General features: G+C 36.2%; 1 protein-coding gene across 7 annotated transcripts; it reads right to left on the reverse strand.

Moving 5' to 3' along the window:
* Positions 1 to 20642: 20642 nt before the first annotated feature.
* Positions 20643 to 139964, reverse strand: ZNF280D (zinc finger protein 280D). Of its 7 annotated transcripts, XM_082647885.1 has the most exons (22): positions 139832 to 139961; positions 132320 to 132470; positions 119179 to 119392; positions 115781 to 115927; positions 113339 to 113404; positions 113099 to 113238; positions 105170 to 105287; positions 99980 to 100150; positions 99726 to 99835; positions 91616 to 91839; positions 88548 to 88705; positions 87643 to 87743; positions 86473 to 86619; positions 75043 to 75177; positions 72926 to 73233; positions 72312 to 72452; positions 65076 to 65138; positions 59537 to 59655; positions 59350 to 59386; positions 43812 to 43857; positions 25483 to 25538; positions 20643 to 22378 (listed from the first exon to the last, which is right to left on the reverse strand). In XM_082647885.1, the coding sequence occupies exons 4-22, from the start codon at positions 115914 to 115916 to the stop codon at positions 21754 to 21756; spliced, it is 2901 nt and encodes a 966-aa protein (XP_082504011.1). In that variant the 5' UTR covers positions 115917 to 115927; positions 119179 to 119392; positions 132320 to 132470; positions 139832 to 139961; the 3' UTR covers positions 20643 to 21753. The 7 variants fall into 7 exon arrangements, with proteins under 7 accessions (XP_082504011.1, XP_082504014.1, XP_082504015.1 ...); XM_082647888.1 differs by lacking the exon at positions 119179 to 119392; XM_082647889.1 differs by lacking the exon at positions 72312 to 72452.
* Positions 139965 to 229773: the final 89809 nt, after the last annotated feature.

The raw sequence follows: 229773 nt of genomic DNA on the forward strand, positions 1-229773 counted from the left end.
ATTAATGTACATGACCATTCTAGGGGCCTGTATTAGTCAGTGTTATCCAGAGAAACAGAACCAATAGGATATATAGAAAGAGATATATGTAAGAGGAGATTTATTATAGGAATTGGTTCACATGGTGTGGAGACCAAGAAGCCCCAGGATCTGCCATATGCAAGCTGGAGGGCCAGGGAAGTCCATGATATAATTCAGTCTGAGTTCCAAGGACTGAGAACTGGGGGGATGATGGTATAGTTCCAATTTGAGTTGGAAATCCTGAGAACCAGGAGTGCCTATGGCAGAAGTCAGGAGAAGATGGATGTCTCATGCTAAGCAGAGAGAGAGAGTAAATTTACCCTTCTCTGCCATGCTGCTCTCTTTGAGCTCTGGAGGGATTGTATGATGCCCACCCACACTGGGGAGGGCCATCTGCTTTACTCAGCTCACCAATTCAAACGCTAATCTCGGGGACGAGGGGAAGATAGCAGAAGAGTAAGAAGCGGAGATCACCTTCCTCCCCACAGATACACCAGAAATACATCTACACGTGGAACAACTCCTACAGAACACCTACTGAATGCTGGCAGAAGACCTCAGACCTCCCAAAAGGCAAGAAAGTCCCCACGTACCTGGATAGGGCAAAAGAAAAAAGAATAAACAGACAAAAGGATAGGGACGGGACCTGCACCAGTGGGAGGGAGCTGTGAAAGAGGAAAGGTTTCCACACACTAGGAAGCCCCTTTTGCTGGCGGAGACTGCGGGTGGTGGAGGGGGAAGCTTCAGAGCCACGGAGGAGAGCGCAGCAACAGGGGTGAGGAGAGCAAAGCGGAGAGATTCCCGCACAGAGGATCGGTGCCGACCAGCACTCACCAGACCGAGAGGCTTGTCTGCTTACCCGCCAGGGCAGACAGAGCTGGGAGCTGAGGCCCGGGCTTCGGTCAGAGCGCAGGGAGAGGACTGGGGCTTGCAGCGTGAACACAGCCTGCAGGGGGTTAGTGCACCACGGCTAGCCGGGAGGGAGTCCGGGGAAAAGTCTGGACCTGCTGAAGAGGGAAGAGACTTTTTCTTCCCTCTTTGTTTCCTAGTGTGCGAGGAGAGGGGATTAAGAGTGCTGCTTAAAGGAGCTCCAGAGATGGGCACGAGCCGCGGCTAACAGCATGGACCCCAGAGACAGGCATGAGACGCTAAGGCTGCTGCTGCCGCCACCAAGAAGCCTGTGGGCGAGCACAGGTCACTCTCCACACCCCCCTTCCGGGCAGCCTGTGCAGCTTGCCACCGCCAGGGTCCCGCGATCCAGGGACAACTTACCCGAGAGAATGCACGGCGCGCCTCAGGCTGGTGCAACGTCATGCTGGCCTCTGCCGCAGCAGGCTGGCCCCGCACAACGTACCCCTCCCTCCCCCCAGCCTGAGTGAGCCAGAGTCCCCGAATCAGCGGCTCCTTTAACCCCGTCCTGTCTGAGCGAAGAACAGATGCCCTCCGGCGACCTACACGCAGAGGTGGGGCCAAATCCAAAACTGAGCCCTGGGAGCTGTGAGAACAAAGAAGAGAAAGGGAAATCTCTCCCAGCAGCCTCAGAGCAGGGGATTAAAGTTTCACAATCAACTTGATGTACCCTGCATCTGTGGAATAAATGAACAGACAACAAATCATCCCAAATTGAGGAGGTGGACGTTGAGAGCAAGATTTATTATTTTATCCCCTTTTCTTCTTTTTGTCAGTGTGTATCTGTATGCTTCTGTGTGAGATTTTGTCTGTATAGCTTTGCTTCCACCATTTGTCCTAGGGTTCTATCTGTCCATTATTATTTTTTTGTTTTTTTGCTTTTTCTAAAAAAATATTTTTTCTTAATAATTATTTTTTTATATTAATAACTTTATTTTATTTTATCTTACTTTTATTTCTTTCGTTCCTTCTTTCCCTCCTTCCTCCCTCCTTCCCTCCTTCCTTTCTTCCTTCCCTTTCTTTCTTTCTCTTCCTTTCTTCCTTCCCTCTCTTTTTCTCTTTCTTCCTTTCTTTTTCTTTCTTTCTCTTTCTCTTCCTTTCTTCCTTTCTTCCTTTCTTCCTTCCTTTCTTTCTTTCTTTCTTTCTCTTTCTCTCTTTCTACTTTTTCTCCCTTTTATTATGAGCCGTGTGGATGAAAGGCTCTTGGTGCTCCAGCCAGGAGTCAGTGCTGTGCCTCTGAGGTGGGAGAGCCAACTTCAGGACACTGGTCCACAAGAGACCTCCCAGCTCCACATAATATCAAACAGCGAAAATCTCCCAGTGATCTCCATCTCAAAACCAGAACCCACTTCACTCAACGACCAGCAAACTACAGTGCTGGACACCCTATGCCAAACAACTAGCAAGACAGGAACACAACACCACCCATTAGCAGAGAGGCTGCCTAAAATCATAATAAGTCCACAGACACCCAAAAACAAACCACCAGATGTGGACCTGCCCACCAGGAAAAGAAGATCCAGGCTCATCCACCAGAACACAGGCACTAGTCCCCTCCACCAGGAAGCCTACACAACCCACTGAACCAAATTTAGCCACTGGGGACAGACATCAAAAACAACGGGAACTACGAACCTGCAGCCTACAAAAAGGAGACCCCAAACACAGTAAGATAAACAAAATGAGAAGACAGAAAAACACACAGCAGATGAAGGAGCAAGATAAAAACCCACCAGACCTAACAAATGAAGAGGAACTAGGCAGTCTACCTGAAAAAGAATTCAGAATAATGATAGTAAAGATGATCCAAATTCTTGGAAATAGAATAGACAAAATGCAAGAAACATTTAACAAGGACCTAGAAGAACTAAAGATGAAACAAGCAATGATGAACAACACAATAATTGAAATTAAAAATACTCTAGATGGGATCAATAGCAGAATAACTGAGACAGAAGCACAGATAAGTGACCTGGAAGATAAAATAGTGGAAATAACTACTGCAGAGCAGAATAAAGAAATAAGAATGAAAAGAACTGAGGACAGTCTCAGAGACCTCTGGGACAACAATAAACGCACCAACATTCGAATTATAGGGGTTCCAGAAGAAGAAGACAAAAAGAAAGGGACTGAGAAAATATTTGAAGAGATTATAGTTGAAAACTTCCCTAATATGGGAAAGGAAATTGTTAATCAAGTCCAGGGAGCACAAAAAGTCCCATACAGGATAAATCCAAGGAAAAATACACCAAGACACATATTAAACTGTCAAAAATTAAACACAAAGAAAACATATTAAAAGCAGCAAGGGAAAAACAGCAAATAACACACAAGGGAATCCCCATAAGGTTAACAGCTGATCTTACAGCAGAAACTCTGCAAGCCAGAAGGGACTGGCAGGACATATTTAAAGTGATGAAGGAGAAAAACCTGCAACCAAGATTACTCTACCCAGCAAGGATCTCATTCAGATTTGATGGAGAAATTAAAACCTTTACAGACAAGCAAAAGCTGAGAGAGAGTACAGCACCACCAAACCAGCTTTACAACAAATGCTAAAGGAACTTCTCTAAGCGAGAAACACAAGAGAAGGAAAAGACCTACAATAACGAACCCAAAACAATTAAGAAAATGGGAATAGGAACATACATATCGATAATTACCTTAAATGTAAATGGATTAAATGCTCTCACCAAAAGACACAGATTGGCTGAATGCATACAAAACAAGACCCATATATATGCTGTCTACAAGAGACCCACTTCAGACCTAGAGACACATACAGACTGAAAGTAAGGGGATGGAAAAAGATATTCCATGCAAATGTAAACCAAAAGAAAGCTGGAGTAGCAATTCTCCTATCAGACAAAATAGACTTTAAAATAAAGACTATTAGAAGAGACAAATAAGGACACTACATAATGATCAAGGGATCGGTCCAAGAAGAAGATATAACAATTGTAAATATTTATGCACCCAATATAGGAGCACCTCAATACATAAGGCAAATACTAACAGCCATAAAAGGGGAAATCGACAGTAACACATTCATAGTAGGGGACTTTAGCACCCCACTTTAACCAATGTACAGATCATCCAAAATGAAAATAAATAAGGAAACACAAGCTTTAAATAATACATTGAACAAGATGGATTTAACTGATATATTTATAGGACATTCCATCCAAAAACAACAGAATACACATTTTTCTCAAGTGCTCATGGAACATTCTGCAGGACAGATCATATCTTGGGTCACAAATAAAGCCTTGGTAAATTTAAGAAAATTGAAATTGTATCAAGTATCTTTTCTGACGACAACGCTATGAGACTAGATATCAATTACAGGAAAAGATCTGTAAAAAGTACAAACACGTGGAGGCTAAACAATACACTACTTAATAACCAAGTGATCACTGAAGAAATCAAAGAGGAAATCAAAAAATACCTAGAAACAAATGACAATGGAGACATGATGACCCAAAACCTATGGGATACAGCAAAAGCTGTTCTAAGAGGGAAGTTTATAGCAATATAATCCTACCTTAAGAAACAGGAAACATCTCGAATAAACAACCTAACCTTGCACCTAAAGCAATTAGAGAGATAAGCACAAAAAAACCCCAAAGTTAGCAGAAGGAAAGAAATCATAAACATCAGATCAGAAGTAAATGAAAAAGAAAGAAGGAAATGATGGCAAAGGTCAATAAAACTAAAAGCTGGTTCTTTGAGAAGATAAACAAAATTGATAAACCATTAGCCAGACTCATCAAGAAAAACAGGGAGAAGACTCAAATCAATAGAATTAGAAATGAAAAAGGAGAAGTAACAACTGACACTGCAGAAACACAAAAGATCATGAGAGATTACTACAAGCAATGCTATGCCAATAAAATGGACAAATTCTTAGAAATGCACAACCTGCCAAGAATGAATCAAGAAGAAATAGAAAATATGAACAGACCAATCACAAGCACTGAAATTAAAACTGTGTTTAAAAATCTTCCAACAAACAAAAGCCCAGGACCAGATGGCTTCACAGGCGAATTCTATCAAACATTTAGAGAAGAGCGAACACCTACCTTCTCAAACTCTTCCAAAATATAGCAGAGGGAGGAACACTCCCAAACTCATTCTACAAGGCCACCATCACCTTGATACCATAACCAGACAAGGATGTCACAAAGAAAGAAAACTACAGGCCAATATCACTGATGAACATAGATGCAAAAATCCTCAACAAAATACTAGCAAACAGAATCCAACAGCACATTAAAAGGATCATACACCATGATCAAGTGGGGTTTATTCCAGGAATGCAAGGATTCTTCAATATACATAAATCAATCAATGTGATATACCATATTAACAAATTAAGGAGAAAAACCATATGATCATCTCAATAGATGCAGAGAAAGCTTTTGACAAAATTCAACGCCAATTTATGATAAAAACCCTGCAGAAGGTAGGCATAGAGGGAACTTACCTCAACATAATAAAGGCCATATATGATAAACGCACAGCCAACATCGTCCTCAATGGTGAAAAACTAAAGCATTTCTACTAAGATCAGGAAAAAGACAAGGTTGCCCACCCTCACCACTCTTATTCAACATAGTTTTGTAAGTTTTAGCCACAGCAGAGAAGAAAAGGAAATAAAAGGAATGCAAATGGGAAAAGAAGAAGCGAAGCTGTCACTGTTTGCAGGTGACATGATATTATACATAGAGAATCCTAAAGATGCTACCAGAAAACTACTAGAGCTAATCAATTAATTTGGTAAAGTAGCAGGATACAAAATTAATGCACAGAAATCTCTGGCATTCCTATACACTAATGATGAAAAATCTGAAAGTGAAATCAAGAAAACACTCCCATTTACCACTGCAACAAAAAGAATAAAATATCTAGGAATAAACCTACCTAAGGAGACAAAAGACCTGTATGCAGAAAATTATAAGACACTGAAGAAAGAAATTAAAGATGATACAAATAGATGGAGAGCTATACCATGTTCTGGATTGGAAGAATCAACATTGTGAAAATGACTCTACTACCCAAAGCAATCTACAGATTCAACACAATCCCTATCAAACTACCACTGGCATTTTTCACAGAACTAGAACAAAAAATTTCACTATTTGTATGGAAACACAAAAGACCCCGAATAGCCAAAGCAATCTTGAGAATGAAAAACGGAGGTGGAGGAATCAGGCTCCCTGACTTCAGACTATACTACAAAGCTACAGTAATCAAGACAGTATGGTACTGGCACAAAAACAGAAATATAGATCAACAGAACAGGATAGAAAGCCCAGAGATAAACCCACCCACCTATGGTCACCTTATCTTTGATAAAGGAGGCAAGAATATACAATGGAAAAAAGACAGCCTCTTCAATAAGTGGTGCTGGGAAAACTGGACAGGTACATGTAAAAGTATGAGATTAGATCACTCCCGAACACCATACACAAAAATAAGCTCAAAATGGATTAAAGACCTAAATGTAAGGCCAGAAACTATCAAACCCTTAGAGGAAAACATAGGCAGAACACTCTATGACATAAATCACAGCAAGATCTTCTTTGACCCATCTCCTAGAAAAATGGAAATAAAAACAAAAATAAAAAAATGGGACCTAATGAAACCTCAAAGCTTTTGCACAGCAAAGGAAACCATAAACAAGACCAAAGGACAACCCTCAGAATGGGAGAAAATATTTGCAAATGAAGCAACTGACAAAGGATTAATCTCCAAAATTTATAAGCAGCTCATGCAGCTCAATAAGAAAAAAACAAACAACCCAATCCAAAAATGGGCAGAAGACCTAAATAGACATTTCTCCAAAGAAGATATACAGATTGCCAACAAACACATGAAAGAATGCTCAACATCATTAATCATTAGAGAAATGCAAATCAAAACTACAATGAGATATCATCTCACACCGGTCAGAATGGCCATAATCAAAAAATCTACAAACAATAAATGCTGGAGAGGGTGTGGAGAAAAGGGAACACTCTTGCACTGCTGGTGGGAATGTGAATTGGTACAGCCACTATGGAGAACAGTATGGAGGTTCCTTAAAAAAATAAAAATAGAACTACCATACGACCCAGCAATCCCACTACTGGGCATATACCCTGAGACAACCGTAATTCAAAAAGAGTCATGTAACAAAATGTTCATTGCAGCTCTATTAACAATAGCCCAGAGATGGAAACAACCTAAGTGTCCATCATCTGATGAATGGATAAAGAAGATGTGGCACATATATACAATGGAATATTACTCAGCCATAAAAAGAAACGAAACTGAGCTCTTTGTAATGAGGTGGATGGACCTAGAGTCTGTCATACAGAGTGAAGTAAGTCAGAAAGAGAAAGGCAAATACCATATGCTAACACATATATATGGAATTTAAGGGAAAAAAATGACATGAAGAACCTAGGGGTAAGACAGGAATAAAGACACAGACCTACTAGAGAATGGAACTGAGGATATGGGGAGTGGGAAGGGTAAGCTGTGACAAAGCGAGAGAGTGGCATGGACATATATACACTACCAAACGTAAAATAGATAGCTAGTGGGAAGCAGCCGCATAGCACAGGGAGATCAGCTCGGTGCTTTATGATGACCTAGTGGGATGGGATAGGGAGGGTGGGAGGGAGGGAGACGCAAGAGGGAAGAGATATGGGAACATATGTATATGTATAGTGATTCACTTTGTTATAAAGCAGAAACTAACACACCATTGTAAAGCAATTACACTCCAATAAAGATGTAAAATATATATATATATCAAGAAACACCAAAAACAAACAAACAAACAAAACAAATGCTAATCTCTTCTGGAAACACCCTCACAGACACATCCAGAAATAGTGTTTTACCAGCTATCTGGGCAGCCCTTAGCTCTGTCGACACACAGAATTAACCATCATAGGGCCCAATAAACATGTATTGAATGAATGAATGAATGAATGAACATTATAATTAGCTCTTTATTAGTTTCTAGCAGAGGCTAAAAACTGGCTGCTAGTTAACCATTTCTGGTTTGCAAAGTTTGTAAACTATTGGCTGACAACACATTGGCCAAGAAAGAACCCCCCAAAACCAAAAAACAATAACAAAAAACCTCAGGAGATTAAACATCAAGAACTGAGCTTATGTTCCTGGTGGTCAGTTGTGGACTGCAACTAACTCACAGCTACCACCTTAGAAGGGGTATGTAGTCTTCCACAGGCAATTGGAATTAAAGTGTTTTTACATCCCTATTTAGGAATAGGTTAAAAATAATTGACTTCATTAATAAGCTAAGGATATATGGTATAATTGGCAAGCAGAGATTACTAGAAGTTTTTATTTCTCTTACCTAACAGGGAAAAAAAGCATGGCACATGTGGCAAGGAACTACAGTTAGGCTTTCTGCATGAAAATAGTTGTAACCAGTATTGATTAGAGCCATGATGAAATTTTCTCTTTTGTAGACCCTGGCAGAGGCTTATAACTGAACTGTCAACATGTTTTTGTTTTGTTTACACATTTTTGGCCAACACTTAAAAATCAAGAGATCTCATATCCCATTCTAAGTCTGCATTTCTGATTGGCAGTAGTGGACTAGAACTGACTGACAAGCAGAGTTTACCGTTAGAAAAGGGTATGTGGTCTCAAGTGGAATTTAAAAGTGTTTTTAGTTCCTGTTTGGGGAAAGGGTAAATATAATTAAGTTTAAACTTTAAAAAATTAAGGATATATGGTATAATTCTTGGGTTACCCAATAAAAAGATTTTTTAAAAAAGAATTTAGAATATATAACTTCCAAAACCAGTAGAATTTAAAAAAAGAGGTGAAAAAGGATACTTCAAAAGAAGACAAGAAATAAGATTTAAAAAATTAAGAAATGGGTTTCCCTGGTGGCGCAGTGGTTGAGAGTCAGCCTGCCGATGCAGGGGACACGGGTTCTTACCCCGGTCCGGAAAGATCCCACATGCTGCGGAGCAGCTAGGCCCGTGAGCCATGGCTGCTGAGCCTGCGCGTCCGGAGCCTGTGCTCCACAATGGGAGAGGCCACAACAGTGAGAGGCCTGCGTACCGCAAAAAAAAAAAAAAAAGAAATGGCAACAGAAATATCTGTTTTCTAGATATAGAAAAATTGATCAGTACCATAAATGCAGTAGACTTAATGCTATAAATAAAAGACAAAGATTATCTGATTGATTTTTAAAATAAATTTATTTATTTAATTCATTTATTTAGGCTGTGTTGGGTCTTCATTGTTGTGCACGGGCTTTGTCTAGTTGCAGCAAGAGGGGGCTACTCTTGGTTGTGGTGTGCGGGCTTCTCATTGCAGTGGCTTCTCTTTGTTGTGGAGCATGGGCTCTAGGCATGTGGGCTTCAGTATTTGTGGCACGCAGGCTCAGTAGTTGTGGCTTGTGGGCTCTAGAGCACAGGCTCAGTAGGTGTGGCGCACAGGCTTAGCTGCTCTGTGGCATGTGGGATCTTCCTAGACCAGGGCTCAAACCTGAGTCCCCTGCATTGGCAGGCAGATTCTTAACCACTGTGCCACCAGGGAAGTCCCTGAATTTTAATAACATAATTTTATGCTACAGAAAGTATAAGAGTGGGAAAATAAATATTAAAAACATACGAACCAAAAGAAAGTTTGTATAGCTGTATCAAACAAAATACAGGAACACCTCACAGTTAGTGCAAGTTCAGTTCAAGATCACTGCAATAAAGTGAGTCACATGAATTTTTTGCTTTCCTAGTGAATATAAAAGTTATGTTTACATTATACCATAGTCTATTAAGTGTGCAATAGCATTATGCCTAAAAAATGTACACATCTTAATTAAAAAATAATTTATTGCTAAAAAATGCTAACCATCAACTGAGCCTTCAGAGAGGTGTGTAATAACGTCAAAGATCATGGTCACACATCACCATAACAATGTAACAGTAATGAAAAAGTTTGAAATACTGTGAGAATTACCAAAATGTGACACAGAGACATGAAATGAGCAAATGCTGCTGGAAAAATGGTGACAATTTCCTTGATGCAGGGTTGCCACAAACCTTCAGTTTGTTAAAAGTGCAGTATCTGGGCTTCCCTGGTGGCACAGTGGTTGAGAGTCCGCCTGCCGATGCAGGGGACACGGGTTCGTGCCCTGGTCTGGAAGGATCCCACATGCTGCGGAGCCGCTGGGCCCGTGGGCCATGGCCGCTGGGCCTGCGCGTCCGGAGCCTGTGCTCCGCAACGGGAGAGGCCGCAGCGGTGAGAGGCCCGCGTACCGCAAAAAAAAAAAAAAAAAAAAAAAAAAAATGCAGTATCTGTGAAGTGCAATAAAGCAAAGCGCAATAAAACAAGCTATGCCTGTACATTTTAAGTATTACTAGAGATATAGAGGGTCACTACATAATAAGGCTCAAGTCACCAGGAAAATAAACTAAGCTTGTAGGCATATCATCTCAAAGCAAAAGTTGATAAAATTACAGCTTATATAAAAATCCATTATCAGAGTCAGATTTTAAAATATTTCTCTCAGTAACTGATAGATGAAGGGAAAAAAAATCAGTAAAGCTATAGATGATTTGAACAACGTAGTTAAGTAATTTGATCTCAGGTGTCTACCTTCTGCCCAAAAGACTTCTTTTAGCATTTCTTGTAATGTGGTTCTCCTAGTGGTGAATTTTCAAAGGCTTTGCCTTTGTTTGAAAAGCATTTTTGCTGGGAATACAATTCTAGGTTTACAAGGTTTTTTTTTTTTTTTTTTTTTTTTTTCCAGTACGTTTAAGGAATTCTGATGTCATCCTTATTTTTGTTCCTCTGTATGTCATTGTCTTTTTTATCTGGTTGCTTAAAATTCTTAAATTTTTTCTCTTTATTACTGGTTTTAAGCAATTTGATTATGTTGTCTTTGTGAGTCTTCTTCATGTATCATGTATCATCAAATCCCTTGCAGCTTGTTGAGCTTCTTGGATCTGGGGGTTTAGAGTTTTCAAGTTTAGAAAATATAGGCCTCTTGATGTCCCACGGCTCACTAAATAGTTTCTATTGCTATGTCTTCAAATTCTGTGATCTTTTCTTCTGCTATGTCTGCTCTGCCATTAATTCCATCAGCATAATTTTTATCTCAGACATTGTAGTTTCCATCTCTAAAGCTCAATTTGGGTCTTTTAAACATCCCCCTAACTTTTTGAAGATAGTTATATGATATGTTTTAATATCCTGTCACAATTCTGACATCTGTTTCAGTTCTGGGTCAGTTTTGACTGGCTGTTTTTCTCATTATGGTCATGTTTTCCTGCTTCTTTGTATGCCTGGTAATCTTTAACTGGATGTCAGACACTGTGAGTTTTACCTTTGTGGGTGCTAGATATTTTTGTATTCCTATATATCTTCTTGAATTTTGTTCTGGGATACAGTACACTTGTATGTAAATTATTTGACCCTTTCAGGTCTTACTTTTATGATTTGTTAGTTGGGTAAAGAGCAGTGCTCAGTCTAGGGCTAATTATTCCCATAGTAAGAACTTCCTGAGTTCTCTACCCAGTGCTCCATGAATTATAATCTTTTTTTTCATTCTGTCTGGTAGGAATATGCACTGTTTCTGTAACCCCCTAATCCTTTCAGATTGTCCTTTCTCTAGCCTTGGGTAGTTGCTGAATACTACAAATCTCTCTGCGCAGCTCTCTCCTCTTTGGGACTTGGCCCTATGAACTTGAACTCCCTGGGTTTCTCCAGACTCTCAGCTCTGTCTCCTCAACCTAGGGAATCTCCCAGTTTTTGTCTCAGTTTCCTTTCCCCGTGTTAAATCTTGGAAACTCTCAAAGCAGTAAGCGGAGGTAATTATAAGGCTCACCTAATTTGTTTTCTCTCACGGATCACTGTCTTTCATTCCTGATATCACTGTCTTGAAAAACAGTTTCATGTTGCTTTGTTTGTTTCAGAGGGGAGGGTTAAATCCAGTCCTTATTACTACAAGTTGGTCAGAAGTGAAAGTTCTAGAACTATTTTTTAAATTATGCAATAAAACAATTTTTAAAAATCCTTAGGGGGACTAATATAAAATTACTGTGCAATAGGATAATAGTAAAAGATAGGAAATGCTGAGATCTAAAAAGGTTAGAAAATTCTAATAGGTCCTCAGGCACAGGCATGAAAAGATTTTCATAATGTTACTAAGTTTATCAGTTAGGATAGGTTAGAATTATGTTATGGTAACCACCCTCAAATCTCAATTACTAAAATCAAAAAGGTTTATTTCTTACTCATTTTAAAAGTCCATTGCAAATTGGGAAGGTGATTCTTCTCTTCATCACAGTTACTCAAATGACAGAGCAACCACCAACTCAAACGTTGCCAATAAACAAATTAGAGGAAAGACAGGAGTCTAGAGAGTCTCAAATTGGCAATTCAATTCTCCAGCTCAGAAGTGGAGCCCGCGATTCACGGGCCAGACCCAGAAAGATGGCACCACCCAACCATAAGGGAAGTGTAATCCTGCTATGTGTCTGGTTCTCTAGAGAGAACTACTGTAACTACATGGTGAAGAGCCCTAATGACTATCACAGACCACGCTTCTGGTCAGTAGTTATTCAGTGTATCCTCCTTCTTATAGCCAGAACATACTCCTTCTCTTCGAAGGAGAGATAACTCAACAGTACCATTAAATCAATGGCATCAAGCTCAAAGTTCAGCATCTCTTGCTAGTCTCTAAATCAGGGGATAGTATGCACTAGTCACCACTAGATTGGTTATCCTATGAATTAAAAAGCTGTCCTTTACACACACAAGGTTGAAACAGAGATAGAAAAACTGTAAATAAACACTCCTATCCTGAAGGAGAAAGATGGGAAACACACAAGCAGTCACTGGTCCAAAACAATTCTCTGCTACAAGGACACTACTCTGGTGGTGCAAAAATTCGTTGATGAGAACCTGACTCTGCTTGCTGGAAGGGGGTCTCTAATCAATTGCTGTCCACTATTGATCCCACCACCCAGGAGGTCTTTCCTTTTTTCTTTATCCTTCTTGACCACAGAGGTAGACATTGGGGAATATGTTTTATTTGGGGACCAAGCAACTTTCTCTGTCTGCTACCCCGTGTAGAAAGCTGGGGGCCCAAGGGTCATTTTGAGTTCATCAGTCATAAACTTTTAGTCCAGGCTCATGGTTTGACAGTTCAACTCTCTCAAAATTTTTGCTTTTTATTTATCTGACTGCAGTCAGCAGTGAGCCAATACTCACACCCACAAATTTAAAGATGTGCTCCCCCCAGCTCCTCTTTACACTTGACTGGAGTACCTTGAGTCCATCAGGCACTGGTAGAAGACTGACGTGTTAGCAACTGTTTCCTAAGCCATTTTATATATCTGAACAAATTACTGGGCATTGGTATTTCCAATTCCTGACAGATATTAATATTTAGGATGTGGGTATGAGAAATGAAAACTTCTGGAAATTCTCAGGTATTTCCAAATTACACAGAATTGTGATTCTATATTTTTTATAGCACCATACTTAATATATTTAAAATAGTTATGAGTGACCAAAATAAATACTGAATCATTTTTCTGTGATAGTTATACTAAATGTTCCAGATATTTTCTGTTAAAAAAGACATAATAATAAATGTTTATTAACATGAACCAATGTATTGGGACAAGATTATATATATCAATACCATTATATCTACCTGACATAGATATTTGATAACAGAAAACATTAAATAAAGGAAACGTTAACAAAAATGCCAATAAGTCATTTTTTAAATTGAAAGCACTACAAATATTTGTTTAAAAGTTTTTCTTAAAATGAAATCTATCATACTAAGTGAAGTAAGTCAGACAGAGAAAGACAAATATATGATATCAATCATATGTGGAATCTAATTTTAAAAAATGATACAGATGAACTTATTTACAAAACAGAAACAGACTCACCGATTTTGAAAACAAACCTATGGTTACCAAAGGGGAAATGTCGGGGGGAGGGATAAATTAGGAGCTTGGGATTAACATACACACACTACTACTATATATACACACACACACTACTATATATAAAATAGATAACCAACAAGGACCTACTGTATAGCACAGGGAACTCTACTCAATATTCTATAATAACCTATATAGGTGAAGAATCTGAAAAAAAGAATGAATATATGGAATATGTGGAATATGTGGAATATATAACACAACACTGTAAATCAACTATACTTCAATAAAATTTTTAAAAAAGAAATCTAAAAAGACACAACACATTAATTGCCCTATCTGATAGTCTTTATCTTTATTTTATAACAACTATTCCAGACATAGAAATTCTTCTTTCATTTTTGCGTTGATATTAGTGAAGTTGCTAGGGACTGTCCAAAAACATCTTCAAGTTGGTGTTACGTTACATGTTACTTCATAGAAGCTCTTTTCCTTTTTTAATGATAAAAATATTTTGTCTGCTAGCCCAGATTTTGGTCTTACTGTTGCAATTGATAGTGTCTTTGCTAATTTAGACTTTAGATCAGTTTCTGATCTCATTTCAGAATGTTCCACAACATTTACTTCTTTTCTTTGTATTTATTGTTTAAGTATTTGTAAAGAATAGCACCCTTTGGCAAATAATCATACACTGGGAAGTGCCAATAAATTTATTTGGTAGTTACTTGACCAATGCTACATTTGGATCTCCTCTCAAGAGTAAAAACACCACACAGAATCACAAGTCAAAATTGATAACTTATGGAATTATTTTGCTTCTACAACATGTTATTTTTGGAAGACCATTGATGGGATTTGTATAAAGTATCCTATGAATATAAACCTACTAATTTTTATTTTACTTGCAAGAATGACTCACCATTAGCAGCAGACAGGGGTATGAATACACATTTATACCATGGCAATAGATACAAGTATGACTTGAGTGATCAGACTATGACCACTTCTCTTCTGGGGCTCTTATTGTGGTTCCTGGAAATGTTGACTTTACTCTTGGACTCCACCTGTCAGCATTCCCTAGTCTTACTTTTGAGCTTGACTTCAGAGGATTCCTGCAAACCAGTAATGGCTCTAACTTCATTACTTAGCTTTAATTCTCATAGGAAAGTTACAATACTTTTTCCTGTTTCATCGATTTCTTGACTGATTTGTCTTGAAATTCAGAAAAATATGTGTTTCCCAAGAAATGCTGTGAAGGAATTTCCACATAGAAGAAACACTTCAGGGCCTCTCCTTAACCTAATTAATTGGTATGATGGCCATATTCTTAATTTAATTAAGTTTTCTTGCTTAGGCCTTCTCCTTTTACTGGCTGGGGGTGAGAAGTTTAGCCTTTTCCAACCCTGCAAGTATCTGGATTTGTGGACTTTTTCTATTCTCTTTTGTTCCTACTTTCAATCCTACCATTTCTCATCTGAGTCCACTTCTTTCTCAGAGTAAGTTGTCAAATGCAGCCAATATAGTAACCAAAGCATGCCATTAACATTTTGTTAGTCAAACTCTTCCAATAGAGATACAACTTCATTACGTACACCATTTGTCTTTCAAGTATTACAGTCAAGTTTACCAAATCTCTCACCATAGCAGAATGTGGATCACCTCATGTAGCCTTGCCATCTGCCACCTAAGCCAATGCAATACACTGGTGTAATGTAGCTCAGCTGTGTTTCTTCTAATGGCAGCAATCCACTTTCAGGATTAATTCCTACATCAGTAGGGAGAGACTTAGTTATGCTGTAGAACAAAAATTCTCTAACTGCAGTAGCTTAAAATAAAAATGCTATTTCTCCTTCATGCTATATGTGTATCTAAATAAACAGGAAGGCTCTTTTCATAGCCCCTCAGGAACCAAGACTGATATAGCAATCATCATCTGAATAGTAAAAATGTTACCATGCTTGAGGGAAAAGAGGGTTCTAAAGAGTCTCACATTAACAATTAAATCCTCGAAACCAAAAGTCACTTTCACTCACAACTCACTGGCCAGAAACTAGTCATATGGCCACACGCTAGAAATATTTGGTGAATAGCAGGAATGAAAATCTACATTAGGCTAAAAACAAGCTGACTTTGAAGAATCAAAGAAAAAAATCTAGATGAATAAACTCTGAACTTCTACAAGTTAATGCTGGACCGGGAAGCTTTCTATAAGTACTATGGTATGATAATTAAAATAAGTATGGGTTTCTATTTTTCAATTTAAAAACTGAATACTCTTCAATCTAATAAATTATACACTTAGAATTTTAGTACAGGTAAATAAAATATGGACCAAAATTTATGAAATAAGAGTTTCACTGCAGTGTCTATAATAGTGAAAATAAAAGAACAGTTACAAAGTTATGATTATACCCATATAAAAATATAAGGCAGGGCTTCCCTGGTGGCGCAGTGGTTGAGAGTCCGCCTGCCGATGGGGGGGACACGGGTTCGTGCCCCGGTCCGGGAGGATCCCACATGCTGTGGAGTGGCTGGGCCCGCGAGCCACGGCCGCTGGGCCTGCGCGTCTGGAGCCTGTGCTCTGAGACAGGAGAGGCCACAGCAGTGAGAGGCCCGTGTACAGAAAAAAAAAAAAAATATATATATATATATATATATATATATATATATAGGGCAGGGGTTGGCAAACTTTTTCTTCAAGTGCCAGATTGTAAATCCTTGAGACTTACAGACCATATGGCCTCTGTCATGTACAACTGTGCTGTTGTAGTGCAAAAGCTACAACAGACAATATATAATATACAAATATATACATTTGTATAATATACAAATATACAAATGACATGGCTGTTTTCTAATAAAATTTTGTTTACAAAAATAGGTAGCCAACTGTGGGTCATAGTTTGCTAGCCCCTGATATAGAGCAGTTAAAAATCAAGTTTTTAAGGCAGTGCATAAATGCTTAAAATATTTTGAAAGCTTAAAACTACAGTTTATAGTTACCAAATTCTCCACAAATGGCAGGTTTTACTTAGTATTTAGGAGGGAAAATTCATCTTAAAAAAGAGGTTGAATTGGGTGAGTAATGTAGTCAGTTTTTCTGTTCTGTTTTTGGAAAAGTCAAGCGACCCTAGATGTACCTGAAATACTTCTGTAAACCAAAATCCAAGGTCACCTCTGTGATCAGCAGTTATTCAGGCCATTAACATCTGTAGCTACAGCTTCATTTATAGCTTGGTCCAAAAATCTTCATAATGATGACCCTCTGTGTCATCAAAGAAGACTAAATTATGCATAGTATATTCTTTTAAATAACAAAAGTGATTTTATAATACTTTTAAAAAGCAATTAAAAGTTACCTTTAGCTAACTGTAAAAGTAATTTCACCTAGGACACCTCATCCCTCGATGATGTTACAGATGCTGCTACAGATGTGTTTAATTCCTTACAAGATGATCCAAGTGATGTATCTTGGAGTTTATAGATTTTGAGATGAAAATTAAACATTACCATGACTTTAAAAAAATCTATTTGACTATTCATTTTGTGTACATGGATTGGCAGATATGCCTCATTAGTAAACAATATTTTTAAAATAATCATTTCTCTTTTAATGCTTAGACATAGGTAAATTGTGTTTTATTTTTTAGCTGAAAAAACAAGTCAGTGTTATAGTAATCTAGTAAAAATGAAACACTTGCAATTCTTTTTAGTGCCTATATACATACAAAAGTCCTAATTCACTGAAGTCAGTACAAGTGAGTGATCCGGGAGTAACAAGTTTGATGGAACAAAAATGATCATGTCAACCATAGTTTAAAAATGACATTACAGAAGCCTAAAAAAATGTAATGATGTCAAAACATTTATAATTATTATATAAAGTGTATCTTTAAATCACATGCTGTCTTTCCTGTTAATAGAATATTCACTAACCCCTCCTCTTGAGGTAAAATTCCTCAATTCCTATTAGTAAAAGAGATCAGTAGGTCCTCTTCTTTAGGTTAAGAGGTCCTCCATTCCATATGCATATAATCACTGTAGGAATAATAAATAAAACTGTAATTAGTACCATCAATGGAAGGGTTATTTGCAAAAACTGATATATTTTAAAAAGGGACATTCAGTATAAATGCTAGGAACTATAGCTGTGGTAGAAAACACTAACTTCAGAATCAGATCAAATTATGTTCAAATCTTGGCTTTGTAACCTCAGACAAGTAATTGCCCAGATATCTTTTTACTTACAGCTAAAACAAGGTGACTCATATCTTGTCAGTTCCTTTTAAAAAATTTTTAGAATAGTTCTTTAAAAATATATACGGTGAAAAAAATTACAATTTCCTCCCTAAAACATTGGAGAGATACAAAGGGGAAGAAATAACATAAATAAATATGGCATTCAGATTTTCAACGTAAATTAAAAGTGCATCCACAAAATGAATGTTTCTTAACTGCACATGTAATCAATCGTAATTCTGTTGTTAGGTAACAGGAGACTATAATATAGTAAGGCACCTTGGTAGTTAGTTCTTAGGCAAAGAGTCACTTGAGTGCATCACTGGCTTTCATAGTCAATCAAGAAAGTCTAACTGCTTGTTGTGTATTGGTTTGTTATGATTTCAAATCCACTTGTTTATGACTTAAGTGAAGTTGTTTTGATCTACAGGTAAATTTGTTTACACTAAGGAAGCTGTGCCAGGATGATGTCATCAACATCTGCTGTTGTTGATAAGTATTCAGCAGCTCAGCCATTAAGGGGTGCCGCTGGGGAGGATAATCAATACGAACATATGGAAGAGCAGCTATCAAGTGATGGACATTTAAACTTTAAATACCAAGAATTTGTGAGGACTTACCGAGAGTGTTTAGTCTGGGCAAGGCTACTCTTTTGCTGACTTACATAGCTCTGTGACGATCTTGAGACACTTGGTCCTGCCATGGCCAGGCCACTCTTGGTCCTCAGCAGTGTTAAACTGTGCAGCAGTCTCAGGAAGAGAAGGGACATCTGTTCCTGCCTTGGCAAGGCTACTCCTGGTAGGCAATGGTGTAAGTCATGTAATGGTCCCTGGAGTCATAACATTTGGAACAGCCCAGCTTGCTTACCGACACCGGTACTGTCACCCCCTAGCTACGTGCCCCAGCAGCAAGGGACCTACGCTGGCAGCTGATACCCAGCTTTTAGTTGGAAGGACTGACTCTACAGACAACCAATTCCTGGAAAGGTACACCTCAACTAAATTTGGACTTTCTTTCATCTCCTCTTTGCCTAGAACAATAGTGTAATCAATCTATTATTAGTTTGGAGTATGTTATTTCTTTATTAGCTAGTTAACAGACATTATCTTGTATGGTATCGGCTTGCAAAATGTTATTTTTATAAATTATAATTCTCACAGTGAACTGGTGTTAAATAAGTTATTGGCAAACAAAATCTCAGTCCCTGAGCACAATTTGCCTGGACAAAACAGCACTCTAAAGCAGGTGGTGGCAATCTACAGTCCACTGGCCAAATCCAACCAACATTCTGTTTTTGTAAATAAAGTTTTATTGGAACACAAACAGGCTACCATTTACATATTGTCTATAGGTGCTCTTAAGCTATAAGGAAGAGTTGGATAATTGTGACCACACAGTCCACAATTATTCACTATCTGGCTCTACAGAGAAAAAGTCTGCTGACCACTGTGCTAAAGCACTGCCACTCAAAGGTTTGGTTTGCATACCTGAATTGTCTGTTCCTGATCAGAAATGAGATAAGGAGATTATGTGAAAACAGAAACCAACTATGTTACCAAGTACAATGTTCACTTCAACTATTTTTTTGTTTTCATTGCTAGACTTTCTCAATGAAGGATTTATAGTCTGGTACAGGTTCCTTTTCTCACAGTGGATAGGTATAAACTATTCATTGATCAGGTACTTTCAGTACCACTACTGTAAATATATAGGGGCAGGAGAAGGAACTACTCAAAGCTCACAAGGGACTACAGTGTCACTTAGAGACTTATTTTGGTACAGTGCTCTAGGTTTTTGAAGCATTAGGTAACAGCCTTGGCAACTAATTGAATGAGATTCAGAAAATGGTCCTTACACAGACTTTTTCTTCCCTTTACTCCAAAAGTCTTCTCTGCTATAGATTTATGTTTCAACAAGGTGAAGGATGACAGTTAATAAGTCCCTCTATCCCATCTTTTCTTGGGAGCAGGAAAGATAAAAATATTTTCCCCCACCCTCAAAAATATTCAAGAAAATAAGTCAATAAAATATTTTGTCTATTTAGCCTCTTTAATTTACTGAGCAGATAGAAAACTATAATATTAAATTATAATTCTCTTGAAGTAGAAGAATTTGTAAAGCAAATCAATTCTCTGTAATTATTAGCAGTTCTTCCCCCTGTACTTTAAGTCTCAATTTAAAATAAATCATGCATCAATTAAAGAATATGGAATAAAATCTACCACTAACTTTAACATGAAATTTCCTTGAGCAATATACAATTTCTAGAGGCGCCAAAGGTAATCCGACTCAAGCAGCTTTCTGAAAAATAAAATTATTCAGGGACAGATTTTTATTGCAAATATTTACTCAAAAACTACTATATACAGCAGAATTTTAATAGCCATTTTAAACATTTAACATTCAGTGAAACAAAATTTTAAGAATTCAAAGCACATTTTAAGAAGTAAAAATGTAGCATTTTAAATAAAAGTTTGTTAGTACGTCAAAGCAAACTACTGTTACTCATATTATTCATTTCTATATCTATTATTTTCTATATGATAAAAAACTGAAAAAATCAATTTAGCAGCCATCTTATGGATAAATTAGGCTAAATATCCCAAACCAATTTTTTACATCCTGCTTTAGGTCCCATTTGAATTTTCTATTTTACAGTTACAGAAAAAGTCACTTAAACATGGCTGAATTCATGCCAGGACATGTTTTCAGTTTACTGCTTTACAATATCTACATTAATCCATACTTTGGTTTGGTTTCCAGACCATTTTTATGGGTCTATTTCTAAAGAAGATCATTAAAACAATATTAAGAGCATAATAGCTACAGGAGTTTCAACAGTGGGTTTCTACTTTATACAACTAGTACATCAAGGGATTTCTGCACAGCTTACACACTGACAAAAAGCACAAATATAAATTTTTATTTTAATAATTTCACTTTCACTGAAAGTTTAATTAAGGTAAGCTTACAGCCTGGCAGGCTAACACTTGTATGGAGGTACACAGATTCAAATATTCTGTTTACATGCTTCTGGCAGTCTGGAATGTAATATTATATCCAAAATTAAGTTTATGTTCATCCAAATTCTCATTAGATCAATGAATTTAGCATTCTAAACATGCTCCATTTACCAGTATCATACTCAAAATGAAACCTTCATTAACAAAGCCAATTGGCCATTATTTTAAATCAATTATTCCCAAAAGGTATGTGGTTTCCAAATCTCTTCCTTTAAGTTAATTGAAAAGGATGTACAGGTAATAAGGACTTTTAGTTTAGAACTGATGGAAATGTCAAAAGCTTTATTAATATAAATAATATTCTAATATTCAATTCATATTGACCACCAGGTTCCATAACCTCGAAAACTGATAAATGAGACTTTTTCATTGCAAACTTAACTTTCATTAAAATCTTATTCATGTCTTAAAAACTTCTTGGAAATTCATACTAATCATGCTATTAATGATGAATTGATTTAATAACCGAGGTTGAATATACAGGTAAAGTGTATGAATGACCTCCCTCACATTTTTCTATCTCTGCACTCTGCAACAGCACCACTGAGCTCACCTGATAGCACTGTTCCAAATGCTCTTATCGTTGGTACACTAAAACTTAGAATGCCTAATTAATTTCAACTTCTTTCTTTTTCATCTGCCAGGTCTCCTGTTGTCTCTGTTGTGCTAAGGCTATTTTCTCCAGGAACGTCATCTGTTTGATCAGACACTACTTCATCAGTCTTGGCTGAAGGATCACCACTACCTTTCTGAAGAATCTCTGTGGCTTCAAACTCAAGCACTTCTGATGGAGTCAAAGGTTCCAAATGAATACTGCCTTGCTCACTAACATCAGAACTAACAGATTCAGGTTCATCTCTTTTTCTCAAAAACTGATCAATGCTAACATCACCAGATGTTAATTGCAAATCCTTAATATTCTTTGAAGAAAATCTAGCTTCACTGGCATTGCAATCTTCAATCTGATCACGTGCAATGAGGTTTTCTGAACTTTGGCACCTCTTCAACTCTGTTTCCTGACAAATGTGCTCTATTTGTTTTTCCTTTTCCACCTTATCTGCATCAATAATTGAATCATAACTGAAGATATTCTTTGAGCCAGTTTGCTGGTCTTCAAGACAGGTATCATTTTCTTTATCTGAACCTGATACACCTTCTTCACTTTTTGTTGTTGATGAGCCTTCGAATAAATGCACATCACATCCATTTTTTATTTCCTCTGAAGAAGCTTCATCTTGTTTACTGAAAAAATAAAGCTATTTATTATCTATTTCTTTATAATACAATGTATTTGAACACTATTAAAATAAAGACATTCTCTAAAAAAAAAAAAAAAAAGGCACACTTGCCCACCAAAAAAAAAAAGAAAATTGAGCTCCCTGGTCTTTGCCATGATGTTACAATTTAGGAGGTGGCCATGTTCTTGGGCAAAAGAGTGAGAAACTCCATAGTCACATATTAAAAGGAGTCCTGAGGAGTCTATTCATTGTTTTAGTTCTGGTTATCATTATTTTTATCTGTTCATACCCTTGCTTATTTTTAGTTAAAATGTAAGTGTGCTTATTAATTCGTAAGAGTCATTTAAATAAGGAATGAATATATGTGGAAAAAACCCTATTTCTCTTTTATGATTTATATGTCCTCTTGGGCTTAGAGTGTTTTCCCTATGCAAAATCAACTAAGCATTCACAAACATTTTATTGATTTTTTAACAGCCTAATTTATAAAAACATAAACACATGCCTAAAAAAATATGTAAATATAAAACACGCATACATATATGCTTATGTGTATACCTGTCTATGTGTTTACTCTTACCCCGGTGTGTTAACAGAAACTATTTAGTGAATATAGTTCCCTATGCTATATAGTAGGACCTTGTTGTTTATCTATTTTATATATAGTAGGGTGTATATGTTAATCCCAAACTCCTAATTTATCCCTCCTCCACCCCCTTTCCCCTTTGGTAACCATAATGTTTGTCTTCTATGTCTGTGAGTCTTAGAAACACGAGATTTCTAAGAGGCTCTCCAGTCCCTTATGTAGATGTAACAATGCTTATTTTAATAAAAAGAAATTTTATGATTACATTTATATTAGTTCTTACATTAATCCACCTGGAATTTAGACGTTTTCCTAATGAACTGCCCAAATATCAAAGCAATGTTATCAGATAGTCATTTATTATTTACTAAATTATATTCAAAAGGCTGTTTCTCTGCTATTTATTTTGTTCTGATGTGTCTTTTGACTATTACAGGCCAATACCACACAGTTTTAACAATTAGAAATTAACATTGTACTTTATTATCTAATAGGTCAAATCACCTACATTCTACTACTCTTCTCCCTAATAGTTTGAAAAAGTAAAAGATAATTGTACAAGGATGCTCATTAAAACAATGTTTAAAATAGTGAATACAGAAACAACCTAATATCTAACACAGCTGTGATTTTTAAAATTATGGTATTAATAAGTAGAAAAATATGAATCTTACTTTAAACACCACTAGTTTCCAAATCAAATCCAATTTGGATTTTCAACTAAATGTTCATTAACCATAAACTAATTTGGGAAATGACCTATCACGTAAGTTACTAATATATTATTTTCTATCTCAGTAAGTTTTTTTCTTCAAAATCTTCTAAATAGATGCTGCACTTTACTCATCTTGTTATTACTGTGAATTTTATCCATTATATTTTGTAATCACATGTTATTGGTATACCGGAAAGATTCTGAATTTTACACCAAGCTGCCTTAATTAATACCCTGATTAATTTCAATCATTCTTAGCTCATTTTCTTGGAACTTACAGGTCAATTACATCATCTGCAAAAAATATTTCCCTCATTTAAATTTATAAAATTCTTATTTTTGTTCAGATCTTATTAAACTAACTATAATTTACAGAAAATGTTAAAAAATATGGATGTGACTAGTCTGCTTTTTCTAAATCCTTATTTGAATTTTTGTTAACTTTTCCCAACCAAAATTCTAGGAAAAATGCTAGGTGAAGAAAGGGCTAGATAATTTTTCTTTTCTTTTCTTTTTTTATGTGGACTATTTTTAAAGTCTTTATTGAGTTTGTTACATTGCTTCTGTTCTATGTTTTGTTTTCTTGGCAGTGAGGCATGTAGGATCCTAGCTCCCCCACCAGGGATCAAACCCACACACCCCCACCCTGCGTTGGAAGGTGAAGTCTCAACCACTGGACCATCAAGGAAGTCCCAGGGCTAGATAATTTTTCTAGTGAAGTCTAAGAAACATCTTCAAAAGGTCTTATTCCATAATTTTCTTTTTAGAGGCAATAGATTAATTAATCTCATCAGGTTAACAAGCAGCCTACTATAAAACACACAGCATAAAGATAGAAATGGGGAAAGTACTTAATCTAAAAGACAAAATCACCTTTAGCTGGAATAAAGTTCTAATTAGAATGTTAGATTTTCTTTTGCTAAAAAAAAATTGTGAAATCTCGTGTTCTGCAGTGTTCTACTCAAGCATTAAATTTTTATTTTTATTTTTTTAAAAGTTCTCTTTATTATCAATTAGAAGGCCTTTAGGATTCCCTGGCATGGTTTTTTTTTTTTAATTAATTAATTAATTAATTTTTGCTGTGTTGGGTCTTCGTTTCTGTGGGAGGGTTTTCTCTAATTGTGGCAAGCAGGGGCCACTCTTCATCGCGATGCGCGGGCCTCACACTATCGCGGCCTCTTTTGTTGCAGAGCACAGGCTCCAGACGTGCAAGTTCAGTAGTTGTGGTTCACGGGTCCAGTTGCTCCGCGGCATGTGGGATCTTCCCAGACCAGGGCTCGAACCCGTGTCCCCTGCATCGGCAGGCGGACTCTCAACCACTGCGCCACCAGGAAAGCCCAAGCATTAAATTTTTAAAAACCAATACTTGAATTTTGAACCTTTTATGTTGGGATCCCACCAAAGAAGTAGCTTTACAGCTTTTTGAAAATACTTTAAAAATAAGATATTAAAATTAACTATTTGCAAGAATCGTCACCACCTTATAACCTGTAGCATCTTGTAACTATTTTCATTTAATAGAGGCAATTAAAATCTGTTAACATTTTACTTACTTGTAAGTACTTTTAAAAAATTTAACGACTTATAAAATGTATTCTACATGTTTAAGATTTCAAAACTAAGGATCTGTAGTATATTTCTGTTACATTAATATTTCAAAATTTTATTTTAATTAAAAGCCATTACTAAAAGGAACACCATATACAAAATTTAAATAGCCTTTTGCCAATTAACTGAAATATAACACAGCTCAAGTATCATTTTATATACATGAATTTCATGAGATTCAGTTTTTCCTTATATTTACCTTTCAGAATTTGATGTTTCTGTTTCTCCTTCAGCCATATTAGGTCTTGTAAGTTCCTGAAATTATTAATAATAATTTTCTTTTATATTCAAAACTAAGCTTAAAGTAAACTACTTTTATTATACTAAACTTTCTAGATAAAAAGAACTTAAGTGTGCTACCTAGTATACTAAAGAAAGAGAAAAAAATTTTCTCAATTTAAAGTATGTATTAAAATAATTCTCATAACTAAAAGCATGATTTCAAAAATTGCTTTTTAAAAAACTTGTAAGAATTTCAGTGTACCAAAACCTTCTGAATCAAGGACATGAAACAGTTATCCAGTTATAACAATACCTGCTTTCCTTAGATTCTTTCAAATGTGGGCCATAATTATAATTACTTGAATAGAAAACTAGTAAAACATAGCTTGAATTTGAAAGCATCATCCACAGTATTTTATACACACATTAAATACAGGTACTTAGATAAAACATTTATGAAATTATGATTTTATATTTGGAGCCATGGTAACCCTTCCATTGTCAAACCAAGTAATATTAAACAATAGATAAATGAAATATTTTTGCTTATTTGAAATGTTTTTTGGTGAGGAAAGAATACACAAAAACCTCAGTAAGCCAGAGGCCAGCCTAACAGTTTATAACAAATTATTGAGCATATATGATGCATGAGGTAGTATGTTAAGAACTTTACATTCACTATCTCATCACTTAATCCTCATATTAGATATTATAAACTCCATTTCTACAAATGAGAAGAAAGACTGCGGGGGTTAAGTAGAAAACCAAAGGCAATACTACAGTAAGTGGTGAAGTTTCAAATCTAGGTCCAGTTCAGCCACAACAGTGATTGATTCAAATCTGTGAAAGTGATATGGTGTATTAATCACACACATGTAACATTTCCTCACTCTCCAAAAGCCCTGCTAAAATGAGGGCAAAGAAATAAAATATTTTCACTCATAAAGACCAAGAAAACATCAAAGCATACTAACTGTCAAAGAGATTTCAACAAATTTTTAGATGGATAGTGGCTGGAGGAATCGAAATTGACTTCACAGTGTGGAGGAAGTTACAACTAAATGTCTGAGCTGGGAGTGCAAGGAAAAGAGAATCAGTTTTCCCAGAGAACATAAGAGATCTGGTATTTGGAGAAATTCAGTATACTATCCAGTACATAAAAGGTAAAAATGAAGCATGAATACTGCTGAGAAATCTAAATGCTCTTTCCCCAACTCACACAACAGGTACCTATCCTTTCCTCTACCACTTAGGCCAAAGGTTAACTCTGTGAACTGGAGACAGTCTAGACTTGTGAACACCAGGAATGGCAAAGGGCAGGCATGAGGTACTGAAAGAAAACAGAAAAATTTAGTAGAGGTCCATAAACTGAAAAAAGGGACCCACATTTATCTCTCTGCCTGGCTCCCAGAATGCTAGCAGCCAGAGGAACCACTCTTCACTCCACCACCCGCAGCTGGAATCTAGAAGATTCCTCTTTGGAGAAAATTATCAGCCTCAAAGACTTTGAGAGCATCCTCCCTACCAAAGAATCAGTCAGCTCAGCAACTGATTTTCCTATGTTGAAGTCTAAACAATTACCATGCAGACTGTGCAGGCTGTATAGCACACCAATCCATGAGGCAACCTTCACAATATAATCCATGTCAGCAGTTCTCCAAGTGTGGTTCACAGACACATGTGGCCTCCAAAACACTTTCAGGAGGCATGTGAGGCTAAAATTCTTGGTACTAAAGCAGTGGTGAGTAAAAATGCTGGCATCTTAACTCAAATCAAGGCACTGACATAGAATCAAAACTGTACTAGCAGTCACTGTATTCTCCACTGGCATACACCAGCAGTAAAATTAATTTTATTAAATACCAATCACTGAGTGCACGTCTTTTTAATATTCTGTGTAATGAAATACCAAATATGCACAAAGCACTGCTATTGCACACTAAAAACACTTGGGTCTGTGACTGAGTTGCACGCTGAACTTAGCCACATTTTTTTCATGGAACATGATTTTTATTTTAAAGAATGACTGTCAAACTATGAATATTTAGACTTGAGTATTTAGAAGACATTTTCTTTGAAACTGACAAAGTGAGCATGTCACATCAAAGAAAACAACTGACAGTATTTGTTGCCGTAATAAAATTCAAGGAAAAATTAAATTTTAGGATAACTTGTATCCACTATTCATGAGATTAATGTTAATATTAATGAATGTGATTACCTGATATTATATAATGAAACATGTCAACACTTAGAAGATCTATGTAACTTGTGAACCAATATATTCCAAATGACTAAATGCACATTGTTACAAAATCATGCATGGATAAAAGAGTCAATCAAAGTGTAAGCCAGACCAATAGATTTTAATGTAATAGAGTACAAAAAGTTCAGTGATATGGAGTCAGATTCCACATTGCAACAAACCTTTTAAGAAAAAGTTCACTTGTCTACTTTTGATGTCATAAAAAAGAATAATCACAATTATCTGAAGAGATTAAAGTACTAGATGAGGCTGGGTATTTTTCTTATATTTCAACCAAAATAACATATCACAACAGATTGAATGCAGAAACATGAGGATCCAGTTTCCTTCTATTTAACTAGACATTAAAGAGATATGCAAAAGCATAAAACAATTTCATTCTTCTAACTAAATTTCTTTTGTTCTGACAAATAGTTATTTTTCAGAAAAATATTTGCCATTTTAAGTAACAGTATTGTAAAAATTTCATACTTTTAATTTCTAGTACTGTAAACATCAATACATTTTGAGAGTACTAAGGGGTATATATAACAGGGTTGTACCCTGTGGAGTGCTGCAGTGCACAACCTGTATGGCTATGCAAGGCAGCCCTGTCCCTGTCCAAACACAGGGTTTTCGATAAACTTTTTAGCACTTCACTTTTATGAACAGCCAAGGATCACCACACAACTGAAGACATTCTTTACATCAGACAGATCAAAATAAACAAGAGAATAAAGAAAGAGGCTAGGAGACATCAGAGACTTTGCTGGGAACAAAATAAATATGTATAATATATTTAATATCCCTGGAGAGGTATGAAATGTTATGTCCATTAAACAAGAACAAAAAACTATGAAGACAAAACAACTGAAGAACAAATAAAAAGAACAATTCAAAACTAAATATATGGCAACTAAAATAAGCAATTAAATTTAGAAAATCTTTTTTGAAAGGTTGAATGAAAGGACAAAAAGATGGAAGGCAAGAAAGAAAATGCCATACAATCAAAAGAGTTGATGCAGGAAGTAGTGTCAGATCAATAGGAGTTTCAAAAAAAAGAGAGAACAGAGAAAATAAAAGTGAAAATTTACCAAAGAAATAAAACAAGAAAATTTCCCCCAAACAGAAATATCCAAAATTACAAAGGCTTATCAAATTCCTACCATAATGAATGAAAAAAGGATGATGGGTGAACATATGAAATTTCGAAACACCTGAGATAGAGATAATCATTAAAGTTGCCAGAAAGAACAAAATAACATAAACACAAAGAAAGTGGACCAAAAATGGCATCAGACTTAACGAAAACAATACTTTCAAATATGCATAGGAAAAATGTTTTCTATGTACTTCAGCCAAACTATCATTAGAGTAAATACAGTTTTAAATTTACACTAAGTGAAAAAAGAATCAACCTTTCTGTGGAAGTTGTTAGAGGACATGTTTCATCAAAATAAGGAGTAAAACAAGAAAAGAGGAACTCACAGTTCAGGAAACAGGATATCCAACACAAGCAAGTGGCAAAGTAAAATCCTGATACAACAAATTATGCATTAGGCTTAGACAGCAACTAGTTTAAACTAAAGTAGATTGGAGAGAAGATCTCCAGGCCCTCCAACAATTTTTTTTTGATGTGTGAACATTTAGAAAAAATACTTCCAAACATTAGACAACACATCACAAATTTTAAAAAACCGCATTAGGTGCACAGAAGACTAAACAAATCAGTAAAAATATATTTTTACCCAGAAAAGTAAAATGAAGTATAGGAAAGAAAATCATAGTACACTTCCTGGCTCAGTATACATAATGGTCTCAAAAACTGTGATGTTAACTATGCTGACATCAGTGCTATGCCAAGCCATATAGAAACGAGATAAAATACACATAACATAAAATTTACCATCTTAACCGTTTTTAAATGTATAGTTCACTGGTATTAAATACATTCACATTGTTATGCAATCATTACCACCATCCATCCCCATAACTTTTTTCATCTTGTAAAACTGGAACTCTACATCCATTAAGCAATAGCTCCTTATTCTCCCCTCCCCACAGCCTCTGGCAACCACCACTATACTCTCTTTTATTTTGTTTAAGTACCTCATACAAATGAAATCACATAATATCTGTCTTCTTGTGACTGGCTTATTACACTAGCAAAATGTCCTCAAAGTTGATCCATATTGCAGAATCCCCTTCCTTCTTATGGCTGAATATTCCATGGTATGCATATACCACATTTTGCTTATTCTTTCATCTATTGATGGACACTTGGTTTACTTCCATGTTTTAGCTATTGTGAATAATGCTGCTATGAAAATAGGAGTACAAATATCTCTTCAACTCTTTGCTTTCAAGTCTTTGGGGTACAGTATACCCAAAAGAGGAATTGCTAGATCATATAATTTTTTTGAGGAACTGCCATACTGCTTTCCACAATGGCTGTACCATTTTACATTACCAGCAACAGTGTACAAAGCTTCAATTTCTCCACATCAGCATCAACACCTGTCTTCTGGTTTTGGAGTTTTTTGTGGTTTTGTGTGTGTGTGTGTTTTTATGTGTCTGTGGGTTTTTTGGTTTTTGTTTAACAGTAGTCATCCTAATGGGTGTGAGGTGGTATCTCACTGATTTGCATTTCTCTAATGATTAGTGATGTTGCACATCTATGGGTTTATTGGCCATTTGTATATCTTCTTTGGAGAAATGCCTGTTCAAGTCATTTATGCATTTTTGAATTGGGTTGTTTATGTTGTTATTGAGTTTTATGAGTTCTCTATATATTCTGGATATTAATTCCTTATCAGATATATGACTTGCAAATATTTCCTCCCATTCTATGGGTTGCCTTTTTATTCACTGTATAGTATATTTGATGCACAAAATTATTAATTTGTACAATTTTTTTCTTTCATTACCTGTGCCTTTGGTGTAATAACCAAAAAATCACTACCAATTTCAATGTCATGAAGTTTTTGTCCTTTGTTTTATTCTAAGAACTTTATTATTTTAGGTCTTACATTTAAGTCCCTTATCAATTTTTTTTTATTAATTTTTTTAATTAATTAATTAATTTATTTATGGCTGTGTTGGGTCTTCGTTTCTGTGCGAGGGCTTTCTCTAGTTGCGGCAAGTGCAGGCCACTCTTCATTGCCGTGCGCGGGCCTCTCTTCTTGCGGAGCACAGGCTCCAGACGCGCAGGCTCAGTAATTGTGGCTCACGGGCCTAGTTGCTCCGCGGCATGTGGGATCTTCCCAGATCAGGGCTCGAACCCGTGTCCCCTGCATTGGCAGGCAGATTCTCAACCACTACGCCACCAGGGAAGCCCAAGTCCCTTATCAATTTTGAGTCAATGTTTGTATATAGTGCTGGGTAAGAGTACAACTTAATTCTTTTGCATATGGATATCCAGTTTTCCCAGCATCATTTATTAAAAAGACTGTCCTTTTCCCATTGGTCTTGGCACCCCCATAAAAATTATTTGACCATATATACAAAGGTTTATTTCTGGGCTCTCTATTCTATTCCTTTGGTCTATAGGTCTGTCTTTATCCCAATACCACACTGTTTTGTTTACTGCAGTTTTGTCATAAATTTTAAAAGCAGGACATTTGAGTGCTGCAGTTTTTTTCTTCTTTTTCAAAGTTGTTTTGGCTATTTGAAGTCCCTTGAGCTTCCATATAAATTTTAGGATGAGTTTTTCTATTTCTGCAAAAAATATCTTTGGAATTTTTGCAGGGATTGCAATAAATCTGTAGATTGTTTTGGGTACTATTGGCATTTTAACAACATTAAGTCTTCCAATCCATGAACATGGGTTGTCTTTCCATTTTTTTTTGTCTTCTCAAATCTCTTTCAGTAAAGTTTTATAGTTTCTTTGTAGAAGTCTTTTACCTCTTTGATTAAGTACATTCTTATGTATTTTATTCTTTTTTATGCTATTAAAGTTGTATTGTTTTGTAATTTTCTTTTCAGATTGTTCATTACTTGTGTATAGAAATACAACTGATTTTTGTGTGCTGATTTTGTGTCCTGCTATTTACTTTACTGAGTTAATGTAAGTTCTAATAGGGTTTTGTATGAAATCTTTAGGGTTTTCTATATATAAAATGGTATCATCTGCTAACAGAGATAATTTTACTGCTTTTCGAATTTAGATGTCTTTTATTTCTTTTTCTTGACTAATTGCCCTGGCTAAAACTTCCAGTACTATGTTGAAAAGAAGTGGTGGAAGTGGACATCTTGCTTTGTTCTTAATCTTAGAGGAAAATCTTTTAGTCTTTTACCATTGAGTATGATGTTTGCTGTGGGTTTTTCTTATATGGCTTTATTATGTTGAAGCAGTTTCCTTCTGTTTCTAGGTTGTTGAGCATTTTTAACATGCAAGGGTGCTGAATTTTGTCAAACACCATATCTGCATCAATTGAGGTGATAATGTGGTTTTTGTTGCTTCCTTTCATTGAGGTGGCTTATTACATTGATCAATTTTCATATATTGAACCAGCCTTGCATTCCAGGAGTGAATCCCATTTGTTCATGGTATATAATCCTTTTAATATATTGCTTAATTCTGTTTGCTAGTATTTTGTTGAGGATACTTGCATCAATGTTCATAAGGGATATTTATCTGTAGTTTTCTTTTCTTGTATTGTCTTTGTCTGGCTTTGGTATCAGGGTAATGCTGGCCTCACAGAATGAGTTTAGAAATATTTCTTCCTCTTCAACTTTGGAAAAGTTTGAAAGAAGTGGTATTAGTTCTTATTTAGATGTTTGTTAGAATTCACTAAAGAAGTCATCAGGTCAAGGGGTTTTCTTTGTTAAGAGATTTTTGATTACTCATTCAATCTCCTTACTAGTTATGGATCTACTCAGATTTTCTATTTCTTCATGATTTAGTCTTGCTAGGTTTTGAGTTTCTAGCAATTTGTCCACTTCATGTAGGTTATCCAATTTGTTGACACAGAGTTCATAGTACTCTCTTAAGATCATTTTTATTTCTATAGAAATGGTAGTAATGTACCCACTTTCATTTCTGATTTTAGTAATTTAAGTCTTCTCTCTTTTTAAGTATTTCTGGCTAAAGGTTTATCAATTTTGTTGACCTTAGCAATGAACCAACTTTTCTCTATTGCTTTCTATTCTCTCTTTCATTTATTCCTGTGCTAATTTTACTTCTTTCCTTCTACCAGCTTTGGATTTAGTTTCTCCTTCTTTTTCTAGTTCCTTAAGTTGTACAGTTAGGTTGCTGCTTTGAGATCTCTCATTTTTTAATATAAGGATTTACAGCCATATATTTCCATTTTAGCATCACTTTCACTGCATTTTAGAAGTTTTGGAATGTTGTATTTTTCTTTTCATTCTTATCTAAGTATTTTCTAATTTCCCTTGTGATTTCTTCTTTGATCCATTGGTTGTTTTAAAGTGTATTGTTTAATTTCTAAAATCTGGTGAATTTTTCATTTTTCCTTTTATTATTGATTTCTAATTTAATCCTGTGATCAGAGAAGATACTTTGTATGACATCTATCTTTTAAAATCCACTGAGATTTAATTTGTGGCTTACTATATGGTATATCCTGGAAAATATCCCATGTATACTTGAGAAGAATGTGTATTCTGTTGTTGCTGGGTAGAGTGTTACGTGTATGTCTGCAAATCTAGTAGGTTTATTAAGTCTTCTACTTCCTTACTTATATCTAATTATTCTATCAATTATTGTGAGTAGAGTACTGAAGTCTCCAACTATTACTGTAGAATTGTCTATTTTTCCCTTCAACTCTGTGAGTTCTTGCTTCATATAAATTGGCAGTCTGTCAGTAGGTGTGTAAATATTCATAATTGTTATATCTTCTTGCTGTAGTAAACTTTTTATTAATATATAATGTCCTTTTTCTCTTGTAAGCTTTTTTGATTGAAAGTCTATTTTGTCTGATATTAGTAAAGCCATCCATACTCTCTTTTGGTTACTATTTGCACAGACTATCTTTTTCATCCTTTCACTTTCAGCTTGTGTCTTTGAATTTCAAGTGAGTCTCTTGTATACAGCATGTAATTGGATGTATTTTTTATCCATTCTGCCAACCTCTGTCCTTTGATTGGAAAGTTTAATACATTAACATTTAGATTAATTACTGATAAGGAGGGACTTATTTTGTCATTGGGCTATTTGTTTTCTATGTATTTTATTACTTTTCTTTGGCTCTCATTTCCTTCATTACTGACTTCTTTTCTGTTTAGTTGATTTTTTTGTCGTGAAATGTTTAAAATATTTTCTCATTTCCCCTTGTGTATATTCTATAGCTATTTTCTTTATGGTTACTTTGAGGATTACATGTAATATCCTAAAGTTATAACCCTCTAATCTGAATTTATAGCAGCTAATTTCAATAACATACCAAAACTCTGTTCCTTTATAGTTCCATCCCTGTTCCTTTTGGTTGCTGATGTCAGAAAATTACATCTTTATTCATTGTATACCTAGATATAAACTAAATGCATTAGTCACCTAAATTATGCAGGAAACAAAATTAGAAGTTACAAACCAAAGTTAGAGAAATACTAAATTTTACACTAAAAAATTGTCTTTTTTCTTTAAATGCATTCATCTCTTAACTCATGTAGAAAACAAAAAGTACAGCTACAAATCACTGTTACAAAATACTAGCTTTTATAATTTCCCATGCACTTACCTTTATTGAGATCTTTATTTTGCCACAGAGCTTTGAGTTGTCATGTACTGTCCTTTCATTTCACCGTGCAGGACTCCCTTGAGCACTTCTGGCAGGGCCGATCTAGTGGTCAAGAACTCTCTCAGTTTTGTTTATGTGAGAATGTCTTAATTTCTAACTTTTGAGTGACAGAATTGCTGGATAGAGGATTCTTGAGGTTTTCTTTTTAGCACTTTGAATATACCGACCCACTGCCTGTTGGCTTCCAAAGTTCCTGATGAGAAGTCTGTGGATAATTTTATTGAGAATCCCTTGTATGTGATGATTCAATTCTCTTTGCTGCTTTCAAGATTCTCCTTACCTTTTGGAAGTTTAATTATAACGTGTCTTAGTGTGGGTCTCTTTGAGTTCATCTTACTTGGAATCCGTTGTGCTTTCTGAATGTTTACATTCATGTATTTCATCAAATTTTGGAAGTCTGCAGTTATTACTTCTTCAATTATTCTCTCTTTTCCTTCTGGGACTCTCATGATGCAAATGTTGGACTACTTAATGGTGTCCTAAAGCTCCCTTAGGTTCTGTTCACTTTTCTTCAATCTGTTTTCTTTCTGTTCCTCAAACTCAATAATTTCTATTGTCTTATCTTGAAGTTGGCCGATTCTTTCTTCTGTCTGCTCAAATCTGCCTTTGAATCCCTCTAGTGAATTTTTCATCTTCAGTTATTGCACTTTTCATCTCCAGAATTTCTTTTAGGTTTTCTATCCCTTTAATTATATTTCCACTTTGTTCAAATACTGTTTTCTTGACTTTCTCCACACATTCCTTTTGTTCTCTGGGCATCTTTAAGACAGTTGTTTTAAATTCTTTGTCTAGTATATCTGCCATTATGTCTTTTTCAGGAAAAGTTTCTGTTGATATTTTTTTGTTTTGAATGGGCCATACTTGCCTGTTTCTTTGTATACCTTGTGATTTTTTGTTGAACACTGGACAGTTGAGTCTAATAATGTAGTAACTCTGGGAATCAGATTATTCCCCTTGCCCAGCATTTGCCTGTTTTATTTTAATTTTAATTTTTAATTTTTATTGTTGTAGGCTGTCTCTGTTCCCAAATCACCCTGAGGTGTAAACCTAAGGTCTTCGTATGTCTTTTCTGAGCCTTTCCCTGGGCATATGCAATCTCTTTCTAATTTTACCCACATACACAGTTGTTTTTGAATGTCCTAGTCTTTAACATCTGACTCCTGAAAGGGGGAAAAGTGAAAAATGAAGGGAGAAAAAGGGCTGTCCATTTAAATTCCTTGGAAGTCACTTCAGCTGGAGGGGAAGGGGCTTGCAACAATGGGGGAGAGGTGCAACAATAATGTGCCCACTTCTTTGTCTGCAACTCCTTGATAAGAAGCAGCAATCAGATTCCCAGTATCTGGAGGACAAGGTCTTTTTTGCCCACTCTGGCTCCCATAAGTTGTGTGCAAGCTGCTCCAGGAACATGTGCACGGCTGCCTGCCATATGGCTGCTACAGTGCTAAGGGCTTAAATTGATGGAAATTAACTGCAATTCACTCTCCAAGTCTTCGCCTGGAAGTTGCAAGCCTTCAACAGACTTTAGAGCTTCAAAATAGTTATATCAGATAGATTCAATCTGTGCAATTGCTGTCTAGGTGGGGAGCCAGATTCCTGGTACTTCCTACTGTGCCATCTTCCCACAACTCTCCTCTCTGTATATTTTTTAAAGTTTTTTTCCCCCAGAACATTAAAGTAGTTGAAAAATATTGAAAAGTTGAAAAGTAGATATATTAAACTCACAATAGTAGTTGAAGTTTAAACATTTTATGCCTACCAAAACCAGAATTTATTATCATTTTACTTTTCTGGCTTTAGTGGAAGCAAGCACATCAATAACATTTTCAAAGTCTAATTCTTTTCTTATCTTGTTTCAAATAAGTAAATTGCCGTGCTTGGCAATTTCTCTTGACCAAGTGACAATTCTAAATAATTTAAAATTAAATTCAGCTTACTGAAACGTCTTTTGCAGGATGCTACTGTGGCTGGTATTGTTTTAAAATTTTGAACACCACTTTATCAGTTTTAGAAGACCCAAATATAAGGCTTACATTATATCACAATTTATTAATATTGTATATTGCTTTATACAATTCCACATGAAATTTCTATAGAACTTAAATTGTCAAAATAAGAACTGGGTCAGTAGCTGCTTTTTGTAAATCAGATGTAATCTATAGAAAATAACTTTTCTCCAGTTTAAAAGTTCAAAATCTGAAGACATTTCATTTAATTTTTCATATACCTGTTTCAAATATGAAGTTAGGTCATTTATAACCTAATGTCTACTTGATCAGCACTTTTCCCATAATTATCAATACTCTCACTTAGTGATTCATGCATTTCCAATTTCTTTTTCACTTATTTTCAAATTCAGGAAAAATATTCACATCTCTTGCTCAAGATTTACATTCACTGAACACACTTTCAAAATTACTTTCATTTGTGGTAAGGAAAGGAATAGGATTTTTATTAAGCACAGAACTTTATATATGGTCATGCTTTCTAACTGTAAAGCTTTATTAAACTTTTGCCACTTTGTTCAAAATACCATCCCATATAGATAATGTGTAAAAATCTGTAATATTCTTGTAACAAGATGCTTTTGATCTCAATATAATGTATTCTGACATTTGATATATCTTTTCATATCTGATACACATCTCTAATTTGTGTGCAAAGTATCAAGTATCTTGATTGCATTTAATCTTGATGCCCATCAGGTATCTGTGATTTTAATGTTGTTTTCAGAATTGACAAGAATATTCCATCTGCTCACTGTATTACCCCAGTCCTAAAATATGTATCCTTTGTACAATACTAAAAAAAAGATGATCATATTTGAATTCACAAATGCAGCATTCTTTGTATTAAATTATGATTATGAGCTGGGCAAGGCACAAATCTGGCATAATTATTTTGGGGGAGAAATACTGGCTTATACACACTTGTATACATGTGCCTTATCTATTCCATTATCATATCCTGGCCAGGACAATTTTCTTACATAAGCATCAACTCTTGCTAACTTACTGATAATGTGATAAGCTAGACCATATCTAGTTTTTTTTTTTTAAATAACAACTTTAATGAGATATAATTAATCCAGTTTTTCATTTTGTTGCAATTAAGTCAAAACTTTCGTCTCTTGCAATGACATCATTCTTAATGTAAATATACCTAGTAATCATAAATATTAATTCATGATGTACTATATCTGGTTTATAATCAAAAAGTAAGAAAAATTATTTTGCTTCTTTTATTCTTCTTAGTATTTCAGATTTAACATGATTTCCTAATAACAGTATAAATTTGCTTTGAATTTTACTACACAAATGAAACATATAATATTTATAATGATTAGCTGTATGATTTTAATGTCCTTAGTTCAACTGAATTTAGAACATTCCAGCATCTGAGCTTCCAATAATTTCTTGTGCTACTTTGAGGAATAAATTATTTTTGCACGAAACATACAATATGTAAAGTCACTCACACATATTTTATCACATTCTGTAAAGCATCATCTATTAAACTATCAGTCTAAATATACATTAAAAAACACTTCCATTTAAAAAAATCATCATGATGAAATATGATTTTTTCATTATCACAAATTCTGTTTAAATTTTTCCAATCTTTGAAACCACTTTTTGAGTTGCAAATATTTGATTCTGTTGTAATTTTTGCTAAAAAGAATGCACAGGAAACACAAACTAAAGACAAAGATTCTTTGGAATAAATGAGCCAGTCACAATGAATTAACTCACCACTAGACAATTTTTTAAAAGACCCATCTTTTGAAAATCTTTGCCCACCATGTGAAACACATACTCTACAATCTGCATCTTGTTCTTGGATGGTCCCCTGCTCTATTAAAATCATTTTACTTTATTAGAAACAGGTGACCATGATGAAGAATTAAACATTTAATTCAAATAGCATCTTCTATTTTCTTGCACATGCTTATATTCACTAGCTTCTGAAATTTCTAACATGCCATTATCTTATCTTTTTTGCACAATTCAAAGAAAATTCTTTATTTAACTCTATATTTCATAGTAATTCTATTCTAATAGTGTCAGTGTTAGAGATTTCATTTTAGGTAGCTGGAATATTTTTTTCTACCAAACCTGTTACTGTGCCCTATAATTTTGATCAATTTCTTGATGCATGCATTTTTCTTCTTTTTCTAAACAATGGACCACTTGAGTTTTTAAATGCCATATTTATTTTTAAGAATTTTAGTATAAATTTTAAATATATTTATTTTTAATTAATACATTCAGTTAAATATAATAATTAATTTATATGAATTAGTTCATATAAATTATAATATTTAACAGGTCTCCATAAACATTTGTATGAAAAATACAAAAATCAATAATTACAAACAATAGAAAACTACATACCAGGTTTCCAGACCAATGGGGTGAAAAAAAAGTAGTGAAAAATATTTTTTATATAAACAAGTGAGTAACAGTAAATTATCACTGTTTTAAGTGAAGAAAGTATAAAGTTTCCTGGTAAGAAAATACTTTTTCAGAAAATTTTCACATTTCATCAAATTTATTTATGAAAGGTCAAATATATTAATAAATAAAATTTGTATTACTTACCTTAGTACCCTTAATAATATTGTAAAAAAAATCATATAAACATGTATTTTTAATTAAAAAAAAGTTTACCTTTTACTTAGCAGTACCATGTGAAGCTACAAACAATGAAAACAACTTGTCACCTTCCCTCATGACTGAACAAGGACCATCAAAAAAGCAGAAGTGAGACCTTGTTGTTCTTGTGTCCCCCATGTGCATTGACTCTCAGGGTCATAAAAGTGCAAGGCTGGATGCTGTCTTTAATTACTATTTTGAAATTATGTTCATTATGGATTACTCTGCATTAATTTTTATTCTTAAACATATTAAAACAAAATATTTATCTGATTATTGAATTTTTTGTAGCTCCCTTGAATTTTTTGCCAGAGGTGAGGTCTCACTTGCCTCATTCTAATTCTGGCCCCGGCTGGGATGCTGGGGTTGGGGGGATAAAGGAAAGTAGGGATGGTGGTCTAGAGAAGCAAATTCTTAATTACTGTAACAGTAAGTCCTAGTTGAAAAAAAGACAAACAAAAATATGGTTACATTATTTAGAAATATGGAGATAAATATTTCACCAAATAGCTAAAAGAGTTGAAAATAGCTACCTCTGAAGAGTTGGATGGAAAAGGATGAGGGAGATGAGTTACTATTTTTATGATAAACTAGCCACACAAATTTTTAACTTTTAATTCGATAAAAATAAAAAGTAATTTTACAGTCTGAAACTCTCAAGTGTCTGAAAAAGTTACAAAGCAAAAAGCAATAAAAACAGAACAAAAAAGAAAAACAAAAACCTTAGAAATTCTTTATGGATAGCCCCAAGTAGTCTTACAGAAATAGGCTATAGGGTTAATTTGCCATTTCATTAGTGAAATCACAGGGGACCTCTATTTTGTATATTATGTGTATGTTTGAATTGAGAAAAGAATATTTTTAAAAAGAGAGAGAAAAAACACCATAAAGTCACCCTGAGAGGACTCTTGTGTGTACCTACCATACCTGATATGCTTGGAATATGGTAGTTATCTTATTGGATTACAATTCTTCCATGTCTAATTTTCCTACTAGGTTTTGACCACCTTGAGGATAGGCAAATAATTTTATTAATCTTTGTTCCCAATATAAAGATTCCTGGAACATGCTATCAAGTGTTTCCTAATAGCCTTGAAGGAAGCAACGAAAGAGAAAGGCATATCTGTACCCACCTTCTCTCTCTTACCTCTCTACTTAGTTATAATGAAACTACACTAACCATCAGACTAGAGGAGAAGAGTTATGGTATATATATATGTATGTGTGTGTGTGTATATATATATATATATATATATATATATAAAATTAGGATATAAAAGCAGTAAAATGTTGCAGTGTATAGAATATACATGGTAGCAGAACAGAGATTGTTTTAGAAACTCACCATATAATATGACTTCCAAATACAATCTAGCATATGAAAGGAATTAATTTTGAAAGAGGAAATGTAAAACTATACAAATGAAAAAGTGACAACAGGAAAATATTATTGGGGTACAACACTGATTCCACTACAAGCCATCTGATCAAAATCTTGAAGAATAATTCAAGTTATCCACCATCTCACATGTGTACTTAAACACCTGGGTCTATTCGAGGGACTATCCACACCACATATATTTGAAAGCAGTACCAGGTCAAAACTGTTCTATGTGGTCTTCCATTCAATATGGCTTCCTTTAACTCTGCTTATGGCCTACTAAATTTTTAGCATAAGCTTTTTTTCTTTTAACAAAAAATAAACTTAAGATAGTTGGTTTATGTAAGAAAAGGTTGGTTTTATTTGACACAGATGCAACAGGGCAATCAAAGGAAAGTAAGAGTTTGATGATTTATTCAAGTATGAATGCATCAGGAAAGAATCAGTGGATGATGTTATGAAATGATGAATTCGTAAGTTTTCTTCATGTCCATGCTTTTATGTATTTGGAAAGAAGAGAGGCAAACCCTGTTGTCCCCAGGGTACATGGGCCAACTGGGTGATGGAAGAAAACATTTCTATTCTCAAGACCCAGAGACACAGAGACAGCTTGAGAGCCTGAGAACAACAGAGAACATCACAGCAATCCCCACCACCCACCACTGGGCTAGCAAACATCAAAAAACAAGCAACAGCAGTACTGCTGGAAGAAAGGTAAGAGTGTAGAGAGAGAGAGACAACCTCTGTGGCTCAGTCTCACAAGGAAAGGCTAAAACTGAGTGTGGAGCAATGATACCGAGAAAAAAACCTCCAGTAATATAACTTCCACCCTAAGCTCAAGGAAATACTACAAGAATTGAACTTGGCAGTATATGGAGGGTAACCATAGTGATAAAAATAACAAAACCCTGGCCTTCCCTGGTGGCGCAGTGGTTGAGGCTCCGCCTGCCGATGCAGGGGACACGGATTCGTGCCCCGGTCCGGGAAGATCCCACATGCCGTGGAGCGGCTGGGCCCGTGAGCCATGGCCGCTGAGCCTGCGCGTCTGGAGCATGTGCTCCGCAACAGGAGAGGCCACAACAGTGAGAGGCCCCTGTACCGCAAAAAAAAAAACCAACAACCCAAGTCAACTCACTACTAGGTAGACCAAATCCCACACTAATGGCCCAACATGAGAAAAATTATGCCCATTTTCAGATATAAATACTATTTATCTCAGTCCTACACATAATGTCTTGCTTTCAACCAAACATACACAGAAAAAGCAAAGGAAAAAAACCAAAAGTACACTGTCAGAAGATAAAACAATTAGCAGACCCAGACTTAGACACAACCCAGCTGTTGGAACTATCAGACAGAAAATTTTAAATTACTATGATTAATATGTTAAATGCTTTGGTAGAAAAAGGAGGACAACATGCATGATCAGATAGGAATTTTATCAAAGGATCAGGAACTGTAAGAATCAATGCAAATGCTAGGAAAAAAACCCCAAACAAACCACAATCACAGAAATGAAAAATGTTTTTGATGGGTTCAACAGTAGACCTTACACAGCTGAAAAATGAATCTGTAAATAGGTCAATAGATAAAAATTACCCAAACTGAAACACTAAGAAAAAAAAGTGTGGTGGGAGGCGGGGAGGAGGGGATGGGGAGACTAGAACAGGGCATCTAAGAACAGAGATTAATATCAAATGGTATAACATGTGAAATTGAAACTCCAGAAGTAGAAGATACAGGACAAGTCAGAGAATACTGATCAGGACAAATGCCAAAAATAAATACATAAACATATAAATAAACAACTGAGCAAACCAGACTTAGACACATCATGTTCAAACTGATAAGAACTAAAGATAAAGACAAAATCTTGAGGGCAGCCAAAGAAAATTGACACATTACATACATATATAGAAACAAAGATAAAAATTACAGTAAGACATCACATCAGAAAATATGCATGCCAAGAGACAATAAAATGACTTCTTTAAATGCTGAAAGGAAACAGTTAACCCAGAATTCTACACTCACCAAAAACTTACTTTCAAAATGAAAAATAAAGATTTTTTTGAAGGAAAAAAGCATGGAAGAAGTAATCACCAGTAGATATGCAGTATGACATATTTCAAAGGAAGTTGTTTAGGCAAAAGGAATGTGATATTAGAAAGAAACCAAGAGCTACATAAAGAAATGAACACTAGAAATGGAAAAAATGAAGGTGAATACAAAATTTTTTAAGTATTTAATTGCTCTAAAAGACGATTTAAAGTAAAAATGGTAACACTGTATTCTGTCTTTATAACCTACTTAAAAGTAAAATATATGACAACATTAGAAACAAAAAGAACACACAAACTATCGATATTGGAAATAAAAGAGAGGATTATCACTGCAGACCCCACAGGCATTAAAAGATAAGGGAATACAACAAACAACTGTTTACATATAAATTCAACATTATAGATAAAATGTACTGATTCCTCAAAAACCACAAACACCAAAACTCACTCAAGAATAAACAGATAACCAAGAAATCCTATATCTAGTAAAGACATTTATTTGTAGTTAAAAACATGTCAAACAAATGAAAACTTTCCGTGGGATAAAAGAAAGCCACTTGGGAGAAGGCTGATACTGTCTATGTTTCACTTATTCACTCTACAAAATAGAAATGCTGAACCTGCCTCACTTCATTATACTCAGAAAGAGACAAGTAACATTAAGCAATATTTCAAAAACTGACACCAAGAAAACACGTATATAAGCAAAATTATTTCTATACTCATACATTAGACTGCCCAGTACGTAACATTTATATGATAACCCTGAGTGTTATATTCAGAGTGCCTGTTTAAGATAGCTAAAATGTATTTAATATATATTCAAAATATTTCTATTTTAAAAATTATTTAAATCTTTTTGAGTCTTCTAAAAAGATTAATTTTCCAATGTGTCAAATGTTTGATATTTTAATAATTTCATAATTTTTAAGTCATAAATTTATCTCCATTAATTATTAGTTGAACTAAATAACAGGCAAGTGAAATATAATAATGCCTTTGTCAAAATAAAACACTTTACAATTTTACCGAGGGTTAAATATTTTTATATATAATGAAAACAAAAATCTCAAGTTTTTTCTTTCTGATAACATACCAATAATTGTTAGTGATGTACACACACTGAGTTGAAGTGTTTTAAAAATCACATGCACAATACTTTCAAATGTGTAAATCTTTAAGAGATATCAAATATAACATAATTTACCTCAGACACAGGTTCTTGTTCCTTAGCGGGAGCTTCATTTTTTAATCTTGAAAACAAAATAAGTATTGAGTATTTAATTTTAAGTTTACAATAAAAAATATGAAACAGTTGTTTTTTGCATGCTTAAAATAATTTAAATGTAAATTTAAATTAATGCACATTTATACTATAATAGTAAATGATCTCTGTAAATATTTTAAGGGAAAAATAAAATGCATGAGAATAAACAGTAGATTCAATATATGCTCTAAATAAATGAATACAGACATGTATTTCCTCTTCTCTAAAAACAAGAGCACTTAACAAATGTTCTCTATGTTAAGTACAATTTTTAAAAAAGACATAACACATTAGTATAACTGTTTCAAAAAAAGAATTACCCTTTAAAAAATGAAAGCAGGTTATATGCTTAATATATATAATATGCACCAGTATTTACTACTATAGGACTCAAAAAGTGTGAGAAAATAAATATTTTATCTATTGTAAAGTTCAAATGGTAATGTCATTTCAATATATATTACAATTAACTTACTTTAGAGGTGGTAAAATTACAGAAATAATTTAGAATTTTGAAGAATATATTCTCTTAAAAACCTTCATAAGCATAGCTCAAATATTAACTATAAATTTTTAAACTCTGATTTCTAAAAAATACGAATTATAACTTATGACAACATTAACAAAGGCATATGTCATCTATAAAATCTTTTAAAATATAGGGTTGGCCAAAAGGTTCGTCTTTTTCCTTAAGATGGCTCTATTAGCACTTAGTTGTCTTTAACTTCATTCAAAACAATTTTGTTAGATTGTATGTGACAGCTATCATATCAGTGTGCATTTAAAAAAGGACTTATCAAAATTGGTGAATTTTTGTGTAGCCATTTTAATATTGAAGATGAAGAAAAAAAGCAACATTTTCAGCTTATTATGCTTTATTATTTCAAGAAAAGTAAAAACACAACTGAAATGCAAAAAAGAGATTTGTGCAGTGTATGGAGAAGGTGCTGTGACTGATTAAACATGTCAAAGTGGTTTGCCAAGTTTCATGATGGAGATTTCTCGCTGGATGATGCTCCACGGTCGGGTAGACCAGTTGAAGTTGATAGCGATCAAATCAAGACATTAATTGAGAACAATCAACGTTTTACCACGTGGGAAATAGCCGACATACTCAAAATACCAAATCAAGCGCTGAAAATAATTTGTACCAGCTTGGTCATGTTCATCACTTTGATGTTTGCATTCTACATAAGCGAAAAAAACCTTCTTGACCGTATTTCCGCGTGCAGTTTGCTACTTAAATGTAAGGAAAATGTTCCGTTTTTAAAACCAATTGTGATGGGCAATGAAAAGTGGATACTGTACAATAACGTGGAACAGAAGAGATCGTGGGGCAAGCGAAATAAACCACCACCAACCACACTAAAGGCCGGTCTTCATTCAAGGAAGGTGACGTTGATATGGTGGGATTGGAAGGGAGTCCTCTGTCATGAGCTCCTTCCGGAAAAACAAACGATTAATTCCAACAAGTACTGCTCCCAATTAGACCAACTGAAAGCAGCACTCGAGGAAAAGCGTCCAGAATTTTTCAACAGAAAACGCATAATCTTCCATCAGGGTAACTCAAGACTGCATATTTCTTTGATGACCAGGCAAAAACTGTTACAGCTTGGCTGGGAAGTTCTGATTCATCCACCGTATTCACCAGACATTGCACCTTCGGATTTCCATTTATTTAGGTCTTTAACAAAATTCTCTTAATTGAAAAAATTTCCATTCCCTGGAAGACTGTAAAAGGCACCTGGAACGGTTCTTTGCTCAAAAAGAAAGTTTTGGGAAGATGGAATTATGAAGTTGCCTGGAAAATGGCCTTAGATAGTGGAACAAAAGGGTGAGTACGTTGTTCAATAAAGTTCTTGGTGAAAATAAAAAATGTGTCTTTTATTTTTGCTTTAAAACCGAAGGCACTTTTTGGCCAACCCAATATGTCAATTTAACATAAAAACTACCTGTGCCAAAGGATCTTTCTTTTAAACTGCTGACGACTAAATATTATTTGGTGATATTATACATTAAACAATTTTAATCTGCATAAGTAGAGTGACTACCTGATCAGAAATGCCCTTAATAGTTAAGTGATTCATAACTTAATGAAGGCTTAATAACTATACTTAAGGATTAATATATTTAACATAAGCAACAACTATACTAACTTAAATTTCATGGACAAAAATGAAGACATCTAGTAGGATAGAAATGTCAACCATCCTAAAAGCTAATCTCATGGTTACTCAATGAAATACTGAGTTGGCAAACACCCCTCTTTATCCATTCTCTGAGGGCATATTTAAAAAATTAGGTCTATAAATGTTATCTTCCTAGATATTAATAATAACTGTAAAATTACTTATGTCCATTTTAGTTATTACATGAAATTGTAAACAATTTAAAATAGAACACGTCCTTTTTTGTAGAAGTACTATATTGGTAGTGTTTACAATAACTTTCAACTAATTTTGCTAAATAAATCTAAATTAATAAAACTTGCACAAAAAATTGACAAAATGCACAAATTATCTTTTGGGTTAAAGATTTTGTAAATCTCTCAGGTATTTAATTGCAAACAACAATATTCATAAAGATGAAATAATATCAAGTGTACAGTACAACTTCACTGCTTTAATAATTTATATGGGAAAATAATTGTTTTAAGAAGAACATGTATAAAGTTGTAAGAAAACATGAAAAATTTCTGTTTCTCATTGGAAGAAACAAAAAGTAGATATTGATTTTTATTTCTAAGCATTTAATAATTTTAAACTCAGTCTGAAAAACTGTAAAACATATTGGTTACAAACTAGTTTTAAAATATTTTATAAAAGAATTTTCCTTTTCCGCTGTCGAAAATGTTATCAAAGGTCGACCTTAAATTCTTACAAAAGAAACATTACCATGCTAATCATTTTCACATATAGCTATTCTAATAAATTGATTTTATGCAGCAATTAAAATGAAAGCTATTAAGCATGTGTTACTATTATTGCTGGCATTTCAATTGGGGAAACTGAATTTTCTTAATATCTCTGCAAGGGAGGTTGGTGACAGGTTTTTATTACCCTTCATTTTACTAAGAAACTGGTAGATGAGAACAAAATAAATTATTGAAATAACTACCAAGAAGAGGCTTATGTGCCCTATTTTGTTGTGTGGCTTTAACCATATTGGTATTCTGTTTAAGGGACAGAATTGTAATAACCAGTGAAAATATTTAGAAAAATAAATCTAAAAAAAATTAGAAAAGCACACTACACAAAATTTCATTGAGTTATAAATTCATCATTAAAATGTACACTATGTTTTTGCAACTACAAAAGCATACTTTGACATTAACAAATTTTAATACAACTACTAATATATCATTAACACTTTTGAAAAGAAAAAAATGTTCTTACCTTTAATCTTATTCATTAAAGATGCCTGCTGAAATAGTCATCATTTGAGATACTCAATTGCTTGGTAGAAGACAGTGAAATTTGCTAAGCTCAAAGTTCTGAGCTAATGACCTGCCATTAGATAATTAGACTTTTCACCTGTGAATTCTTGCAATATTTTTTAATAGAAAAATTTTGTATAGCATTTAAAACAAACACTATTTAAGATTTCAGTTTAAACAGAAGGATTGACGGTTATGGATTTCAACAACAACCATTAGAGATCAAGATTGCAAATAATTAAATTTTCTTCTGTATGTAAACCTGCTTTCCCTCTAAAGTTCAAAACAAAATAAATGTCCCTACTTGCATTTTTCTGCAGATCACATGACCAATCCAAAGCTACATGTAAAATGAGCATTTTGGTTAAATTACATCATTGCATTCTTTTGAGGTTCCATTCATACTATAAATAAGTGGGGTAGAGGGAAAATGTTCACATTCATTTCAATCAGACCACATTCTTTCCTTCTAATAACATTTAAAAGCCAAAAATTTCAATGCTGATTTTCAAAATGTAATCTTTGCGAATACTTATAAGCAAACTAAAAAGCTGAAAAAAGGTTTACAACAAGCCAGTAGTAAAGTCAACCAGTTCTCAAGACCTTCCAGTTACCCATTCCAGATTAAATTTAGGATAGTAATCATTATACTAATAAATAAGAGTAAAACATCTAGTGCACCATTTCTGACCATTTGTTCTGAGAGGTGTTAACAGATGTGTGGAAAGGATTGATTCACCTAAACATTTACCAGGTTGCACGTACATTAGGTACTGTGCTAAAAGTTCCAGACCAAGGACACAGTCCCTCCTGTGAAGGAGTTTACTGTCAAGGAAATGTATTGAAGCAAATGTTTACAGAATTGTGAAGTGCTAAAAAAGAGACATGTATATTGTGGCTATACAAAGGACTGAGCCACTATGAGGAGGAAAGGTGCAAGGAGGCAGTGAAGATACTACAGTGAACAAGGTTTTGCAGCAAGAGCAGGAGTTAGCAAAGCAGGGAAAGGAGAGACAAGGTGGAGGAAAAGCAAAGAAATATAAAACACAGCAATGATATGATACTGAGTGGTCTCATATGACTAGCAGGTAGGGAACAAGGGAGAGTACTCGAAGATGCAACTGAAGAGATAGCAAGGGCTACTTTAGGAAAGATCTTGATTATCACACTAAAGCGTTTGTGCTAAGAACTTTATTCTAAGGTTAATAAGAAAGTATGATAAGATTTGTGTGTCAGAAAGAAAAAAGGCAGTATCAGAAGAGGATAAGCTCCAGACAAGGAGTTCAGATAAGAGACAGTTAATGACTGATAAAAGAACAACAAAGTGTTTTTTTTTCTTTTATCAGAATTATGGGTCCTAGTTTTCGACTCAGAAAAAAAAAATGGTTAGATGCATAAAGTGTCAATGAAAAGGCCACAGAAATTGGGAAGTCATATGGCATCTCAACTACAAAGAGTTCAAAGTTACTTGCAGTCCTAATGCTTGCTTATGCAGCTGTGATCCCTAGGCAGTACAGGAAGTTTCTGCTCAAAAATAGCGGGAAAAACTTTTGATCACTATTTTTCTTACTTCTAAGTCCCAGAAATTTCTATGTCATTGTATTCACATAATTTTTCTATCATGAAATATTGATTTAACATATTAATAATAAATTTTTGTTATTAAAAAAAAAGAGACAGTTAATGACTGTCCCAGGTAAAGCAGGAGGAGTATCAAAGAGGAGGAAGGTTTTAGGAGGTTGATAAAGTAAAACCAACAGAATATAGGTACCAATTGGATAAAGGTAAATGAGGAGAGCAAACATGATCCCCTACATGTCCTCCATTCATATAAAAATACTTACCGCTCAGACCTAGTCTTATATAGCTCATCCTTTGGCACAATTCCAACAATCACTTCTAAACCAATAACCTGCAAATCATCAACCATAACATAGCCCCTACATTTTACTATTTTTCAATCAATCAATTCAAAAATATCATAGTATATTTGACTTAGACTTGAGTCCTAAGAGAGTATATTATCCAATTGCTCCTATCTTGTAAATGAGAAAAATCTACAGCCTAAAAATGCTAAAGTAATAAATCCATTAAGCAACAGAACTGGTTCTACTTCAGATTTCCACTGCATTTCCTCACAGCCAAATCCCCTGTTATAAATCAGGCTCCCTTAAATTCATGCCAGGAAAAGTGAAAAACTTAACTGATCTCTCTGCCTCTTGATGTTTTCCACTCTAAAACATGCTATCATTGCCAAATTAATCTTACTAATAGACCAAGTTATGTCATTTTTGCTGACGTGTTCTACTGCTCATATATCATAGAAATACTACTCTAAGATTGGGAGGCTAGATTCTGGTCCCAATGCTACCACTCTATCAGTTGTTGCCTTTTCTCCTGGGGAAACAAAGGGTCTTCACATTGAAGCTCAGGCCCATCCAGCTACTCATACTTTATAGAGTAAAATAGGAAAGTACATTTGGAACCACAAGCACAACCAGGGAAGCAATATAGTACTTCTTAGTTTAGTCTCTGAAAACAGACTACCATAATTTAAATTGAGGGTCTTAACAGCTATGTGACCTTGGGCAAATGACTTATCTGTACCTCAGTTGTCTCATCCCTAAAACTGGGACAAGAACAGTGCATATCGCATTAGTTTGTGAGAATTAAATGAGTGGATAAATGTAAAACATTTAGTGTATGTACTCAATAATTGTTAGCTCTTATTACTGCCATGGGTTAGAATCAGGAATCTAATCTTACTGTCTAGAATTTACTTAAGTGTGTCACACAGGCTCTTAAAGCTTTTTACCTCAATATCTTTAATGTTTGGAGATTTTTCTGCCATACCTCCCCCATTCTCAAACAAAATACATTAGGTATTAGTTTTGATTGCTGGGCAATTTACCCTAGTATGAAATAATCTAACCACTTCTGAAGATGTGGGTATAATTTGGTCATCAGGGAAGATAAGAGTAAAAAATCATTCTAAATGGACAGAGGAAAGAACTAGGTAAAGACAAACAAAATATTTATGTGTAAAAACATGAAGCAAAAAATAAGACCATAAGTAGAGGCAGAAGATTCTAATGCCAGACTCGGGCTATAAGTTTGGTATTTTGTTTTTTTATTTTGTTGGCAATATTGAATTAAGCCCTGAATACTTAATTTATAATGTATTCGCAAACTACCCTCAGAATCGGGAGACTGAAAAAATGGTAGTAACCTCAGAAACACTGGCAGAAGTTGGTACCATTTGCCCTAAATGAAGGACTATACTAAAGTTTCATTTATCTTTCCCTTTCAATGGGTTTCCCATTACTTCCTGCTTACCAGCTATCAAAGGCAGAAGTCCAAAATGCCAGAAACCACTGTATTTTGATGCACAGTTCCTACTTGCTAACTTACAATTACATACCAGGGGCAAATGTATTGCATCCACTTTGAAAAGGAAAAACTATTTTACAGTTACTAAAGATTTGGTTTGAGGCAGTAATGAGACAGTAATGTCCGTGGTAGGATAAGAGAATCTAAGGACATGATACCCCATTACCTCCAATCCCAGTTACATTTCAAAAGGTTAGAGAAAGAAACAAACCCAAAATAAATTCTGTGTGTCTCACAGATGAGATCAGTTTTTTTTTCTGCTAAACCAAATATATGAAATGAAGACACTCTGACAATTTTGAACATTTAAGACTCTAATAACTTGGATTATGACCAGAGTCAATAATTCCTCCAAATAAGTTCAGAACTTCACAGGAAAATAATGGAGTGATTCTTTACATATTCTTCAATGGAAATAGAGTTAGTAGAAGTAAACATTTTTAACAGAAATATTATTTTCAAATATAAAACATTTTTTAAAGGTTGCCATTCTGCTCTCAAAAGAGCTTACTTTCTGCTTGCATTTATGAAAGCTAATTAATGACTTATTGGTTTAGTTTAGAGTGGTATAATAAAGTGGTATTTCTCTTTGGACCAAGTCCAGATTCTGTTCTGGTGTAGCATTTCACAAAAATCACATAATCTAATATATACATGGTATTAGGGGTTTAACTAATGACGAAATCAGTTTACTGTGTGGCCCTGTGAAGATGTAGATTCAGTGTCTCCATTTCCGACTGCCTATTCTGTAATTACCCTGGTGGCAAGAACTATGTCTCATTCATGTTTCCATTTCCAGCACTTGACAAAGAGTCTTGCATACAGAAGGCAGGGAATCAATGTTTGTTGTCAATGAATATGTGGAAGGGTTATCTATATTATACTATGAAAGAGCCATGCAGTTAGCACTGGTGCTAAGTATAAAGTTCAGTAGCCAGAAATACAACAGAGGAATTCACAGCTTCAAGGAGAGTCAGTTTTACATTTTCATTTTTTTCCTAGTACTCCTTAAATTAGGGGAATTTAATAAAATATAAAAGACATTTTTATCTATATAACACGTTTTACATCTCTTTTAAATCTTCAAAACAATCATGTAAAGATTATTTACAGATGAATAAGCTGAAGTAACTTGAACATAAAGTGAGAGAGCTGGGTTTTGAACTCTGATATTTTGACTCCAGTCAGTGCCCTTACATTACACTTTGCTTAGAACAAAATTGGAAGTCATTGAGAGAACTAAATCAACTTTTAAAATCACTTCAAACTGTGGCTTTTAGAACATTTGATTCAGTCAATAAATAGACATCTTTCAATAAGTAGACAGGTTTTCCAAGCTTGAGTTATTATAGATTTACTATGGATTCTTATGTTCTTAAGACTGCTAGAGAGAAATACCTATTCTCAACTTTTTGTCAAGAAAACAAACCTTATAAAATTTAAAATTTTACTTCCATTCTATGTAATAATTAATCTATCCAGGTAGATATACAGAAGAAAATGGAGAAAGGGGAAAAAAAGGGAGAAACATGATAGAAAAGAGCAATTCCATGACTGAATTACAATCTAATATCTGAGAAAAGCAGATTAAAAAAAAATCATCTCAAAGGTCTACAAAAGAAAACAGCCACTTTACTAGCACAATTACACATTTTTCGTAAGTTTAGTAGTATTAGATAAGTAGCCGACTGGAAATGAATGCCTGGCAATAATTAATAAAAGGTTTTCTTTAAAAAAGAAATTCTGTAAGCTAAAAAAAAGTTTTCCTCCTAAGCAGAGAGGATTATGTACCAGTTTTCAACAAGGGTGTTTGTTGTTTCACAGTCTTTAGATAGGAAAAGTCAGAACTACAATCAAATTCTGACATTTGAGAATTATATGAGGTGCAGTTGAACACTGTAATAAAATGCCGTCCATCCAGCAGTTTGGAGGAATATACTCCAAGAACTATGAGCCAAAATTACAAATAACCGCAGTACAGTTAGTACAGTTAGTGGATTGCCACTAAAACTCTCAATGATGAGAAGATTCCACTGATATGTAGTTCCCAGGGTCTCCTGTAAGTAGCAGCAGTAATAACAGTACTAACAGCAGTAACAGCTGGAGCAGCAGCAGGAACAGCAGTAATTGGTAGCAATATTAGCAGCAGCAGCAGCTAGAGCAACAATGGCACCAACAACATTCATTTATTGAATGATTATTTTTTGTCAGGCCAGTGCCAAATAATTTTAATTAATTATTTAAATAATTTGAATTATTTAAATTAATAATTTAACATCCACAGATTATCTCTATTTCTTATAGCCACCCTGCAAAAAATTATTACATACCTTTCACTAATGAGGAAGATAAGGTGAAGTAATTTTCACAAGGCTATAGAGCTGGTTAGATATACAACCAGGATTTAAACCTGGACTGCCTTATTTTAAAGCTGTACTCCTTTCCCAACACTACACTTCACAGAAGTAAGGATAAAGATACTTTTCAGTGTGGAGGATTAAAAACAGTAGATTCCTACATTTCAGTAAATGATATAGAAAAAGAGATCACAGTAGCTTCTCCACGTTTGTAGAGGAACGTATGGTCTTCCAGGTGGGCAAATACCAGTGACTAGAGTGAGGCCGTAGAAGGATCTCAAAATCAGAGATGTGGGCGGAAAGATGAGATGAACCACAGTGTGGTCAGTATAATTTAGAGGAAAAAATGATTTATACTATTTTTAAAGACAGAAATTACTAAAATGAACCTAGGATTCATAACTATTCCCTAAAACTACAAGTTTATTGAGCTTCAGACACCAAAAATCTAATTTTATGACTAATACATGCTTCAAACAATTAGCTCTTAAGAAAGATTTACTGGGTTAGGAAAAGAAAGTTAACATAAATGATTTGTGAAAATGGTATGAGATGGTTAGAATGAAAAGCAGGCTGAAGATTAGGATAATTCTATCCGAATAAAATGCACACAGAAGTAAAATTATGAAAAGTAATGAGTAACAATGATAACTTTACAGTTACACAGTGCTTCCTATGTGACAATCACTTTCTAAGTACTATATACGTATACTAACTCATTTAATTCCCTCTACACTTTATGAACAGGTACTGTTGTTTACATGCATTTTACAAATGAGGAATGAGGCAAAAGTCTGTAACCTACCCAAAGTCACACATGTTCTAGTAAACAGCAGGGTAGGAACTCCAAACTAGGCAATCAACTGCAGAGCCTACGCTCTTTAACCACTACACCACACTGTACCTTTAAGGGTCTGAGAGGGTTTAAAATGAAGCTGGCTTTCAAATCACCTAATCCTAGTATCAAAGAAGTTCTCCTGAAGCTGTTTAAGTAGGAAGTAAAACTTTACTATATAAGAAATTCCTTAACAGATAATAAAAGGCTGAAAATAGTCTCAAGAAAAATAGGTAAGTGGGTAGATTGATAAGCTAAGCATAAGGAGTTAGAGAAGCTAGAAACAGATAATGAGAGATTCTTAAGCTTCTTAGTGTGAAATCATGTAAAGTAACCATACTCTCCAACAAAAATATCTCTTGCTGCTATAATCAGAGGCAGAATAAACTAATAACTGGTCTGTCCCTGTTATGCACTTATTAGATTTTACAAACATAATAATGAGGACATCATTTTTCTGATATAATTTCTAAAAATATAAAAATGTACATTGCTAGTCTCTAGTTACAAACACTATCTTACAAATGATTCATAAACATAAATGAAATGTCTAGGAATCCATCTTAGGCAAAACTACACAACTACTTTTTATTTCCCAGTTCATAAAATTTGAAGGATTACTCCAGATCAGTATTCTACACACTATTCCACGGAGATTAAGAAGTGAATAAGTATTCAAAGAAAAAAATTCTAAGGTCAAATAAATATTCGCTTAGACATTCACAAGTCACATACAGCACGAAAAAGCCCATATCAAAGAATCCATTTAACTTTAACTTGCATTGCCTAAATTTATTTGACCACGGAAACTTTTCCCCCCAACTTATAAATTATGGACATTAGTTGTACAGTAAAGAACCTGGGAAAAAATGACCTACTTACCTTCTTTAATAGAAGTATAAGAGAACTACTTTTACAAAAGCCTATGAAGGAGTTAAATGTGCTGAGAAATAATGTGAACATTTAGTTTTCTCAAGGTCAAAGAGTCCCTGTTTCTGCTACTGGGAATAGGATACGTGGCATTCTAAATTTATCTTGTCATAAGAACAAATTATGACAATGTAAGTATAACCAATATTGAATAATAGAATCTCAGAAGTCTAGAACAAGTCAGCACTCACATTTTACAAATAGGGTAACTGAGGCTCCAAGAACACTGCCACTCCCCTGGTTTTCTTTCTATACCATCGGCCACTCCTCAGTTTCCTTTGCCAATTCCTTCTCATCTCCCTGACCTTTTATTGTCAGATTCCCCAGAGCTCAGCCTGTGGACCCTGTCCTTTCTCTCTCTCTACTGTATCCTTTGGTGATCTCATATAGTCCCATGAGTTTTTTTCACTGAATTTTAAATTTTGGTATAATTGTATATTCACATGCAGTTATAAGAAATAACACAGAGAGATTCCATATTCCCTTTGTCCAGTTTCCCCAATGATAACATCTTATAATATAAAATAACAGTAAAAAATTATAGCACAAAAGCATAAGCAGGATGTTGACAGTGATACATATACCAACCTTACTCAGTTTTCCCCAGTTTTACTTGTATTTATTCCCATGACATTAAATGATATTTACAGCTTAGAACACCCTCCTAAATGCATACAGGTGAATGCTTATGACATCTCAACTTGCATATCTAACAGATATCACAAACTAAAATATGTCCCAAATCACAGTCATCATCTTCCCTCTCAAATCTATTACTTCTAGTCTTCCCTATCTCAGTCCATATCAATGCCATCTTTGCGGTTGCTCACACTAATAACTGGAATCATCCTCAAAACTTTCTTTCTTCTACACTTCACATATAAACCATCAACGAATTCAAAACATGTCCCAAATCAAAACTCTTTATCACCTAAACTGCTAGCAGCCTAGCCTAAATCCCCACCATCTCATACCTGGATTATTACAATAACCTCCTAATTAATCTCCCTGATTTTGTCCTTGGTCTTCTACAGCTTATTCCGAAGACAGCAGCTATGGTAATACAGACACACTTCTGTATTTAAAGGTTTTCGTTGATTGTGGGTTTTATTGAGGTATAAAACACTCCTCTATTCAAAATGCTCTAATAACTACTTATCTCATAGTAAAAGGCGAATTCCTTACAATGGTCCATAACGTCCTATACACATGGCCCACATTACCTTGCAAGCCCCAACTCCTACTATTCTCCCTCTTAATCACTTATTTGCAGCCAGACCAGTCTCCATGCAGTTCTTCTTTCAGGTCTTTACTCAAATGTCATTTCTCTGTGAGACCTTCCCTGACTACCAAATTTTAAATGGCAGCCTCCAAACTCCCACCCAGTACTTCTTATCCCCCTTCCCTATGTTATTTTTCTCCATAGTATTGATGACTATCTAACATACTATATACCTTATTTACTTTATATTGTCTGTCCTTCACCACTAAAATGTTCGTTCTGTGAGGGCAGAGATTTCAGTCCATTTTTCTAGCACTTAGAAGGGTGCCAGGCACAAAGCAGATGTTCAAGAAATATTTGCTGAATAAACAAATGAAGCCCAAAGAGGTGAGGAGTTATGCCAAAATATCATAAAAATGGCAAGAATCCAAGTCTCTGTAGTTTAGCAGTCATTTTTTCTCAAAAGAGCGATGGACTTAAACTGAACCAATCTCATTTTTTTTTCAGTGGTAACCAAAAGCACACATGCATGAAATGGCAATTTCTGACCAGGTGAATAAACTATTTAGAACAACCTGATGGCAAGGAGGGATTAGACTCAAGCTAAAACTCATTAGCACAAAATTAAAATATGACCAACTGCCTATAATCAACAAGTTTTGTACTAGCTGCCTTAGGTGTTTTATTTAAATTATTTTTTTAAAAAGGAATTTATAGGTGATAGAACTTTAGGAGTTTAAACTTTAAGAAAATGAACTTGATAATACTATAAAACAGAGTCCTATGGAAGAACACAAAGCAGTACTCCTACATTGCTATATCAAGAATACAATTTCTCATATTTTTAAACTATAGCCAAGGTAGAGCAAATATCTATAAATGAAAAAGGAACTTATGTTAAAAATGTAAAGAAGTTGTTTCTGGACAAAATTTTTAAATTAAAAAAAAAAAACTGGGTAGAAAGAGGGTGAATGACAAAACTTCCTAGAGACAGATAAGGAAATAAAGACTAGCATAACACCAAATTCACCTACTGAGAGACAAGCCACTTCCAGAACTTTTGAAAAATTATTCATTTACCGTAGAAATTAGTTTGGAAATTTAAAACTAATGGGTTCAAATTTTTTGATTATTAATTGCAAGAAGCACGTTACATAATAAGTAGTCATCTATACTGGCTTTAAATCTGTTTCAAAGTAAAACTGAGCAAGTTCTGACTTCAGAGTAAAAAAACATGACTGAGTCATATTTCCAGAGCCTGCCTAACCCTTACGGCAACTAAGATCACAAAAGGTATTTTACATGTCATTAAAATTCAATAAGTTGGTAGAGTATAAACAGTGACCTTTCAATTGTGCCAGAGGAAAAAAAGCAAGACGCACTAAGTAGATACAGCTCTCAGTGTGCAGGCCAAATAATGGGGCTTCCATGAAACAATAAAGGCAATGCTCCTATTTATATGATTAAATCTACAGCTTTCATATGAAATTCTTTATTAGTAAATAATTCCTGAGGCACTTAAACAACAGAATTTTTATTAAAACAAAATAATAGCATCAAAACTGTTTATTAGAGCTATAGTCAATGTAACTAAAATAAACAAATGTCAACTTTAAAAAATATATATATGTGGAAATATGTTTTATATGTGATAGAAACAAGTGCATTATTGGCCCTTATATTTTTTTAATGTTACCACTACCCAAAGGAACTATTAATAGCTAAGTAGGTATTATGTATTAGATGTACAAATATGCAACTTTAAAACTTGTTTTACTGTATAAAAAAATAAAACTAAATTTTTAAAAAACCTTGTTTTAAGGTCTCCAATAGGTTTTGTCAATTCTTTACACTTTAGAACTCACAATTATTAAGATAATATTAATAATAATAATCCCGAAATAAGAATGGATATAATCATGTCTAATGGTCTGAACAACAGCCAAATTAAAAAGCTATAAATAAGCAGCTATTCTAGGGAATTCTAGGGAATTCTAGGGAATATCTTGGAGTTCTTAACAAAATAAAGCAAACACTAAACAACAGTTTTAAAGAAAAGAATATAAAAATAGACATCAATACATTTGGAGAACATAAAACCAAGCTATCAAAATTAAACTAAATTTTTAAAAAATAAAAAATCTGATAATTGATGCTGTTAAAAAACTATGAAGTTACTCCTGGGTAATACATTTTAAATAACAGTAAAAATAAGTGAAATTTTGGAACATAATTGTAGGGACCTGTTGTTCCAAGGATATGAAAAATAACCATTTCCTAATAACCGGAGCTTTTGTATTCCTTGGATGCATTCATGCTAGAGGAAGATTAAAGGGAAGCAGCCAAAATGACTAAACTTCAACTGGGACACTGAAGCACAGATTTGATTTTCTTGGCCAGAAGTGACCCACGAGCTTAAGATCAAGAGCCAAAGCCCCCAGTGGGAAGCTGTGCTCTATTTGGTGGGCCTTGATACCATCTCTGGCTATATCAACATCAGCCTCATGGAAGGCCAGCCATGAGAGAAGGGAGTCTCCCCAAGATCTGATTTCCTGAGACCACAACCTAGAGCAGGTCCCACAGTCAAATTAGTCACATTCCTTGGAAAGAGAGAACAGGCATCAGTTGTGTCCATCGAAGGGGGACACTGTCCAGGTGTACCCTGAACATTTTTTGAAATCTCTGGGCTGCTTCTCCATCTGAAAAATAAGAAAAATAGCACAATGACAGACAACGAATGAGGAAAAAGACAATCATCTGGCCTAAAAAACTTAAGACTTATAAGAAATTAAGAAAGCAGACAAAACAGACAAAAAGACAAACAGCCATATCATTTGGAACATATTATTCTGAAGTCAAGTACAGCAGAGAAAAACACAAATTATTTTAAGCAAAGTAAGAAATGACCACAGCAACAAAAGTTATTTTTGGAGAGAGCCAACTGGAGAAAAAAAAACGTATGTTAAGATATGTCAACCTGACACAAAGATAAGGTGGAATAAGAATCTAGTCCCATTTGAAGCTGAAAAGAGCTGAATAATGAGAGCTAGTGTCATGAACTTGGCTGCTTAACTGCCTTTGTGTAAGAAAACATCTCAGAACTTTGAACTTAGGAAATTCCAACTTGTCTTGCACCAGGTCACGAGCTCCATAGAGCAGGAACCTATTTCAACAAGCAGCTTTAAAAAAAAAACAAAAAAAAACACAAAATACTTTAATATTTTTCATTTCTGTTAATGATACATTTAAAAATGCAATAGTGCTAAAATCCATCAAAGTAAAATGCACTGAATAAAAATTACACTTACTCAGAAAGATGTTCAGAAGTTGGGATACAAACAGAAACTGAAATTAGAAGAAAAGTATTATATTTAAAACAGCATATGAAATATGATGAGTGAGAAAAATGATTTAGTAAAGAGCACATACTGTGGCTGACCAATAATACTGGAATAAATATCAAAAATCCAAAGTAAAACAATTTTATATACGTACCTTTCTCTATTACAACTTGACAAGCATGAGTTTCATGTTGACTTAAGTGTGTAGCCATATTATCTAAGCCAGAAACATCAGTTAGGAAATCACAATTAAGGCACACTAGAGTAATGCCCCTATAAAAAACAAAGCAAATAGTATAAAAGAAAATGTTTTTATCTTTTATGAAAATCCACACACCAGTTCAATGAATACTTTTCCGTGATTTGCTTTTTGTGTCATAACTGTCATTCCAATTTTTGTTATATAAACTTGATATAACTGAAATGATTCTCTAGAAAATGTCATAGTCATATTCAAATTATATTACCATTTATTTACAGAAAGTATTTTTGCTTTATAAACTTTTCTCTCTCATACCAGTTACTGAAAACTAAGAGTCAAGAGACCTACAGTCCAGTCTTGGCTCCACTAACAACATGGTTCACTTTGACAAGTCACAGTCTATTTGTGCCTATGCCCATCTGCAAAACAAGAGTTCAGTATATATAAATGTACAATATATACATTAGTCAGTGTATATTTACTAAGGCTGTCGTTACACATACTGTACTACTAGTGTACTGTATTGTGAATACAATGACGACCAAAAAATACAGTCTGTGCTCTAATGGAACATTTATCTACTGTTTTCTAGGTGAGGAAAAAATTAGAAATGTGAACGCTTTAAAAATAGATCATTGTCGTAGCTGCTATCGTTGTATACTATGTGTTAAAGATTTTCCTATATATTATTTAGTTTATTCTCACCACAAGCATCCAAGGTTGGTATTATTCTCATATAACACTGAATTAACTGAAGTAGCTAATTCACTATTGAAGTCCAAAGTCTGAGTTCCTCAGCATCCCAGTACTCTGAACTGGCCCACTTGCCTGGACCTAAACTACTTGTTCCCTCAACAAAACTTCACTGAGTACTGTAGTTCTTAAATATGTAATGATTACAAATTTTCAAAAAGGTTAGAAAGCAATTCCCATAGTCATCAATACATTTTTTTTGAATTCACAAATAGTTTTTATGCTTATTGGATCAAACTGTGCAGCATTTGCTATTTGAAGTATTTAAACATAATTGGCATATTATAGTATGTAAAATTGGTCTTAAGACTCTAATTTAAAATGTGTTTAAACTTTTAGCTTTGAGTTTTATTTTAAAATATTAAGCCTGCAAAAATATGTGAATGTTTCAGAGAACTTAGAAAGCCACTGTGTTTAATTTATTATGTTTATTAGAGTTAAGCACTTGGGAGCTTGGGGTCAAGCATCTGAAGAGCTGTTTAAAAGAAAATCAAATATATTAAATGTATACATGATGTTACATTGTTTAAAGGTAATTGAAGTGTAAATGAGACTTTAAAATAAAAAATTCTAGTCTGTTCAGCTTAAATGAACTTTATCAAACATTATTTAAAGGCCCGCTTGAAAGTGATTTTTTAAATAAATCTATTTATTTATTATGGCTGCGTCGGGTCTTCGTTGCTGCACGTGGGCTTTCTCTAGTTGTGGTGAGTGGGGGTTACTCTTCCTTGCAGCGCGTGGGCTTCTCATTGTGGTGGCTTCTCCTGTGCGGAGCACTGGCTCTAGGCGCGCGGGCTCAATAGTTGTGGCTCGCAGGCTCTAGAGCTCAGGCTCAGTAGTTGTGGCGCACAGGCTTAGTTACTCCGCGGCATGTGGGATCTTCCTGGACCAGGGCTCAAACCCGTGTCCCCTGCCTTGGCAGGCGGATTCTTAACCACTGCACTATCAGGGAAGTCCCGAAAGTGATTATTAAATGTACTAGATTTCTAAATGAAATATTTTTAAGCTTAAGGAAAGTTAAGATTTAAATACTTAAATTTAATAATTACAGTCTTTTTCTATTAACAAACTGCCCTCAACAGACACTAAAAGTAGTCTCAATGGTAAGTAGCTAAATGCCTATTCCACTCGACATAGTTAATTGGACCAGGGATGGAATGTCTAACTCAAGCCTTCTCTGAACAGGGATTTGTAATTGGGATATATAATCACATTTCTTGATCTGGGAAAATGTGGGAAGCTAAGAATACTATGTTTGGGTCATCAACAGAGAAAGCTGGTCTACACAGAGAAAGGAGAATGGAACTCATGTCCAGAAAAAATAACAGACAAAATCATCCTGCTTCAGCAGGTCAGACTAGAAAGAAGCCGTGTTAGTAACTGATGGCTTTCTGTTTCCCTCGTATGTTCTGGCTGTATCTCTTCCTTCTAGGGGTCCATGAGGGTCTTTGGAATCCTGCTAATAAATTATTTTTGCTTAGGTGGAAAAAAAATAGATCATGTAATGTGATCATTGTTATTGTCAGTTTATTAATAAAGCATAAATACATTTCTGAAGTTCATCACATACGTTAAAATTTTAAATGTTTTACCAATATACAAATACAAACAAATAACATACCTTAGATTGACTTCTCCCCTAAAGCTCTAGTCTAACAGTCTGCTGTATATTTTCCCCTAGATGTCATACTGGCACATAAAAAACTGACCTTCCTAAAACTAAAATCATGTACTTCCTTCCCAAATTAACTTATCCTGACTGGCCTTTCTTATGATGCCATTTCCTCTGAAAATAAAGCTCAACCTATAGTTATCTCTGTCTCTTCTTCCTTAAACAGTCAGTATGACAAGCATTTTATATCAACAATTTATTGAGTACTTATTCTGTGCTAGTCAAACAATTTTAGACATACCATCTCATCTAAATCTAAACAACCCATAAAAGGTAGATGCTATAATTTATCACCTTTTTAATAGAGGATGGAGTTAGCTTAGTAATGTACCAAGGACACAGAGCTGGTAAAGGTCAAGATCAGGTTTGAAATCAAGCACTTTCATTCCAGAGCCCAGTTTCTTAAAGATGATATAATACTATCTCACCATTCTAACCCAAGTCCTTACTAGATTATTCATAACTACCACAAAAGTCCTAATCAATAGGATTCATGCATCTATAATTCACCCTATTGTTAAAGGTGAGAAGAAATTCAACCTTCCTTCAGTTTCATTCAATTCTATATAAAACATCAAAGGTTGTCCAGTGCCCTCCAAAATAAGTCCAAACTCCTTAGCCTCATTTTCAACGCTTTTACAATCTGGCTCTAAGCTCAAAACTATTGCCCCCAATTTCAATATTACCACTATAACTTCAATGCTCCATTCATTTACTACTACCATTCCCCCTCTGTACACCTTCAACTTTTTCATTTCTGCACCTCTATTCATGTTATTCCAACTCAAATGCACCTGTACCTCTTCTATCAGTGTAAACAATACTCATCCTTTAAAGCCAAGTAAACTAACACCTATGTAGATCATTCCAAGTAAAGTAATCTCGCTGCCCTTTGAAAAAAAACCAACCATCATTGCACTTGTTAAAATCCCTCTTGCTTTATTGTGGTTATTTACATTCACCTCTTATCTCCCACCCAATAAAATGTACATTCTCTGAAGGTTGGTTCCAAGACTTCTTCATTATTACTATTATCTTTACAGGATCTGCTACATTATAGACCTAGTAGATACACAGTAAATAGCTAAAGAACAAATATTCCATTCCAATAAAAGAATAATTACAAAAATTATTGTTCTATACAATTATAAGTTTCTATGTTCCATTCACAGAAATAGGCAAATTTTCAATCTGAGACTTATTCAAGTTGAGAGAAAAACATCCCGGAGGTTTAAAATCATATGATTCATTTAAAAACCAAACACACAACTGAGCTTAACAACAGTGAGGTGAAAATCAAAAATCTCATCTTTTGAATGCAATAAAACTCTTCATTCTTATAAAAATTTTCAGTATAGGCAACCTCTAATATAACTTAATCTATTTCCTTGAATTCAGTAAATGTTTTAAAATTAGTACTAATATATTTTTAAAACTGAACCAAATTTTTCTCTCCCTGTGAGCTACTGGTCCAACATCATAGATGGGACCTATTGTCCACATAAGTCATTTTCAATGCATACATTAATTTATTCAACAAATATTTACTGGGTGCCTAATCACTATCAATGCCTGGCATAGACAAAAATCCAAACCACACACATTCTAGTGAGAGGACACAGAAAATAAACAAAATATACAGTGAATGAGATGATAAAAGATGATCCAGAGAAAAATGAAGCATAAAAAGAAGATAAAGAGCACTGGGGTAAAGCACAGGAGAAAGGATATAATTTTAAATCAAGTGGTCAAGGAAAGGCTCACTCATCAGAATAAAGACCCAAAGGAGATAAAGGAGCTAATCATACAAAAATCTGGGAAAGAGCAAACTAGTCACAGAGAATAATAAGTACAAAGGTCCTGAGACATAATATCATCCCCTCTTCCATTTTTTCCACTAACCCAAAATATCAAAACAACTATTGGTTAACCTTATCTGTATAGATTAGCTTGGTGCAGCAAACATACTGATATTTCAGGTAGCAAAGGCGACAAGAGCAAAAATAAAGAGCAGTGGGGTCTAAAGAATTCAGAAGAATATGAAAAACATGGTGCTCAGTGAATTCTGAGTTAAGTGTGTGCTAAACCAAATTCTCAGTGTCTTCAGAAATATTCATCAACAGTTCTTTCTGCACAGTAAGCAAGTTGTACACTTCTCTTAATTTGAAAAGGAAAAAGAATTATACAGACTACATACTAATTTCAAGAATTCTAGTGGTTTAAGAAATTTACTTCAAAACTGAAAAAGTGTTAGTCACTTTACTACATATTTTAGGTATCTTTTTTTAAATCAAATATTGTTGGACAGCCCTATTTTTGTTCTCATTTTACAGTGTAAATACATGAAGATTTCATTTTGACACCATCGGTCACCCCTGAAACAAATTTAGCGAGAGAATATAGACCAATCAGGTACTTTGTAAAACACTCTGGCAGTTCCTCAAAGGCTTGACATAGGGTTACCATATAACCCAGCAATTCTAATCTTAGATATATACTAAAGAAAAATGAAAAGACATGTCCAAACAAAAATGAGTACACAAATGTTCACAACAGCAATATTCATAACAGATTCAAAGTTAAAATAACCTAAATGGATAAACAAACTATCATATATACATACAATGGAATATTACTCAGCAATAAGAAAAAGAAGCACTGATATATGCTACAATATGGATGAATCTTGAAAACATTATGCTAAATGGAAGACACAAATCACAAAGGATCACATATTTTATCATTCCATTTACATGAAATGTTCAGAATAGGCAAATCTAAATAGACAGAAAGTAGATTAGTAGTTGCTTAGGGATGAAAGGAATTGGAAGGAAATGGAGATAACCACTAACGGGTACAGAGTGCCTTTTTAAAGTGATAAAAACGTACTAAAATTAACTGTGGTAACTGCACAATTCTGTGAATATACCAAAAACTATTAATTGTATAATTTAAATGTGTGAATTGCATTGTATATGAACTGTATCTCAATAAAAATGTTATATACAAAAGATTTAAGTCATATAATTTTTCAATAGAAAAAAATTTAAAAGATCAACTAGTTACCTGAGATCTTCTGAATACTTCTTAAAGATACAAAACCTTTTACTTGGACGATTACTATGAAAGCTGGGAGAGACAAAACAGATTTTATTAATTTTACTATACAGTAAGTCATATTAATTTATTAGCTATATATCAAGTCTATACTTAAATCTCTAGTTTTGAATAAAATATTATGATATAAATAATAATATAATGTTCATCATCCCTGTTTCATTCAGCATTTTAGCTTATATTCTTATTTATCTATTTATTTTCTAGTGAAATGTATTTCACTAAGCATATTCTTACACAATCAGCACCTCACCCTCACATAAAAAAAGGAAATACTCAAGAGTTTAAAAAAGTAAAGCAAGTCAAATTATTTTCTTCAACTGTTAAGAGCTGAAAACAATTTAAAAGTTTTGCTAATAACATTTTTGCTATAATATGAATGGTTACCAATAAGAATCATTTTAAAAATCCTTTACCAACTTAACATGTTTGTGTTGAGGAAGGGGAGTAGATTCCAAATTATCCTGGAAGTTAACAGTAGTTGAGCTAAATGCCACTGTTGGCATTTGTAAAGTGGATTTGTAAAATCAAACATTTAGAATTCTTTGCAATTACTAGTAGAGGTTTTTTTTAAAAAAACAAATTAAAGCAGAACTCTAGAGCTAAAACAATGCTTCCCCTAAGCACAGAACAGAAAACCCCTAACCAAGCTTTGTAGCTGATGCTGATAGCTTTTACACACCCTTTTAAATCTGATAAGGAAAGCTTTCCTATACTAGAAAACCAGGATCGGCTTAGCACAGTACTACTTAGCACAGATAAAAGTGGAGTCATAGACTAGTAACATGAGCATCATCTGGGAGCTTATTTAGAAATGCAAAGTCTTGTGACCCCCACCCTCCCACATAGCAACTGAATTAATCTCTGGCAGTGGGGCCCAGGAATCTGTTTTAACAAACTTTTTCAGTAATTCTTATGCAAGCTAAAGTTTGAGGAGCAGCAGCTTGCAATGATAGACCTAAAGTAGCCAACACACCAAATCAATTCTAAGTCTCAGAAACAAGGCAACCATCACCAGCAGAGCATGTACGTATGGGAAAAGAAATACTCTGACCAGTTATAATCCCCAGAGAACATTCTCAGAAGATTTTTAATACTTATTTCTTCAATCTGGGGATAACTACTACTAAAGAGTTTATAAATTCAGCATAACATGACAAAAATAATTGAATGGTTTTTTTAGGAAGAAATCATCAAGAGGTTGGGAACCACTGAAATAATATGCAAAAATTTGTGCACATAACTGTATTTCCACAGAGTGTGTCCCAGATTTTATCTGATTCCCAAATAATGTGAACCAAGTAAATTATTTTTTTTAATGAGATTTAAAAGTAACTTTTAAAAGCTCCTTCTTCCTTCTCAACAGACTGTTTCGGTTTCTTTATTTGGTAAGAGAAGAGGAAAAAATTACGTTTTAGGGTCTTTTGATGGCTTCCATTTCTGTCTATAACTTGCACCTTATTAAAATGTTGGTACTTTTAAAATTTTAGTTGTCTGAATCCAGTTTTAATTTAGAGTTCCCTACCTATAAAAAAAAGACTTATACTGTCATTTCATTTATATTTATTACACAAATTCCATTCTTCTAGTTTTGTGTATTATAGGAATGGAAAAGTGGCTGTAGCTCACCAACAGAGGGAAAAAAAAACTACCTTTCTTCTTCCTAATAGACCTGTGTAAAGTTAATAACAATAGGGAAATAATCTAATAAAGGAAAAAAAAAGGTTAAGATTTTTATTACGATACAGTAAAACATAACATTAAAATCTAGGTTTTGAAATTCACCATCTACTTAGACTATATATACATAATTACCAAACTCATTAAGCTATTCTCTAAAAATAGATGAATTTTATTGTATATAAATTATACCTCAATAGGACTAGAGGCAAAAAAAACTCCCTTTGACCACCTTGCTTTGATACAAGTAAAAAGTTTACCTCTGAAAAAATACAAAAGTATGCAACAATATTGACAGTATGCCTACTATTAAGACACCAAACTGGAGGTTGATGATACAATAAAGCAGGTTGTTTGCCTTAGAGTTCATGGTCCAGGGTTTGGGGGGGGAAGGTTGTCAAAAAGCAACTGGCACAGAATAAATGCCTAATAAACATATGCTAAACAAGTGAATATATATTCATTATCACAGGATAAACATCAACAGTGACACACACACAGTTTTGTGGTTGCATGAGGGAAAGCTGCAGGTAAATGGAGAAGTCAGCACAATTAGTAGTACATTTCAGTTAGGAAGCTCCATATACTGACTTACTCCAGGCAAAGCAAAGAAAATAAGAGTTGAAGTCTCTTGGAAAAGTAGTTAGGAATTAGATATTAAAAGGTCTTACATTCTCCAGAAAATTTCAACTTCATCCTATTAATATTAGGAAGGTAAAGGATTTTAGGCCAAAAAATATCCTGACCAGATATGAGTAACAAAAGAAAGGAAGAAATGGAAAAGGGCCAAAGGGGTGGGTTGTGGACAGAAGACCATTTATGATGCCATCACAATAATCTTAACTGTTTTTCTAATGACTATTATTTAGTGCCAATAAATCTATATAAAAAATATAATGAACTAAAGCATATCCTATAAAAATTAATTCAGGAATCTGTCTTATTATTATATAGGAACAAATTGTTATACCAGCTTTCTTTTTCCTTGGAAAAATTTTAAATCATCCTTCAAAGCCTAAATGAAATGTCATTTATACAATACCTTCTCATTTCTTGTTTAAAGAATTCATCGTTACCTTCTCTGGGCTCTCACAGTCATTTGTTTATCACATTAAGCTAGGTAAATATATCTCTCCTACTAAATTGTGAAAATTAAAGGCAAGGACTTTACGATACTGAATAATGACAATTTAGAAATAATACCTAAAATTACTTGAATATCTCCTAAGTGCAAATCATTTTATTAAGCACTTTAAGTACATTTCCTCTAATAATCACAGTAACTTTCTCTTCAAGAAAAGGAAAATGGGAATCAGTTAAGTAATTTGCCCAAAGTCACACATGTAATAAATGGTGAAGCTTGGTTTCAAATCCAGATTTGTCAGATTCTTCACCACCAGCTTACCACACTTCTTAGCAAACAGTAAGCTCTGCTACAAAAAGAGATATTAGGTACTTATGGCTGTTACCTTAATTCTATTACATGTAGAGAAAAAAAGCCTTCTTTCTTATACATAATGTTGAAGAATAATAGCAATATTACACAGTAATGCATTTTCATTTTTTCAGGTGACTTCTACTGCTACCTAAAGGCTATAAGCAAACAGGGTGCAATAATTTAAACAACCAAACCCAAATAATGCTACTTCTTTAAAAAATCACTTAAAAATTATATGTTTAATGATGCTCTTCTTTGTAAGAGTCTTATTCTAAAAATGCTCCAACTGCATAAGATTTTTTAATATCCTCTTTTGAGATTTTATTTAGAGGCTTTCTTTTATAATTACAATAATGACTCTCACTTGCTGTTTGTAATGTGCTAGGTGACATGGTAAATACAAAGAGCCCCTTCTTCTCAAGGAGATAATACACATACAAACAAACATAACAAGAGGCAGAACAGATGAATGGCACACAACTCAAAGCAAGGAATGATCCCTGTGAGTGGTTGTGGTGATCAGACACTTCAAAGAAGGTAAAGTGAAAGGAAGGACAGGGGTATTCCAGGGACTAACAAAGAATAAGGAAAAGCCACTTGTCAAAAATGAGTATGGGAGAAAGTTTATTCTGGAGAAGAGCAGTCTGAGACTGGAGGGGAAAAGACCAATTGAGAGTACAGAGGTAGTATGGGATAGGGATTTAAGGGACTCATCCTCTGGAGAAAATGAAGTTTCTGTACATATAAAACTCAAACATGTAACAAGAATCCACACTGGGAAGAAGTAGTGGTTGGGCCATTCAATGGGAGATACCTAAGGCAGTGAGTGAGGCAAGGGTACATATGAAGTAGAGAAAAAGGAAAAGTGATTTACCAAACCCTACGAGTGGCAGTGGAAGCTTTCAGTTCCACATGAGGCTAACCATGAGTAAGATTGTGTGTCCTGACAATGAAGTGCAGGGTTGGGGCTCACTGGGAATTGGGATAAGGGTAGAAGGCAGTTGGGCTAACTGGGAATGTTTTAGAATAGAATGGATGTGGAGGTTTTATAGGACAAATGAGAAGCCTATGATAATGGGAAAGGGAAGAGTAGAATGACCCTTGGCTTAGGAAAACACAAAATATTTTCCGATTTGCTCCCCTATAAACTAAGGGCAGAATTAAGGCCATATTTGGGAAGCCATACATTTGTCAAAGAACAAGAGACATTCCACACAGAAGTACACTTGGGAAAGGATGGCCGGGGCCTGGTTTAGAGGAAATGGATTATAGGTGTAGTCCACTGTAGTAGGTGGGAGGCAGAGAGGCAGAATGCAGAAGGTGCTGTCTCAGGAAGCCATGATGCACAGTGGCAGATCAAGGGAACTTCACAAGCTTAAGATACTTGCAACAGTGAATTTTTTCCAGCTGGTATTCCACATTCACACAAATGATGCCCTGAAAGAGTATTGGATGGTAGTAAAGTGAATTCTGGAAAGATGATAATGTTTGGTTTATTTAGGTTCTTTTTAGATGCCAATGAGTCAAAGGTAAAAACAAAACAAAACACGAAATAATTAGAAATACAGAGTTAGGTCTCAGGAAAACTAAGGAATGAAACTGGAAGATTCAAAGTTGAAAGGTAAAAGTGACAGTGGTTACATTACGAAGAAAGGAAATGTAAGGAGGTGAGAAGAGCTGAAGGAAGGTAATGAATAGGAGTAGGCAAAAAGGAAGAAGAAAAATAGTGGTAACGGTTAAACACAAGCTGAGGAGAACAGTTTCAAAAGTGAGTGACAGGGCTTCCCTGGTGGCGCAGTGGTTGAGAGTCCGCCTGCCGATGCAGGGGACACGGGATCGTGCCCGGGTCTGGGAAGATCCCACATGCCGCGGAGCGGCTGGGCCCGTGAGCCATGGCCGCTGAGCCTGCGCGTCCGCAGCCTGTGCTCCGCAACCGGAGGGGCCACAGCAGTGAGAGGCCCGCGTACCGCAAAAAAAAAAAAAAAAAAAAAAAAAGTGAGTGACAACAATGACTCTAAAGAAGTCATAGGGTAGTAAGAGTGAAAAAAAAGTGAATAAATACGGGGATCAGTACTTGATAATCTTTAAAGGGGCAGTGTTAGTTGGTAGGTGAGGATAATACTGAAATTAAAAGGTAAAGAATATGCTAGTAACAAATACTTTTTACAAATGTTCATGGTAATAAGAAGACAAGAGATAAGGAAAGTAGGGAGTAAGGACAAGTCTCCCTCATCTTAAAAAAAATACCTGAAATCATCTGTAAGCAGAAGGAACCTGGTAGATAGAAGATGAAGTTGCAAATTAACTGAATGAAGTTGTGGAAGAACTAGAGGAGATAAGGGGCACGGTTAACTTTGGAGAAGTAGAACATGTTTGATTTCTGAGATTAATGCCTGGATAAATGTAACCGGAAAAAAATTTGAGGCTGAAAAGATTAATTAAAAGGATGACCTCCAACTGTGTATTTGTAGGCCATGTTAATAACTAAGAGAATCCGAAATAAAATCTTTAGAGTACCAAAAAAATGTTTAATCAGATACTGTAGGTAAGAATAAAGAAGTATTTAAAAATAAAAAGATAGGACCCAATTCAAGTTAAAGATCATGAGTCAGAGTTGATTGAATCAAGCACTATTTGGGGGTCTAGAATTGAGCATAAAGTTCAGAAGAAGATGGTCAAGTCTTTGGCCTTTATGCCAGGTAAGCATGACTAAATGTGTAAAGGATTCTAGAACAAAAACAAAGCAGCAATCAAAACAGATGACCCTGAGGGTGAGGATGACTATAGTTAGATAGGTGCTGCTGGACTGGAAAAAGAACTCAAAGCCCAGAAAGTCATTGGGAAATGGGAATTCAAAAGAAATGAACAGTATATATGACAAGATTAAAATAGTACTGTGGTAAGAAAGGGGGTACAAGTCTAAAGGTGATGTAAAGCACTGGCACTAAAGAAGTCAAGTTACCATAATGTCAGGCTAGTCATCAAGGGGGTTAAAAAACTGTGAGAGAGGTGCCGGAGCCATCAAGAAACGTGGGAGAGTCCTTGAAAGGAGTACCTGATAATGACCAGAAAGTAACACAGAGGTCATGTTTTGATCTATAAGAAAATCACTTTTATTAATCATATTCTAACTTTTGAAAAAACGGAACCTCACTTTGAATAATCAACCTAACTGGCTTATATCTGAACAACTTTTGACTATTTTTTAAAATTTTATTTATTTATTTTTAAAATGTTTTATTCTCATAATCTGTCACTATTTTTTTTTTCTTTTTTTTTTTGCCACGCCACGTGGCATGTGGGATCTTAGTTCCCTGACCAGGGATGGAACCCACACTCCCTGCACTGGAAGCGCAGAGTCTTAACCACTGGACTGCCAGGGAAGTCCCAATATTTGACTATTTTTTAAAAAATAAAAATCCATCCTGAAGGATGCCCCAACTAATGAGATACAAATGAAGATAACATAGGCTATGAAGGCTCTCTCTGCATAGAATACTCTAATTATCTAAGTTGAATGAATTAAAGAAAAGTAATTCCAACAATGGCATCATGACTGAAATAGTCTCTCATTTCACTGAATGAATGCAAGGAGACATGGCTTGATGGATGGATGGACAGACAGACGCATTACAGAGAAAAAGAGAGAGAGAAACAGACTCAATGAAGTTTCTAACATCACTGAAAACCCTGGAATCTCTCAAAGTGACTGCTTTGAAGAGAATAACACTCATGAGATTACATGTATTTGTTTCATAAATATACTTAAAACATTTACTTTTCTGTCTTTGGAAGTAACCATGTTTGAAAGTTCTATACGAAAAAAAATTCCCATAGAAAAACTATTTTCCCTAACAAACCTATCCTAATTTCATTAGTCTAACTGTTCTTAAAATTCGAGTTTCCAGGAACTTCATGAATTACTATGCCGAAAAATAGTGCCAGGAATCATCTTAGAAGTTTTCTTAGAAGAGAAAAACTGACTTCTAATAGGATAACTGTTTTCAAAAACAAACTTGCTGAACTGTAATTTTAATTGGTAATTATAGATGTTTAACTCATCTTACCTCATCATATGATTCACATAGGCTTTGCTACAGCTAGTGTTGTATCTGCAAAAACTACAGTGGACATATGTAGGAAAATGGTTTGCAAAATCTTTTATTTCAGAACAACACTCAATGCACTTGTGAACTCCCCGACGACACCTTATAGAGATATAAAGAAAATGATAAAAATATATTTTAAAACAAAAATAATAAGGGACCACCTTATTAATTTTCTGTTAATTAAAGCTAAGGTGTTTAAATTAACATCTTCAAACAGAGACTTATTTGAAAAATCTGCTATGGAACAGCAGCTAGAATAAGTATAAAAAATCTAATATCAGCTAATGTTTCTTACTGGAAAAAAGGGATTAATCAATTGGTTAAATTAACCAATTCAAACATCACAAGATATAAGCACAACATAAAACACCAGTGTAATAAATGAATATTATAGAAAAACAGTAATTCAAGTACTGTTCAACTGTTGTAAAAAATATTTTTTATTATTCGCTTGGCCTTAAGTGACAGTGTATAAATGTACAAGAGAGTTGTGTAATAGGGTAAATTTATATTAAATAAAGTTTTTATACTTAAGATTAAATTAGTATTGCGTATCAAGAATAAAAGATTACCTTAAATTCCTCAATGCTGTATTGACTTTACTTTTTTTATTGCTACTAGCCAATGTGCTTTGTTTCTTTTGCATATTAGATATTTTTGATTTGTATTTAGATTTACTTCCATTAGGCTTACTTGCATTAGGTTTACTTGCAATGGATTTAGTTATATTAGGTTTACTTGTGTTAGATTTTGTGGGATTTTTAGCAGTTATATTTTTAGTCCTTGGAGGTGAGAGCTGAAGGGTAGAAGTGCTTGCACTAATGGTAGGTGTAGTTGAAGATCCTGATTGAAGAGGGCCAACTGAAGCTCGAATAGTAACCTACAAAAATGAAGATAATATTTGCTTTAGAAAATTAATCACTGCATTACTGTTAAAATATCACTGCATAACGAAAAGTTAAACATCAAGTTTTTGGAAAGGGCAAGTATAAACTGTAACTGGTAAGTCTTCCATTTATTCTAAATGTTCATATCAATTAAATGAAATTAAACTTGATATTTACTCACTTGTAATCTTACATTTTTGTACTGATATCAGTTATATGTTAAGAGTTATTAATGGATAATTAGGAGTTAAAGCAAATTATATGAATATTAAAAGAGCACATTCCATAGCTATTTCTATGCTCTGATATAACTAAAAATTCACAAACACAGAGGTCAAAATTTAAATCTCAAAGCCTAGAAAGGACTGTGTTACCCTTCGATAACTATAAAACAAAGAGATCTACAGTAAATGTGACTTCTTTCCAGGGGCTCATTGGGCAGGATTTATGTTTACAAAGGTTATGTGAGGGGTTATATCAATTCACTATACTGCAGGGCGAGTTTAATAATATTTAGAATTTCCTTAAAGGAAGCTAATACAAGACTTAACATTTGGTATTAAGAAATTATATTTGCTGGTTGACAATGAAAAACACAACTGTTCCAACTTTCTCATTAATCATTTGACTATACACCCCCCCACAGCCTATGAGGAAGTACCATGAAAAACATGTGCTTTAGTATCATACAAAGGCATTGGACTAGGAATCAAAAGACCTGAGGTTAAAGCTAATACCACTCCTTTCTAGCCATATGACCTTGAATCAGTAACATCCTCTCTAAGCTCCTTTATCTATGATAAGGAACAATACTTCCCTCGTCTACCTCACTGGCTTACTATATGGATTAAATAATAGAATATATGAATAAACATAACAAAAGCCTAATTCTAAGGTGCTATAAAAACATTTAGTATCATTATTATTATTATTATTAAGGGAAAATATGAGAGAGGACTGCACTGCTTACATTAGTGTTCTGCATGTCTAGTCCCAGCATGGAATGAATGGATTGCAGGGAAGGATGCTGGATAGCTTCTCTTGCTCTAGGTCTTCAGAGCATGGCTTTATATTGTTTTAGTTAATTCAAATAACAGACATACCCACATTCAAAGGTAAGAACCCAAAGCCAAATATAAATGTTTTGGGGATTATTTCACTTTGGATTATCCATGCCTCTGTTTCCCTCCACTGGAGCAAATATTCAAGAGCTGACTGTGTATAAAGAAGTCAGAAAAAACAGAGGTATATAAGGCAAAAAGGGAAAAGTAAATTACAATCATCAGTATGCAGTCAGACATGTGTTTGCTCACTTAAAACATAATGCTATCCAGCAGCAGAACTTGCTTCTCTGAGAGTAGACTCAGTAATAACAATTTCAATAAACATCTGAGAACCTACAGCATTCAAGGCACTATACCAGATGCTGAGGACACAAAGATAAATAAAACATGATTCCTGATCTCAAGCATCTTACAGTTTAACAGATAAAAATGACATATACACTGCCAACTGGAATAGCTCCAAAATAGCCTATGTAACATTGACATAACCCATTAACCCTGGAACAGTTAATCTAGCTATACTTTTTACAAAGGAATACCACTCTAGAGTTGCACACACTACTGACCAAAAAGCAATGGTTAGAAGTTTTATTCCTAAACATAGGAATGGTAAAACCTAAAATTAAAGTCTTAATTAAATCAGAAATCATTTTTAAAGTATTCTATTCAATAAATAAAACCAGGCAGGAGTTGTCTATTATCATACAAAATGTTAAAATACAGCATATTTGAACTCACTTTTGTTCCTGGAGGCAATCCTTCTAGTTGTTTAGGTTTTATAAATGTCCGATGATGCTGAGTCTTGTGATCCATTTTCTCTTTGCATGTTAAAAACTGTAGTCTGCATTTTGTACAACGATGTATTCCTTTTTTCTGTTTAGAAAACAGAAAAAGTGAAGAAAAATAATTTCTACAACCACAAATATTGTGTCCTGAAACTGCTCTGATTTAATTTTAATGATACTAATTTTAAAACTAGCATTTTACATCTCTTAACATATATAATAGCAAAATATTGTTTTATTTTTTAAAACATTCTTTGCATTAGTATTTAGGTTTCAAAAATGTCTGTTACTATCCAGAAATTGAACATGAAAGTTGCATCAATAGATTCTAATTAAAGTTCTCTCAATAGTGCTATGAAAGCTCTTTTTTTTTTTTTTTTTTGCGGTACGCGGGCCTCTCACTGCCGTGGCCTCTCCCGCCGCGGAGCACAGGCTCCGGACACGCAGGCTCAGCGGCCATGGCTCACGGGCCCAGCCGGTCCGCGGCACATGGGATCCTCCAGGACCAGGGCACGAACCCGCGTCCCCCGCATCCGCAGGTGGACTCTCAACCACTGCGCCACCAGGGATGAAAGCTCTTTTAATTACAATTTTAAAGTACTTAGACACATGATACTGTGAAAATGAACTATACTACATTTTTATCCTATAAAAGAGTAAATTCTTTTTAACTTTTGCTATTTCTAGTTGGTTGACAAGTTGGAAATATAAATTCAAATAGCCAACCACAGATTTCAGAGAAAGTTGTTATAGCAATGGTTGTATAAAGCAGTGTTGTCTAATAAAACTTTCTTCAATGATGAAAACGTTCTAGAGCTGCATTACCCAATACAGTATCAACTAGACATATGTGGTTAATGAGCACCTGAAATGTGCCAAGTGCAACTGAGCAAACGAATTTTAAATTTTATTTAATTTTAATTAATTTAAGGTTAAATAGCCACATACAGCTAGTGGCTACAACATTGCACAGTGTGGATATGGAAGCATAAATAAAAACAACTATTCCCAATCCACTTACTGGCTGAGACCCCTTGACTAAGTCCCTCCTCAAACTTAATCCTGTTATTCCACAGATGGGAAACAGGACCCAAGAAAAATCCAAATCACTTTCCCATAGCTATTCAGTGACAACTGCCAGACACCTAATCCAGTGTTCTTTCTACTACACAATATCAACTACAATATTGATATTTATGCTCTCATTAATTTAAAAATTATATATGTATATGCAAACATATATATAAACTGAAACAACATATAAATACAAAAGAATGTTTTCTCTAAAGCTACGATCTGCCAGATACATCACTATTTCCATTTAAATACAATCAATCATTTATAAAATTCGAACAGATAATACACTGGGAAGTACCTAGCACAGTACTGGCACACACCAGGCGTTTCATAAATAAAAGTTCTTTTCAAAGTTCAAAGCAATATATAAATATAATATGTTTGTATTGTATTTTAGGTGCATCTTTAGACTATTTTAGAAGTGTGATGCATTCTTGGAGGTAGAGGCAACTTAAATTCACTCATATTTGCTCAAAGAAGAGGAAGAAAAAGAGAAAACGTGGGCAAGTAACAGATACCAAGTCAAGAGGACAGAAAAAAAGTTCTCCAGAATCCAGTACCCAGAAATCTTTTCTCTATCTATAATCCCTCCCGAGGTTACCTTTTCATTTCACCGCTTTAAGTATCATCTATCCAACTACCTACTTGATATCACTACTTGATGTCTAATATGCATCTCAAACCAACAGGGACAAAACTGAATTCTGGATTTCTTCCCTACCTCCCTGCCTCCCAAAATATGTTCTTTCCTCAGTCTTCACCATATGACAATATATGAAAATTCCACTCTTGCAGCTGCTTAGGACAAAAAACTTGGTCACTCTCTCTCACATCCCATATCCAACCCAGTAATAAAAGGTGTCAGCTCTACCTTCAAAAACTGTCATAATATTTCCACTTATTACCTACAACCACTGCTACAATACTTGTCCAAGACACTCAACTTGACTAATAATAACCTCCTATGTTCTCCCTTTCATGTTCTTTCTTCCCTATGGTCTATTCTCTTCACAGCTGCCAATGATCTTAAAACATGGCAGATCTTTCACATGCCTAAAATGCTGATGGTTTTCCAAAGTCCTGATTCTGATTTACAAGGCTCTATATGAATTGGCCTGCATTCTATTGCTACAACCTTATTTCCTACTACTTTTCCTCTTATTACTTTACTCTGCTCCAGCCACAACTGGCCTCTGTGATGTTCTTTGAGTGCTCCAGGTACACACTCACTTCACTCCCGATATAATGTTACTTCTCCCAGATTTCCTCACAGCTTACTCCTTTATTTCCTTCAGAGAGGCCCGTTTTTGGCCACTATATATACAAGACAAGGCCACTATATATACATGACATTGCTCTAATAATGTCATCTCAAATACAAGTTTTTGCTCAGCTATAATTTTCCAGTCTTTTGTAAATAATCATACAAATTGTAAATTTCTTGAAGGATGCATGATGATCCTTCTTATTGATAGATTTTCCCCTCTTAACTGCTGGCTCTCTACCTCCTAGGTGCTCCAAATACACAAAAAAGAAAACTGGACACGCATGTCAAGAGAAGACATGAAACTCAGGGTATAAAAACTGATTAAAAATCACACAGCCAGGGAGGAGCTTCAAGATGGCGGACGAGTAAGACGTGGAGATCACCTTCCTCCCCACAAATACATCAGAAATACATCTACATGTGGAACAACTCCTACAGAACACCTACTGAACGCTGGAAGAAGACCTCAGACCTCCCAAAAGGCAAGAAACTCCCCACGTACCTGGGTAGGGCAAAAGAAAAAAGAAAAAAGAAAAAACACAGACAAAAGAATAGGGACAGGACCTGCACCAGTGGGAGGAAGCGTGAAGGAGGAAACGTTTCCACACACTAGGAAGCCCCTTTGCGGGTGGAGACTGCGGTGGAGGAGCGGGGGTAAGCTTCGGAGCCACGAGGAGAGTGCAGTAACGGGGGTGCGGAGGGCAAAGTGGAAAGATTCCCCCACAGAGGATCCGTGCCGACCAGCACGCACCAGCCCAAGAGGCTTGTCTGCTCACCCGCCAGGACGGGCGAGGGCTGGGAGCTGAGGCTCCGGCTTCGGTTGGATCCCAGGGAGAGGACAGGGGTTGGCTGCGTGAACACAGCCTGAAGGGGCTAGTGCGTCACAGCCAGCCGGGAGGGAGTTTGGGAGAAAGTCGGGACCTGCCTAAGAGGCAAGAGACTTTTTCTTGCCTCTTTGTTTCCTGGTGCGCCAGGAGAGGGGATTAAGAGTGCCGCTTAAAGGAGCTCCAGAGACGGGCGCAAGCGGCGGCTATCAGCGCGGACCCCAGAGACGGGCATGAGACGCTAAGGCTGCTGCTGCCGCCACCAAGAAGCCTGTGTGCGAGCACAGGTCACTATCCATACCCCCCTTCCGGGGAGCCTGTACAGCCCGCCACTGCCAGGGTCCCGTGATCCAGGGACAACTTCACCGGGAGAACGCACGGCACGCCTCAGGCTGGTGCAACGTCACACTGGCCTCTACCGCCGCAGGCCTGCCCCGAACTCCGTAACCCTCCCTCTCCCCGGCCTGAGTGAGGCAGAGCCCCCGAATTAGCTGCTCCTTTAACCCTGTCCTGTCTGAGCAAAGAACACACGCCCACAGGCGACCTACACGCAGAGGCGGGGCCAAATCCAAAGCTGAAGCCCAGCAGCTGTGCAAACAAAGAAGAGAAAGGGAAATCTCACCCAGCAGCCTCAGGAGCAGCAGATTAAAACACCACCATCAACTTGATGTACCCTGCATCTGTGGAATACCTGAATAGACAAGGAATCATCCCAAATTGAGGAGGTGGACTTCAGGAGCAACGATATATTTTTTTTCCCTTTTTCTCTTTTTGTGAGTCTGTATGTATATGCTTCTGTGTGTGATTTTGTCTATATAGCTTTGCTTTAACCATTTGTCCTAGGGTTCTGTCTGTACGTTTTTTTTGTTTGTTTTTGTTTTTTAGTATAATTTTCAGTGCTTGTTATCGGTGGATTTGTTTTTTGGTTTGGTTGTTCTCTTCTTTCTTCCTTTCTTTTTTAATTACTTTCAAAATTTTTTTTAATAATTACTTTTTGCTTTTATTTTAATAACTTTTTAACTTTATTTTATCTTTTTCTCTCTTTCTTTTCTTTTTTCGGCTTTTTATTCTGAGCCATGTGGATGACACGCTCTTGGTACTCCAGCCAGGTGTCAGGGCTGTGCCTCTGAGGGGGGAGAGCCAAGGTCCAACATAGACCTCCCAGCTCCACATAATATCAAAAGGCGAATATCATCTCCAAATCAACGCCAAGACCCAGCTCCACTCAACGACCAGCAACCTACAGTGCTGGACACCATATGCCAAACAACTAGCAAGTCAGGAACACAACCCCACCCATTAGCAGAGAGGCTGCCTAAAATCATAATAAGTCCACAGACACCCCAAAACACACCACCAGACGTGGACCTGCCCACCAGAAAGACAAGATCTAGCCTCATCCACCAGAACACAGGCACTAGTCCCCTCCACCAGGAAGCCTACACAACCCACTGAACCAACCTTAGCCACTGGGGGCAGACAACAAAAACAACAGGAACTATGAACCTGCAGCCTGTGAAAAGGAGACCCAAAACACAGTAAGTTAAGCAAAATGAGAAGACAAAGAAACACACAGCACATGAAAGAGCAAGGCAAAAATCCACCAGACCTAACAAATGAAGAGGAAATAGGCAGTCTACCTGAAAAAGAATTCAGAATAATGATAGTAAAGATGATCCAAAATCTTGGAAATAGAATGTAGAAAATACAAAAAACGTTTAACATGGACCTAGAAGAACTAAAGAGCAAACAAACAGCCATGAACACCACAATAAATGAAATTAAAAATTCTCTAGAACGGACCAATAGCAGAATAACTGAGGCATAAGAAAGGATAAATGATCTGGAATATAAAATAGTGGAAATAACTACTGCAGAGCAGAATGAAGAAAAAAGAATGAAAAGAACTGAGGACAGTCTCAGAGACCTCTGGGACAACAATAAACGCACCAACATTCGAATTATAGGGGTCCCAGTAGAAGAAGAGAAAAAGAAAGGGACTGAGAAAATACTTGAAGAGATTATAATTGAAAACTTCCCTAATATGGGTAAGGAAATAGTTAATCAAGTCCAGGAAGCACAGAGAGTCCCATACAGGGTAAATCCAAGGAGAAACACGCCAAGACACATATTAATCAAACTGACAAAAATTAAATATAAAGAAAAAATATTAAAAGCAGCAAAGGAAAAACAACAAATAACATACAAGGGAATCCCAATAAGGTTAACAGCTGATCTTTCAGCAGAAATTCTGCAAGCCAGAAGGGAGTGTCAGGACATATTTAAACTGATGAAAGGGAAAAACCTACAACCAAGATTACTCTGTCCAGCAAGGATCTCATTCAGATTTGACAGAGAAACTGAAACCTTTACAGAGAAGTAAAAGCTAAGAGAATTCACAACTGAACCAGCTTTACAACAAATGCTAAAGGAACTTCTCTAGGGAGGAAACCCAAGAGAAGGAAAAGACCTACAATAACGAACCCAAAACAATTAAGAAAATGGTAATAGGAACATACATATCAATAATTACCTTAAATGTAAATGGACAAAGTGCTCCCACCAAAAGACACAGATTGGCTGAATGGATACAAAAACAAGACCCATACATATGCTGTCTACAAGAGACCCACCTGAGACCTAGGGACACATAGAGACTGAAAGTGAGAGGATGGAAAAAGATATTCCATGCAAATGGAAATCAAAAGAAAGCTGGAGTAGCAATTCTCATATCAGACGAAATAGACTTTAAAACAAGGATTATTACAAGAGACAAAGAAGGACACTACATAATCATCAAGGTATCAATCCAAGAAGAAGATATAACAATTGTAAATATTTATGCACCCAACATAGAAGCACCTCAATACATAAGACAAATGCTAACAGCCATAAGAGGGGAAATCGACAGTAACACAATCATAGTAGGGGACTTTAACACCCCACTTTCACCAATGTACAGATCGTCCAAAATGAAAATAAATAAGGAAACACAGCTTTAAATGATACATTAAACAAGATGGACTTCACTGATATTTATAGGACATTCCATTCAAAAACAAGAGAATACACTTTCTTCTCAAGCGCTCATGGAACATTCTCCAGGATGGATCATATCTTGGGTCACAAGTCAAGCCTTGGTAAATTTAAGAAAATTGAAATTGTGTCAAGTATCTTATCTGACCACAACGCTATGAGACTAGATATCAATTACAGGAAAAAATCTGTAAAAAATACAAACACATGGAGGCTAAACAATGCACTACTTAATAACCAAGAAGTCACTGAAGAAATCAAAGAGGAAATCAAACAATACATAGAAACAAATGACAAAGAAAACACGATGCCCAAAATCTATAGGATGCAGCAAAAGCAGTTCTAAGAGGGAAGTCGATAGCAGTACAATCTTACCTTAAGAAACAAGAAACTCTCAAATAAACAACCCAACCTTACACCTAAAGCAATTAGAGAAAGAAGGACAAAAAAACCCCCAAAGTTACCAAAAGGAAAGAAATCATAAAGATCAGATCAGAAATAAATGAAAAAGAAATGAAGGAAACGATAGCAAAGATGAGTAAAAGTAAAAGCTGGTTCTTTGAGAAGATAAACAAAATTGATAAACCATTAGCCAGACTCATCAAGAAAAAAAGGGAGAAGACTCAAATCAACAGAACTAAAAATGAAAGAGAGGAAGTAACAACTGACACTGCAGAAATACAAAGGATCATGAGAGATTACTACAAGCAACTCTTTGACAATAAAATGGACAACCTGGAAAAAATGGACAAATTCTTAGAAATGCACGACCTTCTGAGATTGAACCAGGAAGGAATAGAAAATATGAACAGACCAATCACAAGCACTGAAATTGAAACTGTGATTAAAAATCTTCCAACAAACAAAAGCCCAGGACCAGATGGTTTCACAGGCGAATTCTATCAAACATTTAGAGAAGAGCTAACACCTATCCTTCCCAAACTCTTCCAAAATACAGCAGAGGGAGGAACTCTCCCAAACTCATTCTACGAGGCCACCATCACCCTGATACCAAAAACAAAGATGTCACAAAAAAAGAAAACTACAGACCAATATCACTGATGAACATAGATGCAAAAATCCTCAACAAAATGCTAGCAAACAGAATCCAACAGCACATTAAAAGGATCATACACCATGATCAAATGGGGTTTATCCCAGGAATGCAAGGATTCTTCAATATATGCAAATCAATCAATGTGATATACCATATTAACAAATTAAAGGAGGAAAACCATATGATCATCTCAATAGATGCAGAGAAAGCTTTTGACAAAATTCAACACCAATTTATGATAAAAACCCTCCAGAAAGAAGGCATAGAGGGAACTTTCCTCAACATAATAAAGGCTATATATGACAAACCCACAGCCAACCTCGTGCTCAATGGTGAAAAACTGAAACCATTTCTACGAAGATCAGGAACAAGACAAGGTTGCCCACTCTCACCACTATTATTCACATAGTTTTGGAAGTCTTAGCCACAGCAATCAGAGAAGAAAAGGAAATAAAAGGAATCCAAATCGGAAAAGAAGAAGTAAAGCTGTCACTGTTTGCAGATGACATGATACTATACATAGAGAATCCTAAACATGCCACCAGAAAACTACTAGAGCTAATCAATGAATTTGGTAAAGTAACAGGATACAAAATTAATGCACAGAAATCTCTTGCATTCTTATACACTAATGATGAAAAATCTGAAAATGAAATTAAGAAAACACTCCCATTTACCATTGCAACAAAAAGAATAAAATACCTAGCAACAAACCTACCTAAGGAGACAAAAGACCTGTATGCAGAAAATTATAAGACAATGTTGAAAGAAATTAAAGATGATACAAATAGATGGAGAGATATACCATGTTCTTGGACTGGAAGAATCAACATTGTGAAAATGACTATATTACCCAAAGCAATCTACAGATTCAACGCAATCCCTATAAAACTACCACTGGCATTTTTCACAGAACTAGAACAAAAAATTTCACAGTCTGTATGGAAACACAAAAGACCCCGAATAGCCAAAGCAATCTTGAGAAAGAAAAACAGAGCTGGAGGAATCAGGCTCCCAGACTTCAGACTATACTACAAAGCTACAGTAATCAAGACAGTATGGTACCGGCAGAAAAACAGAAATACGTATCAATGGAACAGGATAGAAAGCCCAGAGATAAACCCACACACCTATGCTCACCTTATCTTTGATAAAGGAGGCAAGAATATACAATGGAGAAAAGACAGCCTGTTCAGTAAGTGGTGCTGGGAAAACTGGACAGCTACATGTAAAAGAATGAAATTAGAACACTCCCTAATACCACACACAAAAATAAACACAAAATGGATTAAAGACCTAAATGCAATGCCAGACACTATCAAACTCTTAGAGGAAAACATAGGCAGAACACTCTATGACATCAATCACAGCAAGATCCTTTTTGATCCACCTCCTAGAGAAATGGAAATAAAAACAAAAATAAACAAGTGGGACCTAATGAAACTTAAAAGCTTTGGAACTTATTCCAAAGGCAAAGGAAACCATAAAGAAGATAAAAAGACAACCCTCAGAATGGGAGAAAATATTTGCAAAAGAAGCAACTGACAAAGGATTAATCTCCAAAATTTACAAGCATCTCATGCAGCTCAATATCAAAAAAAGAAACAACCCAATCCAAAAATGGGCAGAAGACCTAAAGAGACATTTCTCCAAAGATGATATACAGATTGCCAACAAACACATGAAAGGATGCTCAACATCACTAATCATTAGAGAAATGCAAATCAAAACTACAATAAGATATCATCTCACACTGGTCACAATGGCCATCAACAAAAAATCTGCAAACAATAAATGCTGGAGAGGGTGTGAAGAAAAGGGAACCCTCTTGCACTGTTGGTGGGAATGTAAATTGATACAGCCACTATGGAGAACAGTATGGAGGTTCCTTAAAAAACTACAAATAGAACTACCGTATGACCCAGCAATCCCACTACTGGGCATATACTCTAAGAAAACCATAATTCAACAGTAGTCATGTACCACAATGTTCATTGCAGCTCTATTTACAATAGCCAGGACATGGAATCAACCTAAGTGTCCATCGACAGATGAACGGATAAAGAAGATGTGGCACATATATACAATGGAATGTTACTCAGCGATAAAAAGAAACGAAATTGAGTTATTTGTAGTGAGGTGGATGGACCTAGAGTCTGTCATACAGAGTGAAGTAAGTCAGAAAGAGAAAAACAAATACCGTATGCTAACACATATATATGAAATCTAACAAAAAAAAAAACAATGGTCATGAAGAACCTAGGGGCAACACGGGAATAACTACTCAGACCTACTAGAGAATGGACTTGAGGACACGGGGAGGAGGAAGGGTAAGCTGGGACAAAGTGAGAGAGTGGTAGTGTATATATGGACATATATACACTACCAAATATAAAATAGATAGCTAGTGGGAGGTAGTCACATAGCACAGGGAGATCAGCTCGGTGCTTTGTGACCAGCTATAAGGGTGGGATAGGGAGGGTGGGAGGGAGGGAGATGCAAGAGGGAAGAGATATGAGGATATACGTATATGTATAACTGATTCACTTTGTTATAAAACAGAAACTAACACACCATTGTAAAGCAATTATACTCCAATAAAAATGTTAAAAAAAAATCATGTAGCCCATACAGTTGGCCCACACATCTCCTTCATAATTATCATTCTTCCTACATCTATATCTCACTCTGGAGCTTAATATAGCATATGGGGAAAATGATGTTAAATCCCCATAATGAAATAAAACTACTGTTTTATACTTTATTCTCCCTTTGAAAATTAAAAGCCAAAGAAGAAATACAGAGTATCAAGAATAGTGTTTCTCAAACTCTGTTCCGCAAGAAATGTTAATAGGTATTGAGCAAATAAAGGGTTCAATAGCTAAATAAGTCTGGGGAATACATATAATATCATTACTTAGAGATTTACAATGTTCATTAGCATATTAAAATTTCTGAGGAATCCTGTTGTGAAAAAGAAACAACGATTTAATTTTGTAAATCTAGGCCTTTACCAAATTCATTTACCAATAGCAATTGGTGGGGGGGGGGGGGGCGGGAACATGTATTAACAACTGATGGAAAATTGCCGGGGAAACCCAGAATCGAAAGATCTTGCCAGAACTCCTCAAGGATAGGTAGCAACCCAGTCACAACATAGGTGATCCCAAATTTATTTGGAAATTCTACTTTTATGATCTCTCCCAATGAAGAACCACAAGCCGATTTCATGATTATCTAATGACTAGAATGGAAAGCAAAGTGAGCACCAATGCTGAATAAACTGACATGCCAGTTTAATCAATAACAAGAAAATGTAATGAGCTAATTAGTGAGGTGGCAAAACTTGATTACATGATCATACTGAATAAATCCACTGACTTCTGGTTTTGGCAAAGGCGCTGTTATTGTTCTTTCAAGCACTTAAGAACAGGATCAGTGATGCATTAAACTTTTCAGCCCAAAGGATGACTTAACTGCTTCAGGAAAAGAACCAGTAAGTAAAACATCAGAGTTCAAGAGATGGGTATAAGCACTAATACTGGGTCCCAAAAATTACGCAGCAGAACTAAATACAGTTCTTTGCCAGAGTTCATATATCAAGCAGTAAGTGTCACTACTGCTTCCTCTATCCCTGGCAGCTATAAAAAACCACTCCTGGTCAATGATGCCAACATGTCTTATAATATGGGAGCTAAAAGTGGGAATAAAGTTTGAAGAGAAAGAGGAAAACAAGATTATGAGTCATCAATCTTCTTTATCAGTTCAAACTCATCTTTTCCCCTGCTCCTGATAATTACCTTTCCCAGAAGGTAATTCTTAGCCTCGAAATATCCAATCTTTTGGATATTCTTCCACTCATTTTCTCTTTTTTCCTTCATTCCAAGGTTTCCTATTTCTAGCTATCTTTCAGAATTTTCATGTAGGAACCACATCATCACCAGAAAGGAAGCAAGGAAAAGAAGTGGAAGTTTCACAGGTAATTCAGCATAAATTACAAATTAATCATGTCATTTGGAACAATGCTGCTTCCCTTGCAGAACAAATCTAACCAATGTTCTAAGTCATAATCTATCTTTTCTCTAAAACAACATTAAAGGAATAAAAACTGGCAAATCTCACCTGATGCTTCATGTAATGATGCATATAGGGTGTTGCAATTTTAATAACTTTGAGGCAAAACGGACATAGCAAGTTCTTAGTGTTTTCATGGGATGTTCTAAAATGAGTTTCTACATCAGAAAATGATGATGATCTATAATTGCAAACCTACAAAAAAAAGAGATTTAGTTTAACTTGAAAACTTATAATGATATCCAATTTCAAAGTTAAGAATGATAGGTCACTTGTTCAGAAGAATATTTTGTACTATTAATTCAGCTCTGATGCCTACGCAACCAAGAATTCCATTAATGCAAACATCGAAAGATAATCTTTGAGACAGAAGCGTCATTACCTTTCAAAGCTTAAGGATACTTCCCCAAATATAACTACATTCCCTTATTTTTATCAGATATTTTATCTGTCACCCCCAATCTTGACTTGAGTTTTCAAACTCTGACACCTCTGGTACTATAAAGTTCTTCTGCTATATAAAATAGCATCTTCCTTTAGATTATAAATGGCCTCCAGGCTATGGAAGTGACAATTTATTTTTATCTTACTTTCTCATTCCTCCAAATTCTGGAAAAATACTAGTCCCAAAGCATTTGGTAGGGTTCTCTGAAGTAAAAGCATTGTATATTTCCCGTGTATGCCTACATTCTTCCCTACAGGGTAAGATAAGTTCATGTTTGTCTTTCTGCCACAGGGCTTTTCTTTGTCTAGTACAGGAGTGGGCAAACAATGGCCTATGGGCCAATTCCAACTGTCTGCTGACCCTACATAACAATGTATGAGTTATGCCAAGGGACTTCCTACTAATAAATTATTTACAGAAGATACTTTAATTTTAGCAACCAATTTTATCGAAATGGTTAGAAAAATAAAATATATTTCATGATGTGAAAATTATATGAAATTCAAATTTCAGTGTCCATAAATAAAGTTATATTGAAACACAGTCATACCCATTCATCCACTTATTGTCTATGGCTGCCTGTGTGCTACAATGGCAGAGTTGATTAGTTGCAACGAAGACCTATGATCCTCAAAGCCTGAATACTTACTATCTTGCCCTTTATATAAAAAATTTGCTGATGCCTGGCCTAATAGGTTTAAATCTTGTAACCAAAACAAAAGATAATAAACAAACCAAACAAACACGATGTATACAATAAAATATGTGTATACCTGGCAAATATATGGCATTTCACCAGGTTTATGATTGTCCTTCATATGTTGTAAAAGAATATGCTCTGTTTCAAATGATAATTCACATATTTTGCAAATGGCTGAAAGTGGGGGAAAAAAGACATTACACCATTTTAAGATATATATATACACAGAAGTATTCAATCATTATGTTGTACACCTGAAACTAATACAATGTTATATGTCAATTACACTTCAATTTTCTTAAAAAGTATCCTATCGAGGCAAATAAACAAAATCAGATATATACATATGTAATTCATTTTGTACATCTATATCAACAACAATAATAACAGTAGTAGTATTGGTGGTGGTGGTAGTGGTGAACAGTTCCATAGTTGTTAACTGTGTGCCATGCACAGTTCTAAGGACTTTACTTACATTAACTCACTCAGTTCCCATCAAAACATTATGAAGCAGGTATTTTTATTATCCCCATTATTCAAATATTAAGTGACCTGTCTGAGATCACATTAAGATCACATATTAAGAGGCAGAGCTTGGATGTGAACCCAAGCTGTCTTGCTCCAAAATCTGTGATTTTAACTACCGTTGTATTTACTTTTCTTATTCAAGTTTAAAAGAAGGGCACTGATTTCATATTTGAAAACTATTATCTGAGGCTTCTAATTTAGTCCCCCACATGTAATGCACAGGTTATTTACCATAGTGAATTACTTACAAGAGGGACTTTAACTTCAGTAACTAATTTTATTTAAAACTTTATATAAGTTAAAAATTAACTTTTTCAACTTTACTCTCAAATTTCAAAGTCATCTTCTTATTTTTCTAACACACTTGTTCAGAGTTCAGTAACAAACTTTTCTCAGAGTTTACATTGTTAAAATCAAAATACTCAATACTTAAATGAAATTGTAACTTACTAGAAAATTCATGGGGTGTGTGTGTACTTTCAATGTGACACTGCAGTTGAAATGGTGTGGGAAACTGACGGTAGCAGTGCTGGCAGGTGGTGTGGTTTTCCCAGCTTTCACTGCTCTGCTTCTCAAGTTCCAAATGATGTTTCATGTGGTTCATAAACCTATAAATGATTGTCAACAGGTGCAAAAATTCAGATTTAAAAACAAAAATCTCACAAATAAGTACTTGAATCTAAATCTTAAAATTAGAGATATGATTACTGAAAATAAAATCTCAAAAGTCCTAAAGTCCTCTAGAAAAGTGTGCACTTTAAATAATCACTTTTATTAAGTAACTAAGTCAACATCTTTTCATCCTTGTTTTAAAATAAATAGTTATTATGAATTTGAAATATCACTAATTTGCTCTCTTGATCATTTCAGATTATTAAAATTTTTTTAAAGATAAAACAGCAGGTTTCTTCTCCATACAAGAAATACTACTTACATTTTTAAATAAAATACTGAAAGGAAGGAAACTCTACCACCAAAAGCAGCTACAGAGTCATGAGAGAAATCTCTTAAGCTATGAAGATATACATTAAATTCTAGCTGCTTAAAAGACAAATTACTGGTATTTTTACTTGTGTCTTGGTTTCTAAATGCATGTAATAGCAATTTTAATGCCTACAATTACAAGAACCTTTTGTCTTATTTAATGATACTGGTTTACTGTTAGCAAAGACTGTTCATTTTAACTTGCAGACTGTGCCCTTTGTAGGCAACGTCCATTTTTCAGTTTTACATTCTGCTATTTCAGCTTCCCTAAAAAGGCTTCTTATGAGCAGGAACTATGACCTTCCACAACAGAGAGTGCAATATAAATGGGAATGCCTATTTAAAAGAGCTTACTGAAGCTTTTTGCTGAATTTGAAAGTAAAGTTATTCAATCAAAATAACAATTTTTAGACGGGGTCAACTATTAACAATTACTCACTTTGAGTCACTACAGGAAATAATGTTGAAATTAAGTGATAATATCATCAATCTGGAAAGCAATCATCATAAAGGTTATAACATTTATTTTTTTTCACACCTCACATAACGCTACTCTTTAGTACAGGTTATGGTACACTTTGAAATATCTTTTAGACTTCCTTTGGTTTTTACACCAGCTCTACAAACACCTATAGGAAATCCTAGTCTTGGCTAAATATTTAGATATAGAGAAAATGTCATGAGCCATTAAACGCTCAGCTTACGACTTTCAGCAATTAAAATGTATCTAAATAAAATGATTTCTTAACTAGCAAGCTTTCTCTCAATTATTATATGGGCCCCCATCAGGAGCTCATACTACTTAAACCAACATGGAAATGAGGGAAACAAAAAAAGCAAACATCTTGCAAGGATATTCACAGAATAAAATAAACCTGTTCTGGGTGACACTCAATGTAGGGGAAAAAACACCATACGCTGACAAGGCAGAGAACAGAAATCTACAGCTATCAGCTTCTTACCATTCTCTACAAATATCAATTTACCCTCCCAGTTTTTACTACCAAGGTAAAATATTACTTAACATATTGAACTTCTTTGGTTATAAACTGTTTTCTATTAAGGTTACATTTACTAAACAATCAGTATTTCAAAAAAAGCTCAATTCCTGGATGTTACCAGGTGCTGCTTGCTTAAAATTTCTAGATATTAGGACACTCTAGAAATATGTAACTAGTATTCTGAAACAATAACAAAAAAAAGAAAATTTTTACTTTCATATGTTTAATATTAATGTGTTAATCTCAAAGGAAAATAAAAAAACTACTGCTGAAATAAATTCTAATATCATATATATATAACATTTAAGAATAACAAAGAACTAAGCAGGGGAGCCATATTTCTATGCACTTTACTATATTAACATGATTTTTCTCGTGTATTTTACTATTAAAATGGTAAAAATGTGAAAATAGGGGAAAGAGTTCTATTGTAATATTGTTTCAGTGTTATATCTCGAAGTACAATATTCCTTCTGTTAAGCTACTGGGATCATTAGCTATTGATGGCTGTTAAAACTTGATGAAAGGAGATAAATGTGAAAACTTATATGAAATAATATACGTAAAAGAATTTTTAAAACTATAAAGCACTACCATAAAAAATAATTATTATAGGAGTTTATCACAGTGTATTTCAGGGTTTTTCTATATGCTTCTTCTTGGACCCAAGAACTCACAGGAAAATAAAATAAATGCTGGGTCTACAAGTAAACTACAGGTACCTAAGAATGCTAATTACAAATAATAGTCACCAAGGGTAAATATAAAAAGTTATGCATACGTATGTTTGTACACACACATGCCTCAACTGATGGAAGTACATTGACATCTGCAACTTACTTTGAAATGCATAAAAAAACCCAGATAGTTTGAAGGAAGGATGAATAGCTATATGATGAAGCAAGTACAGTTAAATGTTAATGATAGAATCAAGATGATGAGTATACAAGTGTCCATTACAAAATATTTTTAAATTTGTTGAATGTTGAAAATCTTTATAATAAAATGATGGTAAAAAACCTTACCAAATATAAATGTCAAGCTATGTAACCAATAAAAATATCAATCAATATGTCTTCTCATTTTATTCTTGTAACTAACTCTTTTATGGGATTTGAGCATTAAACAAGATTAGTATATAAGACGTCAAACTGGACAAAACATAAATAGGTGGTTCTTCTTGTGGTGTGAAAAAAAATAAAATTCAAAAGCAGCTAAATATGAAAATTATCTCATGAAAATTCCTAGATCACTGACAATATAGGTAAAAGAAGTTAATTTTGTTTTATTTGAAATAAAGTTTGTCCTTTCTTAAGTTATTTTAAAGAAATACAACTAACTGGATCCAAGAGTCAACTCTAAAATATAAGAAAGGACAAAAGCTTTTTAACAAGAGAATATGTCTTCATTCTTAGTGCAAAGTGTTAAAATCTCTTATCTAGAATAACGTTTAAAAATGCAAGATAAAGATACAACATTTATATCTGTAGCATTCCAATTTTCAAGTAGAGATAAAAATAAATGCTAACATACCTGATATTATTTTTAAGAATTTTCAAGCAACTGAAGCATTTAAAGGTTGTGTAAGTCTTCTGTTCTTCCTGGACATCTCCTTCATGTTTTCCATAATAAAAGTCATTAACTAACATGATCAGTTTTCCTTTTTCTGAATCAACAGTCTTACTTTTATTTGCTGTACTTGAAAATTCTGTTTTAGCCAGTCCCAAAAAGTTATTTATCATGTCTGGACAACAGTACTGAAAGAGAAAAAACAGAAGTCTTATTTATCTCTTAAAACAATTAGAAACCAAAAATACGGTTCTTTGTTTACAACTAAGGTCAGACCATGTAAAACTATGCTTGGCGATATATCTGGAAAAATATTCACCAAAAGCTTGTGGTGCGTATACATACTCTCAAAATCTCAAACAATAAACATCTATTATCTTAATTTAAAAAAAATTTTTTAAAGAAAGAAAAGAAAAACCTTAAAACCAAGACTCGACTATTGATCTAATAGTCTTTTCCTTATAATTTCTTTTCAGATGTAAATATTTAACAACATTTAAATTAAAACTAAACATTGTTCATATCCATGCCATGACAGAGTACAGAATGGAAATGTAGTTTTACATGCTATAATGTATATGTTTAACTATATATATACTAAATATCATAATATCTGGTTGGAACTGGATATTGAGCACAGCTAACCTGCCATTTCTTAGACTCAAGGTGCTAAAAAATGCATAGGGAAAAAATAAAGAACCATCGGTCATGTCTTGAAAGCTTCAACAGTTACATCTTGAAATCTAGAATGCTTATATATTTGACGGGGAAATTTAGTTCCTCATCTGGAAAATCAAGATGTCATATAAACTGGTTCCAATATGAAACACTTTCATACATGAGCTTTTTTTTTCCAACAAGATAATTAATTTATTGTACATAATTTTCAGTTTTAGAATATCTCTAAGGCAGTTTTACTCAGAGGGCTATCCAAGGAAGACCTGCATTAGAAAAACCAGAAGTGCTTGTCAAAATGCTAATTCCTGGGCCTACTTCAGACCAATAAGCCACAAAGTCTAGAGGTAGAGCCCAGAAATCTATATTTTTTAACAAGGCACCTACGTAATTCTTTTACAACATAAACCAACTGACTTAAACTCTTCCTAAACATGTTAGCTCATAAATTAGTAGCATCATAAGAAAGTCTGAAAATCTAAACACAACTCTATTCCATTTCTAAGAATAACAAAATCCACTTCCTCTCCTGCCATACTGAAATGTTACATTATTGGTGAAACTTTCTGTGTCACATGAGAAACTGGACTTTTGATGCAAGACAGACCTATAATATTTCCTTCGATTGCACTTATTTTGTTCACTTGTCAATTCTGAAACCTACAGAGGAAAAGAACACACACAAAAAATCTGAAATAGATCCAAAAGAGAGGAGAAAAAAATACTAAATAAAATGAACTGACAAAAAAGTGACATAATTTATGCTTAGGAGTTAAGGTTGCACCCATAAGCTTAATTAGGATAAGGGTATTAATTCTCTAAGACAACATGACCCTCTGTAGTCTACCACTCTGAATAAACACAATTGAAATGAAACCACAATAAAAAGAGGGAAATGAGAAAGGTTTTGCTACCTATGTTTCTAGATTCTTCTTGAGACACATAATATTTAAGAGCTCAAACTTAAGAAAGTCACACTGGGGTTTCCCTGGTGGCACAGTGGTTAAGAATCCACCTGCCAATGCAGGGAACATGGGTTCGAGCCCTGGTCTGGGAAGATCCCACATGCCACGGAGCAACTAAGCCCATGCACCACAACTAGTGAGCCTGCAATCTAGAGCCTGCGAGCCACAACTACTGAAGCCCGTGCACCTAGAGCCCGTGCTCTGCAACAGAAGAAGCCACTGCAATGAGAAGCCCACGCACTGCAACAAAGAGTAGCCCCCACTCGCTGCAACTAGAGAAAGCCTGCTTGCAGCAACGAAGACCCAACACAGCCATAAATAAATAAATAAATAAATAAATAAAATTTATTTAAAAAAAAAAAGTCGCACTGTTACAAAGGACTTTAGAAAGCTAAAGTCTAAAAATGTTGTTTTTGACTTTAAGGACAAATGGAGAAAAGGATGAGTCAGAGTAAACTCACCAACACTATTAGAAAAATGATTTAATATATGTCTTACTACAAATGATGTGTATCAGTAACATCATTTTGATAGACAAAATTCCTCATCTTGGGCTTCCCTGGTGGCGCAGTGGTTGAGAGTCTGCCTGCCGACGTAGGGGACATGGCTTTGTGCCCCGGTCCCGGAAGATCCCACATGCCGCGGAGCGGCTGGGCCCGTGAGCCATGGCCGCTGAGCCTGCGCGGCCCGAGCCTGTGCTCCGCAACGGGAGAGGCCACAACAGTGAAAGGCCCGCGTACCGCAAAAAAAAAAAAAAAAAAAAAAAAAAAAAAAAAAAATCTTCATCTTATCTGCAGTTTTACTATAGGGATGATCTCAAACATCAATTGGAAAAAATTATAATGCACAAAATGACGTAATACAGAATAGTCTCACTAATTAGAAATGTGGAAAATCTTATATACTCAAACATTAAATCTGGCTTTCAGACTGTATGAGTTACTCTGAGTCATATTTGAGAATTGATTCTCTTCTGAAATCTATAAAATAATCTATGTAATCTACAGTAGAGTGTGCTGCAAGGTTTATATTCTCCAGAAATGTCTAATTTAGTACATCTATAAACGTTTGTTACCCTAAATACTCATAAATGCATTATAGACGATAAATTGTTTGCTGTTCTTCCAGTTTCTTTTTTGTTCTACAGAAAAGATAGGACCAGATTTTAAAAATAAACATGCAAATCTCATTCACAATATCCTTTAAACAATGTTTCATATTCCTATAAAATAGCTGAATGATAAACCACTGACAACCAAGAATGGATGAGGTGCACTGAAGAAGGTTGGGGGATTTAGTAATTGAGAAGACAGTATCTTACAGAAAATATCCAAAAGGCAAGAAAGTAAGTTAAGAAATGAGAACTAGGCTTAGATTTAAAGTTTTATGGTAAGACAGAACAAGTGATGGATGGCACGGCTGAGCTATGGCCCAACACTAACTGGTCACCTTTTATTCAGCCCTAGTACCCTTTTGGTTCTAGCCCTTCACTGTAACCCCAGGTTCATCCCTCATTTCCTGGGTTAGTCATTCTGCAAATATTAAACACTTTAATGCCATATACTATAATTTGACAAACAGTAGATAACATCTAAACACCATTCTAATCTTTACTCCTCCCAATAGATATACCATGTTCTGTTGCTTTGTTAGTACCTAAAAATTTAGATGGGATTTCCAGAGCAAAGAAGGGGTACCATTTTTAAATAGTAAAAAAAACCTTCCCATATGGTCATCCTACATAAGTCAACATTTTTCCCTTCTCCTTGTGAGATACATCCAAAAAACCACAACAACCAAATTCCAAAAATTTAATTTTCATTAAAACTCAAAGTCAGAATCCACAGACTCCACAACATATGAAAGCACTACCAAAAGCAGCCAGATCAGGCAGAAGACAGGCAGCTGGAAGCCGACCAGAGAAGTCAAAAGAACTCAATGTTAACAGACCTTAGAAAGTGTCAGGAAAACATATATTCTAAGGTGAAATACACATCATGAAGTGCAAATCTATGTTCTTTGTTTGCAAAACCAAGTGTAGGAGCTGGAGCAAGAAGGATGGCAGAAATTCCTCAAACCTCATTCAGTACAGAGAAACAGAAAAGGAATGCTACACATAAAATCAGACACACAAGTTACACTTACAGGAAGAAGTTGTATAAACCAGCTAATAGGCTGTGAGATTATCCTGGCAACTTATGCTTCCCAAAAGGAGCTTTGTACAAAACAACTAACCCAAGAAAATCTAACTTGTTCAATATGATAGGAACTTACATCTAAACAAAAATACTTTAAGATAAACTGAGGAAGTGTAAAATTCTCACAAAAACACCTTAGAGCAGATGCAGATGAAAATAGGGGCCAAAATTTTTGCCATAAATTTAAAAAAACTTAATGAAGCAACTGTGTCTATTCGGAAAACCAAAAAGCAAGAAGAGATGGCAAGACATAAAGAGTGGCAAAATCAAGAGTAAAAGTAGAGAAAAAAAATAAAACCAGATAGCTAAACACAAATTAGAAAAGTACACAGGTGAACAGATGTTGGAAAATAAAATAAATTAGAAAAGCTTAGTAAATTAAAAGAAAGAGGGAAGGGGAGGGGAGAGGAGAGGAGAGAAGAAGGAAGAGAGAAAGAATTAAAAGGATTAGGAAGAAAATCACAAATATGCCAAAGGACATTGAACAAATGAACAAATGAGTACTGGACAACACCCAGCCCCCCAAATAACAAAACAATTGTATGGAATTTAAAGATACAAATCAAGAAAACTGCACTAAAATAAAGGAAGACACAAATTTACAAGCTGAAAGAACATGCTGTATGTCAGAGAAGACTGATCCAAAATTCTCAACACGAAGTCACTGTAGAATTATCAGTCTTTCAAAATAAAGAATCCTCTGGACAGCCAGGCAAAAAGAGCAAATCATTTATAAAGGGCAAAATAATTCAAACTTATCCCAAATTCTTAACAACAACATTAGATATTGTAAAACAAAAGCAACATTAGATATTGTAAACATTTGATATTGTAAAACAAAAGCAACACCAGATATAAAGTGGGATCCAACTTTATATCTGGCCAAACTGTCTTTCATGAATGGACTATAGTCAAACTGTTTTGAACATGAAAGAACTCAAAGAATACTGTTCTCAGGCCCTTCCTCAGGAAATTACTATGGGATGAACTTTAGTCAAACAAGAGATAACCAAAGGAACCATAACAAAAAGACTGGTGATGAGCACTGAATATATTTACTGTGGAAAAGGATTAAAACAAATATGGACATAAGGTTAAGAAAACTGAATGAAAATGTCATATGCCCTGACAATGGAAAAATGATACAACCAACAAATAAAAACTAAAAGGAGGTAAAAGGACAATAAGTATGAGGTAAAGAGAGTTCATAGATCGCTTTACATATGGTAGCAGTATATCAAGGAATATAATTTAGAGCTACCAAATAAAGAAGTGCAGGTATGAGCATTTTCAATAGTACAAAGAAATAGTACACTCAAAGATAATATTGACTAAAATCAGTAGGAGAGAAGGTAAGGATGGGGTTAAGAATAGGAAATTTAATGCTACTTTAATCAATTTTAATAGCAGAGAATAGCCAAAGGAATAGAAGACTACTGGAATTATATTAACATTAAAATTAGAAGGATAAAAAGGAAAACAAAAATACAACTTCCCTAAAAACCCAAATTACATACATGTAAAGCAACAACATAGTAAAAGAAAGAAAGAGAGAGAGAGAGAGAGGAAGAAAAGAGTTAGCAAAAAATTGTGACAGAACCAAGATCAAATAAACCTATCACATCTATGAAAATAAGTAAATTTAACTCAACTACTGAAACAAAAAAGATTTTCATTATAGGATCACAACTTTCTGCTTAAAGCAAGAGGCATACTTAAAACAAAGCCACTCAAAAGGGTTGAAAATAAAAGGATAAACAAAGAATACACTAGGCAAATAGAAACCAGAAGAAAACAAGGGGTGAGCCTAAAAGTCATTAAACTTTAAAACAAAAAAGGACATTTTATAAAAATGCTAAAGGATGCATTCACAATACAGTTATAAAAGAAATTCATCTGTATCACAAATAATAGCAACAATCTTAAAACAGAATTGCAATAAAGCAAAAAAATATATTGGTGGTGAAAGATGTGGATTGAGATGTGGTATTTCTCAATCCATGACAGAGCAAGTAAACAAAAAAATAAGTTATAGAAATCTAAATAATGTAATTAATAAGCTAGATCTGGTTGATAAATATCAAATTCCCTAAAAAGAAATAATGTACCTATCTTCAAGTTAAATAGCCCATACACTTGTCAAAAGGGGAATAATAATAAGTATTTGGGAGAACTTGAGCTTTTTACCATTAAGTTTGAATACCAGTTATGCCAATTAACTGGCTATAAAACAATGAGAAAAATGTCTATCTCAAAGAATTTTCTAAGGATTAAATGAAATATGTATTTAAAGCTTAGTAGTCTCACATGGTCTCAGGTAAGTATATTGTTGTTATTACTGTAGCATATTTGAATTATGTTTTAGGTATTCTTCATTGAAAGAAAACATTATTTCTGTGGTACAGTCATCTACTTATCTATAATAAAAGCAAAAAAATCGTTTACAAATAATATAAAAATCTTATTTTTTTCAAAATAGAAATTATTATTGTAAATTATAATTTATGTATAAAATGCATAATCTAGAACATAAAGTCTCCATAATTTTATACTTCCCTGTCTGAGATCTGGTGACTATTCTCTAAGATGTCTTTATGATATAAAGGAATATAATAAGTTATTCATAATACATTCAACTTAGTTCAATAATATGTCTTAGAGCTATCTTCCCATATCATCATTCTAGAGATTCCATCCTTTTTAAAAATGCTGAATAGTGTTTTATTATATGAATATTATATGAAGTTGTGATTGTTTCTAATATGAGTAATCACAAACAATGCTATAATATGTTTTGGAAGTAAAGCTACCTTTTGGAAAATGATCGCCAGTCTCACCAGGTACAGTATATATAATGTGCTACAGCTTGTACACAAAACAGAAAAGAAGAGCACTTGTGTTCACCTGTTTATGCAGAAAGAAGACCAGGCAGGATAGAAAACAAACTAATAAAAATTATTTTCTTTGAGAGTCATACTGGGAACCAGGTAAATAAGCGACAGGGATAAGAGTTTTTACTTGTATGCCTTTGTAAACTTTTCAATTTTGAATCATATGACTATTACCTATTTAAATAACTAAAGATAACTAAAGAATTTAACCCTTTCTTTTTTCCCTATGTCCAAAATGCAAAACATGAAAAAACATCAGGTTATCTCATCAAAATATTACATAAATAGGAAAACCGAAAGCACTTGTACAGGTTAATTCTCATATAAGAACAAACCACAAAGTGCAATTATCAGGGAGTACATACTGCGAGCTAGAAGTAGTCACAGACCAAATAGTTTTGTATTTAAATAAAGAGACTATATTTAAAATAAAAAAGTTCCTTTATTTTTTTCTCCTTTTTTTGTAAAATACTGAATTTCAAAAAAGATTTGTCAATCCCTGAAACAGTGAGCAATCCCTGAAACTTTTCCTTAGATATTTCTTTACCATTGCATCCTTCTCCTTCCTTCTTTTCTCCATATGATCTACACTGCCTTTTTTCTTGTCTCTTTCCCCCTTCCTTGCATTTATACCGGGCACAGAAGAGGAATACAGGCTATTTTTCCATAGACACAGCAGGGTACTGTAATATCTACCAAAATATTTTAAGTGAAGTGTTACCTAAACCTCCTATTTCATTTGTACTTTGAAAATTTCTTAAAATCTAATTTCAGGATCTTCTCATACCAATAAAAAGCTCAAATTAATTTATAACAATTACACAAACTATATTCTGGACTAAGTTAAAACAATTATTTCATATAAAATCCTCCATCATTTGGAGTTTATGCCTGAGTGCTGAAATTAAAGTAAAACTAAGATTTTCATTGTGTAACATGATATGCACATGTTAGTATGAACAAAAAAGATAACTAAAGGAACTGTTAACTTATATGAAATATTAAACACATAATAAAATGCCTATTTTTAAGAAGTTTCAAGTATGCATAAGCTAGTAAATAAGATATTCTGAACAATGCATTATTTTCATTTAAAATTAGAATACAATAAGCAGACATTATAATGTATATGAACAATTTTTTAAATTTGATGATTCAGAAGAAATTTTAAAATCTTATATAAAGACAATCGTTATGAATATAAACTTTTACCTAACATATGTAAATACCAATATGAGAATATTTCTTAACTAAGTATCTGAACAAATCATTATTTACTGCAAATCAATCAATATTTTTAGGGATTTGCAAACCTTTTTAAAATTAAATTTTGAAAAAGTTTTACCTTCATGTGATTTTTCAAAGGATCCAAAAGATTGAAATGAATATTGCACTTTGGACAAGCTCTCGGAAAAGGTGTTCCATTTTTAGATTGATTTGATGAGATACTTGTACCTAAAATAAATTCAAAATATATATGATTCAAAATTCATCACTTTTTAACCTTCAATAACCATTATTGATAGTCTGTATTACAATTTCTATAATTCATATATAAATACTATAATTTCTTTTTTATATGCTACATTTCATATTTACCTTTTGATGGCATAGCCTGGGGAGATGTCACTGAAAGAGATTTAACTGAAGAAAATACAGTTGAGGAATTTGTTCCAGAAACACCTTCACTGGGTTTAGACTTTTTTGGATTAACACTGTTTACTTCAGAAGTAGAAGGACGTTTTGATAAAAATGAACTTTCATTCATACCTATAATGATTTAAATAGTGAGAAAATATTTTTAAAGACTTTAGAACATTGTTTACAACTAAGTAAAAATACTTTGGAGTGAAATTAAATGTAATATAATTGAATTATCACATCATACAAATAACAATAAATAATGACAAAAATTGATGTGATCAAAAGTTAGGGGATATAAAGAAACTGTATAAGTATCTATTATATACTATATATATTCAAATTATTCATAAAATACCTTTCTATGTAAGGCAATACTAAATATAACTTCAAATAAAGAAATATATAAACAGCTATTATGAAAGAAGGCAGAGCAAGCAAAAACAAAAAAAAAGTTAAAGCACAAAGAATATGCCAGGGTTCCCACAAATGAATTAACTTTAGATGCTTAAGTGCGTGAGTTTGTTTAAAAAAAAAAACAACCCAAAATTTACAGAGACACTTTAGAAGCTTTTTATTTAATGACTTAAAATGTCTAATGAAAAGTTAGCTTTGTCCACCTAACTAAGAGGTGGTCTACTGATGGCTTTAGGTTATATTACCCATTTATTCCTACATACAAAGTGGAAACTACTCATCTTGAATGATAAAACCTCATTCATTCATGTGAAAGGGTTCATAATAGAAAGAGTTAGTATTATACTATGGTTTTCAAATTATCTTCCCCAGAGCTTAATGGGCTCCTCTTAGGGAATACCCTGGGTGTGTTTGACAGAGAAACTCTGCTTTTATATTTTACTTATTAGACTTTTGCATAAAATTTTGTTTTTACAGGAATTTCATTCCTAAATGAAGTCTTACTTTGAAAACTATAACCTTTTTGCTAAAGGATTTTAGCCTTATTCAGAGCATTAGCAAGGGAAATGGGGATATTTAGGCTATAACTAGGCTGGGTAACAAGGATTTTAAAACTGCACATCATATTCTAATGCTCCCAACTGTACACTAAAAGTAGAAGCAGTAAATACACTAGAAATATTCCAGGCTTTTAAACCAGACAGGATAAGTTCAAATCCAGGCTCTGTCACTGATAGCTATGTATTCTTGGCTTATTTAATTAACTTCCCTGAGCCTCAGTTTGTTCTTTTATAAAGTAAGAGTTATAATACCTTATTTTACACAGTGCTTTTTTTTTTTAACATCTTTATTGGAGTATAATTGCTTTACAATGGTGTGTTAGTTTCTGTTTTACAACAAAATGAATCAGTTATATATATACATATGTTCCCATATCTCCTCCCTCTTTCGTCTCCCTCCCTCCCACCCCTCCAGGCGGTCACAAAGCACCAAGCTGATCTCCCTGTGCTATGCGGCTGCTTCCCACTAGCTATCTATTTTACGTTTGGTAGTGTATATATGTCCATGCCTCTCTCTCGCTTTGTCACAGCTTACCCTTCCCCCTCCCCATATCCTCAAGTCCATTCTCTAGTAGGTCTGTGTCTTTAACACAGGGCTTTTAAGATCAAATAAGATACTGTATTTAAAACACCGAATACAATATTTGGTACAAAGAAGGCAATCAATAATAAATGAAAGCTATTATCATTACTAAAAAAATTTCATAACTTTTAAAAGCAACCAACACAACATCTAGTACATAGAAAGCATTCAATAATAAAAAACAGCTATTATCTTTACTAATATTTTATATCTTAACTTACTTCAGAGGGGAAAAAATTATTGTAATAGATTCACCTGTCTGCTTTTTAATAAGGAGAAATATGCCCAGAAAATAAGAGTATTACAATAGTTGGCTCCTCTGTTTCATCCTTTGAGATAACATAAAAATGATTTTTTTTTTCCTATCTTCAAAGCATGTGATTACTGACGGCTATGGCTATACTATGGGAACGCAGGAAACATTCTGTGTAATCACAGTAGCATTCTTGTGAGATGCTGAGGTTACCTGAAAAGCTAATGAGTGCTGGTATTTTGGATTAATATTCTGATTATATAACAGCCTAGATAGTACATCAGACTTTTATTATAAGTATTTTTTAACATAAGAAATAAAATTACTCTGAATTTAAGAGTTTTAAATTCTGACCCTTTAACATCTCTATTGCCTTTGGCTTGTATTGTTTCCCACACTCAACACCTCTATCTCGGCCAGTAAAAATCCTATTCTCATTCAAGATCAAACTCAAACCCAGTTCTCTCCAAATATCCATGATCACTTGACCTTGATCAGTTAATGCTATTGAACATATTGCACCTGTTACCATTCATAACAAATATTTGTTGTAGAGTCCTTTAAAGCTTATAATGCATTTCACGTTTTATTTATCTTATTTGGGCTTCAGAAAGCCCTAACTGAAATAGAGCAAGAATTAAAATTATATCTACAAATGGCTGATTGAAGGTCTGGAGAATGAATGCATTAAATAAGAAAAATAAAATCTCCATTTTAATAGTATGAGAAAACTGAAGCGTAAAGACATGCTAAAGGCTACAAAAATCTTAAGAATAGCAGTTCAAATCTACAGCCTAAAGTCTCTCTGCAGAAAAAAACTTAGAAGGAGAGCAGGAGTCATTGTTCTTAGCCCCAAGAAGTTTCAAGAACTCAGACTTTTTCTATAAATAAAGTTCACGTGTTTTGTAAAACCAGACTTAAGACAATTATTTTTTCTCCTTGTTTCTTTTGGTTCTTACCTATTTTACTAACTAGTTTTTTACAAATTTGTAGGTGATACCCAAAGAAGTGAATATCAACTAAATATTATCTAAATGGAAAAACATTTTAGGTACTGATATTACTATTTAAAAAATCAGGAAGCATTTGGTAATTTTTCCACACTAATTTATTAGTGAAAAATCTAAAAATTCCCCCAAATCTCAATTTAGTCAAATATCTGAAATATATCAAAATTGCTAGTATACAAAGCATAACTGCCTATACAAGGAATTTTCAATTAGATAAAATTCTTTCATAACACACTAATCTATTTTTGGTTAATGAAGAACTTTGTTAATAGTATATAATAAAAGTAACTTCTTCAATAGGGAAATTTCATTACTCCTTCAATAGGCATTTACTGAGTAATGACTACAGACAAATTTAGTGCAGCCACTTTATAAGAGCACTCTGTAATCATATTTTATACCTAAATCGTTTATTGAATAGAAACACACTAACCTAATTGAGAATTTAACTATAACCATACACTTTTCCATACTAGTGGTCACAGAACATAATAAATATTCCTTTTAACAGAGTATTTAGGATATCAGAGGACTTTTCTAACTTATAGATATTATTTTAAGATTTTTCTCAAAAACAGAAATATAGATCAATGGAACAGGATAGAAAGCCCAGAACTAAACCCACGCACCTATTGTCAATTAATCTATGACAAAGGAGGCAAGAATATACAATGGAGAAAAGACAGACTCTTCAATAAGCGGTGCTGGGAAAACCAGACAGCTACATGTAAAAGAATGAAATTAGAACATTCTCTAACATCACACAGAAAAATAAACTCAAAATGGATCAAAGACCTAAATGTAAGGCCAGACACTATAAAACTCTTAGAGGAAAACAGGAAGAACACTCTTTGACATAAATTGCAGCAATATTTTTTTTGATCCACCTCCTAGAGTAATGAAAATAAAAACCGAAACAATGGGACCTAATTAAATTTGAAACGTTCTGCACAGCAAAGGAAACCATAAACAAAATGAAAAGACAACCCACAGAATGGGAGAAAATATTTGCAAACTAAGCAACGAACAAGGGATTAATTGCCAAAATATACAAACAACTCACGCAGCCCTATGTCAAAAAAACCAAACAACCCAATCAAAAAATGGGCAGAAGATCTAAATAGACATTTCTCCAAAGAAGACATACAGATGGCTAAAAAGCACATGAAAAGATCCTCAACATCACTAATAATCAGAGAAATGCAAATCAAAACTACAATGAGGTATCACCCACACCGGTCAGAATGGCCATCATCAAAAAGTTTACAAACAATGAACACTGGAGAGGGTGTGGAGAAAAGGGAAGACTCCTACACTGTTGATGGGACTATAAATTGGTATAACCATTATGGAGAACAGTATGGAGGTTCCTTAAAAAAATAAAAAAAGAGTTACCATATGATCCAGCAATCCCACTCCTAGGCATATATCCGGAGAAAACCATACTTCGAAAAGATACATGCACCCCAATGTTCACTGCAGCTCTATTTACAATAGCCAAGACATGAAAGCAACCTAAATGTCCATCAACAGAGGAATGGATAAAGAAGATGTGGTACATATATACGATGGAATATTACTCAGCCATAAAAAGAACGAAATAATGCCATTTGCAGCAACATGGATGGACCTAGAGATTATCATACTAAGTGAAGTAAGTCAGACAAAAACAAATATCATATGATATCATTCATATGTGGAATCTAATTTTTAAAAATGATACAAATGAACTTATTTACAAAACAGAAACAGACTTACAGATATCAAAAACAAACTTATGGTTACCAAAAGGGAAACGTGGTGGGGAGGGATAAATCAGGATCTTGGGATGAACACACACACTATTATATATCAGATAGATAACCAAAAAGGACCTACTGTATAGCACAGGGAACTCTACTCAGTATTCTATGATAACCTATATGAGAAAAGAATCTAAAAAAGAATGAATATATGTATATGTATAACATCACTTTGTTGTACACCTGAAACTAACACAACATTGTAAATCAACTCTGCTCCAATAAAATTAAAATAAAAAAATAAAAATAAAGATTTCTTCAGGCCATGTTTAATGCCAAGTGCGAACAAGGTCAAAGTTGGTTAGCCTACTTAATTAACAGGAAGAAATAAAATATTCTATTAGTAAATAAGATTTCATTTAAAACTACCTAAAAAGGCATTCGAGAACTACTAGCGCCATTACACCTTACAATATGTGAAAAACTTAACTTGAAGGCATGGACTTCAAAACAGAAAGTCAATTCCATATGCATATTCATCAAGTTTCTTTTTCTAATTTTTTGAAAAAGTGCTGAAACCAACCTGCTATAGAAAGTGTTGGTCCTCCTTGGTAAAGTGGTAATCCTGTATCCTGGGTCAAGTCAAACAGTAACTCTGAAGAATTATTAGAAACAACTCGTGATGACTTCGTTATATAACCCTGTTAAAATATTTCAAAGGAAGAACATTACATATATTCAACATAATTATAATTATTTTGTTTCATAAGCTTTTATAAAGGTAAATTTAACTGTATGCCAATATTATAAGGATAACCTTTGATGACTCCATTACTAATAAGTTATAAAACACAAAAGCAATTATTACTATTATGCCAAAATTATCACCTACTAAAACTGAAAGCAAGCTATTACTTAGAGCTGGCTTGTTCCTGACTAGTCAATTAAAATGGGGGGAAAATTCTAGCCCGATTTTTTTTCAAGGTAAAAGAAACATACAAACCCATTTTAAATCAGTAAGACTGATACACTTCAGAGAGTCACTAAAAATGCAGGATTCCTATCAAAGAGCAAATAATAGAACTTACCAAAATCTTTGGGTAAAAGCAAGGAAAAAAATATGTAAATATTCTGACATACGTACAATTTTAGAAGCTTCTATACCTCTATAAACCCCACAGATAAAAATATCAGGGCAAACATACTGGGAATTAATCTGCAGTATGGTGCATCAGGGTTAAGGATGAACACATCACATGATATGAGTTTTGGGATCGTCTTTACTGGCAAAATTTATAAGCCAAGTCTAAGAAAGAAAACTAATGGGTCCCCCCTCTTCCCAGCACCCTACGGAAAGCCATGCTGGGCCAGGCAATCTCCCGCCTCTTAGGGCAAATACAAAACTGCCAGGTCAGCAGGATGAACAAACAAGAAAGCTAGGCACACAGGGTTTAGAATGGAAGCTGTTTATAGGACTGATCTGGGACACCTGCTCCATTCCTGAAGTGCTTGGAGCTCAAGGAAAGTTTCAGACCTTCCATCAGGAGAAAGTGTGGTCCCAGTTAACAGGAAGATATCAAGAGTGAAAAGTATGAAATGAATCATAATATAGTCAAATATAAGACAGTATAAATTTATATGTTAGCACACACATATATTAATATAAATAATCATAAAATGTGGTCAATATAATTTAGGGATATATATGTATTCCAAAACTATTATATATTAAATATACTGATACACATACACAAAAATAGAACCCAATTCTATTTACAAAAGACCATCATTGTACAGAGTGAGCTCTCATTAGAGTGATTTTGGACCATTCTATGAGTCATAATATATAACAAGCAAAAGCTCTAAGATTTAACAAGACTTAAAGATCAAAAGGGAAAAAGTCACTTTAAGAGAAAAATGGGCAAAGGGCATAAACTGAGGCACTTCAAAAGCAAAAAACAAATGACCAATACATACAAAAAACTTTTTTCCCAACTTACTAGTCAAAGAAATGCAAGTAAAGACAATGGCAATTACATAACACAAAATAATTGCCACTTCTCTTGAAATTATCAAGGTCATAATAGACAAAGAGTAAGTAACTGTAGAAAAATATGAGGAGACTAAGAAGAAACAACAAACTGTTAAGGTGTGATCCTAAATAGGATGCTGGGAACGAAAAATGACATTAATGGAAAAACTGGTAAAATTCAAATAAGGTCTGCAATTTAGTTTTGATAAGTAAAATGTCAGCATTAGGGATACTGTATTATATTTCCTGTAAGTCTAAAATTAGTTTGAAATAAAATTAAAATTTATCAATTAAAAAATAATGATAACATATACTACTGGCAAAATAGAAGCTATATTTAGGTATAACTTTTCCACATGAAAATTGTGGCAGCAGCTATCACAGGCTTTATATTAGTTCACATCCTTTCATCCAACGATTCCACTTTAAAAATTTATAGTAAGGAAGTGAAACTGTTTATTGGAGAATTATTTTTAACAGCAAAAAATTAAAATCTTTATGTCCAACAATGGAAAAATGGTTAAATAAATTAAAAGATTACCATGCAACCACTAATATGTTTTTGAGAAATATCCAGTGACACATTCCTAGTAGAATGTTCAGTGAAAAAAGAGAAATACGCATCTGTGTATATAGTTTGGTTCTGACTGATATAATCTACACTGTTTGAAGGGGGGAAAAAATCAAAATACAGTATGTACACTTCTCTCTTTCTAAACTTTCCCAACAAAATACATATTATTTCAAAATACAAACAGGAAGGTTTTGCTTATTTTGTGCTTATAAATTAAGGGACAAATAAATTTTAAGAATTTTGGTTTACTACTAACTTTTCTATTGACATCAGTTTGTCCATGGGAAGTTATAGAAACAAAATATGGGTGAAGGGAGTCAAAGTAAATAAGCTTCCAGTTATAAAATAAATAAATTATGGGGATGTGAAGTTCAGCATGGTGACTAAAGTTAATAATGCTGTACTGCATATGTGAAAGTTACTAAGAGAGATCTTAAAATTTCTCATCACAAGAAAAAAATTCTGTAACGACGTATGGTGACGGACTTTAACTAGACTTACTGTGGTGATCATTTCACAATATATACAAATATTGAATCATTATGCTGTACATCTGAAACAAATATGCTGTATGTCAACTACACCTCAATAAAAATTTTTTCTTAATTTAAAAAGGCATAAGCCTTCCTCACCATACCCTGCACGCATTGCAGATCTGTGACTAAATAAATGATTGTTGCTGTTTTAAAAAAAAAAGAAGTTGCTATGGAAATGGGTATCGAAGTAACCCAAGCCACTCAAAGAATTTGAAGCCTAACAGACAGATATTTGCATTTGAGCCTTAACGTGCAACATTTAAAAAAAAAAAAATCTGTGATGCCATCTAACTTAATTGTAACCAAGCACAATCTTGCTTCAAGATATTTTCTTCAAATATTTACACTTAAAAAAATGGATAATATTCACCTACATTTTCTAAAACAGTTCTTTAACAGAAGTACAAAGTTAATACTGTTAAACACTTTCCTAGGAAATAACTCTGGCTAATGTAAGCACCACAGTTTCAGGGAGCAGGCACACATTATTCAACAATACCTGGTAGACTTCCTGAGTGGTGCAGTGGATGAGAATCCACCTGCCAATGCAGGGGACATGGGTTCGATCCCTGGTCTGGGAATACCCCACATGTTGGCGAAGCAACTAAGCCCATGAGCCACAACTACTGAGCCTGCGTGCTGCAATCACTGAAGCCTGTGTGCCTAGAGCCCCTGGCTCCACAACCAGAGAAGCCACCACAAGGAGAAGCCTGCGCACCGCAACAAAGAGTAGCCCCCACTCGCCACAACTACAGAACGCCTGTGCGCAGCAGGGAAGACCCAATGCAGCCAAAAATAAATTTTAAAAACAACAAAAAAAACAGTAACTGGTTAAAATAATTATCCAACATGGAATTTTTAGAGTCTCCTAAAACTGTTCAGAAAGATATCAAACACAACAGTAAGGGCAGAATGGGTGCTAGACTGGGATCCAGAAAATCCGCACATTTATTTAGCTACAAAACCTTGGGCAAGTCATTTCTGAACTTGAAGTTATTCACCCTTCACACCTAAAACACAAGCCACAGTCATATTTTAAATATACTTGCACTTCACGGTTCACTGCATGTATTAAATCAAGTAGTTGTCACAAAGACCTTATACCCCATTTTATAAGTAGGTAAACTAAGGTTAGGTGTGGTTATGCAAGGTTCCCAATACAGCCCCACTTATTATTGATGGAGCTGTAATTAGAAGTTGGGTCTAATTACAAAGCCTATGCCCTTAAGCTGTATCACACTGACTTTTTAAATGATAACAATATATCCCCACTACCTGAAACAGATTTGAAAGAGACACTGAAGTATAGAGATGTTACACATGAAAAAGTAAATATACACATACATACAAAACATGACATAAAATGAAAAACTATAATTAAAAGCAGTGGCTTCCAAAATTCACAGTAAATAATTTCCTTACATAGCGTCCTCAATTCATTCCAGAATATATGTCATTCTTATCTGTGCACATTAGAATCACCTCGAGAGCTTTTTAAAATGTATTACTTCCAAGACCCATCCACCCAGACCAACTGACAAAATTTCGCCTTTTAAAAACTCCCCAAGATCTGGAACTATCAATTGAGGTGTTTTGATTTAAAAACTATGCCCACAGAAGTAAAACATTTTGAGTTAGAAAAAGCTCTAGTTTCTAACTTTTATAACACCAAAGATATCACCCCTCATTTTATTTTTTTTCTCCCTGGGTCCAATGTTGGAAAGATTTTTATCTATCAAACTGAATTAAATAATAAAGTTTCTTTTTCCGGTTTTCTATCCTTCCAAATGCCAAACAGCTTACAATACGCATGAGAAACCTACCAAGTTAATTTGATTCCACTAATAACAAAGAATCTTTACATTTTGGGTAGCTTACCATCTTAGGATCCAAGATTGAGAATCAGCAGTCTGGGTAAAATTATCTCTCATTTTAGAAATGAAGAAAATGAGGCTCAGAGAGGTTTTGCCAATGCTTTAGTTAAGAACAAGGCAGAATCAGCATTCAAGTCTCTTGCTTCAATCTTAAGTTATTTAAACTACTAGTCCAGGGCTCATATCAATATTATTATTTCAAAATGTTAAAACTACAGAAAAGATTTGGGGGGGGCATGGTATTTGCCCAAAGATACTCTTATTTTTTATGATATGTGACCTCTTCAAAATATAAGTGGGGGCAGAGTTTATTTCGCCATAGATTTTTCTTTTCATGTAAATAAAATTAAATTTAATAAGTCTTCTATGAAAGATACACCTCAAATATCAATTTTTAGTGGTAACAAATATGTAGATTACCTTATAGTAATATGATATAAAGTGAAGGAAAAATGGATTAGTCATACCAAAAATATCTGGATTCAATTTTGGTTTTGAAATTGAATATTTGCAAGAAAATTTATAGGTGCTTTGGTAGTTGTTTCACTTATTGTAAAAAGAACAAACATTTTAGGGGAAATTTACTATTTCTGTAAGGCCAATGCCAAATAGCTTATGAAGCATGAAAAAATCCACTGAGTTAATTCAATTCCAGTAGCAAAGAATCTTCACATTTTGGGTAACTTTTTGTTTTAGTACTCTAACTCCTTGGTTTCAGAACCCCTCTACACATTGAAAAATTACTGAGGACCCAAAAGAATTTTTATTTAGGTAGGTTATATCTACTGATATTTACCATATTAGAGATTAAAACAGAGAAATTTTAAAAATATTTATTAATTTCATTTTAAACAATAATAAATCCATTACAGATTAACATAAATAACATTTTGTAAAAAATGGCTTATCTAGCAAACACAAAAAATCAGTGAAAATAGTGGCACTGTTTTACATTTCTGCAAATCTCTTTAATGTCTAGATTAATCAAAAACTGCTATACTCTCATACCTGCTTTGGCTTTCATTCTGTTAAAATATGTTGTTTCGGTTGAAGAATATACAATACCAAAACTCAACAGTTGGTATTTTCTTTCTTTTTTTTTTTTTTTTTTGTGGTACACGGGCCTTTCACTGTTGTGGCCTCTCCCGTTGTGGACGTGCAGGCTCAGCGGCCATGGCTCACGGTCCCAGCCGCTCCGCGGCATGTGGGATCTTCCCGGACCGGGGCACGAACCCATGTCCCCTGCATCAGCAGGCGAACTCTCAACCACTGCGCCATCAGGGAAGCCAGACAGTTGGTATTCTCTTAAAGGTTTGTTGCAATGTGAAATCTCACTCCTTATCACTGAGTTTTTTGAACTTTGTTACATTAAAATCTATTAGCCTTATCTTGCACTTTGAATGAATTTTATCCATGCATGATTTTATTACATCATACATTAGTTATTTAGAAAATATTGATTTCTTTGAATTACGCACATCTTCCAAACGTTGAAAAATTACACAATATCAAAAAATCATATTTATTAATACCGCCACCCACCAGAAAAGATTTTACGTACTGGGAAGCTGTCAAGATCATGATGGCAGGTTCAAGTTGTTCAAAATTCTAACTTTGCTTAATAGCTCAAATTTCATCGGTGGCAAGAAATGCCACCAGTTGTTTTCCTTGAAGTGGCAGGTGCACTTTGTTCAATTTTGAGGAACTGTCTAACAAACAGCAAAGACTGAAAAACTCATGATGTGGCAGACTTTAAAGTAGCTTCCATGATCCCCACGCCCTGGTATTCATGTCCTGTGTGATTCCCTCTCTTGGAGTGTGTGCAAGACACGTGACTTGTTTCTGACAGAATATAGCAAAAGTGACAGAATGTACATGATTTTTTGTATGTGATTACATTACATAAGGCTGTAATGCCATCCTGCTAAGGATTCTCTCTTCCTTGTGTACTTTGAGGAAGTAAGAAGCCATGTTGGAAAGACCCACCTGGCAAGGAGCCAGCCAAAAGCCACTAAAATTCTGAGACTCTCAATCTGACAACCCTTAAGGAACCGAATGGTACCAATAAGCATGAGAACTTGGAAGCAGATACTTCCTGAGTTGAGCTTCAGATGAGACTGCAAGCTCAGAGCCCACACCTTGAATGAAGCCTTGAGGGACTATGAAGATATGACCTGACTCCTGACCCACAAAATCTGTGAGATAATAAAAGTAGGTGTTTTTAAACCATTAAGTTAATAGTAGTATAAACCATGGTTTGTCAGTCATCCTTTCAAGTTAAAAATGGTCTTCTGGGTAGTTTAGCTCACAATTTAATCACACTAGTGCTTTTCCTCAAGATAATCATCACACCTCAGACACAGTAATACTTTATGCACACCACCCATTTCATCACACAAAATATTTTAAAAGACACATGTATTCAAGGGTAGAGAGTTAATAAAATTAATAACGTTTTAATTCTTCATCAAGGGAACGGAGTATGACTGGAATAATTTTTATTGTGAGTGCAGGGTGGTGACTAATACAAAAACTACTATTCATACTAAGGAACCAGCAGTTTACCCACCACTGCTTTTGCATCATCAGTGCAAATGTCAACACAGTGAAAAAAGCAAATAGTGTCTTTGTGTTATTGTGACAATACTGTTGATCCAAAACCTATAAAAGAGTCTTACAGGAACCCCAGGGGACTGAAGACTACACTTTGAAAACTTTCACACTAAGGCAATGCTTCCATTTTTTTTAGAAGTATACATTTACGTACAATACACATGCATGTATATACAAATACAAATAAACTACGGATTAGTCTGGATTGAAATCCCAGATCTATCATTTGCCAGCTGTGTGACCCTGAGTGAATTATTTAAATTATTAAATTTAATATTTAATTATTTAAATTCACTGTGAGCCTCAGTTTCCTCAACTATAAAACAGAGAAAAATAATAGTGCCTACTTCATAGGAACATTTAAGAATTAAATGAGATTAATTCATGTACAGCATTTAGCACAAAGCCTTGCACATATTAACAACTCAATAAATATTAACTATTAGTTTTTGTTAAGAGTTATTTAAACTAAACTATGATGGTATGTTTTCAGAATAAAAAGCTCCAGTAGCCTCTTAGCAATTTTCCCAATTAAGAACTAAGAACATTTGGCCCAATTTACAATCTGAAATAGTTTGCCATTATGCAATATTCATTACTAATTATACTTTTATTCATGTTTTGATAGCACAGTTTTCAATACTGTACCTATTTAATTTAAGCATATTACCTAATTTAAAAACAGGCTGAGTAGTTTGTTACTGCAATTATTATTTGGGTACCAGTTGAGCTATCATAGAGAAGGTGACATTTTCTGATGCTGATTATGATTCCATTAGATGATTACCCATGGTAGTACAGAATTTTAACTAGGCATTGTTGATACTGATAAATAATATCCAATGTATCCCTCAGCTGGCTGTGTAGTTTCAGAAACACTTACAGGTTTAGACAAAGGCTGAACAATAACAGAACTATCTGAAGATCTAGATTCAGGATGAAAATTTACTGGCGAGGCAGGCACTGGATTTGATGTTGGGTTCGTGTAGTGTTGACTTGTAGGCTTGAATGCAGCAGTAATACCTGTATTTTAAAATTATACAACACATTGAATATATTTCTATATAATCAATGATGTCAAAATACTTCACTTTAAAACAAAAATAGTACAATAATACTGTACCTCGGCTGAGCGCACCATTCTTTATTCCCCTTGAATATGAGCTGGGGTTTACTCTATTCAAAATATCTATAAAAGATTACATTTATTTTAAAATTCATTGTTTGAATGATATATATATTAAGATAATAGAAATCATACACTGAAAACAAACAGATTCTTAGAAGGAGAATACAAGTTAACGCTGACTTATGAATATAGTTAATTTTAAACGTATATATCTTTATCTACTAAAGAAATAAGATTATGCATCTTAATTATCTTATAAAATAAGAACAATCTTTCTAACTGTAACTCAAAATCCAAAAGCCAGAAGTTAAAGATTGATAAATATGACTACATAAAAGTCAAACCTTCTGCATGGCAAAGAAATAGTCATATAATTGGCAAAAAATTTCTAAAAATATATTCATATACAACTATAATTGAAGTATATATCTTTCTTTGAGTGATGAAAGGGCTATACATACACTCAAGTTCCTATTACTCAAAATCAAACCCTGTCTAACATCCATATCCAATTCACACCCTTATAAGCCCTGAAGTATCATTATAAGGGATCTCACTGGATTATCTGCACCGTTACTGAGTCCTAAAGGGAAACTATCAGAGAATACAGACTGCAGTGAACACACAGTTTACCAGAATATCTTACAACTTAAGGGGCTTCAAATTTATCACTATACCAGAAGTCAGAGCATAATATGACTTTCAGGATCAGTTTAAAGTTCCTAATTGCAGTTTAAAGTTCCTAATTACAGGTTTTTCAGTAATCAAACTAAAATTTAGAAGAGTAAGGATTGCCTGAAATTGTTGGTTAGAAAAAGGTAAAAGCACAAACACCAGACCTCATATAAATTTCCTTTTTTCCCCTCGTAGTAGAAAGGAACCAGCTCCCATAAAATAATTCTATAAAGTAAAGGGCCATATAAAAGTAGGACTGTTTTCTGAAAATGGCAATGCAGTGCTCTATACCTAAGTACTAGAGATGTCTTAAAGGAGAAAAATCTGCTCAAGCAACTTGACCCCATTTTCATTCAGAAATTCAAGATTAAGTATTTACTCAAACCATCAAAGAACTACTGCTAAAGTCCTTTTGGTGTTTGTATTCTACAAAAGTTCGTACCTTCCTTTCTGGCAACTGTATATAAACATTTAGCTCATACTCCATATGTTAAAATATTTTATGGCTTATACATAAACAGCAATAAAATCATTTAAATTGTGCATCTTAAGAGTACACAAAAGAAATTCTTCCTGGTCAATCCCCTTCTGACAGAATTATTTTAAAACTAATATATGTTATTCCAGTTGAATACTGTTAACAGTCATCTACAATCAATATAAATTCAACTTAAATCTTAACTGTCATCTTTTCAATAAGAGAACTTGAGTAACAATTTTGCAATATGGTAATATTCCAGTATAAAATAATCACAGTGGCAAGAAACAGTAATTAAGAGAATATATAATTATGTTCCACTATCATCAACAAGCATGCCATCACACCTAGTTCAATTTATAATCGAAGTGGCACTCCACTTAGAACCTCTAGGAGTTATTATCAATCTGCCACAAAAAAATGCTACTGAGAATTCAATTGGTTAAGCTATTCTTCCTCTAATAAAACTGACTAAAAATGCCATTCCAAGTTTAGAGGCAACAGAAGGAAGAGCCAGGCCTTCAGAAAATTTAAAAGTAGTCTCTTAATTACACTTCTACGCACTAACTTGGTAAGAAAACACTAGTATGCTGGTTACATTCTTTCGTAAATTCTCCTGACTTAAACAAGCAAATAAACATGTAAATGCAGTGGGAAGGGATCTATTTTCTCTTTCTCTCCTGAAATTTGTACATTATTTCTCTGTACTTCCATACATTTTTGAGTGGACGTTTTAACAAGTGTCGTTTGTCTTTAACATTGTAACAATGTCAAATCGAGTTACTCTAACTGAAATCATTCACTGCCTATATATTCTGTAGCTATGTATAGATGACACTGCAATGAGGCAGTTGCTTAGATGTAAGAACCCCTACCTGAGACTAACCCAAACTTATTTAGTGTATTCTGACATTTTAAGCAAAATATTCTAAACTCTTCTGTTTCTCAGTTTAAAAGAGGAAAAAAGAAAATGAACAAAAATATAAATAGGTTTACCCGGCTCCACTAAAAATTATGATTTCTAATATGAAAAGACCTCCAGTGTCACCAGCTAATCTTAGTCCGTTTCTTTTTCTCACATCTGATATTTTAACCTCTTACCTCCTTCCTTAAGTCCCCAATCAAAACCCTGACTCTGAAATTCTTACTGACCTCCCACCCAATCTGTCATCCCTAACTCCCTAAAGAGGAACAAGAACTTAATACCTATAAAACAGTTCACAAGTTTTTCCATTAGAAACAGTATCTTACAAAACTGGGCTTCACTAAAAGTAAATGCTCACTTGAAATTGCTGGTTTTGAACTTGATATCTCTCCAACAAAGATCGGCTCATCATCATCATCATCATCAACCTCTTTTACTTTCTTCTGCCATGGTTCCAACTCTTCTTCTTCACATTCCATAAAGAGTTCTGCCATTTTTGATTTATCTAATTTTCAAAAGGAGAGAAGCAAACCTTATTTTCAAAAAGAAAAATAAATACATTTTTTGTAATACATAGTATGATATTTAAGATCTACTTTAATAATCCTAATAGCAATTTCTGAATTCATATTTATAGTTAGTACATGGTAGCAACAATGAGAAACCCAGAGCTCACTCTCTAAGATATAAACTAGTAAGATTTAGATAAAGAGATGATAGATAGGTAGACAGATAGATAGACAGATGGATGATAGTTGACAGTAGTTCTTTACAGTGGACAGAAAATTTGGAAACAAAGTCAGTTTCAGTCATATGCCTAGAATATGATCATATCTTCAAAAAAAGATTGCACCTAACCATTATCCAAAAAAAAAAAAAATGTACTAACAAAAGGCAGATAAACTAAGAATAAGAGGCAACAGGTGGGAGATATAACAGAAAAACTGAATCAAATTCAGGAATGCCAGGTACACAGCAAAGCAGGGATGAGGTGCTAGGCTAAAATAAAAGAACAAAGTGAGGCTTATTCCAATCCGGGAAAATTAGACATTTCCCACCTGAAGAAACAGACCAAAGAACATACAGTAAATATCACCACCCTAGAAGTCCTGACCAAGCACAGACCTCCTAGGAAACATTTCAGTGCCTCAGTAATAGACAACCAATTAGCACCAGAAATTTTCGGAAAACCTCTTGTCTTTCAGACCAAAATCAATAAAACAGATAAAGAGTCCTAAGGAAAAGAGATAATGCAAAAAGCAAGACAAATACTAGAAAAAATATAATTAGCATTTTTAGAGATATGAGACAAAAAAGGATGTTATAAAAAGTAATGTTCAGAAACAAAAATAGAACTAAAAATACGATAGCCAAATTTTTAAATTCAGTTAAAAAAAACAAAATGTCCTCAAAGGTGGAACTACGAGAGAAAAAAAAATTTATATATACATACATACGTACACACACACAAGTATATATGTAAACAAAACAGAGAACACAAGGTTGTTAGAAAATCAATTTCAAAAGTACAACACTCACCTAATAAAATTTATAGAACGAGAATAGAGAAAAAGCAGGGGGTAGGTTATCAAAGAAATAATGTAAGAAAATTTCCTAGATCAGAAGACAAAAATCTCTTGGTTGAAAGATCCCACTAATACTCAGTACAACAATCAAGAAAAAAGTTATATCAAGACATATAATTACCAAATTTCAGAACAAAAAAGATAAAGAGAATATCCTCAGATCTGTAGGGGTTGGGGGGCAGAAACAGATCATATAGAAAAGATCAAGAGTAATAAGAACAGAAACTAAAAGACAGTAAGGTAATACTTATAAAATTCTTACCAGAATTATTTTTCAACTTAGAATTCAAACTTTTCATCAAGTGTGAGAGTAAGGACCAGCAACATCACACAAGATTTACTTCCCAGGCACCCTTTCTCAGGAAGCTACTATACAATCCACCAAAACATGAGACTCAGTCAAGAAAGAGGAAGACACAGGATGAAGAAAACATGGCATTCACCACAATACAAAGTCCCAGAACAACAGAAGTTCAGTAGGCCTAGAGAACAACCAGTCCAGACTAATTCAGGAGAACAGTACCTTCAGGAGCAATGTCTCTAGGAGGCCAAAGAAAAGATGATTAAAGTATAAACTTTTAGACTACCTGACAAGTTTTACAGTATAAAAACCTGAATTGAGAGGCTCTTGAGAGTGTGAGAAGATTTAGCTATAGACTTCAATACAAGTTAGCAAATTAAAAAACATGAAAAGTATTAATTGCTGGGTACACCAGAAGAAAGAAAAAAAATAAAAAGAAATGTATCCTCTCATATGCTATTCTATATATAATGGCATATTAATAGCATATTACCATGCTTGTCAGTGAACAGTATTTATATGGTCACCATAATGAAAATATCAAATACAGATTTGATTTTTTATGTTGGGAGATACTTAGAGGGAAGGAAGGCGTAGCTGTAAGAAAGCATAAATCCTCATGATAAACATCATTAGAAAATGGTTAAAACTGACTATGCAACAGACAGCACACATATATATATATGTGCATAAGCACTCTTCAAGAAACTGAGGTTAAACCCCTTAAAGCCTTTTTAGGTTGTTTGATTTTTTAAAACTATGTATATATATTACTTTAAGCTGAGGTGGAGGAGAAAAAGGAAGAGTAAGAGGAGGGGAGGAAGGAAAAAAGAGAAACAGTACTGAAGGTCTAAACTAAAGTAACAGCAATGGAGATGGATACAAGTGATGCTTAACTAGATATATAAAGAGGGCATATATAGCTATATACCATATATATATATATATATATATATGTGAATGGGACAGTGTGTGGGCGCTAATCCACTATGACCAGTTTCCTTAAAGGAAGAGCAGATCAGGGGACTTCCCTGGTGGTCCAGTGTGTAAGACTCTGCACTCCCAACGCAGGGGGTCCAGGTTTGATCCCTGGTCAGGGAACTAGATCCCACATGTATGCCACAACTAAGAAGTCCATATGCTGCAACTAAGATCCCATGTGCCTCAACTAAGACCTGGCACAGCCAAAATTAATTAATTATTTTTAAAAAAGAAAGAAGAATAGCAGATCAGGACACAGATACACGTATTAAGGAAAGACACCCTGAAGACATAGGAAGCAGATGACCACCTATAAGCCAAGGAGAGAGGCCTGGAACAGATCCTTCCCTCACGACCCTCAAAAGGAACTAACCCTACCAACACCTTGATCTTAGACTTCTAGGCTCCAGAATTGTGAGCAAATAAACTTCTGCCATTTAAGCCATCTAGTCTATGATACTTTGTCATGGCAGCCCTACCAAACTCATGCAGAAGACAAAGATCTTCCTTACTCTTTTTAGCACGGTACTGCCATTGTCAATATATACAGGATATATTGTTGAGAAAAAAATTACTGAAGATACGTAACAGCTTTACAATTTTTTAGAAATAATTAATTTTTGTCTATGCATAAAAGAAACATACATGACTATGTATACCAAACTAATAATAGTAGCAATCACCAAGCACAGAGAGAAATCATTTCATTTCTACTTTACTCATATTTTAATTCACATTATTTGTTTTTATGTGAGCATTTGCTACCTTAACAATTTTAAGTGTTGTTGTTTTTAAGGAAATGTGCCTACCTCTCATCCTTTCTCCTGACGCAAAGTTATTGGTACAAAAGCCACATACACTAGTATCAGTAGTGGCAGCAACACTTACTTTTTGGCTGAAAACCGTTGTCGCCAATCAAGTTGAAGAGCTGACTTTCTGTAAATTGTCATTTAAGTACTGACATAAGACATCAGTCAATTTTATGAGTCACTTTAAGTAAAGCCAAATATTGAAATGTGAAACTTGGGGTTTAGAAATTCTTGGATCTAATTTTGATCATCATGTGACTCCACACAAGGCAGCAAGTTATCTCTTTTCCTTCCTATAAAATGAAGATACCTAGTATTAAAGTGGATTTCATTAAATTAAATATACACATACTTAATCATTTTTCCTATAAAAAGCTCAATTTTTAAATTTGATAAGTTTAACATAAACATTTAACTCACTCTACATAACTGGTTCTTTCTTGAATGAACCCAAATTTAATAACTGAAATGCTGATTCTATTAAGCTCTTACTATTTGAAGAAGTCTGAAATTATTAAATTACAAATACTTTTTTAAAAGCATCCTTGTGTAAAAATGAATAATCGCCTCATAATGTACTATTTTAATAAATCTGAATTTTTCAGATGCTAAGTGACATTAATCTTTAACTGTTACCTATTCTTCACATTCCATAATACAACATAATCTTAAATAAGTTTTAGTTTATATTTCTCTGGGTTTTTTAATCAATGAAACTTGAAAGGAAAAAATTAATTGGATATAGTACTTCATCATAGATTAATTCATTCAAAAAATAACTATTCAAGCTAATCATACTCATTGCTTTCTGTATGTAAGGTAATGTACAAAGTTCTAGGGAAAAAACAAAGATAAATAAGTCACAGTATTTGCCTTCAAAAATTTATAATGTTTATAATTCAAAACAAATGCTTTTAGAATAAACATATAAAAATTTGAATTGGGGCTTCCCTGGTGGCGCAGGGGTTAAGAATCCTCCTGCCAACGCAGGGGACATGGGTTCGAGCCCTGGTCTGGGAAGATCCCACATACCGCGGAGCAACTAAGCTCGTGCACCACAACTAGTGAAGCCCGCGTGCCTAGAGTCCGTGCTCCGCAACAAGAGAAGCCACCACGAGAAGCCCACGCACAACAAAGAGTAGCCCCCATTTGGTGCCACTAGAGAAAGCCCGCACGCAGCAACAAAGACCCAACTTGGCCATAAATAAATAAAATCTATTTTTAAAAAATTGAATTGCCTTATTTAAAACAAGAATTTGCTTTCTGGATTCCCACACATACAATAGCAAAAATTTTTTTAAATATACAAAAATTTTTAAAACTGCTTTACTTATAAAGGAAAAAAGTAAAAAATTAGATGGCAGACACCTAAAATATTAAGATACACAGCTAATACAATCTTCACATTCCTCTTTATTCTCAGGCTGACAAAAGCTAGTTTTCCTGCTTTTTAATTTCCAAGTTATTTGGATTGAATTAGTCCACAGGAAAGAAAAATTATTATTTTAATCTCAGAAGTTATTGCTACAAATGTTTAAATTACTATTACAAGAGACTCTAGTGAATATTGTGTTCAACTAAATTCACCAAGTTATGAGGTCTCTTTAACTCAATTATTTGAATAGTTGTAGCTTGCCCCTAAACTAACATCAGCAGTACCTAAGCAGATACATGACAATTCTTGCTCAACATTAAGGACCTCCTAGTACCAAGAATACAGAATATTCTCTAAGAGCCTTAATTACACAGCTTATGAGACTCACATATAACATTTTTGTTAAGTGATCATATAAATATCATTTAGCAAAACTTTAAAATTAGTACTCAATTTACAAATATTCAATTAATAAATGACCTGTCCATATGAACAAGATATCCGCTGCCTATGACTATAAAGATGACTTTAAGATAACCTACTTCAGAAGCCTGAGGATCATAGTAGCTACTTAGGAACCTCAACTGACACACTAGCAAACACACTAAAAAGCTGGCAATTAGAACTGTAATTCAGCCAAAAGCTGCACTGTGTAACACAGTAGCCACTAGCCACAGGTGACTATTTAAGTTTAATTAAAACTAAATAAAATTTAAAACTCAGTTCCTCAGTTTCCCTAACCACATTGCAAATGTTCAAAGTCACATGTGGCTGGTGGCTACTGCATTTGACAGTGCAGCTACAGAACATTTCTACTGGACAATGCTGGTCTAAAGAGTCATTGCCTTATTTCATTCTGGTTAATAAACAAACACTTTAATGGATTCCTTTGGCATGTCAGCCACTGGAACACGCCAAAACTATCACGGTCAAAATCTCTCAAGTCACCACTTCAGAATTTTAGTGGTAAGGCATGGAATTCAGCTGCCAGTGCAGTGAAATATCCAACAAAGGGATGCAGTGGGGATCTCAAAGCTCCAAAAGGTTTCAACAGCTTCTGCAGCTCAGAGGTGGCTCCAAAACAGCCAGAAGAAGAGAATACACTACACTTCAGCTACTGACTCAGGTAGAAATTATATGACCACGTTTAATATGATTGTTTCTAAATGAATTCCAAGTAAATGACTTATAAGACTTTTTTATATTATAACTCATTGACTTTTGGAGACTGCTCACATAAAAAATTATAATTTCTACTTTATTATTTTTTGTTTCAGATTTTATATATCTAAAATTAAACTATATCTTAAGGATTTTTTCCTACAAAAAATTTAAGTCAAAGGAAATGTGGGGTCTAAATTTTAAACGGTTTGAAAATTTTACTTTTAGCCATTGATAGATACCACCTGATGCAATGTCACTGTGTTAAATAATAAAAGTAATGCATTTAGTCCTATACACTCTCTGGTAAGGGGGAAATTAAGCCATTCCACAATCCACAGCTGTGGAGTCTACACATAAAAAGAGTACTAGGCTAGAAGCCAGAAGAAGCAGGTCATAGCCCCAGCACTGGCACAACTTTCAGTCAAGTTACCTTACAATTCTGGGTCTCAGCTCTTAGTTCAGTTGTATTATCTCTAAGGTTTAATTCAGCTTTTTATACTTTAATGTATACTTTAAACATTTATTAACCATAAGCAGTAAAATTTGGTGAAGAATAATACGTTCAAACTCTGACTCAACTACTTATTAACTGTATGACCTTGGCCAAGTTAGTTAATCTCTGTGCTTAGCCTACACACACACACACACACACACACACACACACACACGTATATATGCATATATATGCATATATATATATAAAACTTAATTCACAGAGTTATAATGGAGATTAAATGATAATATACATAAAGCACATAGCTCAATGCCTGGCACACAGAAATCACTGAATAAATCTTAACCACTTTTAACTCTGGGCTAAATTCCATTTTAAAGAACTCTAAAAACAGATCACAATTTCATTATTATACTGAAATTTATAAGCTAGCTATCAGCTGAGCATTTAGAAATCATTTTGTCTTACAGGATCTTCATTACAGTAGATCCCTCATAATAAAAGTTTAGCTTTATAAATAAACCTTCTGGAATGTGGCTGTCTAATCTATCCTGCGATATTTTCATCTTTTAAAAAAGCATTTATAAACTAGTTAAAACACTCAGTAACATATAAAATGTTAAACCCTCATATGCACATAACACACACCTATAATTTATCAACACTTAAATTATACACTCTACTAATCTTATAGAATAAAATAAGTATCTAATTCAAAATTACCAACATATAAAAATTAACACTTGGATAAAGTGTCTTATACCATTTCCATTTTTAAAAAAGCACTTTCATTATATATGCATCCCCATAATTTAATTCTAAAAAAATCATTTTTAAAAATGAGTAGGTGGTAAATAGAATACAAAAGTGAATGTGAAGAATAAGGTAAATGGTTAAGTTCTCCATCTAACCAGACCCCAAAAGTTAGAGTTATTCGAAAAAATAATCCAAGAAATCACATTATGAAGTTAATCTTTGTTTTTTTTTTCATCATAAAAAATGACGTTGGGGCTTCCCTGGTGGCGCAGTGGTTGAGAGTGCGCTTGCCGATGCAGGGGACGCGGGTTCATGCCCCGGTCCGGGAAGATCCCACATGCCGTGGAGCGGCTGGGCCCGTGAGCCATGGCCGCTGAGCCTACGCGTCCGGAGCCTGTGCTCCGCAACAGGAGAGGCCACAACAATGAGAGGCCCGCGTAACGCAAAAAAAAAAAAAAAAAAAAAATTATGTTTTAATTGGGGGTTACATTACTAAGCAAGAAGTTGGCAACAACAAAACCAGATATGATTAACTTAACATAAAAGGGAAAATGTGAGAGGACGTCCCTTGCGGTCCAGTGGTTAAGACTTCGCCTTCCAATGCAGGGGGTGTGGGTTCAACCCCTGGTCGGGGAGCTAAGATCCCACATGTCTTGGGGCCAAAAAAACCAAAAACATAAAACAAAAGAAGTATTGTAACAAATTCAATAAATATTTTTAAAAATGGTCCACATCAAAAAAAAAAAGGGAAAATGTGAAACAGAAATTAATATAATCATTTCAAACGGTGAAAATTTATATTCAAAATAACACATAAAAATAAAGTTCAACTAACATAAATTTAGTCTAAGATTAACATGCTAGCTATAAGAAACATTAAACCTTTAACAATTTTGTTTATATACTTAGAAGAGTTCTTCAGAGGAATGATTTGGATGACACAGGGTCATGGAACATTGTTCAAAAAAGTCTGATTTATCACTTTTCTCCTCTCACAAATTTCACAAGAAATCAGGCATTCAAATCATCCCACTGACTTAAAGCTTTGGTTTATGTTCTATTTCATTTTATAAATAATTCTTTAGTCTTTGTCATTAACGTCATACTGAAATGGAGGTCTATAATTTTAGAATTCTAATCCCAAATGAATAGAGCTCTAAGGATTCGAAGTGGGTTCTTAACTATGAGTAACAATCTAATACTTCCAACCCTGGTTTTATGATCTCTCAAGAATTTCCACTATCTCAAGGAGATACTAAAAATTAATTTTAATTTAATGTTCATTATCTTAAGAGCATACGGTCTTTTGAAGAAGAAGAGTCATGTTTAAAATTCCAGTTTTTTATCACTTAGTATCCATCACCTACTGATTCCATCGTGGAAATTAATTTTAACAGGATTAGAAAAGCAGAGAATGATCACGTCTACTTTGACATTCTAAGACAAGTCACGCAAATAGAAACCTTAAATCATAAGATAAACCTGTATATAATTGAAAGAGAGACCCACAGAAATTTGATTTCATAAAGTTCAGGTATTTAAATTTGAAATTTTATAAATAACTTATAATTTTTATTTAAAAACATTAAGTAGATGAAATTTTAAATCAGTATTTCCTCCTTTTATGGCTTTTGTTTTATTGTTAGAAAACTAAACATCTATCTTTTTCAGAATCAGTCTAGTTGTTACTGTTAAAAACCACAGACTTATTCTTGAAAATTGCACATTCTAAACACACAAAATGTACAACTAAAAACATCTGATCACTAGCAGCTAAAATACTGCAGACAAAATACTGGGGAATTACAGAAACTCTAGAAGATATTTCATCAAATCTCACCCAATTTCTGAAAGACTCTAATTTTTATTTGAAGTAGAACATTGCCTTCTGGAAATGGTCACTTCAAGAAAGGGAGAAAACGACCTTAAAAAGGGAGAGTATGGATATTACATAGTTTTATTTTTAAAATAAACCAAAAATTTCAAATGTCATTTTAAAAAAAGATGATTGGACTTCCCTGGTGGCGCAGTGGTTGAGAGTCCGCCTGCCGATGCAGGGGACATGGGTTCGTGCCCCGGTCCGGGAAGATCCCACATGCCGCGGAGCGGCTAGGCCCGTGAGCCATGGCCGCTAAGCCTGCGCGTCCGGAGCCTGTGCTCCGCAACGGGAGAGGCCACAGTGAAAGGGCCGCGTACGGCAAAATAAAAAAAAAAAAGATTCATTCAGGAATCTTAAGAGAAAGACGCAAACAGAGAAGGGGAAGGGTTGGGAGTCAGCCTTGAAAGAAGTGGCCTACAATGAGATCAGAACAAGGATAGGGAAAATCCAGGTCTTGAAAGAGGCTGCCCTAGCTACTTCCAAGAATAAGGCTTAAAAAGCAATTAGGCCAGCTTCTCCTGTCCACCTCCTAATTTACAGAAAAAACTTCATTCTCTGAAGGTAGGTAATCAAAGAATTAACACTTTAATTCTCTGAAATTAGAAGAAATCCAGAATTCCTTAAAGCCTATAGGAGATCAACATATGCCACTTCAGCAATTAAGAAGCAGGAAACACAGAAAGAGCTCTCTGCCCTCCTCCTATCTGTCTAAAAGCAGGACATACATTTCCCATTGTGAAGGTCTTCCCCTTTCCCTCTCCCATTCCAGGAGGAGGAAAAACTACCATTATCACTGGAGACAGAAAGTCGGCATCGAGATGGGGCTGCACAAACAAACCTTACTAAAATAGCCCTAATCTTCCCTTAGTTTCCCCCATATGTGTACATTCCCTCAATTTACCACTCCTAGAAGCCCAAACCTCTTTTCCTTTGACCTGCCACTCTCCCGAAATTTACCATCTTTTAAAAAAATGGTATATAAGCCCCCATGTCTAACCACCTCATTAGTCTTCGTTTTTTTCGATGAACACCTCCATTAACGTAAAAGTTAAATTAACATCAAATAAAATTTGTACACCTTTTCTCCTATTAATCTGTCTTTCACCAACTTAATTTGCAGATCCCAGGCACTTAACCTAAGAGGATAAAGGAAAAGGGTTCTTTTACCTCCACTACAAGTGAAAACCAATTCTCCAAGTTAGTGAGCTCAGATTTTCGAAAAACAATAAAAATACTTCATAATACAAATAATTAAAAGTTTAAAAAAATAATACACTTAACCATTTTCTATCTAACGCAAGGCACAATCCTCAAAGAAAAAAGTCCCTACCTCAAGAAACTATCTGGTAGGGGGATTATGATAAATATATAAATATCATACGAAACAGGGCATGGTAGCTGCAATAATAAAAATTGGAATGTCCAATGACAGATGAATGGATAAAGATGTGATACATATATACAATGGAATATTACTCAGCCATAAAAAGGAAAGAAACTAGGTCATTTGTAGAGATGTGGATGGTCTGTCATACAGAGTGAAGTAAGTCAGAAAGAGAAAAACAAATATTGTACATTAATGCATATAGGTGGAATCTAGAAAAATGGTACAGATGAACCTATTTCCAGGGCAGGGATAGAGACGCAGATGTAGAGAATGGACATGTGGACACAGGGGGGAAGCGGGGGGATAAATTGGGAGATTAGGATTGACATATATACACTACCATGTATAAAACAGATAGCTAGTGGGAACCTGCCATATAGCAGAGGGAGCTCAGCTCGGTGCTCTGTGATGACCTGGATGGGTGGGATGGCGTGGGGAGGGATGTCCAAGAGGGAGGGGATATATGTATACATATAGCTGATTCACTTCGTTGTACAGCAGAAACTAACACAACATTGTAAAGCAATTATACTCCAAAAAAGATAACAAAAATAAAAATTGGAAATGCTATAGCAGAGGTTCATGACAAGGTGCTGAGGAAACCACAGAAATAAGAACTGTGCAAAATTCTGTGCACACATACATTTTCTGGGGCATCAAACTGTTATAAGGTTTATGAACCAAAAAGGCTAAGAATCTCTAGGTCAGGGGTTGAAAAAAAGTAATCACATCTAGCTGGAGGATTTGGAAATGCCCCACCATGGGAGAAACATACCCCTTAATCTCTAAAGGAAGGATGTTTTCATTAGTGTTTTTTTTAAAGTAAAAATACTCATTAAATGGGGACTCAAACATACAGAAGTGTGTAGAGTAAAAAGTATGAATCCTTATTCCTTCCCCTGCCCTACCCCCAGTCCCACACATCAGAGTTTGCTATGTGATGCAGTGGATAATAATACTGATTGAAGATACAGATACGGTTATGGTTCAGGAATAAGAAAGGCATTCCAATGTCTTATATATCTTAACAAAGGGCAATATTCACAGCAATAATTTGGATAAAGACCATACTGTGTACAGATTACATTTATAGATGAGTAAATAGTATAATGCATGTTAAATAACAAAAGAGACTTTCAAAAGATCTCAACAAAGTAGGATGAATGGTAAAATCTAGCATAAAATTAGTTTTGTATTTGCTCAAAAACCAAAATTTACAAAAAATATAAATTGAAGATATACTATTTATCAGTTTTAGTTACCAGAGAGGCAGTAAGTCCAAAGTTCATTCATTTAAAAAGTACATCTAGGGACTTCCCTGGCAGTCCAGTGGTTAAGACTTCGCCTTGCAATGCAGGGGGTGAGGGTTCAATCCCTGGTCAGGGAGCTAGGATCTCACATGCCTCAGGGCCAAAAAACCAAAACAAAAAACAGAAGCAATATCATAACAAATTCAATAAAGACTTTAAAAGTGGTTCACATCCAAAAATAAAAAGTACATAAACATGCACTATGTGCCAGACATCGTGCCAGGCAGGAATACAATGACGGTCAAAAATTAAGACACAGGTCTTGCACTCATGAACCTTACAGTCTAGAGACAGAGACAAACACTCATACAAACAGATTAAACTGACAATATGTGCTATGAAGGCTATGGACAAGGAATTTTAAAACTCAGAGTAAGGAAGTTAGGTCTAGTTAGCATAATCAAAACTGGCTCCCCTAAGGAAGCAATGATTAATTGTTATTTGAAGAATGAGTTAGAGTTAACTAGGCAAACAGGAGAGGGAAGAAAGCATTCCATGCAAAAGCAACAGCATGTGCAAAAGATCCATGGCACAGCAAATATAAGAAACTGAAAAGAAACCAGTGTGACTGGAAAAGAGAGCAAGATGGTATACAACGGGAGGTAAGATAGGAGTCAAACAATGCTGCACTTTGAAGACCATGTTAAGGAATTCTGTCCTTACCCGAAGAGCAACTGGAAAGCCACTGAGGGGATTTTAAGCAGGAACTGATACAATCAGACTTGTGATACAGTGTCAAAATAGAAGAATTTGAGTCTAAAGTCAAAGAGATGATGGTTTTATTCTATTCTGTCGGATTCAATCCCCACTTGAAATACTGTGTATTGGCTATGACTCCTTCAACTTTTAAGTAACAGAAAGAAAACCCAACTTAAACTGGCTTATGCAAAAGAGAATTTATTGGCTCATTTACAGCATTTGCTGTAGGCACATTTTAAACAATGATACGTAAACCTGGTTTTTCTCTCTCCATCCCTAGGCTTCACTTCCTCTATTCTGATTCTATCCTCAGAAAGGGTCCTCCCATTGTGAATGACTACAGTAGCTCAACTTAACACCTTCCAACATTCAAGACCAGGACAATGATAAAAGGACCAGCTCTGATTGGAGTTGACTGGCTTGGCTAAAGTCATATGCCCTTCCCTAAACCAATCACTATTGATCCTCCTGGTACCAGAGACCCAAAAGGGGCGGGGGAGGGGGGAGGCGGGTACAACACACCACCCACAAGATAAATACTGGAGGAGGGGATGGTTCCCCACAGGAAAATCAAGATCAAGACATATGTTACCAAGGTAAGGGAGGTAAGGGTGAATGGATGTTGGGTAGTAAAAACAACAGATGCCCACTACAAAGAATTAAAATTAAAGCTTTGTCTAGGTCAAAGGACTAATATATCTAACCTAGGAAAAACATGAGACCGTGAGGCAGGGGTGGTAGAAGTGAAAGCTGTTTACAGATATTTTAAAGTTTGTCATAAGAAAAAAGGCAAGAGGGTGACTCGTTCCTTGTGGCTCAAGTGATAATAACGATAACAACACTGCTAATATTTACTTGTTTTGAGTAAACTAGAGAATTTCATTCCTAGTTTGAGCTTCAATACAACTACTTAATTCATTACATACTATTATAAGTTATAATAAGTTATTATTTATAATGACAATTATTACCATTTGCTAATTAATTAAATACATGCATCCAATGCATTTCATCCAATCCCAAAAAAATTCTATGAGGCAGACACCATTAGTGTCCCTGCTTTACAGCTGTGGAAATTGAATTATAGAGATTAAGCACCTTACCCAAAGTAACAAAACTAAGTGGTAGAACAAGGATTCAAACCCAGGCACTTTGAAGGCCAGAGATTTCAGCCACATATTATTTGCCTCCACCAGGAACAAGACCAAAATAACAGGGAGGCAGATTTCATATAAGAACAAAACAATCAGCAGTTAAAATATCAGGAAATGAGATAAATTTGAGATGTGACAGATCACCAAAGAAAAATATGAAAAGTTCAAACATTATGCAATTGAAAATGGTCACTTTCAAGATCCCCAAGGATCCTTCCAACCCTAATATTGTAAACACATTCATCTAGCATTTGTAAATTTTTTGCCTAGACTGAAAGAAAAGGGGGATTTGTCATATTTCAGTAAAAAAACTGCCCTAATTGAGAATGCTGAATTACGAAAGTTCATTTTGGAATTAGAAATTAAGAATTTTAGTAATCTACCTACTGTACCCAAAGATTTTCTAGAAACTCTCAAGTACAACGTAAAGAATGAAACAACACTCAGAATGAAATTCTTGAGTTTATTCGAAGCAAGTAAATTCCTGAAAAAAAAAAAATAACAGTTGATAATTTTTTTTTTTGGCCACCCACGTGGCATGCAGGATCCCAGTTCTCCCTGACCAGGGACTGAACCTAGGCCCCCCCACAGTGGAAGCATGGAGTCCTAACCACTGAATCGCCAGGGAAATCCCCAATAATTTTAAATAAACAATATAAATTGCATTTTAATAAGTAAGCCTGTTTGATGGCTTAACTCAGAACTCCCAACAATATCAAGATCTATTTAACAGATACTGATTCAGAGCAAACATCTCAAGTATCAAATCATCATGACAAACCAACTTTTTAGAATTTTAAAATTTCTGTTAACACAAAAAATGTTAATATAATATTAATAAGTAGAAAGCCTGTGCTTGAGCAGACTACTTAAATCTACAAAGCAATCCAAATCAGCACAATCATTAAAAGTTCCTATGTACTGATAAAAGCAACCCTTCTTTACAACAAGGTATGGGGAATCTCTCTTTGCACCATCTCCACTTGGTCCAAGTATTCTAAAACCTCCTGCTGATCCTGATCCAGGCTACAGCAGTTACCACCACCCACTCTGTCAGTCAAAACTGAGCTGAGCACAGCAGGACAGCTACACTTTCTACCACACAGTATTCTGCTGAAGGTATCCATCTTAAGATCCCAATAATCTTTCCAACAGCCAAATCAAATAACCCTTTCTTCCATTTTCATTTTCCTTATCTTGCATCAATTTTAACCCAATTTCTTTTTTTTTTTTAAACCTTTTATTTATTTATGAGGGTATTTATTTTTGGCCATGTCACACAGCATGCAGGATCTTAGTTCCCCGATCAGGGATCGAACCCACGCCCCCTGCAGTGGAAGCACAGTCTTAACCACTGACCCCCAGGGAAGTCCTAACCCAATTTCTTGAGACATGCTCCTCAGTAATTTTCTCTATGCCAATAGACTGGTTCTCTATCCATCTCCTCCTTTTTAACTCTTTACAGATTCTTCATATTCCCTTCCTTCTTAAACAATGTAAAATCAGGTTCTATAAAGTTTAGACCTTAGCCCTACACAAATTGTTTCCTAAAAGACAAATCTAATAAACTTCATAGTCTTAGCTATCAGTTCTCAATAGCAGCCTATAAAATCATCAAATATTAACTTCCAACCCTAACTTCTTAACTATGTTTCAGTCCTTCATCTCTTAACTGCTGAAAACTGCTATATGGATATTTAAACTCACCTCAAATTCAGTATTTCCAAAACTGAACATTAACTTTCCCTCAAAAATTAGTTCTACAGCATTATTCATAATAGCCAAAAAGTAGAAACAAGCTAAATGTTTATCAACTGACTGATGAATGGATAGACAAAATGTGATACATCCATACAAGAGAATTAAAAAAAGATGAGGTACTGATATATGTGACAACATGATGAACCTTGAAAACATTATGCAAAGTGAAAGAAGTCAGTCATGTTATGCTTCCATTTATATAAAATGCGCAGAATAAGCAAATCCATAGAGCAGAAAGCAGATCAGTGGTTGCCAGGAGCTGGGGGAGAGGGAAGAAGCGGGGAGAGACTGCTTAATGGGTAAGGGTTTGAGAAACTGAGAATATTCTGGGATTAGATAGCACTGATGATTGCACAACATTGTGAATATACTAAATGCCACTGAATTGTACACTTTAGTCAAGAATGGTAAATTTTATGTTAGATTAATCTTACTCCGATTTTTAACAATTCTACTTTTGCCTTTCTCTTTTTCCTCAAATGAAACTGTCACCCTTTTGCAGTTTTTTTTCAATGTTTCCCTCTTTCATTCATCCTATCAATTCCCCAGTCCTACAGTCTTCCCTCAAAATATTTCCCACAACCAACCTTGCCTTTCCATTCGTAAGTACTTGTTCAGGCCCTTAGAACCTCACACCTATAGCATCAGATTTACTTTATAAGATTTACTTTATACTGTCTCTCAGCATCCAGATCTATCTGCTTTCATCCATTCAATACAGAAGCACCAAATTAACAATTTCCTAAAATAATGCTTTTATTGTGTCACTTATCAATTCCAAACTCTTCAATAACTCTCCACCAACGCATGCAGAGCTTGGTTATACTAGTACCAGAAGCTTCCAGAATGCAGTGAGGCAGAGAATAGACCAAATGCTCTAGGAGCTGGCACTTCCACCAGAGGCTGTGCTGCCAGGCCTGCACTGTCTAACCCAAAGAGAAGAGAACACAATTCTGAGCTAGAAACGCTGAAGGTGAAGTGAGGGAAGACCACGGTATCACACCTTACAAAATGAATATGCAGTGTCTGGCACCCAGTATTACAATGAATGAAATGAACTTTTTCTGAAACTCAATTTCCTCATCTATAAAGGATAATACCACCCATCTCCAAATACTATTTATTTTGAGGAAGAAATATAACCATGAAATACTTTATAGTCACTAAAACACTACAATAAAAGAAATGAAAAATTAGAAAGATATCTTGTGTTATAACTTCTCAAAAAAACACAAATACTAACAATGTAGTGTCAAAAGTAGTGTCAATTTTCTTATTTACCTTTTGCTATTCAATACAGTTGGGAGATATATTATTTATTTTTCCTCATGGAATTTAACAAAGCCACTTCCATGGTGCATTTTGTTCCATGAGGACCTTTCTATCAGCAGTCAGCAATCCTGTATAGTTCAAAGTCAGATAATCTTAAACCCTGAATAGGAAAAGCAAAATGAGTGAGTAAACAAAGGCGATAGGGATTAGGATATACCTAAAATCCCCAGACCTCTCCCAAACCCTCCAAGTTTTGCTTCTCAAACGTGCCAAAGGTTAAGAACAAATACCCACAAAATAAGGAACACATGGGTAGAGCCTAGAAGCAAGGAGCAAATTATTTCATAGACTAATGATCTTTGCTTTGGTTAATATCCCTCAACTGAAAGGCATTCAGGCAGCTGTCATGCTGAAGAAATCAAACCTGGCAAAAAAGAGTGTAGTTGATTAACTTCTAAGGATGAAGCCTACAAACCCAACCTGAGAAATTTAAGAAATATATATTAATTTACTTAAAAGTGACTATAACAAACCCATTGCATATTAATACAAATACTTTTATAAAAAATAGCTGTATTTTCCAAAACAAAAATTTAGAGTGGCATTGTTTTCCATTTTTACAATCTCATTAATTTTAATATCTGTGTTCATAAAGACAGCTGGATTCTCTTATCTGCTTCTGTATTCAATCTGTTACACCATCTTGTTCTGTTGAAGTGAGGAAAATCCAGCTTCATAAGATACGTACGTGGTAAAGGGAGAGCCTTGTAGAACCCTTACTCCATTAGAGATGGAGTGCAAAAGGGTGAAAAAAACCTATCATAGTAGTAGGAGGAAAGCAGTGCTGGAAAGCAGTGGAACTCTGCACCTTACCGTCCAAACTAACCATTAACCTTCAGCACACTATCAGAGTCCATAGGTTCAGTTTTTAATTTTCTTTCCTTAGCAGTTCTAGTTTTAAAAATTGACATTTTATGACTTTGTTTCCTAGAGATCTTCAAACAACAAAGGGAAAAGTAACTTATTACTTTAAAATAGAATAAAAATCATTCTATCTTACAATTACTAGGTGAGCCCATAGACTCCTTTTATAAATCTAAGATACATTATGGGATATTAGTGATTTTATTCTTCCTACACCTCAAAATATTTTGCTAATTCCATCATCCTAGGTGTTATTTCACCACTGAGCATCAATTTTTCCCAACTATGCTTTTAAAAAAACTAAAATAATAAGAAAACAGAAGAACGTTTTAATTGCCTAGAAGGATAACGCGAGAGTGAAATAAATCATCACTAATACGTTATCCTTCACCTTTCTTTTCTTGAGTTTTCCTATTGTTTTGCACAAAATACTGCATCAGCTTCCCAAAAGGTATAGAAGACTCAAGGCATTATCTTTGTAGTCTGTGTCAGGAAGTAAAAACTTTACTTCTACCCTTTTAGGTTGCAGTATCTGGGGCCTGTGAATTAAATTAACAACAGACAAATCAACAGGAGAAAAAGCACATAATTTTTATTAATATTTACATACACTGGAGTTCACAGAAAAGAAGTAAAACTCAAAGAAGCAGTTAGACTCAGGGTGTATATACCATTTTAACAAAGGAAAGGGAATTGGGGCTTTGAGAGACAATAAATCCTGGGGAAGAAACTAGGAAATGCGTGGCAGAACTAATGGAAGATAAGTGTTATTTTAGTTGGGTCTGTTTACGCAAGCTCATCTATCAACTCTCCATCTTAGGTGATAAGAGTCACTCTTCCTTTCCTGGTGCAGTAAGGTAAGAACCTTCACAAAAAGAAATGTATGCCCTGCTTTTAGGCAGTTAATTTTGGGCGGGGCGGGGGGGGATGGGAAGAGGGCTCTTCCTGCATCTGTTGGTTCTCAATTGCCTTCTGCTCAAAATAATCCTTATGTCAAAGTGGCATATTTTAGGGTGGCAGATCCTTTCATCTGCTTTAGTTTTCACTGACTACTGTTATGAACTCAGAACTTTTTATTTTCTGTTAATAATGAACAGAAGAAAACTAACAGAGGAGACATTTCAGAATTATTAGATGAAACTAAAGATAAATGCAAAGGTAGATAGCAAGCACTTCAGACTGTAATAATGACAGTGAACTTTGGGAAATCTCAGACTAAGTGTAATTAGACTAAGTCCCTAGATAGATTTTCTCAAACTCAACAATCAACGAGTGAACAATATATTTCTAAAAACTAAAAGGAAATACAGTATTCTCATTCAGCAGGAAGAACTTCATCATGCCATGTTTTTACAAAAATGCAGGACCATGCTATTTTGCTAAAAGGAGGTCCTGCATTTGCTAAATGCAGGACCATGCTATTTTGACAGTATTCTTTCATCCTTCACGTCTGTGGGCTAAAATTTAACTTGATACAGTTCATAAGTGGAGAAGTGTTGAATGCAGGTGTATACAATGGTGACTAGAAGGAAATAGATGATGCAGAAATTTTAATTCATTGGATTGATTATTCTAATTGGTGTCTAGAAATCTAAAACTGAAAATACCTTGTAATTATAAAGCAAAGATGGCCATCTTCCTTTCAACAAAAATTTAAACCATACAAGTTTTCAAAAAATCCTTCAAATGTTGCATCTGATGATGCACACTGCAAAAAGAAGATCCAGAAGGAATGATAAGCAAGAACCTACTGGGGAAGTATCTGAAATCTCAAATCACTATGTTCCAGGATCACGTATGACAGTTGATGAGTTACTCACATGCAGACAATGTTGCCCATTTCAGGCAAGCTTCAATCCTGAAAAATATAGACTAAAAATCTGGGCAACATGTGACAGTGTAACACTGTAAGCTTGAAAAATGCATATCTACACAGTGATTCATAAAAGGGGTGAGAGCAGAACCAAGATTATTACAAGAATTGACAAAAGAATTTGAAAATTCTGTCAGAAATACAACTTGTGACAAATTTTTATAAGTTTAGAATTGGCTTAGTATTATCTAGTGAGAGATTTTCCTCAGTTGGCAATATCAGGAAGAACAAGGTTGAACTTCTGTGAATTTTCACAAAGGGAAAGGAAGAGAAGTCAACTGCACATAATCTGGTTTTCAAAGATATTTGATGATTCTTACTGTCCTAAGAAAAACTAGTACTCTTCTCAGCTCAATGCATTCTCAAGCATCAGTTAGTTGGGTTTTTTTGTTTGTTTTTTTCAGTACGCGGGCCTCTCACTGTCGTGGCCTCTCCCGTTGCGGAGCACAGGCTCCGGACACGCAGGCTCAGCGGCCACGGCTCCCGGGTCCAGCCGCTCCGCGGCATGTGGGATCCTCCCGGACCGGGGCATGAACCCGTGTCCCCTGCATCGGCAGGCAGACTCTCAACCACTGCGCCACCAGGGAAGCCCATCAGTTAGTTTTTAAAAATCCTGCATAAGTTAACCTGGAGAGAGTTGTATTGTATAAAAAGACTAAAGGAGGGATAGACACTGATTATGAAAGCTAGAACCTATCCAGTTGATTGCTGAACAACACAGGGGTTAGGAGCACCAAGCCCCGTGCAGTTGAAAATCAGTGTGTAATAGTTGGCCCCTCTGTATGCATGGTTCGGCATCCATGGATTCAACCCAACTGCTGATCGTATAGTACTGTAGCACTTTTATTGAAAAAGAAAATCCACGTGGACCTGCACAGTTCAAAATTATGTTGTTCAAGGGTCAACTGTACTTGCAAAATAATGACTTGAAGATGATGGCCTATGACTGATATTATGATCACTGTATGGGGAAAGTTTCAATTACAAAACTGTAAGTTACCAAGAAGAACATTCCTCATGCAACTAGGAAAAGCACTTGCAGGAACTATAAGAGAATTCTGTCTTACCCTCTAGCTACAATATTCTTGTGCACAAGTGTAAGAGAGAAGAATAAAGGAAGATGCTCTTTGTGAGGGTAAAAAACTAAAAAAAAAAACCAAAAAATTGTGGGCTACAATTATAGTATTTGCCAAGAGCATTAAAATGTGATGCATATTAATTGTAGGGGTAGTATTTAATTAGACGCATGAAATATATTTTTTTGTTTCTTATTTTTCTAAGTATATACAAAAATATTTGCTATGTTTGAATTCTTATTAAAAGCTCTAATAAGTTGTTTTACATTACTCCTTTATTCTTCTGTTAATTATATAAATTATATGATATAAAATTATATAAAATATATAAAAACATTTTAAATATAAAATAATTTAAAATGTTTAAAAAATAAAAGTTCCTTTTGATCTAGAAGATAAAGAGTGGTATCTATTTTTCCTGTTACATTGAGAATTAAAAGAATCCTTAAAACAAAACTGCTCTGCAAAAATCAATAAAAATCCCAAACACACATTTTTGAAAAAAGTTACCAAGTAAATCAAATCATTATATATTTTTAAAACAATTTGACTGAAAAATCAAATATTTTTGAGTCCTCTGAAGCAGGAAAAAATAAACTATTCAGGACTATATATTTAATTAGTATGTCAAAAATATTTCTTATCATTCAAAAGTTACTTTTGAAATAACAAAATATATTGTCAATAATCTCCAATTTCCTGTCATCTAAAACTATCATTTACTTTCTATTTAAAATTGTTATTCCGCATAGGTACATCCCCTGCCCAATTAGTAAAGAAAAAGAAATCTTGGTATGGTTCTAAATGTTCTCTTCAATAAAGAAAACAGTGTGGGAGAGAAGGGTACAAAATTATTTATTCCTTTCCTTTGACCTCCTCTCCCTTACTAAGGAAGCCAATGCTGGGTAGTAAAACATTGGACTGAAGAAGCAGGACTGGACGAGATAGCCTAACTGGAAAGAATGAGTTTAAGTGGGGATGCTGAGGTTTGTAGTCCTCCAAAACCAAACTACCCCAGAACTTTCTTTGTCTCACAGCTCACTACACCTACAAGGGTCTTGAGCAAACTTTCAGAGGAGGCAAAGTCTGATATCTACTTTGTCTCCTCTCCCCTAGCCACTGTAGGCTCTGATGTCAACTAGAGCAGCAATTCCAAGTTTCCTAAACTAGATAAGTTAGTTCTAACCTTCAAAACTGCTCCCCTCCTTCATCCCCAAACACCCATTTCTAGACAATTGCTCCCAACTATGTTATCAGATTACTGCAGTAAAACTCTTACCAAATACTAATGCCAAAATATCACCCCATAGACTATCTGCTAATTGCAAAGGGAAATGCTTACAATGGAAAGATAGTCTGTCACCATCTTATCCAAGAGATCAAATTTAGGATTACCAACAGGATAACCCCACTTTACGTGCCTTCTGATGTTGTATAATGAGCAGTACACTGCATGACTTGTGAAGTATTCTTGCCAAAAATATTTAGCCTGATCTACTCAAGCCTTTAGACCTAGGTTCAAGTTTAAAGGAAGTATAGGGGATACAGGGTACAGTTAAACCCCATGAGGAAGAAACTGTCAGTAAAATACAGAATGTAGGTTATTCTACAAGCCTACTGGCTTGGTCTCTTCAAAAGGTCAATGTCATTAAAAAAAAAAAAAAGAGGAAACTACACTAAATTAAAAGGAACTAACACAAATGTAATGCATGATTGTTCCAAAATAAATGACTAAAAAGAACATTTTGGGGACAAGGAACATGTGAAGAACATGTGAATACATACTACATACATGCATTAGATTATCAGGGATTATGTAGGGATTATTCTTAACTTTAAGTGTGATTATCCTATTGCAGTTACATAGAAAATTGACCTTAATCTTATGATATACATACTGAGACACACACAGTACTTCGGTGTGAACTGTTGTGATGTATGAAATATGTTTTGAAAATGTTCACCAAAAACAACCGTGAGATAGGTGGATAAAGCAAATGTGGCAAAACAGTAATAACCGTAAAAACTAGGTGGTGGGTATGAGGAGAGCTCAACCCGGCTACTCAACTTTTCAATGTCTGGGGAAAAAAATAACATGAAAACTTAAATAACAAGAAGTTAAAAAGCAAAGAAATGAACTCTTAAAAATAAAAATGTGAAGGAAGGGGCAACTGAATAGTGCTTCTTAAATTTTGTAGGTGAGCCTCCTTTGCTCTTTTCCTCAATCACTTCATTCTCACAAAAAATGAAACATAGTGAATGGAGCACTGAATGAGGAATCAGAAGACCTAAGGTTCTAGAAAAGGCTCTATCACTTCCTAGCCATGACTTCATTACAGACCTCTCACCCTGAGCTCTCTTTCCTAACCTTCAAAATCAGTTCTAGCAGCAAAGACCACTGTAAAAGGGGTTAGGAAATACGTTATCAGCCGGTAACAATGACCCATACAAATGCAAGATACAATTAGAATGGTACTTGTACGATGTTTTAAAACATCGAGAGCACACAGCCCCAACTTAATTCTCTAAGCAAACCAGTGCCTTCTCTAAGCAAACCAGGCACAGTAAGTTTCTGCTTAGAGACAGCCTGAGTTGGCATAGTAATCCCCCAAAGCAGGACACCTCACAATTGCAGAGAGGTGGCTTTTGTACTTTAAATCGCTCCTCTAATGCTTCAATTTTATGTTTAATGCCGCTGAAAAACGTCAAATTCTTAAAACACAGTTCAAACCTGAAAACAATAAATAAATCAGGTTTAAGTTCACAGAATTTTTCTTTAAACTAACAATTCTTGGCAAACAAAGAGAACCCCCTGGAACGAAGGTCTCCCGTGCTTGTAGAAGTGGGTTCACTTCGACGTTTCTCCTCTCTAGCCGATCGCTCCATAAAAGCGTTAACACTTGAGATAAGTTGGGAGGAACTCCGTCCATCTCTAGAGCAGGATAAAACCTCAGAATGACATCATTCTTTCCGTCTCACGAAGTGAAACCTGCAAGCTCAGTTAGGGAACTGTGTTATCAAGTCCACGTTTCTCCTCAGGGCCCCTCTCCTACAGACAATAACGGGACGTGTAGGGCACAGCGGGGAAGTCCTTTGACAAGAAGGAGGGTGTGAGCAGGTACTGACTGGTCACCCGGGCGGGGGAACCTGGGCCCTAGGGTCCCCGAACCTCAAAGTTCGGCACCCCCTGTGGTCTCTGCCTACGACTCACGAGACTCGGGGGGAGAGCCGGAGCGAGAAGAGCACGGGTCCCCGCCAAACAGCGGCACAAAATGTACGTTAGACCAAGGAAGAAGCCTCCGGAAAGAAAAGCCCAAACCAGGCCAGGGGCAAACAGGCCCTGGGGGACGAGGCGGGGCGGGGAAACGGCGTCGTCCGCGGCCTGCGCGGCCCCGGCCTGCCGCACCGAACTGGCTGCCGCGTCGCGCCGCGATCCCTCCCCCGCCAGGGCCGGCGCAAGATGGCGGTCCGGCCGCCGCCGCGCAGCCGGTCCCCTCCCCCGCGCCCTGGGCGCTCTCGGCGACCCGCGCCGGCCTCGACACCCCCAGCCCGGCGCCCCCGGAGTGAGGCGGCGCAGGCCGCGCGGGAGGGCCTCTGCCTGCTGCAGCGCGGGGCGGGCGGGGGCGGGCGGGGGCGGGGGGCGCTTACCGTGAGCGGAGCGGATCGGCCTGACTGGGGCCCTGAGGAGGAGGAGAAAGAGGAGGAGGAAAAGGAGGAGCACGAAAAACTACACAGCGGCGACGGCGGCGGCTCCCATTGCGGAGCAGGCGGCCGAGCCGTGGGCGGGGTGGGGGGGCTCTCGAGGAGCCGGCGCGCTGCCTCATGGGTAGGCTCCGGGTCAGCCTCCGCGCGTCCGGGCTCCCTTTCTTCTCGCCGACGCGGAAGGCGGGCACGGGCATGTGCGCCGCGTTGCGGGTCTTCGAAGGCCCCGGCGCCCAGCTATGCGCAGGCAGCGGCCGAAGGTCAGGCACTAGGTCGGGGCTGGAGCGGCCGTGGGTGCGTACTGCTTCCCGGCCAGCAATCCTGAAACCTGGGCTCCATCGAATCTGAAGGCGTGGAAACACGAGTTCCGGGGCCTCTCTGTGTGTAACAGCTAGTTCTCTGCAGGCTTGGAAAGTAAGGTCTAGGAAGAGAGGCGCCATTAAAAAGAAACACCAGGGGCTTCCTTGGTGGTGCAGTGGTTAAGAATCCGCCTGCCAGTGCAGGACACACGGGTTCAATCCTTGGTCGGGGAAGAGTCCACATGCTGCAGAGCAACTAAGCCCGTGCGCCAAAGCTACTGAGCCTGCGCTCTAGAGCCCGCGAGCCACAACTACTGAAGCCCATGGGCCTAGAGCCCGTGCTGTGCAAGGAGAGAAGCCATTGCAGTGAGAAGCCCATGCACTGCAATGAAGAGTAGACGCCGCTCACTGCAGCTAGAGAAAGCCCGCGGGCAGCAACGAAGACCCAACGCAGCCAAAAATAATTAAAAAAAGGAAAAAAAGAAACACTGTGCCTGAGCGGCAAAGACCACACACCAGATGAGAAAAAGAAGTGGAGAAGGTTCTTTTAATAATTGGCTACCTTTGCCAAATTTGTTTCAAACTTGAGATTTTGCTACCGTCTCCTTCAATTCCTAACTGCCATATGGATGCCTGTAATAACTAAAAAAACGAAAACAAAAGATAAGTGCATTTACAAGAACACCTGTTAAGATACTGCTTGTACAAATACTTGCAAAACATTGTACTCTGATCTGTAAGGAAAGTTTCCTCTCCCAGTTGTACTCACAAGATGGATGTCAGTAGTGGTCCAGCTCTCAAGAGTGACCTGGATTTGAAATCTTGCCTTGTTAGATCCTTAATACACACCAATCACTGCGCTCACATTCAATCACTGGGTCGTACTAATTCGTCCTGCCTATTTGAAATCACTTTCTTCTTTCTCAACCAATCTGTCCCCAGCTTTTCTCTGGCATTTATCATTACAATTGTTTCCTTATTGATTACCACTCCCAGACCAGTCTTTCCCGAAGACCACTTGAATTAGCCCTAGAAACCTGGAATGGCTACAGATGACCATGACCTACTCTTCTCCCAGCTGGGCCAGGGATAGTCCACTCAGCTTTCCCTTTCTTGTAGGCACTGCAAATAAGTTTCATAGGAAAAGAGAATAGTCAAAACAGCAAACGTGGAAAGCTAAAAGTTCAAAAATCTTGGAGCATTCTTAAGTCATTATATTTCAAATGTTTCCAATATAGTTCCTAATGGTTAGCAAAGGGTGTTACAGTATGAAAGTGAACTTAAAATTTCACTCTGTATTCTACAGTCTGGTCCTCAGTTTGCAGAGACAGAAAGTTAATGTTGTTAGCCTCCAGAGCTAATTTTGGGGGGGGGGGGATTTTTTTTTTAATTCAAACAAAGTCACAAAAATTATAATCATCCTCATCAGTTCACTCAGTCCCATGTAACCAGAGCTAATTTAAATCCAGTGGGATGATTCATGCCAACCAGACTTACTAGAGACTGATATATAAACCAAATTCTTCATAACTGCCAAGAAGACCAGAAAACTGTGTACACATTTTTACTCAAAAGGAACATTTACATGAGAAGCCAAATTTTAAAGGATATCTGGTGAGTATGAAATCAACAAATTGAATGATTTATTTCACTACTTCATTCTCAAAACTCCTCCCTTGGATCTGTAACACAACTGTCTTGGTTCTCTTGACACTATCCATACCTTCCCTTCATTTTTAAGTGCTTCCTCTGACTTGTTATATTTTCTGCCCCTTTACATTCTGTACGGGCTAAGTATCCTCACAGTACTCATTCTCCTTAAGTGAGATCATGTGCCACTCTTTCCTGACTGTAACGGATATAGATGATTTCCTAGTTCTATTCCACAACTCTATTGTGTTCACCCAAATTCGAGTGGAATAATCATCACCACAATCCCAACTCCAAGAATAGTACGACTAGCCTAAAACTATAGTACAGCTAGCCTCACCTCCCTTTGAACCAGTTATTGTTTCATAAACCAATCAGAGTGAAGACCAGGATTTTTGTTTGATTGTGAGCAAAAGAGAAGTTCATTCTTTCTCTGGATGATATGGCATTAGAATGTGAATACTGGAAAAACTACAACCTTCCTTGTGTATGTGCTACTGAGAGCCAACTGAGAGTAAAGCTAACGTGGAGGAGGAAGGGCTGGGCGAATCAATCACAGGAAGAGGAAGTCAATCCCTGAGAGCATCATAAACCTCCAAATCAAACCCAACCTGAACCCCATTCTGCTGCTAGACTTCTCTGTTATATGAGCCAATAAATTCCCTTTTCTGTTTAAGCCTAAGGGGTCCAAAATAAGCCACTGTGGCATAAAAATTATTTTTAGCCAAAGGCATTTTTAAAAAATATTTATTTATTTAGTTGGCTGCACCAGGTCTTAGCTGCGGTACACGGGATCTTCGTTGCAGCATGCAGGATCTTTTAGTTGCGACATGCAGGCTCTTAGTTGGGACATGCAGGACCTAGTTCCCTGACCAGGGATCAGACCCGGGCCCCCTGCATTGGGAGCGCAGAGTCTTAACCACTGGACCACCAGGGAAGTCCCTAGCCAAAGGTATTTGAGTTCCTGAAATTCCTTATCTGCCTAAAAGCAGAGTCTTCCAAAAGAATTCAAGTGTCATAAATCTCCTCCCAGGGAGCAACTAGGGAAGAGTGACTTATGGCTAGAGACTATGAGAATTGTTACCACACCTAAACAGACATTGTCACAAACTATCATATCTTCCACCTATTCTCTTAAGGGCCCATTTATCTTTTCTAAAAGTCATTGCTTTTCCCATAAATGCCCTCTCTCCCGAGCCCCCTTCTAAGAAGTTATTTGTTTTCACATAAATGCCTTTCTCCCCTTCCCCTTCATCTATTAAAATAGTATATAAGCCCCAAATCCTAACTACCCCTTTGAGTCACATTTCTTTGTGAACTCCCATACATGATACGTGATTAAAATCTCTCTTTTCTCTTGCTAACCTGTCTTTTGTCAGTTTAATTTGCAGGTACCCCAAAACTAAATATAAGAGGGTAGAGAGAAAGCTTTTCCTCCCTGACAAAGCCAATATTAGTTTGGTTTCCTGTTATCTGCAACTGAAAGCATCCTAACTGGTAGCGACAATGATAAATATTCACCATCTTATCTTCCTCTGTATACCCAGGAAATCCACATTTCCTAGCTCCCTTACTTCTACATCAGGCTGTGTGACTATTTCTGGCCAGTGGAACATAGACAGAAGCAGTGATTGCCTAATCTAAACCTGACCCTTCAAACCTCCAGTGATTTATAGTTCCTTTTTGTTTTTTGCACATCAGTCAGCCAGATACAGAAAACTCTGAGGAGCTAAGGAATGGCAGAAATATTAGATGGAAGGACCCTGGGTCTCTTAATAATTCCACAGAGCACTTTCACCGCACTGATCCTCACTGTACTGATTAGAGCAAAACATAAATCTTTATTGGGTTAAGACACTAGGATTTTAGGGTTGTTTGTTACAATAGTAACAATCACCTACTTGGATTAATAATAGAAATGGTGGCCAACTATAACAAAAAATCTAAAATATGTGGCATTAGCTTAGCATAGCAGTCATGTAGGAATTAAGAAATGTAGTAGGCTGGATAACTGTAGATTCATATCAGGCAGTGGCTAAACTGTTGCCCATAATACATTAGAAAGCAGATCAGAACAAGTACATAATTTGTAGCTCTATGGGAAGAGTTCAGAAAGCAATATTAATCGTGGATGTTGGTGGTTTTTTATGTGATTAACAGGGTATTACCAGAAAGAGATTAGCATAGAAGAGAATTAACCAATTTACAAACAGAACTGAAACGGAATAGAGTCCAGCATTTGGGGGCCTTGCAGGGTTTGAAAACACAATACTTCTACATAAAAGCCTTTGAGCTAGGAAGCCCCAGTAGGAGTTGAAGAAAATGACTCAGCCTTTAGGAAAGATCAGATTACACATGTTTATTTCAGATAGCGCCTATTGTTTCAGATAGCCTCAGTAGCAGCCGTTATTTTTTGTTTCCAGCTTCACTGAGGTGTAATTGACAAAATTATATATACTTAAAATGTACAATGAGATGATTTGATATACATATTCATTGTGAAATGATTACCACAATCAGGTTAATTAACACACCCATCACCTCACGTAGTTTGTGTGTGTGTGTGTGTGTGTGTGTGTGTGTAGTGAGAAAGCTTAAAATCTACTCTTAGAAAATTTCAAGTACGCAATACTGTATTATGCTGTACATTAGATCTCCAAAACTTACTCATCTTAAAATTGTACCCTTTAACCAGCATGTCTCCAGAGTAGAAGCAATTAAATCCAGAGAAAGAGAGATCTAATCAAGAAAGTAGAGAAATACGGCAGCTTTTGGAACTATGTCTCCAGAGTATTTTGGTACTTCAACCATGACTCCTGGATATTTATCCACCTTTTTTTGAGTGCCCCCTTTGCCTGAAGTTTCAATGTACTTTTACTTCCAGCAGCCAAGACCTGCAGCTCTTTTTCAGAGGACTATGCTCAGGCTATTGGAGCCACTTTGCCTGCCTTCACAGAGACTGGAAGTACCTGGGAAATTAGCCCGATAAATAGGGCAAGCTCTTAACCAAGGACTGATAAATGCAGGAGTGTGAAAGCCCTAACTCCCCTGTCTTGGGTGGGAGGCATCATTTACACTCCAGAATTCTCCTGTAGGAACAGGCTGAAGCTACCTCTGTAGCTTTTTATCTAAAGTTGTATCCTTGCTTATGTGCATGTTAAGCTATTACCCCAGATCCAAAGCCACCCTTCTTAACTCAGCTTTGTAATGCTGGGGGCTGGGAATCTGCAAACCAGTTTTGTTCTTTGCCAGCTGCTCCCTGTTATGTTCTGCCAACAGAGGACACTTGAAGGAGACTGAAAGGCTGGAAGAGGAAAAGGGCTTTGCTCCTTCCTGTTTACTTCTATTTGTTTTATGTTCCTGTCATGATGTATCCAGCAACTTTTCATTAGTCCCAGCAGCAACAGTTCATTCCAGTAGCAGAGGCTGAATCCAGTTTACAGTTTTCCTAATGCTTGCAGAACTAGTCTCATTGCACCCCCATAGGGATATCAATACCAGCCACCATCACCCCCTCCTCAAAGGCCTGGGTGCCAGTTCTATGGTACCTCTCCTCCAAGCTCAGATATTCTGGCACCAGCTGAGCAGTGCCCCTTTCTCAGAGGTCTGAGTTTCAGCTCCATGGGGCCAATCCTTCAGGCTTCTAAGAGTTTGTTATGAGCTGCATATATGTGTCTCCTCAAAATTCCTATGTCAAATCCCTAATCCCCAGTGTGATGGTATTTGGGCCTTTGGAAGGTGCCTCTCTCCTCTTCTTCCTCCCCTTCCTCTCTCTTCTCTTTCTCTCTCTCCCTCTCCCTCTCGCTGTCTCTCAATACAGCAAGAAGGGAGCTGTCTACAAGCCAGGAGGCAGGTCCTCACCTGACCAGATCTGCCACACCTTGGGCTTCGATTTCCCAGCCTCCAGATCTGTGAGAAATAAATGTTTGTTGTTTAAGCCACCCAGTCTGTGGTACTTTTGTGATAGCAAGCCCAACTGACTAAAACGGTGTTAGTCATTCAACCATCTTCTCTTTGTTCCCTCAGCCCTAGAGGTGGTCACTGCTTCCTGTAGTTGCTACTTCCACGATATATAATGTTCTCTTTTTGCCTTTAACAAATCTTTATTTTAAATTCTCTTTGCTAAAATAACTAGTATGCTTCTGTCTTCTAACTGAATCCTGAGTGATACACTTGACTTCCTCTTCTCCCTTGTTCTGCTGTTCCTATTGCTATGCAATGTTCTTAATAAGTCATTGTTCACAAATCCTCTTCTCAGGATCTGTTTCTGGGGAACTCAGTCTAAAACAGACTAAGAAAGAATTTCAGGTGTTGTTAATGGCATATTGAACTGAGTGGAAACAAATGGATCACAACACTACTACATTTTTTGAGGAAATTGTATTGCCAAAGTAACCATGCCCCTAATCTGAAATTATTTTTAATTGATTAAGCTATAAAACCATCTTTGGTTGACCCCCAGGCTCTTCAAATATGAAAACTATGCCGTCTCCAAGGAGAGCAAACTCTCATTCAGATATGGCCGTGGAAGATTATGGACAAGGAAAACTTCCCAAGGGTAGAGCCAGAGGAAATGGAGAAAGAGTCTGTGATGGTTAATTTTATGTGTCAACTTGACTGGGCTAAGGGATGCCCAGATAACTGGTAAAACATTATTTCTGGGTGTGTCTGTGAGGGTGTTTCCAGATGAGATTAGCATTTGAATCAGTAGCCTGAATAAAGAACATTGCCTTCACCAATGTGGGTAGGTGTCATCCAATCTCTTGAGGGTTGAATAGAGTAAGAAAGGCAGAGGAAGGGCGAATTTGCCCTGTCTGCTTGAACTGGGATGTCCACCTTTTCCTGCCCTCAGATATCAGCCGTGGGCCTTTGGACTCAAACCAGGACTTAAACCATTAGGTCTCCTGGTTCTCAGCTTTTAGACTGGGACTGAATTATATCACCAGCTTTCCTGGTTCTCTAGCTGTGTATACAGATATATAGATATTATACATGGAAATTTATTAGATAGATAGATTGATAGATAGATAATCTCCTATTGCTTCTGTTTGTCTGGAGACCCTGACTAATACAGAATCTCCCCAAAGGAAGAATTAGAGCTTAATCACCTAATCAAGGAAATTTCTTCACCCCTGGAATAGAGGGCCTTCAAAATGATTTGTAACCAGGATTTCAGAATTGCTATGGAGCAGTGACTGCTTTGTCTCTCATTCTTCTCCTTTCCTAACAAGGGTGTCTTTTGCAGTTATCCTTCATTTCAATATACCACTGTATATTGGGTGTAAGTCTGGTGAGAGAAGTATATATATTTTTTCTTAGTTTATAGGTCACCAGACCATGAGAAGTCATATCTACATCTGATGGAGAGATCTGGGATTTTAAGCTACATGCAATGACTTGATGAGACTTTGGATTATATATTTTGGATTATATATTTTGGAGATGGGTCAGTATGACAGAGGGAGAAAAAAATGGATATTTGGGACCAGAAGGGTGGATTGAATTACAGACCATCACTTCATTTCTTCCTTTGAACATTTCCAATTTCCCTTACATTCACGTGGCAGCATATGGCTAGTTCAGACCAGTGGAATGTCATCAGAAGCAATTTACACCAATGCTACTGAGGGTGTAGTTCAGAGACCAGTGTTGTTCTATGACTAGTTTGTTTCTCATCCATAACAAGGTAAGTACAGCAAATGAAAGTGTTTAGAAACCTTTATAGAAATTTTACATTCTTACAACATTTTTATTGTCTTTTACAAAAGTAATAGTCTGCAGTAGATTGGAAAGTTTTTTAAGAAGTCGTCCTTTGCTATAGATAGTTTGAATAGCTGTATTCTAACATCACTTCTAGCCCAGTCTCCAAAATCACTTAACACCTTCTAAGATCTTTTTGTTCTTCAGTTGGTACAGAGGATCCACCAGAGTATTTTGAATCCCTGGAAGACTGCACTGGGTATAACTAACCTGGAATTTCTGAATGACTGTTGGAAGAGAAACACCTCCCCCACCAAACACATCAGTCTACACTAGACCATGAGACCATGAGTTGAGTAATAAATAGACCTTAATATGTTAAGTCACTGAGATTTGGGGGTTATTTGTTTGAGTAGCTAGTGTGAGTTATCCAACTACATTGTTACTGAATTTTCCTAGGACAGTGACTTTTATTTCTATACTCATGATTCCTGAATTTATATCTTCAAAGCATCAGAGCCATATATCTTATCACATACTTGACAATCCCATTTAGATGTCCGACAGGGACCAAAAAAGTCAACATTTCTAAAACTTAATCCACTATGCTCCCTCTCTTTTTCCTTATCTATTCCATTGTGTTGAACCATATCACAATCCCTCCAATTTTTCAACCCTGAAACCTAGGAGTAACCCTCAGCTTCTCCTTCTCCTTCTCTAGTGCCCACCAAAACCAATAAACCCATTACCAAGATCTGAAGATTCTTTACCTTCTTTACCTTCCAACCCTTTCCCTATTCTTTTTTTTAATATCTATTTATTATTTTAAAAAATTTATTTTTGGCTGCATTGGTCTTCCTTGCTGCACACAGGCTTTCTCCAGTGGTGGTGAGCAGGGGCTACTCTTCGTTATGGGGAGCAGGCTTCTCTTGTTGCCGAGCACGGGCTCTAGGTGCGTGGGCTTCAGTAGTTGTGGCACACGGGCTCAGTAGTTGTGGCTTGTAGGCTCTAGAGCGCAGGTTCAGTAGTTGTGGCGCATGGGCTTAGTTGCTTCGCGGCATGTGGGATCTTCCTGGACCAGGGATCGAACCTGTATCCCCTGCACTGGCAGGCAGATTCTAAACCACTGTGCCACCAGGAAGTCCCCCTTTCCCTATTCTTGATTTCTAGTTCCTCTGCTCTATCTCATTTGAGTGAAAAGATCTTCTGTTTTATACTTCCAAATTAATTCCTTCCAGTGTCATTAAGACACCTCTCTAAAAAGCAAATCTAAGTATGTAACTTCCATGCTTTAAAAATACATCGATTTTTTTATACAGTTCTTAAGAAAAAATTGTGCTCCTTAACATGATGGGCTAGATACTATGGATTGGCTACTTGAACCACCATCCTACTCTCCTTCTATTTGGAGATGATGGAAAGCTACAAACTACAATATATTCCCCATATAGCCTTGCTGCTAGAGTGCTAGGTATAGTAGGTTCTGCCAAATCTGGTTCTACCTCTGAAAATGAGGTAGAAGCTATCTTCTCTTATTGTAACTTCTCCTGGCAAGTAAGGTTATGAAAAGGTGACTGTTAGAGGCAATTGCAGTAGCTAAGTTCTAGTATCTATTCACCAGCCCCACAGACATGAGAGGCAATTGAGGCAACATCAATGGCGGCAGCAGCAGCTTCCTGAACCCTGGATCTCAGCTTTGAAATCATAGCAGCCCCTTGACTTCTATGCCTCCAGCCCTTCTCCTAATATGGCATTTTCCTCTATTAAATACTTTTCTGTCTGAAATACCTAAAGTAGTTTCTATTTCCTGCACCACAACCTGATGAATTAACATGATGTATGGAGGCTTTTTATGATTTTTCCCCATTTTCTCTCATCAACCTGATCTCACTGCCACTTCATCCACATCCATCCCTATACATTGTAGTTGAGCCATGCTGAACTGCTTGCAGATTCTCAAATGTACCATGTTTTCCTTATTCATGTTCCCTTCTTCAACTTTCTAGTTCCTATTTATTCTTTAAGATTTAACTTGAACCTTACCTATTCTGGGAAACCTTCCCTGATATCTCTGCCCTCATCTGCTAGCTTGTAATCAAAACTTCTCGTCCTCTTTTTGCTACATAGCATCTGAGTCCCCTACTTATGTTTGAGATACTCCCCATTCTTATGTGACAACAGCTGCTACCTCCAAAGAAACTAAATATGCTAGCTACTTGCTTTCCCATCTCCCTTGTGCATGTGATCTAGGATCTGCCAATCAAACACCTCTACCCCAGATTATGAATTAGAAGCTGATGGCACAAAAAAGCATGGAGTTGGGGTTTTTTGGGCAGAACTCTGACAATGTGTAGCAGTAGGGAAGGCACCTAAAACCAGTTCTAGAGGCAATAGTGCCAGTAATTGTAGCAATAGTGGTATAGGCACTTTGAGCTGGAGTGTCTGTACTAGTTCCTTTCCAGTCTAGTTCTGTGTGATTTAGAAAGTTGTTCTGGATGCATAGTGTCTGAGACTGTTTTTTTTTTTTTTTTTGGCTGTGTTGGGTCTTCGTTTCTGTGCGTGGGGTTTCTCTAGTTGCGGCGAGCGGGGGCCACTCTTCATTGTGGTGTGCGGGCCTCTCACTATCGCGGCCTCTCTTGTTGCGAAGCACAGGCTCCAGACGCGCAGGCTCAGTAGTTGTGGCTCACGGGCCCAGTTGCTCCGTGGCATGTGGGATCTTCCCAGACCAGGGCTCTAACCCATGTCCCCTGCATTGGCAGGCAGATTCTCAACCACTGCGCCACCAGGAAAGCCCTGAGACTGGTTTTTAAGCCTTCCAAGAGACTTTATGTACTAACCAATAAATTCCTTTTCTGTTTAAATAAGTCAGAGTCTTTCTATTGTTTACAACCAAGAACCTTGGTTGATATAATACCCTCTCTGCTCTCTCCCACTGCACTTTGTATTTGTGAGTTTGTTCAGCAAATATTTCCTCCTGTATACTCCAAGTAAACTGTCCTGCTCTACTGGTGTTGGGCTTGATCATATGTTTTCTTTTGGCCGATGGGATGTCAGCATTTGCAATTCAAACAGAGGCTTGAAATATGCTTCAGTGTTTGAGCTTGCTCTCCTGTGCTCCAATAATGAGAAGCGCATGTCCCAGGTTGCTGGTGATTATTCAGCCTGGGGCCCAGAGTGAGACACATGGAGCAGATCACATACCTTAAGCAGCCACTGGTCCAAAGACAAGGGACACATGGAGCTGCCCTGTACCCAGTGTTCATTGGAGAGCTCAGACCCTGGAGCCATCCCACAGAACTATGAGCAAGGGAATAAGCTTGCTATTTTAAGTCACTGGACTCTGTTTATTTTCTTTTTTCCTTTTAATTTTTTAATTGAGGTATAATTGACATACAACCATATATTAGCTCAAGTATACAATGTAATGTTTTGATACTTGTATATATTGTGAAATGATCACCACAATAAATCCAGTTAACATCTGTCCATACATAGTTACAAATTTTTTTTCTTGTGATGAAATCTTTCAAGATTTACTCTCTTAGGAACTTTCAAATATGTAATACAGTATTAATAAGTATAGTGGCCATGCTGTACATTACATCCCATGGCTTATTTATTTTATAACTGGAAGCTTCTATCTTTAGACTCCCTTCACGCATTTCTCCCACTCCCACCAGGTGGCAGCCACCAGTCTGTTCTATCTATGAGCTTGGTATTTAGTTTTTGGTTTGTTTGCTTGATTAGATTCCACAAATAAGTGAGATCATACAGTATTTGTCTTTCTCTCTGTGACTTATTTCACTTAGCATAATGCCCACAAGGACCAACCATATAGTTACATATGGTGAGATGTCATCCTTTTTTATGGCTGAACAATATTCCTGTGTGTGTATGTGTATATATATATATATATATATATATATATATATGTATGTATGTATGATATATATTCTTTATCCATTCGTTCATCAGTGGACACTTAGGTTGTTTCCATAGCTTGGTTATAATAAATAATGCTGCAATGAACATGGGGGTGCAGCTGTCTCTTCAAGACAGTGATATCATTTCTTTCAAATATGTATACCCAGAGGTGGAATTGCTGGATCACATGGTATAACAGGAATAAGGTGATATCTCGTTGTTTTGATTTGCATTTCCCTTGTGATCAGTGATGCTGAGCTTCTTTTCATGTACCTGTTGGGCTTCTGTATTTCTTCTTTGGAAAAATGTCTATACAGATCCTCTGGCCATTTTTAAATTGGATTGTTTGGTTTTTTGCTTTTGAGTTGTTTGAGTTCTTTATATATTTTGGGTAGTAACCCCTTATCAGATATATGATTTGCAAATATTTCCTTCATTGTAAGTCACTGCATTTTTTTTTTTTTTTTTTTTGCGGTACGCGGGCCTCTCACTGCTGGGGCCTCTCCCATTGCAGAGCACAGGCTCCAGACGCGCAGGCCCAGCAGCCATGGCCCACAGGCCCAGCCGCTCCGCGGCATGTGGGATCCTCCCGGACCGGGGCACAAACCCATGTCCCGTGCATCGGCAGGCGGACTCTCAACCACTGTGCCACCAGGGAAGCCCTAAGTCACTGCATTCTTATGCAGCATTCCATCTATAGCTGACTAACATAGTATGTAATTATTAATAGCTATAGTAATAATCAGCCTATATTGTAATTATTAGTTTACTTGTCTGTTGCTCTTCACTGGACTGGAAGCTTATTGAGAGTGAAGACTGTGTATTACTGGCTTTTACATTTCCAGTGATTATTACAAAACCTATACCAAGTGTCAATGAATGTTTGATGAATTAATAAACAAATGAATGAATGGCAAGCATTCTAAAACACTGCAATTTGGAAGTCTTTTACCACTATAGAAGGCTTGTAGAACAACATTTCTTTATTAAAGAATTTTCTTCTTCAGTCAAAATATAGTAAAATTGATTTTATTAAAGCTGGATTGAATTATTGCATGGCAGTACAACCATTCTTTCCCACGAGTACTCTCTTTTTATCTTACTTAGGGTTTTGGATGCTCCTCAACACAGGACCAGCTCATAATAAATATGTTCAGTGAATTTCATTTCAATCCATTCTTTCCAAAACTCCTTAGTTATAGATTTATACACAAACTCTTCTACTGCTTCTATAGATAGTTGGTTACTTATATTATGTATGGGTTCTACTAGTTTTATTTTCAAACGTTAAATTAATTTCCATGTTTTCAAATTTCGGCTTATTTGGTAGTATCTCACCATCACCCCCATGCACCAAATACCTAAACCATAGTTGAAATATAATAAAATACTGTTAAATTAATTTGACATTTATTTTATTAATAGTTCCCCGAGTAAAATTTTGATTCAATCATCTTGACTAGGGGGCATTTTGGTACAGACTAAAATAGAAACCCATATACTTGTTTTATTTTGACAAAATATACAAAATGATTTTTCTCATATAATTACTGACATCATCAGTTGGAATAAACATCAGGAATGGGATGAGGCTCAAAGATGAAGTGAATATAAGGAATGAGGTGTAAACAACAAAAGTGAGTTTATATTTTGTCACGATCATGACCATTTTGATGAGTCTGTAACAACTGCATCAAAGTGGTCATGTCAATAAACAGAGTTCAAAACTATGCATATGTCCTGTCTCTGTGACTAAGTTTAAGCCCTAAAGCAGTGGTAGGGTACTGGATATAAATAGACAGATGTATTTCTCTAATTACTATAAGTGATAATATTTCTAAGTGATAGCAGGTGGATATATGTAGTATAATCCATAAATCTGTTGACTGAGTACACATGAACAGCGTTTACTAATCAAATAAAGACATAACACATTTTATCCAAAACAATCAATAATATGCATAATCATAGTTATGCATCATAATGAAAGATAAATGACAAAGAGTTCACAAAAGTGATATCAGTGTTTTTCCAGTTTATTGAGATATAATTGACATGTGGCGTGGTATAAGTTTAAGGTGTAAAACATAATGATTTTGGGTTAAGTATCACCACAATAAGTTTAGTTAACATCCATTACCTGACATAGTTACATTTTTTTTCTTGTAATAAGAATGTTTAAGATCTACTCTCTTAGCAGCTTCCAATATACAATACATATTGTTAATTATAGGCACAATGTACATCACTGTATATTACATCCCCAGAACTTATAACTAGAAGTTTGTACCTTTTGACCACCTTCATCCATTCCCCCCACTTAAAGTAAATAGATAAATATATCTATCTATTTATATCCAGTACCCTACCACTGCTTTAGGGCTTAAACTTACCAACTGTCAACCACCAATATATCTTCTGTTTCTTTGAGTTTGGGGTTTTTTATGTTTTACATATTAGTGGGATCATACAGTGTTTGTCTTTCTATGACTTATTTAACTTGGTGTAATGCCCTCAAGTTTCATCCATGTTGTCACAAATGGCAGGATTTCCTTCTATTTGTGGCTAAATTCTATTTCATTCCACATATATACCACATTTTCTTTATCCATTCATCCAACAGTGGACAATTAGATTGCTTCTGTGTCTTGGCTATTGTAAATAGTGATACAATGAATGTGGAGGTGCAGATATGTCTTCAAAACAGTGATATCATTTCTTTCAAATATATATATCATATATATATATATATATATATATATATATATATCCAGAAATGGAATTGCTGGATAATATGGTAGTTCTATTTTTAACTTTTTTGAGGAAACGCCATACTGTTTTCCATAGTAGCTGCACCAAATGACATTCTCATCAACAGTGGGCAAGGGTTTTCTTTTCTCCATATCCTCAGTAGCACTTCTTATCTGTCTTTTTGATAATAGCCAGCCTTACAGGTGTGAGGTGATATCCCATTGTGGTTTTGATTTGCATTTCCTTGATTATTAGTGATGTTGAATACCTTTTCATTTGTCCATTTGAATATCTTCTTTGGAAAAACATCTATTCGGATCCTTTGCCCATTTTCTAATTGGATTATTTGTTGTGTTTTGTCTTTTTGTTTTCTGTGGGTTTTTTTTTTTTTTTTTTTTTTTTGCTATTGAGTCGTATAGGTTCCTTATGTATTTTAAATATTAACCCTTTATTAGATATGTGGTTTACAGATATTTTCTCCCACTCCATAGTTTGCCTTTTCATTTTCCTCATTTCTTTTGCTGAGCAGAAGCTTTTTAGTTTGATGTTGTTCCACTTATTTTTTTGGCATTTATCACTTATGCGTTAGGTGTCATATCAAATAAATCATTGTGACAACCAATGTCCAGGAGATTTTACCCTATGTTTTCTTCTATGAGTTTTATGGTTTCCAATCTTACATTTAAGTCTTTAATCCATTTTGAGTTTTTTTTTTTTTTTTTTTTTTTTTTTTTGTGGTACGTGGGCCTCTCACTGTTGTGGCCTCTCCCGTTGCGGAGCACAGTCTCCGGACGCGCAGGCTCAATGGCCATGGCTCACAGGCTCCGCGGCACGTGGGATCCTCCCAGACCGGGGCACGAACCCGTGTCCCCTGCATCGGCAGGCGGACTCTCAACCACTGCGCCACCAGGGAAGCACTTGAGTTAATTTTTATGAGTGCTGTTAATAGGGGTCTAATTTTAATTCAATTGTGAATATCCAGTTTACCCAGCACTATTTACTGAAGAAACTATCTTTGCTCCATTGAGTATTCTTGGCTCCCTTGTCAAATATTAATTGTCCATATATACACGGGTTTATTTCTGGCTCTCAATTCTGTTCTATTAGTTTATGTGTCTGTTTTATGCCAATACCAATCTGTTTAGATTGCTATAGTTTTGTAATGTAGTTTGAAATCAGAAAGGATGATGTCTCCAGCTTTGTTCTTCTTTCTCAAGATTTTTTTGCTATTCAGGGTCTTTTGTGATTCCAAATGAATCTTAGGAGTTTTTCTATCTGTGAAAAATGCCACTGATCTTGATAGGGACTGCATTGAATCTGTAGATGACAGTTTAACAATATTAATTCTTTCAGTCCATAAACATAGGATATCTTTTCATTTATTTGTATCTTCTTCAATCTCTTTCATCAGTGTCTTACAGTTTTCAGTGTACAGATCTTTCATTTCCTTGGTTAAATTTATTCCTGAGTTTTGGCGTGTTTTTTTTAAGATTTATTTTATTATTTATTTATTTAATTTATCGTTGGCTGCGTTGGGTCTTAGTTGCAGCACACAGAATCTACGTTGAGGCATGTGAGATCTTTCGTTGCAGAGTGCAGGCTCGTCATTCTCTCTAGTTGTGGTGTGCAGGCTCCAGGGCGTGTAGGCTCTGTAGTTGTGGCGTGCAGGTCCCAGAGCACATGGGTTCTGTAGTTTGCGGCATGCAGGCTCTCTAGTTGAGGCACACAAGCTCAGCAGCTGTGGCATGCAGGCTTAGTTGCCCGGCGGCATGTGTGATCTTAGTTCCCTGACCAGGGATTGAATCCGCGTCCCCTGCATTGTAAGGTGGATTCTTTACCACTGGACTACGAGTGAAGTCCCTATTTTATTGTTTTTGATGCTATTGTAAGTGTGATTATTTTCTTTTTTCAGATAATTCATTGTTAGTGTATAGAAATGCTAACTTTTGTATGTTGATTTTGTATCCTTCAACTTTACTGAATTCATTGATTAGATCTAATAGTTTTACATGGAGTCTTTAGGATTTTCTATATATATAACTAAGTCATGGGGCTTCCCTGGTGGCACAGTGGTTGAGAGTCCACCTGCCGATGCAAGGGACATGGATTCGTGCCCCGGTCTGGGAAGATCCCACATGCCGCGGAGCGGCTGGGCCCGTAAGCCATAGCCGTTGAGCCTGCGCATCTGGAGCCTGTGCTCCATAACGGGAGAGGCCACAACAGTGAGAGGCCCACATACCACAAAAAAAAAAAAACTAAGTCATGTGCAAACAGAGATAATTTTACTTCTTTCTTTCCAATTCAGATGCCTTTTATCTCTTTTTATTGGATGACTGCTCTGGCTACAACTACTATTACTATGTTGAATAGATGTGGTGAGCGTGGGCACACTTGTCTTGTTCCTGATCTTACAGGAAAAGCTTTTAGTCTTTCACCTTTGAGTATAATGTGAGCTGTGGGCCTAATTTGTTTATAGTTTTTATCATGAATAGATGTTGAATTCTGTCAAATGCTTTTTCTGCCTCTGTTGAGATGATCATATGATTTTCATCTTCGTTTTATGAATGTGGTATATCACATTTATTGATTTGCATATGTTGAACCATCCTAGCATCCCAGGAATGAATCTCACTTGATCATAGTGTATGATCATTTTAATGTGCTGTTGAATTCAGTTTGCTAGTATATTGTTCAGAATTTTTGCATCTGTATTCATCATTGTTATTGTCCTGTAGTTTTCTTTTCTTGTAGTTTTCTTATCTGGCTTTGGTATCAGGGTAGTTCTAGCCTCATGAAATGAGTCTGAGAGTATTCCTACCTCATTACTTTTCTGGAAGAGTGTGAGTATTGGCATTAATTCTTCTTTAAATGTTCGGTAAAATTCAACAGTGAAAGCATCTGGTCCTGGACTTTTTTTGTTGGGAGATTTTTGATTACTGATTTAGTCCCTTTACTCTCTCTTAGTCTGTTCAGATTTTCTGTTTCCTCATGATTCAGGCTTGGTAGGTTGTATGTTTCTAAGAATTTATCCATTTCTTCTAGGTCATCTAATTTGTTGGCATACAATTGTTCATAGTAGTTTCTTATGATCCTTTGTGTTGTGGTATCAGTTGTAATGTCTCTTCTTTCATTTATAACTTTATTTTTGGGTCTTCTCTCTTTTTTTCTCGGTTAGTCTAACTAAAGATTTGCCAATTTTGTTTATCTTTTCAAAGAACCAACTCTTAGTTTTGCTAAGCTTTTCTATTGTTTTCCTGTTCTTGCTTTCATTTATTTCTGCTCTAATCTTCCTTAGTTCCTTCCTCCTGCTAACTTTGGGCTTAGTTTGTTCTTTTTTTAGTTTCTTGAGGTGTAAAGTTAGGGTATTTGTTTGAGGTCTTTCTTTTTCTTTCACTTATCACTATAAACTTCTTTCCTCTTAGAACCGCTTTTGATGCATCCCATAAGTTTCAGTATGTTGTGTTTCCATTATCATTTGTCTCAAGATTTTTTTTTTTTTTTTTTTGCAGTACACGGGCCTCTCACTGTCATGGCCTCTCCCATTGCGGGGCACAGGCTCCGGACGCGCAGGCTCAGTGGCCAAGGCTCATGGGCCTAGCCACTCCACGGCATGTGGGATCTTCCCGGACCGGGGCACGAACCTGTGTCCCCTGCATCGGCAGGCGGACTCTCAACCACTGCGCCACCAGGGAAGCCCAAGATATTTTTTTTATTTCCCTTTTTATTTCTTCTTTGATCCATTGGTTGTTCAGGAGTGTGCTATTAATTTTTATGTATTTGTGAATGCTCCAGCTTTCCTCCTATTATTCATTTCTAGTTTCATACCATTGTGGTATAATTTCAATCTTCTTAAAACTGCTAAATCTTGCTTTGTGGCCTAACATGATATATCCTGTAGAATGATCTGTGTGCATTTGGGAAGAATGTATTCTGCTGCTGCTGGATGGAATGTTTATTTGTCTGTTAGGTCCATTTGGTCTATAGTGTTGTTCAAATCCACTGTTGCCTTATCTATTCTCTGTCTGATCTATCCAGTATTAAAGTCCTCAGTTATTATTATATTGTTGTTTATTTCTCCTTTTAGTTCTGTTAGTACTGCCTTTATATATTTAGCTGCCCTGATGTTGGGTGCAAAAATATTTAGATAGTTAATGTAATTTAATGTTTTAGACATTAATTAATGTTAATTAATTAATGTTTTGAATTGTATGAAAGCAATGCTTTGTTTCAAAAAAGAAAGTATATAAAGATACAAGCAATATGGCAAAATCAAATAAGTTAAAAATTAAAAAATGAGTTAAACAGGAGGAAGGTTAGACAAGTTTCATATTATCCTAATGCAAAAAGCAAACAACTTTCTTGGGAAAGCAAAACTATGCTTGAATTCAAACCAGAAAATAATTTTCTTTCTATATATGGTATGCCTTAATCCATGCCATATATAGATTTGAGTAGATTTCAGGGTATCCAAAGAAAAGTAGATTTCAAAAGTAGATTTCCAAAGAAATGCATGAATTACACATGCTTAAGGTAGTCCTTCTAAGTGTTTCTTTAATCTGAGCTTTTGAAAAATAGTGAACAGCTCTGAATTTAAGACTAACCCCCTGAGAATAGAATACAGCTATTCATTGTCACTAATTAAGTAGAGAGCCTTATGTTTTAATAATCAGCAGAGCTGGGGGTAGCATTGATGTTTTCTGTCTATATAGGAAGTGACTCCACCTAGTACTTGTAGTTGAACCAAAGAAATAAAATACTACAAATGAGAATGAGATTGTCTTTAGAAACTCATTTGTGTCCCCGCTAAACTACAGACAAATGGATAACTGATATTCTAGAGTTACACACCATAAAGCATGGCAGCAATAATTTTTGGTCTGGAAAATGGTAAATACCACCACCACACATTGCCATTAAAATATTTTTATACTGAAACATCCATAGAGCATCAAGATGTAAGTACTGTTACTTTCTTATTATGGAGTAGCCCCCTGACACTTGCCTGCGTTTTGAATGTAATATTGGTCCAAGATGGCTAGAGCTGCAGTTTATCAAGTATGAAAGTGGCATTTTAAATGACATATCTGGTAAGCAACACATAAGGGAAGCTTCTAATTTTCATAGCACAAAGGAAGCAGTATTTTCAAAATGGAATAGCCCATGTTGCAAACCTTTGAGAGCTATAGTGAGATGGCCAAGTCATTTGAAGTGAGGTTCTTCATCAGTTCTGGAACAACCTTGGTCATTATTTCTTCAAGTATTGCCTCTGTTCCATTCTATTCTTCTCCTTTTGGAACTCTGATTAAATGAATCATAAATCTCCTGGTCATGTTTCCTAACTTTTCTTCTGTATTTCCCATCTTTTTTGTCTATCTATGCTGCATTCTGCATAATTTCTAAAATATCTTCTAATTTGACATTATATTTATCCACTCATTTTGAAATTTCACATGTTGTATTCATCTCTGTATAATATTATTGTTTATTTTTCAAATCTGATCAGTCACTCTTTAGAATATTCAGATATTTTCAATTTGATTTTTATTTCTTTAAATACAATAAGCCAGGTTTTAAAAAGAACCTCTGTCTCATAATTCCAATATCTGCTGTAGTTTATTTCTGTAGTTTTTCTAATGGGATCTTTTCCGTGTGTGTGTGTGTGTGTGTGTGTGTGTGTGTGTGTTTGTGCATGTGTGTGTGTGTTTTACTGTGCACTGCTATTGTCCCTCAAGTATTATTTGCAAGGAGTCTTCGAGGTCTAGGATGAATGTACCTTCTTTCAGAGAGGATTTTCTTCTACCATTTCAGGGCCAAATTATCCAAGTTCATGGCTCCACGTTCCCTGGACCATCCAGATCCAGGTCTAAATTTCTTGGGGAGTGTGAGCCCACAGCCACAATCTCTCACGGAGGAGTTTTTCCCCTGTTCTATTTACATGTGTTCTTCTTGGTGCCAGAGCAATATTCCCTTTGGTCCCTTGGGTATATGAGAGGGTAGATATATTTCACGTTTTCTTTTACTCTGAGGGTGACACTGCTTCAGTGGGGAAGGGGTCTTCTGTGGGGCTCCCCACCTTGGCCAGGCCCTGAGTGTTGACTTCTGATTCCTCCATGAATGAAACTGCTAAAAGCAAAACCCAAATCTGCCCAGATCAATAAGTTCCTTCAGAATAGAAGCAGCTTTGGTGCATCAGTGCTCTGCTTACCTCTCTAGATTCTCTTGTTTTCTTAGATTTTGGCTTGCAATTTCCTCACTACCTTGACAGCTTTGCATTGATTTTAAGGAAAAAAAATTAATATTTTCCCCAATATTTTTAGGTTCTTTGTGGAAGGACTGAGAATAGAAAGAAAATATATAGCTTTAAAAGGAGGAAAGGTTTTCTTTCCTTCTAATGCCTGTGTCAGGTTTTGGTAAGAGGTACCACTGGCCCCACAGAGCTGAGAAGTATTTCGACCTCTTCACTTTTTTGGAAGAGTTTATGTTGAATTGGTATTATTTTCTTCCTTAAATGTTTGGTAGAATTCACCGGGGAAGCTATATGTGCCTGCATTTTTCTTTGCGGGAAAGTTTTTAATTACAAATTCAATTTCTTTAATAGATATACATGTATTTAGGTTATCTACTTCTTCTTGGATGAGCTTTGACAGTCTGACTTTCAAGGAATCCATCCATTTCACCTAAGTTGTCAGATTTATTGGCATAAAGTCGCTCATAATATTCTTTTCATCCTCTTAACGTCTGAAGACTGTATTAATGTTTCTTCTCTCATCCCAGGTATTGTTAATTTGTGTCTTCTCTCTTTTTCTTTTTCTAATCAGTCTGGCTAGAGTCTTGTTAATTCTTTCTTTAATTTTCCCAAAGAGCCAAATTTTCATGGATTTCTTCTATTGTTTGTGTCTTCTATTTCTTCGATTTCCACTCTGGCCTGTATTATTTCCTTTCTTCTGCTTATTTTGAGTTTGACTTTGCCTTTTCCCAGTTTCTTATATTGAAAGCTGAGGTCACTGTATTGAGACCTTTCTTATTTTTTAACATAAGCATTTAGTGCTATAAATTTCTAAGTATAGAATTAGTTGCATCTAACAAATTTGATTTGTGTTTTCATTTTCATTCAGTTCAAAATGCTTTCCTTCAGTTCAAATCCCTCTTGATTTCTCCTTTGACACATACATTGTTTAGGAGTGTGACATTTAGTTTCCAAATATTTGAGGGTTTCCCAAACAGCTTTTTGTTATTGAGTTCTAATTTTTTGGTTTGTTTCATAAATTAACAGAAAAAACTTTATTTTTTTTATTTTTTTGGTGCCGAAACCCGGAAACGAAAAAACTTTATTTTTTAGAACAGTTTTAGGTTTTGAGAAAAATTGGGCAGGAAGTACAGTTCCCATATATTCCTTCTCCCCACCACCCCAGTTTCCCCTATTATTAACACTTTGCATTAATGTGGCACATTTGTTGCAGTCGTCTCCAGTTTATATTAGGATTCATTCTGTGTTGTACAGTTCTGAGTTTTGGACAAATGCATAATGTTATGCATTTACTATTGTAGTATCATACAGTAATTTCACTGCCTTAAAAACCCCCTGTGCCCCACCTATTCATCCCTCCCTTCCCCAAAGCCTTGGCAACCAATGATCTTTTTATTGCCTCTATAGCTTTCCCTTTTCCAGAATGTCATATAGTTAGAATTGTAGAGTATGTAGGCTTTTCAGGCTGGATTGTTTCTCTTAGTAATATGCATTTGAGGTTCCTCCATGTCTTTTCGTGGCTTGATAGCTCATTTCTTTTCATCACTGAATAATTTCCATTGTCTGGATGTACCACAGTTTGTTTACTCATTCACAGACTGAAGGACATTTGGCTGCTTCTAGTTTTCGGCAACTATGATTAAAGGTGCTACAAACGTTCATGTTCAGGCTTTTGTGTGGAGAAGTTTTTAAATCATTCAGGTAAATACCTAGGACACTAATGGTTTGATTCACTTGTCCAAGGTCATATAGTTAGGGGGTAACAAAGCTAGAATTTAAACTCAAACAATATGATCCAGAGTCTATATCCTTAACCATTATACTAAACTGCCTTTCAACACGTGATACGAATCAGGTAAACACAGTAAGGGAAGATTTCACAGATGATGCAATGTGAGTCCAAGCTTAGAAGAGGACTAAGAGTTGGACAAATAGAATTGAGAAGAAATTTTCAATGTGGGGTATGGTGAAATGCTGCTTGGAAAAGTACAGTGTGGAATAGTGGCGATGGTGTACAACAATGTGAATTGCTTAATGCCACTGAATTGTCAATTTAAAAATAGTTAAAATGGTAAATTTTGTGTTATGTGTATTTTACTGAAGTTTTAAAAAAGTATAGTGTACATGTTGATTCATGAGTGTGGGGATAAATTAATCTGACTGAAGTTAAAGTTTTATTGGGGGAATAAAGGCAACAAAGTTGTATATGTTAATTTAGAACAAAATAAGTATGAACTTTTAATTGTAGTAGAAGGTCCTCGGCAATCAATGAAAATTTTGGAAGATGGAACAGACATGATATCTGCAACTTGAAAGGGTTAAGCTGTGCTATATGAGACATTTACTGAAATGGGGCAAGGCTGGAGGCAAGAGAACCAACTCAACTCAGCCCAGGCGTGTTCATGTGTGCATTATCTCATTTACTGCAATAAAAGTTTTATAAGGTGGGTATTATTGTTCCTGTGCTATAGTCAAGGAAGCTAAGATTTATTCATGTTCGTAGTACTAGTATATGCTAAAAGTACAGTAATTTGAAACCAGATCTCTTAACTTCAAATCTGGTGGGATGCATAGATAGCAGAAATAACACAGACTTGGGAATCACACAGACCTTCGTTGGAATCCTGGCTCTGTCTTACTAGCTATGTGGCTTTAGGAAGATTAGCTTGTCTGAGCCTCAATTTTATCATCTGTGAAAATGTGATAAAAATATTTATCTCCTAAGGATTAAATTCTATGTATATACATAAGCCCAGTACATAGCACCCAAGCAGTGATCAATAATTCCTCATTCACTTGCTTTCTCCTCAGTTTCTGATGTGTATCTGATATTTATTTGCAGCATATATGTGAATCATTAAATTATTTATTGATTGTCTATGGTATTTAAAACTTATTTGTAAATTTAGGTTTTCTCACATTGAAACATGGTATATTTTCATACATTAATCTCTTTCCAAATAGTAGAAAAGCACATTTTACTAATTAAAGGCACAAAATTCTAAAGAAAAATTATGAACATGGTTTGGAAACTCATGTACATATTTATTTAATGCCATTTCATATCTTTAAGAAGGCTTTTGGAAACTTATTTAGAAAGCTGAAAAGTCCTTGAATACCAAGTGATTTAACAGGAATTTTTTAATGAGTTAAGTGTAAATGAATCAAAAACACATGAATTCTATTTCCTGTAAATAACACATGGTTTTGAAAACTGAAAATGTACTTGAAAAGGTATCCTGTGCACAATTAAATTAAAACTCTTATAAGATAATGTTCCCCCAGATGAGGCAAGCCCCATTAAGATACTACAGTATTATCACTTGAAGTTCTCTCTGTCCAGAAAGAAAGTATTGACCATAGCATATCTTACATGTTTCATTTTGTTGAAATAAAATTACTTTAGGTTGGTGTCCAAGGCTATATCTGATGAGATTAATTTCCAATTTCATAATGGGTGGAATTAATCCTTTTCTTCTGGTACAAGAGAGAGAGCAGTTGTTTCCATCTGCATGATTTGTTTGTATGGGAGCAACTCTAGGATCTCAGACATGAGAAGAGTGGGGGTGGGAGTGAGTGAAGGAGTGTTGGCAGAATGTGGCACCACAATTTCCCAAGTACAATAAGTTATGTTGTCAGAAAGGCAGGAAGACTAAACAGCTAAAGTTTCATCAGAATATTAAAACCTTTCACTAACAATACCAAGTAATAAAAGCGTCTCCAAATATTTCAGTTACATTGTGCCTATAACTTCTTGTCTCTATCTCCTTTTCTAAGAAGGAGATAGCTACCACATTTGAGATCCAGATGAGGCAATCATAACTTTTACATTACTGTTCTTCTGGTTGAAATCATCCAATTCCTTCTTTTGGTTTTCAGAAAAGTTTCCACTCATTTGAAGTAGTGGACATTGTCTTTATTATAAGTTTCAGTCTTCCTCTCCACTAAGATGGTGAAGCTGACTACATTTGGTTTGTTACAGAATGAAAAAAAAAAACGAAGATAAAATTGCTTTTAGAATAAAGCATATGTTTGTAAATGCAGTTAAATGGACACTAATATATGACCAAATGGACACTGATGCAGGACCAGAAGCACTGGCAGAGGATAGACAATGGAATAGAATTCAGAGTTCAGAGATAAACCCTCACATTTACAGTCAATTGATTTTCAACAAGTGTGCCAAGACAATTCAATGAGGAAGGAAGACTTTTCAAAAAATGATGCTGGGACAACTAGATAGCTACATGCAAAAAAACAGAGTTGGACCCTACCTTATACCATGTACAAAATTTAACTCAAAACAGATCAAAGACATAAACGGATCAAAGATCAGCTTGAATGAATCAAACCTCAACTGCACCTTGTCACCCAAGAGCTCTGATGGAGATGTACAATAAGATTCATGCTGTTTTCATGCCTGCTAACACAATATCCATTCTTCAGCCCATGGAACAAGGAGTAATTTCAACTTTTGAGCCTTATTCTTTAAGAAATACATTTTGTAAGGCTATTGCTTCCACAGATAGTGATTCCTCTGGTGCATCTGGGCAAAGTAAATTGAAAACCTTCTGGAAAGGATTCACCATTCTAGATGCCGTTAAGAACATTCATGACTCATGGGAAAAGGTTTAAATATCAAAATACACAGGAGTTTGGAAGAAGTTGATTCCAACCCTCTTGGATGACTTTGAGGGGTTCAAGACTTCAGTGGAGGAAGTAACTGCAGATGTGGTAGAAACAGCAAGAGAACTAGAATTAGAAGTGGAGCCTGAAGATGTGACTGAATTGCTGCGATCTTATGAGACAACTTGAATGGATGAGGAGTTGCTTCTTATGGATGAGCAAAGCAAGTGGTTTCTTAAGATGGAAACTACTCCTGGTGAAGAAGCTGTGAAGACTGTTGAAATGACAAGATAAGATTTAGAATTTACATAAACTCAGTTAATAAAGCAATGGCAGGGTTTGAAAGAGCTGACCCCAATTTTGAAAGAAGTTCTACTGTGGGTAAATGCTATCAAATAGCACTACATGCAAGAGAGGAACTGTTCATGAGAAGACGAGTCAACTGACGCAACAAACTTCATTGTTGTCTTATTCTAAGAAATTGCCACTGCCACCCCAGCCTTCAGCAATACCACCAGCCTGATCAGTGAGCAGCCATCAACGCTGACATAAGACCGTCCGCCAGCAAAGAGATTACAACTTGCTAAAGGTTCAGATGATTGTTAGCAATTTTTAGCAATAAAGTATTTTTTAATTAAGGTTTGTACATTGTTTTTTTAGACGTAATACTATTGCACACTTATAGTATACTGTAAAGGTAATTTTTTTATTGAAGTATAGTTGATTTACAATCTTGTGTTAGTTTCTGGTGTAAAGCAAAGTGATTCAGTTATACATATATATACATATGCTTATTCACATTGCTTTCCATTATGGTTTATTACAAGGTATTGAATATAGTTCCCTGTGCTATAGAGTAGAACCTTGTGGCTTATCTATCTTATATATAGTAGTTTGTATCTGCTAATCCCAAATTCCTAATTTATCCCTCTTTTATAAGCACTATGAAACCAAAAAATTTCGTGTGACTTGTCTTATTGCAATATTTGCTTTATTGCAGTGGTCTGGAACCAAACCCACAATATCTCCAAGGTATGCCTGTATATTCATACAATGCAATATTATTTGGCAATAAAAAGAAATGAAGTATTGATAGATGCTACAACATGGACGAACCTTGAAAAGAAATAGAAATGATTAGCGACATTTACCCTTAAAATATTTCTAGATACACGTAAACTGCTATCGTGTGTGTTGCTTCAGGTTAAAGGGATGAAAGAAGTGTAGGTGGTCTGTAAAGTTCTGACTATAACTGTCTTTTCTCTTTTTTGTATTTCTTTATGTATTTATCAGTGCACTGTTTAGAATACAAAACTAATTTTAACATTAATTATGTAATACGTTAATTCATCTGACATATACTTTGCCTAGCATATGCCAGGCACTGTTTTTGGTGCTGGAGATACAGAATTGAACAGGACAAATCCACTGTTGCCAGCTTACATACTAGTGAGGGGAACAGAGTAGGGTTGGCAGGAAGGAAGTCCTCTTCAAAGAAGTGATATTTGAACAGAGACCTAAATAACATAAAAGTCTGGAGGAAGAGAACATAAGGTAGAGGGTGGAGATATAAAGGCCCTGAGTTGGGAGGAAGTTTAGTATATTAGAGTAACTTGAGAATGCAAGTTGTTAAAACAGATTGCTGGCTCCACACAGAGTGTCTGATTCAGTAAGCCAGGGATGGGGCCCAAGAATTGGCATTTCTAGCAAGTTCCCAAGTGATGCTCGTCTTCTCATTGCAGTGGCTTCTCTTGTTGCAGAGCACAGGTTCAAGGCGCGCGGGCTTCAGTAGTTGTGGCACGCGGGCTTAAGAGTGCAGGTTCAGTAGCTGTGGCACGTGGGCTTACTTGCTCCGCGGCATGCGGGATCTTCCCCGACCAGGGATTGAACCTGTGTCCCCTGCATTGGCAGGCAGATTCTTAACCACTGCGCCACCAAGGAGGTCCCAGGAAATATTTTTCTTTAAGCAATAAGCCATGGTATTGTTCGGTCTCTTTGTTACAGTAGCCTAGTCTTACCCTAACAGCAGGAGAAGTTAGAGTGGAAGCAAGGGGAAGACTTAAGAGACTACTGTAATAGCCCAGTCAAGAGATGATGGTTGCTTGAATCAGGGTATAAGTCAGCTGGGGCTGTTTGCTGTCACACCCATTCCTCTCCCTTCCTTTCCTCTGCTGGCTGGTCTCTGCTTTCTGCACTTTCCAGACTCCCTGTCAACTGGCTTCTGGCTGGCTTTAGGCACTGTTTGGAGATGGGAGGGGAGGAACAGGGGAAGCCAGGTCATGTCTTTCTTTCCCTCTCTCTCTGTCTCTCTCTTTCTCTCGATCTCTCAATCTCTGCCACAGGCAGCATTTCTAGTAAGGATGGAATGGCTCCAGCTCCTGCCATATGGTATCACCATGGATCCAGCTTCTTCTGGGTGACCATGACCTCTTCTCCTTTTGTCCTGCCAGCCTAGAAACAGCAGCAGCTTCCTACAGTAGTTAATCTCTGGGTTGCCCCACCATCCTCTTTGGCTTATCACTTCTTACATCACTTGTGTAACCAGTTCCCTGCATTAAATCCCCTCTCTTTTAAATGATTTTCCGTGTGGGTGACCCTGGCCTGACACAGGGGGAGGTGGTGGATTAGTGAGAAGTGTTGGAATCAGGGCATATTTTGAGGTAGAAATGACAGGATTGATGAGGGATTGGATTTGGGGTATGAGAGAAGAGTTTAAAAATCAAAACAGAACATTTCCGTGCAACCTCTTCACTAAATTGCTTCTCAGTCTCAGAAAAAGTACACCATCATATATCCAATCTCAAAACAAAAATCTAGGCCTCAGATTCATTGGATTCTTCCCCCGAGTCATCATAAAGTTTTATTCCAGCTTTTGTGACATGTGGGGACTTGCCTGGAATTATAGCGTATATACCTCATCATACCTAATAAAAAAAACTTAGACTGGAAATGGAGCCAAATTCAGGCATCACCACTAATTTCAGAAATTCCAATGAAATTTGCTAATACTGTGCTTTGAGAAAGAAACCAGATTCTGTATCTAGATTAGACAGCCTGTCCCCTGGACCATTGCCAAGACAGTTTCAGGGAGTATAGGGAAGTACAACAACCCAGGTTTTGCTACATCTGTTGGTAAGCCATAGCATTTTTAGATAGGCTAAAACATGGGAGCTAAAGCATACTTGAGAGATCCTAGGAAAGTGGAAAGTGATCACCAGTTACAAGGGCTGAGACTCAGAAAGCTTCTATTTCCTTTTATTTGAGACTACTGAGGATAAAGACAATCTCTGGGAAGGACAAAGAATTGTCTATTAGCTGTGTGACCTAGGATAATGTTAACCTCTCTGAGCTTCAGTTTGCTAATCTATCAAAAACAGGGAAACCATTACCTACCTTGAAAGACTGTTGTATTAAATCATATGATAGGCCTTAGAACATGGCACATAGCATGTGTTCATATTCCTTCTCTTCTCTTCCCTTCTACCTCTCCCATGTGGGTAGCACTGTAGTGTAGATTAACTATAATTATCTGTAACTTAGCTTACTCTCAGTTAATAACTGTTGATCTTCAATAAGTGGTGCTGCGAAAAACTGGACAGCCACATGCAAAAGAATGAATCTGGACCACTACCTTACACCATACACAAAAATTAACTCAAGCAGATTAAAGACTTGAATATAAGACCTGAAAACATAAGACTTCTAGAAAAGAGCAGAAAGCTCCTTGACACTACTTTTGGCAGGATTTTGGGGTTTGACAGAAAAGAAAAGGCAAAAAACCCCAAAAAACCAAAAAAACCCCACAAAAATCAGCAAGTGGGACTACATCAAACTAAAAAGCTTCTGCACAGCAAAGGAAACCACCAACAAAATGAAAAGGCAACCAATCAAGTGGCAGAAAATATTTGCAAAGTGTATGTCTGACACAGGGTTAATATCTAAAATATATAAGAACTCATACAATTCTATAGCAGAAAAACAAACAATCTGATTAAAAAATGGGCAGAAGATCTGAATAGACGTTTTCCCAAAGAAGATATATGGATGGCACAGGTACATGAAAAGATGCTCAACATCACTAATTGTCAGGGAAATGGAAGTGAGATATCACGGTGATATCATCTCACACCTGTTAGAATGGCTATGATCAAAAAGATGAGAAATAACAAGTGTTGGAGACGGTATAGAGAAAAGGGAATCCTTGTGCACTGTTGGTGGGAATGTAAATTGGTGCAGCCACTATGAAAAATAGTATGGAGGTTCCTCAAAAAATTAAAAATAGAACTACTGTATGATCCAGCAATTCCACTTCTGGGTATTTATCTGAAGAAAATTAAAATACTGATTTGAAAAGATCTAAGCACCCCCATGTTCATTGCAGCATTACTTACAATAGCAAGACATGTAAACAACCTAAGTATACATCAACAGGTGAACGGATTTTAAAAATGTGGTATGTATACACATTTGGAATACTTGTCAGCCATAAAAAAAGAAAGAAATCCTGCCATTTGCAACAATATGGATGGACCTTGAGGGCCTTATGCTGAGTGAAGTTAAGTCAGACAGAGAACAACAAATACTAAATGATCTCACTTGTATGTGGAATCTAAAATGAAAACCAAAACCAAAAAAAACAAAAAAATGAGCTCATGGATACAGAGAACAGATTGGTGGTTGCCTGAGGTGGAGGGGGTGGGAGGTGGGAGAAATGGGTGAAGGGGGAAGATACAAACTTCCAGTTATAAAATGAGTAAGTTATGGGAATGTAATGTACTGCATTATAATTACAGTTAATAGTACCGTATTGCATATTTGAAGGTAGTGAGGAGAGTGGATCTTGAAAGTTCTCATCACAAGGAAAAAATTTCATAACTATGTTATGATGACAGATATTAACTGGACTTATTGTGGTGATCATTTTGCATTATATACAAGTATCAAATCATTATGTTATACATCTGAAATTGACACAATATTTTATCAGTTATAAAAAATTTAAGTAAACAATTCAATGATCTTTAGTGTATTCAACAGAGCAGTGCAGCCATCACCACAATAAATTTTAGAACATTTTCATTGCCCCCAAAAGAAACCTTGTATCCTTTAGCAGTCACTCCCATCCTGCTCCCCACTGTTCAGCCTTAGGTAAACATTAATCTACCTTCTATCTCTATGAATTTGCAGATTCTGAAATTCTATATAAATGGAAGCATACGATATGTGGTCACTTGTGACTGGCTTCTTTCACTTGGCATAAGACTTCCAAGGTTCTTCCAAGTTGTAGTATATATCAGTACTTCATTTCTTTTTATTGCCAAATGACATTCCATTGTGTGGCTATTCCACATTTTATTTATCCATTCCATCAGCTGATGGACATTTGGGTTTTTTCCACTTTTTGGCTATTATCATTTCTCTTTTTCTTGAAATTAGTACTACAATGGAATGACTAAAGGACAGGCAAGAAGAAAAAAAGTATTGAATCCTGGAAAATTTCTCAATTAGGTGAATGATGACTGAATAAAAGAATTCTCAGAACACAACATTCAGTATGGACATGATTCCTATTAACTGATCATTTCCAAAACCATCACTATTAATTAAATGCCTTTCAAAATATCTTCTTATGGCAAGTATTTGTGTCTAAGTGCTTCTGTTTATGGGACAAGAAATTGAAATGGCTGTCTTGGCAGTATAACCACAGTTGTATAAGCCAAGGGATTAAGAGTACTTTTGAGAAGAAGTAACAATGTGTTCTCCATGGCTATGGAAATGATGGTAAGTTTATACATAATGTATGGATGACCATATTATACCCTTATGAGAATGTCAATCAAAACTGCATTTCTGTCAGGAGATAGTTTCCAATTCACAAAATGTATATTTTTTACATTAGAATCCTTGCTGTCCACACTTCCCTGTCAACATATTTTTAAAAATCCATTTCTAAAAATGAAAGGATTGATAATTCTGACATTGAGCAACAACCCTCTATGCCAGCCAGCCTGGTACAGGAAAGTTTAAATCTAATCCTCACATCACTCTGTATATAACATAAGTGCAGTTGATATTGCAAAATCCTAAGGTGGTACTCTTTTTAATTACACTTAAACTAGCTGGTATGGCCAGTACTGCTTCAGAGGATATAAAAAGAATAGCAGCTAAGCTTGCATAGAGCAGAGGTATGCTCTAGAAAGAACAAAAAAGTCAACGGACTTAGTGTGGAATGCAAGGCTTAAAAATTCCATAAATTCAGGAAGGAAAGCAAGAGTTTACTTATAGGCATTTAGAAAGATTTTGCCTTCTCACCAGGAAGTGCTCACATACTAAACTTTAGGTTTGTTTGCCTACAGGTATGTTTATATAATTTTAACTATTAATAAAATGTGAGTAACAACTTGCGTTCTTTTTACACAAGGCCAGCTAGATCTTTTTACACAAGTGGGCAATGTTTATCTTGGTGTTCAATGTTTATCTTGGGTGTTCCTTAATTTCCATTTCCTCTGTTTCCTTTCCCAGTGTTCCTTCCTCGAGAAACAATATTTTTAAAAATGTGATTTACACAAAGATGTTAATGACAACTTACTTATTTCCAAAGAAATATAGGCATTTAAAAGGAGGCCACAGTAACACAGAGGAATAAATTATTACTGATGAAATTTCCCTGTGCATATAGATCAGAGGTATACTTCAGGGCCTTCCTGAATCCACATTTTTTTTCCCACAGTAAAGCAGGCCCTGCTATAGACCCAGAGACATAAAAAATTGACTTGCAGAACTGCATAATGAGTATGTTTAGCTGAAGGAAGGGGAGTTCTTAGATCACAATCTCAGTATCAGTCAAGAACAACTGTTTTCCTTTAAATCTGAAACTTATGAGAATGATTAGGTGATAGAAAAGACATTAATGGTTCTGATCATAGAATCAGAAGACAACAAGATGTTGCATGCAACATACACAGGTAGAAATTAACAACTTCAGACCTCCTTCTGTGAGTGGCGCTTCTGGTTCTGCCTTTTCATCATAATGCTCTCAATTGCAACTGTCAGCTGGGTTTCCTTGGTTCAAATATCCATAATAATACCTGAAAGGGTTCTCTAACTTGGAGGTTCACAAAAATAATAAAGCATTTATTTGAGAATGACTTATCCTAAACTATGGAAGAAGAATTAGATACAGATTTTCAGTTTGAGCATAGTGGAATAAAATTGGCATTTCCTCCTTCCCCTCTAGGAAATCACACTAAAGAAGAATGAGAAAGAGAAATACAAGCTAGGATGCATGTGAAATCCTAAGCCACAAATAGATAGAAGGGCTGCCAAAAGCAGTGAAGATCAAACAGGATGTGGGAGGAAGCAGAAGGGGATGCCTGTGAATGCAAATCCCTGAGAGAGCGGGCGCTGCCCCAAGATGAGGAGCATGCCCAAGATAAAGAACTAAAATCCTCATGCGTCCTAACTGGGACAAGCTGTGTGGAATAGTGACAGGAGTTTGATTCTGAGAAGCAGGGCTAACAGGACTGAACAAGGACTCATATGATGAGCCATATTTTAAAAAACAGCCTGTTGGTGAGGCAGAGGATTAGAAAAAGATTCTGAATGCTATGAATCTTACAAACTGCCTATTTCTGTTGGCCAGGGAGAGGTTAACAGTTAAATGGACTCTCACACTTAACTGAGGGCTCTAGGGAGAATGCTGCTAGCCTTGGACACGGCTTTAGCATCCCTAACATATGAATCATTTGGAAATAGCTGGTCAAGGAGAAGCCCACTTAAACCAACATGAGAAATCAAAACTAAACCATCCAGGATCTATATAAAAGTATTACAAGAAAAGAGGAGAAAAAGAATAAGAAGAAATGCAGATGAACACTGATCAAAGCAGTATATTCATGAAACAGATGAAAAATTTGACCAAGTGTTTGCCACGGATTTAAACAGTTAATGGAGCAATTTATCTATAAAACAAGAACCCAAATATACATACAATATGTTTAAGAGCCTTAAAAAGGAAGGGAAGAAAATCAATTATGCCAAAAGCTGGTTCTTTGAAAATATCAATAAAATTGATAATCCCCTAGCCAGGCTAAGAAAAAGGGAGAGGACACAAATTACTAATTTCAGAAATAAAAGAGGGGACATCACTACAGATCCCATGGACATTAAGGGATAATAAAGGAAGAATTTGAATAACTCTATGCCTACAAATTTGATAACCCAAATGCAATGGACCAATTTCTTGAAAGACACAATCTGCAAACATTCATACAAGAAGAAATAGATGATCTGAATGGCCTATATTTATTAAAGAAATTGAATGAATAATTAATAACCTTCCAAATCAGAAAGCACCAGGCCCAGACAGGGTAACTCGTGAAATATATCAAACATTTAAGCAAGATATTATGCCAATTGTCTACAATCTCTTTCAGAAGATAGAAGCAGAGGGAATACTTCCTCATTCTATGAGGCCAGCATTACCCTAATCAAAACCAGTCCCAGACATTACAAGAAAAGAAAACTATAAACCAATATCTTTTATGAATACAGAGCAAAAATCTTCAACAAAATATTAGCAAATAAATCCAAATACCTATAAAAAGTATTATACACCATGACCAAGTGGGATTTATCCCAGATATGCAAGGCAGGTACAGCTTTTGAAAGTTAATTAATATAACATCATATGAACAGGCTAAAAAAGAAAAAGCACAGGATCATATCAATAGATACAGAAAAAGCATTTGACAAAATCAAAGAAAAACTCAGGAAGAGAAGAATAGAGTGGAAGGGAACTGCCTCAATATGATAAAGAATAACTACCAAAAAACCTACAGCTAACATACTTAATGGTAAGAAACTAGAAGTTTTCCTGCTAAGATCAGGAACAAGGATGTCCCTTCTTACCACCTATTTTCAACACCATACTAGAAGTCCTAGTTAAGGCAGTAAGACGAGAAAAAAAAAGTATACAGATTGGAAAGGAAGAAATAAAATTATCTTTGTTTGCAGGTGACATGATTGTCTATGTAGAAAATTCAAAAGAATCAATAAAAAACTTCTGGAACTAAGGAACAATTACAACAAGGTTGTAGGATAAAAGATTAATATACAAAAGTCAGTTGCTTTCCTATATACTAGCAATGAATAAGTGGAATTTGAAATTAAAAACACAATACCATTTACATTAGCACTCCAAAAAAACAAAATAGTTAAGTACAAATCTAATAAAATAGGTACAAGATCTATCTGAGGCAAACTATGAAAAACTAAATAAATAGAGAAATAGTCCATGTTCAATACTGAGGGAGACTCAATACTGTCAAGATATCAGTTCTTCCCAACTTCATCTATGATCCAATGAAATCCCAATCAAAATCCCAGAAAGTTATTTTTTGGATATAGAAAAACTGATTCTAGTGTTTATACGGAGAGACTAAGGACTCAGAATAGTCAACACAATATTGAAGGAGAAGAACAAAGTTGGAATGCTGAAACTACCAGATTTCAAGTATTACTATAAGGCTACAGTAATCAAGACAGTGTAGTAATGGCGAAAGAATCAACAAATAGATGAATGGAACAGAAAGAGAGCCCAGAAGTAAACACACATAAATATAGTCAACTGGGGGAGTTCCCTGGTGGCCTAGTGGTTAGGATTCTGGGCTTTCACTGCTCTGGCCCAGGTTCAATCCCTGGTCAGGGAACCGAGATTCCACAAGCTGTGTGGCCATAAAACAAAAACACAACAAAATATAGTCAATTGATCTTTGACATAAGGAACAAAGACAATACAATGGAGAAAAATAGTCTTTTCAACAAACAATGTTGGGATAACTGGACATCCACATGCAAAACCATGAATCTAGACAAAGAAATTACATTACATTAATTACATTAAATTACATTAATTCAAAATGAATCATATACCTAGATGTAAAATGCAAAACTATGAAATGTATGTAAAAGTAGAAGATAATACAGGAGAAAACCTAGTTGACTTTGGGCAGGATGATAGCTTTTTAGATATAACACCAAAGGCACGATCTATAAAAGAAATAATTGGTAAGCTGAATTTCATTAAAATTTAAAACTGCTCTGTGAAAGACAACATCAAGAGTGAGAAGACAAGCCACAGACTGAGAGAAAAATATTTGCAAAAGACATATATGATAAAGGACTGTTATACAAAATATACAAAAGGCTCTTAAAACTCAACAATAAGAAGATAACCTGATTTTAAAATGTGCCAAAGACCTTAACAGACACATCACCAAAGAAGATATACAGATGACAAATAAGCATATGAAAAGATTCTCCACATCATATGTCATCAGGGAATGGAAATTAAAACAACAATGAGATACCACTATAAACCTATTAGAATGGTCAAAATCCAGAACACTGACAATACCAAGTGTTAGCAAGGATGTGGAGCAACATTTATTGCTGATGGGAAAACAAAATGGTACAACTACTTTGGAAGACAGTTTGGCAGTTTCTTATAAAGCTAAATATACTCTTACCATACAATCCAGCAATTACGTTCCTTGGCATTTACGGTGAAAACCGTAATGTGAAATGCGGTGAAAACTTATGTCCATGCAAAATCCTGCACAAGGATGTTTATAATAGCTTTATTAATAATTGCTAGAACTTGGAAGCAACCAAGATGTATCTCAGTAGGTGAATGTTGAAATAAACTAAAAAGCTAAAAAGAAATGAGCTATTAAGCCATGAAAGGACACAGACTTCCCTGGTGGCACAGTGGTTAAGAATCTGCCTGCCAATGCAGGGGACAGGGGTTTGAGCCCTGGTCCGGGAAGATTCTGCATGCCACAGAACAACTAAGCCGGTGTGCCACAACTACTGAGCCTTCACTCTAGAGCCTGCAAGCCACAACTACTGAGCCTGTGTGCCACAACTACTGAAGCCCACACACCTAGAGCCCGTGCTCCACAACAAGAGAAGCCATTGCAATGAGAAGCAACGCAACGTATACTTCGTGCACCGCAATGAAGAGTAGACCCCGCTCGCCGCAACTAGAGAAAGCCCACGTGCAGCAACCAACGCAGCCAATAAATAAATAAATAAGGACATGGAGGAAACTTAAATGCATATTATTAAGTGAAATGCATATTATTAAGTGAAATGCATATTATTAAGTGAAAGAAGCCAACTGAAAGACTACATATTGTATAATTCCAAGTATATGACATTCTGGAAAACGGAGACAGTAAAAAATCTGTGATTGTCAGGGGTTGGGGCAGGGAGAGGATGAATAAGCAGAGCACAGAAGTTTTTAGGGCAGTGAAAATACTCTGTATGATACCATAATGATGGATACATGTTATTTTACAGTTGTCCAAACCCATACAATCTACAACACCAAGAATGAACCCAGATGTAAACGAGTGACTACGATGTGTCAGTGTAGGTTCATCAATTGTAACAAATGCACCACTGGTGGGGGATGTTGATAATGGGGGAGGCTATGCATGTGTGGAGGCAGGGAGTGTATGGGAAATCTCTGTGCCTCCTTTTTAACTTTGCTATGAACTGAAAACTGCTCTGAAAAAGAAAAAGTCTTAAAAAAAGAAAGGAAGAGATTCTGACATATGCTACAACATGGATGAACCTTGAAGATAGTATGCTAAACAAAATAAGGCAGTCACAGAAAGACAAATATTGCATAATTCCACTTATGTGAGGTACCTAGAGTAGTCAAATTCATAGAGATGGAAAGTAGAATGGTGGTTGTCAGGGGCTGGGGGAGGGGGTTAGGAATGAGGAGTTAGTATTTAACGAGTACAGAGTTTCAGTTGTGGAAGACAAAAAAGTTCTGGAGATGGATGGTGTAGATGGTGCACAACAATATGAATGTACATAATGCCACAGAACCATTCACTTAAAAGTAGTTGAAATGGTAAATATTATATATATTTTACCACATTATTATTATTTTTTTAATAAAGAGCAAAAGGCAGAGATACAAGATTCAGGAGGAAAGAGACAACAAAATGAATGAAACACGAGTTGGAAGATCTCTAGGGGGAATAGTGGCTTTAAAAATACCAGAAATGGAGTAAAAATGGGAAGTAGACCAGGAGAGACCAGATACTGATGAGAATGCAAAAAGGAACATAGAGGTTAGATAGAGCAAGCAAAATGAATGAAAATAAATATAATTTAAAATGATTAGAGATACAATGATATCTAGAGAAGACAGGCAAGTGAGATACAACATACACTTACTTAATATCCCTATATAATGGATCAGAACAAATATTTGAAATATTACTGAAGAAACGTTCATTTTGAAGGGGTATGTCAGGTCTCAGAAAAAAAAACTGACACATTATCGTCAACACAGGTATATCCTGATACAATTGATGAACTGTGAAGATAAAGAAATAATCCTTTGGACAACCAGGCAGAAATAATGAGTCATCTACAAAGGGTAAAAACAAAACAGGCTGACATCAGACTTCTCCACAACAATATCCAATTCCAGAAGACTGGAGAAATGCCTCTAAAATTATCAAGGAAAGAAATCGTGACCCAAGAAATTTATATCATCCAAGTTGTTATTCAAATATAAAGACAACAAATGATATTTAATATTCATTAATGCTGTGGAAATGTTGGGAAAATATTTGCAATTCATATCACAAATTGCTGTTTTTTAATCTGTAAAGAATCTTACTTTTTAAACAACTACAAACACAAGAACTATATGCTAACAATTTTAAAGACTTAGACCACATGGAAAGTTTCTTGAAAAATATATGTGTACCATATGAGATGTGACTGAAGAAGAAATTAAAGTTTGAATAGTCCTGCAAATATTAAATATATTAAAGCAATTGTTTAAAATCTTCCCACAAAGAAGAGATTAGATAATATGAGTAGTTAGAAAGATATATTTTTCTGGCAATCAGGAGAAATGTCAGGGCTAACACATGTCCATATGTTACTAGAGAACATGTAAAGTAGAAAAATAACTATGAAAATAATTGTGAAAGCATTAAAACAAATCATGAGGTATATATTAACAAAAGCTATTGCTGTTCTGAAAGGCTCAGTTGGCAATTTGCCCAGCCTGGGCTGCTTGCATGTTGATGTGTTAAAGAGCTGTCCTTTGGGGCAGACGTTGCTCCATCAGACCAATCATAAACCACTCCTTCACACTTCTGCCAGGAAGCAGGACCCCTTAGTAAGTAGCACTATAGAAATGAATGAATTATGATATAGAAAATAAGGAAATGGGGTGGAAAGGAGATGTTTGCAAAGTTTGGGGCGGGGGGTGAAAGTACTATTCCCAAAGATTTCTAGGTATTTTTGGTTTATGAGAAAGGTAAAGGTATCCCATTTTTCTATTTCGAGTATGTATTACATTTATTTTCAAAGCTCATCCCCATCTTTATTTTCAATAGGGCTCAATCATTTATGAGGCATCATTTTTAGGATACAGGATGAAGTTTAGTGGCTGAACTAGGTGCATAAACAAAGGGGGCTCAAGCCTCTTCCTACATGTAAATATCTCTTCGTCCGGTAGCACCATTGCAAAAAGTAACCTCATTGAACCACTTGAACAAATTTCAAAAGGAACTTCAACCACTCACCTGGACACAAGCTGGAGGCTCATTTGTCCAAACTGCATGTTCCTCAACTAAATATATTCTCTCATTATGGACAGCAACTCCAGATTCATTTTGCCCTAAAGTAAAGAGAATTGAATAAAAAGAGAAGAAAAAAAACCCCCTATAGATAAATCAACAGATGAATGGGCAAAGAATTTGAACAGTTTACATAAAAGGAAATATAAATGGCTCTAAAACTTATAAGAAAAGATGTTTAATCTCATAATGAGAAAGGCAAAATAAAATTAAACTGAAACATCATGGTTAACCCCACAAGTTGGAAAAGATCACAAAGCTTGGTAACACTGTATTAATGAGAGTGTGTGAAAGAGGCATTTTCATATACTGCTGATAGGAACATAAATTAGTACAACCTCTATGTAGGGTAATTTAGCAATATTTATCAAAATTACAAACACATATACTCTTAGAATCAATAATTCTACCTCTAGGAATTTATCCTATAGATTACTTACATATGTACAAAAAACTTACAACTCATTACATCAATGTAGAGTTGATTAAATAAATTATGAGGCATCCATTCAATGGAATACTATGCTGCTGAAGAAAGATGGGTAAAATTATTATTGATACAGAATTAATCCCAAGATATAGTTTAGTGAAAAAAATAAGCTTCAGAGTACATGGAAAATTATCATTTGCATAAAAACTGTGTGTACATTTGCACATATATGCATTGAAGCATATATAAGATATTGGTAATATTAGTTACCTCTGAGGAGGGGAATTAAGTTACTGGATAAGAGTTAAATAGAACTTATTATTGTCTACTCTTGTACTTTTGGAATTTTAAAACGTGAATTCACTAACTAGAAAGAAAAAGAGAGGGTATAAGCAATGTGTGTTTCTGTTGTTTACAACTATTATCTTTTCTGGGGAATTTATGAATACTCTTAGCCAGGAGTGGCTAAGGGAAGTGTCCTGGGCCACTCTCTCCTTTTACTAACCGAGTTTTGGGTTATTTACCACCTTCTTCTGAGTCTCTCCCTATCTAAATTCCCATGATAGCCTGAGTCAGAGAGAGTTTCTGTGCAGCAAGGCTTTTAAGATTTCAAATAATTCTTTTGTTTAGTCACATGCAAACACTCAAAAATTCATACTTTATACAGAAGTCTTCATAAAGTTCTAACTATACCTGCTTTTTAATTGCGTTTAACTTAAGGAGGTTTCTTTCTATTTGTTTCAGTCTTCCAAATTAGCAATACTTCCCTTCTCTGGGATAATCCATATTTTAATTTTTTTATAGCAATGAGACAAAAATTCAGGACTCTAAAAAAACAGAAACTGGTTATTAATATGCCTTTTTATTTTCCATCAAATCCAGTGTCCAAACAATAATTATATTTATACATACACTTTTCAGCTTTTTGCTGAAAGGTGGAAAACTTCAATTGTCCAAGCACTCTAGGCTCTGAGTTTCTGTGGCTTGCTCATGACTGAAAGTAGACTGTAGAGGGGGTATCAAAAACCTACAGGTAATCCCTGTAGGATATTTCTAGGCTATTGCTCTAGCAAATTGGAGGGATATCCTGACCCCTTACATTTTAAAAAATGTAATCTTTCGTGAGGTAGAGATTGTAGCCTTCTAATGAAATTTACTTAAAATCTCCTGATGCCCTGTTAAGCCTCCACCAATGGCAAAGTCTCATTAGACCTGCCCATGCTAAAGCCTATTTGATATTAAAACAAAAGAAAAGGTCTCTGCCTAAGTAGATTAGGGAGACAAAATCAAGCAGTCCAGACTTCTAAACAAGGGGACTTTAAACATGGAATTTGCATATATTATTCATTCTCTCTCCATTCAAACAAGCAGATATTGCTCAGTGAACTCTGGCCTATGCTTAAAAACAATGGTTTTTAATATCCCTCTTTCCATGGCTGCCACCAGAAAAATTCCTGGCTCCACTGGGGATTTTCAGAGTAACACCCTCTCAAGACTCTCTTTTCTCTAAAATGCCACTTGGAACTTTGTAAGTGGAATGGTTTCTTTGCCTCTATATGGCAAGTTTCCACTCAGTACAATCCATATCTGCTTCTCTGTTTGGCATTTTCCCTCTCATCTTAGCTTCTGGTTAAAAGAGTAACTTCCAGGTCAAATTTAATTTAATAAAGTATTAAACACTGTAAAGAAGTCATGGAATCACTTGTTGCCAATGGGGAGGGGGTTGGGGGGAGGAAAGGACTGGGAGTGTGGGATTAGCAGATGTAAACTGTTATATATAGGATGGATAAAAACAAGGTCCTATTGTATAGCACAGGGAATGATATGCAATATCCTGTGATTAAACCATACTGGAAAAGAATATTAAACAATAAAAAAGAATCGGGGCTTCCCTGGTGGCGCAGTGGTTAAGAATCTGCCTGCCAATGCAGGGGACACAGGTTCGAGCCTTGGTCCTGGAAGATCCCACATGCCGCGGAGCAACTAAGCCCATGCACCACAACTACTGAGCCTGTGCTCTAGAGCCCGCGAGCCACAACTACTGAGCCCACACGCCTAGAGCCCGTGCTCCACAACAACAGAAGCCAACAGAATGAGAAGCCCGCGCACCGCAACAAAGAGTAGCCCCTGCTCGCCACAACTAAAGCCTGCATGCAGCAACAAAGACCAAACACAGCCAAAAAAATAAAATAAAATAAAATAAGGGCTTCCCTGGTGGCGCAGTGGTTGGGAGTCCGCCTGCCTATGCAGGGGACGCAGGTTCGTGCCCCGGTCCGGGAGGATCCCACGTGCCGCGGAAAGGCTGGGCCCGTGGCCCATGGCCGCTGGGCCTGCGCATCCAGAGCCTGTGCTCCGCAGCGGGAGAGGCCACAGTGGTGAGAGGCCCGCATACTGCAAAAAAATAAATAAATAAAATAAAATTGAAAAAAAAAAGTCTAGATGTGTATAACTGAGTCACTTTGCTGTACAGCAGAGATTGGCACAACATTGTAAATCAACTCTACTTCAATTTAAAAATATAAAATTTTTTTAGAAGGTAAAGAAGTCATGGGATCTATGTTGTACCCTGTGTAACACTATTAAGCACCCTCTATTCCACTTGGCTATAGCTACCTTGAATTTTGTGATTAAAATGTTCTAAGTGTCTTCATGTTCTATAATGTGATCATCTGCTCTTCAAGTCATATCATTTTCCACCTTGATTTAGTGCCTTTGTCCCTCCATGTCCATGTCTGCATTTTGTTTATAAGTGGGTGGTGTTCCTCTCATCCCTGGATGAACACTTAGGAGGGTCTCATTACCATTCTGACCACTCTAAGGTACTACAATGAATAGTGTCATTTTAAACATAAATGTGGTCTCGATTCAGAAATTAGAATATCCTTATTCAGAAATAATCACAACTCTTAACTTCACTTAATGTCCATACCTGCTTTTCTTAAACTGGAAAAAGAAGTATTTTAATAGCCCTTTCAGATAATTGTGGATATTCTTTGATACTATGCCAAAACTTGATAATTAATAGTTTCTTTTTTTTTAACATCTTTATTGGAGTATAATTGCTTTACAATGGTGTGTTAATTTCTGCTGTATAACAAAGTGAGTCAGCTATACGTATACATATAGCTCCATATCCCCTCCCTCTTACGTCTCACTCCCACCCTCCCTATCCCACCTCTATAGGTGGTCACAAAGCACTGAGATGATCTCCCTGTGCTATGCTGCTGCTTCCCACTAGCTATCTGTTTTACATTTGGCAGTGTATATATGTCCATGCCACTCTCTTACTTCATCCCAGCTTACCCTTCCTCCTCCCCATATCCTCAAGTCCATTCTCTATGTCTGCATCTTTATTCCTGTCCTGCCCCTAGGTTCTTCAGAATCTTTTTTTTTCTTCGATTCCATATATATGTGTTAGCATATGGTATTTGTTTTTCTCTTTCTGACTTACTTCACTCTGTACGACAGACTCTCGGTCCATCCACCTCACTACAAATAACTCAATTTCATTTCTTTTTAAGGCTGAGTAATATTCCATTGTACATATGTGCCACATCTTCTTTATCCATTCATCTGTTGATGGACACTTAGGTTGCTTCAATGTCCTGGCTATTGTAAATACTGCTGCAATGAATACTGTGGTACATGACTCTTTCTGAATTATGGTTTTCTCAGGGTATGTGCCCAGTAGTGGGATTTCTGGGTCATACAGTAGTTCTATTTTTAGTTTTTTAAGGAACCTCCATACTGTTCTCCATAGTGGCTGTATCAATTTACATTCCCACCAACAGTGCAAGAGGGTTCCCTTTTCTTCACACCCTCTCCAGCATTTATTGTTTGTAAATTTTTTGATGATGGCCATTCTGACTGGTGTGAGGTGATATCTCATTGTAGTTTTTTGGGTTTTTTTTTTTTTTTGCTGTATGCGGGCCTCTCACTGTTGTGGCCTCTCCCATTGCAGAGCACAGGCTCTGGACGCGCAGGCTCAGCGGCCATGGCTCACGGGCCCAGCCGCTCTGCGGCATGTGGCATCTTCCCAGACCGGGGCACGAACCCGTGTCCCCTGCATCGGCAGGCGGACTCTCAACCACTGCGCCACCAGGTAAGCCCCTCATTGTAGTTTTGATTTGCATTTCCATGATGATTAGTCATGTTGAGATCCTTTCATGTGTTTCTTGACAATCTGTATATCTTCTTGGAAGAAATGTCTATTTAGGTCTTCTGCTCATTTTTGGATTGGGTTGTTTCTTTTTTTGATATTGAACTGCATGAGCTGCGTGTATATTTTGGAGATTAATCCTTTGTCAGTTGCTTCATTTGTAAATATTTTCTCCTATTCTGAGGGTTGTCTTTTTGTCTTGTTTATGGTTTCCTTTGCTGACAAAAGCTTTTAAGTTTCATTAGGTCCCATTTGTTTATTTTTGTTTTTATTTCCATTTCTCTAGGAGGTGGGTCAAAAAGGATCTTGCTGTGATTTATGTCATAGAGTGTTCTGCCTGTGTTTTCCTCTAAGAGTTTGATAGTGTCTGGTCTTACATTTAGGTCTTTAATCCATTTTGAGTTTATTTTTGTGTATAGTGTTAAGGAATGTTCTAATTTCATTCTTTTACATGTAGCTGTCCAGTTTTCCCAGCACCACTTACTGAAGAGGCTGTCTTTTCTCCATTGTGTATTCTCGCCTCCTTTATCAAAGATAAAGTGACCATATGTGTGGGGAGTTATCCCCGGACTTTCTATCCTGTTCCATTCATCTATATTTCTGTTTTGGTGCCAGTACCATACTGTCTTGATTACTGTAGCTAGAAGTACAGCGTGAAGTCAGGGATCCTGATTCCTCCAGCTCCATTTTTCTTTCTCAAGATTGCTTTGGCTATTCAGGGTCCTTTGTGTTTCCATACACTTTGGGAAATTTTTTGTTCTAATTCTATGAAGAATGCCATTGGTAGTTTGATAGGGATTGCATTGAATCTGTAGTTTCCTTTGGGGAGTACAGTCATTTTCAAAATATTGATTCTTTCAATCCAAGAACATGGTATATTTTTCCATCTGTTTATGTCATCTTTGATTTCTTTCATCAGTGTTTTATAGTTTTCTGAGTACAAGTCTCTTGCCTCCTTAGGTAGGTTTATTCATAGGCATTTTATTCTTTTTGTTGCAATGGTAAATGGGAGTGTTTCCTTAATTTCTCTTTCTGTTTTTTCATTGTTAGTGCGTAGCAATGCCAGAGATTTATGCACATTAATTTTGTATCCTGCAAACTTACCAAATTCACTGATTAGTTCAAGTAGTTTTCTGGTAGCATCTTTATGATTCTCCATGTATAGTATCATGTCATTTGCAAACAGTGACAGTTTTACTTCTTCTTTTCCTGTTTGGATTCCTTTTATTTTTTTTTCCTCTCTGACTGCTGTGGCTAAAACTTCCAAAATTATGTTGAATAACAGTGGTAAACTATAATCTCTTCAAATATTTTCTCAGTCCCTTTCTTTTTCTCTTCTTCTGGGACCCCTATAATTCAAATGTTGGTGCGTTTAATGTTGTTTCAGAGGTCTCTGAGACTGTCCTCAATTCTTTTCATTCCTTTTCCTTTATTCTGCTCTGCAGTATTTATTTCCGCTATTTCATCTTCCAGGTCACTTATCCATTCTTCTGCCTCAGTTATTCTGCTATTCATTCCTTCTAGAGAATTCTTTATTTCATTTATTGTGTTGTACATCATTGTTTGTTTGTTCCTTTCTTCTTCTAGGTCCTTGTTAAACATTTCTTGTATTTTCTCCAGTCTTTTTTTTTGTGGGGGGGACATGGGCTTAGTCGCTCTGTGGCATGTGGGATCTTCCTGGGAACCTGTGTCCCCTGCATTGGCAGGCATATTCTTTTTTTTTTTTTTAACTTTTGAATTTTATTTTTTTATACAGCAGGTTCTTATTAGTTATCCGTTTTATACACATTAGTGTATGTCAATCCAGGTCTCCCATTTCACCACACCACCACCCTCCCTGCCACTTTCCTCCATTGGTGTCCATACGTTTGTTCTCTACATCTGTGTTTCTATTTCTGTCCTGCAAACCGGTTCATCTGTACCATTCTTCCAGGTTCCATATATATGCGTTTATATACAATATTTGTTTTTCTCTTTCTGACTTACTTCACTCTGTATGACAGTCTCTAGATCCATCCATGTCTCTACAAATGACCCAATTTCATTCCTTTTTATGGCGAGTAATATTCCATTGTATATATGTACCACATCTTCTTTATCCATTCGTCTGTCGATGGGCATTTAGGTTGCTTCCATGACCTGGCTTTTGTAAATAGTGCTGCAATGAACATTGGGGTACATGTGTCTTTTTGAATTATGGTTTTCCCTGGGTATAGGCCAGGCAGTGGGATTGCTGGGTCATATGGTAATTCTATTTTTACTTTTTTAAGGAACCTCCATACTGTTGTTCTCCATAGTGGCTATATCAATTTACATTCCCACCAATAGTGCAAGAGGGTTCCCTTCTCTCCACAACCCCTGCAGCATTTGTTGTGTGTAGATTTTCTGATGATGCCCATTGTACTGGTGTGAGGTGATACCTCATTGTAGTTTTGATTTGCATTTCTCTAATAATTAGTGATGTTGAACAGTTTTTCATGTGCTTCTTGGCCATCTGTATGTCTTCTTTGGAGAAAAGTCTATTTAGGTCTTCTGCCCATTTTTGGATTGGGTTGTTTGTTTTTTTAATATTGAGCTGCATGAGCTGTTTATATATTTTGGAGATTAATCCTTTGTCCATTGATTTGTTTGCAAATATTTTCTCCCATTCTGAGGGTTGTCTTTTTATCTTGTTTGTAGTTTCCTTTCCTTTGCAAAAGCTTTTAAGTTTCATTAGGTCCCATTTGTTTATTTTTGTGTTTTTTTCCATTACTCTAGGAGGTGGATCAAAAAAGATCTTGCTGTGATTGATGTCAAAGACTGTTCTTCCTATGTTTTCCTCTAAGAGTTTTATAGTGTCCGGTCTTACGTTTATGTCTTTAATCCATTTTGAGTTTAGTTTTTGTATAGTATCAGGGAGTGTTCTAATTTCATTCTTTTACATGTAGCTGTCCAGTTTTCCCAGCACCACTTATTGAACAGGCTGTCTTTTCTCCACTGTATATTCTTGCCTCCTTTATCAAAGATAAGGTGAGCATAGGTGTGTGGGTTTATCTCTGGGCTTTCTATCCTGTTCTATTGATCTATATTGCTGTTTTTGTGCCAGTACCATATTGTCTTGATTACTGTAGCTTTGTAGTATAATCTGAAGTCAGGGAGTCTGATTCCTCCAGCTCCGTTTTTTTCCCTCAAGACTCCTTTGGCTATTTGGGGTCTTTTTCGTCTCCATACAAATTTTAAGACTTTTTGTTCTGTAAAAACTGCCATTGGTAATTTGATAGGGATTGCACTGAATCTGTAGATTGCTTTGGGTAGTATAGTCATTTTCCCAATGTTGATTCTTCCAATCCAAGAACATGGTATATCTCTCCATCTGTACATATCATCTTTAATTTCTTTCATCAGTGTCTTATGGTTTTATGCATACAGGTCTTTTGTCTCCCTAGGTAGGTTTGTTCCTAGGTATTTTGTTCTTTTTGTTGCAATGGTAAATGGGAGTGTTTCCTTAATTTCTCTTGCAGATTTTTCATCATTAGTGTATAGGAATGCAAGAGATTTCTGTGCATTAATTTTGTATCCTGAAACTTTACCAAATTCATTGATTAACTCTAGTAGTTTTCTGGTGGCATGTTTAGGATTCTCTATGTATAGTATCATGTCATCTGCAAACACTGACAGTTTTACTTCTTCTTTTCCAATCTGTATTCATTTTATTTCTTTTTCTTCTCTGATTGCCAAGACTAGGACTTCAAAACTATGTTGAATAATAGTGTTGAGAGTGGACATCCTTGTCTTGTTCCTGATCTTAGAGGAAATGCTTTCAGTTTTTCACCATTGAGAATGATGTTTGCTTTGGGTTTGTCATATGTGGCCTTTGTTATGTTGAGGTAGGTTCCCTCTATGCCCACTTTCTGGAGAGTTTTTATCATAAATCAGTGTTGAAGCCCTCATAGAATGAGTTTGGGAGTGTTCCTTTCTCTGCAAGTTTTTGGAAGAGTTTGAGAAGGATGGGTGTTAGCTCTTCTCTAAATGTTTGATAGAATTCACCTGTGAAGCCATCTGGTCCTGGACTTTTGTTTGTTGGAAGATTTTTAATCACAGTTTCAATTTCATTACTTGTGATTGGTCTGTTCATATTTTCTATTTCTTCCTGGTTCAGACTTGGAAGGTGATACCTTTCTAAGAATTTGTCCATTTCTTCCAGGTTTTCCATTTTATTGGCATAGAGTTGCTTGTAGTAGTCTCTTAGGATGCTTTGTATTTCTGCGGTGTCTGTTGTAACTTCTCCTTTTTCATTTCTAATTTTATTGATTTGAGTCCTCTCCCTCTTTTTCTTGATGGTTAATGGTTTATCAATATTGTTTATCTTCTCAAAGAACCAGCTTTTCGTTTTACTGATCTTTGCTGTTGTCTTCTTTGTTTCTATTTCATTTATTTCTGCTCTGATCTTTATGATTTCTTTCCTTCTGCTAACTTTGGGTTTTGTTTGTTCTTCTTTCTCTAGTTCCTTTAGGTGTAAGGTTAGATTGTTTATTTGTGTTGTTTGTTGCTTCTTGAGGTAGGCTTGTATTGCTATAAACTTCCCTCTTAGAACTGCTTTTGCTGCATCTCATAGGTTTTGGATCGTCATGTGTTCATTGTAATTTGTCTCTAGGTATTTTTTGATTTCTTCTTTGATTTCTTCAGTGATCTCTTGGTTATTTAGTAATATATTGTGTAGCCTCCATGTGTTTGTGTTTTTTATGTTTTTTTCCCTGTAATTGATTTCTAATCTCATAGCATTATGGTCAGAAAATATGCTTGATACGATTTCAATTTTCTTAAATCTACTGAGGATTGATTTGTGATCCAAGATATGATCTATCCTGGAGAATATTCCATGCACACTTGAAAAGAAAGAGTAATCTGCTGTTTTTGGATGGAACGTTCTATAAATATCAATTAAATCTATCTGGTCTATTGTGTCATTTAAAGCTTGTGTTTCCTTTTTAATTTTTTGTTTGGATGATCTGTCTGTTGGTGTAAGTGAAGTGTTAAAGTCCCCCACTGTTACTGTGTTACTGTCTATTTCCTCTTTTATAGCTGTAAGCACTTGCCTTATGTATTGAGGTGCTCCTATTTTCAAGATTTGGGATCATCTTTACTATCATTACTCTGAATTCTGTTTTAGGTAGACTGCCTATTTCCTCTTCACTTTTTTGGTCTCGTGGGTTTTTACCTTGCTCCTTCATCTGCTGTGTATTTCTCTGTCTTCTCATTTTGCTTATCTTACTGTGTTTGGGGTCTCCTTTTCACAGGCTGCAGGTTCATAGTTCCCGTTGTTTTTGGTGTCAGCCTCCAGTGGGTAAGGTTGGTTCAATGGGTTGTGTAGGCTTCCTGGTGGAGGGGAGTGGTGCCTGTGTTCTGGTGGATGAGGCTGGATCTTGTCTCTCTGGTGAGTAGGACCACGTCCAGTGGTGTGTTTTGGGGGTGTCTGTGAACTTATTATGATTTTTTTCAGCCTCTCTGCTAATGGGTGGGTTTGTGTTCCTGTCTTGCTAGTTGTTTGGCATGGGGTTTCCAACACTGAAGCTTGCTGGTCATTGAGTGGAGCTGGGTCTTAGCGTTGACACGGAGATCTCTGGGTGAGCTCTCACCGATTGATATTATGAGGGACCGGGAGGTCTCTGGTGGACCAATGTCCTGAACTCGGCTCTCCCACCTCAGAGGCTCAGGACTCCCACCTGGCTGGAGCACCAAGACCCTGTCAGCCACACAGCCAGGTTCATGGGGAGTTTCTTGCCTTTTGGGAAGTCTGAGGTCTTCTGCTAGTGTTCAATGGGTGTTCTGTAGGAGTTGTTCCACATGTAGATGTATTTTTGATGTATTTGCGGGGAGGAAGGTGATCTCCATGTCTTACTCCTCCACCATCTTGAAGGTCCTCCTGACAATTAATAGCTTCTTAAATGTTAGTTACAGTATGGAATCTGAAACCATACAAGTGAACATTGATACTGTTACATTAGAGTCCATTATGCCTGTTTTTATTTTTATTTTATTTTATTTTATCCATTTATTTTTGGCCATGCCCCATGGCCTGCAAGATCTTTGTTCCCCAACTAGGTATTGAACCTGGGCCTCGGCAGTGAAAGCACCGAGTCCTAACCACTGGACTGCCAGGGAATTTCCCCAATGGATATTTTTAAAAATCATGCATTAATCATTTGGAGAATATTAGTTCACTGAATGATATAGATTTTCCAAATATTGACATATTATACAATATCAAAAATCACATCAGTTACCATCATCACAAATCTCATCAGGAAAACCTTTAAATATGTTGAAGCTATCAAGTTTATGGTGGTAAATACAACTCTTCTAAAGTTCTACTTTTTGGTTGAAAGCTCAAATTTTATTATTGGCAACAAATATTTTCAGTTGTTTTCCTTGAAATGACAATCTTACTTCATTCATTTGAGAAAACGTTCACCAAAAATGCAAGTCTGACTAATCATAGTTGTCCATTTATCAGTTGTTGTTTCAAGTATAAATGCTTCATGGGAAAAAAAGCCTGCTAATTCAGCCCCCAACTCAAATAATTGCCTAAGTGCTTTCCCTCAAAACAGAACAGCATCTAGAAGTGGACAGCTCTCCCCATGAAATCTTTATTCTTTTTGCCTTTTCACTACTTGCTTTTTTTCTCCATTAATGCACAGGAAGACAATGCTCCTTATCTCTGGCAACTTAATCTACTGTTAAGGCCATAGATACACAACAAAAGTCCCTAGATTGTCTTGCTAAGGTGGCTTTTAGATAATAGAATTGCTTTAGATTACTAATTGGCTGAACAAGGAGGAGTGTGTCCCATAGCAAATTCCCTCTGTTGTATCTGGATCAACACCTCTGGTATTGTAGCAAATACAAGAAATTAACAAGATACTTGGCTAAAACCAACTGGTGCCCCTTCAGGTACTTTCTTTGATTTATTTGATTCCAACCAGTTTGTTTCATGGGGACCCTAGCTAAGGAGTATACTTCAGTCTCTTTGTATTATTCTCCTAATAGTTATCATTGTAGTCTCCCTGGTGCACTATATTCTCTCAAAGTTCTTAAATGCATGTTCACAGCCATCAGCAGTACATCAGATGGTCTCACTGCACTTGGAGAAACAGAAACGAGATGAACACCTAAAATAATTCTTCCACATATCTGATATCATAACATGAGTTTCACAATGAGACAACAGCTGCTTAACTTTGATGGTGCTTGAGAGTGGTGCTAATACTAAATTTATGGTCCATCTCTCATGTATAAGAGGATAACCAAAAGGGGGAAATTGTTTAATTAGTTAAACATGGAGGCCATTGGACTGAAGTGGCTCTAATGCCATGGCAGCCTCTGTAAGCAAACCAAAATCTTAGCCTGTAAATGCCTCAGGGCTACAAAATCAAAACACTAAGGGCAGCCAATCACAAACAGCCAACTAGGCTTTAAGCTAAGCCAATCAATAATTTCCTTTACTTTCCTTCTGCTTTTTCTCTATAAAAAGTCCTTTCCTGAGCTCCCGACAGTGGAGCATTCCTAACCACTTCCAGTTTGGTGCTGCCCAATTTCATTTGATTTTCCCTCAAATAAACTTTTAAAATTAAAAAAAAAAAAAAAGCAAGCCCGGAGGGGAGGAGGAGCCCCATACTGAGGGGGGTGAGCTGAGGGGAATGAGGCAATTATGCATGTCCATATTCAGAAATAATCACAATTCTTAATTTCATTTAATGTCTATACCTGCTTTTAATACAAGGACCAATATACACATGCTGAATTAATTTCCTGTTGCTGCGATAACAAAGTATCACAACTTAGTGGTTTAAAACAACACAGATTTCTTATCTTACAGTTCAGTAGGTCAGAAGTCTGATATAGGTCTCAACGTGCTAAAATAAAAGTATTGGCAGGGCTATGTTCCTTTCTGGAGGCCCAGAAAAGAATCTAGTTCCTTGCATTCTTTATTTTCTAGAGGATAACTTCATTCCTTAACCCATAACCCCTTCCCTCATCCTCAAAACCAGTAATATCAATTTCCCTGACCATTCTACCATCATCACATGCTTTCTCTCTGACCACAGCTGAGAAATGTTCTCCAATTTTAAGGACTCATGATTAGACTGGGCCCACCTTAATAATCCAGGGTAGTTCCCCATCTCAAGGTTTGTAGCCTAGTCACATCTGCAAAGTCCCCACATCACGTGTTCAAGCCAGCATCATCTCTTACCTGTATCTCACCTGGATTATTATTATATAAATATATTATATTATAACTGGTCTCCATTGTTCTACTCTTTCCCACTATAGATAATTATCCTCACAGCAAGATAAAAAGTTTTGTTTTGCACATTTTAAGTTTGATATTCTTGTTATACAGTCAAGAGGATTTCAAATAGTTTTCTGGTATATATATGAATCTTCAATTCTGGAGTTCAGAATTGGAGTTTTGATTGGAGATATGAATTTAGGACACATCACTGTATACATGGCATTTAAAATCACAGGGCTGGAAGAGATCACCAAAGGAGTAGAGCTACAAAAGAGGCTGAGAACTGAGTCCTAGGGTATTTTAACAAGGAAAAAAAATCATCAAAGACTAGTAGTCTATCAATGAAAGTGAAGAAAACTAGGAGCTTGTGGCTTTCTGGAAGAAAGTATTTTAGGAAGAATCAAGTAATCCTCTATGTCAAATGCTGTTGAGAAGTTGAACAGTATGAAAACTGAATATGAGTATTGTCAATGGATTTGGCAAGATGGAAGTAGTGATTTCAACAAGAGCAGTTTCAGAGAAGTAGGTACAAAAGCCTGATTGCGGTGTGTGGCAGCTTTGGAAATGTGTCACTTAGATCTCTGGCTGCAGGGAGCATAGTTGACTGACAGCCCCAGCTGCAGTCCCTGTAAATCCATCACTGGATTTGTGCTCAAACCAAGCTTTCGGCTGGCAACCCCTAGCCAGTGACTGAACCTGGAGAGGTGTTAGTGCAGGTCCATTCCTGTGAGAGACAGGATTCTTCTAATAGGTAACTTTAGTTTAAGGACTTCCCATTAGCCTCACCAAAACTTTCTTAGAATTGAGCTGCAGTCTGAGGTTCTTCCTAATCCTCCTTCCATCCCCTCTCCTTTCTGATGTAGGCATCAGACCTATATAATTGTCTAACGGCTCTTCCCAACTACTTCTGCTCTCTCCCTTTATCGTTCACAGACATTTCTCCCAATAAATCTCTTACTGATCTGATCCCATTTAGGTATCTGATCCCATTTGGGTATCTACTTGTCAGAGTACTTTAACAGAGAGTAGGTTAAATAAAAAATAGGAGGAAACAAACACTATAAAGAGGAGCAGAAAAATTACACCTGGTGAGGGAACATGAGGTCTAGGTCTGCTGTTGTTGTGATGTTGTGTAGATATGAGCTATTACATGTTTGCATGTTGCCCAGAATTATCCCATAGAGAAGGAGACAGAAGATAATTCTAGAAACAAAGTGCTTAAGTAGACAAACAGGTTCGGGATCCAGTACACAAAGAGAGAGGTCACCAGCTCCAGCATCTTTTCCTCTGTATCTCCCTGTTGGGTTATACCCCACAGGCCTACAAGACTTGTGGCTGTCCAGCCTCAAGACCAAATAAAGAGCCTGGAGACAATGACAGAGACATCAATGGTTTTTTGGATAAGGGGATCTTACACACCCAAGAAAAAGGTCCTGGAGTGATACCCCACTGTGTACAACAGACAGCACCCAGGACGTGGCAACAGTCTTCACAAGTTGGGGGAGAAGGAGGCAACAATTTATAGGGGGAATTGATATTAGGTTGGCTCATCAGTTACCAGGGAAACCAGCAGCTGGGCCGGAGGCAAGCATGTAGGCAGTTACTGATTAAGCCCTATGATTAAGAGGATTGGATAATCATGTGAGTGAAGCAGGGACTGGTCAAGCAGGGGATGTACAGAGAGCAAGAGAATAGCCATTTTAAATGGCCTGACCAGTCACTCCCCCATAGTTCATCCAGCTCTTCAAAGCCAGAAATACACCTTCCAGGCTAGAAGTAGTTTGTAATGTTCTTTAACACACATTATCTCATTTGATCCTCACAACTATACATGAATTGGCAGGCATTAGCATCATATGTATAAAAGGTAAGAAAACTAAAATTCAAAGAGCTTCAGTGAATTTCCAGGGTTTCTATGATTGGGAAAGAATAGACCTGAGAGTTAAAACTTTGTCTTCTGATTCCAAGTCTAGTATTCATTTTATTACTACACCCTGCTGCCTCTAAGAAAACACAAGAGGTTGGATGGAGGCTATAAAGAACAGGGTGGGCAGGGGATAATTATACCAGAGTTGAAGGTCAGTGTAGGGGAGAATTGGAGCTCATATTCAGGAGCCCAGACCTACTGAGTAAACACATCCATCAGCAAATGTGAAATAGAATGGGAGTCCTTCTGACTGACAGATCATTCTGAAGATACAAGCCAGCCAATACAAAATCCAAGTGTGTAGCAACAAGACAGATGCTGAGATACTGCAGACCAGAACAAGAAGGCTCAAAGCTGAGAGCAGGAAGGAATAGTTGGGAGAATTTCTGACGCCCTAGAGCAGTGCTTCAGGCATTTTTATAGGGTGCCACACTTAGGCCGTAGATTGGAAGGGAATCATTAAGGATTCTGAGTTAGCAGGGATGTAGGCGTGTTAGAATTCAAAGATAACTGAATTCAAAGTTTTCTGTCATGGGAGACCATATGGATGCGCTCAAGAATACTAAGAGAGAAGCGGGGGGATTGAGGGAAGGTTGTGATAGAGGCAGATGACTAATTCCTCCTGATATCCTGATGATGTTTGGGATGGGGGAAGATTCCTCTCTGATCTGAGGGGAAATATTTGATTAGTTTAATGAAGAGGTAAAACTGGTATCATGTCTTTAAGTCCTTAGTCATGGGAAGGATGGAAAAGAGGAGGCTTAAGTAGGCCCTGGGTATCAGGAAGGAACAGGTCTTTTATTTTTTCCTGAATTCCTTGATCACAATGGTGAATAATACAACTTTCCTGACTTGTTAAAACTTTAGAATGCTTAATTTTCATGTTCTTGTCCAAAACATCATCTTTTTTTGCAAAAATTATATCTGCTTTTTCCATTATGGGGACAGAAATAACAATAGTTCCCACTTCACATTACACAGCCTTCCTGTACATAAAACCCAGTCAATTCTACCAACCCATCTCTCCCTATCTTTCTTCCCCCTCCTCCTCTTTTCCTCTCCTCCTCTCATTCCCTTCCTCTGCCTCTGTCTCTGTCTCTCTCCTATAAGCATGCTCTAGAATGTAAGTTTTGACCTTATAGTTTTTTTCATAAACTCTATCTTCTTCCTTATGAAGGGAGGATCAGTCATTAAGGATGAATAGTGGAGAAAGAGAGTCAAGAAATCTCAAGATCCACCATAAAAGACCAAAACCACAATGAGAGTTATAGACAGGAAACAACTGAGAGGAAGCTGAGTAATGCAACCTAGAAGTCCATACCTTTGGCTGGAGTTCCATTGGCACTCCATCTTTCAAAACCCTGGGATGCATGATGGATGACTAAGAGAGAAGAAGTAAATGGAATATATGTGCAAATAAGTATCCTTTAGTTCAGATTGTTCACTGACCATTTAAATATTTTCCCTCTTCCAGATCTGGTCTCTGATCCTCAAATATAATTGAAGTCCTCCTACTCTTAAACAGAAATAAATCTTCTCATCATATAGGCAATCCCTACATTTTACACTCTATATTTTGCTACTGCATTCATCTTAGGCTTTTTATACTATAGATTTTTATGCAGTTTACACCCATTGTCTTAATTTGTTCAATACTGAATTAATCATTTTCCATTCAGCCCTCCTGTGCTCTGGACTAAGTGCCCTCATAGATTATGAACTACACAAGGGAAGAGTATTATTTCTCTCTGTGATCTGTCACAGGGGAGGAGCCCCCAAAAATGTTGCATAGATACGTGGATGAGTGGATGAATGGCTGGATTACTCTCCCCTTATCCTCCATTCTCCACCTATTAATGCCTTACCTCAAATGCTTCCTCTTTCACAAAACCCCTCTTGAGTTTATCCTCCAGATATTTGCCCTCATTTATTTGAATCCTTAAAGACTTTGTCTCATTTATCTTTATATCTCCTGTTGTACCTAATACAGAATTTAGATGAGCAATAAATATTTTTGAATGTAACTTAATCTAGAGTAATTTGATTCTCATAATACCCTTGCAAGATAGGTAGAACTGGTATTATTGACCTCATTTTATGGACTAAGAAACTGAGGTTTAGAGAAATTAATGATGATCACCTAACTGGCCCAAGAGCTGGCCATGAGGAGAGCACAGAGTGGGAGAGGAGAACCAGCGTCTACCAGCATCATTTCCTGGCTCAGTATGCTTAAGCAGATCTGCTTTCAAACAGCCTTTAAAAGGAACGTGCTGGGTCATAAAAACAAAAAACTTCTGCATGTAGGAAGAGGATAAGGTCTTTAACGATATTCTCCTGCTTTGATCTTTCCTTTAGTGGGGCATATGTCATATTTTCCTTTTAACCAGCATACATCCATCACCATACACCATCTTACCCAGATGTCTTATGTGTCTAGAATCTGTTCTTATGCTTTAATGTCACCATTCCCACCTAGTCAAGGCCCCCTCTGTAGTGGGGAGTATACAATTGCTGTAGTTCTTTAATTGCCCCTTTCACCATATGGATCCCTCCACCTTCCAGTTAATTTTCCACATCAATGCTAATAAACCTTTCAAAACTGTCATCGTTTACATACCTGCCAACACCACCCCACAATATTTTTTAATGGCTGTCCTCTGGTTTCAGAATAGGATCAAATTCTTCAGCCTGAAATTCTATCTGCTCACAGCCTCATCACCAACCTCATTTCCAACCTTTCCTTGTACTATTCCTCAAAGGAGCCTTGCGTTCTTTAAGCTCAGTGTTCTCTCCCCTCTTAGTCAATTCTGCTATTTAAAAATGTCTTCTCCTTTCTTTACCTTTCATCTAAATGCTACACTATCTTCAAAGCACAGCTCAAAGGCTACCTTCGCTCTGAAGTTTTACCATATACATCATCCTTTGGTAATCACTCTTCCCTTGAATTCCCTTTAGCACTATTCATATGCTACCTGACTATCTTTTAAGGTACATATACTCACTGACCCCAAATAAATCTTTAATCATCCCAAACTGAAGCTGTATAGCCATTAAACAGTAACTAACTCCCCACTCCCCCCAGCCACTGTTTTAAAAAATCTCCTCTTGTGATTATACTGTGCACTATGATTGAGAAACTCTGATTTACAGGTTAGTCCATCCATCCTCAGCTCTAGCCCCATGTTACCACTGAGGCTTAGAAATCATTGTTGACTGCACTGTGCCACAGGTGGTGGCATTCTGTGGTATCTTGTTAGCAAGCTTTCCTAAATTTTTCATTGGGGCAGTTGACTGTGTACATGGCTCCTTTCTGTTCAAGTTTCTGGTGTTACCCAGATCTGTGTGACTCTTAGAGTTCACAGCACTAAGGGACTCAAGCTCTGTTTTCCAGCTCACTCTCTGAGTCTTCTCCCCTGTTTCTCAGGGTTTGGTCCCCAACCTGTTTAGGTTTGCTTTTTTCAAAAAAAATTCGGGCATGTCCTGGATTTGCATCTTCATAATCACCCTCTCCAGTACATTCCTGCCTGAAGAGGAGGATGAAGCTTTTTCTTTGTGGTCGTCATTCTACATCATTCATTGCCCACAAGGTGTCAAGTGACCATTATGTTAAAGAAACGTGTATGAACCCGGGCATTTTAGAAGGCACTAATTATTGATAGCGGGAAAAGGTGATGAACAAATCTTAAGCTTTCTATTTCAGGATAATGAACTGATTCTTAACTTTTTTAGCTGCTAAAATATCTAGAATGCATGATTTATTCATTGCTCTTCTATCATAACATAGAATTTGATGAGAATGAGGAGAAATAGAGAGGGGTTAAATAGACTTATTTAAAATTTTGAAGTTATAATGTTGAAGTTGTAAGCCTACTTTCACTCATGTTTGAAATTAAGGCAACAACATATGTCAAGGAAGAGTAAAGAACAAAAAGTAAGGTGCAATTATTTAGACTTTTTATCATTCACTTACCTACTGAGCACCTGCTACCATACTAGATACAGAGAGAAGTTCAAAAATGAAAATGCATGGTCCTGAGGACCTTCAAGATGGCGAAGGAGTAAGACGTGGAGATCACCTTCCTCCCCACAAATACATCAGAAATACATCTACATGTGGAACAACTCCTACAGAACACCTACTGAACGCTGGCAGAAGACCTCAGACTACCCAAAAGGCAAAAAACTCCCCACGTACCTGGGTAGGGCAAAAGAAAAAAGGAAAAACAGAGACAAAAGAATAGGGACAGGACCTGCACATCAGGGAGGGAGCTGTGAAATAGGAAAAGTTTCCACACATTAGGAAGCCCCTTCACTGGTGGAGATGGGGATAGGCGGGGAGGGGTGGGGGAGACAGCTTCAGAGCCACCGAGGAGAGCGCAGCAACAGGCGTGCAGAGGGCAAAGCGAAGAGATTTCCGCACAGAGGATCGGTGCCGACCAGCACTCACCAGCCTGAGAGGCTTGTCTGCTCACTCGCCGGGGCGGGCGGGGGCTGGGAGCTGAGGCTCGAGCTTTGGAGGTCAGATGCCAGGGAGAGGACTGGGGTTGGCTGCATGAACACAGCCTGAAGGGGGCTAGTGCACCACAGCTAGCCAGGAGGGAGTCCTGGGAAAAGTTTGGACCTGCCTAAGAGGCAAGAGACCATCGTTTCGGGGTGCATGAGGAGAGGGGATTCAGAGCACTGCCTAAACGAGCTCCAGAGACAGGCGTGAGCTCAGCTATCAGCACGGACATCAGAGACAGGCACGAGACGCTAACACTGCTGCCGCCACCACCAAGAAGCCTGTGGGCGAGCACAGGTCACTCTCCACACCCCTCTTCCGGGGAGCCTGTGCAGCCCGCCACTGCCAGGGTCCCGGGATCCAGGGACAACTTCCACGGGAGAACACACGGCACACCTAAGGCTGGTGCAACGTCATGCCGGCCTCTGCCGCCACAGGCTCACCCCGCATTCCATATCCCTCCCTCCCCTCAGCCTCAGTGAGTCAGCGCCCCCGAATCAGCTGCTCCTTTAACCCCCTCCTGTCTGGGTGAAGAACAAACACCAGAGGGTGACCTACATGCACAGACGGGGCCAAATCCAAAGCTGAACCCCAGGAGCTGTGCGAACAAAGAGAAAGAGAAATCTCTCCCAGCAGCCTCAGGAGCAGCGGATTAAATCTCCACAATCAACCTGACGTACCCTGCATCTGTGGAATGCAGTGAATTGACAATGAATCATCCCAACACTCTTGCGGTGGACTTTCAGAGCAACTGTAGACTTGGGGTTTGCTGCCTGCATCTAATTTGATTCCAGTTTTATGTTTATCTTAGTTTAGTATTTAGAGCTTATTATCATTGGTAGATTTGTCTATTGATTTGGTTGCTCGCTTCCCTTTTTTTAATATATATATATTTTTCCTTTTACTCTTTTTGTGAGTGTGTATGTGTATGCTTCTTTGTGTGATTTAGTCTGCATAGGTTTGCTTTTACCATTTGCCCTAGTGTTCTGTCTGTCTGGTTTTTTTACTAAAGATTTTAGGGCTTGTTATCATTGGTGGATTTGTTTATGGGTTCGGTTGCTCACTTCTTTTATTTTTTAAATTACTTTAAAACTTTTTTACTTTAATATTTTTTTTAATTTTTAATTTGAATAAGTTTATTTTTTTCTTTCTTTCTTTCTTTTTTTCTTTTCTCCCTTTTCTTCTCAGCCATGCAGCTGACACGGTCTTGGTGCTCTGGCTGGGTGTCAGGCCTGAGCCTCTGAGGTGGCAGAGCCAAGTTCAGGACATTGGTCCACCAGAGACCTCCCGGCCCCTCATAATATCAATCAGTGACACCTCTCCCAGAGATGTCCATCTCAACGCTAAGACCCAGCTCCACTCAATGACCAGCAAGATGCAGTGCTGGACACCCCATGCCAAACAACTAGCAAGACAGGTACACAAACCCACCCATTAACAGAGAGGCTGAATAAAATCATAATAAGTTCACAGACACTCCAAAACACACTACCAGACATGGCCCTGCCCACCAGAAAGACAAGATCCAGCTTCATCCACCAGAACACAGGCACCACTCCCCTCCACCAGGAAGCCTACACAACCCACTGAACCAACCTTACCCACTGGAGGCAGACACCAAAAACAACGGGAACTATGAACCTGCAGCCTGTGAAAAGGAGACCCCAAACGCAGTAAGATAAGCAAAATGAGAAGACAGAGAAATACACAGCAGATGAAGGAGCAAGACAAAAACCCATCAGACCAAACAAATGAAGAGGAAATAGGCAGTCTACCTGAAAAAGAATTCAGAGTAATGATAGTAGAAATGATCCAAAATCTTGGAAATAGAATGGAGAAAATACAAGAAACTTTTCACAAGGACCTAGAAGAAGAAAAGAGCAAACAAACAATGATGAACAACACAGTAAATGAAATTAAGAATTCTCTAGAAGGACTCAATAGCAGAATAACTGAGGCAGAAGAATGGATAAGCAACCTGGAAGATAAAATAGTGGAAATAACTTCTGCAGAGCAGAATAAAGAAAAAAGAATGAAAAGAATTGAGGACAGTCTCAGAGACCTCTCGGACAACATTAAATGACCAAGATTCGAATTAAAGGTGTCCCAGAAGAAGAAGAGAAAGAGAAAGAGACTGAGAAAATATTTGAAGATATTATAGTTGAAAACTTCCCTAATATGGGAAAGGAAATAATCAATTCCAGGAAGTGCAGAGAGTCCCATACAGGATAAATCCAAGGAGAAACACGCCAAGACACATATTAATCAAACTTTAAAAAATTAAATACAAACATAAAATATTGAAAGCAGCGAGGGAAAAGCAACAACTAACATACAAGGGAATCCCCATAAGGTTAACAGCTGATCTTTCAGCAGAAACTCTGCAAGCCAAAAGAGTGTGGCAGGACATACTTAAAGCAATGAAAGGGAAAAACCTACAACCAAGGGAAAAACCTACAACCAAGATTACTCTACCCAGCAAAGATCTCATTCAGATTTTTTTTTTCATTCAGATTTGATGGAGAAATTCAAACCTTTACAGACAAGCAAAAGTTAAGAGAATTCAACACCACCAAACCAGCTTTACAAAAATGCTAAAGGAACTTCTCTAAGCAGGAAACACAAGAGAAGGAAAAGACCTACAGTAACAAACCCAAAACAATTAAGAAAATGGTAATAGGAACATATATACTGATAATTACCTTAAATGTAAATAGATTTACAATCTATCTACAATCAAAAGACATAGACTGGCTGAATGGATACAGAAACAAGACCCATATATACGCTGTCTATAAGAGACCCACTTCAGACCTAGGGACACATACAGACTGAAAGTGAGGGGATGGAAAAAGATATTCCATGCAAATGGAAATCAAAAGATAGCTGGAGTAGCAATACTCATATCAGATGAAATAGACTTTAAAATAAAGACTATTACAAGAGACAAGGAAGGACACTACATAATGATCAAGGGATCAATCCAAGAAGAAGATATAACAATTGTAAATATTTATGCACCCAACATATGAGCACCTCAATATATAAGACAAATGTTAACAGCCATAAAAGGAGAAATCAACAGTAACATAATCATAGTAGGGGACTTTAACACCCCACTTTCAGCAATGGGCAGATGATCCAAAATGAAAATAAATAAAGAGGAAAAAGAATAAAATAATGCCATTTGCAGCAACATGGATGGACTGGGAGATTTTCGTATGAAGTGTAATAACCGACTCCCTCTTGAGAGAGCACTGGAATCACAACTAACGGCTGAACAATCATCGACAGGAAGACACTAGAACTCACCAAAAAAGATACCCCACATCCAAAGACAAAGGAGAAACCACAAAGAGATGGTAGGAGGGGCGTAATCACAATAAAAGCAAATCCCATAACTGCTGGGTGGGTGACTCACAAACTGAAGAACACTTATACCACAGAAGTCCACACACTGGAGTGAGGGTTCTGAGCCCCATGTCAGGCTTCCCAACCTGGGGGTCTGGCAATGGGAGGAGAAATTCCTAGAGAATCAGGCTTTGAAGGCTAGTGGGATTTGACTGCAGCACTTTGACAGGACTGGGGGAAACAGACACTCCACTCTTGGAGGGCACTCACAAAGTAGTGTGTGCATTGGGACCCAGGGGAAGGAGCAGTGACCCCGTAGGAGACTGAACCAGACCTACCTGCTAGTGTTGGAGGGTCTCCTCCAGAGGCGGGGTGTGGCTGTGTCTCACCATGAGGACAGGACACTGGCAGCAGAAGTTCTGGGAAGTACTCCTTGGCGTGAGCCCTCCCAGAGTCTGCCATTAGCCCCACCAAAGAGCTGGGTAGGCTCCAGTGTTGGGTCGCCTCAGGCCAAACAACCAACAGGGAGGGAAGCCAGCCCCACCCATCAGCAGACGAGCAGATTAAAGTTTTACTGAGCTCTGCCCACCAGAGCAACACCCAGCTCTACCCACCACCAGTCCCTCTCATCAGGAAACTTGCACAAGCCTCTTAGACAGCCTCATCCACCAGAGGGCAGACAGCAGAAGCAAGAAGAACTACAATCCTGCAGCCTGTGGAACAAAAACCACATTCACAGAAAGATAGACAAAATGAAAAGGCAGAGGGCTATGTAACAGATGAAGGAACAAGATAAAATCCCAGAAAAACAACTAAATGAAGTGGAGATAGGCAACTTCCCAGAAAAAGAATTCAGAATAATGATAGTGAAGATGATCCAGGACCTCGGAAAAAGAATGGAGGAAAAGATCAAGAAGATGCAAGAAATGTTTAACAAAGACCTAGAAGAATCAAAGAACAAACAAACAGAGATGAACAATACAATAACTGAAAGGAAAAATACACTAGAAAAATCAATAGCAGAATAACTGAGGCAGAAGAATGGATAAGTGACCTGGAAGACAGAACGACGGAATTCACTGCTGTGGAACAGAGTAAAGAAAAAAGAATGAAAAGAAATGAAGAGCCTAAGAGACCTCTGGGACATTAAATGCAAGAACATTTGCATTACAGGGGTCCCAGAAGGAGAAGAGAGAGAAAAAGGACCCGAGAAAATATCTGAAGAGATTATACTTGAAAATTTCCCTAACATGGGAAAGGAAATAGCCACCCAACTCCAGGAAGCGCAAAGAGTCCCATACAGGATAAACCCAAGAAGAAACATGCTGAGACACATAGTAATCTAATTGGCAAAAATTAAAGACAAAGAAAAATTATTGAAAGCAACAAGGGAAAAACGACAAATAACACACAAGGGAACTCCCATAAGGTTAACAGATGATTTCTCACCAGAAACTCTACAAGCCAGAAGGGAGTGGCATGACATATTTAAAGTGATGAAAGGGAAGGACCTACAACCAAGATTACTCTACCCAGCGTGGATCTCATTCAGATTCGACAGAGAAATCAAAAGATTTACAGACAATCAAAAGGTAAGAGAATTCAGCACCACCAAACCAGCTCTACAACAAATGCTAAAGGAAATTCTCTAAGGGGGGAACACAAGAGAAGAAAAGGACGTACAAAAAGAAACACAAAACAATTAAGAAAATGGTAATAGGAACATATATATCGATAATTACCTTAAATGTAAATAGATTTACAATCTATTTACAATCAAAAGGCATAGACTGGCTGAATGGATACAGAAACAAGACCCATATATATGCTGTCTATAAGAGACCCACTTCAGACCTAGGGACACATACAGGCTTAAAGTGAGGGGATGGAAAAAGATATTCCATGCAAATGGAAATCAAAAGATAGCTGGAGTAGCAATACTCATATCAGATGAAATAGACTTTAAATAAAGACTATTACAAGAGACAAGGAAGGACACTACATAATGATCAAGGGATCAATCCAATAAGAAGATATATCAATTATAAATATATATGCACACATATAGGAGCACCTCAATACATAAGGCAACTGCTAACACCTGTAAAAGAGGAAATCGACAGTAACACAATAACAGTGTGGGACTTTAACACGTCACTTACACCAATGGACAGATTATCCAAACAGAAAATTAATAAGGAAACACAAGCTTTCAATGACACAAGAGACCAGATAGATTTAATTGATATTTATAGGACATTCCATCCAAAAATAGCATATTACACTTTCTTCTCGAGTGCACATGGAACATTTTCCAGGATAGATCACGTCTTTGGTCACAATCAAGCCTCAGTAAATTTAGGAAAATTGAAATCATATCAAGCATCTTTTCTGACCCTAACGCTATTAGATTAGAAATCAATTACAGGGAAAAAAACATAAAAAACACAAACACATGGAGGCTAAACAATATGTTACTAAATAACCAAGAGATCACTGAAGACATCAAAGAGAAAATCAGAAAATACCTAGAGACAAAAGACAATGAAAACACGACGATCCAAAACCTATGGGATGCAGCAAAAGCAGTTCTAAGACGGAAGTTTATAGCAATACAATCCTACATCAAGAAACAGCAAACATCTCAAATAAACAATCTAAACTTACACCTAATGGAACTAGAGAAAGAAGAACAAACAAAACCCAAAGCTAGTAGAAGAAAAGAAATCATAAAGATCAGAGCAGAAATAAATGAAATAGAAACAAAGAAGACAACAGCAAAGATCAATAAAACGAAAAGCTGGTTCTTTGAGAAGATAAACAATATTGATAAACCATTAGCCAGACTCATCAAGAAAAAGAGGGAGAGGACTCAAATCAATAAAATTAGAAATGAAAAAGAAGTTACAACAGGCACCACAGAAATACAAAGCATCCTAAGAGACTACTACAAGCAACTCTATGCCAATAAAATGGAAAACCTGGAAGAAATGGACAAATTCTTAGAAAGCTATCACCTTCCAAGACTGAACCACGAAGAAAGAGAAAATATGAACAGACCAATCACAAGTAATGAAATTGAAACTGTGATTCAAAATCTTCCAACAAACAAAAGTCCAGGACCAGGTGGCTTCACAGGTGAATTCTATCAAACATTTAGAGAAGAGCTAACACCCATCCTTCTCAAACTCTTCCCAAAAACTGCAGAGGAAGGAACACTCCCAAACTCATTCTATGAGGCCACCATCACCCTGATACCAAAACGAGACAAAGATACTACAAAAAAAGAAAATTACAGACCAATATCACTGATGAACATAGATGCAAAAATTCTCAACAAAACACTAGGAAACAGGATCCAACAAAACATTAAAAGGATCATACACCATGATCAAGTGGGATTTATCCCAGGGATGCAAGGATTCTTCAATATAAGTAAATCAATCAATGTGATATACCATATTAACAAATTGAAGAAGAAAAACCACATGATCATCTCAATAGATGCAAAAAAGCTTTGACAAAATTCAACACTATGATAAAAACTCTCCAGAAAATGTGCATACAGGGAACCTACCTCAACATAATAAAGGCCATATATGACAAACTCACAGCAAACATCATTCTCAATGGTGAAAAACTGAAAGCATTTCCTCTAAGATCAGGAACAAGACAAGGATGTCCACTCTCACCACTATTATTCAACATAGTTTTGGAGGTCCTAGCCACAGCAATCACAGAAGAAAAAGAAATAAAAGGAATGCTAATTGGAAAAGAAGAAGTAAAACTGTCACTGTTTGCAGATGACATGATACTATACATAGAGAATCCTAAACATGCCACCAGAAAGCTACTAATTAATGAATTAGTTAATTAATGAATTGGGTAAAGTTTCAGGATACAAAATTAATGCACAGAAATCTCTTGCATTCCTTTACACTAATGATGAAAAATCTGCAAGAGAAATTAAGGAAACACTCCCATTTACCACTGCAACAAAAAGAGTAAAATACCTAGGAATAAACCTACCTAAGGAGACAAAAGAACTGTATGCAGAAAACTATAAGACACTGATGAAAGAAATTAAAGATGATACAAACAGATGAAGAGATATACCATGTTCTTGGATTGGAAGAATCAATATTGTGAAAATGACTATACTACCCAAAGCAATCTACAGATTCAATGCAATCCCTATCAAATTACCAATGGCATTTTTTACAGAACTAGAACAAAAAATCTTAAAATTTTTATGGAGACACAAAAACCCCGAATAGCCAAAGCGGTCTTGAGAGAAAAAACGGAGCTGGAGGAATCAGGCTCCCTGACTTCAGACTATACTACAAAGCTACAGCATTCAAGACAGTATGGTACTGGCACAAAAACAGAAATACAGATCAATGGAACAGGAGAGAAAGCCCATAGATAAACCCCCTCTCATATGGTTACCTTATCTTTGATGAAGGAGGCAAGGATACACAATGGAGAAAAGACAGCCTGTTCAATAAGTGGTGCTGGGAAAACTGGACAGCTACATGTAAAAGAATGAAATTAGAACACTCCATAACACCATACACAAAAATAAACTGAAAATGGATTAGAGACCTAAATGTAAGGCCAGACACTATAAATCTCTTAGAGGAAAATATAGGAAGAACACTCTTTGACAAAAATCACAGCAAGATCCTTTTTGATCTGCCTCCTAGAGAAAGGGAAATAAAAACAAAAATAAACAAATGGAACCTAATGAAACTTCAAAGCTTTTGCACAGCAAAGGAAACCATAAACAAGACGAAAAGACAACCCTCAGAATGGGAGAAAATATTTGCAAAGGAAGTAACTGACAAAGGATTAATCTCCAAAATAGACAAACTCATGCAGCTCAATATCAAAAAAAACAAACAACCCAATCCAAAAATGGGCAGGAGACCTAAATAGACATTTCTCCAAAGAAAATATACAGATCGCCAACAAACACATGAAAGGATGATCAACATCACTAATCATTAGAGAAATGCAAATCAAAACTACAATGAAGTATCACCTCACTCCGGTCAGAATGGCCATCATCAAAAAGTCTACAAACAATAAATGCTGGAGAGGGTGTGAAGAAAAGGGAACCCTCTTGCACTGTTGGTGGGAATGTAAATTGTTATAGCCACTATGGAGAACAGTATGGAGGTTCCTTAAAAACTAAAAATAGAACTACCATATGACCCAGCAATCCCACTACTGGGCATATACCCCGAGAAAACCATAATTCAAAAAGAGTCATGCACCACAATGTTCACTGCAGCTCTATTTACAACAGCCAGGACATGGATGCAAACTAAATGTCCATCAACTGATGAATGGATAAAGAAGATGTGGGGCTTCCCTGGTGGCGCAGTGGTTGAGAGTCCACCTGCCAATGCAGGGGACACGGGTTCGTGCCCCGGTCCGGGAAGATCCCACATGCCGCGGAGCGGCTGGGACCGTGAGCCATGGCCGCTGAGCCTGCGCATCTGGAGCCTGTGCTCCACAACGGGAGAGGCCACAATAGTGAGATGCCCGCGTACCACAAAAATAAATAAATAAATAAAGAAGATGTGGCACATATATACAATGGAATATTACTCTGCCATAAAAAGAAACAAATTGGAGTTATCTGTAGTGAGGTGGATGGACCTAGAGATTGTCATACAGAGCGAAGTAAGTCAGAAAGAGAAAAACAAATACCGTGTGCTTACACAGATATATGGAATCTAAAAAAAAAAAAAACAGGTTCTGAAGAACCTAGGTGCAGAATAGGAATAAAGATGCAGATGTAGAGAATGGACTTGAAGTCATGGGGAGGGTGAAGTGTAAGCTGCGATGAAGTGAGATAGTGGCATGGACATATATACACTGCCAAATGTATAACAGATAGCTAGTGGGGAGCAGCAGCATAGCACAGGGAGATCAGCTCGGTGCTTTGTGACCACCTAGAGGGGTGGGATAGGGAGGGTGGGAGGGAGTGAGGCGCAAGAGGGAAGAGATATGGGGATATATGTATATGTATAGCTGATTCACTTTGTTATAAAGCAGAAACTAACATACCATTGTAAAGCAATTATACTCCCATAAAGATGTTTAAAAAAAGGAAAAGATAAGAAAATGCATGGTCCTACCCTCTAGGAGCTTACAATATAGTACTGGAAAGACAAAATAAACAGTTTACAAAGTAAAATTATTAGCAAAAATAAAGAGTGATATGCATAGGGTATAGTGAGAGTAAAGAGAAAAAGAAAGATCCATTCCAATTGTGTAAAATCAGGAAAAACTTGATGGCAGAAATAAAATTTGAGCAACGTTTCTGATGGCAGGTACAATTTTAGTATGTCAATGTAGAAATATCTGTCCAGTTTTCTGCAATAGTATTAACAGAAGGATAGAGTCTGGTTGGAACACAGTTTCCTCAGTGGAATAGCTAGAGAGAAGCACAGATTAGGGGCTTTTCTTACTAGACTATGGGGAACCATTAATCTTTCTGTACAGATGAGTGTCATAATTAGAGTTGTGTTTCAGGTACATGAATTTGACCACAATGTGTTGGTTGAACTGGAATAGGGAAGATTATAGGCAGGCATAAAGCAATATTAGATTGCCTTCTAAAGTTTACATTCTCACTCTTACATAAGTGGCAGCTTGATAGAGTGGAAAAAGCACTGGATTTTAAGTCAGAAGGCATTCTCTGACTATGTCTCTTACTAGCTGTGACTTTGGCATGTTAGTTAATATCTGTATCCTCAGTTTCTTTTCCTGATAAGTGGAATTAATGCCTTTTAGAATTGCTTTGAGATACGCCTCAGAACACAATGCCTTGTACAAAGTAAGTGTTCAATGAATGGTTGGTTTCCCTCCTTTTCTACTGAATTCATATTTGAAAGGTGTTTATTTCTATGACTGTCTTTTAATACAGCTTGAGTTAGTGAACACCCACATAGTTCATTTCAGTATTTTAGATGATGCCAAAGTCTGTGACACAGAAGGCAAGATTACATGACATTTACACTTGGGAGAATACGTTTACAATCAGGAAATGAACAGGTCTTTGGGTTCTCCAGACAGTCTGAGTTTGTTCAACATTCATTTAACAAATATTTATTGAGCCCCTATGTGGGTCTGTGACTGTGCAAGAAGATAACAAAAGTAGATACAACTTAGTCCTGCTCTGCAGAAGTTCCAAGTCAAATATCAGAGATATATCAATACACAGATAATTTACGAGTTTATGATAAGTGCTAGGAGAACTTTATGCAAAGTGTTACGGGAGCACAAAAGCATGTGTAACTAGCTGAGTTTGCGGTGGTCATGGAAAGCTTCACAAGGAAGTAATCTTTTTTGATAAGTTGGAGTGTTCATCTGCTACACAGGTGAAGAAAGACCATAACTGGCAGGGGAAATAGTGTGTAAAAATATGAAGAAGGGAGGGATTGCATTTGATTACCTTTAACTGAAAACAAAAATAACAGAGGTTTAAACAAAGTTGGGCTTTATTTTTCGTATATACGAGGAAACCTAGAGGTTCAAGGATGTCAGGTCCTAGGTCTTTGAGATTCTTTTGGTCTATATTCCAAAAGAAGCTGAGAAATAAATGTTTTCCTTTATTTATTTATTTGACCTTTTTTAAGTTGGGCACAAAATTACCCCCAACAAAATCAAAATTCTGTTAAAAAGCAAGAAAGTGGAGATGATATTTGGTGTAGGCAACTAACAGCTCTAGCATTTTTAGGGGATTGCAAATAGTCAGTGTGGCAGGATGATGGAATTTCAGAGAGTGAGAGTTGAGACTGGAGAGACAAGCAGATGAGGCAAGGGAAGATCTAAAAGTTTATTTGTGCAATTTTTTCATGAGAAGTCCAAGGTTCCATTGATGGGATATCAGGAAGATTTGCTTAGTTACAGCCACAGCAATAGGAATGAAAAGTTCTTCATTCCCATCACATTTTGGCCAATTGATCAGAAACCTCCCAAGTCCTTGAAATGTAGCCAAGGGCAGGGTTCCCGCAGGAAATACTGGTTGTTTTGTATAGGCTGCAATGACCTGTTTTTAATCTCATGCCTTGTTAAATGATAAAAGTCACCACAGCCAACAATATTTCTTTTTTCTTTTGTCCCTCTATTCCTTTCTTCTTTTTGCCTTGAATTTACACCAGTGTGTGGCCCAGTGACTTCATTTCTTCTTCTTAATGAGTTTTCAGCAAGATTCCAAACCCGTGACTGAAAGCCAGGCATGTTATTTCTAGGTTCCAAAGTTTCTGAGACTTAATTTTTTTTAAATATTTTTCAAGTTTCCATTGTTCTGTCACATCGTTGCAACTCCTCTTCCTCTTCCTCTGAAGCTTTCCACAGTTCTCTGTAAGAAACTACTTTAGCACACTCCCCTTCTCCCTCCTGACTTCTTCCCTTCCTGCACACTCTTATCCTCTCTTGCAGAAGGAAAGGTCAGGGAAGCGTTTAGTTACCTGTAGAGTTAAGTGCTTTCTAGTTCCTGGCTAAATCCCTCCTACCACCAAATTAAACCTATATCCAGCCTATATCCAAACCTATATCCAACATAATGTTTTTGATGATTCTTTTTTTCATCTCAAAAGCAATACCTTTTTCTTATAAAATACTTGAAAAATACAGACCAACCAGAAAAGAAATGGGACTCATCCATAATCCCACCATCCAAAAATACCCACTATTAACACTTTGGTATATGCTCTTTCCTTTTAATCGTTCTGTTATGCAAATAGATTGTGTACATTTTTTGATGATATCATTCTGTATATATTGCCTTGTAACCTGCTTTTAGTTAAAAATGCACCATAATTGCTTTCTTTTTCAGTGATTCTTAAAATTTTGAATTTAATATTAGTTAAATTACATACATATGCGTGCATATGTATAGATATGTATACATATACATTATAGTTTGAAAATCAAACACTATGACATAATGAAAAAGAGTAGCAGGTCCCTGCTCCACTCTGCCCCATCCTCCATGTTCATCCCTCAGGGTCAGACACTTGCAACTGTCTTAATTATTTCTCTTTGAATAGATCTCTGTATTTCTAAATAATAATAATCATAACCTTTATGATTATTTCTGGGTTTTAAATTTCAGACACTGAAAATGTCTACTATAATGGAAGACAAGGACTTAGAACTCATAAACTCTTCCATGAATGCACATAGGTATTTCCTCTCCTCTTGGAGTTATATAACAGTTTGTACTAAATCATCCTTTAGTGTTTACATTAAAATGACATCAATACTGTGAATGTACTTAATGCCACTAACTGTACACTTCACATGGTTAAAATTGTACATTTTATGTTACATATATTTTATCACAAGTTTAAAAAAAATAGCTGCACAAAATAAATGATATCAACATTGTTCAGTTAGTCATTTAATACACTCTGCTCCATTTCTAGTATAACTTTTATTTTTCCTAGAGTCGGTAATTGTCTTATGGATTTTTTCCCCTTATTTTCTTAGTTTTTATGGAACTGATCCCAAACTTTCCAACAGAACTATAAAGCCTAAATCAGTACAGCTAAATACATCAGTTCCTTTTGTATGTGTGTGATAACATGCCTTTTGGAATCCTCCATAATCCTGCTCCTATCTGAACTGGAAACAACCTTTGGGATTTCCCTGGTGATGCAGTGGATAGGACTCCACACTCCCAGTGCAGGGGGTCCAGGTTCGATCCCCAGTCAGGGAACTAGATCCCACATGCATGCTGCAACTAAGAGTTCACATGCCACAACTAAGGAGCCCTGGAGCAGCAACTAAGGAGCCTACATGCTGCAGCTAAGAAGCCAGCGAGCTGCAGATAAGGAGCTCATCTGCCGCGACTAAGACCCGGCGCGACCAAATAAATAAATATATAAACATCAAAAAAAAAAAAAGAAACCATCTTTGTTTCCGTCTCTTGTTTCCTGAACCCCAACACTTTTTTCTTGCTTTATTGCCTTATTGATGAAGCATATACTTGGGTAACTTCCGGGAAAACTCTATATGGAAGGTAAATTTTTTGTGCTCATGAATGGCTGAAAATGTCTATTATAAACTACCCTCACTTGATTGGTAGTTTGGCCAAGTATAGAACTTTACGTTGCAAATAATTTTCACTCAGAATTTTGCAGGCCTTACTCCACAGTTTTTTAGTTTCCAGAACTGCTGTTGATATATCTGCCATTCTGATTAACTGAAAAATTTCCATGTTATCTGGTTTGTTTGTGTGGTTTTTTTTCTCTTTAAGATTCTCACTTCATGCCTGGGGATTTGAAATTCCACAGTGGAATGCCTTGGTATGGATCACTTTTCATTCAGTGTCTGGGTCACTTATGTTCTTTATGCTCTTTCAGTTTGGAAATTTGTTTCCTTTTGTTCTGGGAAATTTTGTTTTTCTGTGATCACTTCTGTCCTCCACTTTTGTTTTTGTTTTTTCTTTTTGGAGCTTAAATTGCTCAGATATTGGCTCTTTTGGATTGATAATTTTATCTTGTCTTTTCTTTCCTCTTTTCCATGTCTTATTGTTTCCTGGGAGATTTCCTCAACTTTACCTTCTAACTCTTCTATTGAATTTTTCCATGACCATTATCCATGAAAGTTTCATTTTATTTCATTCCTTTCCTTCCTTCCTTCCTTCCTTTTTTTATAAAAGAAAAAATTCTTTTGTGTATCACGGAAGCTAAAACTATTAATGACTTAAAAAAATTTTTTTTTCTTCTCCAGTTACTGTTTCTGTGTGTTTTTTTTTTTTTCTAGTTCCTTTGTTTGTTTTGGTCTCTTTGTTGGAAGCATTCCTCAACTGTCTAGTAATCTTTTCTGTTCATATTGAAAGAATCACTAAAAAACGGATTTAATTAGAAGCTCTGTGTGCCTAAGTGAAGCTTGCTGACTGATGAGTTCTCTGCTGTAGAAGGAATAGGACCCCAAATCTAATTGCAAGTACTTTCTCTTAGACTGATTAATTTTGCTAGAGGAGAGTCCTCCGTTCTCTTATTTAGGGATGTAGGCCTGACCACCAGTCTAGAATGTAGCCTTACACATACTTACATATAGACTTTTTTTTCACAAATGAGATCATATCACACATGTTTTCTGAAATTTGTTTTTCATCTAACATTATTATCTAAGACATCTTCCCATGACTGTGTGCATAGGAATACACAGGAATATAAAATGGATACCTAGAATTTCAGAGTATACATGACCCTTAATTTACTTAAACAGTTTCTAATTGATAAGCATTTGAGTATTTTTTTCCCTATAACAACACTGCAATTGTACCTGTATCTTTCTGTACTTGTGCAAGAATATTTGTATAATAAATTTCTAGAAGTCGAATGGTTGGGTCAAAGAGTGTGCATATTTAAAATTTTTACCAATGCTTTCAAAATTACTCTCCAAGAAAGTTGTACCAATTCACACTACCACCAGTGGTGTGTAAGAGTGCCTGCTTATGGGCTTCCCTGGTGGCGCAGTGGTTGAGAATCTGCCTGCTAACGCAGGGGACACAAGTTCGAGCACTGGTCTGGGAGGATCCCACATGCCGCGGAGAAACTGGGCCCATGAGCCACAACTACTGAGCCTGCGCGTCTGAAGCCTGTGCTCCGCAACAGGAGAGGCCGCGATAGTGAGGGGCCCACGCACCGCGATGAAGAGTGGACCCTGCTAGCCGCAACTAGAGAAAGCCCTAGCACAGAACCAAAGACCCAACACAGCAAAAATAAATTAATTAATTAATAAACTCCTGCCCCCAACATCTGAAAAAAAAAAAAAAAGAGTTTCTGCTTAATTATATTCTTGAAAATTCTAGGTATTAAACTTTCTCAACTTCGCTATTTTGACAGGATTTTTTGAGGTGCATCTAGTTCTCGCTATAAAATACATTTCTTTAATTCCTAGCTGTGTCCTCAGGTAAAATTGCTAAAAAAAAAAAAAAAGAAAGAAAGAAATTAGGCTTGTAACCATCATTTACTCTATTTTACTTTTTTTTCACTCTCTTTCTTCCTAGGTTTATTTTTTCCTAATGGAAAATTTATATATATATTTAATATATTTATATTATATATTTTTATATATGTTTCATCAAGTGTTTCATGATAGTTTTCATTATATGGAGGCACTATAATTTATTTAAAGTCCTCTATTATTAGAATTTTATGTTGTTTCCCATTTCCTGAAGGCCACATCCTCTTGTTTTGTCCTGGGCTCCCTGAGAACTGAAGAATAGGTGAGTTTCTTCTCCACAGAGCCTCTTCATAAATATGTAAAAATTTTTCTTCTCTAGTTTAAATAATCATAATGACTTTAACCACATTTTATTTCATTTTTTAGGTTCATTTTTGTTACTCTACTCTCAAATCCTCCCTCCCATTTCACATGTGCATTAAAATGCCAGTGCCCAAACTTGGCATGATACTTTAAGGTTGTGACCAATTCTAAGTTTAGCAGAGGGATACTTTCCTAACTCTTAGATGTCACAGACCTATTAATATATTTCACTATCATAGTTAGCTTTATAAAAACAGCCACACTATACTGCTGACTCATTCGCAGCTGGTGGTCCCAGTCTATCGAATTCATAAAACTAGAAAAAATGTCTCATGTGTTAGATGAAAGAAAAAAAGATTCAAAAAGAGCCTGGAATGTTGGAACACTGGGCCAAAAGATGAAACTTATCAGGAAGAAATGAAAAGCTTTGCATTGAATTTAAAACTGAAAAAACCCACCTGAGTACAGGATAAGGATAATTTCACTTAACACCTAAACACTGAAACATTTTCATTTACTGTAAACTTAATACATATCAGCAAAAATGTAAAACAGCTGCCAACAAATTTAATGCATTTTTGACAGGAAAAAAAAAATTGTCTGACTGTTCACAGTCTCTCCCCTCCCTCCTTCAGCCAAGGAAAGTTCTTGTTTGGCAAGGTCAGTTCCTGAGCCTTTTCAAGAGACTGGGGGCTTGGGTATGAGGAAAAGATTTGATTGTTCTATTGGAAAATTTGGAAAGTTGCACAAGAAAAAAGTCAGATGCTAAAGACGAGGGGAGGCACTAGAAAGGCAAAAGGCAGTTAAGTGCTGGATAGAAGAGAGGGTTTGGGAGTTTATAAAAGAGAAAAGAAAAATAAATTGGATTAGCTGCAGTGCTGTGGCAAGGGAGGCTTTTTAGATGAAGAAAGAGATGTTAAAGGAAGTGTTGTCATGTGTTATGAATATCGTGTCATTTTGTGTGTGTTCTAAGAAACTTTAATAAAATTTAAACATTTTTTCCCAACTATTTTTGGATGTCTGACATGTGTATCTTTGGATGGAACTCTGAGCTGAGAAGCTGCCAGGAATATCTGAACTGTATACAGGTTACAAAATCTTATGTGACATCAACAGAACTACAGTGTTCATCATGACAAAGATGTCAATCATGTCATTTGGTCACACCTGTATTATCTTCAGCCCTGGGTACCACATTTTTACAAGGTAAAAATGGTTTTACTGGTTTGCTAGTAAAACCAGCAAATGGTTTTACTGGTTTGCTAGGGCTGCCATAGTAAAGTACCACAGACTGAGTGGTGTAAACAACAGAAATTTATTTTCTCACAATTCTGTAGGCTAGAAGTTAGAGATCAAGGTGTTGACAAATTTCTTTTGCTCTAAGGCATCTCTCCCTGGTTTGTACACTGCCATCTTCTCCCAATGTCTTCGCATGGCCCTCCTGTTATGTGTAACTGTGTCCTAATCTCCTCTTTTTTTTTTTTTTTTTTGCGGTACGCGGGCCTCTCACTGCTGTGGCCTCTCCCGTTGCAGAGCACAGGCTCCAGACGCACAGGCTCAGCGGCCATGGCTCACGGGCCCAGCCGCTCCGCGGTATGTGGGATCTTCCCGGACTGGAACACGAACCTGTGTCCCCTGCATCGGCAGGCGGACTCTCAACCACTGTGCCACCAGGGAAGCCCCTAATCTCCTCTTTTTCTATGGACGCCAGTCTTACTGGATTAGGGCCCACCACAATCACCTCATTTAAATTTAATTACCATTGTAAAGACCTTGTCTCCAAATACTCATATTCTGAGGTACTAGGGGTTAGGATTTTAACATACAAATTTTAAGGGTATACGATTTAGACCTTAACACAAGGCTACTGACAAATTCAATCTTTACTCTCATTTTTAGATCCCTTTGAATTTTTTCTTTTTTTTTTAAGTTAATTAATTAATTAGATCCTTTTGAATTTTATCACTGGTCTTTTGGGACTCTGACCCAAATTCTTATAATCTGTAGACAACCAGAATAGTTTCAATTTTTCCACTAAATTATTAATGCACATAATTTCTATTCCACTCAAAAGTATTTACATTCTGTACTTTGTTAGGTATGTGCAAAATGGTATTATATAAATTGGTCCTTTGGAGATGAAATACATATACACATGAAGAGAAAAATTTCCTTTTCTGCAAAATGAGCAAGTGGACTAGATAATCTGTATGGTCTCTTCCAGTCCTAAAAATCATACAATTCTAGTTCAAGGACAATGAAAGTATGCTGTTAAATATAATTTTTAAATATTGGATATGTGTTATGAAGAAAAGGCAGAGATCAAGTTAGGAACTGTGGAAGTTTTTCTCAAAATTTGAGTGGACAATCTAAAATATCTTGAAGGAAAGTCCTTCAGGTCCAATTGCCAACCTAGCGTTAAGCCTTCAGAATCATAATAACTCATACTGACGGCAATTCAGGCACCTAGTTTCATATTGTTTCTCTAACCAGCATTTTCTTTCAGAGCTGTATATGTTTCAAAACTGACCCAGGAGCGTTGACCATGTACATTCATGCCCTGTTGTACATTTCATGTCTCTTCACAGCTACTGGAAAAATGCAGCATATTTCCCATTTCCTTTACTATTAGATCTTATAGTTTGTAGAAATAGTAACATTTAATTAGTATTAACTGATTGTCCATGTATTTAGGCAGAGAAGGATAGTAAACTCTGCAGTACACAGTTAAATAGGTTTGACAGTATTTTACACATTATATTTATTCATATTTCCCAAGCTCATGTGGAAATCTATTCATACTTTTCAACAAACTGGGATTACACAGAAGATCTGCCAAACCTTAAAATTAGTTTTTTAAAATACCTTGTACAAGTCAGAAAATATGTCTCATCTCTTTGAAGGTTGAAGACAGGCTAATATTTTACTTTTCCTTTAAAAAAATAAGATAAGGACCAACTATCAGGCAAAAGTTGTGAAAATGTAGCAGTAATTCTAGGAGGTTGCTTTCTACAGTGAATTATTACACTTTGAAAGACTTTCATACAGTACCGAGGCTCACTTCTGACATCAAGCTAAAATCACTTTAGCATTAATAATTTTTATTTATTTTTTATAAATTTATTTGTTTGTTTGTTTTTGGCTGCGTTGGGTCTTTGTTGCTGAACGCAGGCTTTCTTTTTAGTTGCAGTGAGCAGCGGCTACCCTTTGTTGCGGTGCGGAGGCCTCTCATTAAGGTGGCTTCTCTTGTTGCAGACCACGGACTCTAGATGTGCGGGCTTCAGTAGTTGTGGCTCGCGGGCTCAGTAGTTCTGGCTCGTGGGTTCTAGAGCACAGGCTCAGTAGTTGTGGCACACAGGTTTCGTTGCTCTGCAGCATGTGGGATCTTCCCAGACCAGGGCTCGAACCCGTGTCCCCTGCACTGGCAGGCGGATTCTTAACCACTGTGCCACCAGGGAAGCCTGCATTAATAATTTTTAAATGAAACGTTTTCTGAGGGTGGAAAAGAGCCATATTGGATTTTATCTGGTTATTAAATTTAAAAAGTGCCTTGGATCAAGAAAGTAGATATTGTGCTCAGCATTATTAACATATTCTATTTAGAAAAATGAGACTGTTATTCATATGAAAACAGATTTTGGTCTAGATAAAGTTAAATGCCTTCACAGGTTTCAAACATGTATACATGAAATTATAAAAATTAATTATAGTTCAAGCAAGGACTTGACTGCTCTTCTGCTATAAAGGGAATATTTGATTTATCTATTATTGTAAAGCAAACTGTCCCAGAACTTCATGGCTTAAAATAAAGACTTGGCAAACTTTTTCTGTAAAGGGCCAAATTGTAGATATTTTTAGACTTTGTGGGCCATATAATCTCTGTCACAACTATTCAAGTTGGCTGTTGTAGCACAAAAGCAGACATAAACAATATGTAAACAAAGGGGTGTGGATATATTCCAACATAACTTTATTTACAAAAAGGGACAGTGAGCCAAATTTGGCCCATAGGCTATAATTCATCTCTTGGTTTATTAAAGGCTCAAAATTCTATGGGTTGACATTTTGGGCAGGGCTCTTTGGCGATGAGTTGTCTCTGCTCTCCATGGTTGGTTGGGTTGATGCATATGTTTCTAATCAGTTGGCAAGAAGACTGGGGGGCAGAATGGTCTCACTCACATGTCTGGCAGTTGACTGAGGGCCTCATTTGCCTCCACATGACCTCTGTAGTAGGCTAGCTTGGGGTTTCTCACATGGCAGCTATCCAGAGGGGCAAAAGCAGAAGCTTCAAGTCCTCTTTGAGAACTCAGCTAGGAAGTCACACAATGCCATGTCTCTGTATTCTACTGGTCAAATTCTCAAGAGTGGCCCAGATTCAAGGTGTGTGGAAATAGACTCTACCTCTTGATGGGAAAAGCTGCAAAGAATTTGTGGCCATTTAAAATTCACCACAGGGAGTAAATTCTGTTAAGTAGAAGAACTGTAATATTGTACACATGAAATATATAAGGTTATAAACCAATGTTACCTCAAAAAAAATAAATTAAAAAAAAAGAGTGAGAGGGCAGACAGCAGAAGCAAGAACTACAATCCTGCAGCCTGTGGAACAAAAACCACATTCACAGAAAGATAGACAAGATGAAAAGGCAGAGGGCTATGTACCAGATGAAGGAACAAGATAAAATTCCAGAAAATCAACTAAATGAAGTGGAGATAGGCAACCGTCCAGACTAAGAATTCAGAATAATGATAGTGAAGATGATCCAAGACCTTGGAAAAAGAATGGAGGCAAAGATCGAGAAGATGCAAGAATTGTTTAACAAAGACCTAGAAGAATTAAAGACAAACAAACAGAGATGAACAATACAATAACTGAAAGGAAAAGTACACTAGAAGGAATCAATAGCAGAATAACTGAGGCAGAAGAATGGATAAGTGACCTGGAAGACAGAATGGTGGAATTCACTGCTGCGGAACAGAATAAAGAAAAGAGAATGAAAAGAAATGAAGACAGTCTAAGAGACCTTTGGGACAACATTAAATGCAACAACATTTGCATTATAGGGGTCCCAGAAGGAGAAGAGAGAGAGAAATGACCCAAGAAAATATTTGAAGAGATTACAGTCAAAAACTAACCTAACGTGGGAAAGGAAATAGTCACCCAATTGCAGGAAACACAGAGAGTCCTATACAGGATAAACCCAAGGAGAAACATGCCAAGACACATACTAAGCAAATTGGCAAAAATTAAAGTCAAAGAAAAATTATTAAAAGCAGCAAGGGAAAAATGACAAATAACATACAAGGGAACTCCCATAAGGTTAACAGCTGATTTCTCAGCAGAAACTCTACAAGCCAGAAGGGAGTGGCATGATATACTTAGAGTGATGAAAGGGAAGAACCTGCAACCAAGATTACTCTACCCGGCAAAGATCTCATTCAGAGTCGATGGAGAAATCAAAAGCTTTACAGACAAGCAAAAGCTAAGAGAATTCAGGACCACAAAACCAGCTCTACAACAAATGCTGAAGGAACTTCTCTAAGGGGGAAACACAAGAGAAGAAAAGGACCTACAAAAACAAACCCAAAACAATTAAGAAAATGGTCATAGGAACATACGTATTGATAATTACCCTAAACGTGAATGGATTAAATGCTCCAACCAAAAGACATAGCTTGCTTAATGGATACAAAAACAAGAGCCAAATATATGCTGTCTAAAAGAGACCCACTTCAGGCCTAGGGACATGTTCAGACTGAGAGTGATGGGATGGAAAGAGATATTCCATGCAAATGGAAATCAAAAGACAGCTGGAGAAGCAATACTCATATTAGATAAAATAAACTTTAAAATAAAGAACGGGGCTTCCCTGGTGGTGCAGTGGTTGAGAGTCCACCTGCCGATGCAGGGGACACAGGTTCGTGCCCCGTTCTGGGAAGATCCCAAATGCTGCGGAGTGGCTGGGCCCGTGAGCCATGGCCGCTGAGCCTGCGCATCCAAAGCCTGTGCTCCTCAACAGGAGAGGCCACAGCAGTGAGAGGCCCGCATATCGCAAAAAAATAAAAAAATAAAGAATGTTACAAGAGACAAGGAAGGACACTGCATAATGATCAGGGGATCAGTCAAGAAGATATAACAATTATAAATACATATGCACCCAACATAGGAGCACCTCAATATATAAGGCAACTGCTAACAGCTAAAAAAGAGGAAATCGACAATAACACAATAATAGTGGGGGACTTTAACACCTCACTTACATCAATGGACAGACCATCCAAAGTAAAAATAAATAAGGAAACAGAAGCTTTAGATGACACAATAGACCAGATACATTTAATTGATATTTATAGGACATCCCATCCAAAAATAGCAGATTACACTTTCTTCTCAAGTGCGCATGGAAAATTCTTCAGGATAGATCACACCTTCGGTCAAAATCAAGCCTCAGTAAATTTAAGAAAACTGAAATCATATCAAGCATATTTTCTGACCACAATGCTATGAGATTAGAAATGACTTACAGGGGAAAAACGTAAAAAACACAAACACATGGAGGCTAAACAATACGTTACCTAATAACCAAGAGATCACTGAAGAAATCAAAGAGGAAATCAAAAAATACCTAGAGACAAATGACAATGAAAACACAACGATCAAAAACCTATGTGATGCAGAAAAAGCAGTTCTAAGAGGGAAGTATATTGCTATACGAGCCTACCTCAAGAAACAAGAAAAATAATCAAATAAACAATCTAATCTTACACCTAAAGGAACTAGAGAAAGAAGAACAAACAACACCCAAAGTTAGAAGAAGGAAAGAAATCATAAAGATCAGAGCAGAAATAAATGAAATAGAAACAAAGAAAACAATAGCAAAGATCAATAAAACTAAAAGATGGTTCCTTGAGAAGATAAAGATAACTAGATAATTTTGATAAACAATTAGCAAGACTCATGAAGAAAAAGAGGGAGAGGACTCAAATCAATAAAATAAGAAATGAAAAAGGAGAAGTTACAACAGACACCGCAGAAATACAAAGCATCCTAAGAGACTACTACAAGCAACTCTATGCCAATAAAATGGAAAACCTGGAAGAAATGGACAAATTCTTAGAAAGCTATCACCTTCCAAGAATGAACCACGAAGAAATAGAAAATATGAACAGACAAATCACAAGTAATGAAATTGAAACTGTGATTCAAAATCTTCCAACAAACAAAAGTCCAGGACCAGATGGCTTCACACGTGAATTCTACCAAACATTTAGAGAAGAGCTAACACCCATCCTTCTCAAACTCTTCCAAAAAATTGCAGAGGAAGGAACACTCCCAAACTCATTCTATGAGGCCACCATCACCCTGATACCAAAACCAGACAATGATACTACAAAAAAAGAAAATTATGGACCAATATCACTGATGAATATAGATGCAAAAATCCTCAACAAAATACTAGCAAACAGAATCCAACAACACACTAAAAGGATCATACACCATGATCAAGTGGGATTCATCCCAGGGATGCAGGGATTCTTCAGTATATGCAAATCAATCAGTGTGATACACCATATTAACAAATTGAAAAATAAAAAGCATATGATCATCTCAATAGATGCAGAAAAAGCTTTTGACAAAATTCAACACCCATTTATGATAAAAACTCTCCAGAAAGTGGGCATAGCAGGAACCTACCTCAACATAATGAAGGCCATATATGACAAACCCATAGCAAACATCATTCTCAATGGTGAAAAACTGAAAGCATTTCCTCTAAGATAAGGAACAAGACAAGGATGTTCACTCTCGCCACTATCATTCAACATTGTTTTGGAAGTCCTAGTCCTAGTCCTGGCAATCAGAGAAGAAAAAGAAATAAAAGGAATGCTAATTGGAAAAGAAAAAGTAAAACTCTCACTGTTTCCAGATGAAATGATACTATACTTAGAAAATCCTAAACATGCCACCAGAAAACTACTAGAGCTAATCAATAAATTTGGTAAAGTTGCAGGATACAAAATTAATGCAGAGAAATCTCTTGCATTCCTATAGACTAATGATGAAAAATCTGCAAGAGAAATTAAGGAAACACTTCCATTTACCACTGCAACAAAATGAATAAAATACCTAGGAATAAACATACCTAGGGAGACAAAAGAACTGTATGCAGAAAACCATAAGACACTGATGAGAGAAATTAAAGATGATACCAACAGATGGAGAGATATACCATGTTCTTGCATTGGAAGAATCAATATTGTGAAAATGACTATATTACCCAAAGCAACCTACAGATTGAATGCAATCCCTATCAAATTACCAATGGCATTTTTTATGGAACTAGAACAAAAAAATCTTAAAATTTGTATGGAGACACAAAAGACCCCAAATAGCCAAAGCGGTCTTGAGGGAAAAAAACAGAGCTGGAGGAATCAGACTCCCTGACTTCAGACTATACTACAAAGCGGTCTTGAGGGAAAAAAACAGAGCTGGAGGAATCAGACTCCCTGACTTCAGACCATACTACAAAGCTACAGTAAGCAAGACAATATGGTACTGGCACAAAAACAGAAACATTGATCAATGGAACAAGATAGAAAGCCCAAAGATTAACCCACGTTCCTATGGTCAACTAATCTATGACAAAGGAGGCAAGGATATATAATGGAGAAAAGACAGTCTCTTCAATAATTGGTGCTGGGAAAACTGGACAGCTACATGTAAAAGAATGAAATTAGAATACGCCCTAACACCATACACAAAAATAAACTCAAAATGGATTAGAGACCTAAATGTAAGACCAGACATTATAAAACTCTGAGAGGAAAACATAGGAAGAACACTCTTTGACATAAATCACAGCAAGATCTTTTTTGATCCACCTCCTAGAGTAATGGAAATAAAAACAAAAATAAATAAATAGGACCTAATGAAACTTCAAAGCTTTTGCACAGCAAAGGAAACGATAAATAAGACGAAAAGACAACCCTCAGAATGGGAGAAAATATTTGCAAACGAATCAATGGACAAACGATTAATCTCCAAAATATATAAACAGCTCATGCAGCTCAATATTAAAAAAAAAAACAACCCAATCCAAAAATGGGCAGAAGACCTAAATAGACATTTCTCCAATGAAGACATACAGATGGCCAAGAAGCACATGAAAAGCTGCTCAACATCACTAATTATTAGAGAAATGCAAATCAAAACTACAATGAGGTTATCACCTCACACCATTTAGAATGGGCATCATCAGAAAATCTACAAACAACAAATGCTGGAGAGGGTGTGGAGAAAAGGGAACCCTCTTGCAGTGTTGGTGGGAATGTAAATTGATACAGTCACTATGGAGAACAGTATGGAGGTTCCTTAAAAAACTAAAAATAGAATTACCATATGATCCAGCAATCCCACTACTGGGCATATACCTTGAGAAAACCATAATTCAAAAAGACACATGGACCCCAATGCTCATTTCAGCACTATTTACAATAGCCAGGTCATGGAAGCAACCTAAATGCCCATCAACAGATGAATGGATAGAGAAGATGTGGTACATATATACAATGGAATATTACTCAGCCATAAAAAGGAACAAAATTGGGTCATTTGTTGAGACGTGGATGGATCTAGAGACTGTCATACAGAGCGAAGTAAGTCAGAAAAACAAATATATATTAACGCATATATGTGGAACCTAGAAAAATGGTACCGATGAACTGGTTTGCACGGCAGAAATAGAGACACAGATGTAGAGAACAAATGTATGGACACCAAGGGGGGAAAGCAGCGGGGGGTGGGGGTGGGGGTGTGATGAATTGGGTGATTGGGATTGACATGTATACACTGATGTGTATAAAATTGATGAGTAATAAGAACCTGCTGTATCAAAAAATAAATAAAATTAAATTAAAAAATTAAATCTAAAAAAAAGAGTGCTATCAATTCTTACAAAACTTTACCAGCTGCTTTTTTACCTTGAAATATCTGTCAGAATCTCATGTATTGTGGTCACAATTCTCCCTGTAAATTATATAGCCACAACTTAAGCAAGAAATAGGAATTCAGGGACTTCCCTGGTGGCGCAGTACTTAAGAATCCGCCTGCCAATGCAGGGGGCACAGGTTCAAGCCCTGGTCCAGGAAGATCCCACATGCCATGGAGCAACTAAGCCCGTGTCCCACAACTACGGAGCCTGCGCTCTAGAGCCCGCGAGCCACAACTACGAGCCTACGTGCCACAACTACTGAAGCCTGCACACCTAGAGCTCATGCTCCGCAACAAGAGAAGCCACCACAATGAGAAGCCCATGCACCGCAACAAAGAGTAGCCCCCGCTCACTGCAACTAGAGAAAGCCTGGGCACAGCAACGAAGACCCAACACATCAAAAATTAAATTAATTAATTTAAAAAAAAGAATTCATCAAAATTCCCATTCAAAATATTTTAAAATTTTTGTGAAAAAGCAGCCATGAAAGTAAAAGAGATCTATTAAAGTCTCAGAATCAAATTATCTCATTTTTATTTCTAATAGGGTATTTGGTCAAGATGGTCATTTGAGGAGGAGATGGTGAGGGAGAATGTGGAAGGCAGTGAACAGGGATGGCTGGAATTTTGATCCTTGGAGATGAAAAGATTTGGTTTTGAAGTGACTCATTTTGTTTTAGGACACTCTCCTCAATGGGCCTTTAGTTACATTTGATTAAGGTGGTGTCTATAAAGCTTCTCCTCTGTAACATACTTTTTTACTTTCTAACTAATAAGGATTTTGTTAAGAGGTTCCTTATCCCATTTTTCATCAAATTTCACCAACTAGTTTTAGCATTCATTGATTTTCTTTGCTGAATTAATTATGATGATGATACTTGTCAAATAGTGATTTTCTAAAATTCCATCATTTACTAGTTATAAGAAAAAAAATTTTCCTTCCTACATTTATTTATATCAACATGAATTCATGAATTCTTATTTTATTCAATTTTATAATCCATATTGTCACTTATTTGGACAACCAAATGATGCCAGATTTGGCCAGTGGGAGCCTTTGGAAGCTGGCTTTTGTGTTCTTTTAACATCATCATCATTCTTTGAGCACTTCCTTATTTTCTGACACAAGATGTTCCAGGGTCATCTCATACCTTCCCTGCCTCAGCTCTGCCTTGTTTCTTTTAATGGAGAATGGAATTTAGAAAACAAGATGTGGATGCTTAACGTCCTCATTGCTATTGGGATATTGCTGTTTCCAGGCCCTCACGGTGGACAGAGCTAGGGATGCCTGTATATACATATGTATGTATACGTACATTTACAACTATATCTATCCATTTATATATCTATCTACCCCCACTCCCCACCTACTGACATCCATGAGTTCACTGATACTGCCAATCCAAAACACAGGGTTCATTCTAGTTTTCTCCTTTGTACTTACCTTCTCCAACAATGAGAGTCTGGGCAACCATTATCCTCAATATACTGACATACTTATCCAGTAACCCTGTACGTCACTACTTTCCCATTGTTGCTGCCTCCCCTCCACGTGAACACCCTCCTCATTCCATTCACTCTCTGACACCTGTTCCAGGCTGCCGCTGCCACATGCACACCCTCGTCATGCTGCTCAGTCTCCAACAGTGTATGCGAGCCCACCACACACCACTCCTCAGGCCCCTGCCCCTCACTGCCCACACAGAGTTTTGGGCTAAATCCTGAAGGAAGGAAATTAGTGCAGTTTCTCGATTTTTTTTTTTTCTCTATAACATGGATTAGGGCCTACATAAAACGTATTTGCATAAATGCAATGCAAACTTCAAAAACAGTTTGTGTGTGCCTATACCTACAATAACTAAGTATTATCACAGCACATGCGTTTCCAGTGACATAGTTGTTACACTCTTGCTGTCACTGGTTAAACCATCATTCTTTTCAATAGTTACGTTGTTTGGATGCTAGAATTTTAGACTTCCAGATAAATGATCTGCCACTGTAAGTATGTTCATATTTTTTATCTCTTTAAACTAGATATGTTAATCGACAGTTCCTGCCATGCCCACAGCCCTCCTGAAAAAGCAGCCTATTAAACTCCGTTCAGTATTACATAACTACAATCCTTACAGGAACCAAAGCTGATTACACACTGACCCTAAGTCCATCAATCTATGATTTGACCAGAATAGGGTTGTAACAGATGCTGCTGATTCCCTACCTGTATCCCCTCCACACTCCCGGATGCACGTTATGCTGACAGCATCCTTCTATAAACACCTGTCACTTTCTACCTAAGGGAAATGGGACAGACTGGATGCCCATGGACATTAATGCCCCAAACCAGCCCTGAGCCAATGACAGATGGGGGTTGGAGGACAGATATCCAACTTCTTTGCCTCTCAACTGGGATAACTCTGAGAAATATTCTACACTGTCTCTCAGAGTTCCCCCTGGGGACTGAAATCCAGTTACCCATAGCAGTAATCTGCTCCATAGTGAATCCTTTATCAGCTTCCTTTCTTTCCTTGTCTGAATTCCCTGCTCCCCTAAGAGTGATGCCAGGAACCACCTCCAAAGTTAACTACCAGCTCTCAAATCCTTGTTTCCAAGTCAGCTTCTGTGGGAGCCCAACCTAAGAAACTGCTCAAATGTCATGACAGTTATTAAGAAAGATGTCCTTTCCCAGGAATTTACATTGGAAGTATATACCTTGAAGAAAACAAACTGTTTTTAGTTGGACAGAGGGAAAGAGATGTGTAAACACTATTTGAACCACATAAATGGTGGAGCATAGAGAGAAAATATAAAAAGTCACTGCCCAGAGGCATTGCCCTTTGGATCTAGAACCGCCCTCCAGTTCTAATCTGGATTAGATTGTGCCCTATTACAACTCCTCTTGGATTTCCCTGAGATTCTTTCCCTCTATAACTTTAGATATGCCCTAAGTATAGTGAAACTAGCACTCCCACTCCTGCTTACCTGAGTTTATATTAAGAATCTGTTCCTTGACACTAAACTACAACATGGGAGGCATCGACTTTGATTTCTATTTTGCTTCCTGAATTGCAACGAAAATAAAGCCTTGCATAAAGTAGGCACTCAGTTAATATCTGTCTAATGAACAAATAAGAGGAGTATTTAAGAGGTATATATGGGTGTATCTAGGTTCAGAACTACTCTCTAAGTCTTGGCTATGAAAAGCAACAAAAATTCTTCCTCTTTTTTTTCCCCATGGAGCGAACACTCGAACAAGTTTTCATACCTTGTAACTGGAAGGACCAATTATTGTTTGTGTATGCTCATCATTCCTTTCTGCCCTCTTCTGGTAAATGCCTCCCCTTCACCACACTCCCCTTCCTCATATGCCCTGTCACCACATAACACTTCTTTTAGTCAGCAACCTGTTCCTCAATTCATGAGGCTCTGTCCCTGCCTCCAAGAAGGTATATACTCAACAACTAGTCAATCATAAACCTCTATATTCTGGAGGGTTTGTATATGACCTAGACCATATCAAACTTCTACCCCTGGATTTTATAAATGGACTATGGAGAGAGAAACTCTTTTCCTCTCCTGAGTTAGCCAAGCTGTGGTCATATAAGCTTGAATTTGTTTATGCCTACCCCTATACCCATCCCCACCAATCCACAAGAAGGAAATTCCATCTTCAGGAGAAGCGGTTGAGAGAAACACAGTGAAATGCAACAGAGAGAGAAAGATTGAGGGAGGGAGGGAGGGAGGGAGAGAGAGAGAGAGAGAGAGAGAGACAGGTGGGAAGGAAAAGAGGGAGAAGAATATCTAGCAAGGGTTTTCTTAGTCTCCAGAGTCCTATAAACCAGCTTCACCTTGTATTTTTCTTTTATAAGAGCCAGTAAGTTCCCTTTTACCTTATTTTGAGGTGGGTTTTTATTACTTGAAACCAAGTAAAATTATATATATAATATAAATTATATATATATATATATATATATATATATATATATATATATATATATATATAAAACTAAGTCTGAAGCTCTGACAGTAATACATTTTAAAGTTTAAATTGCTCCCCCACAAACATTCCACCAACACCTCAGTCCTTAGGGAATGACAGATCATCAAAAGAAGGCTGTGATTCTGTGCCTCCCACTGCACTGTGTGCTGGATGTCTGGGAGCCTGCAGCAGGGGCCATTATGCACCACGGGATTCTTTAATACAAGTTAGTGTGTATCCAATGGAAGGGGATTTCAGAAGGAAAAGAGAAGACTCTTAAGTAATGCATAAAGGGAAGATTATGAAGGAATATTAATACATCTTTGTAGGGGTTAGATGGAGTGGAAAGCTATTTTCTTTTCCTGATAAAAAGGGATTTAGGGAAATTTAGCCAAGTGTGAAAGATGATTTGTCCCAAAGCCTTTAATAAATATATCTGAGTAAATCAAAACAATATAAATGTCTTCTGGCCAGTTCCACTTAGATGTCTCAAAAAGAACTAAGATTAATCTGAAATTGAGACTGTATCTCCCAAAGCTGGTCTTCTTTTAATAACCCTTATCAGTACAATGTCACTACCGTTTATCCAATTTATGTGTAAGCCAGAAACCCGGGGGTTAACTTTAATAATGTATTTGCCTTCACTTCTTCCATATCCAATTAACCACCAAATTGTATTTATTTTATCTTCTAAATGACTCTTGAATCTCTCTGCTTATTCCCAGCTCTGCTACCACTTCCTCTCTCCAAGCTATCATCATAATGGACTACTAATCTAACCTACTAATTGGTCTTCCCTGTGTGGCTTCTTGCTCCCCTCAAATCCGTTCCAAACCATTTCCACTCTGAAGGCCATCTTTGTGTGTGTGTGTGTGTGTGTGTGTGTGTGTGTGTGTGTATGAATGCAGATACGTTTATGTTACTTTCTCTATTCTTATCTTTCTTAAAACGCTTCAAAAGTCTGTTGCACATCTGATTTCTGTCTAGCAACTTTCCACCTTCCTTAAGGTAATACCCCCCTAAATTTCTTTTAGACACCCACCCCTCCCCTAAGTAGTTTGGGATCACCTCTACCTCCAACTCCCAAGTTATGGATGCCCTAACTGGCATACTCTCCCCTCACCACAGAGATTGTTTTAACAAAGGGCACTTAACCCATACCTAAACTAATCAAAGTACTTCAGTCCCCTAGCCAAAGGAATTGGCTCAAGGTGGGCATGTGATTTAAGCAGACCCAATCAGGGACATTGACTGGTTCACGTGACCATGATGGGAACCAAACTGAAGATTAAGCTAGCACAAGGATGACAGCAAAGTCAAGGGACCCCAGAGAGCAAGAGCTGGGGAATGAAGACATCACCCTCCTATGGGTAAAACTGTGCTTGGGTGGGGTCTGAACTCTGAACTTCACTATTACATAAACCAATGACTCTTTTTTTTTTCTTTTTTGACTTAAGGCAGGCTGGACTGGGTTTCTCATTGCATGTAGCTGAAAGATTCGTAGTTAATATCCATCCAAGCTAATGTATCATTGCACATGAAACAAAGGCAAAAGTCCTTCATACAACTTGAAGCACATTTGCATTTGCTCCCTGAGTTCAAGCCACAGAGGCCAAACTTTAACCACTGTTCATGTCGTTCTCTCTTCCTGAAACCCTCTTGGCCTCCCACACACCCAATATTATGCTTCTTATCCCACTTATCCTTTAATTCTCAGCTCAAATCCCTTCCATGAGTCATCAAACAGACTGGATCCTTGTTATTCACTCACAAAGCACAATGACGATTCAGTTTTATAGCTTATAAGTATAGAAATTGTACATTTATTTGTGAGATTCTATCATGAAAGTCTGTCTCTCTCACTTAACTATAAGCTACATGTGAGAAACTGTCTCTTTCCACACACTGATTGAAGTTCCTGACACATACTGAGTGCTTTATTATTTTTGTTGTTGTTGAATGAACTAATGAATTAAAGAAGTCAATGAGAGGAAGACATTCACTTAGCATAATAAGTTTCATTTAACATGACACTTTATCAAATAACTAGAATTGCATTTGAAAAGAAGCAGAAAGTCACACTGAATATCACTTGTTCACTT

This window comes from Grampus griseus, assembly GCF_964374135.1.
Source record: "Grampus griseus genome assembly, chromosome: 2".
NCBI classification, from domain to species: Eukaryota; Metazoa; Chordata; class Mammalia; order Artiodactyla; family Delphinidae; genus Grampus; species Grampus griseus.

What these genes read in the sequence shown, in the direction of transcription:
- ZNF280D (XM_082647887.1), bottom strand. Translation starts at nt 115,916, where the DNA reads ATGGCAGAACTCTTTATGGAATGTGAAGAAGAAGAGTTGGAACCATGG. An exon ending in ACAGCATTGAGGAATTTAAG is followed by an intron (nt 72,453 to 72,925) that starts GTAATCTTTTAT and finishes TATCTCTATAAG; the next exon opens with GTGTCGTCGGGGAGTTCACA. An exon ending in GAAACATCAAATTCTGAAAG is followed by an intron (nt 22,379 to 25,482) that starts GTAAATATAAGG and finishes TTATTTTTTCAG; the next exon opens with TAAACAAGATGAAGCTTCTT.